The 288,358-nt window shown below is 45.5% G+C and overlaps 3 protein-coding genes across 18 annotated transcripts in view; 1 reads left to right on the top strand and 2 right to left on the bottom strand.

Annotated features, from left to right (window-relative positions):
* Positions 1 to 4,407, bottom strand: part of tex10 (testis expressed 10) — a 152,327-nt gene extending 147,920 nt beyond the window's left edge. The window contains exon 1 of one of the 4 annotated variants that reach the window (XM_038797647.1): positions 4,383 to 4,407. The gene's annotated coding sequence lies outside the window, so the exon portion shown is untranslated. Of the gene's footprint in view, positions 1 to 552; positions 713 to 3,199; positions 3,358 to 3,651; positions 3,809 to 4,382 lie in introns of those variants that run through there. The other 3 variants (XM_038797644.1, XM_038797646.1, XM_038797648.1) reach the window with 3 other exon arrangements.
* Positions 4,408 to 61,151: 56,744 nt separating this feature from the next.
* On the bottom strand, positions 61,152 to 134,368 carry LOC119966252. Of its 12 annotated transcripts, none has more exons than XM_038797614.1 (15): positions 134,160 to 134,360; positions 125,001 to 125,085; positions 118,611 to 118,679; positions 114,092 to 114,119; positions 113,451 to 113,555; positions 107,605 to 107,741; positions 99,963 to 100,085; positions 95,648 to 95,714; positions 94,839 to 94,982; positions 91,071 to 91,557; positions 82,243 to 82,270; positions 76,226 to 76,297; positions 73,902 to 74,003; positions 68,571 to 68,694; positions 61,152 to 65,125 (listed from the first exon to the last, which is right to left on the bottom strand). In XM_038797614.1, the coding sequence occupies exons 2-15, from the start codon at positions 125,073 to 125,075 to the stop codon at positions 64,917 to 64,919; spliced, it is 1,770 nt and encodes a 589-aa protein (XP_038653542.1). In that variant the 5' UTR covers positions 125,076 to 125,085; positions 134,160 to 134,360; the 3' UTR covers positions 61,152 to 64,916. The 12 variants fall into 12 exon arrangements, with proteins under 12 accessions (XP_038653542.1, XP_038653543.1, XP_038653554.1 ...); XM_038797615.1 differs by having other exon boundaries at positions 134,195 to 134,360; XM_038797626.1 differs by lacking the exon at positions 68,571 to 68,694.
* A 79-nt stretch (positions 134,369 to 134,447) lies between these two features.
* Positions 134,448 to 276,536, top strand: LOC119966251. 2 transcript variants are annotated; one of them, XM_038797613.1, is made up of 19 exons: positions 134,448 to 134,577; positions 134,915 to 135,011; positions 136,822 to 136,890; positions 146,907 to 146,928; positions 161,660 to 161,713; positions 168,770 to 168,868; positions 171,124 to 171,260; positions 190,256 to 190,378; positions 230,759 to 230,825; positions 244,563 to 244,670; positions 245,102 to 245,197; positions 245,318 to 245,428; positions 258,826 to 258,961; positions 259,636 to 259,696; positions 260,659 to 260,724; positions 264,978 to 265,085; positions 266,380 to 266,686; positions 267,309 to 267,542; positions 275,515 to 276,536. In XM_038797613.1, the coding sequence occupies exons 2-19, from the start codon at positions 134,928 to 134,930 to the stop codon at positions 275,580 to 275,582; spliced, it is 1,950 nt and encodes a 649-aa protein (XP_038653541.1). In that variant the 5' UTR covers positions 134,448 to 134,577; positions 134,915 to 134,927; the 3' UTR covers positions 275,583 to 276,536. The 2 variants fall into 2 exon arrangements, with proteins under 2 accessions (XP_038653541.1, XP_038653540.1); XM_038797612.1 differs by having other exon boundaries at positions 134,557 to 134,694.
* Positions 276,537 to 288,358: the final 11,822 nt, after the last annotated feature.

Genomic DNA, 288,358 nt, shown 5'->3' with positions numbered 1-288,358 from the left:
ATTTAATGCTAATTTCCTTCAACCCTCCTTCTCATTAGCCCCTTGAATCCTTAGCATGTCTAGAGTGTTAAATCATGTCTTCCTCTGTGGAGCCAGAACAAAAGTAGTTGTTTAATTGCCTTGTCAGTTCCTTGTTCTCTATTATAAATTCTCCTGTTTCGGACAGTAAGGGTCTTCAATTATCTTTTTATTTTTATATACTTATACAAGCTTTTATGTTACTTGCAAGTTTAATATTCAAATTTTCCCACTTATATAAATTTTTTTGTCCTCCTGTGCCGAATACTGAATTGCTCCCAATCCACAGGTTTACTACTTTTACTTGGAATTTGATATGACTCCTCTTTGGCTCTAATACTATCCTTAATTTGTTCTGCAAGCCATGGTTGGGCTGTTTTTTCTTGTAATATTTTGCACCAGAAAGGCATGTACAACTGTTGCAATGCAAACATGTATTCTTTATTAGCCATTGCCCATCCGCCGTCATGCCTTTTAATGAAGTTCCCCGATCTATCTTAGCCACTCACACCTCGTACCACTCACACCTCGTACCTTCAGTTTCCTATGTTTAGATTTAGAACCATAGTTTCAGATTGGACTCCTTCACTTTCCATCCTAATTAATGATTCTATGGTTAGCACTGCTGCATCACAGCATCGAAGACACAGGTTCGATCTTGGCCCCAGGTCACTGTCCGTGTGAGTTTGCACATTCTCCCCATGTCTATGTGGGTCTCACTCCCACAACCCAAAGACGTGCAGGGTAAGTGGATTAGCCAGGCTAAATTGACTCTTAATTGGGAAAAATCAGAATTACATTTTTTATTAAATTATAAAGTATAGATATACAAAAGGAAGGGAAGAAAGGGGAGCAAGGTGGCACAGTGGTTAGCACTGCTGCTTCACGGCACCGAGGTTCCAGATCCGATCTCGGCTCTGGGTCACTGTCCAAGTGTAGTTTGCACATTCTCGCAGTGTTTGCGTGGGTTTCGCCCCCACAACCCAAAGGTGTGCAGGATAGGTGGATTAGCCACGCTAAATTGCCCCTTAATTGGAAAAAATGAAGTGGGTACTCTAAATTAATCTTTGTTAAAGATATACAAAAGGACCTGGATGCCCTTGTTCATAAATCACTGTAAGCTAGCATGCAGATGCAGCAAGCTATGAGGAAGGTCGATGGGCAGCAGCACGGTGGCACAATGGTCAGCCTTTATCGTAAGAGCACATGACTGGCAAGGTCTTGCTTCAACTGTATAGAAGCTTAGAGCAGCACGGTGTTAGTGTGTTAGACCTGATGCCTCACGCGCCGAGGTCCCAGGTTCGATCCCGGCTCTGGGTCACTGTCCGTGTGGAGTTTGCACATTCTCCCCGTGTTTGCGTGGGTCTCGTTCCCACAACCCAAAGATGTGCAGGGTAGGTGGAATTGGTCACACTAAATTGACTCTTAATTGGAAAAAATGAATTAGGTACTCTAAATTTTTTTTTAAAGTATAGAAGCTTGGTTAGATGGCACTGTCTGCAGTTTTGGTCCCCTTATCTCAAAAGATATTATTGTCCTAGAGGGAGAGCAACAAAGGTTCACCAGACTTGTTCTGGGGTTGCCGGTGCAGTCTTCTGAAGAAAGGTTGGGCAAACCTCAGAGTTTCAAAGAATGAGAGGTGATCTCATAGAAAGGTACAAAATACCTAAAAGAATAGACAGGGTATTTGCAGCTAAGATGTATTCCTTCGGCGGAGAGTCCAAAATGGAGACGGGGGGCACAATTTCAAAAGACGAGCGATGCTACTTAGGATCGAGATGAGGAGAAATTTCTTTACACATTGGAATTCATTATCTTTGGAATTGTCTACCCGAGAAGGCTGCGGAAGTCATGGTATATGTTTAAAGCAGAGATTGAGAGATTTCTTTTTTTTTAAATTTAGAGTGCCCAATTCATTTTTTCTAATTGAGGGGACTGGCTTGGTTTATTGTCACGTGTACCGAGGTACAGTGAAAAGTATTTTTCTGCAAGCAGCTCAACAGATCATTCAGTACATGGGAAGAAAAGGGAATTAAACAAAATTCAAGAAAATACATAATAAGGCAACACAAGATATACAATTTAGCATGGCCAATCGACCTAGCCTGCACATCTTTGGGTTGTGGGGGCGAAACCCACGCAAACATGGGGAGAATGTGCAAACTCCACAAGGACAGTGACCCAGAGCCGGGATTGAACCTGGGACCTCGGCGCCCTGAGGCAGCAATGCGCCACCATGCTGCCCGAGATTGACAGATTTCTGATTAACAATAACATTGCTAAAACAGGGGCTGGTTTAGCTCACTCGGCTAAATCGCTGGCTTTTAAAGCGGACCAAGCAGGCCAGCAGCACAGTTTGATTCCCGTACCAGCCTCCCCGGAGAGGCGTCGGAATGTGGCGACTAGGGGCTTTTCACAGTAACTTCATTGAAGCCTACTCGTGACAATAAGCAATTTTCATTTCATTTCATAAAAGGATTCGGGGGGGGGGGGGGATAGTGGGTGTAAAAGGCATTTAAGTGACCAATCAACCATGTTCGTATTAAATAAGCTCAACAAGCTGAATGCCCTACTCCTGCAAAATTATATATGCAATGGAGGTTACCACCAGTTTCAGTACATAGAACATAGAACGATACAGCGCAGTACAGGCCCTTCGGCCCTCGATGTTGCACCGACATGGAAAAAAAAACTAAAGGCCATCTAACCTACACTATGCCCTTATCATCCATATGCTTATCCAACAAATTTTTAAATGCCCTCAATGTTGGCGAGTTCACTACTGTTGCAGGTAGGGCATTCCACGGCCTCACCACTCTTTGCGTAAAAAACCCACCTCTGACCTCTGTCCTATATCTATTACCCCTCAATTTAAGGCTATGTCCCCTCGTGCTAGCCACCACCATCCATCAGTAAATCAAGTAGAAATTCCAATTTATATTTTCTATCCCACACAGAGAGCATGCTAATTTTGTTCACCTGGAATTCACAATATTTACTCAAGAAGTGTATCCAGAACAAAAGAGAAGGTACAATATTTTTTAAGTACATTTAACCTCTCGAGAATGTGTGTGTATATATATATATACACACACACACACACACACACACACATGTATATATTATACATAGAGAGATATAGATAGAAAAAGAAAGAGAGCGAGCCTAATAGATCACAGACCTGGAACATCAACACACTGGCCACAATTCGGTTTAATAATTCCAGCATTTTCTGTTCTTAATGTGGCGCCAACAGGTTACTGAGAGAAAACAAACCACAAAGCCAGCAAGGGCGCAATCAGCCCCTGCGACACAACATACACGCCTGGCAGCCTCAGGAGTACCAGTGCGGGCAACGCAGGAGACCAACAGACCCTCCTCCCCCAGGAACCAACAGACCCTCCTCCCCCAGGAACCAACAGACCCTCCTCCCCCAGGAACCAACAAACCCTCCTCCCCCAGGAACCCCCATCCTCTCCCTCCACCCCAACCCTACTCCTCCCAACCCCCGAGCTACCCACCTCCAACTCGCTCCCCTCCCCAAACCTCCCGTGTTCTCCCCCAGATTCCTGTCCACCCCGGGCCCCTCTCCGGGCCCACAGTGCCTTCCCGGCCCCCTGCTTCCCCCGTTACCCGCTCTGCCGCTTTCTCGATGCTTCTTCCCACTGCCAGAGACACGCGAGGCCTTCCCGGGCTTCCCCTCTGATCAACACGCACTATAGCTGCCCGATTCGCTCCTGTTTCAGTACACTGGTGCTCGTTTTTTTTTTGAGGGGGTGGGGTAGGCGGGTATAATTAATCTCATCCCCCCTGTTCCGATGCACAATTCCGTTTACGATTTCAATAAACTATTTCTGCCGGAAGCAGCGGCAGGGTCCTTCCATTGGGGCTTCTGGGAAATGTAGTTCTTGCTCACGTTGGATAAATACAACCAGGAATAAAGGTAGAAAATGCCGGGCAAGTCGAGTTAAAGGAAAAGTTGTTGATCGATGGAGGGGAGGCTGGCGATGGTTGGACCATCAGGTGGAAAAGGGTCACCGAGGGGGATGGAGATGCCGAGAGGTTTGACAAAGAGTTATCCCGACTCATAACTTTGGCAGAATTTAACAGATAAGTTTCTAAGTGCAGTAAGTAGTGAGCAGGAACTGCCGCGAGCTTATCCGCGAGGCCGTTACTGGTATCAAATGTTAGTTGGTTCACTTAACGAGGCCCCACAGGCTTCAAACCGCAAATGAATTCCGTGGGCTGATTCACCGGGACCGCCCTCATCATCCCCCTACAAAGGGCAGCAACAAATCCCTCCGAACAAACCCCACATAGCCATGCCACCAAAGAGACCAGCTTCAAGATTTGGGGATGCTGACCTGAACCGCCTGCTGGGCGCGGTGGAGTCACAACAGGATACTCTACTCCCGAGGAGCTCAGTGGGACAGCCACAGGCCACCTGGGAGCAAGTGGTAGCGGCCGTCAGTGCAGGGAGCGTGACCCGCAGAACATGCCGCAAAGAACTAAATGATCTCCAGCAGACCGCACGGGTGAGTTGGCATCAGCCTCTGGCACCGATCCCACCTATCACCAATGATGCGATTCCGACCCCTCCGACAACCATGTGCCTGGTACTGCCTGGCCAGCACCATGCTGTGTCCCACTCTACCCATGCCCAGCAGTGGTGCTCACCTGTGCCTCCCCCACCCCATTTATGCTTCCCGCCCCCAGTGCATGATGCATGCGGCTCAGATTCCCTCTGTGTCCCCACAGGAGAAGCTGGCCCATAACAGATGGGAGAGTGCACAGACAGGCGGCAGGGTGCCAGACAATGGAGTCCTCGCCCACTACGAGGAACGGACCCAAGAGGCTGCAGGGGTGGCCGAAGACAGATCGGTCACCGACATCGAGATAGGCCTGCGCCATAGAGGTGGATAGCCACCGGCCCCACCCCAGAGGATCAGTCACATGTAAGTTGTACATGCCAGTATGGCAACATGGTGGTGCAGAGTTTCGCACTGCTGCATCACAGCACCGAGGTTCCAGGTTCGATCCTGGCTCTGGGAACTTGTCCGTGTGGAATGTGCACATTCTCCCTGTGTTTGTGTGGGTTTTTCCCCCACAACCCAAAGATGTGCAGGGTAGGTAGATAGGCCACTCTAAATTGCCCCTTAATTGGAAAAAAATGAATGAGGTACTGTAAATTCTTTTTTTTTAAGGAAAATAAAAGTTGTACATGCCAGCATATTGAACCTACCCCCCACTGACTATATGTCCATTCTCCCACAGGATCTCCATCCAATGATGTCGACCTATCTGGTTTCTCCATCCCCTCCCCCATGCCTCCCAAGAGAACACCATGGAGGAGAGCTCTGAGGATGCCACCATGATAGACATGACACAGCTATGATCCTCACCCTCCTATGCGGAGAGACACACATAGGAACATAGGAATTTGGAGCAGAAGTAGGCAATTCAGCTCTTCGAGCTTGCTCCGCCATTCAATTAGAACTTGGCTGATCTCAGAACCACCTCCTTACGTGTTCCCCATATCCCTTTAATCCGTTTTTTAAAATCAGAAATTTATCTAGCTCTCTCTTTGAACCATTTAATGATTCGGTCTCCACTCATCAATTCATCATTCTGTGCGAGAAATAGTGCCTCCTCATCTCCGTTTTCAATCTCCCGCCTCTCAACCTATATAGAACATAGAACAGTACAGCACAGAACAGGCCCTTCGGCCCTCGATGTTGTGCCGAGCAATGATCACCCTACTTAAATCCACGTATCCACCCTTTACCCGTAACCCAACAACTCCCCCCCCCCCCCTTAACCTTGCTATTAGGACACTATGGGCAATTTAGCATGGCCAATCCACCTAACCCGCACATCTTTGGACTGTGGGAGGAAACCGGAGCACCCGGAGGAAACCCACGCACACACGGGGAGGACGTGCAGACTCCACACAGACAGTGACCCAGCCGGGAATCGAACCTGGGACCCTGGAGCTGTGAAGCATTGATGCTAACCACCATGCTACCATGCTGCGACCTCTTGTTCTAGATTGTCCCACAAGGGGGAACATTTGGTCTATATTCACTTTATCAATCCCTTTTAGTGTTTTATATACCTCAATTAGATCCTCTCCCCTCTCATCCTTCTAAACTCCAGCGGGTATAAACCCAAACTGTTTAACTTTGCTCATACAGCAACCTCTTTATTCCCAGAATCAATCTGGTGAACCTCCTCTGAACTGCTTCCAATACCACCACACCCTTCCTCAAATAAGGAGACCAAAACTGGACACAATACTCCAGATGTATTTTCACTAACACCCTATGCAGTTGCAACAATATTTCTCTACCTTTCTACTCCAGTTCTTTTGCAATAAATGCTGACATTCCACTTGCCCTTCTTATTATGTTTTGTACCTGCATACAGACTTTCTGCGATTCATGGATAAGAAGAGTCTGGGCTACAGTGGAGGGACGCAAAGTCCCGCTGGAGAGGGTCAAGTTTGCCCTGAGGGGGCCGGTGCAAGGGTTCTTTCGGCGGTGGCAGCCTTTTCTTGATTTCCTGGCAGACTGTTAGAGGGTGGTCGATTGCAGCAGCAACCGGGGGGGGGGGGGGGGGGGGCTACCAGTCTGTTTAGGGGGTTTGTTTTGTAACTATGGGTTTGTTACATTTTTGTTTTTCTTTCTCTTTGTGTTGCTAATTTATTGCTTTGTATGAGGGGGAGGTGCTTTTGGTTCTGTTTTGTTTATCTTATTGTTGGGAGAAAATTTGTTGTTGGAAAATTTGAATAAAAATATTTTTTTTTTAAAAGAAGAGTCTGGGAAACATCAGAAGATCATGAGTAAAGCCCCGCAGATGCATGCGCTGGTCACCCAGCCCCAGGTTGCCCAAAAGCAATTTTATTGATCAATGTGTGTAACTGCAGCGACAATGATTGGGTCAAGTCCAGCTGTGAGGCAGGGCTGCTGATTTTTGGAAATTGTATACTTGTTGAATCTAAAGCAATGTAAGGTGGACTCAATCTGCCCCAGATTGCTCTCCCATCGTATGTTGGCAAATAAAGAATGTCTTTACCAGAGTTGCTGTCCGGTGAGTCTGTGTGTTAGCTGAGCCATAATTAAGAATGGGATCCCCCATGTGGAAGCCAGCTCAACACAGCCTCTGAAAACACTCCTACAATTGAGCTTTGTCTTTCCAAATGTTCAGTCATCTCCTCCTTAATAATTGATTCCAGCAACTTCCCTACCAGAGGTCTAGCTAACCGGTCCATAGTTTCCTACTTTTTGCCTCTCCCTTTTTGAATAGGGGAATTACATTAGCGTGTTTCCAATCTACCGGGACCTTTCCAGAATCCAGCGAATTTTGAAATATCATAACCAATGCATCCACTATCTCTGCTGCCACCTCCTTGAATACACTTGGGTGCCGGCCATCAGGTCAAGGAGACTTATCTGCCTTTAGTCCCATTAGTTTATTCAATACCTTCTCCCTAGTGATTGTTATTGCATTAAGTTCCTCTGCATTAGCTGCAGTTCTTGTAAAAAATTTTATTATCGTCACCAAAGACAGAGGCAAAATATTGGTTCAGTGCCTCTGCCATCTCTGTGTTCCCCATTATTACCTCACCAGTATCGTCCTCTAAAGGGCCAACATTTTCTTTAACTATTCTCTTCCTCTTTATATACTTGGTATCAGTGTTTATGTTTTCTGATAGTTTCCTTTCGCAGTTTATCTTAGATATTTTGATTCTATTTTAGGTAACTTTTTGCTGACCCCTAAAGTTCTCCCAATCCTCCAGCTTACCATTAGCTTTTGCTAGTATACCTAGTTTTTGCCTTTATGTCCTCCCAACCTCCAATCCCCAGCACTCACAGACACAGTGGTCCTGGATCTGTCCCACCCCCACCCAAGGCATACCAATTGCAGGTGATGGGCACAAGCATACACTTGGCAGACTAACAGGAGTCAGACTATAACATGGACCTGCTGATCATGCCGTCACAGGCCCATCACCCTGCAGTTATGTAACACAGACCTTGGGGGAGGTTGAACAAGGCGATTGGGTGGGGGTGGGAGGGGGAAGGTGAGGTGGGCCGGTTGGGGAAACGGGTGTGGTGGGACGGTGGGTGAGAAGTGGGCGAGGATGAGGGCCTCCCTGGCCCTCTGGGCATTCCGGACCCTCGCTGCCGCCTCTCCTCCAGACTTCGGCTGGTCCTGCAAGTCCTCCCCAGGCTCATCGTCCAGCTCCTCCCCGTCCAGTACCTCCTCGTTCTCCTTTGGGATGGCTGCATGTTCCTCCTCCACCTCCAGCATTTCACCCCGCTGCTGTACCAGGTTGTGGAGGGCACAGCAGACCACCACAGAGACGACAGACCACCACGATGCACCATTAGAGTGGAAGAGGTATTGGAACCCCATTTTGAGCAGCCCGATGCATCGCTCAATGTTGGCTTCATGGGCCTTGTTATATCGGGTCTCTACATCGGTCACCAGCCTCCATACTGGTGTCATTAGCCAGGTCCTAAGTGGGTACCCCTTATCCGCCAAGAGCCATCCGGTCACCCTGGGGTGTCCCTCAAACATGCCAGTGATCTCGGAGTGTCCCAGGATGTAGCGGTCGTGCGCACTCCCTTCGAAGCGTGCGCACATATGCATGATCTTATGGTGCCGCACACGTGTTGGACATTCAGGGAGTGCAACCCCTTCCTGTTGATGTAGGGCACTCCCTGACGCTCTGGTGAGCGCAGGGCGACATGCGTGCCATCTATTACCCCCTTGACCTGAGGCATCCCGGCGATGGCGGAGAATCCTGCTACCTGGGCATCGTGAGTCTTGCTCCAGATCAAAGTTTATATAGTTAGCTATCCACGCAAACTGAGCATCCGTGGCTTCATGGATGCACTTGTGGGCTGTTGGTTGGGATATGCCACACAAGTCCCTGCTCAAGCCCTGGAATGATCCTGAGACAAAAAGTTCAGAGCTGCAGTGACCCTCATGGTCACCGGGAGCGGATATCCTCCTTCACGTGATGCCAAGTCTGCGAGGATATGGCAAAGTACTGCACTGTCCCCTTGTTGAGGCAGAGCCTCCTGCAACACACGCTGTCCATTTCTGGGGCATTGGAACCTGTTCTGGGGGAGGTGGGACCAGTAAAAACTGGACGGTCTGCACCAGGGCAGGACTGGAACCGATGTCCTGGGGAGGTGTTTGCTAGTGCTGTTGGGGAGGGTTTAAACTAATGTGACAGGCGGGTGGGAACCGATGCAGGAAGTCGGAGGGAAGTAAAACGGGGCCAGAAACAAAAAGCAGTAAGGGGGAAAGTGTAAGGCAGAGAAGCCATAGTCAAAAAGGGGGCAGCACGGTGGCGCAGTGGGTTAGCCCTGCTGCCTCATGGCGCCGAGGTCCCAGGTTCGATCCCGGCTCTGGGTCCCTGTCCGTGTGGAGTTTGCACATTCTCCCCGTGTTTGCGTGGGTTTCACCCCCACAACCCAAAAATGTGCAAGCTAGGTGGATTGGCCACGCTAAATTGCCCCTTAATTGGAAAAAATGAATTGGGTACTCTAAATTTATTTTTTTTAAATCAAAAAGGGCCACAGTAGAGGGTACAGTGACTGAGGAGAGTGTGAAAAGGGAGGTGGTCAATGCAGGATTGAGGGTGTTTACCCAAATGCGTGTAGTTTGCAGAACAAGGTAAATGAGCTTGCTGCACACATTGAAATTGGCCAGTACGATCTTGTTGGCATCACAGAGACGTGGCTGCAAGGGGATCAGAGCTGGGATATAAATATCCAAGGATATATGTCCTATCGAAAGGACAGGCAGATGGGCAAAGGGGGCGGGGTTGCATTGTTAGTAAGGAATGAAGTTAAATCAAGGAGTGATATCGGATCAGAAGACATAGAATTGTTGCCAATTTAATGTAATACTATAATAATGTTGCGCTTTAGAGTCGCCAATATGATACTGAGGCTCTTTTTATGATATGATGTTATGTCCCAACAGCATCGCCAATACTGTGGGTATTTCTCTTACTGAATCACAAGGCTTTCCCGTATATAGGTCAAATGACCACACAACCAGTTAGTCAGTTCAAGTTCAAAGATGGTTTATTTACACACAAGGGTTACTTCGACATGCAAGCACAATATACTACAAGTTAAACTCCACCTATCAACGATAATAACCTATACTTAACTTCAGGCGACGGGCACTGTACAAGTGGATAAGGCCTTTATCTTGATCACGTGGCTGGTTTGAAGAAATGGCTCTGTCTCTGCTGGGCTCATCCGTCGGGTGGCGATCATTGGTCTTGAATTTGGCTGTCTGGTCGTTATGCTGCAGCTGGGCTGGCACAGGCTGGATTCAAAGGAGGCTGGCACAGGCCGAGTCCCTTTTTATTTTCTGAGTTTTGCGCTCTTTGGGGCGGTCCTGAATCTTGGACCCAATAATTCGCCAGGCTTCGATCACTGCCTTCGATTTTGGCCAATAAAGGGCCGGGTGCCTTGGTGGGTCCTTAGCGGTCATTGACCTTGGCAGTTGAGTTCTTTGAGTAAAGGGAGTGGCGCCGATCAGTCTGTGGCTGTATCGGTTTCTTGAGTGCAGTCCTATTGTTCTGGGGAAATGGGCCATTAGAATGCAAACGAGCGGGGGTTTCGATCAGGTCTAGCTATCTGGGTTGCAAATACACACAAGCTCTGTATCTGTCCGAGTCCTGGGTTGGCCATAATTCCCATAGTCCTTTGCAGGTGGCCATCTCGGACGGGTACAGAATCTCTGTGGGTAAAGTTGAGGAATCGCAAAGATAAAAAGACCCTGATGGGAGTTATGAACTGGCCCCCTCACAGTAGTCAGGATGTGGGGCAGAAAATAAATCAGGAGATAGAAAAGGCAATATTGCAATAATCATGGGGGACTTCAATATGCAGGTGGACTGGGAAAATCAGGTTGATAGTGGATCTCAAGAAAAGGAATTTGTGGAATGTCTAAGAGATGGTTTTTTGGAGCAGCTTGGGACAGAGCCTACGAGGAAATGCAATTCTGGATTTGGTGATGTGTAATGAGGTAGACTTGATTAGGGAACTTAACGTGAAGGAACCCTTAGGGAGCAGTGACCACAATATGAAATAATTTACCCTGTAGTTTGAGAGGGAGAAACTGCAATCAGATGTAACGGTATTACAATTAAATAAGGGTAACTACAATGACATGAGGGAGGAGCTGGCCAGAGTTGATTGGAGAAGGAGCCGAGCAGGGAAGACAGTGGAACAGCAATGGCAGGAGTTTTTCGTGGTTATTAGGGAGACACAACAGAAATTCATCCCAAGGAGGAAGAACCATGCTAAGGAGAGGACAAGGCATCCATGGCTGACGAGGGATGTCAAGGACAGCATTAAGGCTAAAGGAAAAGCATACAAAGTGGCAAGGATTAGTGGAAACCAGAGGATTGGGAAGCCTTTAAAAGCGAGCAGAAGACAACTAAAAAAGCAATAAGGGGGAGAAGATGAAGTATGAGTGCAAGCTAGTTAGTAATATAAAGGAAGATATTTTTTCAATATATAAAAGGTAAGAGAGAGGCAAAAATAGACATTGGACCACTGGAAAATGTGGCTGGAGAAGTAATAATAGAAAACAAAGATATGCCAGACGAACTGAATAGTTACTTTGCATCAGTCTTCACGGGGGAAGACACCAGTTGGATGCCAGAGCTCCAGGGGGCAGAGGTAAGTGCAGTGACCATTACTAAGGAGAAGATTCTGGTGAAACGGAAGGTCTGAAGGTGGATAAGTCACCTGGATCGGATGGACTACACCCCAGGGTTCTAAAAGAGATGGCTGAGGAAATTGTGTAGGCATTGGTGAAGATCTTTTAGGAATCACCGGAGGCAGGAAGGGTCTCGGAGGACTGGAAAGTGGCTAATGTAACACCACTGTTTAAGAAAGGAGAGAGGCAGAAGACGGGAAATTATAGGCCAGTTAGCCTGACTTCGGTCATTGGTAAGATTTTAGAGCCTGTTATTAAAGATGAGATCGCAAAGTACTTGAAAGTGCATGGTCAAATAGGACTGAGCCAGCATGGATTTGTCCAAGGGAGGTCGTGTCTGACAAATCTGTTAGAGTTCTTTGAGGAGGTAACAAGGAAGTTAGACAAAGGAGAACCAGTGAACGTGATTTATTTAGATTTCCAGAAGGCCTTCGACAAGATGCCGCATAGGAGACTATTGAATAAGTTAAAAGCCCATGGTGCTACGGGTAAGATCCTGGCATGGATAGAGGATTAGCTGACTGGCAGAAGGCAGAGAGTGGGGATAAAGGGGTCTTTTTCAGGATGGCAGCTGGTGACTAGTGGTGTGCCTCAGGGGTCTGTGCTGGGACCACAACTTTTCATGATATACATTAATCATCTGGAAGAAGGAACTGAAGGCACTGTTACTAAGTTTGCAGATGATACAAAGATCTGTAGAGGAACAGGTAGTATTGAGGAAGCAAAGGGGCTGCAGAAGTATTTGGACAAGCTAGGAGACTGGGCAATGAAGTGGCAAATTAAATACAATGTGGAAAAGTGTGAGGTTATGCACTTTGAAAGGAGGAATTTAGGCACAGACCATTTTCTAAATGGCGAAATGCTTAGGAAATCAGAAGCACAAAGGGACTTGGGAGTCCTTGTTCACGATTCTCTTAAGGTTAATGTGCAGGTTCAGTCGGCAGTTAAGAAGGCAAATGCAATGTTAGCATTCATGTCAAGAGGGCTCGAATACAAGACCAGGGATGTACCTCTGAGGCTGTACAAGGCTCTGGTCGGACCCCATTTGGAGTATTGTGAACAATTTGGGGCCCCGTATCTAAGGAAGGATGTGCTGGCCTTGGAAAGGAGGAGATTCACAAGAATGATCCCTGGAATGAAGAACTTGTCGTATGAGGAACTTTTGAGGACTCTGGGTCTGTACTCGTTGGAGTTTAGAAGGATGAGGGGGGATCTTATTAAAGCTTACAGGATATTGCGAGGCCTGGATAGAGTGGACGTGGAGAGGATGTTTCCATTTGTAGGAAAAACTAGAACCAGAGGACACCATGTCGGACTAAAGGGATGATCTTCTAAAGCAGAGATGAGGAGGAATTTCTTCAGCCAGAGGGTGGTGAATTTGTGGAACTCTTTACCGCAGAAGGCTGTGGAAGCTAAATCACTGACTGTCTTTAAGACTGAGATAGATAGGTTCTTAATACGGGGATCAGGGGTTATGGGGAGAAGGCAGGAGAATGGGGATGAGAAAATATCAGCCATGATTGAATGGCAGAGCAGACTCGATGGGCCAAGTGGCCTAATTCTGCTCCTATATCTTATGGTCTTATATGTTTGAACGACCAGCGACGCCTATACACCTTGGGCTGTCGCCAGCCTCCCCTTCTGGGTCCCTATCTGGCCTGATGGGCGGAAGGGTCTTCAGGGTGTGGGGAGGGCCCTGCAAGTGAGCCATAGCCTCAAGCCTCTTTTGACTCTACTGCCGCTGCCTTCTCCAGCATCTGGCTGCCTGGCCTGCCAGCAGCACCGTGAGAGATGCCTCCGTGGAGTCCGAGATATCATCCATCCCATGTAATATCTGTAAGGCATTGACAAGGGAGAGAGACAGCCAATCAGCGACGTCCTCCAGCCCGGTACCCTCTGGTTCCCCCATGGTTTCCCCTCCTCACACCCCCTGCAATCCCTCAGGATGTTGTCCAACACACCCTGCACACGCAAACCTGGCCGCAGCAGGAGCCTCCGAGCACCAGAGCCTGTACCCCAGACACTCCCTGGTAATGATACCTAGACTAGGCGCTGGTTCCTTCCCCGCTGCAGACAGCCAACTTCTGGTTGCAGGGATGTCCCCAGCGCTGAGGCCCAGCTCTTGGGTGTTTGGATGTTGTCTTCTGCCTCTGGTGTTGAAGCCTCCAGTGTTCAGGCAGAGTATCCATGTTTCACAGTTTGGTTGGGATGTGAGGCAGCAACACTAATCTGTGGCATTTCTCGTGTACCCACGGGAATCCCCTTGGGGGCTGTGAAGTGCTCACATTATTATTATTGCCAATTCCCTATTTGCAGTTCCCTTCAGCTGCGCATCACTGTCAGTGGGACAGATTGGCAGTAGCCAGAGCTGCCCCTGTTACGGATACAGATGATCCAGGAGATGGCATGGCGGACCTGCAGGCGCTGAATGGAAAGCCCAGGATGTACTCCAGTGGTTCCTCCTCTCTCCATCTGCTCGTTGGCCCCTGGGCTACTCGATGAGATGGCGGGGCAGCTGGAGTGAGCTCCTGAAGCCCCAATGTCATCTGGTACTGTGAGTTCTTGAGGCCCGCCATTATCTGCACCATGGTGTTGAACACCTCAGCCATGGTCCTCAGGGACTGAACCATGCTTCAGAGTTCTCCAGTCATGGATCTGACGTCTTGCCCCAGCTTTCTAATGTGGACACCAGCCTTGCAGTGTTGGCCTGTGTGACATGCATCACAAGCAATATTTCCTGCATAAGAAGATTCCTTCACTTAGCTTTGTGGTTGCAGGAATATCGCTGACAACCCATCCTGGTATTCGCGCTCTGCCTTTGTATCTCAAGCAGCTGAAGGCCGAACGCATCCAGAGATATGGCATCTGGCTGGGGTACAGCTAAGACCTGGTTCCAGCAGACCTCCAATTGTCCAATCTCTGAGACGTTCCTGCCTCCACCTGATGTACATCAAAAGCAGTGTGGTGCTCACCAGATAGTGATCCAGAAACCTGCCTGCTAAGTTCACCCACCAAGGTGTGTGTCTCTGCAATGGTGGATGATATGGGTGATAGCTGTGATGTTTCTCTGTGCCATTCTCTGAGATCTTCTCTGGGGTGCTGTCGAGGGTGGGCAATGGGACACTGCTGGTAGACGGCCAGGCTTTCGGATGATATTACTTTTTGAAAAATACATTTAAAAAGCCAATTTTTTTTTTTCCAAATAAGTGACAATTAGCATGGGATCTCCACCTACCTTGCACATCTTTGGGTTGTGGGGCTGAGACCCACGCAGACACGGGGAGAATGTGCAAACTCCACAGCAACAGTGACCCAGGGCCAGTATCAAACCCGGAACCTCAGCGCCATGAGGTAGCAGAGCTAACCACTGTGCCACCGTGCTGCCCTATTCAGTTGATGTTCCTGCAAGGCAAGGGACCTAGTTTTAGTGCCAAGTCTATCTTGGACAGTTTGGACTGCAATGAACTCACTTGAGACTGGCCATCCAAATGAAATTGCAGTGGCTCATCACTTTTCTCTTGCAGGCTCTCAGATAAGGCCCACTCCTGCTCCTCCCCTGTGATCTCTATGGCCTTCTCCTCATATGGTATCACAGTCCTCAGCTCGGGCATTCCAACACTCATTTTTTCGCTCTTTTGGCAGTTGTGGGCAACCTTCTCTGCGGGAACACAAATCGGGATAATGTGAGCTGGATGCCTTGCGGGCCAGAGGTCGATGACAATTGGGATGTGTGGGCACTGTACCTAAGCAGGGGAGGGGATCTGATGAGGAGTGCTGGGGTGGGTTGAGGATGCTGCTGGTGGTTGGATTCTTAGAGCGTGAGAGATATCAGCATGTGGGTTCCAGGTGACATACTTGCGGAGGGGTGGTGGGAAGATGGAGTGCCAAGGACGACCAGGAGCATTAACCCTTGCTTATCGTAGTAGATTATTAATCTCTTTCTTACATTGCAGACCCGTCCTATTGATCAGGTTGCTGACACTAACTAGTGATGCCACTGTCTCCCAGTTGGGATTCGTGACCTTGCTGGAGGACCTCCTGCCAGCCCGAGGGTATACAGTTGTCCACATCTCCCCAATTGCATCCAGCAAATGGCTGAAGGCCCCCTCCGTAAATCTAGGATCTGGTTTCCTTGCTGCCATCCTCCTGGCTCAAATTAGATAACGTGCTGTGGAGGCGTTTAAATGCAGCGCTCCCTTCATTGAAGTGCTCAGGTGACACCTGGGCGAGTGAATCAGATGCTTTGCACCTCTGGTGCAGTGATTTTCGTGTGGGGAAAAAATCTCAAAAATGCGTAAAGATTGGGAAAAATTACACTTTGTCATTTTTTAGGAAAATCTGCCTTCTGTCCCTCAAATAATTCAGTACAAGTCAAAAGTAGCTCAAATGGTTTTTATACCAGTTTAACAAATGCACATTGTAGAGCGAACTCCTCTATTGGTCGGAATTTACCAACTGTTCACACCGGCAGGATATTCCAGACCCGCCAACGGGACATGAGGGGTGCAGTCAGCGGGAGCAGAAAATCCTGCGGGCAGACCGCCTTCTCCATTGAAAAACACGCAGCAGGTTAGTCAGTAAATCCCACCCATTATCTCATTGTTGTTCTTGATCTTTTTTAATTCATGAATAGCGTGATCTGTACAAATTCTGTATTTTATTCTTTTCCTCAGGTTTTGACTTCCATTCCATAACCCCAGAAAATTACTCACAATGGAAAAATCCTATTATCTGTTTCAACTTCATCGACACTCACCAGATTTAAAACTATCTCCCATCTACAGATCATCTCATTCGTGAACACAGAACTGTCCTTATCCTACCTTACGAAATGCCATTAACTTCAACGTATTGCCATTCAAATTCATGGAATTAAAACAACAGGTTATAGATTATAGGCCAGTTAACTTACCTTCGGTAGTAGGGAAGATGCTGGAATCTATCATCAAGGAAGAAATAGCGAGGCATCTGGATGGAAATTGTCTCATTGGGCAGACGCAGCATGGGTTCATAAAGGGCAGGTCGTGCCTAACTAATTTAGTGGAATTTTTTGAGGACATTACCAGTGCGGTAGATAACGGGGAGCCAATGGATGTGTATATCTGGATTTCCAGAAAGCCTTTGACAAGGTCTGTGCTGTATTTCTCTATCTATCTATCTATCTAAGGTGCCACACAAAAGGTGGCTGCATAAGATAAAGATGCATGACATTAAGGGTAAAGTAGTAGCATGGATAGAGGATTGGTTAATTAATAGAAAGCAAAGAGTGGGGTTTAATGGGTGTTTCTTTGGTTAGCAATCAGTAGCTAGTGATGTACCTCAGGGATCAGTGTTGTGCCCACAATTGTTCACAATTTACATAGATGATTTGGAGTTGGGGACCAAAGGCAATGTGTCCAAGTTTGCAGACAACACGAAGATGAGTGGTAAAGCAAAAAGTGCAGAGGATACCGGAAGTCTGCAGAGGGATTTGGATAGTTTAAGTCAATGGGCTAGGGTCTGGCAGATGGAATACAATGTTGACAAATGTGAGGTGATCCATTTTGGTAGAAATAACACCAAAAGGGATTATTATTTAAATGATAAAATATTTAAAAATGCTGTGCAGAGAGACCAGGGTGTGCTAGTGCATGAGTTGCAAAAAGTTGGTTTACGGGTGCAAAAGGTGATTATGAAGGCAAATGAAATTTAATTCTTAATTGCTAGAGGGGTGGAGTTTAAGATTAGGGAGGTTATGCTGCAATTGTATAAGGTGTTAGTGAGGCCACACCTGGAGTATAGTATTCAGTTTTGGTCTTCTTACCTGAGAAAGGACGTACTGGTGATGGAGGGTTTGCAGAGGAGATTCACTAGGTTAATCCCAGATCTGAAGGGGTTGGATTACGAGGAGAGGTTGAGTAGACTGAGATTGTACTCGTTGGAATTTAGAACGATGAGTGGGGATCTTACAGAAGCATATAAAATTATGAAGGGAATAGATAGGATAGATGCGGGCAAGTTGTTTCCGCTGGCGGGTGAAAGCAGACTAGGGGGCATAGCCTCAAAATAAGGGGAAATAGATTTAGGATGGAGTTTAGGAGGGAACATCTTCACCCAAAGGGTTGTGAATCTATGGAATTCCTTGCCCAGTGAAGCAGTTGAGGCTCCTTCATTAAATGTTTTTAGGATAAAGATAGATAGTTTTTTGAAGAATAAAGGGATTAAGGGTTATGGTGTTCAGGCCGAAAAGTGGAGCTGAGTCCACAAAAGATCAGCCATGATCTCATTGAATAGCGGAGCAGGCTCGAGGGGCCAGATGGCCTACTCCTGCTCCTAGTTCTTATGTTCATGTATCCATCGCCTCAGGTAATATTTACTCATTATAGATAACACAAAAAAACAAATATTGCTTTTATAAAAATTCTCCCAAATTCAAATAGTGACATAAGCTAAGAATAAGTTTAATTTATCTTCCTCAAGCAACAAAAAAGTTTTACATTTTCCTTGATACTCAAAAACTCATACACACTGGGTGGGATTCTCCATTTCTAAGACTAAATGTTGACGCAAATGCAGAGTTTGTAAACATCCACAACAGCAAAACCAGTGCCGCACCTGGACCAATTCTGCTACTGTTGAGGGGCTAGCACAGGCGCCACGTGGAACACAAATCAATTCCAATGAGAAACGGTGCCGGATTCGCCGGTTTTGCGATTGACACTCAGGAGGCTGACAAGCTGCAGCCGCATATACACACTTCACTCCCCACACACACCATCCCAGCTAACAAAATGGCAGCAAGATGCGCGGCCCCACGTTTTTGCGGACGCAGAGCTTGAGACCCTCCTGGATGCCATGGAGGGGAGACGGATGACCCTGTACCCCGTGGCTCAGTCACAGCGGGCCATGGCTGGGACCATCGTCGGCAATGTCCAGGCACTGGCCAATGTGACACAGACACAGAGGGAGGTGGCCCAGTCCCAGAGGGAGATGGCGCAGTCACTGGCTGATTCGGCACAAACTCCCAGAAGATGGTGGCACAGTCAATGGGTGATGTGGTGCAGTCCCAGAACGAGGTGTCCACTCCCTGTGCTCCAAGGCTGCGAGAATGCAGACCCTGGTCGAGACCAGAGTGGGCCTCCAGGACTGGCAGCACCAGGTGACAGGGGAGCCTCGGAATAGCTCTGCTCGCACCCCCGATCCATGGAGTAGCCCAGGGGTCACCGGGCACCTCGAGGGAGGAGGAGGTGCTGGGGCCCATGCCAGTGATTCCAGCAGGGGAGGTGCCGGAACACCACAGCGCCTTGGACTCCCCCCTCATGTCCCTGGTGCGTCTGGTGGGCAGCGGGCGGAACAGGGCGGCACCATGTTCTCTGGGACACTCTAACAGCAGCCGGGCCCATCCAGGCCCAGTCACCCCTGAAGACGCCTGCCAACGGGGACCCAGGTCCGCAGGGTGTGAATCACAGAAGACCGCCAACACGCCTGCTTTTGGCTGGGGACCCACCCAGACATAGTGTGAGGGCCAGAAAGTTAGACACTAGTTAAGTTGGCACGAATGCAGGGCACAGTTTAGTTATAGGGGCTAGGGCACAAATCTCTATAAATGTTGTTACATTAAACAACTGTTACAACCTGCCTCTGTGCTCTGTCAGATGGGTGTGAGGGGTGGGCTGGTCTGGGCTGGCCAGAGAGGTGGTGTAGAAGGGGTGACCTGGGCTCCCAACCTTCGCCCCTGACCGGTCCCACCACCTTTACCCCAGGGATCCGATGGGACTGTGTGATGGAATGGCTAGCTCGCATGCAGGGATCACCCAAGGTGGATGGTGGAAAGTGTTACTGTGGACAGGAGTCAGACATTGTCATACAATGCGGAGTTCATCACAGAGTGGGTTGTCATCATTCTTCATTCTCCATCCCCTGGACCAAACCCGCTGTTACTGTCAACCCAGGGCCTATACCCCTATCGTTCGGCAGGTATGTATGACGGAGGGAATTGCAGGCGGGGGATGGCCAGCGGGGGAGGGGGGTGTGCGGGTGGGATGCGGTGTCCATGCCCCTGGCCAGTTCCCCCAGCTCCCTCCAGTTGGTGAACCTGAAGCCATTCAGAACGTCCTGTGCTCTTGGCCCTGGCGCACACATCGTGTGGCCTTCTATGCCTGCCTGGGCCCCGTCTTGCCCATCCTCCACATCCACCTCATTGGACGAGGCCTGGCATTCCTCCTCCCCCTCTAGCACGTCGCCCCTCTGCGACGCAATGTTGTGGAGGCCGCAGCAGGCCGCCGTGATGCGGGCAACCCTCTCATAGAACATAGAACAGTACAGCACAGAACAGGCCCTTCGGCCCTCGATGTTGTGCCGAGCAATGATCACCCTACTCAAATCCACGTATCCACCCTTTACCCATAACCCAACAACTCCCCCCCCCTTAACCTTGCTATTAGGATACTATGGGCAATTTAGCATGGCCAATCCACCTAACCCGCACATCTTTGGACTGTGGGAGGAAACCGGAGCACCCGGAGGAAACCCACGCACACACAGGGAGGACGTGCAGACTCCACACAGACAGTGACCCAGCCGGGAATCGAACCTGGGACTCTCAGTATCATACTGGAGGGCCCCTCCACAGCGGTCCAGGCACCTGAATTGCATCTTCAGGAGACCGATACAGGAGGGCCCCTCCACAGCGGTCCAGGCACCTGAATTGCATCTTCAGGGGACCGAAGCACCACTAGGTCATGGACCTGATCGCTACATGGGTGTTGTTGTTGTGGGTCTGTGGCATCCTGATAGGTGTCATCAGCGATGACCACAGTAGATAACCCCTGTCATCCAGGAGCCAACCCCCCTGCCGGGTGTGGGTGATCTCAAATATGTAAGGAATCTTCGAGTGTGCCAGGATGAAGGCGTTGTGAAAACTGCGCGAGTATCGGACGCAGATGTATATGATGCGCAGCTGATGGTCACATATAGGCTGCACGTTCATCGAGTGGAACCCGTTGAGTGGAACCACTCTGAATTCTCCCTCCATGTACCCGAACAGGTGCCGGAATGTGGCGACTAGGGGCTTTTAACAGTAACTTAATTGCAGTGTTAATATAAGCATACATGTGACAATAAAGATTATTATTATTAACCACTGAGCCATCGTGTCGACCCCCCCAAAAACTAGATAAAACTAAAATGAAAAGTTATTGAAAGGTTTGTAAATTTAACAATCACTCTTTCACAGCCTTTGAAGTTAAGTCTAGTGTAAAGCATCACATTTTATTGCTCAGCATCATCACTCTCCTGCCAGAACAAAGCAATTGCTTTCGCAACTTCTCAATCATTTTATCACAGTTTATCCTTCTCCTCACGGAACTTAATTCAAAATACAACTACATACACACATGCTTAAAACAACTAACAGAAACAGGCCATAGGTGAATAACTAATACAATTCAATGACACATGCTGACAGACAAGAAGAATCACTGATTGTAACACATAGACAGAAACTTACTCAAACAAAGTTTTCCTTTTCACACAGCGGTGCTATGTCTTTTCGTCCGACGTCACTTCGTCCACGTCTTTTGGTCCAACATTTTTTGTCCGCACGTCTTTTGGTCCTACGTCTTTTTGTCCGATGATTTTTTTCGTCAAAGACTTTTTGTAACTTGTTACGTCTTTTTGTCCGATGATTTTTTTTGTCAAAGACTTTTTGTAACTTGACTTTTTGTAAATAGAAATCAAGGTATAATATCTTCACTAATGCACATAGCAAGGTATAATATGTAATAAAGGATTTTTATTACCGGTCTCTCCTTTAACGAGCCTCGTTAAAGGATAGTTATTATCGTTCTCTTTCCTTTAACGAGCCTCGTTAAAGGATAGTTATTATCGTTCTCTTTTCTTTAACGAGCCTCGTTAAAGGATAGTTATTATCGTTCGCTTTCCTTTAACGAGCCTCGTTAAAGGATAGTTATTATCGTTCTCTTTCTTAATTCGCCCATCCCGAAATGGTAAAGTTCATTGTGTCGACGAAGAGCAAAAGAAAGGTAGCTGATGAAAGTAATTACATCTACGATTTTCATTCAAGCAGTACAAACCTAGGAAAAGAATACTGGAGATGTGAGAAAAGAAGGCTGTGTTCAGTGCGTATTCACACGGTAATGGAAAACAATGAGCCGAAAATTATTTATTTTTCTAATGAGCACCTTCATCCAGCTGATGTTGATGCGTTAAATGCTAGAAAAGCAGTTGCAGAAATAAAGCATGAAGCAGTGGAAAACATAGCAGCAAGTTCGCGTAGCATACTAGCGGCCAAGTTTACGCAACTATCAGAAAATACCTGTTCTCAACTTCCTAGGTTGCCCGTCGTCTCAAGGACTATTCAAAGGTGCCGACAAAAAAATTCTGGATTTCCCGCTAATCCAGCGGCTAGACACGGTTTTGAAATACCTGACGAATATTGTAAACTTGACAATGGCGAACAGTTTCTGAGATACGATTCGGGCGCCGAGGATCAACAGCGCTTACTAGTATTCGCATCAGAAAGTACTGTTCAGGATTTAGCATCATATCGTCATTGGGCATGTGATGGAACATTCAAGATTGTGCCACAACAGTGGTTTCAACTGTTCTGCATTCATGTACAAGTTAAAGGTAGCAGTTTTCCACGGGTCTTTGCATTACTGCCGAATAAAAGAAAGCAGACATACAAATTATTTTTTGACCAATTGAAAATTATGCAACCTAATGCAGATCCGATTGATATCATGGCAGATTTCGAAGTTGCAGTTCATAAGGCAATTAATTAATCATTCCTTAATTCATCTGTCGTGGCATGTTTGTTTCATTTCAGCCAATCAGTGTTTCGAAAAATTACAGATTTAGGCCTCAAAGAAAAATACAATACAGACTCTGAATTCTGTCTTAAAATTCGATGTTTTTCAGCATTAGCTTTCCTCCCCGTTGAAGATGTCGAAGAGGCTTATGAAGATTTAATAGACGATGAAGAAATACCTGCTGAATTCATCGTTTACTTCGACTTGACTTACATAGGCATTGTGAGAGGACGTGCTAGACGAAGGAGAGAACCACCTACATTCCCAACAGCTGTATGGAATGTTAATCAGTGTGTTCTACAAGATCTACCGAGAACAAATAATGCCGCTGAGGGGTATCATTCTGCGATAAAGCGTTCGGCGGGTGGAGCTCATTTGAATATTTGGAGGTTAATCAAAACTCTGAAGGAAGAGGAAGGGTTCATAATAGGCAAAAAGGCTCAAATTCTTCGGGGAGATCAGTCGAATTCATGTACGCGATATAAAAAAATAACAACGCCTCAAAAGATTGGTCACTGAATATGATTCAACAACAAAAATTGATTTTTTGAGGAATGTTGCATATAATTTGCATCAATTTTAAGTGATATCTTATCTAAGTGATGTGATATCTTTCGGGAATTTTAAGTAATTAGTAAACTTTTAGATTTTTTAACTACATTTTTCAACTGTATTGTCTAAGTGATATGATATCTTTCGGGAATTTTAAGTAATTACTAAACTTTTAGATTTACTTGCTATGATATCTTTCGGGAATTTTAAGTAATTAGTAAACTTTTAGATTTACTTGCTGTATTTTACTTGCATTTTATCAATAAAATTCTCATAATAAATTATTCGTTCTGTGAATCTATCATTGAAGATATCATACCTGGTTTTCTACTTGTAATTGGACGAAAAGACGTTGGACCAAAAGACGTGCGGACAAAAAGACGTAGGACCAAAAGACGTGGACGAAGTGTCGTTGGACGAAGTGACGTCGGACGAAAAGACGCGACACGCACACAGCATGTGATCCAACCATTCTCAATGGTGCTTATATATTTCCATCTCCTAATAAATGAACGCAGCTACAGCTGCATAAATGATCAAGTTAACACATGGTTGTTAAATCTTTTTGTTTTACTATATGCCAAACAGCTGCTTTTCCCCTTACCCAAATAACTTGACTGTTAATTGCCGAACAGAAATTCCATCTAATTATTTTAAAACCGGTTAACTGAAAAGTTCATAAACGTTAACCCATCCTATACAAACCCCAAGAAATATTGTACTATTATCGAAATCGTACACTGCCACGTTGTTGGACTCAGCCGTTGAAGACATTATGGACATAATTTTGACAAATGCTGCAAGCCTGATCATCCAATGGCAGTTCCCCATGCTTTGGCTGTTGAAAGGCTAGCTGGTGAGCCAATCAGCAGCCAATGCAGGGAGTGTAATGATGTACATAAGCACTTCTGTATGTTAATATGTTAGACCTCAAACCAGCAGGTGGCAAGAGGGGAAGATATCTGATATCTACAAGGTTATGCAGGAGGCGGAGGAGGCGTCAGTAGAGGAGCTGAAAACGAAGTGGGAGGGGGAACTGGGGGAACAGATCAAAGACGGGACATGGGCTGATGCCCTGGAGAGGGTTAATTCTTCCTCCTCGTGTGCGCGGCTTAGCCTCATCCAATTCAAGGTGCTGCACCGGGCCCACATGACTGGGACGAGGATGAGTAGGTTCTTTGGGGGTGAGGACAGGTGTGTCAGGTGCTCGGGGAGTCCAGCGAACCATGCCCATATGTTCTGGGCATGCCCGGCACTGGAGGAGTTCTGGAAGGGGGTGGCGAGGACGGTGTCGAGGGTGGTGGGATCCAGGGTCAAGCCAGGATGGGGACTCACGATTTTTGGGGTTGGGGTGGAGCCGGGAGTGCAGGAGGCGAAAGAGGCCGGTGTGCTGGCCTTTGCGTCCCTAGTAGCCCGGCGAAGGATCTTGCTACAATGGAAGGATGCGAGGCCCCCAAGCGTGGAGACCTGGATCAATGACATGGCGGGTTTCATTAAGCTAGAGAAGGTCAAATTCGCCCTGAGAGGGTCGGTACAAGGGTTCTTTAGGCGGTGGCAGCCTTTTCTCGACTTTCTGGCTCAACGATAGGGTACGGGGACAGCAGCAGCAGCAACCCGGGGAGGGAAAAGGGGGGGGGGCCGACAATGACTATGTTTGTTTATTTAATTTTAATATTTTTAAAGTTCTTTTGTTGTTCATTAGGGTTGGGGGGGTGGGGGGATGTGATACATGCGCCGATACGGTCTGGGGGTGTCACAGTTATTATGGGTTATTTTGTTGCATTTCATTGTTTGTCGTTATGTTTTATATTTTCTGTAAAAAATTCCAATAAAAATTATATAAAAAAAAAACCAGCAGGTGGCAGTAGAACTACACTGCGTGACGCTGCAACCTCGGGGAGTTTGGATGAGGAGTCGTCGTGGATAGTCGTCTTTTGTGTTAGCTCTCGTATTCCAGTTGTTAACAGTTTATAATCTGTTAGTAGTATAGAATTGTTTTCTACCCACGTTATTGTAATTTAATAAATCTTAACTCATCACAAACTAGACGTTCTTTGGTGCACTGACTCAATCATTGCAAGACACTAGAACATAACATGGTACCAGGTGTGGGGTTCTACAAAATGAAGATCTGAAGTAAAGAACTTGGGAAACGGTACTACTAAAGCAAAATCTACTAATCGACAAAGAGTATCAAAGGAACACATCTCAACACTCAACTGGTCACCGAAGAAAAAGATGGACAGCTTGAAAACACCACAAAGTCTTCATGCAACTGGTAACGTAGATGCAAATTGGTGTGCTTTTAAGCAGCAGTTTACCTTGTACATAGCAGCTCTAGGTTTACAGGCACAGCCTGATGAGTGAAGAATAGTGTTGCTGCTCATTGTAGCAGGTCCACAGGCAATCAAAACCTTTAACACATTTATATTTGAGCGAGTGTCAGATAGTGAGAACTTTGATGATGTTGTTAAAAAGTTTGATGAGCATTGTACCCCGAAGAACAAAACTTTTGAAAGATACATTTTCAGAACGTGCACGGCGAGACGTTCGGGTTTTCTCACAGACCTAAAATTAAAGGCTCAGACTTGTAATTTTGCTGCATTAAAATCATCAATGATCAGGGGTCAAATCGTATTTGGCATAAAAAACGATAAAGTGCATGAATGTCTTTTAAGGGACAATGAGCTCCAGCTCGAAGATGCAATAAAAATTTGCCATGCCAGTGAGTTAGCTGCACAGAAAATCAACACGTTAAACATGAGAAGTATAGGTGCAAAAATTGGGAATGAAGCCAACGCCATAAATGTTATGGCACACCCGAAAGTAAAACTTGGTCTCAACAGCAGCGGCCATTGCAAGCGATTGCCAGACACCACCATTTTGTGTAAGCAATGTGGAAATAGCCACTTACAGAGGCAATGTTTAATGAAGACAGGGCGAACATAGTCAAGCAAAATAAAATGTCTTTGACAAACATAAGTAGTAATAATGAAGTATGCACTGTAAATAAAGATAACTGGACTGTTTCTTTACTCATAAATCAATGTATAAATGTCAAACTCAACACAGGAGCTACATTTTCCAGGACATTTTTCTTCAATCTAGGTCTTCAGTTCAAGTTTTTTTTTCAGTTGGTCATGGTTTTCACTGTAGATTCATTCAGACCTCAAAACCTTCTCTGCAGCTTCAGACAACAGGAGATAGGCAATATTTCTTGGGAGAGAGGAGACAGACACAGCCTATTTCTCAATGTCTAGGATCCGACTGTTTCTTAATGTGTCCTCTGAAAACCATTCCACTCGGGTAGGGCCCAATCACTGCCGATCACCACAGCTGGCAATAGTTTGAGTTCTGCTGTTGAAAGGCTATATCACGAATAGCACAGTGTACTATTTTGCAACTTATAAGTTCCTCACTTACTCTTTTTGTCCTAGAACATAGAACAGTACAGCACAGAACCTACACAGATCACCCTACTCAAACCCACGTATCCACCCTATACCCATAACCCAACAACTCCCCCCCTTAACCTTACTATTAGGACACTACAGGCAATTTAGCATGGCCAATCCACCTAACCCGCACATCTTTGGACTGTGGGAGGAAACCGGAGCACCCGGAGGAAACCCACGCACACATGGGGAGGACGTGCAGACTCCACACAGACAGTGACCCAGCCGGGAATCAAACCTGGGACCCTGGAGCTGTGAAGCATTTATGCTAACCACCATGCTACCATGCTGCCCCTTTCTAAAAGTAGAAAAAATGCTTCAGTCCTTCAAAAAAAAAGTTTGTACATTCTAAACGTGTCTGCATGAGTCTCCCCCACAACCCAAAGATGCACAGGGAAGGTCGATTGGCCATGCTAAATTGCCCCTTAATTGGAAACAAAAATGGATACTCTAAATGTATGTAAATGGGGGCCTCACGGTAGCATGGTGGTTAGCATCAATGCTTCACAGCTCCAGGGTCCCAGGTTCAATTCCCGGCTGGGTCACTGTCTGTGTGGAGTCTGCACGTCCTCCCTGTGTGTGCGTGGGTTTCCTCCGGGTGCTCCGGTTTCCTCCCACAGTCCAAAGATGTGCGGGTTAGGTGGATTGGCCATGCTAAATTGCCCGTAGTGTAAGGTTAATGGGGGGATTGTTGGGTTACGGGGTTACGGGTTACGTGGGTTTAAGTAGGGTGATCATTGCTCGGCACAACATCGAGGGCCGAAGGGCCTGTTCTGTGCTGTACTGTTCTAAATTCTAAAACAGGAATGGCCCTTACACTATCAAGTGGATGTGTATTCAGGGCCGGCCCAAGGCACCGGCAACTCGGGCAGTCACCCGGGGCGCCATGTGTTCGGGGGCGCCAGAGACTCGGGTCCCGCGCATGCGCAGTTGGGCCGGTGCCAACCAGCGCATGCGCGGTGGCCGCCCTCCCCCAGGCCGACGCCCGCCCGCCCCCCCCCCCCCCTTCCGTCCGCCCTCGGGCCCGCCCCCCCCGCGCCGCTTCGGGGCCGCCCCCCCCCCGCCCCGGCCCCCCCCCCCCGCCTCGGCCCCCCCCCGCCCGCCTCGGCCCCCCCCCCCCCCCGGCCCCCGCCCCCCTCGGCCCCGCCCGCCCCCCTCGGCCCCGCCCCCGCCCCCCCCGCGAAGGGCGCCGAAGTTCAGCTTGCCCGGGGCGCCAGCAACCCTAGGGCCGGCGCTGTGTGTATTCACAGTAACACGTTTACTGCTGTCAGGTACCGAGGAACAATCATCAGTTCACCAGGCACGTTTTTTAAAATTCTTTCATGGGATGTGGGCATCACTGGTAAGGCTAGCACTGCTGCCTCATGGCGCTGAGGACCCGGGTTCAATCCCGGGTCACTGTCCATGTGGAGTTTGCACATTCTCCCCGTTTATGCGTGGGTCTCACCCCCAGAATCCAAAAAGATGAGCTGGGTAGGTGGATTGGCAACTCATTTGAGGTCAACCAGCCTAATAGAAGAAAGGAAACAAACTTGGGGACAAAGCAAAAAGGTCCTCTCCTGTTAGGAGCACTGCCCGAAAGTAACGAAGATCAACGGAAACTTAAAAACATCACATGAGTGCAATTAAAGGGGTCAATAAAGCACCCCAACCCCTACGGTGCCCACCAGGCATGGGAGGCCTCAATTGTGCCCGTGGACATCGCATGCTCCCTTTCTAGGAATACCCAGTTACGAATGTAGCCAGGGAAAAGGGTCAGAGTATCTGTTTGGATGACCCCATTGCCTGGACCTATAAATAGTGTGCTTCGCCAGGTGCAGGTTCACAAGGAGGCCTGTTGCTCTATTTACCTCGGTGAACCACAAGCCTTTCCCCTATATCGATCAATTGACCACACAACCAGTTAGTTAGTTCAAAAGATGGTTTATTTACATACACAAGAGTTATCTCAACATCCAACTCATCTACTACGAGTTAAACTACACCTATCAGCTGCAATAAACTATACTTAACTTCAGGGTAACTGGCACCGTGCAAACGGATAAGGCCTTTAGAACATAGAACAGCACAGAACAGGCCCTTCGGCCCTCGATGTTGTGCCGAGCAATGATCACCCTACTCAAACCCACGTATCCACCCTATACCCGTAACCCAACAACCCCCCCCCCCCCTTAACCTTACTTTTTAGAACACTACGGGCAATTTAGCATGGCCAATCCACCTAACCCGCACATCTTTGGACTGTGGGAGGAAACCGGAGCACCCGGAGGAAACCCACGCACACACGGGGAGGACGTGCAGACTCCGCACAGACAGTGACCCAGCCGGGAACTGAACCTGGGACCCTGGAGCTGTGAAGCATTCATGCTAACTACCGTGCTGCCCACATCTGGATTTATCTGGATTTCACTTGGCTGGTTCGAAGAAAGTGGCTCTGTCTCTGCTGGGCTCATCCGTCAGGTAGTGATCGTTGGTCTTGAACTTAGCTGGCTGTTCCTGCTGCAATTATGTTAGGCACAGGCCGGATCCAAGAGAGACAGCACACATGGCTGTGCTCTCTTTTATCCCCCTGGGATTTTGCGCTCTTTGGGGCGGTCCTTAATCTTGGACCCAATAGTTCAACAGGGCTCTAATCACTCTTCGATTTCGGCCAATAAAGGAGCGGGTCCCTTGGTAGCTGGGCGGGTCCTTAGCGGTTGTTGACCTTGGCAGTTGTGCTTTTTGAGCAAGGGGAGTGGCACCGATCAGTCTGGCTGTACCGGTTGCTTGATTGGAGTTCTATTGTCCTGGGAAAATGGGCCATTTAAATTCAAACGAGCGGGGGTTTCGGTCAGGTCTGGTTACTTGTGTTTTAGATACACATAGGCTGTGTATCTGTCTGCATCCTGGGTTGGCCATAATTCCCATGGTGCTTTGCAAGTGGCCATCTTAGATGGCTACAGGTCCTCCACCTTCTCTGCTCCTCCATACGGGTGCCTGTAGATCAGGAGTGTGGGGCTGAAGTGCAAACAAAACTTCAACAAATGATTTGTCAGAAAACTAAAAAGGGAGTGCAGCCTATAACATGTAATATAGACATGGTCTGGGGCAGCGCAGTTACTGCAGTTAGCACTGCGGCCTCACAGCGCCGAGTACCAGGTCCGTGAGGATCTGGATCCGCAACCTCATGTACGTGCCGTGGGACCCGACACGTTATAGGTCCCACAGCATGCCCTTCTCTCTGTACACCAGCCACAGGGACTGGTCCTCATCGGGCTGACTGAGACATGACACCAGGTCGAGCACCCCCTTCTCCAACTCCTCGACTCTAGATTTCTGTCTCTTTGTTGATCCCCTCGCATACTTTTGGCAGAACCCAGGTCCCACCATAGCCTCAAAGAGAGGATGCCTCCCCGCTTCCTTCTCCAGCCGGTTCAGAAGCAATGAAACAAGCCCAGGAACCGCTTGTCCTCCAGCAGCAGGTTGTTAAAGTGCCAGTACACAGACTGTGACTGATGTAAGACAGGGTGAACCCTGCTCACACCAGACAGTTGTCAGAGCACGGCACCTGCTGCACAGAGGCTGTCAGAACGTGGGGCAGGTATGCCTTGGAAATGTAGAGGCAGTCGATTCTGGAAGCTCCGACCCCAGGCCTCGAAGGTGAAAACGCTGGAGTCAGAATGGAGAGTCCGCCAGACGTCCACCAAGTCAAAGAACCCAACCAGGTTCCTTAACTTCACCACCACACTAGAACCGCTCTGGGTACCGAGGCGGTCCTTTGTACCATGGGTGCAATCAAAACCCACCCCTCCCAGAACGATGCACTCGCCCGTGGCGATGGTGCCAAGATGAGTGGGGACTTGCTGAAAGAAAATCGTCTGCTGCTGGCCAGCCTGGGGAGCATAGACATTTATAAATTAAAATACCTCGCCCCGCCTTGTGGACCGTCAGGTGCAGCAACCAGCCTATCACTTGCTCCTTGACCCCCAAAATCCCCGGCTGAAAATGTGGAGCCAATAAAATAGACACGCCATCTAAACATGAGGTCAGGTGACTCATGTAGACCACCCTCGCCACTCCAGGAGTCGTGTGGCTTTGTCTCCCGGAGCATTGTGGGTTTCTTGCAGGAAGCACAGTGCATACTTCCCTTCCTAGAAGATCGAGATGTTCTGGAACCTGTGGAACGCATCCCTGCTGCCGTTAAAGTTGAGGTTGGCTATTGCTTCTGACACCAGCCACTGGACAGATCTGGCAGTAATTCAGGGAAAAACTCCGGAATGGAGATAGAAGCACCCAGCGTCGGAGGCTGGGGCGGAGAGGGGAGGCCTCCATGCCACCACCACCCAATGACCCTGAGGCCAGGGCATGGCCGCAGCCCTCCAGTATCGTGAAAACAAATGCCTCCAGGGTGCAAAATTGCACCAGGTGGAATGAGTCCATGGGGGTCCCGCTCACACCCGGCCCTGAGGCATCCTGCTCAGGGTGGAAGGGGGCTGCGACAGTTCAGGGGTGATGTGTGTTTAACCTTTTAAGTTTTCTTGCGGGGTTAGGGTATTATGTCGAGGGGCAGGAGTCGTGGGGCCACCCACTCTGCACTAAGGGATAATGTTTTTCTCCCTCTGCAAGAAATGGCACCACTTACGGAGGGGTGGCCTGCACTGAGGAAATCTCCATCCTCGCATCACCCCTCCCTTCCCTCCACACTCTGTCCCCAGGGACTTGACTTCATTGATCTAGTCGGCAGCTCGCATTACCACCGTGTCCCTTGTTGACCCACGCTGCCGGGCCCAGTGCCTGACGTTCAGGTGTCAATGGGCCCCGGATGAGGTGGATTATCTGCGGGGCAAAGTTTGTCAGTTGCCCAGGCTGGAGTTCCGAGGCACGTGGTTCTCTAGGCTGACGGGTTGGGAGTCTCTGGGGCTGATCCCCACCCTGCCTTCTTAGAGCCCTTGCGACCTTGCAGATGCCCTCCCTCCTCTATGCCGGCAGCCGATTGGTTGGTGGGTGCCGGCGTGGTATCCCTTCATGGGGGTGGGGTCACATCAGTGGAGAGGGAGGGGGCGGCGGTGCCATTAGCGGCCACCTTGGTGTCTATGGTGGCCTTGGAGGCAGGGGAATTCTGTCGCACATGCATCACGATCTTGCAGGCATGGCACCGCATGCCATCCGCAGACCAAAATATACGGAAAGTCTCCTCTTGATGGAGACTTCCCATCTCGCCTCTGATCGCCTCCCAGGTCAGGGCAGCACGGTAGCACAAGTAGATAGCACTGTGGCTTCACAACACCTGGGTCCCAGGTTTGATTCCCCGCTGGGTCACTGTCTGTGCAGAGTCTGCATGTTCTCCCCGTGTCTGCGTGGGTTTGCTCTGGGTGCTCTGGTTTCCTCCCACAGTCCAAAGACATGCAGGTTAGGTGGATTGGCCATGATAAATTGTCCTTAGTGACCAAAAAGGTTAGGAGGGGTTATTGGGTTACGGGGATAGGGTGGAAGTGAGGGCTTAAGTGGGTCGGTGCAGACTCAATGGGACGAATAGCCTCCTTCGGCACTGTATGTTCTACGAAAACCTACCACTGGAAAGAATAGATGTGCCTGAGGGGGACATCCTTAAGGCCAAGATGGAGCGGTGCCTCCTTGGAACGTACCTCCGCCGGTAGTTGGAGGTGGGGGAGGAGGAGCTCCATAGAGAGGTAAGGCGGGACATTGGAGAGTATGACCCACTCACGGTGGCCTCCAGAGAGTCCACTGCCACATAGGACCTGCCCACCGTGAGCTCATTTTTCAAGGGTAAGGTGGACTGCCCTCTCAGCCCTCAGGAAAACACAACCTTCCCCTACATACGGAATGGCCAAGGGGCCGATGACCCCGGCCATTGTGCGAACGCACGTCTCTAAGTTGACGGTGGAGTGAGCGTAGCATTTAACCCCCAGTTTCTGGGTTAGCACCCGGAAGGGTGACGGGGCTGCGGGAGTTGTAGAGGCTGAAGAAGCCACCACCCCCGCATAGGTGACTCTGAACTGTCCCGCCACCGGCCTAGGTGGAGTGGCCATCGGGGCAAGAGGAAGCTGGGACGATAGTGACGTTTAAGGGGCATCTTAATAAATACATGAATAGGATGGGAATAGAGGGATACGGACCCCGTAAGTGTAGAAGATTTTAGTTTCGATGGGCAGCATGGTCAGCGCAGCCTTGGAGGGCCGAAGGGCCTGTTCTTGTGCTGTTCTTTTCTTTGTTCTTTGTTGCCTTCAGCCCGAGTAGAGCTCAGCAAAAACACAGTCTGTGCTTCCACCTTGGAATGACCACACCAATGAAACCTGAAGACCTCCCTGCCAATAGAAGCCGCTGGTGTACGAGGTCTTCCGCCCAGGAGGGTCTCAGCAAACTCACTGACCACTGGATCCCCTGTCCTGGAATAAGCACACCTGGTGGAAGAAGGAAAGCTTTGTCCTTGCTCAAGGCAGATGTTGATGATTGAGAGAACCGGGCAGGGCCCTCAGCTCAGGATGGGTCCAGCAAACAAGCAGTCCAAAGGGCTTTGTCCCCATCTCAGTGTTGAAGTGACTTCTTCTTGTCCTTGTCTCCTCTCTCCATCCTTCCCTCATCTCTCCTGCCTCCAGGCAGCTCAGCAACAGAGAGAGCAGGCAGCAAATTGAGCAGCAGCAGCAACAGCAACAGAGAGAGAGAAAGCAGCAGCCACTCTCCACCACAGCAACTACCTCACCACTCCAAAGCCTGCACTGGGAGTGCTTGCTTTGGCCACGCTAAATTGCCCCTTAATAGGAAAAAAATAATTGGGTAATCTAAATATTGAGCAAAAGAAAAATTGCCCTTGAAGTGAGTGTTTTGCTCAGCCATTTCAGAAGGTGATTAAGAGTCAACCGCATTGCTGTGGGTATGAAGTCATATGTAAGTCATAACAAGTAAGGATTATAGATCCTGTCAGGACATCTGTGAACAATTAATGATAGTTTCATGGTCACCATTACTGGGACAGGCTTTCAATTCCAGATTTTATTATTGAATTTAAATTCCACCAGAATTAGACTGGGATCTGGATGATTAGTCCAGTGACATGATCACTGCGCCACTGTCTGCGCCTACAAGGAGAGCAGCAGGAAATACACTTCATGAAGTTCTAAACTTTTGAGTCTAAAAGCGAGATTCTGAGTACATGAAAAAAACAATATGGTGGCAGCAGGTGGCTATGAGTAAAAACCCAATCATTTAAAACAAATATAATGCCAAATTAAATTGAAATAAAGTCAACCTGAATTAGTGCCAGGGAGAGAGGAAAATCTTGCAAAAATAAATTAGCTGTTGCCACAGCAACAAGCACAAAACTCCAGCCCATGATGATTGGGGAGGCTGATGCCGTCACAGAGGCATTTGAGAAGTTTAAACAGAAGAACAGACTGACATTCACTAGATTTCTAAAAGGCATCAGTGAAGAGGTTAAATTTATGTAACAGCTGAGAATTTAGTCAGGACTATGGTAAAAACCCAGACAATTGTTTTGGAAAAGTTCAGCACACATCTCCAGCCAAAGTTAAATCATCAGATCCCCCTACATGAATTTCAAAATGTGTGACAGGAACCAGATGAACGACTTCCGGTGGCGGCGATGACGTAGGAAGCCGCACATTTGGGAGCTCCCATTTCAAACTGACTTTTCGGCTCTTTTTTTAGAGCCCAAAACGGAATTTTTTCGACGTCTCCCGGTGGGAGAAGGTGTGCTGATCGACTTTCTCCGCATTTCATGACTCGAACTCGGAGTGGAAAGGGGGAAAAAACGGGGGAAGGAATCCAAAATGGTGGCCGGCGGAGCTCCAGAGGAGTGGAAGTGGTGGGCCCAGGAGCAACAAGCTGCTCTCCTGCGCTGTTTTGCAGATTTCAAGGCTGAGGTACTGAGCTCTCTGCAGGAAACGAACAAAAGGCTCTCGGAGATTCAGACGACCCAGGGTGCTGCCATCAAGGCGTTGCTGACGCAGGCCACTGAACGAGAGGAGGAGGCCGTGGTCCTCGTGAGTAAGGTGGAGGGGCACGAGGCACTCCACAAGAAGTGGCAGGACCGCTTCGAGGAGCTTGATCACCGCATGAGGCGGAAAAATCGGAGGATCTTGGGCCTTGCGGAGGGGCTAGAGGGGTCGGATCTGACAACCGACGTGGCTACGATGCTGAACTCGCTAGTGGGGGCCGGATCTTTCCATCTGCCCCTGGAGCTGGAGGGAGCCCACAGGGTACTGGCCAGGAGGCCTAAGGAGAATGAACCCCCGCGTGCGGTGCTGGTGAGGTTCCACCGGTTCAGTGATCGGGAGTCTGTGCTGCGCTGGGCCAAGGAGGTGAAGAGCAGCAACTGGGAGAATGGGGTAGTACGGATCTACCAGGATTGGAGTGCGGAGGTGGCTAAGCAGCGGTCCTGGTTTAATCGGACGAAAGAGGTGCTCTACAAGAAGAAGATAAAGTTCGGAATGTTGCAGCCTGCGCGCCTGTGGGTAACTTATTTGGACCGGCATTATTATTTTGATTCCCCGGAGGAGGCGTGGGCCTTCGTGCGGACGGAGAAACTGGACTCGAACTAGGGGTCGGTTGTAATACTTTATTGCTGGTTTCTGCTGTTGCTGTGTTCTCTTTTTCTGTACTTTTGTAACTTTGATATGGTTATTTATTGGGGTGTTGTTCTGTTTTTTGTTGTGGGGCATTGTTTGAGTTTTGTATCTTGCGGGGAGGGTTGGGGGGTTTGTTGTATTCTATATCGGGTTGGGAGGGTTTGTTGTATTCTATATCGGGTTGGGGGTATGGAGTGGGGCTGGTATTTGGGAGCTGCGTCAGAAGGGTGTGGTGGGGCAGTGCGAAAGCGCGGGCTTTCCTCTGGTTTCCCGCATTGCGGGGCTGGGGGGTGGAGACGATGACGGGGGGAGGCGGGGCCTTAACTAGTTCTTCCCCACGCTGGAGCGGTGCCTGGAGGAGGGGTAGGATGGGGGATGATCCCACTTTGGGAGGGGTTGGGTTTTTGGCGGGAGTTTCCGGGGTCAGCAGAAGTTAGCTGACCCACGGAAGTACAATGGAGGACGGTTCGCGGCTAGGAGGTACGAGCCTGGGTGCCTTGGCAACGGCGCCGTTACCGCTCTCGCCTAAGAGGTATACCACGAGCCCGGTGGTGGCAGCGACCCTAAGAATCTGGGGACAGTGGAGACGGCATAGGGGGGAAACAGGGGGCTTGATGGAGGCTCCATTGGGTGGAAATCATCGGTTCATCCCGGGGAACAATGTGGGGGATTTAGGGGGTGGCAAAGGGTGGGCAAAGGGTAAATTGAGGGACCTGTTTATTGGCGGGAGGTTTGCAGGCCTGGGGGAACTGGAAGATAAATTTGGGCTCCCCCAAGGGAACATGTTCAGATACTTGCAGGTAAAGGCGTTTGCTAGGCGACAGGTAGAGGAGTTCCCTTTGCTGCCCTCGCGGGGGGCGATGGACAGAGTGCTTTCGGGGTGTGGGTCGGAGAGGGGAAGGTGTCTGACATTTATAAGGCAATGCAGGAGGTGGAGGAGTCGTCAGTGGAGGAGCTGAAGGCTAAATGGGAGGGGGAACTCGGGGAGCAGATAGAGGACGGGACTTGGGCGGATGCCTTAGAGAGAGTCAACTCTTCCTCTTCATGTGCGAGGCTTAGTCTCATCCAATTTAAGGTGCTGCACCGGGCCCACATGTCCGGGACTAGGATGAGTAGGTTCTTTGGGGGTGAGGACAGGTGCACCAGGTGTTCGGGGAGTCCAGCGAATCATGCCCATATGTTCTGGGCATGCCCGGCACTGGAAGAATTCTGGAAGGGGGTGGCGGGGACGGTGTCGAGGGTGGTTGGATCCAGGGTCAAACCAGGGTGGGGACTCGCGATTTTTGGAGTTGCGGTGGAGCCGGGAGTGCAGGAGGCGAAAGGGGCCGGTGTCCTGGCCTTCGCGTCCCTAGTAGCCCGGCGGAGGATCTTGCTGCAGTGGAAGGATGAGAGGCCCTCAAGTGTGGAAACCTGGATCAATGACATGGCGGGATTTATAAAATTGGAGAGGGTCAAATTTGCCCTGAGAGGATCAATACAAGGGTTCTATAAATGGTGGCAGCCTTTTCTGGGCTTCCTGGCTCAAAGATAGGTATCTTGGTCAATAGCAGCAGCAACCGGGGGGGGGGGTAAGCGGGGGTGTTCCTTATTATAGTTTCTATTTTTTTTTCTACGGTTATGTAACTTAACATTGTGTTAATTTAAGTTGTTAATATGTTGTGTTGTTCATTGAGGAGGGGCAAATGTTTATGATTGCTATCATTATTGTTATTGTTGGTATTTTATTATGGTTCGATGTTGTTGTGGAGATTCAAAATTTTTCAAAAAAATTATTTTTTTTATAAAAAGGAACCAGATGAACCTGTTGATAATTTCTCAACAAGATTGAAAAATACAGCCAGAAACATAAATTCAAGGAAAAAGATGAAAGGTTGATAAATCAACTCTCCTGGGGTTCTGCAAGCCCTGAAGTATAAAAATATTTGACTGGAAAGAACAAGCTTACAATATCACAGGCTGTAGACACTACCAGAGCACATGAAGTCACACATAGACTGAGGGAAATGCTGACTGCCTAAACAGCTAGCCTTCAATTAAATGAAGAGAAAGGCATCAAAGTTGATCCAATGAAAGAGCAAAAAGGGAATGCACACCAAAAGGAAAGATGTGCAGAATCTGTGGATGACTATAAGTACATAGACATTTGGAAATGTCCGGCATGTGGATTAGACTTGTGGTCAGCCAAGTCAATGGGAAAAGATGTGCTGTGCCAAGAAAGATGGTGGACAGATTTCAGACACAGAAATAAGGCAAATGAAAAGGAAAATAAACTAAATCATCCATATCCTGGAAAATGGGTATGAATTTGAGAGTATGACTGCTTGAATTGGCTGAATGCTGGGTAGTCCCCAGAGAAAAGAAATTGAGACAACCATTCAGACCACAAAGAGAGTGAGGAATAAACAAGCAATAATTGAAGCAGAAGATGGATGCCAGAGTACAGAGCAATATCATTCCACTCAGGCTATATCAGATTATCTTTCCTGAAAATTTGAAAGGAAATAGTTACTCAAGGAAAATTCTCTGAAACCAAACATTGTGCTAACAGAATACTGGGGAACTGAGATTTTATAGCTGGGAATGACCTAAATTAGAGGGATATGCAAAGGAAAAGATGTTAACTATACATTCATTGTTAAATCAAATGGTCCTAGTGATCTGGGGTTGAGGAGTTACGGAGAGCCTGCAGCTTATCTCAGTAAACTGGCCTGGAGCCCAGTTATCAGTGGCGTACCGCAGGGATCAGTTCTGGGTCCTCTGCTGTTTGTGATTTTCATTAACAACTTGGATGAGGGAGTTGAAGGGTGGGTCAGTAAATTTGCAGATGATATGAAGATTGGTGGAGTTGTGGATAGTGAGGAGGGCTGTTGTCGGCTTCAAAGAGACATAGATAGAATGCAGAGCTGGGCTGAGAAGTGGCAGATGGAGTTTAACCCTGACAAGTGTGAGGTTGTCCATTTTGGAAGGACAAATATGAATGCGGAATACAGGGTTAATGGTAGGGTTCTTGGCAATGTGGAGGAGCAGAGAGATCTTGGGGTCTATGTTCATAGATCTTTGAAAGTTGCCAGTCAAGTGGATAGAGCTGTGAAAAAGGCCTATGGTGTGCGAGCGTTCATTAGCAGAGGGATTGAATTTAAGAGCCGTGAGGTGATGATACAGCTGTACAAAACCTTGGTCAGGCCACATTTGGAGTACTGTGTGCAGTTCTGGTCACCTCATTTTAGGAAGGATGTGGAAGCTTTGGAAAAGGTGCAAAGGAGATTTACCAGGATGTTGCCTGGAATAGAGAGTAGGTCATACGAGGAAAGGTTGAGGGTGCTAGGCCTTTTCTCATTAGAACGGAGAAGGATGAGGGGCGACTTGATTGAGGTTTATAAGATGATTAGGGGAATAGATAGAGTAGACAGTCAGAGACTTTTTCCCCGGGTGGAACACACCATTACAAGGGGACATAAATTTAAGATAAATGGTGGAAGATATAGAGGGGATGTCAGAGGTAAGTTCTTTACCGAGAGAGTAGTGGGGGCATGGAATGCACTGCCTGTGGAAGTAGTTGAGTCGGACAAGTTAGGGACCTTCAAGCGGCTATTGGATAGGTACATGGATTAGGGTAGAATAATGGAGTGCAGGTTAACTTCTTAAGGGCAACACGGTGGCATTGTGGATAGCACAATTGCTTCACAGCTCCAGGGTCCCAAGTTCGATTTCGACTTGGGTCGTTGTCTGTGTGGAGTCTGCACATCCTCCCCGTGACTGCGTGGGTTTCCTCCGGGTACTCCGGTTTCCTCCCACAGTCCAAAGATGTGCAGGTTGGGTGGATTGGCCATGAAAAATTGTCCAAAATTCTATGATTAACCTAGGACAAAAGTTCGGCGCAACATCGTGGGCCGAAGGGCCTGTTCTGTGCTGTATTTCTCTATCTATCTAAACCATAAGGTGAATTGAAGGGAACAGGACAGAGGGCTGAAGGTAGTACACCCTTCTGGGAGAGGTCTCTAAACCAAAGAAAGGAAGATCTAGTCCAAATGTATCCAGAGTAGTTGATAGGATGGTTAAATGCTTTGGAGATTATGGGCACAATTCTCCGGAAAAACCTCCAAGTGCTGTAGCGAGCGGGAATTGACTTTTCGTAGTGAGCCAAGGGTTGTTGGTGGGTGTGGTGGGGATGGAGTATGCAGGAATTGTGATCTCAGACCATGCGCCGCACTAGCTGGAGATCAGACTTAGTTCGAGGCAGGAGCAGAGGCCAGGGCGGAGGTTAAACTCGGGGATTTTGGTGGACAAGAGGTTCTGTGAGAAATAGCGGTCGGAGATCAGAGACCATGTGGAGTTTGAATCAGAATGGGGAGATATCGGCGGCCACATTTTGGGAGACGATGAAGGTGGTGTTTGGGGGGAGGTTGTCTCATTCAAGGCACACAAAGATAGGAGAAGGATGGAGGTGTTTGGATGGTTGCTGGACAAAATAGTCGAGTTGGACAGCAAATATTCATGTGTCCCCACCAAGGAGGGGTTGGCGGAGAGAAAGACGTTACAGGGCAGTTTGATAGATTGATGGCGGGATAGGCTGTGGGACAGCTACGGAAGGCAATACAAATTTGGAGAGAAGGCGAGCCGCGTGCTAGCCCATCAGCTACGGAGGCAGGCCGCTTCTAGCGAACTTCTGAGGGTACAGACAGGGAAGGGGGAGGTAGTGGGAAGGGGGAGGTAGTGTTGGAGGCGCAGAAAATTAACGAGGTGTTCAGGGAGTACTATGGGAAGTTATATAGGGCTGATCAGGTGGTGAGGAATGGGATATGGGGTGGATTTTGGATGAGCTGGAATTCCCAAGGCTGGATGAGGAGAGGAGGCAGGTGCTGGAGCAGCCGCCAGTGCTGAGAGAGGTGATGGATAGTAGAAAAGGGATGAAGTGAGGGAAGGCCCCAGGGCTGGACGGTTACCCGGCGGAGTTCACAACGGAGTTAGCACCACATTTATTGGGGATGGAGAAGGGGAGCTGCCGGTGACACTGATCCAGGCTAATCCTGAAGAATGGCAGCAATGTAGCACAGTGGTTAGCACAGTTGCTTCACAGCTCCAGTGTCCCAGGTTCGATTCCAGGCTTGGGTCAATGTCTGTGTTGAATCTGCACCTTCTCCCCGTCTCCGAATGGGGTTCCTCCCGGTGCTCCGGTTTCCTCCCACAGTCCAAAGATGTCCAGGTTAGGTGGATTGGCCATGATAAATTGCCCTTAGTGTCCAAAAAAAGTTGGGTGGGGTGACTGGGTTACGGGGATAGGGTGGAGGCTTGGGCTTAAGTGGGGTGCTCTTTCCAAGGGCCAGTGCAGACTCGGTGGGCCGAATGGCCTCCTTCTGCACTGTAAATTCTATGATGATTCTATGATGAAGGGGAAGACCCGTTGGAGTGTGGGCCATACAGGCCCATATCATTGTTAAACATGGATGTCAAAGTGTTGGCTAAGTTAATGGCGGGGAAGATGGATGGATGCGTTCCAGGAGTGGTCACAGAGGACCAAACGGGTTTCGTGAAGAGCAGGCAATTTTCTCGTAACATTAGGTGGTTTTTAAATGTGATCATGATCCCGTTGAAAGGGCGGGTACCGGAGGTAGTGGTCTCTATGGACGCGGAGAAGGCTTTTGACAGGGTGGAGTGGTGGTAACTGAAGTTTGCAAAAGTTTGGGTTTGGGCCGAGGTTTTCGGCATGGGCCGAAGTTTTGGGCATGGCTGTGTCTGTTGTACGTGGCCCCTGTGGCAAGTGTGCAGACAAACAAGATGAGTTCAGGGAGCTTCGGGTTGCATAGGGGAACAAGGCAGGGGTGCCTGCTGTCGCCGTTGCTGTTCGTGCTGGCAAATAGAGCCCTTGGCGATGGTCCTTAGGGGGTCAGCAGAGTGGCAGGGTATTGTGAGGGGGGAGTAGGGAACACCTGGTGTCGCTGTATGCAGACGACCTGCTGCTGTTCGTATTGGACCTACTGGAGAGTATGGAGAGAATTATGGACATACTGGAGAAGTTCGGGGCCTTCTCGGACTATAAGCTGAATGTCGGAAAGAGTGAGATGTTTCCGGTGAATGCAACAGGTCAGGGAGCCAATCTTGGGGTGTTGCCATTTAGGGTAGCCAGGGACAGATTTAGGTATTTGGGGGTTCAGGTGACAGGGAGTGGATGGTAAGTACACAAATGGAACCTAACAAAGTTGGTAGAGAAGGACTTTAGGAGTTGGGATATGTTACACTGACACTGGCGGGCAGGGTCCAGGTGGTAAAAATGAACGTTTTAGTGGACGGCACGGTGACACAGTGGTTAGCACTGCTGCCTACAACGCTGAAGACTCAGGTTCGATCCCAACTCTGGGTCACTGACTGTGTGGAATTTGCACATTCTTCCCATGTTTGCTTGGTTTTCGCCCCCACAACCCAAAGATGTGCAGGTTAGGTGAATTCGCCACGCTAAATTGCCCCTTGATTGGAAAAATTATAATTAGAACATAGAACATAGAACGATACAGCGCAGTACAGGCCCTTCGGCCCACGATGTTGCACCGACATGGGAAGTCAAAAACTAAAGGCCATCTAACCTACACTATGCCATTATCATCCATATGCTTATCCAATAAACTTTTAAATGCCCTCAATGTTGGCGAGTTCACTACTGTTGCAGGTAGGGCATTCCACGACCTCACCACTCTTTGCGTAAAAAACCTACCTCTGACCTCTGTCCTATATCTATTACCCCTCAATTTATGGCTATGTCCCCTCGTGCTAGCCACCTCCATCCGCGGGAGAAGGCTCTCACTGTCCACCCTATCTAACCCTCTGATCATTTTGTATGCCACTATTAAGTCACCTCTTAACCTTCTTCTCTCTAACGAAAACAACCTCAAGTCCATCAGCCTTTCCTCATAAGATTTTCCCTCCATACCAGGCAACATCCTGGTAAATCTCCTCTGCACCCGTTCCAAAGCTTCCACGTCCTTCCTATAATGAGGCGACCAGAACTGTACGCAATACTCCAAATGCGGCCGTACCAGAGTTTTGTACAGCTGCAACATGACCTCATGGCTCCGGAACTCAATCCCTCTACCAATAAAGGCCAACACACCATAGGCCTTCTTCACAACCCTATCAACCTGGGTGGCAACTTTCAGGGATCTATGTACATGGACACCCAGATCCCTCTGCTCATCCACACTGCCAAGAATTTTACCATTAGCCAAATATTCCGCATTCCTGTTATTCTTTCCAAAGTGAATCACCTCATACTTCTCTACATTAAACTCCATTTGCCACCTCTCAGCCCAGCTCTGCAACTTATCTATGTCCCTCTGTAACCTGCAACATCCTTCCACACTGTCTACAACTCCACCGACTTTAGTGTCGTCTGCAAATTTACTCACCCAATCTTCTGTGCCCTCCTTTAGGTCATTTATAAAAATAACAGCAACGGCCCCAGAACAGATCCTTGTGGTACACCACTCGTAACTGAACTCCATTCTGAACATTGTCCATCAACCACCACCCTCTGTCTTCTTTCAACTAGCCAATTTCTGATCCACATCTCTAAATCACCCTCAATCCCCAGCCTCCGTATTTTCTGCAATAGACGACCGTGGGGAACCTTATCAAACGCTTTACTGAAATCCATATACACCACATCAACTGCTCTACCCTCGTCTACCTGTTCAGTCACCTTCTCAAAGAACTCGATAAGGTTTGTGAGGCATGACCTACCCTTCACAAAACCATGCTGACTATCCCTAATCATATTATTCCTATCTAGATGATTATAAATCGTATCTCTTATAATCCTCTCCAAGACTTTACCCACAACAGACGTGAGGCTCACCGGCCTATAGTTACCGGGGTTATCTCTACTCCCCTTCTTGAACAAAGGGACCACATTTGCTACCCTCCAGTCCTCTGGCACTATTCCTGTAGCCAATGATGACATAAAAATCAAAGCCAAAGGCTCAGCAATCTCTCCCTGGCCTCCCAGAGAATCCTAGGATAAGTCCCATCAGGCCCCGGGGACTTATCTATTTTCACCTTGTCCAGAATTGCCAACACTTCTTCCCTACGCACCTTAATGCCATCTATTCTAATAGCCTGGGTCTCAGCATTCTCCTCCACAATATTATCTTTTTCCTGAGTGAATACTGACGAAAAGTATTCATTTAGTATCTCGCTTATCTCCTCAGCCTCCACACACAACTTCCACAACATCGAAGTCCCAGGTACCAACCCATGCTGCCAGTTCCCCTACCTTATTTCGTATACTCCTGGCATTGAAGTAGACACACTTCAAACCACCTAACTGAACACTGGCACCCTCTGTGAAGTCAAATCTGTGCTCCTGATCTCTATACTCTCAATCTCCCGTACCCCAAAACTACAATCCAGGTTCCCATGCCCCTGCTGAATTAGTTTAAACCCCCCCAAAGAGCACTAACAAATCTCTAAATTCACAAAAGAAAATAGAAATAAAAATGAACGTTTTGCCAAGGTTCCTGTTTGTCTTCCAGGCCCTCCCAACCTTCATTCCAAAGGCCTTTTTCCGGAAACAAGATTTTGCAATTTTTTTCCCATAAATTTAGAGTATCCAATTATTTTATTTTTTTCCAATTAAGGTGCAATTTAGCATGGCCAATCCATCTACCCTGCACATCTTTGGGTTGTAGGGGTGAAACCACGCAGACACGAGGAGAATGTGCAAACTCCACACAGACAGTACCCAGGACCGGGATTAGAACCCGGGTCCTCAGTGCCGTAGGCAGCAATGCTGACCACTGTGCCACCCCTGATTTCGGACTTTATATGGGCGGGGAAGGTACCTAGGGTGAAGAGAGCACTGCTACAGAGGCACAAAGTGGGGTTGGCGTTACGGAATCTGCTGTACTATTACTGGGCGGCAAATACAGAGGCGAGGCGGTGGTGGGAAGGAGAGTGGTTAGAAGGGGTAAGGCTGGAGGATGAGCCCTGTAGGGGGTCCAACCTGAGGGCCATGGTGACGACGGCGCTTCCACTGGCACCGAGGAGGTACATGGAGAGCTCAATGATATAGTACATGATTAGGATGTGGAACCAGTTGAGGAGACACTTTAGGATGGAGGAGATAGGGCAGCACGGTGGCGCACTGGGTTAGCCCTGCAGCCTCACGGCGCCGAGGTCCCAGGTTTGATCCATCTCTGGGTCACTGTCCGTGTGGAGTTTGCACATTCTCCCCGTGTTTGCGTGGGTTTCGCCCCCACAACCCAAAAATGTGCAGGCTAGGTGGATTGGCCACACTACAAATTGTCCCTTAATTGGAAATAAAATTGAATTAGGTACACTAAATTTATGGAAAAAAAAGGATGGAGGGGATGTTGTTTGGGAACCAAGGGTTTAAACCGGGGGAGATGGATGGAATGTTCAGGAAGTGGAGAGAGGTGGGGCTGGTGAGGGCAAGGGATTTATATCTGGAGGAGAGGTTTATAATTCTGAAAGAGCTGCAGTGGAAGCAAATTCAAGCACATGCAAGTGAGGGATTTTGTGCGGAAGGAATAGAGAGGGTTTCCTAAGCTGCCGGAGTCTACCTTATTGGAGTGGTTGCTGCTTCCAGATGTGGAAGGGGATGGTAAGATTTGGGATATATAGAGGTAGCTCAGGGAGCAGGGGAGGAGCAACGGTGGTGAGGATCAAGGGAAAATGGGAGGAGAACTGGGGGGGGGGGGAGATAGGATGGGGTGTGGAGTGAGGTGGTGCATAGGATGAATTTGACCTCCTTGTGTGCACGGATGAGTTTGATTCAGTTTAAGGTGGTGCATAGGGTGCATATGACTTGGGTGAGGATGAGTGGGTTCTTCCAGGGGATGGCAGATGAGTGTGAGAAGTGTGGGCATATGTTCCAGGGCTGTGAGAAGTTGGAGATACCGGGAAGGGGTGTTTCAGACATATTGAAGATAGTGGGGGTAGAGGCCTGGCGGACCCTATGGTGGTGATTTTTTAGATATCGGAAATGCCGGAGCTGATGGAGGAGAGGAAGGCCGATGTTGTGGTTTTGCCTCTCTATGTTGCCCGGCGATGCCACCGGGGGGGTGGCAGACTGGCCGAGGGACCTGCACGACTTTCTCGGGCTGGAAAAGGTTAAGTTTGAATTGAAGGGGCCAGAGGAGGGCTTTGAGACACGGTGGGGACAGTTCATGACCATGTTTGAAGAATTGTTCATTGCGCAGGGGGTGGGGAAGGGGTTGAAAAGGGGGAAAAACTTACATAAACTGTGAACTGTGAGGTGTGGAGAATGCTCTTTGATTTATTTATGTTTTTGTTCCTTTGAATATGTTTGGAAAAAAATGCATTTATAAAAATGTAAATAGTGGACTTTTCCCCGGTTGCCAGGTGGATGTTTTGGAGGAAAAGGGTGCAGAGGTGGTGGAGAAAAGTTATACTCCATTGGTGAGGTCGGTGGATGATTTGTGGACCAGAAGTGAGTTCAGAAGGAGCTGCAAGAGCAAGAAACTTTTCGTACGACACAGGGGAAGATGGCGGAGAGCAAGGGGTCGACCCTACCAGCCTAATGGTCGACGGAGCAGTTGGTGGACTCTCTGAACAAAAAGTTCAGTCAGCAGAGGAGGGAGACTCTGGGGGACCTGGCGAAGGTGGTAGACCCGCTGAAAGGGGGGATCGACCGTGTGGAGCTGAGGCTGGAGACCCAGAGCCTGGTGATCCAGAAGGTGGAGGAGGCGGTGGGGGTGCATGAGGAGCAGCTAACCTCATTGGCGGCCAAAATTGGGATGTTGAAGGAGACCCAGAAGCGGCTCAAGGAGAAGGTGGAGGATCTGGAGAACCCAGAGGCAGAATCTGAGAATAGTGGGGATGCCAGAGGGCATTGAGGGAGTGGATGCAGGCTCTTTTCTTTTTGAAAAATATTTAATTAAGGCATTTATATTAGAAATTTTAACAAAATAAGCAACCACACACCAAACAAACAACAAAATCCAGCCAACATGGCCTACATAAACGACTCCCCAATCCTAATTCCCCACCAACCTTCCCCCGGATGCAGGCTCTTACGTGTTCAAGGTGTCGGATCAGCTAATGGGGGAGGGGGCCTTCAACCGGCCCCTGGACGTCGACCGGCCACATAGGGTGCTGATGAGGAAGCCGCAGGCGAACGAGCTGCCGAGGGCGATGGTGGTGAGGCAACACTGGTTTTTGGATAAAGAGAATATCTTGTGGTGGGCCAGGCAGACAAGGAGACGTACCTGGGAGGGTAATGAGCTCCGGGTATATCAGGATCTTGGCGCGGAACTGGCAAAGAGGAGAGCTGGATTCAACAGAGTCAAGGCATTAAGAATGGGGGTGAAGATGCTGTACGGGGTTGGATACTGTACCCGCCCTGCCTTTAGGTGCCCACAACGGCCGCAAGTATTTTTTTCGAATACCGGAGGAGGCAACTGAGTTTTTGAGAGACAATGAACTGGCAGGAGAGAGCGGACACTGAACTTTGGAGGAAGTGTGATGTGGTGTTGGTTCTCCCGGACCCTCATTTTGTTGTATTGCTTTGTGTTCTTTTTTGGGTGATGGTCAGGGGCTGTTTAGCTTTTTTATGGGGTTCGTTGGTGGGAGGCTTTCAAATCTATTTTCCGGCTCGCTCCCCATAACCATTAACCCCCCGGGAGACCACGGAGGATGGTGGATGAGTGCAGCTTTTTTTCTTCTTTTAATTATTATTGTTGTTTGCATTATGGCAATGTGCGAGCAAGGGCGGGGGGGGGGGGGGGGCGGAATTAGCAGGGCAGGATGCTTGGCGCCACGGGTGGGGGCTGCCAGGTTAGCTGGACGAGCTAGTTCATGGGAGCACAGCGGGGGGGGGGGGGGGGGGGGGGGGGGAACAGGTGGTAGAGCTTTAGAGGTGGATGGGATTGGTGCTTTGTTTAGGGAAGGGGGGGAACTGCTGATGGGGGTGGGGCAGTTCATGTGCAATAAGGAGGGAGTTGGTGACGGTGGACATCCGAGGGCGGACTTGGCAGGTGGCGGGCCGGGGCCTGACCCAAGAGCGGGTACGGTTGACTGGCAGTGGGGGGGGGGGGGGGGGGGGGGGGGGGGTCCACCCCGACCAGGCTGGTCACATGGAACGTGAGATTGCCGGTCAAGCGGTCGTGCATGTTCGCGCGCCTGAGGAGTTTAAAGGCGGATGTGGCATTTCTACACGAATTGCATTTGAAGATTGGGGACCAGACTACACTGAGGAAGGGTGGGTGGGGTAGGTTTTTCACTCGGGGTTGGATATGAAGGCGCAGAGTGAGGCGGTGCTGATAAATAAGCGGGTAGTGTTTAAGGTGGAGAATATAGTAATAAATTCGGGGGGGAAGGTTTGCGATGGTGAGCGGGAATTTGGAGCGGATGGGGAACATGTTTGCACTAAATTGGGACGGTGTTGAATTAATGAGGCGGCCGTTGGGAAGATCCCAGTCTTGGACTTGCACCGGTTGATTATGGGGGGGATCAACTGGTCATCGATCGGTTATCGAGCCGAGATTGGATCAGTTGAGTCTGTGATCGGGGAGGGTGTAGGCAGTGGCGAAGGAGCTAAATGGGTTCATGGACCGCATGGGGGTAGTGGATACCTGGAGGTTTGGGAGGCCGAGGGCCAAGGAATTTTTTCATGTGCACAGGGTGTACTCGAGGATCGGTTATATTGTGATGGATAAAACTCTGTTGACGGGGGTGGTCTACTTGGGGTATTCAACGATTGTGGTCTCTAATCACGTGGCGCACAGGGTGGACTTGCAAGTGAACCGGGGGTGGGGGGGGGGGGGGGGGAAAGAGAGTCCACCGCCCGTATTGGAGCTTAGACGTGGGGTTGCTAGCAGACGAGGTGGTGTGTGAGTGGATGAGGGCTGCCATTTGAGGGTATGTGGAGCTGAATGACACGGGTGAGATTTCGGCCGTCACACTGTGGGAGGCGCTTAAGGCAGTTATCATTGCGGAGTTTATATCGATTCGGGCACATAGGGATAGGACGGAACGGACAGAGATGGCAAGGCTGGTGGAGGAGATCCTGCGGGTACATAGGAGGTACTCGGAGGCCCCGAAGGCAGGGTTTTTGAAGGAGTGGCAGAAGCTCCAGGTGAAGTTCAGGTTGGTGTCCATGGGGAAGGCGGTGGGGCAGTTATGGAGCGTCGTGGAGGCAGTTTATGAATATTGGGAGAAGGCCATTAGGATGTTGGCTTAGCAACTTAGGAAGCAGGAGGAGGTCAAGGACATCAGAAAGGTGAAGGATGGGAGGGGAAGGGCCGTCTTGGACCCGGTGACGTGAATGGGGTTTTTGAGGAATTTTATAAGAGGTTACATGAATCGGAGCCCCAGGCCGGGGAGAGGGAATGAGGCAATTTCTGGATGGGTTTGAATTCCCCAAAATGGAGGAGGATCTGGTAGAGGGCTGTGGAATACCCATTGGACTGGTGGAGGTAAAGGAGGGCATGGAGGCAATGCAGGCAGGGATGGCCCCGGGGCCAGATTGGTTCCCGGTGGAATTTTATAAAGGTTTTCGCGGGATCTTGGGCCCCTGCTGGTAAGGGCATACAATGGGGCGATAGAGAAGGGGGAGCTCCCCACTACGTTATCGCAGGCTTCGATAGACCCAAGCCGGAATCGAACCTGGGACCCTGGAGCTGTGAAGCCATTGTGCTATCCACAATGCTACCGTGCTGCCCACATTCCTCAGCTACCCTCGAGTCTCCTTCGCTCATCACACTCAACCCCATTATTTTTAATCTGCACATCTTTACGTCGCCATGGAGCCCACCCGTTACCCAACCAGCACACGCAGATCCTCCCCAAACTGGTGATCATAGATCATAGAATTCATAGAATTTACAGTGCAGAAGGAGGCCATTCAGCCCATCGAGTCTGCACCAGCTCTTGGAAAGAGCACCCTAACCAAGGTCAACACCTCCACCCTATCACCATATCCCAGTAACCCCACCCAACACCAAGGGCAATTTTGGACACTAAGGGCAATTTATCATGGCCAATCCACCTAACCTGCACATCTTTGGTCTGTGGGAGGAAACCGGAGCACCCGGAGGAAACCCACGCACACACGGGAAGGATGTGCAGACTCCGCACAGACAGTGACCCAAGCCGGAATCGAACCTGGGACCCTGGAGCTGTGAAGTGATTGTGCTATCCACAATGCTACCGTGCTGCCCGTGATCCATGACACTATTATTGTCCTCCTCAGTGATCTCCCCAATGAGAACGATACTGGCCACACCCAGAGCCTGACCCTCCCACCATACCGTACCTTCCTTCCCTCCCTCGACCCACACCCCACCTCTCGTTGTTAATACCCCTTCCTCTCCTCTGCATCCTTCATTTGCACTCCATTCTTGCCCTCTGGCCGCCACCTTTGTCTTATACCCAACACCATACAACCTCCTTGCTTCTGTGTGCACCACGCCTGTGGGAAGGTCCAGTGGTGGAACCTGTTCAGACCCCAAGTAAATGCTTTAAAATCTTTATTTGCTGGATGCATGCCACAAATGTCCATTCGAGTTACAAAACAGCGCAAGTTCTCGTTAGCAGGGTGGACAATTTAATGAGACACATCATTCTGGTCTGTTGTGCATTTAATGAGTATGCATGAAATGGAAAGTTGGTTTGCATTGAGCTTCAGTGAGAGACCCAACCTGCCATCAAGCCCCATGAATGTCGGATGGATGTAATCCTGACCGAGCACTTGTTGGAGAAAAAAAAAAGAGGCAAAGTACCCACCAGACTTGCCCTCCTGCTTTCTATGCCCACCAGATGCTGAGGCTGTTGCCATTGAACTGAATCTTTTTTATTGTTGCAGGCAGCTCCCTCAGCCTCCACACAACCCTTGGTAGCCTACAAGGTAGCACAGTGGTTAGCACTGTTACTTCACAGCACCAGGGACCCGGGCTCGATTCCTGGCTTGGGTCAGTGCCTGTGTGGGTTTCCTCCGGGTGCTCCGGTTTCCTCCCAGAAGTCCCAAAAGACATTCCGTTAGGTAATCTGGACATTCTGAAATCGCCCTCTGTGTCCCCCAAACAGGCACCGGAGTGTGGCGACTAGTGGATTTTCACAGAAAGTTCATTGCGATGTTAATGTAAGCCTACTTATGACACTAATAAAGATTATTATAGGAGCTCTCTGTACAGTTTATAAAGCCCCTGCCGAATCCCCCATTGGACCTGGCAACTGACTCATTCCCATGCCCGCCCACACAGTCAGGCTAACTGTTTCACACTAGGTAGACCTTTTTTGGCTACTCAGTGTGAAATCTCATTTACAACGCAATCTTACCCAGAAGCGGATTCTACATCTAATGCGTGGCCTGCCGGCCTCATGTACCCGTCAGGTGTGAGATTCAGCCCCTGGATTTGGTTTCAGTTTCACTTTTTTAAAGATGGAGCCAGTAAGTCGGAGGCCGTTTGCATAAATGCATTGGGAATGAGGTTTTGTCTCCTGAAGTAAAGAGTTGCATTTACCAAGGGAAGTTAAAACAAACACAAGAGGTAGGAAAAATTTCTTCTGTTCCGAAGCAGTAAGAAAGACCCACACAGAGGCAGGGAGACAAGAAAATACATTTTAGTTCCAGTTGGTATGGATATGGAAAGGTCGAAGACTCATTCCAGCTGAAAATGCCAGACTGTTGAAGAAATTAGTTTAAGAAGTGCATATGTATTGCTTTAAAGTTAAAGTAATAGTGACTTTAGACTAGAGTGAGTTTTCTGGATCTCAAAGGAGATATCAATTGTGGGAGGACTTCTAGTGACTGTTCAGAAATCTACTGGGAAAGAGATATCTTTGCAATTGAAGCAGTTGTCCCCATGGTGTTAAAATAGTGGTACCCCTTCACTGGCATGTTGAGATCTCCAAGTGTGTTGCTAGGATAGTTTGAATTATTTTTATCTTGGCGTTTACGTTGAAATCCTTATCTTGGTGTTTACGTTGAAATCCATAATATTTTTTTGTTGTCTAGTGTAATATAGTTGTTTGCTGTTTAACAAAAAGATAAAACATTTATTAAAAAGACAACAGCATTCTCGTGATTGCTTCAGGAAATGCCTCCATGGTTTTAAAAAAATTAAAACGATCTATCGAGCCAGATTCCATTCTGGGATAATTTCTTCCAGTAATTACATCAGTTGTTATCCAATAGAATCAACATGGACTTATGAAAAGGAAATTATGTTTGAGAAAACCTGTTGGGAGATTATGAGGATGTGGCTTTTAACATGGATAAAGGAAAACCAGTGGATGCAGTGTATTTAGAATTTCAGAAGGCTTTTGATAATATTCCACACAAGAGGTTAGTAAACAAGAGCACACAGGATTGGGGGTCATATGTTATGGATTTAGAATTGGTTGACTGAAAGAGTAAGAATACAGCGAGGAACTCACCTCCTAATCCCCCAAAGCCTGTCCACCATCTACAAGGCACAAGTCAGGAGTGTTATGGAATACTCTCCACTTGCCTGGATGAGTGCAGCTCCAACACTCAAGAAGCTCAACACCATCCAGGACAAAGCAGCCCGCTTGATCGCTCCTTCTTCCACAAACATTCAAACCCTCCACCACCGATGAACAGTGGCAGCTGTGTGTGCCATTTACACGATGCATTGCTGGAACTCACCAAGGTTCCTTGGGCAGCACCTTCCAAACCCATGACCACGACCACTTAGAAGGACAAGAGCAGCAAATACCTGGGAACCCCACCACTTGGACCTACCCTTCCACGTCACTCACCACCCTGACTTGGAAATATATCGCCATTCCCTCACTATCCCCGGGGCAACATCCTGGAACTCCCCAACAGCACAGTGGGTGTACCTACACCACAGGGACTACCAAGAAGGCAACTCGCCACCACCTTCTGAAGGGCAACTAGGGATTAGCAATAAATGCTGGCCTAACCAGCGACACCCACATCCCATAAATGAAGAAAATAAACGGATCATTCTCAGGATGGCAGGCTGTTACTAGTGGGGTGCTGCAAGGATCAATGCTGGGACCACAGCTTTTCACAGTCTATGTAAATTATTTGAATATGGGGCATCAAAGATGGTGGAGGAAGCGGCCATGCCTATCACCCTCGACATAATGGCAAGGGTGGTAGCCAGAGTATTTTAAAAATCTGGTGGCAAAATGGATGAATGCTTCAAGAAACGCAGCCAGGAATTGAAGACTTCAATAAAAACTATGGTGGAGGAAGCTTTGGGCCCAATCAAGGAGCAACTGACAAAACTAATGTGGTAGGCATGCAGGCGGAGAAATTGAAAAATGTCGAGGAGGCCTTATCCCAGCATGAAGACAGATATGTGTCCTTGGAGGCTGAAATGGCGATCCTCAGAGACAGGAACAAAGGGCACAAGGCAAAGCTGAATGATTTAGAAAATAGGTCCAGGTGCGTGAACAGGTGAGGCTATGGGGTCTACCCGAGGGAAATGAGGGCACAAGGCCGACCAAATACTTTGCTGCGAAGTTCTCCCAATTGATGAGTGGTGATGAGGTATTTGCTGCGCTGGAGCACGACAGGACACACAGGGCTTTGAGGCAGAAACATCGAACCGAATGAGCCACCTCAAGCAGTGATCATTTGGTTTCATAGTTTCCAGAAAAAGGAGCAGGTTCTGGAATGGGCCAAGTTCAAAAAAAAAAATTTTAGAGTACCCAATTCATTTTTTCCAATTAAGGGGCAATTTAGCGTGGCCAATTTACCTACGCTGCACAGATTTTTTGTTGTGGGGGTGAAACTCAAGCAAACACAGGGAGAATGTGCAAACTACACGGACAGTGACCCAGAGCCGGGATCAAACCTGGGACCTTGGCGCCGTGAGGAAGCTGCACTATCCACTGCGACACCATGCTGCCTTGGGCCAAGTCTTTGAGGGGAGCAAACCTAGCAGGTCTGGTATCAGCTCCACTGCTGGCGGAACCCAAGAAACACTTGTCTAACTTGGTAGTAGTAGCCGTGTTATAAAGTTTAACTGGAGGACTGCCTCTAGCTGACCGCCATTGTGAAAAATACATTTCACGCACTTCGGTACATGTGACAATAAATCAATCAATTGAATCAGTTATTCGAACCTGCTAGATCAGATGTGAAATTTAGGGAATGGAAGCGAGAAAGTGGGAGACTTATTTTCAGAAGGTTATAGTTAGCCAGCTTAGGGGACCTGAAAGAAAAATATGGGCTCACAAATGCTGATGGGTTCAGGTATCTCCAGGTGTGCAGCTGGGTCAAAAGTACTTTCCAACGAAGCAGCCTTCATTGCTCGAAAGGATCTTATCCTGCTCTGTTTGGAGGTGGCCAGCACGTCGGGTATGTATCAGCAGATAATAGGGGAGGAGATGAGCTCTGTTGAGGGTATGAAGACAAAGTGGACGGAGGAGCTGGGATCGATCTTGGAGGAGGTTTGAAGTGAGTTGTTGAGGAGGGTGAACTCAACCTCGGCTTGTGCGAGGCTTAGTCTCACCCAGCTGAAAGTGGTGTTCCAGGCACACTTTACAAAGGCTAGAATGAGTCAATTTTTTGAAGAGGTAGATAGATGCGGTCAGTGTCTGGGGGACCCGGCCTATCACGTGCACATGCTCTGGTCATGCTAAAAGCTGGCGGACTTCTGGAGGTCCTTTTCTTAGACTATATAGGCAATCCTGAACATTGGGTTGGAAGCTTGCCCATTGGGGCCGATTTCTGGGGTTTCAATTGTGTTGGAACTCCAGACAGAGGGCTGACCTCCTGGCCTTTGCCTCACTGGTGGCAAGGAGGAAGATTCTCATGGGCTGGAGGTGGACTACACCGGCAAACGATTCGGCATGGCTGGGCGACATTGGGGTTTTTCACCTCGAGAAGGTTAAGTTTACCGTGAGAGGATCAGTAAAGGGTTTTATGTTGTACTTTAAAGAGCTTGTCAGTTATCTGTTTGGGGGGGGGGGGGGGGGGGGGGGGGGGGGGGAGAAAGAGGAGGACTCTGACTGTTTAATTCTTGAGGTTTTGTATTAAAACGCTAAAAATTTTAATGAAAATCTTTCTCCCAAAAATTACCTAGTGATATGATTCCAATCTGTATAGAGCTTTCTCAGATCGCTGACTTTAATTTTACTAAGACTCCCTGGTGCCAGAAGTCAAGTGCTACCTTGATGTCAAGAGTCACTCCCACTTTGCTTTGGGAATTCTGCACTTTTGTCCATGTCCGGATCAAGATTGTAATGAAACACTGGAGCTAAATGCTGCACCAAATGCCAACCCAACAGGTTGTTGCTGGCTACTTGATAGAACTGTCGTTGATACTTTCCATCACTTTGCTGATGATCCCCAGTATCACAGAAGTCAGTCTTCAGCCAATTAACTTCACTCCATGCAATATCAAGAAACAGGTGAAGGCACTGGATACTGTGGACGCTGCATATATTGTTACAATAGTACTGAAGACTTATACTTCAGAACTTAGCCCACCCCAACCAAGCTGTTCAGTACAGCTACAACACCGGCATCTACCCGGCAACATGGAAAATTGCCCAGATAGGTACTGTATGCAAAAAAACAAGACAAATCCAACCCGGTCGATTGCCGCCCCATCAGTCTACCCTCCATCATCAATAAAGTGATGGAAGGCGTCATGAACAGTACCAAGTCGCACTTGCCCAGCAATAGCCTGTTCACTGATGCTCAATTTGGGTTCCTCCAGGGCCAACTATCTTTCTCTGCTCATATGACCATAAGGCATAGGAGCAGAATGAGGCCATTCGACCCATCACGACTGCTCCGCCATTCAATCATGGCTGATGTTTCTCATCCGCATTCTGCTGCCTCCTCCCCAGAACCCTTTATCAATTAAGAAATTACATTGATGATTTGGAGTTGGGGACCAAGGGCAATGTGTCCAAGTTTGCAGATGACACTAAGATGAGTGGTAAAGCGAAAAGTGCAGAGGATACTGGAAGTCTGCAGAGGGATTTGGATAGGTTAAGTGAATGGGCTAGGGTCTGGCAGATGGAATACAATGTTGACAAATGTGAGGTTATCCATTTTGGTAGGAATAACAACAAACAGGATTATTATTTAAACGATAAAATATTAAAGCATGCCGCTGTTCAGAGAACGGCTCCTTCTTCAGGTGAAGAAGGAGCCGTGCTCCGAAAGCTCGTGTTTGAAACAAACCTGTTGGACTTTAACCTGGTGTTGTAAGACTTCTTACTGTGCTCACCCCAGTCCAACGCCGGCATCTCCACATCATGGCTGTTCAGAGAGACTTGGGTGTGCTAGTGCATGAGTCACAGAAGGTTGGTTTACAGGTGCAACAGGTGATTAAGGCGGCAAATGGAATTTTGTCCTTCATTGCTAGAGGGATGGAGTTTAAGACTAGGGAGGTTATGTTGCAATTGTATAAGGTGTTAGTGCGGCCACACCTGGAGTATTGTGTTCAGTTTTGGTCTCCTTACTTGAGAAAGGACGTACTGGCGCTGGAGGGTGTGCAGAGGAGATTCACTAGGTTAATCCCAGAGCTGAAGGGGTTGGATTATGAGGAGAGGTTGAGTAGACTGGGACTGTACTCGTTGGAATTTAGAAGGATGAGGGGGGATCTTATAGAAACATTTAAAATTATGAAGGGAATAGATAGGATAGATGCGGGCAGGTTGTTTCCACTGGCGGGTGACAGCAGAACTAGGGGGCACAGCCTCAAAATAAGGGGAAGTAGATTTAGAACGGAGTTTAGGAGGAACTTCTTCACCCAAAGGGTTGTGAATCTATGGAATTCCTTGCCCAGTGAAGCAGTTGAGGCTCCTTCATTACATGTTTTTAAGGTAAAGATAGATAGTTTTTTGAAGAATAAAGGGATTAAGGGTTATGGTGTTCGGGCCGGAAAGTGGAGCTGAGTCCACAAAAGATCAGCCATGATCTAATTGAATGGTGGAGCAGGCTCGAGGGGCCAGATGGCCTACTCCTGCTCCTAGTTCTTAAGAACCTTGGTCTTAAACACACTCAGGTGTCTTGGTCGCCACGGCCTTCTGTAGCAATGAGTTTCACAGATTCACCATCCTCTGGCTGAAGAAATTTCTCCTCATCTTTGTTTTAAAGGATTGTCCCTTCAGTCTGAGTTTCTAGTTTCTCCTACTAGTGGAATCATTCTCTCCCACATTCACTCTATCTAGGCCTCTAAGCATTCAGTACGTTTCAATGAGATCCCCCTCATTCTTCTAAATTCCATCGGGTACAGGCCCAGAATCCTCAACCGCTCATCATTTGAAAAGCCCTTCATTGACGGAATGGCGGCGCAGTGGTTAGTACTGTTTCACGGCGTCAAGGGCCCGGGTCACAGTCCATGTGGAGTTTGCACATTCTTCCTGTGTCTCACCCCCACAACCCGAAAACACATGCAAGGTAGGTGAATTGGCCGCGCAATTGATTTTTTTATTGAGAAAAAAGGACAAGTCCTTAATTCCGGGGATCATTCTTATGAACCTCCTCTGGACACTCTGAGGGCCGCACAACCTTCCATAGATACGGGGCTGAAAACTGCTCACAATATTCCAAATGGGGTCTGACCAGAGCTGTGTACAGCCTCAGAAGTACATCCCTGCTTTTGTATTCTAGCCCTCTCAACAGGAATGTTAACATTGCATTTGCTTCCTAACTGCCAACTGAACCTGCAAGATATAGAACATAGAACAGTACAGCACAGAACAGGCCCTTCGGCCCTCAATGTTGTGCCGAGCCATGATCACCCTACTCAAACCCACGTATCCACCCTATACCCGTAACCCAACAACCCCCCCCCTTAACCTTACCTTTTTTAGGACACTACGGGCAATTTAGCATGGCCAATCCACCTAACCCGCACATCTTTGGACTGTGGGAGGAAACCGGAGCACCCGGAGGAAACCCACGCACACACGGGGAGGACGTGCAGACTCCGCAGACAGTGACCCAGCCGGGAATCGAACCTGGGACCCTGGAGCTGTGAACCATTTATGCTAACCACCATGCTACCCCTACCGTGCTGCCCCCAAACTTAAGAAAATCCTGAACGAGGACTCCCAAGTCCCTTTTGTGCTTCTGATCTCTGAAGCCTTTCCCATTAATAAAATAGCCTACGCCTCTATTCTTCTTACCAAAGTGCATAACCTCACTTTTCTACTTTTGTATTCCATCTGCCATTTCTTGGTCCACTCTCCTAGCCTGTCCAGGTCCTTCTGCAGCCTCAGCTTCCTCAACACCTGTTCCTCAACATATTTTTGTATCGCCTGCAAACTTAGCACCAATGCCCTCAGTTGGATTGGATTGGATTTGTTTATTGTCACATGTACGGAGGTATAGTGAAAAGTATTTTTCGGGAGGAGCTCAGCAGATCATAAAGTACATGAAATAAAAAGGAAATAAAAGAAAATACATAATAGGGCAACAGTAACTACACAACATTGTGTAGCATGTTGTGAAGCATATAGGGGTGTAGTGTTAATGAGGTCAGTCCATAAGAGGGTTGTTGAGTCTGGTAACAGCGGGGAAGTTGTTTTTGAATCGGTTTGTGCGTGGTCTCAGACTTCTGTATCTCCTGCCCGATGGAAGAAGTTGTAAGAGTAAGGCGGGTGGGAGGGGTCTTTGATTATGCTGCCCGCTTTCCCCAGGCAGCGGGAGATGTAGATGGAGTCAATGGATGGGAAGCAGGTTCATGTGATGGTCTGGGCTGTTGTCACGACTCTCTGAAGTTTCTTGCGGTCCTGGGCCCAGCAGTTGCCATTCTAGGCTGTGATGCAGCCAGATAGGATGCTTTCTATGGTGCATCTGTAAAAGTTCCTTCTTCCAGATCATTGATGCACATGAATAGCTGTGGTCTCCACCACTTCTGCGGAATACCACTAGTCACTGCCTAAAGGACCCCTTTATCCCCACTCTCTGCCTTCTGCCAGTCATTCAATCCTCTATCCATTCAGTATCATACACAACTTCAGATACTGATGCAGTCCATCCCCATATGCAGAGAGACCTACACAACATTCATGCTTGGGCTAAGTGGCAAGTAACATTTGTACCACTCAAGGACTATCTCCAACAAAAGAGAATCTAACCATTCCCCATATTGAACTGAGGGTTGAATGCTAGGCAATTAAGATTGAAAAAAGTTTGGTCATGAATGATTTGGCCCTGGGGAAATTTTTTTTATCCAAGGAGGAAGTATGATTATGGTTGATGACGGTTGTGAAGAAACTATGTGGCTAGGTTGAAGGGGGCAGTGTGCTCATTTGGAGGGAAAGATTTAGGAAGGGCACTGTATACCATCACCATGCAAGTAAGAAAAGCAGAGTTTATTCATTTTTTAAAAGCAGGCCAGGGATTATAATCTGGTGAATTTCTCATGCCTACTCCCAAAGAATAAACTATACTATTTAGTGTCATAAAGATGTGGGATTACAAAATGTACATTTCATGACCACAGAAGTTGATTTTCTTCGTTATTTGAAAATAGCCATATTTTTATTCCAGCTGATACTCAGCTTTCCAAACTTTTTACTGGAAACTGTGATGCTTATTCTTTCTTGACTATCAGAGAACATAAGGTTGCATTTGGCTGAAAAAAAGAGGGTAGAAAATAGATACGAAGGGAAAACTATCCACTGGTTGGGGTTCCACTTAGCACAAAGCATGATGGTTGTAGGGGTTCAGTCCAATCGCTGGATGAGTTCCTCAGTTTAGTATCCTGGGCCCAAGCATTTAATTGCTTAATCAATTACCTTCATAAAGGTCAGAAGTGGGGTGTTTGCTGATGATTGAACATGTTTCAGTACATTTATGATTCAGATACTGAAGCAGTTTTTGTCCATATGCAGAAAGACCTGGACAACATTCAGGCTTGGACTGAGAGGTGGCAGGTAGCATTCTTGCCATACAAGTGCAGGGCAGCAACTATTTTCAACAAGAGACAATTAAACCATGTCCCCATAACGTTCAGTGACATTACCATCACTGAACACCACCACTATCAACATCCTGGAGTTCAGCACCGATGAGAAACTAAATTGGACGAGCCAGATATATATCGTGCTGGGCAGAGGTTGAGAATTTGATGGAATGAGCTTCCGGTGTGGATCATGGAGTAAGTGGTTACACACAAGGCAGCTCCTGCCCAAGGTTACAGAAAATAGCTCTTTTTTAAAATCAATACGGGGTGGAGTTTTGATGAAAAGACGTAGGTGAATGTTGGAGGAGTACTTTCCCCCAGGAATGGTATGTCTCTTGGTTACCAGACCCGGCAGAAACAGTGAAAGGTTTGCCTGGAGCTGCAGTAAAGACAAAAGCCTCTTCCAGCATGCAGGTGGGGGAAGAGCGAGCTTAAAGGCTTCAAGCTGACTTGAGGACCTTTATTAAAGCTGAATTCTAGCAGCAGAGGGAACAACTGTGAAAAGATCTCGCCAAGGACATTGAAGAAACGGTGATGAGATGTCCGGTGACAGCCATGGAGGAGTAGGTCGCGCATTCGGCAGTTCCCGTCTGGAACCAACTCTCTGACCTTTTTCAGGAGTTTCCATGGACTTTTTGGGGCAGCTTGGTGAAGCGAACACTGCCAAAAGGATTCCCTCTCTGTTGTATGGATAGCTGGACCAGGAGTGGCCGGGTGAAGCGTTTCATAAGGTTTATTCCCGCATAGACTGCTTTGTCTTGTGCAGGGTGTTAATCTCAAAGGTGGCGGGGACAGAATACTCAGCAATCAAGAGTCTCGGACCATGCCCTGCATTGGGTGGACCTGCTGCTTAGTGAGGAGAGAGGGCAGCGCCCACTCTGGAGACTGGATGTGGGGCTGCTGGCGGACAAAGAGGTTTGCGGGCAGATTAGCAGGAACATCCAGGATTACCTGGAAACAAACGATACGGGTGAGGTAGCAGCGGCAACTGTCTGGGAGGCTCTGAAGGCAGATGTCAGAGGGGAACTCATCTCAATTCGATCCCATAGGGAAAAGAGAGAAAGAGCCGAGAGGGCGAGACTGATGGAAGAGATACTCCGAGTGGACAGGAGATACGCGGAGGCCTACTGAGGGAGCGGCGGAGTCTGCAGGTGGAGTTTGAACTGCTGACCACAGGGAAAGCGGTAGCACAGCTGAGGAAGACAAGGGGTGCAGTCTATGAGTACGGGGAGAAAGCGAGTAGAATGCTGGCACCAACTGCGAAAGAGGGAGGCGGCCTGGGAAATCAGGGGAGTAAAGAATAAGGAGGTTAACACGCTCTTGGATCCGGGGAGGGGGGTGAACGGAGTCTTTAAGGAATTCTATAGTAAACTATACGAGTCGGAACCCCCGACGGGAGCGGAAGGGACGAGGCAATTTTTGGACCAGTTGAGGTTTCCAAAGATGGAAGAGGATCTGGTGAGGGACTGTGGACCCCGATTGAATTGGAGGAGATTGTCAAGGGTATAGAGGGCATGCAATCGGGTAAAGCCCCAGAGCCGGACGGTTACCAGGTAGAATTCTATAAGAAACTTTCTGAAATATTGAGCCCACTCCTGATGAGGACCTTTAATGAGGCTAGAGAGAAAGGAACCCTCCCCCCAACAATGTCACAGGCTTTGATCTCACTCATTCTTAAACGAGGGAAGGATCTGGGCAATTGCAGGTCATACAGGCCGGTTTCGTTTTTAAACGTGGATGCCAAATTGCTAGCTAAGATTCTGGCCACAAGAATTGAGGATGCATCCCAGGGGAGATAGAGGAAGACCAGACTGGGTATGCCAGCATTTATTGCCCATTCCTAATTGTCCAGAGGAAGACGTGGTGGGCGGTGTTCTTCGAACCAGTACAGTTCATATCTTGTAGGAACCCCCACTGTGCTATTAGGAACCAAGAGCCTAGTTAGCGATGTGAAAGAAAACATTTTAAAACTCTCTTTTCAGCCCCCCTGAAAGATATAAAATACAAAATCTTTACTCATCTGCAGACAGAGATTGCGAAGAAGGAATTGTTCGGAACACAATGTGGAATTTTCAGTTTATTTTGGATTCTTAGAAGCAAACACCACAATTAAACAGTGATGAAACATGAATGAACTTCACAAAACGTTAGAAATAAAAGTCAGAACATAGATCACTTTTCCTGCAGCTTTAGATTTTGAGCATCACTGTTGCTTATCATCAAAGAATAGTAATGTACACTTTTCACAAAATGATATTCCTTCTTCTTCACTAAAAAGGGAACTTGACCATTTTCTTCAGCTGTGTAACCAAAACTCAAAGCAAAAATAATGTTTCAGCAAGATTTTGATCATAAATGAACCTCCATACGAGTTGAAAATAAATATTTTAGTTACATATTTTAAAACAAACCTGTTGCACTTCAGATATTTTCTGTGCAAAGGTCAAATTATTAAAAATAAAGTCAATTACTTCAGAACTGCAAAGAAATGTTCCCAATAAGAAAAGAAAATCCAACTTACTCAGGAACCAGATGTTCTTAAGATCCAATAGCCTCTAAATGAATTTTCCATGCATCAGCATTTACATCTCATGACCTTTAGGTACAGGCACATCACACAGTTGATGCTTGGCAACACAATATAATGTACATTATGTAGAATAATGCTTCACATATTGAAAAATGGCCTAGTTAGAAAACACATCCATGCAATTTTGAATCTCTAATATTAGTTCTAATATTTTGTCTATCTACCAATGTAGAATGCACCTATGAGGAAAGTAATTTTGAAGGCGCATTATTTTTTTACTATACAAGTATTGTCATTTATTAGCCATTTCAATCTGTAAGGAACTCGGGAGCTTGTACATTTCTACTGGACAAGTTTTCCTGCCCTTCCAACAGGCTACTCCATAACTCACAAAACAGCCAACCTTAATTTAGATCCCCAATATAAGCCATCAGGAGATTCCATGTTATGACCAAAGATATCTAATTTACCAATATTTTGGCTCCTCTGTGGCAAAGTATACAACCTTCATGCTGATCCTTTCTCAACTAAGCTATGCCACAAGAAGTAAATCCCCTCCAACACAGCTCAAATTTAGAGCTGTGATTAGTACTTAATAGAGATCCAATTGTCTGCATATTAAAGTTGGAAACTCTTACACTTCTCAACCGTCTGAAAAAATTCCTCCGGTCCTCTCCTTCCTATGCATGGATGCTAGTTGCCAATAAACTAGTCATTATGCATGCATGTCCCAAAGTAATCATTAGCAAATACATCAACTGCATAAAGACATTCTTGTTGAGAATAGCATTAAGCTGAGTCAATGCTGACACCCAAACACTTTAGCAAGAATCCCTGAATCGTAATAAAAAACAGAAACCCGAATCGATATTTCCCCTCTTCAACTGATGAGTGCTACAACCAATTATAGCACCCTAATTAAGACTGGGTAACTCAACACTGACTGGGAATTGAAACTGGAACTCAAAATGATGGAATAACTGATTGAGGTATCAGTGAAACAACTTACATTATCTTTAAAGTATTTTAGCAATATGTTTTGGTTGCATGTTCAAATACAAAACCAAAACTACATTTTTAATTACTCTTGGGAAGTCAAGAATGGGAAATTTTTCTAAAAATGCATGTCGTTTCAATGTTGGAAACACTGTTGAATTGTAGTTCACAAGAGAAAGATGATTATTCCTTAAGGACATAATTTGCTTTCACATGTGAATTCACACATATACAACAAATGAAAATGAAATGATTCAAGGTGAAAGTTTCACAGGTTTGAAACCACAGCTGCAAATCGGAGATTTTAACAATCTTTTGAAATATGTATTAAAATAGCCAAAATTGACAATACCTGTGAATAATCCAAATAAGGAAATTGTCTATGATCATGCATATTTCTCCAATTCTGCTTTCTAATATTAAAGATTTTCTACAAAATGAATTTGCAGATCTAATAGATGAAAAAGGTGCAATTTAAAAGCTACCAGGAAAATGCAATATTCAAACGATTAGTTAACAAACACTTGCATATAAAAATTGCTATCAGCTTCAGGACATTTCTAATGGGGTGTATAAGAACACCAAGGTTCTTGAAATTAAGAAGTGTTAATCTATAATCAAGACAACCAATGCAACACCAACAAAAACTCTCAGGCTTGCACTCTGGCTCAATGCCTAACAGAAACATCTTCAGTCGCCCAGTGTTTCTTCCATGTTATATATATTACAGCAAAAAGTTGATTAAGTCACCAAAAAGTAGCCTTTGAACATGTCTGTCATTGCTGTTATCTAAATATTGACCAAAATCATCACGCTACTTGCATTCAGATAAAGAAGCATTTACCCCACCATGTCATTCATATTGGGGGGGGGGAAAGAGAGAGAGAGAGAGAGAGAGAGAGAGAGAGAGAGAGAGAGAGAGAGAGAGAGAGAGAGAGAGAGAGAGAGAGAGTGTTCTTATAATTGTCAACTAAGGCAAAAATGTACTTGGCTACATTTTGCATTGCTTGATGTGCATTAAATTTGATGCGATGCCATAACTTCAAATTAACATTTATTATTGCATTAAACACATACCAGCCAAATCTCTTTGTGCATCAGTGGCCAGCTTTACCTCATAACTTGATAGTGTCCTTGCCAATAAACTGCTGAAGTCAACTCTGCCAGGAGAGAATTTAGAAGCTCTTCTTTAAAACCAGGTTAATAAACTGGTTTGCTCCTTTTTCGGCTTCCCACTAACACAAACTAGTCTTCAGAGAACAGAACTGGGAGACTTTTTCCAATACCAGCTCCAATGGTTGTATCATGAATGTTTGCTTCCCTCCACATGGCATTGTCAATTGGCACCTGATGCCAAAATTAATTGAAACTGCAATTGTGAGCTGAATATCCCAGTTAGAATGCCAGTATGGTAAATGCTAGTGAACAAAAAAAATAGCAGTTTCTAAAGCTGCCCCATGAAGATAATAAAAAGTTACCATTTTTATTTATGCCTAATTTTTCTAAAATGTCTTACCACTTGAACTGAATTGAAGTATGTTTGATTTCTAAATATTCACTTTAGTTGGCTTTTATATGGGTATCACAGATCAACTGTTGATTGCATTGTGTGTACAAGCTTATACAGGGCATGAAAAACAGCTCAACACAAGCCTTTGGTCTCTGCAGAATGGTTGATCCCATGTCAGACAATAGTGGCAACATAAATCAGTATCCCCAAGAAAAAAGTTGTGGGGGAGATAGTGCTGGAAGCCAGAGTTCCTGATTGCCAATGCTTCCTGCTTACAAGTACACTTGTTGATGTTGGGAGGCGACAGGGTGGGGCTTGTATTTGATGGTCACCATGGTCTGTCTGCCCATGGATAATGTGAAAGTTTGAGTAACAGTAATGGGTGCAAGTGCCTGTGGAGATAAAAATAACACTTCACAAATGAAACTAGTTCTTTAAGCACATCAGGTTGTGTACATATAGTGCTCAATGGCAGGAGAAAAAAGATAAACTAATTACAGCATTGCTTCTAGACATTACTGCTTGTTTTTCAACTGATGAAAAAAGGGTGGGAGAGAAATATACTATTTCATTGAATTTCAGTTAAATTATCAGCTTGGGTTAGAGCAGAACTTATATGGAGATGCTAGCTACTTAAGAAACAAATACAAAATAGTACACCAATAGTAAAATGGATGGTCAGAGAAGAAGTTACAGAATAAGAAATCAATTTGTGCTGTGCTGCAGTTGTGCCACATTCACAATGCACAGCTCCAACCATCCATTATTTTATGTATACACCCTTGCAATGAACTTAGCGACCAAAGTAGGCATTGCTCATGCTTTTATTCATGCCCCAGTTTACATCCGGAACACCAGATTTGTAATCTGCCGAATAGCCCCTGCCTGAAGCGGAATACAATGCAGAATCCCTGGCAGGAATTGCAGAGGATAGGTACGATGAGGAGTCAAGTGATTGTCTCAGGTTTGTTGCCATACTATCCTGTTTCCAATCATAACCACCTAAAAGAAATGGAGCAAAATAGTACATAAATAAGACTTTTTAAACAATAAAAATGGACTGTGAAGTTGGGTCTGAAAAATTATAGCAAGGCACTACCCAAATATCTCATTATACAACAAACAATGCAAGACAGCATTAGGTGCTACAAGTTGCATTTTCAAATCCTTAGGTGAAGTAGGCATTTAAATTTGACGTGGTGAAAATGCTAAACCATTTCCAAAAATTCATGGCCACAAACACCATAACGACATACTAAATCTGAAACATCTACACCAAAACAATATTTTTTCAAAACCCAATTAATAGAAACAAATTCTCAAATACTTGGTCAGAATGGTGTAATGGCTGTTCTCACCAGTTCACTGCCATGCAAAGTTTGTCAGCAACAGATGTTCAATTACTGGCAGCGTAGAAATCTAAATATCAGAATCGTGGTTCCATTTATACGGAGGTCTTGAACCTCTGTGCGGATCTTGGTTAACCAGTTTCTGAGTTATGGGTATACATTCAACCCATGGAGATCTGAGCAGTGTTCATGTACTGGCAACATTTGTGGGCACTTAACGGCACAAATACTTGGCCATTTTTAGTTAGCATTATAAAGATCTATAACTGCAGACTTAATCCCTCAGGATGCAGTGACGATCAGACCAGGGGTCCTCAAGCAATTTGTTTAATGTATCTGTTTTGTTCTCCTTTGCTTGAGGATAGGTCTGAGTCTCTGTCCTTGGAAATTACCAGCAGCAGGTACAGGAATAACACTTGTAACATTCCTGTCCTTGAAGCAGATCTTCAGTTAGGGTGAAAAAGATGTTTCTATACGTCACCCTTTGCCAACCACTGCCACACCAGAGCACAGAGGTGCAGAATGCTCACTTTATATTTGAGCAAGAAACTTAAATCTGACAAAATTGCAGGCATTTAATCACACCCCAAAAAATAATAGTGGGTCCATGCTCCCCATTAGATCTTGGAGGCACAAACCATTGCAGAAGTAGTGTCCTGGAACCAATGCCATGCATCATGTTCCATTTTTCATGATACAAATATGAGTTAATGTGAAGGTATTTAAGCCCAACCATAAAAAATGTTGGCGAATCTTTGGATTGTCTGAAGTCTTCCAGCGAATTACTTACCAAGTCTGACTCAGACATTTGATAGATTTATAGGCACAAATACAAGTGTAGGGGCAGCACAGTGGCACAGTGGTTAGCATTGCTGCCTAACGGCGCCGAGGTCCCAGGTTCGATCCCGGCTCTGTGTCACTGTCCGTGTGGAGTTTGCACATTCTCCCTGTGTTTGCATGGGTTTCGCCCCCACAACCCAAAGATGTGCAGGGTAGGTGGATTGGCCACGCTAAGTTGCCCCTTAATTGGGAAAAATGAATTGGCTACACCAAATTAAAAAACAAAACAAATGCAAGTGTAGGGAACCAGCCAAAAATGACCAACTGAAATTTCAATTTCAGTCATTGACTGTTGCCTTCAACGGCATTTTAATCAGCTTCACAAGTTCATGTAGGTGCCTGATGAACCAGAACGAACAGAATGCACATAGCATTCATTAATTTTCCAGCTGGAAGGAAGAGGTATCAGGGATTATGTTCAGCAGCTGGTGATGAAAGCTTGAAATGGAACAAATTTACTAAGATGCATCAACTGGAAGCTAAAGATATCTGGAATATTCCAGAGTTCTCTCTGCAATGTGGATTGTACCTCATACATGAGGGTGAATGCTGCTGAAAAAAACACCATTTGCACAGGCTCCCTCGAGCTATTACAGCCGACAATCAATGTCAAAACTAGAGATTGTTTGGAGGGGTTTTTGGGTTGATTTCATTCAGCATCAATAGTCAAAGCACAAAGATAAACCTGCCTCAGCAAATGGAGAAGTCACAAGCACCAGTCAATGCAAATGGTCACAGACACCATTACCTTTTGCCAACTTGAATGTTGATATGTTAAAAGGTACTTTTGTGCCTTCCTGAGGAGCTCCAAAAGGGTGCAACTCAAATGGATATGTGATCTCTCTGCATTGCTCAATCCTATTAAATTTAGGTGGTGCTAACACTTCTAAGCTGGGCCAGTACGATAAAGTCCTGTGGTTTCTGTACTTTCAGGGACAGAATTTGACTCCATGCATTTAGGAGACAAATGGAGGAGTAGGAGTGCTCATGAGACCTTCAAACATGTCAGTTTCAGATTCCATTCAGTCCTTGACATTACAGAATGCTATCAACAACTTGACTAGCACAGAACGCTGTTTACAGCACTCTTTTCATGTAAACGTGCTATTAGGTTGCAGCCATTTATTCATTAAAGACAAAGAAATTTGATATGAACAGAGTGGAGTTCAATTCAATGCTAAGAAAAAATGGTCTCCTTCCTTGATGTAGAAGAAAGCATTCTGCTAGGTTCTCTCATGAGCAGAGGTGAGGAGTTTCTTGGCTATTAATGGCGGCAGTGGTGCCTCTCCAAAAGCTGGGGCTGCCTGTAACTAAGGCTTAAATGATTTAGCCTTAAAGAACAACAAGGTTGAAATACACTCCAACCCAGTTTTGCAATGGGCAGATTTTGCAGCTGTGAATACAACTCCAAGTGCACTAACATGAACTACCCCGAGGTACAAAAATGCAGGCATGCATAAAGGTGGACCTTAAGCAGCTGGCAATATACCCAAGGTTAGTTAAGCAAATAGTGCTGTTGATAGTTTGCTTGGACGTTGGAACCAAAGTGACTGCAACTGCCCATTAACAGTGGTGATGTCACATATAACAGCTAGCATTGCTTGCAAGTAGGACTTAAATGTTTTAACCTTCAGGCTTTTGAATTTAAAAAAAAGGATTCACTCCAACCTGAGGTTGCAAAATACAATTTTGCAGTTGGAAACTCCACTCCAAATCCACTTAGGAGGAGTTATGCCCAAAGTACAATAAAGTTGGCATGGATAAATATGCATCTTGGGTAATTTATTGTGCACCCAAAGGTCAGCAAATCAACAAAAGCAACTGGCTGTTGTAGTCTATGTCAGCTGACTCTCATGCAATGTGGATCCCAGCGCTGGGTCCTTGACCTCAGAACCCAAACCAATATTGCAGAGGAATACATGTTTGGGTCCAGAATGATGCACTTCAGTCACCATTTCTGAAACTAATCCAAAGACTGGACTAGGCTGGTGTGCCAGATCAAGCCATAGCGGAATCTGAACTATTGATCCAGAATATAATTTAGGATCTTAAATGGCTTTTGATCATAGCTTCAGGTGCTGAACTACTACAAGTGCTGTCATCCCACTTACCTGAAAATCCAAGCTAAATTTCAGACAAAGTCCTCAATTGGTCAATTGAAGCCAATGCAAAGATACCAATGAGGCAAGAGGTAATTTGGTTTGCCTGATGGCACCTGAAAACAGAGATGTTGCTGATAATTTTCAAATCTGAATTACCTCTCGGGCTTTCTGAGCCTCGTACTGCTGAAGTTGTCGCATCAGGATTATATCTGGAATAGTCATCTGGTATACCGGTGGATCTTGCGGTTCTTTGATCCAATGTTGGCCTCGTGGCTGGGTCCTTTGAGGTTGGGCAAGGGAAAAAAGTTTTGAAATGGTATACAGCTAGAACTACGAAGACACTGTTTAGTTAAAAAAAAACAAAGCATACGAACATAGTGGGTTTTTTTTTCAAGGGAAGAAACCCAGTTCTAGTTTATTTACTCCAACTTAAGAAGCATTTTAGGCTGACAGTAAATAAAGTTCACTGGGATTTTCTGTCAAGTACCTTTGGTAATCAATACAAGATCAGGGTATGATACTTGAGTTCAGTGAAACAAACAAACAGATCCCAAGCAGTATTGATTTTCAAGCTGCTTTATTCAATTTAGCTGTAATTTCATGGTAATAAAGCTATTCTGAAATTAGCAGCGAAGATGGAAAATTCTAGAGTGCAAATTTCAAGATGATGTCTTTAAAAGATCCGGTTTGTGATGTGGAGACAATACATCTGTGGGAGAAGAATGAGAAAATGTATGCAAGTTTCCTATTCCATTCGAAGACCGCCTGCTGTCTGCCGAGTAGAGATCAAGGCAGCACGTAGCAGCAATTGTGCTGAAAAGTATCAACGCTAGAGTAGAAGAAGCAATCGCAATCGACTATTCCCCATCTGTACAGGTTGAATATATTCCTGAAAAATGATCTGCAAGTCCAATTTAGTTTTCCTGCGGCATGACTCAAGTCAAGTTCAGCAACAAATATAAGAACATAGAGAAGAGTGCATTAGTCTGTTCCAGGAAAATATTAGCGCTAATGCTAACTAACGTCAGCAATATTTTGTCTGGCAAACGTTTCCATGAACAAAAGTAGTCAAAATGCATGAAGTTTCAAATAGTCATATGAAACTTCTTCTTACAGATTACAGTGTTGCACGCAAGGCTTGATGGACTCTCCAACTGTCAGGAGTGAAGGCGTCACCAGAATACTGAAAGTATCTAACACTCCAAGAGCATGACAGGTATGAGACAACCATTAGGTTATAAATCAAAACTGGAGCAAAAAAACCTCACTTGCAAGCTGTGGAAAATATTTTAATTGCATTTTAAAGTTTAATTGGGGAAAAAATGAATCGAATCTGGAATACACTGAAGATCAAGATGTTACACCCCAAGTCAGTTTGAAATTAAAAGCTCTGGGTGAACCATATTAGCACACAATGGGGTGTCTGGCTGTTAAAGTAAAGATGTAACTCTTGAATGCAGGAGATCAAAGTCAGCCAGTCATTTTGATGGAAGGGAAAATATGTCAGCTGTATCTGCAGCCATACAACATATGGGAATTCTACATGGTAGTGGATAGTTTTAACAGCAGCACTGCACATCCTGAACAATGTAAAAATGTAGAAAATGTCTACAAGCATTGACAGAATTGTTGCAGTGAGCATCCTTCAGATCTGCTCATGATTTAAGTTGAATAGTTGCACTTGAAATTAGTTAAGATGATAGTTCTTGAAATCCTTATCAGTGAAGACAACCTACTTCCAGATCAAGTAAAACTCATCTGACTGTATGGAAATATATTTGTACAAGTTTATATTTCTGAGCACAGGTAACGGTGCCAATCAGCCAAAACTTGTTTTTAATGTGAAAAAAGATAACCAAAAGATACATCAGGAACAATCTGCTTGATGCATTCTGGTCGTAGTAGAAAATAAATAACTCACATTTAAAGTTAGTGAGAAATAAAGATAGTAAAGGGACTCTGCTGAAGCCCTTAGCAGTAAATATAGTCTGACAAGTGCCACCACTGGAAGTCTCTTGGTGAGCAAAATTAAGTGATTAGAGACAGAAGGAAGTTCCTTCCCCAAAGAGCAGTTAAAAAGAGTTTAGAAAAGCACTGGGTAATTTTCTAGCAGTTCCTGAACCAACTGCTGAAACTGGGTGCTAATGTCTGCTGAACCTAAAGATTCACCTCCAAACACCCATTCCAAAGCTCAGAATGATGAACTCCACTGCTCGCTGCCTTCCAGCTGCCTTCTTATTTGTGAAGTCCTTGGATTAGCACTGTTGGAAGCTGGTCGTTTCAAACTTCACTCAGAAATTGAGCACATAATCTAGGCTGGCACCCCAATGCACAAGTAGTACAGGTGCTATTTATATAAACATTAAGATCAATGTTCAAGATTACATTGCACCTTATGAAAAGCAGAGTCTGCAAAGTGTTCTGACCAATATTCTTTCAACCGACACAATTTGGCAAAATAAAGTGGACCCATCATTCATCTATTTTCCTCTTGTGAAATCTTGCTGCAAAAAAAGGCTGCCACACTTCAATTTGTAATGCCACTGCACTTCAAAATAATTACTTGATGTGAAGCATTTGCGACATTGAGTGTTGCAATATACAATATAAGCAAGCTCTCTTCCTTTACACAGGAACAGTTGTGTCTGAAAATAGGGACTAAAATAGATTATTGTATTTTCCTCATTCATAGCAAAGCTTAGCAATTACAATAAATGATGGGTCAGGTTAGCTCAGTTTGCTTGAAAGCTAGATTGTGATGCAGAGCGACACCAACAGTGCGGGTTCAATTCCCGTACCAGCTGAGGTAATTCATGAAGGCCAACCGTCTCAATCTTGCCCCTCGCCGGAAGTGTGGTGATCCTCAGGTTAAATCACCACCAGTCAGCTGTCCACCTCGAAGGAGAAAACAGCCTATTGCCATCTGGGACTATGGCGACTTTACTTACTTTAAGATGAAGACTTCGGTAACATCAACAGAAGACCCTCATTTGGAATTTATACATTTCCTGTTTGAACTTAGAGGAGAATACACAGTCATTTGTGCAATTCTGAAGAAGTCATACAGACTCTTTCACATTTAAAGTTGCTGCCAGACCTGCTGAGATTTTCCAGTATTCTGTTTTTATTTGCTCTCATTCCTGCAACTGCTGTGCTGAAAGAAAAAACACTATTGTCTACCTAGACTGGAGACGGAGAATATTCTGAACAATTGTAATATGAAACTTGAAAGTAGGCCATACCAAGCAACATTATTCTGCCCACATAGAACTGAACTAAAATCTGCTTCCTTTCCATCTCAAGTTCTCACAAATCACCGTCAGACTACCCTAGGAAAATGGCATAGCTGGAGGTGTCATAAGATAAAACAACCATGAATATTTATCTTAATGTTCCACATCTTAATAAATGTCAATGGTTAAAGGCATGCAAGTTATCTGTGCTGATGATTGTCAGTTGTAAAATAATCCAGTTGTTTGTGAAGGAAGAAGTCTGCTGCATATTAAAGAAGCATTTAACATTGCCTTGGTAAGTAATTTCACGGAGGTCAGAACGAGAAACAGAGGTCTGAGGCAGTTGGTACCAAAACCTCAGCGGAGGAGAAATAACAGCCAATCACCTCTATGTAGAACTGAAATGTAATACAAGGTCTCCATCCCAGCCGAAAATTGAAGTGTTCACAAAACCTCTTCAAATGTTAAGTCCAGTTGGTACAGAATGATTCTTTCCATATGATAGGAGACCTTAATATGGTTTTGACACTCTGGACAAGATGCACCTCAGCCCCTGTACCAAGCTGATTTATAATATCAGGAATTAAAGACAATGTTTCAGCGCTGATAGATTTTGATGAACAAACAATTTTTTGAGTTTCAAATTGTCCTGACGCGGAAAAACTGCAGAGTGAGACCTCTGTTTGATATATTGGGTGCTTGTGTAAATAGTGGTGGCACAGATTATGCTTCTTGATTCACTTCCAATGGATCAAGTTTTTGACATGGTTTTTCACCTGTCAAGAGTGCAAGAGAGTGCAAAACAAACACACAAAACAAGAAAAAACACTGGTCGTTCTGCAAGAATAAACTTTAATGAAGTATCATCTGCTCATTACATTGTATTAAGTAGCACAATCTTTTACTATGAATGACTACTTGGCAGATTTTATTCAGAAAAGCAGGAAATCAGTTGCCCTGTATGCCTGCATAAGATAAGTAATTGCGTTCACTACTTCGGAGATATGAGTTAGTCATCCTAATTATGATCCAAAGTAGTTGATGACATTGTAACTCACTCTGGAGAGGGCACTGAGGAAACCTACACCGCTCTGGACTTTCCCAGTGCCAGTCCCGCTGTTGCCTCCTTCCAGATTCCAGGTAGTGATGGTAGAAAGAGACAGGACAGGTAAAGGTGAATGGGCAAGTTAAAAAACAAACTTCCTACCTTCTGGGAGACAAAAATACCCAATTGAGATTGGAAACTGAACAATGCAAACACAGAACTATTAGTGTGCTGTCTATTACTGGCCTTCAAAATTTTACATTTTTTTTTTCAATCCAAAAGGTAAAATAAATTATTGACTAGCAGTCATTAATTATAATTCAACAGGCAGCACGGTGGCGCACAGGGTTAGCACTGTGGCCTCACGACACCGAGGTCCCAGGTTCGATCCTGGCTCTGGGTCACTGTCCGTGTGGAGTTTGCACATTCTCCCCGTGTTTGCGTGGGTTTCGCCCCCACAACCCAAAAATGTGCAAGCTAGGTGGATTGGCCGTGCTAAATTGCCCCTTAATTGGAAAAAATGAATTGGGTACTCCAATTTAAAAAAAAACTGTAATTCAATAAACTAATAATGCTGGTGGAATTCAAGACAGCACAAAACATCAAATATCTCACACATGGCCATCTACTTGCTGCTGCACCAAATTAGAAAATGACCACACAATTCCCATTAATCTGTGCAATTTAGCTTCAAATGCATTGGCTGAAAATGCTACATGGTGAAACAACCACCATTCAATCAGAAGAATTTAGATTACGGGTCTACAGCCAGAGCTATCAATTAATAAAATAGACCTTTTGAGACAAATTGCAGATATAACACTATATTTGACAGCTGCCACACATCAGTGCAGCAATGTTACCTCGAACTTCAGTTTGCTGTGGATGGCCGTCTTGATGCCACGCAGCTAAACATGTTAAAGGAAATGCTGCGTGTGCATGGCATATTCAGATTGCTGTGAGGAAACACAGCATTTTGTGTTTGGTTACTGCAGAGCAGTGAACAAAGAGATACTTGCAACAACTGTGTTGAGCAAGAAAACTGAAAACAAAAACCTGGAATGAGAAAGTCAATCCTCTTAAGCTACAAAGCAGATCATATATTATTACGAGAACCAAAAAGAGCAATTGTTATGAAAATGGAACGCTGAACCATTCGCTACATATAGACACATGGATTATCGAATGGAAGAATTTTAAAATACTCACAGTTTCTTTCTTTTGATAGTAACTGATCAATGCATCCTTGAAAGCCTTTGTGACCTTCAGAACAAAACTGGCATCGTCTTCACTTTTTATCTGAAAGCGTTGCTGTAAGTAAACACAAAGTTACATTGCCAAACCTCACTATAGAACATCAAATTATTCCAGTCAGAAACATGTCCTGCACCCAGAACTAGCCACAGTAATCTAAATGTGATGTGACCAGGTGACTTATTGCTGCTTGCATACTACAATATTTTTTCAAATATACCAATGCCATATGTCATAAATCTGCCTAGCATCAGCAGTAAAACAAATCTAACAAAACATAATAGGATGCAAGATGTCCAGCAACAGGTGGAAATCTGTTAGGGCAGCAGTAGCCAGAATTCAAAAAGCCCCAATGAGATAAGTCGCTCTCCAGCAATGAGTTTAGAAGGCAGTTTAGATAGGAATCAAATGTGATTGGCTGATGAGGAGAAACAGCTCATAGGCATTTGGGAAATTCAATGAGGTTTACGTATGTTAATGTATGTAAAAGTCTACTTGTGACAATATTCTTATCATGTTTCAGCCTTGTATTTTGCACGGATGGGCTGGGCTTTCCCCATCATTGGGGATGGGAATATTTGTGGAGCCTTCCCTCCAGTTAGTTTAATTGTCCACCAACATTCATACCTCATACGGCAGGACTTCAGAGCTTAGACATCCACATATCCACTTTATTCTTCTATTCAGACAATTGGAGGGCAATCATACCATGACAATTTACATTTGCTTTTGTCCTTATTCGACAAATGGCTACAAGAATGATAGTTTCCTGTCTTAATATTTCTTTGTTTCCAACATTTTTCTTCAGGCAATAATTTCTTGCCACCATTCTCGACCAGAAAGCCAGCTGATAAAGGATAGGACCGGAGCCAATCTACATTCATTTATATAAACATTTGTTTACATTACAAACATACGCCTCCTCACTCAACAAGAGTTTAAGTCTGTGTCTGAAGGACTACAAGCAAATTCCAGTTGATGCCTACGACTTGCATGCAATTAGACACAATATACAATTAACACACCTCTATTCACCATGATATTGACCTGCTCAAAAAGATTAAGTGGATTATTCAGACATGATTCATCACAAATCCAGGTAGACTCTTTGACTCACTCAACCAAGTGTTCAGTCGCTCTGTCTGATTCGCTGTCCGATTATAGATCCAAAAGTGTTAAATTGATATATCAGCAGTTAACTGGTCCTCCCTCTCCACTTCCTAAATAATGAAAGTGCACTTGCAGTTTTCCAATAAAAAAATCAAAACACCTGAAGCAAGGATGCTTTGGAAAATTGTGAGCAATACACTTTTCCTTCAACACTGATGCGGAAATCCTCAAGTTTGACTACCTCGAGTCCCATTATTTTCTCATTCACCATCTCCCCCATTAATATTAAATCCATTAACTTCCACGGATATCAGCATTCAAAAGTTCGGAAGGAAGATTTATGAGTAAGATATATCAATTTTCTTGTTTTATACTGTCAGAGCCAGCAGTGAAGTTGTCTTCTTTCACCAGGCTAGGCCTAATTTACTCATAGCTTCATCGTTTGAGGTAACAGACCATTATACAAGTCCTTACAAACAGAACAAGCATGAAAGCGCAAGTAAGCTAAATATTGCAATTAGTTGTTTTTATTCCATCACGGGTTGCAGGTAGAACTGGCAAGACCACAAGTAGGAACAGCTGTAGGTCATTCAGACCTTTGAGCCTGCTCCGACATTCGATAAGATCATAGCTGATCTAACACTCACTAAGTACACTTTCCTGCCTTCTCTCCGTAACCCTTAATTCCCCGACTGATAAGGTCAGCATTTGTTGCAGATCTTTAATTGCCTTTGAACCCATTGGCTTTCTTGGCCTTTTCAGGGCACATTGAGTCAACTATACTGCTGTGAGTCTGGAGTCACACGCAGGCTCGACCGAATAAGAATGGCAGATTTCCATTCCTAAAACACATTAATGAACCAGATAGATTTTTCTGACAATGGTGTCATGGTCACCCTTACGGGACAAATTTTCAATTTCAGATTTATTAACAGAATTTAAATTCTATTCGCTGCCAGAGTGGTCCTTGTTCCCAGAGCCTTAACCTGTGGCTCTGGATTACTCGGCTAGTGACATTGCTACTATCCCACCGTCGTTCCTATATGTAGTACATTGTTATGGCACTGTCTAAAAAGTTCAAATTCAGAAGTAGGCATAAACAAGTTAGCTTCAGCTCCTCATTACATTATACCTCTTAATGACAACAGGTAAAATGAAGTTAGACTCACCAAATACTCATAGAGTTTCTTTCTTTTAAGATCAATCGCATCGGGAAAGCCCTGCGGCTTGGAATACTCACTCTAAGATGGAAGGAGAAAATTCATGAAGCGGTTTTGTTCAATGCTGTAAATTTAATTTGCAGGTACCATTTAAGTTCTATCACAATTTGTAAGAACATCATATATGAAAGTAAATCTGAAAACAGAGCATGGCTAAACCACAACACGGAAAGAAAAATGGGCATCATGGTTTGTTATCCAATACCGTTGTTTGTGTGTGTGTGTGCGTGGGGGAGGGCAGTGGAGGAATTCTACCCGAGGTGGCAACCATTCATTTCCTGCTTCAAAGAGTTAATCACCATCAGCTGTTAATTGGGGGGGGGGGGGGGGGGGGGAGTCATTATTATTGGGGGTAGGTTATGCATCTTTTTTTAGGGTGGGATTTAGAAGTTCGGTTGGGTGCCTTTCCTTTTCTTTTGTACAATATTGTACTATATTCAAAGTCCCGATAGACATGCTTGTTAGGTAAATTGGACATTCTGAATTCTCCCTCAGTGTACCCAAACAGGCACCGTAGTGTGATGATGAGGGGTTTTTCACAGTAACCTCATTGCAGTGTTAATGTAAGCCTACTTGTGACACTAATAAAGATTATTATTTGATATTAGTTTGCTGGGCCGTTTGATGTTAATGCCGTGTCTGTTATAAGCGAAACATTTTCAATAAAAATATATATTTTTTAAAAAATAAATAAATAAATGCATTCCTTTCCAAAATAGCATAATCCATTTTCAGAAGTGAGCAAGCAGAACAATACATTTTCCACATTTACAACTACTAGCTTTCTCTCGATGTGACTGCTACTTTTACAATGCTGCAATAAGTCATTCTAATACAAGATTACAAATGCTTATAAATATATGTATTAGACGTGCTGTCACTCCGACAGTGAAAGGATATGAAACAAAGGCAACATTGCAATCAAAGAAGTGCCAAGTCTATCAGAATTTAATTTCTTTTTTAAAAAATAATTTTTATTGAAATTTTCACATTTTCACAAAAAAGAAAACAATAACAGAAAATTCTAATTACAAAAAAAAAACAGACCCCCCCCCCCCGTAAATACAAAGGAGAAACAATAAATTAACGCCCACCGTTGGCAAAAAACAGATATTCAACCCAAAACAAAAACAAAGAGACAACCCCCCCTCTCCGGGTTGCTGCTGCTGCTGACCTTTTGTTTTTACCGTTCTGCCAGGAGATCTAGGAATGGTGCCATCTCCTGAAAAGCCCCTGCACTGACCCCCTTAGGGCAAATTTCACCCTCTCCAATTTAATAAACACCGCTATATCGTTGACCCAGGCCTCCACGCTTGGGGGGCCTTGCATCCTTCCACCGAAGAAGAATCCTCCGCCGGGCTACTAGGGACGCAAAGGCCAGAACACCGGCCTCTTTCACCTCCTGCACTCCCGGCTCCACTGCAACCCCAAATATTGTGAGCCCCCAGCCTGGATTGCCCCTGGATCCTACCATCCTCGATACCATCCTTGCTACACCCTTCCAAAATTCCCCCAGCGCTGGGCATGCCCAGAACCAGAATTTAATTTCAACCGTGTCTGTGTGGGTCTCACCCCCCACAACCCAAAGTTGTGCGGGGTAGGTGGATTGGCCATGCTAAATTGCCCCTCAAGTGTAAAAAGAAATGCAGTTTCAAAGAAGAGAAAGTTTTGAAAAAGATTCTGACTCGAGATTTTTTTTTTTTAAATTTAGAGTTATTTTCTTTTCCAATTAAGGGCCAATTTAGCGTGGCTGATTCATTTATTTAAAGCTTGCTACCTTAAGTTTGGATACTGGTCCCTAATGTCAATTAGTACAAAAGAATAATGAAGGAAGTCCAGGGGGAGAAAGAGGCCGATGTTTTGGCCTTTGCTTCCCTGATAGCCCGGCGACGAATACTATTGGCGTGGAGGGACTCAAAGCCCCCGAAGACTGAGTGGTGGCTTGCGGACATGTCAAGTTTCCTGGGTATGGAAAAATTTAAGTTCACCTTGAGGGGATCTGTGCAGGGGTTCGCCCGGAGGTGGCAACCATTTATTGACTTCTTTGCGGGAGAGTGAGCGTCAGCAGGGGGTGGGGGGGATAGAGTAGGAGGGAAAATATGGCAGGTAGTACCGGTGGGAGAGGAGCGGGCTTGTGCAGTATGTTACGATGGAAGTATTGAAAGTACGTGGATGTTTGCACATTTTTGCCTTTTTTGCTTTCTTTCTGTTGATGTCTGTAACTGTTTATAAAGCCAAAAACTACCTCAATAAAATTGTTTATTAAAAAAAAAGAATAATCAAGGAAACTAATTCACAAGTAATCCTACACGCGTTAAGAGTATCCAATTAAGGTGCAATTTAGCATGGCCAATCCATCTACCCTGCACATCTTTGGGTTGTGGGGGTGAAACCCATGCAGACACGGGGAGAATGTGCAAACTCCACACTGACAGTGACCCAGGGCCGGGATACAAACCCGGGTCCTCAGCACCGCAGTCCCAGTGCTAACCACTGCGCCACGTGCCGCCCTCTGACCCAAGAGATCTTAATTCAGCACTAAATAATTAATGAGAAAGTGTCCCACCTCCCAACAGATAAAATAAACAATGAACAGTTACATGCAGAAATTGTATTTGATTTAGTCAGGTCCTGACTGAACACTGGCAGCAAATGGAAACAGAACAGAAGATTTTGTTTAATGTCAACATTGCTTAACAGGTCAAATCATTTTGTGAACTACCTTTGGTTGAAATCAAGATTTCTGAGATGGTAATACCGAATCATGATTAAAACAGCATGTCTCTTTGCAACATAGGCAAATAATCAGATACACCTCAGATTTAGGGCTTTCAGGGAGGCATTAAATGTATTTGGAAGGGGGAACCAGGATGAAGCAGAGAGGATAAACATGTTGCACCGATGTCAGAGAAACATAGCATTAGATCAAAGAAATAAGGAACAATTAGACAGAGACGAAATGCAAAACAGACTGAGGCAGGTCTGAACGACATGTGCACATGGCACAGTAGTTAGCACTGTTGCTTTACAGCTCCAGGGTCCGAGGTTCGATTCTCGGCTTGAGTCAGTATGTGTGGAATCTGCACGTTCTCCCCATGTCTATGTGGGTTTCCGCCAGGTGCTCCGGTTTCCTCACACAGTCCAAACATGTGCAGGTTAGTTGGATAGGCCATGCTAAATTGCCCTTATTGTGCAAATACGAAACAGATGAGGTGGGGTTCCTGGGATAGGGTGGAGGTGTGGGCTTAAAGAGTGCTCTTTCCAAGGGCTACTGCAGATTCGATGGGAAGAATGGCCTCCTTCTGCACTGTACATTCTATAAATGCACGAGTATGGCAAATCATAGAATCCCTACAGTGCAGGAGGCCATTTGGTGAGTCTGCACTGATTCTTTAAACAGCCACACTATCCAGGTCCAATCCCCCATCCTATTACTGCAGCCCCATCCTAAAGGACAATTTATCATGGCCAATCCACCAATCTGCAAATCTTTGGACTGTGGGAGGAAAACGGAGCACCTGTTGGAAACCCACGCAGACACGGGAGAACGTGCAAACTCCACACAGACAGTTACCCGAGGTCGGAATCAAACTTGGGTCCCTGGTGCTGTGAGGCAGCAGTGCTAACTACTGTGCCACCCCAATATAAATAAGACGGAAGAATTCAGACACAGTTTGCCAAATGCAATGATGCTATCATAGCGATAACAAAGAGTTCACTCAAAAGGACTTAAATCTTTGAGCTCCAATGTGTTCCAGTAGAAATAGGGGTCTCAGTGATCAATGATACTCGTATAGAATGGGATAATGCCCTCTAGGATTCAAGAATTGTTTTTATTTTGGTAAAGGAGTAAGTGAGGAAATGGGTGTACAACAGGTCAGACTTTGTTTGGGAGGCGGGGTGACAGCAAACTTCCAGCATTCGCATTATTATCTCTACGAAACTAATCTCAACTCTGGATAATCGGGCATGCGCTGATTAGCACAGAAGTCCTGAAGTTGTGGTCTGTTCCTCTGAATTTTGGCACAGGTGGTAGTGTGGTCCTTCCCAGCTCAAGCCATCAGTGAAATCAGATATTCTTCAACTTTATTCCCCTCACAAAACCATTTACAATCTCTTCAAAGGCAACACCTTGCTCAATCAAAAGTAACTATGTTTTTAACAGTTATGGAATTAATAACATCTGAATGACAACAAAAATTCCCCTAAAAAAATGTTTTTGTATCTGGAGTGCTGTTAAAATAAAATAATTAGCCAATCTACACAAGTTCTAACCTCTTTTTAAAAATGTGTTCCTTCAGACTAATTCAATGTCTTCCATCCCATGTGTATGTCACAATCTTTCAATTTACTCTATGTAACATTGATTTTTGAAGTTTTTTCATTTTAGTGCTTTTAAGATTTCTGATTCAAAGGTGGGGGTTCTGTGAAATTCCTTTAATCTCAGTGGCTGCCCAGATGGCCTGATGGCATTTCAGTGGCCAGTAAATATTGTGAATGGCCAGCAAACACAGTAATCAGTTACAGTACCACTACAAGGCACTAGAACTGGAATTCTCACCAAAGAGATCGCATGACAAGCCTTACTTCAGGGTCAGTGGCTGTGTCCTTGCTTTACCACTGACCGCAAAATCCATCCCAATATAAAATAATGGAAAGATGGTTGAATTAATCGGCAAGCAAATTTCACAAAGATGCCAAAACAACCAAGTAGTATAGTGGGGGAAAAAGTGGGGATGGAGTAAGAATGTAAAGGACAAATAAGGGGAAGAAATGAAATTTGTATGAGAACTTCTTTACCAGCATATTTTCAGCTCAACGAGAAAGGGGGAATGAAGTGAGGCAGGTGGTGCACGTTTCAGTTGTAGCACATTTGGGAATAGAGATCACAACATCATTAGGTTTAGAGTAGTTATGGAAACTGACTGTGAACTGACGTTAAGTTACTCAACTGCGAGAGGGATTAGCAGGCACAACAGTAAACAGACAAAAGGATTCAAGACGACAATTCTGGTAGATTAAACACTGTGTGAAGGGAAAAGGAAGAACATTCTTTATGGCTTTGATTCCCTACAGAGCAGGAGGCGGCTATTTGACCCATTGAGTCTGCACCAACCCTCTGAAAGGACACCCAATCTAGGGTCAGTCTCCCGCCCAATCTCTGTAACCCCACCTAACAGTTGGACACCAAGGGCTAATTAAGCATGGCCAATCCACCTAACCCGTATATCTGTGGACTGTGGGAGGAAATCAGAGCACATGGAGGAAACCCATGCAGACACAGGGAGAACATGCAAACGCCACACAGACAAGTCACCCAAGGTCAGAATGGAACCCTGGCCCCTGGCACGGTGGAGGCAGTTTCACAAATTTAAAGGCACAAAGTTTAGAAATGCATCCAAGCGAGATATATAGTAGCAGACTTCCATAAATTAAAGATACACAGGACTGAGGAGCAGGAGTCGGCCATTTTGCCCTTTGAGCCTGCTCTGCCATTCAGTAAGATCGTGGCTGATCTGGTTTTAGTGTGTGTAAAGGGCAAGCATGATGCCTGAACAGCAGAATACAGGGGTTTTAATAGTAGTATTCCGAATTAGAAGAGTTTATAAAGAATAGATAATTGGCAAAAGAACCAGAGGGAAATTTCAATGAAGTAAATGACACAGCAAGTTATGATGTCATGGAATGCACTGGCTGAAAGGCTGATGGAAGCAGATTCACTAGAAGCTTTTCACTAGAACTTCACTATATTTTTGAAATGGAAACATTTCAGGGCTATGGGGAAGTGGAGGGAGGTAGCACTAATTGGACGCCCTTTAAAAAGAACACATGCATAATGGGACGAATGGCTTCTTTCTGTGCCGTTTGATTCTATGAAGAGTACGATATTAAAAAACAACGTAAATGATTAACCAGAATTCTAAAAAAAGGTGGCAACTATTATGTCCATTTATACTGTGACTTACTTTTGGCTCCGTCCATTGATCAGGCTTCCTGCAACACAAAAATTAAAAGTTTAGCACCCTTAATATATTTGAAACATTTCATTAATTTTGGCACAAAACAAAATATAGGAAGACTATTTGTCCCAACTTTCCAGAATCTTTTACAACTGACTTCACCCCATGTTCTCCCATACTACTGAATTTCTACCTCCAGAAAGGTCAGTTTTCCATTTTTAGAATCTCGAATATTAAACACACCAGCTAATTGCAGAAAGAAATAGCAATCGTTTTAGTTGTCGTCTGAAGAATTTGTTTTGTGTGATTTTTGTTCTTATAAACATAAAACTAACCAATTATCAGCTGTCTGTAGTAATGCTCATTTTGTGTCACTAAATAGTGGAGTATTGGATTGAGGGCATTAATCAGCTAGAGGACAGGAAATGGTACATACAGTAAACACAGCAAAATAATTTGCACATCCCAATTACTCATGTGGTTTGTTGATTTGTGGTATTAGAACCAAGGTATTTAACTTTTTCCCCTATAGTTTTGAAAGTAGAAAGAGTTCATCACAATTCAAAATTTTAAAACAATGTTCACTTTTCTACTGCTTTTTGAACATTTGAACTTTTTGGAGAGCTATGACCTTCTTTAAACTTTAAGATTTTCCAATATTCTATCAGGGAACAAAATATAGAATTGAACGGTGTACAGGAGTTGACATTGCACATCTATTTTAAAATGCCCCACAGCTCTATACTGATCAGTTAATTAAAGAGGAACAGGTTCAATACAGGAGATGTTTACAACATTTTTGGTAATTAGTAAGATGGCTTCAGTTTCAAAGCATAGTCTTCATCTTCCTTACAATGCAACACAGGACCAGAAAGTTCTAAATTATTTGCCCAATTGAATCCACAAAACAGTCTGAAATTTATCTTACATTGAGAACACAAGTATCATTCTTATCAACTTCCCAAGAACAGCTACTATATTTAAGGTCCTCTGTGACACCTCCACATGGGTTACAAGAACATTTCCGCCAAGGTATAATGACAAGCACAAGACACATTCAACCACATTGGAACTAACTAACATCTTGTTACATCCTCCCATGGTTCATATAATTATACTTTTCCTCCAATAACACAATTTCCACTGTACTAATGGTATTATAAACTCAATGGAATGATAGCCAGAGTGAAACATTACAAGTGTACTAAAATGGGAATTTGGTGCAGAAGAAGCTGTTGCTTATTTCTTTAAATCGCCAATATACGTAGTAGAAGCTTGAAGTAGAAAGCATATAACATATTTCGTCTAGTGTTCAATGAAAGTTAGTATGTGGAGCTAAACTTACAAAACACTAACAAGTAGATATAAACAAGTTAGACTAAGATATGGAAGGGCAGAATTACAATATGTGGAAGTTTGAAAAAGACCGTCCTGAAACAAAGACATCTGTAGTAGACATCACTGTCTTAAATCTCTCCGACCCAGAGTCTTTAAACGAGGAACCACAGAAACTGAACCCATTCTTTTTCTTTTAAAACGTGAAGTACCCAATTAATTTTTTTTACAATTAAGGGACAATTTTATCGTGACCAGTGTAGCCACCTGGGTTGGCCACTTCCCAATTCCAAAATGGATGCCCGCTAAGAATGCAGGGAAAACTGGCCAGGCACAGGGAAACAAGCAGGTGCAAGGTTTCCTGTGTATTAAGACTTGCAAAGACCCAGACAGAACCGAAACCAGCAACCATCTGCATATTAATGAGCGATCCCCAGGAACAATTGGAAACATTAAAGCAATCGAGCCCAAACCAGACTCCCCGGTGCCAGCAGGAGCCAGGACAAAGGAAGGTCAACGGACACATAGGAACCGCCCAGCGATCAAGGAACAGCTCCAGTATTGGAGAAATCAATTAAAACGATTGGGACTTAGTCCAATCAATTGTAACGAGGTACGGGGTCCGCCCAAAAGGGCGCGAAACCCCTGGATGCTATAAAACAGAGCCCCCAAGTTCAATTCGTCCTTCTTGGCAGGGTCTCTCAGCAGCTCGAAAGAACTCTTGACTGTGACTCTCAACAAGGAGATCTGCCTAGCAGCTGCACCAACCAAGTAAGTCTCCAGTCAACGCACGCTACGAGATAGGCGCTCGTAGCTACTAGTCCATACCAGCTTGAAGCCTGCAGCCTCAGAATCGAACAAAAGGCCATCGTTCCCCTGACCTGGTGGGCCATTACCAAAGCTAAGTATAGTCCTTTTAGTGTTAGAGATAGTCGAGTAAGTAGAGTTTTATGCATGAGTAGCAATTGACTGTGTATAATAAATGTGTTTTGATTTGAAACTTACTAACTGGTGTATTGAGTTATTAATCAGCACTTGGCTTTGAACCTCGTGGTGGTATCAGAAAGGTTATTAAACAGAGCAATTAAGTAAAAGCACAATTAGCAACACCATCCACCTACACTGCACATCTTTTGGGTTGTGGGGGTGAGACCCGCGGGAAGAATGTGCAAACTCCACACGGACAGTGACCTAAGGTTGGGATCGAACCCAGGTCCTTGGCGCGATGAGGTAGCAGTGCTAACCAGTCCGCCACTGTGCCGCCCGTAACGGATCCTGTTCAACAGGCACTATGAGCTTGATACCTTGGATAGAAAATGTTGGAAGGACAGTCAGAATGCGAATACAGAACCTTGGAGCAGCAAGCTCCAAGAGAGGGTGCAAGGAGGCCTTACATGGTGGTTGTAGGATGGACAGGCAGCATCCTTTGTAAGCTGGATATGGTTTGTTGCCTATTTGGTGAGAAGATGAAGAACTTTGCGAACTCACTTTGAAGAGCAAGGATAGGTTTGAGTTGTGGTCCATGTTGAGACCAACAATATAGGGAGAAAGTCAGCAACAAATCTCGTTCTGAGAGTACCAGGAATGAAGAACTGAAGTAACAAGAGCTCAAGGCATCTAACCTCAACTATTATCAGAACCACATGCAAATTACTGAGGCTTAATCAGATTGATGATGTGAACAGCTAAAGGCATGGCGTGGGATGGATGGGCTTCATGTTTCTACTTCTATATCAATATTAGGACAAGTATGAACTGTAGCTTTAGGGTATGTTCCTTCTGACTCGTGCTGGGACTCAAAATTTACTGAAAAAATAGGACAGTGAGAACTATGGGGACGAGCACCAGTGGAAAAGATAGGATGGTTCAAAAACAAACAAAAAATAAAAATAAATTATACTTGTAGGCACTACAGCTAAAGGGCAAAGTGTTAAGTAATTAAACCAGGAGACAGAAGTGGGAAATATGTGAGGAAACATCACCGAAGTTTAGCATGTTGCTCAAATAAGCATTCTTTAGACAAAGTATAGACAAAGTATAGACAAAGTTTAGAACCAGGCAACGTGCCTCAATGACTACCGCCCGGTGGCCCTGACGTCAGTTGTAATGAAGTGCTTCGAGAGGCTGATCATGAAGCGCATCACCTCCATACTCCCGGAACGCCTTGACCCACTTCAATTCGCATACCGTCGCAACCGGTCCACATCAGACGCCATTTCCCTGGCCCTACACTCATCCCTAGAGCATCTCGAAAACAAGGACTCCTACATCAGACTCCTATTTATTGACTACAGCTCCGCCTTCAACACCATAATCCCAGCCAAGCTCATATCAAAGCTCCAAAACCTAGGACTTGGCTCTCCACTCTGCAACTGGATCCTTGACTTTCTGACCAACAGACCACAGTCAGTAAGAATGAACACCAACACCTCCTCCACAATAGTCCTCAATACCGGTGCCCCGCAAGGCTGCGTACTTAGCCCCCTACTCTACTCCCTGTATACACACGACTGCATGGCAAAACTTGGTTCCAACTCCATCTACAAGTTTGCTGACGATACGACCATAGTGGGCCGGATCTCGAATAACGACGAGTCCGAATACAGGAGGGAGATAGAGAACCTAGTGGAGTGGTGCAGCGACAACAATCTCTCCCTTAGTGCCAGCAAAACTAAAGAGCTGGTCATCGACTTCAGGAAGCAAAGTACTGTACACACCCCTGTCAGCATCAACGGAGCCGAGGTAGAGATGGTGAGCAGTTTCAAATTCCATGGGGTGCACATCACCAAAAATTTATCCTGGTCCACTCATGTCGACACTATCACCAAGAAAGCACAACAGCGCCTTTACTTCCTCAGGAAACTAAGGAAATTCGGCATGTCCACATTAACCCGTACCAACTTTTACAGATGCACTATAGAGAGCATCCTATCGGGCTGCATCACAGCCTGGTATGGCCACTGCTCGGCCCAGGACCGCAAGGAACTTCAGAGAGTCGTGAATACCGCCCAGTCCATCACACGAGCCTGTCTCCCATCCATTGATTCCATCTACACCTCTCGCTGCCGGGGAAAGCAGGCAGCATAATCAAGGATCCCTCCCACCCGGCTTACTCACTTTTCCAACTTCTTCCATCGGGCAGGAGATTCAGAAGTCTGAGAACACGGACGAACAGACTCAAAAACAGCTTCTTCCCCACTGTCACCAGACTCCTAAATGACCCTTTTATGGACTGTCCTCATTAACACTACACCCTGTCTGCTTCATCCGATGCCAATGCTTATGTAGTTACATTGTATATCTTGTGTTGCCCTATTATGTATTCTCATGTATTTTCTTGAATTCTGTTCAATTCCCTTTTCTTCCCATGTACTGAATGATCTGTTGAGCTGCTTGCAGAAAAATACTTTTCACTGTACCACGGTACACGTGACAATAAACAAATCCAATCCAAGTATAACTGAGTACAAGGATCAAACGGATTAAATTTCAGACACAAATTCAACTTGAGAGGATATGACATGGTAGCCATTATTCAGACATGCTTGCAAGATGAGAACTAAACATACTAGATAAGGTTTACAAGAAATATATCGAGAGTGGTAGGGGCAGGGATAGCTTCAAACGATTCAGGATGAAATAATTTTCATGATGAGAGGAGCTATTAAAAAGTGGACAGGGGAGATTTTGCTGCTATGAAGTGGTACCTTGTGTGCAAGCTAAGATTAGACAAGCATAAAGCAAAGGCGGTGTGGCATTTTAACTTTCATGCACACTGGGATAAATGAAGTGAATTTATGGAGTCCGGCCTTGATAGTTGCCTGCAACATTGGGCCATAACTTCCTTGGAGTAGCAATCAGCGTTGGATTGGCACTCCATACCCACTTACCTGTGTTAAATTTTTTTAACTGCCTGTCTCTCCTGACCTTCCTGACTCAGGCCTGGTGGGATAGCGCAGTGTGTCCCAGAGTCTAGAAGATGTGGAGCGAAAAATGTAGCCCCCCCCCCCCCCCCCCCAAAGGACTAGATGCTAGAAAGAAGACAAATTTAACTCCGATTGAAAATAACAGGCCAGGAAGAAGGTCAAGTGATGGGATTAGGGGTGGGGTGAGGGGAAAAGAGAGCATTGGTGAGAGTCGAGAAATCTCCCCAACGCCCAGCCTAGCGCAATTACCATGGGGAAGGTAGGACAAGGAACATATCTGAAAGCTTTCAAGGGGGATTCCACAGTGCATCTTTGGGGTACCCCACCCCAATTCAAACACTGGGGAGCCAGGAAGTTACAGGTTATTATGTCCAAGAACCAATAAGTGAGCATGCTGCATTAGATTTAGTAATGAATCAGATTTGGTAATGAACATTTATCAAACAGTCATTTTAATATGATTAGGTTCAATGCAGTGTTTGAAAGAGTGAAATGCAAAACAGCTACCAAGATTCTAGATTTTGGTATGACTATATCTAAAGATATACGACACGGTCTACAGTAAAAATGTGCAAATCTGTTAATGGACAAAACTCCTATGCGCAATGGAAAAAATGCAACAACAAAAAAAATTGCACAGATCCTGGGCAAAATAGAAGATATAAAGAACAGCAAGAGTGAGAACACCAATAGCAAATGATACAAAAATGAAACAATAAACTAATATCAGTGATGTTGTCAATGAAAATAGAGAAATGACAGACATGCTGATGTAACTATTCCATGTCAATGTTCAGGTTAGAGAAGAGGTCAACATTTCAGACATCCTAAGGAATATATTACTAAATCAAGATCAGGAACTAATCAAGATAGCAGTACTGGAGAAATTAGTGACACTGAAGAACAAAAAATCCCCAAGAATAGATATTTCCATCCCAGGTTTCCAAAAAGTAGTAGATGAGAACATAGCAAATACCCCATGATAATCTTATAAAGTTCTCTTGATTTGGGAACCATTCCTTAAGTTTGAAAAATTGCGCATGTTACTGTGGTACTTAAGAAAAGTGAGAGGGAAACAAAGGAATTATAGAGCAGTTTGCCAAACATCTGGGGCGGGATTCTCCGACCCCCCACCGGCTGGGAGAATCACCGCGGCGCCACATGAATCGTGCCACGCTGTCCCGACGCGATTCTCCCACCCCAGTGAAAACGGCCACGCACGAATGACGCTGGGCTGCACGGAGAATCGCCGCAAATGGTCGTAGCGGCAATCCTCTGGCAGCGCAGTGATTCTCCGGCCCGGATGGGCCGAGCAGCCGTCCGCAGAAAATCCGAGTCCCGCCGGCGCCGTTCTAACATGCTCTGGACCGGTGGGACCATGGGGTTGAATGGTCCGGGGGCGGCCAGTGGGGGGGGGGGGGCCTCCGTAGTGGCCTAGCCTACGATCGGAGCCCACCAATCGGCGGGCCAGCCTCTCTGGCTGCCGACCTCTTTTCTTCCGCGCTGCCTCCTAGATCTCTGCGCCATTTGGGTTGGACCCCCCACACAGGCTGGCCCCAGACCCTTCAGCCCCGAGGTCCCACCGGCCCATTTGGCGCAGGGCAGGTGCGGGGATGATAGCCAGTGCGCATGCGCTAATTGGTGCCGGCCCAACTGCACATGCACGGAACACGCACGCCGGGTCGATGCCGGGACCGGCAGCTGGAGCGGCATGGGCCGCTCCAGCGCCGCACAGGCCCACCCAGGACCCGAGAATTGGGTTTCGGAACTGGCGCCGGAGTAAAGTACTCCCGTTTTGAAGCCGGCACTGGCGCCGGACCAGAGAATCGCAGCCCTGGTGTCAGGAAATTGCCAAAGCCTTTACAGATAGTGATTGAACACTTAATAATTTACAAATGGAAGATGACCCTATAGAGCTGAAAATGTTTTATGATTGGTAAACTGAAGGGCAGCACGGTGGCCTAGTGGTTAGCACAATCGCCTCATTGCGCTGAGGTCCCAGGTTCGATCCTGGCTCTGGGTCACTGTCCGTGTGGAGTTTGCACATTCTCCCCGTGTCTGCGTGGGTTTCGCCCCCACAACCCAAAAATGTGCAGAGCAGGTGGATTGGCCATGCTAAATTGCCCCTTAATTGGAAAAAATAATTGGGTAATTAAATTTATAAAAAAAAAAAAAATGATTGATAAACTGTTGGAATATATCAAGAGAAACAACTGAAGTAGTGGCCAGAAAATGCATTTGGATGTAATTCATTAGGACTTCCAGAAGTCATTTGATAAAATCTCCCACATGAGACTGTTTGCTGAAGTTGAAGCTCTTGGAATTGAGAGCAAATTATTAGACTGATGAGGCAATTGGCTGAGTGGTAAGAGACAGAGATATTGGACAGATGCTTGAATTGACAATGTTGTGACCCTCAACAAATGATGTTGGGGGCCTCAATTATTCACAGTATAAATAATGACTTAGAAGATAGAAAGCTGACATCCAAGTTTTCGGATAACACAAAGATAGAATCATAGAACTTACAGTGCAGGAGGCCATTCGGCCCATCGAGTCTGCATCGGCCCTTGGAAAGAGCACCCTACTTAAGCCCACATCGCCACCCTATCCCTGTAACCTACCCTTTTTGGACACTAAGAGCAATTTAACATGGCCAATCCACCTAACTTGTACATCTTTGGACTGTGGGAGGAAACCGGAGCACCCGGAGGAAACTCACGCAGACACAGGGAGAACGTGCAGACTCCGCACAGTGACCCAAGCCGGGAATCGAACCTGGGACACTGGAGCTATGAAGCAACTGTGCTAAGCACTGTGTTACCGTGCTGCCCTGGAAGAGATGGCAACGTAAAGTTATTAGAGTGATGCTTGAGCTTCAAAGATTAAGCCACAAAGGGAAATTTAACCAACTAACAATGCATTATTTCAAATGTGGACAACTAAGGGTCTAATTTATCAAGTCTAAGATACCAAGAGGAATAGATAGGAAGAAACTATTTTTGCAGGTCGGGGAATCTTGAGCCTCAGGGGAATAGTCTAAAAATTAGCAGATCTCTCAGGAGCAAAATTATGAAACATCTCTTTACACAAAGTGCAACAGAAATTTGGAACTCTTTCACAAATGGCAACTGATGATAGGTTAACTGCTGATTAGTGATATATATTTTTGCGACCAAAGACATATGGAGTAACGGCGGGCATATGGATTTAAGTAGATCAGTCAAGACCTCAGTGAATGGCGGAACAGGCTCAAGGAGTTAAGCAGTCAACTTTTATTCCCATGTTTTCTCATAATAAAGAGGATATTTTGAGCGTTGCAATTTGTCAACAAGATTTGATGATGCCAATTGCCTTTGTACTTCCAAGGCAACTCAGTTAATGTTTAGGTCTTGCCAAAATTGCCTTGAACAAAAGGACACACAATACTTAGAAACACTAAGTTTGTGTTACATTGAAATCAGTTCATCTGGTCCTTTAGAAACCAACCCAATCTGCTCTTGCACTACATTCCTCTTATATATTTTTCTGTCATGCCCTTTCCAGCCTTCATCTCTATTGTCATTTACTTACTGTAGCAGATCATCTTTTCTTCTATCCGAATACCTATCTGAACTCCTGGTATCATTTTCGGGTTCCTCATGACGGACTTTTCTCCAATCAGCATATCCAGCAGAATCTTGTACACGATCTCCATACGGCCCCCCTCGTTGATCAGAGTAATGTTCATATATTACAGTGGAATCTGCAAATGGCTCTTTGTTATCTCTTTTCCAATCAGTATATCCACTTGAAACATTTTCTCTGTATTGTGTTCGGTTATCTTTCCTCGAGTCTGCAAATCTGTCTCCGGCACTCTCTTCATAAGGGTCTTTACCATCTTTTCTCCAGTCAGAATACATGTCAGTGGATCTGATATCAGCTCTATATTGTCCTTCTTCATTTCTAGGAGCCGAGTACATCATCCCACTGGTCAGAGGCTGCTCTCTTGTGTTCATTATGCCTTCCATCAAATCCTGTTCCAGTTTAGAGGAATTTCTTCCCCATTCTTGCTGCCAACCTAAGGAAAAACAAGTCGGTCAAAGCTGTGAAACATTGGCAACTCTATAAAATTATAAATACTAAAATAGGTTAAGTGCGGTAATTTGCAGTATGGCATTTAAACTATTTCTGAGATCTTTATAAATATATAGACGTGTGAAGTTCAGTACATACCCATTAAAAAAATGTTGTTCGTGGCAGAACAAAAAGGATACTCAAGAATTGGACAATCTCAAGACATTTCTGAAATAGGATATGAATTCCACAATTTAAGACTTTTTTTTTAAACTACTGATTCCGCTTTGTTTGAGACGAGTATTTCCCAGTACATCATGAATGTCCAAGAATTTGAAACACTACAGACAGACTGTCTATTAAAAAGGGCCCAACCCCAGTTAAGAAAAGAAGGGAAGGTCAGGTGGCAGCTATGAAGGACTAAGTCACACATTCGGTGGCTCCCGCTCTGGGCGACTTTTGGACCTTTCTCCCGTTTTTCTACTGGATTTGAATTGTAAAATGGATGTCGGTGGCAATTGTTTACTGAATTCCCACTTCGGTGCATGGAGTGAAGGAATAGAAGTGTTCATAAAGGCAGAAACAAAAAGATAGAGAAGGCCTGGGCTGTAGCTGCAACAGAAGACAGCATAGCGGAGGTTCGGACCTCTGGCTTGTTGACCCAGCAATCTATGGAGCAGCTGATGCAAGTCATTCAGGAAGACTTTGCTACGCAGAAACGGGACTGCTTGGACCCGACAGAAGAGTCGATTGAGCAGTTGGAGCATAGATTGGACGCTCAGGATCGGGTGATCCAGAAGGTGGAGACGGCGCTGGCTGAGCAGGAGGAACATCAGACTGCGGTGGAGCTGGAGGTGGGGATGCTGAGGGACCATAAGAACTAGGAGTAGGAGTAGGCCATCTGGCCCCTCGAGCCTGCTCCGCCATTCAATGAGATCATGGCTGATCTTTTGTGGACTCAGACCACTTTCCGGCCTGAACACCATAACCCTTAATCCCTTTATTCTTCAAAAAAACTATCTATATCTTAAAAACATTTAATGAAGGAGCCTCTACTGCTTCACTGGGCAAGGAATTCTATAGATTCACAATTCTTTGGGTGAAGAAGCTCCTCCTACACTCAGTCCTAAATCTACTTCCCCTTATTTTGAGGCTATGCCGCGTAGTTCTGCTTTCACGCGCCAGTGGAAACAACCTGCCCGCATCTATCCTATCTATTCCCATCATAATTTTATGTTTCTATAAGATCCCCCCCCTCATCCTTCTAAATTCCAACGAGTACAGTCCCAGTCTACTCAACCTCTCCTCGTAATCCAACCCCTTCAGCTCTGGGATTAACCTAGTGAATCTCCTCTGCACACCCTCCAGTGCCAGTCCTTTCTCAGGCAAGGAGACCAAAACTGAACACAATACTCCAGGTGTGGCCTCACTAACACCGTATACAATTGCAGCATAACCTCCCTAGTCCTAGCTCCATCCCTCTAACAGTGAAGGACAAAATTCCATTTGCCTTCTTAATCACCTGTAAACCAACTTTTTGCGACTCATGCACTAGCACACCCAGGTCTCTCTGCACAGCAGCATGTTTTAATATTTTATCATTTAAATAATAATCCCATTTGCTGTTATTCCTACCAAAATGGATAACCTCACGTTTGTCAACATTTCATTCCATAAACCAGCAGAAGAAGCTCCTGGAGAAGGTGGAGGACCTAGAAAATAGGTCCCTTCGGCAGAACCCAAGTATCATCGGGCTCCGAAGCAACGGACGCTGGGGCATTCTCCCAGCCCTTGGAGGTGGACAGGGCTCACAGAGCACTCGCGAGGAAGCCGCGAATGGGAGGCTCACACCACCCCCCGCAGGCAATGGTGGTGAGATTCCACAGGTTCTCGGATAAGGAGCGCATTATACAGTGGACCAAGCAGACACGGAGCTGTAAATGGGACAATATCATGCGGGTTTACCAGGACCTGACTGTCGAGGTAGCCAGGAGGTGAGCAGGCTTCAACCAGATCAGGTTGATCCTGTTTAAGAAAAAGGTGAAGTTTGGACTGTTATACCCAGCCTGTCTCTGGGTCACGCGTGAGGATCAGCACTTCTATTTTGAGTCGCCTGAGGACGCGTTGAACTTTGCGAAAAAGAAGATTAGAGTAGAGGATCAATAAGGGTGGGTCCTGTACGAGAGGTAAATGGCTTTTGCGCTATGTTTATAGTTTTATATATATTGTTTATTTTGTTGTTGTTACTAAACCAAAAATACCTCAATGAAATGCTTATTAAAAAAGAAAGAAAAGGGAAGAGAAGAATAAAAATCAAGTTGATTTCCTATTCCGGTCTGTGATGCATACATGAAAGGAGGTAAACTAGAAGACTATGGGCCACGGTGGAGTTGGGAGGAGGCCATCAACATCTACAACCAGTATGCCTGTCTAACATCCAGTTTTGGATGAGCTATAATTTCCTGAGATTAAATATTGAGAAAAATCAATGGAGTCATCTTCATCTCATCTTCCTTCCCCCTCACCCCAATTTCATCCTCTTACTTTCAATTCCATCCCCTGTCGCATTCACGGACTTGGATTGAAGTTAACTTTGCACAACCTCAGGGCAGCACGGTGGCACAGTGGTTAGCATTGCTGCCTACGGCGCGGAGGACCCGGGTTCGAACCCCGGCCCTGGGTCACTGTCCGTGTGGAGTTTGCACATTCTCCCCATGTCTGCGTGGGTTTCACCCCCACAACCCAAAGATGTGCAACTTAGGTGGATTGGTCATGCTAAATTGCCCCTTAATTGGAAAAAAATAATTGGGTACTCTAAAAAATTTTTTTAAAATTAAAAACAAAAACTTTGCACAACCTGGATGGCCTATTCAACATAAGCTAAGCTTCTGACCTCAAAGATTACAGCATCTACTTCTGTCATAATGCCTACACTTCATACCCCTGCGTCAGCACAACTAAAATGAAACCCTCGTCTAGGTGTTTGTTACTTCCAGACTCAGCAAATACAATGCTCTTCAGGCCCGCCTTCAGATCTACCTCTTAGTTAACCTCTCAATTTTTTTTTTCATTTTTGTAATAAATGCTGTCTTTTGTACCTAAAAGCCACAATTAACTTAAATTTCACAAGGGAAACCTTGCTCGATTTAGAACAGCATCAATGACTTTGAAAAAAAAATGTATCCAAATAGAGTAAGCATTCCATAAAAACTTGCAGCTTATTAAGAACTGAACTAAACAAAGTTTTCTTCCATATTTAAAATGTTGCCAGTGAATAAAATATACCTTTGGATCCATATTCTTGGTAAGAATGGCGTGCATGGCTTTGTGAATTCATTCCCTCTTGCATGCTTCCACCTGGATTCCCTCTAATATCGGAGGAGCTAAATTGTGGTAAGAGAGGCTGTGGAGCATTTGGAGTTTGCCCAGCTGAAACAAAATGTGTTAAGGTGGCTTAATATCGCTGCTATGTGTAAAACGTCAAGCGTTTTCACAAAGAAATGCAAAAAGTTATAAAATATTTACATGCTGTTAACTACATTTGCATTTGAAACCAACAATTACATTTTTAATAAATAAGAAAGTAATGCTAGAACCAAAGATGGAACTTTGTCCTCGATTTTTTAAAAACAGTACGAGGCAATTAAAGAATGGATTAAAAGCTTTAAGTGAAATATTTTTCAGTACAAAATGGCACCGATCAAAACGGAAACTGTATTTCTAATTCACAGTTCATGAAATAGATAGCTCCTCAATATGTTTTTGCTTTTATTAAAGCATCAATTTGATCGCTTCATCCCAAAGGAACAATAGAGTCTGCAGCAGGTTCCTGGAAGTAAGCACTGCTCTGTATGCATCTTACTAATGCAGGATTTTGTTCACTGTAAATTTTTTTTTTTTTTTTTTTTAAATCACAAAATATCCACAGAACTGTGCAGAATTAAATCTGAAAGCATCTGTTCAATTGCTTTGGGATATTTGAGCTTCCCAATTAATTAATCAAATTACCAGTGCAGATACACAAAATCTTTCATACCACCGGTTTGGTGTTAGATTGGGAACATAGCAGTAACAATATGGTAATGCATACGTACAGTTGTTTGGAAGTGGAACCCTTTTGACTATACCAATTGTACTGGGTGGATCCTGCCCTCTGATCACCTATAATTCATAAATAAGCATGAATATCATTGATTTACAGTAAAACAAAAGTTAACCTATTACATGTTCCCTTTCTTTTATGTATAGTTTGTACATGCTGCAAATAAGAAAACTAGATGGTGGAATTTGTTTTAACAAAGTGCTCTAAGTAAACGATTCATTCTGCAGTTGCACACCGTTAAATGCACCCATATGGTAGCAAAACTGAACTAGAAAGCAAATATTCATTTCATAACTGCTTCAGAATTATATTTATAAATTTAGAAAAGCAGTACCTGACTGATCACAGAAATCCATTTTTGCCAATTGAAATACCCCTATTGTTTTGTAAAGAATGAGCTCAAAATAATCAAAGACAATGAGGAAAAGGGTAAGGACACTTGATGCGCACAATAGATTTTCAGTCGCATATCCTCATCCACTACTGACTATTTTCTAGTATCTAGCATGTCTGTATTTCAAAAAATACAGCAAGATCACTTTTAGGACGTTAATCATGTTTAAAATGTTAATACGATAGCCAATCAATTCAGTGTGCGAGGTAATAGATTCTTGCAACATGTTGAGGCAAGTATGCTTTCCTTGTAAACAGGAATTCCCCCGAGTAGTGTAGCCACCTGGGGTGGCCACGTCCCGATTACAAAATGGACACTTTGCAAAGAATACAGGGAAAATGGACAATGCTGAGAAAGCAAGCAGGTGCAAGGTTTGTCTGTTGATTGCAGCTGTAGCTCCCAGACAAGGCCGGTACTGCAAAGCTATTACCATACTAATGAGCCATCTCCGGGGACAAAAGAGAAACATTTAGGTAAATGATACTAAAGCAGACACCCCGGTTCCAGAGGAGACTAGAACAAAGCAGGCCAACGGCCACCTAGGACCCGCCCAGCAATCAGGGCAACCACCCCTTTATTGGAGGAAATCGATACCGATAATCAGGATACGGTCCAATTAATTGGGACCAAGTTCAAGGACCGCCCAAAAGCACGTGAAGCCCCTTCGGGTATAAAGAAGCCCCCAAGAGAGAATCGCTCTTCTTGGCCTTGGCTCTCAGCGACAAGAGGCCTGCCAAGCAGCTGCACCAGAACAAGCAAGTCCAAAGTCAACACACGCTACGAGATAGATGCTCCTGGCTACTATTCCGTACCAACTCGACCCCAGCAGCCTCAGAAGCGGACAACGGCCATTGTTCCTCTGACTGAGTGGGCACCCGAAGCCAAGTATAGGTTTTAGTAGTAGTGATAGTTTAGTTGGTAGAGTTTGTGCATGAATATAATTGACTGTGTGTGTAAATAAATGAGCATTGATTTCGAACTTACTAACTGGTGTATCGAGTCTTTGATCAGTATTCGGTTTTGAACCTTGTGGCGGTATCGAAAGATACCTGGCGACACTTGAGCAAACGTAATTAGAATTAAGAAAGGCGACCATATTAACCGCCATAAACAGAGCCAATTAAAGAGAGAACACAACGAGCAACAGTAGAGAATTAAATAATTAGAAAATCTAAGTGAAGGCTGGACAAATAACACCCAAGCTTACTGAGCTCATTTTATATATCAGGCCCACAACCGCAGAAAAACAAACTGTGCACATATGATTGATCTTCAATTTTAGGCCTCTGGATAAAAATTTGCGAAATAAAAACAAAACAGGCTTTTATACTGGGCAAATCAATTTACCCAATAACGACACAAGTTGTAAAATTATTTTTTATTAACATAACAATTTTAAACTGATGTTTGAAACTTGACAGCAAATCATTTACCTCCACACAATCTCTTTAATTACTAACTCATTGGCTAGAGGGAGTAAAGAAAGACAAACGCCTCTGAACTGAAGCAAATGCAGACTGTATTATTTCAAATGTAGGGATTTGTAAGCAAAAAACGATTAGACAGAATAAGCTTCAGATTCGGTTTAGAATGAAGGCTAACTTTTGATTTTACCTGTACCAGAGAAGACCAAGATTTTGATTTGTATATGAAAGTGGAGGGCGCACATCTTAATTTAGGAAACAAATCTCTGACTAAATAGATCACGCACAAGAGGACTTTAAATAGTGGGATGAGGGATCAAGTGAGGGAAGATATGCTAAATTAAAGGCAGAGGGAAAGAGAAGACAGCAAAGTAACAATAAGGGTAAGGATAATTAGAACATAGAAAGAAAGGACAGAGCAGACAAACTAAGGAGTGCACCAGCAAATAAGGCTAGAGGTTGCAAAAATTGTAAAGTTAGAATTAAAAGTTCTCTTTCTTAATGTGCATAGTGTGAAGAAAATATTATTTTAAATGTTTTTGGGGTTTATTGTGTTATTCTATAAAGCAGATTTATGGGGTGTGCGTGAACATAATTCAATTAAGCTGGGGGTTGAGTGTTTAAAGAATTGAGGATATTGAAAGGCCTAGATGTGAAAGACATATTTACTTGAAGTAAATATGGCCAAGTTGAATCTTCTATAAGCAAAAGGGACATTGCTATAAATTTGCATGAGGAGATAGGTTTGTTGTGTTCAGTTGTTAAATTTCAACAGGAAGGAAAAGGGCTTATAACTTGTAAAATAAATAAGGCAAAGTTATTACATTTTATTTTAAAGTGGTGACAATAGGGAAAACAAAATAATTTTATATTCTAGGAATCTAGATTTTTAAGAAAGGCAGGACAATGGAATAAAGACAAAAGAAAATACAACTATTTAAGGTGAGAAATGAGAGCTGTTTGGGAGTGGCTATGTAAGACCTCCTGGAGTGTGTTCTGCGCTGGGACAGAATTGTGGGGCAGCAAACTGAGCTTCAGCCAACCCCTGAAGTGTGTTTTTTCAGAAAACAAGGTTTTGTTTTAAGATTTTCTTGAGTTTCAACATCAGAGTGGGAGAAAGAGAGAGTGAGATACTCTGACACACCTCAGCTACAGAAACAGTGGGGTTGCTTTGTGGTACTATTACTTGAATGTTTAGTGGAGAGGTGTTTATTTGTAAGTCTAACCAAGTTGGACATTATTTTGGGCGAATGTTTTGTAAAACCAATTTTAAATGTGTAAGTGTAATCTTGTGTTTAAGTTTTGTTTTATTTTGTTAATGCATGTTTTAATTTAATGATTCAAACCTCCAAAAGTGTTACTCGGATTTGTAGCTTCTGTACTCAGTACACAAATCTTCTTTTGGTAAAAATACAAAAGGAAGAGTTGTGATAGCTTGACAAGTTCCCCTTTGGGGTTTGGTTTGCATGGCACTTACCACCTGCCAGTTCATAACAATAGCGTTTGTAACAAAATGGATAAATTGTCAGCTCAAATAGAAATACATATCTATGATCTGATAGACATTACAGAGATATGGCGCAAGATGAAAGCTGGTATCTGAATATTCAAGATTACATGACAATTCAGAAAGACAGGAAACTCTGAAGATGCAGTTAATCAAGAATGACTTAGTATACCAGTGAAGGTTGGCCATAGTTCTAAACATCAAGATGTAGAGTCAGTTTAAGTAGTGATAAGAAATAGCAATGGTAAGAAGTCACTTATAGTAAAGGTTCATAGCTCCCCTAATAGTAACTACACTGTTGGATACAGAATGCAGGTACAAATAATGGGGGACTTATGAGATAGGTACGGTGATAATGATGGGTGATTTTAATCTGCATATGAATCAGATTTGCAAAGGTAGCGTGGAAGAGTGCTTTCCGCAGTTTCATAGAGCAGCATCTTTTAGAGCCAACAAAGTAGGTTATTCTACACCTTGTATAATGCACAAAATAGATTAATGCAAATAAGCGTGAAGTTATCCACTTGGTAGAAAAACAGAAATTCACAATATTTCTTAAATGGTGAGAGGTTTGAAGTGCCGATGACCAAAGGGACTTAATGTCCTTGTTAATTAGTCACAAAAAGCTGGGGTACAGGGGTAAACAGCAAAGTAGTGTTGAATCCACAATGAGAGCAGCCATGACGTTATCAAATGGTAGACAAGGTGCGCGGAACTGAATGGCCTAGTCCTGTTCCCAATTCATATTTCTATACTCATACAATGCAACCAAAAACTTTAGAAGCATTTAAGGGTGCGTAGAAAAATGTACTCAGAATTCATAGATCAACTAGAAGCCAGTTAAGTTAGTTCTGGTGTCTTTTGAGTAAACTTTACTTCATAATTAAGACAAAATAAAAGCACGGATGACATGCACTAAGCTAAACAAAAATAAAATTCAGTTAGTCTGCCTTTCCCATTGAAATGTCCTGTGGTAAATTACCTTTATGCTCTTCCTTCCTTCCAATTTCTCAATAATAGCAGCTCTTTCTTTAATAATAAGGCACAAGTCCTCTTGCTTTAGTTTATTTGCATCCCATTTCATCATCTCAGGATATTCCCTCGACTAAAAAAAAAAATGACAGTTGAAGTGATTAAAATAATACCGATCAAATTACCCTCGACATACAATTAAAATGTGGTTCAAAATACTCTGGTAACACTCAGCAATTAAGGTGCAGCAGCAGAAAAAGCAACAATGGTTCAGGTTAATGACCCTTCATTTATACATTTCTGACGAAGGGTCATTTAGCTGAAACATTAACTTTTTCTCTCTACAGGTGCTGCCTGATCTGTTGAGTATTTCTAGCATTTTTTAATTTACATGCAATTTTCAGCATTCAGAGTATACTCTGAATGCTGAAAATTGCATGTAAATTAAGAAATGCTTTTGAATTGAAATTTTTAATTAATCTGGACTGTTGATGGCAAACATCATTTTTGTGTGAAAATATTGCAGTTCAGAAACATAGCAAATTAAATATAATAGTGTATTAAGGAGAGAGCTGACTACCCATTAAGGGCAAATGATCCAATAATGCTCTTGCACCAGATCTTTCAGGAAAAGCAGTGTCAGAGTCAAGAATTGGCCGGCACTTCACAACTACTTATTTAGTTGGAAGCATTCGTTCCTCAACTATTAGAAGCATTTTCTATATATAACAGAGCTCTCTATCTCACTATTCCTATGGAGCTGTTTCATGAACTGCCTTGTCAAAGATCAGATAGTAAAATTATGCACGAACAACCATACCCAGTTCGAGATTCACACCACAAAAAAATGTTTCCACCTTCCCACACAACTTTTTTCTTTTAGTCATTTTCTTCAGCAGCCTCCAAGTAACCCAAGGAACTTCTGAACTTAAAACAACAGCATGATCATAGTAGACCCAACATTCATCTCCATGTCCAAGTACTCCAGCATGTATCACCAGACAGCAATCAGGAGTTGAGAATATGGCCCAGTGGCTAATTCCAGTATCTCCACTGTTAACTCAACCAAGCTCAATGTGCAACAGAGATCATAAAACCGTTGTTAATTGGGAGATTTGATTGAATGGCTATAGGCTTTTCCACGACTATAGGCTTTTCCACAAGGGGTCATCTGTTCTTTAGCAAGTACTTTCCAGCTTGTTTTTACTCATCATTGGCAGAAAAGCCTCAAGTGATCCCCAGCAGCAGTTGGGCCAATTGTAATGCTGCTGCTGCGAACAATCCAACAGAAATCACAAAATCAACTAGACCTGGGGAAATAGAAACGTATAAACATAAAACTCATTCACCAAGTTTGTGAAGTTCTAACAAAAAATCAGCTTCATAATGCAAAAGCAGCAAAGAAATAGCTTTTTCAGTTCCTCCTAGTGCTCCAAAGAACTTCACAACCAATACGTATGGTCACAACTGTGTAGTAACACAGAAACTAAGGTAGGCCAAATGAAGTAGAGGCAAAATAAACCATCAATCAGTTTTGTACAGAAATTAACCAGCAGACAAACCATTATTGTCCAGGTCTTGCTTTATGTGAAGAGAAACTGGTGAAGTTTGCAAGGAGTTGCAATTGGGAATGAACACAGTGCAATCACCAGTGAACATCCTCACTTCTAAGCTTATGAGGGGTTGATAAAGGAGCTCAAGATAGTGGACTTAGTACACTACCCTGAAGAGCTCCTGCTATGCTGGCCCGGGGTTTAGATCATTGACCTGCAACAAACTATTTCCTCTTGTGCTAGATTTGACTCCAACCAGATTCCAATCAACGTCAATTTTTCTGGGCCCCTTTGATGCCACACCTGGTCAAAAGAATTGTCCGTCTAAATTATGGGCTCAAACCAGGACCTGAGTCCACAACCATTTGACTTTGAAGTATCGAGTCTGCCACTGAGCCGAGCAAAGCAAATACCAGTGTTTGGATTCACACAATAGGACGTCAGGATCATGTCTGGAACTATAGCACAAAGCTTAGCCAGGGTAGGTGGATCTTGGGGATAACTAAAAGGTTACCAGCGTGTCTTTCCTCATGGTTTCAAAATTTAATGCAACATCCAATTGGCAGGACAGACATATTCTTGCATGTGCAGATTAGTCAAGATATATAAATTTGGTTCCAATTTCTAATATCTTGATTGTTAACGCACATTTAATCTGTAGATTCTAGTTTTCACCAGTCAACTCTTTACAACTGGCAAAGCATACAAGTTTACGGACAATCAATTAAATATTAGGCTGTTTAATTATCAAGGGACTTTGTTCGAAGAGAATTTAAAATATACATTGCTTAAAGCATTAAAATGTCCCTGGATAACAGGCAACAGTAAACATTTGGTCATTACTTGGTACATCTGAGCTTTTTATTCCTATGTATTTTTTTGGACTTTCAGGAAAACTTGTTTTAGCCAACACAAAGCAAACCCAATAAGTGGCAATTCTGTACATAATTTTAGGAAATAAAGCTAGTCAGATGGAAACCGTACTAGCATAAGGATATCAAACAATTTGGTGGTGGTGATGATAACTTACTTCGATTTTGCATAGTTGTGCAAAAAGATAAAGACAGACCAAGAATAAAAGTTATAAATTGGGAAAAGTTGAATTGTGATTTTGCAAAAGTGGATAGAAACAGAGGGAGACAAAAAGATGTTGAACAAAGTTAAAAGTTACTCTTTATATTTCAGATTTTCAGGATCCATAGTATTTTGCTTTTATTTTTAAAAATGTTCACCTACAATAGGTGAAATTCCCAGATCCAGGCAGCCCTCGTCCTCGGCGGTGAACCGATTATTTGAAAGTCATTTTTGGGATAGTATAAATCTAATTATGTTTTTCTGAATAACATCACATCCTGACTTAGAACTGGATTTTCAGAGTCAGTTGACACCCTATTCTGGGATTCTCGGCCTCATTTGTGAAGTCTCCATTTTTCACCAGAATGGGATAAGGATTTGCACTGGTGCAGGTAATGAGCTTTCACCCTGCACACCTGATCTGCACAGCTCCATTGCGGGAATTGGCATCTCATAGTCCCCAGCAATTTAAGTTGGGCCAGCTTTCAAGGGGTCATGGGAGTCATGAACTATAGTGTGGATGAGGGAAGATCATGGCCAAAACTATGCCCCATCACCCACCTCCATGGTCGTTCATATCCTCCATGCCAAGCTATACCCTCTCTCCATCCATCATCCACGATTTCTGGTAATCTCCATGACATCTTATAGCACATCCATGTCCATTCACCCAGAATATGCTCTGTACAACCAATCAACCCTATTATAACAAACATGATGCATTCTTGGCTGAGAGCCCAGAAATATGTTACAGTATTGAAACAGCTACATCCTTAATGAAGCAAATTCAGCGTGGGCCTGCCAGAGGCATCTCCATCAAACTGCAGGAAGAAGAGCGGGAGAGGAGGGATAACTATGTCCCAGAGGTTTCCACTCTGGATCAGGAGACGATTGAGGTGGACCCAAACACCAAGGAGATCCTGAAGCTGCTGGACTTTAGCAACTTGTCCAATCTGGGGGCTGTTTAGCACAGGGCTAAATCGCTGGCTTTGAAAGCAGACCAAGCAAGCCAGCAGCACGGTTCGATTCCCGTAACAGCCTCCCCGAATAGGCGCCGGAATGTGGTGACTAGGGGCTTTTGACAGTAACTTCATTTGAAGCCTACTCGTGACAATAAGCGATTTTCATTTCATTTTCATCTGCAGGTCACACAGCCTTCAGTAGGAATGGCCTTCAGGAGTCCAAGAGTCTAAAGTTTATTTGTACTACAATGTTCTATCATTAAAAAAAGACAAAAGTGAAAAAAAAAAAGAAACAGCTGCACCCCAGGGAAAACAACTCTATTATAATTGGTCGGTGATTGGTTCTGTCAATGGCACAATGTCGATCCACACAAGTACTTGCAGTTTCTGGTATTTAAAGAGTCTGGATGATCAACAGTTTTATGGTACAGTAGTAAGAGCAATTTTTAAGAAAATAGAAAGTTAGAATGAACAACATTTTTTAAGAAGATTTTTTGATCAGCAAAGTTCAATACAACCTGATCCAAACAGACAAAAGAGCTGAAATCCAGACGCGAGGTAAGAGTGACCACCCTTCACATCACAGCAACTTATGACTGAGTGAGGCAACAAGGAGCCCCAGCAAAACTGGAGTAATTGGAAATGAAGGGGGAAACTCTTTGCTGGTTGGACTCATACCAAGCATAAAGAAAGATGCTTGTGGCTGTTAGAGGTCACAGTCCCAGGACATTGCTGCAGGCGTTCTTCAAAGTAGTCCCTAGGCCCAACCATCTTCAGCTGCTACATCAATCACCTTCCCTCCATCACGAGGGGCATTTCACAGTAACTTCACTGAAGACTGCTTGTGACAATAAGCGATTGTTATTATTAGGTCAGAGATTGCAATGTTCAGTACCATTTATAACTCCTCAGATACTTGAAGCAGTTCAAGTCCATATGGGGCAAGACATGGACAACATTCTGACAGCAAGTGGCAAGTAACATTCACAACTCCCGAGTAGCAGGCAATGAATCCCCTCAACAAGAGAGAATCTAACCATCTCCCACTGACATTATATGGCACTTCCATTGCTGAACACCCAACTATCATCATCTCGCCGGGGGTGGGGTGCCCCTAGCTGCTCATAATCCCCAAGTGGAAAACAGCATGGAGAGTGTTGGACCCAGCAAGTTAAAACAATAAGGGACAGGAAAGCAGCTTCAGAGTGAGAAACAGCACAGAAAGAGGCGGACCCGGCGAGTGCAAAAAGCAGGGGAAGGGAGAGCAGCTTCAGAGGGAGAAACAGCGCGAAGAAAGGCAGTCTTGGCGAGTTAAAACAGTGGGGGGGGGGAGGGAGAGAGAAGAGAGCAACTTCAAAGCGGGAAACAGCGCGAGAGGTGTGTCTAACAAGTGTAACCGGCAGGGTAAGGGAGAGCAGCTTCAGAGTGAGAAACACTGCACAGAGAGGTGGATTCGGCTAGTTAAAACAATGGTGGAAGGGAGAGCAGCTTCAGAGCAAGAAACAGCATGGAGGGAGGCAAACCTGGCGAGTTACAGAAGCAGGGGAAGGGAGAGTAGCTTCAAAGTGGGAAACAGCATGGAGAGGCGGACCTGGCAAGTTACAGCAGTGGGGAAGGGACAGCAGCTTCAGAGCAAGAAACAGCATGCAGAGAGGAGACCCAGCCAGTTAAAACAGTGGGCGAAGGGAGCTGTGGGGGTGGAGCTCATGATAAACAAAGTGACAGCACAAGAAAACAGCAAGTTCATTGGCTGGTTAGCAACTATTAATTTGAATGACATACATCTAACTACCTTGAATTCTCCCAGTGATCAGGGGCAGGAGGGAGCCACTATGATGATGCAAGTAGAGGGAGCCAGGAGGTAGGGTTGCAGGAGGCAGAGCCGTTGTCCAACAGGTTTATTATCCTTGCTCCCTTCGTGCAGCAGAATGGGGGGTGGGGGAGAGAAAGAAGAGATGAGCAAACTGACCACTGTGGCCCAGGGAGCCATTCAAGTAGGGTGTGAAAGAGAAATGTATTTATAATTGGGGATAGTACAGGTAGGGGCACAAATACTGTTCTCAGTAGCCAGAATAGAGTCCTGAAGGTTGTCAGTTGGTGGCAGCGTTTGGGATATTTCATCTGGGCTACAGAGGAACTTGAGAGTGGGAGGGGAAGATCCAGTTGTCATGGTCTATGTAAGTACCAACAATATAGGCAGAACAAGGACAGCAAAAGCTTCTATTCGTATATAAAAGGGAAGAGAGTAGCTGAAGTGAATGTTGGTTCCTTGGAGGATGAGACGGGGGAGTTAATAATGGGGAACACAAATGGCAGGGACACTACATCAGTATTTTGCCTCAGTTTTTACGGTGGAGGGCACCAGTACCATCCAAAATAGTAACAGGTAATGCAGAGGTAATAGAAAGGGAGGAACTTAGAACAATCATCACCAATAAGGAAAAAGTACTAAGCAAACTATTGGGATTGCAGGCAGACAAGTCCCCAGGGCCTGATGGTCTACATTCTAGGGTCTTAAAGGAAGTGACCGTGGAGATAGTGGATCCATTGGTTATAAAATTCCAGTGGATTGGAATATTTTTTGTTAAATTAGAGTACCCAATCATTTTTTCCAATTAAGGGGCAATTTAGCATGGCCAATCCACCTAGCTTGCACATTTTTGGGTTGTGGATGGGGAAACCCACGCAAACACGGGGAGAATGTGCAAACTCCACACGGGCAGTGACCCAGAGACAGGATCGAACCTGGGACCTCGGCGCCGTGAGGCCACAGTGCTAACCCACTGTGTCACCGTGCTGCAAAAAATGCTAATATAATGCTCTTATTCAAAAAGGCAGAAAGTAGGAAATTATAGACAAGTTAGTTTAATATCTGTCTTTCAGAAATTGTTAGAATCCATTATTAAAAGAAGCAATAACAGGAAATTTGGAAATTGGTCAGTGTCAGTATGGTTTAATGAATGGTAAATTGTGTTTGACTAATTTGCTAGAGTTCTTTGAAGATGGAACAAGCAAAGTGGGTAATGGGAATTCTGTAAATGTAGTATAGCTGGTGTTCCGGAAGGCAAGATCACATGCTGTTATGACTAGCTTCCATAAAGGACTGGCTAACCGACAGAAAGCAGAGTCAGGGTAAATCGGTCCTTTTCTGGTTGGGCAAGATGCAGCTCATGGGGTGCCACAGGATTTAATTTTTGGGGCCCAACTATTTACAATCTATATTAAATGTCTTGGGTGCAATGATATAGCCAAATTTGCAGATGACACTAAAATAGGTAGCAATTTGCAAAAGAAATATGAAATTTAAAAATGGATCTGGATAAGTCAGGTGAGTGGGTCCAAATTTGGCAGATGGAGTTTAACACAGATAAGTGCGAGGTTCAGACTAGAGGAGCTGAATTGCCGACTCCTGTTCTTAGTTTTTCTGTAAGCAGTAACTCTTCCCTAGTCCTATTCGGGTCACTGATAATCCATGAGATTATAAAAACTAGATTATTCCCCTCCCACTGCAAGTTTCTCTCTAGCCCCGAGCAGATGTTCTGAACCCCGGGAGCGAGAAGGCAAAACAGCCTTTTGGACTACTGCTCTTGGCTGCACAAAACCATGTCTATCCCTGACTGTACTACCTCCCACTAACACTACATTTCAATTTACTCCCCACCACTTGAATGGCTCCCTGCATCCGGTCATGGTCAAGTTACTCATTGACCTCACAGCATTTGCTCTCGTCCATACAAGCTGTAAGTACCTCAAATTGGTTGGACAGTTGTAAAGGCAAAGGCGCCTTTAGCTTTCCAGTCTCAATCCTCATACCTGTCTCACTGACAGTGAACCCTCTTGTCCCTGTCCAGAAACCAATTCAGAAATTTATCTCCCTTTATTTTTAACCATCTTTTTACACTCTACTCCATAACTCGGTTTATTTCTAGATCACGTTTGGTCATCTTTGGTTAGATTTTCCTAAAATCCTTTTCATTTACATTTTGGCTTATATCATAGCATGTCAATAATTTCTCCATCTTCCAAGCATATATTAGTCACTTCACTTTATGCACATACTCACCATGTAATTCATTCTGTGCTTGATACCACCAAGGTGGGAAACAAATATGCGCAAGTAACCTGTGAAGTCACATAACGTGCATTCGTACATTGGGTCTCTTCCCCCATCCCGCTGGTATTCAATAACATAATTGAGTCCTGAATAGACATATCAAAAGTAACATTTTATTCGGCATTTACTGACGCAAACATCATTTCATCAAAAGAAGACATATCACCACAATACTCATGCATTGCTGTATAACTGCTAGAGAATTCACATACAGCATGATTCCAGATTTAGGGTCAAATATGATGCACTGCACTTTACAATCTAGCAATGTAGTTGACTCTGAACAGCTTTCTAAAATGGTGGGGTAAGTCACTCAGTTCAAGGGCAATTAGGGAAGGGCAACAACTGTTGACCATCCCTTGAAAGAATAAGGATAAATAGAGCTGGAGCAAGATTAGAGAATCTTCATAAAACAACCAAAGGAAAAGTTACTCAAATTCTTTCTTTGTACTCAACAATCTATCTTCTATCTGTGTGACATTCTTCTGCAAATGCCTTGAGAAGTATGAACAACCTATTTCAGCAATGTGAATGTAGAAGCGTTGTCCCCTGAAGGAGATGAACAGGGAAGAAAAAAAACCAGCATAGGTCCATGATGCACAATGCAATGCATATGTAGTATGTCACTGTGCAACAGCTGTTGCGATTGCAAATACAGCATAAAATACCTACAGTGCAGGAGGCTATTCAGCCCATCGAGTCTGCACCTACCCTCTGAAGAAGCACTCCCACTCCCCTGCCCTACCCCTTAATCCCATCAAATCTTTGGGCACGAAGGGGCAAGTTAGCATGGCCAATCCACCTAACCTGCACAATTTTTGACTGTGTGAGGAAACCAAAGCACCCGGAGGAAACCTACGCAGACATGGAGAGAAACTGAAAACTCCACACAAAGTCATCCAAGGCTGGAATTGAAACAGTGTCCCTGGCACTGTGAGGCAGCAGTGCTAACCACTGTGCCACCATACTGCCAAATATCGTGAGTTACCAGACAAAAAGGGTGTAATTAAAAACCATACACTCTAACAAAATGGATTATGGAATAGTGATATTAACAGAATCATGGCATAAAAAAGTGAGAACTATTTGCTTAATATTTATGGATGCAAAAGTGTTCAGAAAAGATCGGGAAGCAAAAACAAGGGAGGTGGGAAGGCAGTACTGAATATAAAAGACATTAGTGAAATTATAAAAGGTGATTGATGGGGGCAAAAGTAGAATCCATTTAGTTGAAGTTGAGAAGAAAAGTATGATCACACAGTTACGGGTGATCTACAGACCTCAAAGTGGGAAATAGACGAGCAAATTCACGGACATGCAACAACTATTGGGGAGTTTAACTGGGTTAATTTTGGAATAAAGCTAAAAGAGGGAGAGAAAATTCTGAAACATATTCTGTAAGATAACTTCCTTGACCAGTATTTTCTTGGTTCAACTAGGAAGGCCGCATTGCTGGGTCTGGTGCTGGTGAATGAGGTAAGCACAGTGGAACAAGTGCCCGTGGAGCGACAGTTCAGCAAGAATGATTTCTGTATCATATAGTTTAGATTGGTAACAGCAAGAGCAATCGTAGTGGTTAGCACCGCTGCCTCATGGCGCCGAGGACCCGTGTTCGATCCCGGCTCACTGCGTATGAGGAGTTTGCTCATGCTCACAGTGGCTGCGTGGGTCTCGCCCTCATAACCCAATTTTTTTATTTTTCATTTTTAAATTTAGAGTACCCAATTCATTTGTCCAATTAAGGGGCAATTTAGCATGGCCAATCCACCTACCCTGCAAATCTTTGGGCTGTGGGGGCGAAACCCACGCAACACGGGGAAAATGTGCAAACTCCACACGGACAGTCACCCAAAGCTGGGATCGAACCGGGGACCTCGGAGCCATGAGGCAGCAATGCTGACCACAGCGCCACCGTGCTGCCCCACCCACAACCCAAAATGATGTGCAGTGTAGGCGAATTGGCAACGCTAAATTGCCTCTTAACTGGAAAAAAAAAAATTGGGTACTCTAAAGCTAGAGTATTGCTAGCCATTGCACCAACGTGCCACCCTCAACCGAATCATTCAATTTCGAGATACAGGGTAGTTGCGAGAATATTGGACACTGGCAAATGTAACATCCCTATTCAAGAAAGAGTGCAAGAGCATTCCAAGTACCTAGACGTCAAAATTGCCAAAGAAAATGAACTTGGGAAGTGTGGCAAGCAGTGAAAGTGCTGCCCAAATCAATTACAAGAGGGCATTGGTGAGCAGAGTGGCAGGTGAATTTAATACAGAGAAGTGACGTGATGCATTTCGAGGGAAGCGAAAAGGAGATTAGCATATATTAGTTATGGGCCATAGCTTCCAAGCTCCCAATGTCGAATTCGATGGGTTTCCCCAAGGATGGTGTTGGGGGATATTTTCTGATACTGGACTATGAAATAAATTATCGATGTCTCGGTAACTACATTTTTGCTCCTATATTACTTTGATAGTTCTGCTGAGACAAAAGGTACTCATTGGCTTAGATGCCTGTTTAGAAGAGACAATTTGTAGAAACAGATAGTGTATACACAATGCTTATTAATATCAGAAAGGACACAAAATGGCTGTTAGCTATTATGGCAATACTAAAGACACAAAATGGCTGAGCTAGCCACATTCTTGAACAATAAGTTACAAACTGTGTAGACTACCTCATGAGAACCAGACGTGGGCATGTATAGGGAGTATTTTAACAGCCGCTGATAACAGCTTCACAGAACAAGGAATGCAATATATCCTTAATAAGCTCAAGGTCCCCAGCTGCAGACAGGACATATCCTTATGTTAGTCTTGAGTGACTTTTGCATCAAGTTAGGGGCGGGTAAAACAACACCCACTTTTTTTAAAACAAAATATTTCTTTATTCTCCTCCTTTTTCACATGTTCTCCCAAATTTACACCCACCAATAATAAACAATAGTCAGTAACAAATATGTTAATCCCCATATCAATGATCCCATCCTCCCAACAAACCCCAAACATTAGTCTGCATGGTCACAAACAAATGACACAAAGGAATCAGGAATCACCCATAGTCACCATCAACACACACTGCCCCCCTCCCCCAACCCTCCCACCCATCCCCCCCCCAAACTAATATTCGATGTTATCCAGTTCTCGAAAGTGCATGATGAATAATGCCCATGAATTATGGAACCCCTCCATCCTTCCCCTCAGTTCAAACGTAACCTTTTCAAGAGTCAAGAATTCCAACAAGTCCCCCCGCCATGCCAGGGCACAGGGTGGAGAGGCTGCCCTCCATCCCATCAGGATCCACCTTCGGGCTATCAACGAGGTGAAGGCTACAACATCTGCCTCTGCACCCGTTTCCAACCCTGGCTGGTACGACACCCCAAATATGGCATCCCGAGGGCCCGGGTCCAGTTTCATGCGCACCACTTTAGAAATTACCCTAAAAACCTCCTTTCAGTAATCCTCCAGCTTTGGACAGGACCAAAACATATGAATGTGATTAGCCCCCACCCGCAACGTTCACACTCATCTTCTACTCCTTCAAAGAATCGGTTCATCTTCACCCTAGTGAGGTGTGCTCTGTATACCACTTTCAGCTGTATCTGCCCCAACCTCATGCACGAGGTGGAGGCATTCACTCTCCGGAGCACCTCACACCAGAACCCCATCTCCATCTCCTCTCCTAACTGTTCCTCCCACTTTGCTTTGATCCCTTCCAGTGGTGCCTTCTCCTCTTCCAAAATATCTCTGTAAACTGCTGACACATCCCCCCCCTTCTCCAGTCCCCCTGTCGTCAGTACCGCCTCCAGCAATGTGGAGGCCAGCTCCTCCGGGAAGTTCTGTATATACTTTCTGGCAAAATCTCGAAACTGCATGTATCTAAACACTTCCCCCCCCCTCCCCTCCCCCCTCCCCGCCCCGCTCCAGTCCATACTTCGCTTCCAGCTCCTTCAATCCTGCAAACCGACCCCTAAGGGTCAAACAAATCTTTCAGCGTCTTAATCCCCTTCTCCTCTCATTTCCGAAACTTTCCATCCCACCTCCCTGGCTCAAATCTGTGGTTCCCCGAATCATATTAACCCAATGCGAACCTTAGATCGAGTGAGAAAGAGTATTGCGAGATTGCGTAGTTGCCAAATCTTTCTCCCATATCTGAAATAATAAACTGTTTCTTTATTTACTCAAACAGGCCTACGTGTGAATATTTTCACCTCTAACAGATGGGATGGGATACCAAGGAAGGTTGCGCTGGCCTTGGAAAGGGCCCAAACGAGGTTCACAAGAATGATTCCTGGAAAGAAGAGCTCTTCATAAGAGGGGTTGAGGACTCTGGGTCTCCACTTGTTGGGAGTTTAGAAGGATGAGGGGGAATCTTATTGAAACTGACAGAATACTGAGAGGCCTGGATAGAGTGGACGCAAAAAGGATGTTTACACTAGGAGGAAAAACAAGAACCTGAAGGCACAGCCTCAGACTGAAGGGATCATCCTTTAAACTGAGATGAGGAGTTATTTCTACAGCCAGAAGATGGTGAATCTGTGGAGCTCTTTGCCGCAGAAAGCTGTGGAGGCCAAATCACTGAGTGTCTTTAAGACAGAGATAGATAGGTTCTTGATTAATAAGGGGATATGGGGTAATGGGGGGGGGGGGGAAGGAAGGCAAGAGAATGGGGATGAGATAAATATCAGCCACGACTGAATGGCACAGCACTCGATGGGCCATATGGCCTAATTCTGTTCCCATGTCTTCTGGTCTTAATCCTTCTTGGATCTTTACAGGTAAAGGTTTGCACAGCAATTGCCATAAATTACAATTTCCTCTGGGCCACTGTGCTGGGAACCATCTGAAATTGTGATTTAAATCATTAATGTTGGAAGGTTCTGCCCAACCCCGCCCCAATGACCTCTGACCCTGTGGCCACACCCATCAGCTTTCCACCCCCCCCCCCCCCCCCGGACCATGTTCATTGGCCAAAACCCCAGCCCCCCCTCCACGCACACCCAACCACCTGCTTCGACACCTCACTGCAGATAAGCCCTTCGACCTCCGCTACATCACCCGCCAACAGTTCGATCTCCGGTTTCCCCCACCACCATCTCAAACTATCCTCTTTGGCGTCGGTACCCCATCAACCAATCCCCCTTGGCCTTCGCGCACCTCCCCCAGCTACCCTTTTCCATTTCTGCTCACCCTCCCCAGCCACCCTCTTCACCCTTGGCGCACACGCCCACCCAACCGCTTCAACGTCTGCTCATCCCCCAGCCACTCCATTTTACCTCCATGCACCCCCCAGCCACCTCCTTTGAACTCTGCGCGTGCTCTGCCATTCCCTTTGACCACCATGCACCCCCAGCCACCCCTCTTTGACCTCCACGCACTCTCCAGCCACTCCCTTTGATCTCTGTGCACCCATCTCACCGCACTATCACAGTCATGCCCACCCAACCAACTTTTTGAATTGCTTTTTGTTAAAAACAGAAGAAGAATCTGAACCAGAGTATTTGATTGAGGGAAAGCAGGATGAACTTTTTGTTTTATGCATCAATTTTCTTTTGCCATTCTTAATTGAAGGTGTTGACTACTTGATGGAAACAAAAATATTTGTATTTGCACAGCCTCTTTCCGAAATTCTGAATATCCCAAAGTGCATCACAGTCAGTGAGCTACTGTTGAAAGAAGCCACAGGGTTATGTAGGAAAACATTGTAAAGCATGTATTTAATAGTTTTTAAATTGCAATACAGTAATAACTTTTAATTACCATTTATTCCATAGCTCTTGTGGGTAAAATACATACCAATTAAGGGTTCACTGGCATTCCAAGACAAAAGGTAATCGTCAAAGGTTCTTGTATCACAACCACTATTCATTGCAGAAGCTATAGGTGTGCCCACTTTATTACCTGTCATAACAAAAGCTCATGTAAATTGTAACGGCTATTTTGCATTTTAGAAATATATCAGGAAAGTTATAACTTGCTACAAATTTACATTCATTTAAGTAGTTTATCTGCAATAAATTGTTTAGCAAAAACAAAACACTTGATTTGATGTTGTTACCAGTGGAAAGCACAACACGCTTTAAAATGCACTGTTTAATGCAGCATTCTAGGGGCTGGTTTAGCTCAATGGGCTAAATCACTGGCTTTTAAAGCAGACCAAGTAGGCCCGCAGCACGGTTCGATTCCCGTACCAGCCTCCCCAGACAGGCACTGGAATGTGGCGACTAGGGGCTTTTCACAGTAACTTCATTGAAGCCTACTCGTGACAATAAGCGATTTTCATTTCATTTCACGATGCTTGACGATACGTTTATCTTTCCTGAATCCAAGCAAGTTTAATGTGCTGAATCAGAGACAACATGCTGTTTAACTTTCTCTCATTAACAATGTGAACACACCAACTGCATCTAATGCTCCAAAAGTTGAAATATACTCACCCAATGTTTCTTTTAAGATTTGTTCAACCTGTTATGTCACATGCCAAGAATGATAAAATAATTGTAAGTTGCTTTTCTTTGCAAAGAAAGCAGAATCATTTGCATCATCATTCACTTAAATGTAGGTGGGGTAGTAAGAAGAAAGTAAGACGAGAGATAAATGCACAGTTGGCCCGTTAGAAGACCATAGGTTGTTAACCGAGACTTGGGCTGGAGAAGTTTGTAGAAGGAAGATGGTGTAAGACCAGCTCTCATATCTTTCTGATTCCTCTCCCCCCCCCGTCGCCCCCCAAAACAAACAATGCCCTTATCATATCATAGAATTTACAGTGCAAAAGGAGGCCATTCAGCCCATCGAGTCTGCACCGGCTCTTGGAAAGAGCACCCTACCCAAGGTCAACACCTCCACCCCATCTCCACAACCCAGCAACCCCACCCAACACTAAGGGAAATTTTGGACACTAAGGGCAATTTATCATGGCCATTCCACCTAACCTGCACATCTTTGGACTGTGGGAGGAAACCGGAGCACCCGGAGGAAACCCACGCACACACGGGGAGGATGTGCAGACAGTGACCCAAGCCGGAATCGAACCTGGGACCCTGGAGCTGTGAAGCAATTGTGCTATCCACAATGCTACCGTGCTGCCTTATGCTCCAAGAGAAGTTTACACACTTTCTTACTCCAAACCTTCCATCATCCTTCACCACTATATCCATCAACCTGTTTAGAAGCTCCTATGATTCCAATTTTAATGTCCTCACAAGCGAGGGCACTGTGCCACATCGCTGATTTAATCATTCATTCCATATCTACCCAGACCTTCTCATCTCACTCTTAATTTCCAAAGATGACTCTCACTGTCTTTCCCAAATCTCTTCTCCCAATCCTTCACTTATTTCCAGTATTGACTGTAAGTAGCACAGTCTCCTTAGCATTCAAAATTACTTTCCAAAAGAAACCCACTTCAACATTTGAGGGCTTTTGGAAGGTCAGAGATTGTGATATAATTAGGAAAGATGAAAACCTCAGTCACCCAACCCCACATTTATCTTCCCACCACTTTACATTTAATTTTTTTCAATTTGGTTTCACACATTCCCCAGCACAGAGTATGCTAATTAAAAGCATGGACATTGTCACACAAACAAAGGAAGGTTATTCCTACTTGTCTAGATCAAAACTGGCAACTACTCCATCTTGTTTCACTATTATTCTTGGGACAAAAGGAACAGGGCATTTAGTCCTTTGATCCTGTTCCACCACTTAATTAGATCATGGCTAATCTGTATTTCAAATTATCTACCCATTTTAATTTTGTAACCTTATCTAACAAAGTGTGTTGATATTTTCTATCGGTTTGGCCTCAGCAGCTTTTTGAGTGAATGCATTTCAGTTTTCTATTACTTTTGTGACATGCTTTTGGCATAAATCTTAAATAGTCTAGTTCTAATTTTATAGAGTTGTGCTAACTAGTTCGGGACCCTTCACCAGATGAAATAGCTTCTCGCCCAATCAACTCTATTAATCATCCTCAACCCCAATTAGATTGCCTTAATCTTTCATATTCAACAGAAACAAATTCAGAGACTGTGCCACATCAAAATGAAACCACTTTCACACCTGCATCGTTGTCATTAATGTGTGTGGCGCATCTCCCCCCTAAAGAAAAATCTACCCTTCTTGAGGTGTGGTGCTCCAGATGGGATTTGGACATTCACGAGCATTACCATCACTGAATCATCCACTAGCTACATCCTGGGGGTTACCATTCACCAGGTGGAACAGGGATGTAAATACTGTGGCTTCAACAGCAGGTCAAGAGGCAGCGAGTATCTCACTTTCTGAATTGCAGAGCCTGTCCATCATTTAAAGGAACAAGTATGATGGAATATCACTTCCCTGGATGAGTCCAGCTGCAACAACACTCAAGCAGCTCAAAACCATTCTGACAAGCAACACCTTGTACATCACTCCCTCGCTCACCAGCGCAGCAGTTTATATGATATGCACTGTAGCAACTCACCACATCAAAGGCTACTTCAATGTCAACTTTCAAACCATACCACCTAGATTAGGGATTTCTTTTTCACAGATATATGGGAACACCATCATATGTAAACTCCCCTCCCAGCCACTCACCGGCATAACACATCATTCCTTCTTGGCCTTTGGACTCCCTCCCTAACAGCATTACATCACATAGGATGCAGCAGTTCAAAAAGGTGCCTCACCACCTTCTCAAGGGCAATTCTGGCTGGGAATAAATGCTGGCCTAGCCTTTGATGGTCATATCCCAAAAAATTAATTGTTAAAAATTTCTTATAACTATCATAATTACTAACATTCAAGGGGCATCTTGACAAAACATGAACAGGATCGGAGTAGAGGGATACAGACCCAGGAAGCATACAAGATTTTAGTTTAGACGGGCAGCATGGTCGGCACGGGCTTGGGAGGGCCGAAGGGCCAGTTCCTGTGCTGCACTTTTCTTTGTTCTTTATTACCCCACCATATTCCAGTTTCCTTGAGAAAAAGGCCAATTGCTTTCTATTTTCTTTTTTTACCTCAACTAATTTCTGTACTTGGTTTCCTAAATCTGCCAGCTCATCCACAACTCCTGGCTCGTCACCATTTTAAACAACCTAGCTCTAGGTTTCTACAAATGCACACAATTTCACGACCAATATGGATTGCAAAATCACAGAGTACAGATAGATATATTTGGAGTCAAATTATTTAGCTCCCTTTCACTGGTGTGGCAACATGATGGTTAGCTTCAGTGCCAGGGGCCCAGGTTCGATTCCGACCTTGGGTGACTGTGTGAAGGTTGCACCCTCTCCCAGTGTCTGCATGGGTTTCCTCTGGGTGGTGCTCCGGTTTCTGCAGTCAGTCTAAAGGTGTGTGCATTAGGAGGATTGGCCATGCTAAATTGCCCCTTAAGTGTCCAGAGATGTGTATGTTAAAGGGGTTATTTGAATAGGGCGGGGGAGTGGGTTTGGGTGGAATGCTCTTTCAGAGGATTGGTGCAGACCCCATGGGCCGAATGGCCTCCTTCTGCACTGTAAAAATATGATGAGCATTGCAGAACTACAACATATTGAATGATGATTTATCATGTAATAATTGTGCAATATAGAGCTGTTACTGTAGGACTTTTCATAACCAACTACCGTATATACTCGTGTATCATGCGACCCCTAAATTTTCGTCCCCAAAACATGATTTTATGCTATATCTAGTGTATCATGCGAGTCACTTTTTTGGAAATTAATGCCCAAACTAAAACTTCCAAATGGTATCATTGTCTGTGGATTCTGCAGAGTGGATTCTGTTGTGAAAGCTGTTCGCGAATCGAACAGCTTTCCAGCTGGCTTTACTAGCGTCGTTCTGCCACTTGACGTTTCCATTCATAAAAACGACAAGTAAAACACCCGCGAATTCTGTGAATACTAGTCTTCAGATTTTGACCACAGCATTCTGATGGGATGATGTTCAGCCACTTGACATTTCCATTCATGTTTTTATGAATGGAAACATCAAGTGGCTGAACATCTTCCCATCAGAAAAAATGGCAAGTAAAACACCCACGAATTCTGTGAATACTACTCTTCAGATTTTGACCACAGCATTCTGATGGGATGATGTTCAGCCACTTGACATTGCCATTCATGTTTTTATGAATGGAAACGTCAAGTGGCTGAACATCTTCCCATCAGAAAAAACAGCAAGTAAAACACCCGCGAATTTTGTATCTCGCGTATCATGCGACCCCCCAAATTTAGGTTACAATTTAGGTCTTCAAAAGTCGCATGATACGCGAGTATATACGGTAAGTTGTTGTCTTAGAATACTCCATAAACCCATGTCATGTTAAAAGCCAGAGAAATTTTCACGGCCAAAATTCGTGATTAATTCCGACCCAAACATTATATTGATATGAACTTGTATTTGAAACTTTAATACCATGGCTGTAGTAACATAGAACAGTACAGCACAGAACAGGCCCTTTGGCCCTCAATGTTGTGCCGAGCCATGATCACCCTACTCAAACCCACGTATCCACCCTATACCCGTAACCCAACAACCCCCCCTTAACCTTACTTTTATTAGGACACTACGGGCAATTTAGCATGGCCAATCCACCTAACCCGCACATCTTTGGACTGTGGGAGGAAACCGGAGCACCCGGAGGAAACCCACGCACACACGGGGAGGACGTGCAGACTCCACACAGACAGTGACCCAGCCGGGAATCGAACCTGGGACCCTGGAGCTGTGAAGCATTTATGCTAACCACCATGCTACCCTGCTGCCCCTATGTGGGCATCGATCCCACTACCTCTTACAAACAAAGCAAGACAGGAATTGCAGATTGCAATTTACTGTGTGACCTCATGCACAATACAACTAACCTACTTGCTTCATTTAGCTCAATCTAGTTTAAAATTAGATTTACAATCAGTCACCATCATACTTTTTAAGCATGTAAAGTTGTATCATTGTAGCCAATCTTACTTTTCTGTGCTGATACCCCCGGATGTGTTCCTGAAGATTCAGAGCTGATACACAAGCTACTTTGCAGATCTAGACATAAATGTACAGAAGACGGTTAATGTTGACTTCTCTTTTTTTTTATTAAATAATTTTTATTGAAATTTTTGAAAAATGTATAACAGAACAAAACAATAATAATAACAATAATAAACACCCCCGGTCCCGTAACAACGTGTATAACGAACCCCCCCCCCCCCCCAATGGACAACAAAATAAATTAAAATAACATAAACAATACCCCCCCCTAAACACCCCCCCGGTTGCTGCTGACCTAGATCCCTATCGTTGCGCCAGAAAGTCGTGGAAAGGCTGCCACCGCCTAAAGAACCCTTGTACCGACCCCCTCAGGTGAATTTGACCTTCTCCAGCTTAATGAATCCCGCCATGTCATTGATCCAGGTCTCCACACTTGGGGGTCTCGCATCTTTCCATTGCAACAAGATCCCCCACTGGGCTACTAGGGGCGCAAAGGCCAAAACACCAGCCTCTTTCGCCTCCTGCACTCCCAGCTCCACCCCACCCCAAATATCGCGAGCCCCCAGCCTGGCTTGACCCTGGACCCTACCACCCTCAACACCGTCCTCGCCACCCCCTGCCAGAATTCCCCCAGTGCCGGGCATGCCCAAAACATATGGGCATGGTTTGCTGGGCTCCCCGAACACCTAATGCACCTGTCCTCACCCCCCAAAAAACCTGCTCATCCTCGTCTCTGTGCAGTACCTTGAACTGGATGAGGCTAAGCCTCGCACATGAAGAGGAGTTCACCCTCTCCAGGGCTTCTGCCCATGTCCCCTCCTCAATCTGCTCCCCCAGCTCCACTTCCCACTTAGCCTTCAGTTCCTCTACCAATGCCTCCTCCATCACCTGGTAGATGTCAGACACCTTCCCATCCCTGACCCATACCCCCGAAAGCACCCTATCCCTCACCCCCCGCAGGGGCAGCAAAGGGAACCCCTCCACCTGCCGCCCAGCAAACGCCTTGACCTGAAGGTACCTGAACATATTCCCCGTGGGGAGCTCAAACTTCTCCTCCAGCTCACCCAGGCTCGCAAACCTCCCGTCAATGAACAGGTCTCCCAACTTCCTTATGCCCGCCCTGTGCCACCCCAGGAACCCGCCATCAATGTTCCCTGGGACAAACCGGTGGTTCCCCCGCAGCGGGGCCTCCACCGAGCCCCCCCACTTCCCCCCTGTGTCGCCTCCACTGCCCCCAAATCTTGAGGGTAGCCGCCACCACCGGGCTCGTAGTGTACCTCGTTGGAGGGAGCGGCAACGGCGCTGTTACCAGTGCCTTCAGGCTCGTGCCTCCACAGGACGCCATCTCCATCAGTTTCCATGCTGCCACCTCCCCATCCATTACCCACTTGCGTACCATCGAGACATTAGCCGCCCAATAGTACCCAGAGAGGTTGGGCAGTGCCAGCCCCCCTCTATCACTGCCCCGCTCCAAAAACACCCTCGGAGTCTCATGCGCCCACACAAATCCCGTGATGCTGCTGTTCACCCTCCTAAAAAAGGCCCTCGGAATAAAAATGGGGAGGCACTGGAACAAAAACAAAAACCTCGGGAGCACCGTCATTTTAACGGACTGAACTCTACCCGCCAACGACAGCATGTCCCACCTTTTAAACTCCTCCTCCATCTGCTCCACCAACCTAGTAAAATTAATCTTATGCAAAGTCCCCCAACTCTTAGCCACCTGAACCCCCAGGTACCTAAAACTCCTCACTGCCCTTTTTAGCGGGACCCTACCAATCCCCTCCTCCTGATCTCCCGGGTGTACAACAAACAGCTCGCTCTTGCCCAGGTTCAACTTGTAGCCCGAGAAACTCCCATACTCAGCAAGAATCTCCATCGCCTCTGGCATTCCCCCCCATCGGGTCTGCTACATACAGCAACAAGTCATCTGCATAAAGTGACACTCGGTGCTCCTCCCCACCCCGCACCAGACCCCTCAACCTCCCCGACTCCCTTAGCGCCATGGCCAGAGGCTCAATTGCCAACGCAAAAAGCAAGGGGGACAGGAGGCACCCCTGCCTCGTCCCACGGTAGAGCCTGAAGTATTCGGACCTCCTCCCATTTGTCACTACACTCGCCATTGGGGCCCCGTACAGCGACTTCATTCATTTAATAAACCCTTCCCCAAACCCGAACCTCCCACAAGTACCCCCACTCAACCCTATCAAAGGCCTTCTCCGTATCCAACGCCACCACAATCTCCGCCTCTCCTTCTGCCGCCGGCATCATTATCACATTTAGCAGCCGTCGCACGTTAGTGTTCAGCTGCCTCCCCTTCACAAAACCCGTCTGATCTTCATGTATCACCCCCGGCACACAGTCCTCTAGTGGCCAAGATCTTCGCCAGCAACTTGGTGTCCACGTTCAACAGTGAAATTGGCCTAAATGATCCACACTGCAAGGAGTCCTTATCTCGCTTCAGGATCAGGGAAATCAACGCCCGTGACATCGTCAGGGGCAAAACTCCCCCCTCCCATGCCTCGTTAAAGGTCCGAACCAGCAGGGGGCCCAACAGGTCTCCCCCCCCCCCAGCTCCTGGAAAGCGGAATGGATATCCACGCCCCTTGCCTCCAGCTCCACCCCCCTCGTCCCGCAGCGCGGGAAACCAGAGGAAAGCCCGCGCTTTCACACTGCCCCACCCCACCTCCTCAACGCAGCTCCCAAATAGCAGTCCCAACCCACCCACCAACCCCGTACAAAAAAAAAAGACCCCCAACACCCCCCTTAAAACACAAAACCATAACCAACACCATCCGAAAGCAGAGAAAAAAAAACAGAATAGCCAACAGCATAAACAGTGATGCTGGTCCTTGTAGGTGACCCACAAGCGCGCAGGCGGCAGCATGCCGAATTTCACCTGCCTGCTGTAGAGCACCGCCTTCGTCCGGTTGAACCCGGCCCTCCGCTTAGCCACCTCCGCACTCCAGTCCTGGTAGATGCGCACTACCGAATTCTCCTGGTTCTCTACAGAGCAATCTAATCTGTCACTTTCCCTCGGCGAGCAATGTAGTCCTGCAAGGTTATTTCCAAGTTTTTTCACCACCTCCATTTCCACTACCGTGAGGTTATTTTGTTCAGTTGCACTGATCATTCATGTAAACTGCGTGACTTTAAGTTTAAAACATTTTTTTGTGGCATTTGTAACTGTGATGACAAATAATATTTTTTTAAATTATAGAGTAATCAATTCATTTTTTTCCAATTAAGGGGCAATTTAGTGTGGCCAATCCATCTACCATGCACATCTTTGGCTTGTGTGGGTGAGACCCACACAAACACGGGGAGAACGTGCAAACTCCACACGGACAGAGACCCAGGGCCGGGATCAAACCTGGGACCTCGGCGCCATGAGACAGCAGTTCGAACCACTCTGCCATCACGCTGCCCCTTCATGACAAATAATATACATTTTGTGATGTGCCTCTGATAATGACATTACCGTTAAAATTGTACTACTGTTATTTTATTTTCCACATTTTTGCCCAGCAACACTCACTCAACTGCTGTTATTTCTGCACACCTACTGTATATAATTTTCATCACTCAAAAATCATTTCAGTTTCAATATCATCCCATTGATTTTAGTTTCATAACTAATGCCACTAAATTCAATACCCTCCACAACTGCTCTCTCTGGCTGAACCATACCATCTGCAACTTCCAACATCTTATCTGCCCCGAAGCTCAATTTTCTACTTTCATAGTATTGTCAGCCCGAGCTCCTATTTCAGACCAACTGAAAATGAAGCTATCGCTCGTACAACTAAAATACTCGTTTGAGTCTTTTTGTTAACTCCAAACTCTATAATCCTCATTCTCCAGGCAACCCTCAATTGATTTCAGCTCATCCAAACCCTTGCTCCTCGGGAACTGCAGTCTAGAGCAAATTCACATGAGTCAAATGACTGCAAAGGACAGCATAGTGAAGTATAGAAATGTAATTGTCATAAACAGATTTGATAGTCCAAGATAGATCAGTGTTTCTGCACCTACTGATCCAAGTTTCGAAGTGCGTTGGCTACCTCGAACCATGATAGAGAACAGGAGGAAACAGATAAACAACCTCAAGGCAGAGATACTTAACTGGAAGTGGGAGAAAATGTCAATGAGTTTTTAAAAAATGTTTGACCCACAGAGTGGAAACAAAGATTGAGAGCAATGAGTATGACGTTATTTTGAGATTCCTTGAGGAAATCTCTGGGCAACAGTGACTATAACATTATATGGTTGAGATTGGCTAGCAGAATTAAGCAAACGTATTTGGTGCAGTACAGGTTAAAAGGTCTGTCTGTATGACTGCTGCAGTAGTGTTTTTAAGAATACTGATTTGAAAGGTTTTGGGTGGTGTAATTAAGGAATCATAAAAAGTACGAGCCAATAGTTTTGTTTTGTAAAGGGGGTTCCCTGTGGAGTTAATCAGATATATTGGGTAAGATTATGTAATAAAAGTGAGGAGTTAAGGTTCCAGGCATGTTGCAGAAAAACAGTTTAGTTGAGACTTAGATTGGGATGCAAGACGTTAAGCATCTACTCTCACTGCAGTTTCTTTCCAGTGGCTGAGAATTGTGGTAGAAGGTGAACTGAAACAAACTGAGGAGCAGCTTCTGAAGGAATACAGCCAGAGTTTCTGCATGGTTCTGACAAGATTCAGGGCTGTTCTTTGAAACAGTCTCAAAGAACTTCTCTGTAAAGCACGTATGCCTGCCTAGGTCTGTTATTCATATTTAAAAGTGGATTAAGATTTGAGATGGTTCTGTTGTTTGAGTTGAAGTAAACAGAGAGTTAAGGGTTATTGTGTCACTGTATCGATTAGCATTGTTTAAGGAGTAATTATGAGCTACTTTTATTGCGTGACGTTAAACATAGTTCAACACTGAGTAATAAAGTTTATTTTAAGATACTATATCCCCACTTTACATGAAATCACTCCTGGAGTGAGGTGCCCTTTTCTCAGTCTCACAAAATTAAAATATATATTAGTATCCTCGCCACTGTCAGGGTCTGGTCTGGGATTGTAATGTGGGTTAATTGACTTAACTTACTGGGTGGTGATGAGATTGATGTAGAATAGAAATAGAATATTTTTAAGAGCAAGGCAAAAACTGTGCAGACATAAGTATCCAGTCAAAAGAAGGAACTGTGGTTAGGAAAAACTAATGGAGGCTGACTGATTATTACAAAGTCAAGCACGATGCCAACAATTTCTCCAATGGTGTTGATTCCTCACCTAAATCTGAAAGAACAAAGCACAAAAATGAAGGTAGCCACTATATCTGTAAACAGGATACTGGAAAGAGGATCACAGAAAATTGTGGAAGTAATGGGAAATGTTCCTCTTTAAAGGCCATCCATTGGTCAATTATTGTTTCAGTGACTGTTTTGGAGACAGTATTAGCTCAATTTCATTTAGGCTTAATTCTTCAAAATTAGCCGACTTGAGCATCCCGATACTCAAAATCTTTTTGTTCTTTCCCTTATTTGAAACCTGATGATATTATGATCACTCTTGCCCAAATGTTCCCACTTTCAACTTGTCTCACTGACTTTCAAGTCAGATCCGAAACCTCTTAACTCACTGGTGGATTGAAAATTAGAAACAAAATTGAAGAGGGCTTTGTACAGGCTTCAAGAATTAATTCCCCCTCTTACTTTGCTAACTCAGTCTATGTATCTCGCATAGTTCTTGAATCTTGCTCCATTCACCATTCTATTATTTAGTGGCCAATTGTACAAACAAATAGCTGCACCATTGTTGCTTACTTCTGATTCAAAGATCCGTCATCGACCACCTCAACTATGTTGTCTCGTTAGTTTTACAATAGCCTGTTTGATCATTATGCTTTCGCATCCATCCTGAACACCTCGGAAACAGAATTATCAGGTTTCTAACTCCCTCCTTCATTGAGCCATGTCTATCAATTGTTACTCTATCATTGTCCCATGTGGCAAATTGCGTCTGAAGGTCATAAGGTTATTTAATACATGACATTCCCAAACCCTAAATAAACAAATCCTACCTTCCCTGTTTCCAACTCTAGCTTGTGCGCATCTTCACATCCTATTGTCTCAACAGCCATGTCTTTAGGTGCATCATCCCTACATTATGCAATTTATTTCACAATTATATGCCCTAATTACCTGACTCATATTAAACTCCAAAAACATACCATAATTTTATCTTGGTTACTCCTCCAAATATTTTCTTCTTTGGTTTAGCATTTCTATTTTGTTTGCATTTTTGTGATAAAACCTGATACTGTTTCAATGTTAAGACGTGTAACAAAATAACGACAAATTACTACTGTAAACTTAATCCATTTGAAAAACACTTACGTCACACCAGTACTTGCTACAAGGAACATTTCTTGGAACCTCTTCAAACTGGGATCTCATGCCAGCAATATTCATTTTTTCAAATCTGAAGAAACAATGAAATGTCACTTCATTATTTCATCATAAGTAGAAAAAATAGCAGCAAATAGGTTTTAGTTTTGGGGATATGAATACTTCATTTATTCTCACTAGTTCAAAGGATATTTAATCCAAACATAAGTTTGCAGCTTTGTATTGTGCTTTGTTACCTATACACTTGGCAATTCTTACACAATACTAACCAACCTACCATTTCCACCCTGTAAACTGAAATGGATTCAAAGGTCCACTGCCTGTATCCCAAATTGATCCAAGTCACATTCACCCATGTCCCCTAAGTTCACTGACCTACATGTAATTCCCGTTACGCAATTCTCTTTTCAAAACTATCAAATCTCCCAATGATCTCGCCCCCACCTCTGTCTGGAACTGTCTCCAGCCCTGAAACCAACCTCCAATCCTGGTCTGTTACGGATCTGATTTTAAATTGCAGCTATCACTTCCACTGTCGTGGCCCTAAACTCTGGAACACCTTCCTAAACCTCTCTACCCCACTTTCCTCCTTTAAGACGCTTGTTTGACCAAGCATCTGGTTGTTTTGTTCTATTTTTTCTGCATGTAGCACTTAGTAAAATGCTCCAAAATGCTTCACAAAAAGCATTATCAAACAAACTGGTACTGCAGAAATCAGTTTCGAAGCTACTGTTAATAAATGAGCACAGTAAGAAGTCTGACAACACCAGGTTAAAGTCCAACAGTCCAACGCCGGCATCTCCACATCATCGTTAATAAATGAAGGAGCAACCCCACGTAAAACATAAATGCATTGATATTTGTCCTATTTAAAAATTGTATAGTGTTGTTTATCTGGCAGTATCTAAATATTTGTCTTTTAGAGGAATAGAAATTAGGGCAGAACTTATTACTCATATTTGAATGTGTTAAAAACCATCCAACACATCAAGAACTATCAACTATACGAACACACAAATTAGAACAGTAGACCACTCGGCCCCTCCCCACAATCGAGCCTGCTCCACCATTGAATAAGATCATGGCTGATCTGACTGCAATTCTGCATTCCCACCTACCCCAAGTAATCTATCTACCTCGGCCTTTAAAATATTCAAAGACTCTGCTTCTACTGTCCTTCAAGGAAGAGAGCTTCAAATACTTTGAACCCTCAAGAAACATTCTCCTCATCTCAATCTTAAACGGCCGACCACTTATTTCTAAACTGTGATCTCTAGTTCTGATTCTCCCAGCAGAGGAAATAACCTCTCCACATTCACCGTTGTCAAGTCCCTTCAGGATCTTGGATGTTTCAAACAAGTTGATTCTTACTCTTCTGGACTAAAGGCGATACAAGCCTAATCTTCAAAACCTTTCCTGACAAGACAACCTATCCAATCCACTTATTAGTCTATTAAATCTTCTCTGAACTGCTTCCAACAGTTACATCCCTCTTCAAATAAGGACACCAATATGGTACAATGTTCCAGATGTGGTATCACCAATGCCCTGTATAATTGATCCATAACCTCTCTACTTCTGCTTTCAATTCCCCTTGCAGTAAACAACAACATTCTATTCGCTTCCCTAATGACTTGATGTACCTGCATACTAATCTAATGTGATTCATGCACTAGGTCACCTAAACCCATCTGCATCTCAGCTCTGCAATCTCTCAGCATTAAGATGAGATGCATCTTTTGTTCTTGCTGCCAAAATGGACGATTTCAGCTTTGCCGGATCTTTGCCCACTAACTTAGCTTCTTTATATCCTGTTCTCAATTACTTTCCCACCTATCTTTGTGTCGTTAGCAAATTTAGCACCCATAACTTCAGTTCCTTCATCAAAGTAATTCAAATAAATTGTCAAATGTTGAGATCCCTGCACTGATCCCTGTGACACACCACTCATGACATTTTGCCAACCAGAAATGACCCATTAATGCCTTCTCTGTTCCTGGTTAGCTATCTATACATGCCAATATGTTACCTCCATATCATGAGCTTTTATTTTACACAATAACCTTTGATGAAAATGAAAAATGAAATGAAAACTTTATGATGAGACACTTTATCAAATGTCTTCTGGAAATCTAAGTACATCCACAGCACGAGTTACTGTTTCAAAGAACTCCAATAAATTGTTTACACATTATTTATTTTTCATATAAGCATGCTGATCACGATGGATTAATTATTTCAAGTGAGGGGCAGCACGGTGGCACAGTGGTTAGCATTGCTGCCTACGGCGCTGAGGACCCGGGTTCGAATCCCGGCCCTGGGTCACTGTCTCTGTGGAGTTTGCACATTCTCCCCGTGTCTGCGTGGGTTTCGCCCCCACAACCCAAAGATGTGCAGGTTAGGTGGATTGGCCATGCTAAATTGCCCCTTAATTGGAAAAAATAATTGGGTACTCTAAATTTATAAAAAAAAAAAATTATTTCAAGTGTCTCCTCGAGTTACTCCCTGCTTCCTTCCCTCCCAAATCCTGATTTACCCCTATTTCTGGGAAGTCCCTTGTGTCCTCTTTAGTGAAGACCAAAGCAAATACCCGTTCAATTCATCTGCCATCTCCTATCTTCCAATATGAAGTCCCCACTCGCTTTCTATAGGACCAACACTCACTTTGTTAAATATTTTCTTGTTAAAATATCCATAAAAACTCTTACTGTCTTCATATATCCAGCTAACATTTGTACTGTATTCCTCTCATTAATCTTTTAGTCATTTGTTGCTGTGTTTTATATTCTGTCCAATCTACTGACCTGCCACCATCTTTGCATAATGATATACTTTTTCTTTAAGTTTGATACTATCCTTGACTGTTAGTTAAACATGGATGGTGGTGCCTCTCCTAGGAATATGACCATTATGCATATTATATATTCTTCCAAGTCTGCCACTGTATCTCCAGTGGCCTGTCCCTTGACCTAAATTTCCAATTCACTTTAGCCAACTCTATTTTTATGCCCTCATAATTGTCCTTACTCATGGCTAAATACTAGTCTTCGACACACACTTCTCTCCTTAAAATTAAATGTAACATTCAATCCTATTATGAGTACTGTCACCTCGCGGCACCGTCACCATGACGTCAGTAATTGGTTCTATCTCACTGTACAATACCAGCTCTATTATAGCCTGTTCTCTTGTTTGGCACCAGAACTTGCTGTGCTAAGAAACTATCCTGAAAATCTATGATTTCCTCATCTCGGCTATCTTTTCCCAGATTTTTCCGATCTATACGTAGATTAAAATCCCCTGATTGGGAGTTTGCCAGAAAGGTGTGGTGATGTTGTTTCTTCCTTTATGTCTTGCCCCAACCACGTGGTTAGTTAGGAGGCCCGTACACCAATCCCACAAGTGACTTCCTGACTTCTTCATTCTCTATACAAATCACTTCTACATTCTTGTTTGTTAAACTTGGGTCACCCCTCTACTGTGCTGTTACTATTAGTAATTAACAATGCTACCCTTTCCTAGCTTCCTGTCCTTTCTTATGCCACGTTCACTATTCGGTTTCAATCTATATCACCATGTCTCTGTAATGGTCATCAGATTGTCATATATTTCTATTTGCACTATTAGTTCATCTGCTTTGTTTGAATGTGACATGGATTCAAATGCAGAGCTTTGTCCTTTTTATATTTTTATAACCTCTGGCCTTATCTGATTTACTCTTAGATTTGTACCCTCTTTCCCTTCCTGCCACGGTCTGTTTTTTCCTTCCCCTTATTAATACATTTCTCTCTTGCCTGGTCTCCTCTGATTGACAAAATCTGCCAAAATTTGATTCAATACCCCCTACTTTCTTGTTTAAAACCTTCTATATCTCCCTAGTTTTGCGGCACACTAGAACACTGGTCCCAACAAAGTTCTGGTGTAGACTACGCAAAAGTACAACCCCCGCATTCGCCAGTACTAGCGCCAGTGCCCCACGAACCAGAACCCACCTCCTGAGAGGGTGGTGGAAGGGTGTTTGACTGAGGTATTCAAAAGGGAACTGGATTGCTACCATGTGCACGGTTGATGTGGGACAGAGAGTAATTTCAGGCTCAATGGGCTGAATGGCCTCCTCCTGCACTGTAAAGATTCTGTGATTCTAGCTCCTCATACTCTGTGCAGAACCTCCTAATCTTGTTTATGTTGTTGATACCTAGATGGACCTCAAACATTGGATTTCATTCCCCCCTCCATCAACTGAAGGTTCCTCTGCAGCTCTGAGCAGATATCCCAGACCCTGGCACCAGGCAGTCAACACATCAGTCCAGACTCGCCCACTCAAATGCAGGGAACAGTATCTATCCCGGAAATATGCTGCTTCCTATCCCTACATTTCTTTTTCTTCCCCCCGATTTGAATGGCATCCTTCACCATGGTCAGTCTGCTCATCCAACTTTAACAAGGATGAGAGTACTTCTCATCTACACAAGTAACAAACACCTCATATCTGATGGACAAAATCGGGGGTGAAACTCCTCCATCACAGCATGATGACTCCCCTTACCTGCCGCCTCGCAGTCACTGTCCTGTCCCTGACTGTTAACCAATTCTAAAGTTTGGCTCAACTTAAAGGGAGTGAGGGCAGCACGGTGGCCTAGTGGTTAGCACAACCGCCTCACGGCGCTGAGGTCCCAGGTTCGATCCCGGCTCTGGGTCACTGTCCGTGTGGAGTTTGCACGTTCTCCCCGTGTCTGCGTGGGTTTCGCCCCCACAACCCAAAAATGTGCAGAGTAGGTTGATTGGCCACGCTAAATTGCCCCTTAATTGGAAAAAATAATTGGCTAATCTAAATTTATTTTTAAAAAAACTTAAAGGGATTGACTGCCTCCTGGAACAAAGTATCCAGGTAACCCTTCCTCTTCCTTGATGCCTCAAAACTTAAGACTCCGAATCAGCAACTCAGAGCAAAAGTAAAGACGATTTTAAACTCAACAGAGGGAGAGAAGGGTTTAGGTGACAGAAGATTTGGAAATACAAAGATAAAAGTTTGAGGCAAGTAAATTATTCTGATGCGGCAAAGACAAGCTGAGTGGGAAATCCAAAGATCAAGTTTGAGGCAAGAAAATTATTCCAATGCGGCAAAGACAAGCTGAGTGGGAAATCCAAAGATAAAGTTTGAGGCAAGCAAATTATTCCAACGCGGCAAAGATAAGCTGAGTGGGAAATCCAAAGATAAAGTTTGAGGCAAGCAAATTATTCCAATGCGGCAAAGATAAGCTATGTAGGACAGGGAGTTTAACCGCAACAGTGCATGTGCAAGGTCCATGCAGGGAATAGTGGTCAAAAAAAATTAAGGTTGTGACATCTGAATGTGTTGAGCATCGACAATAAGTTAAATGAACGAGAGGCACGAATGGAGATAAAAAGTTGATTAAATAGCCATTGCAGAGCCATGGTTACATGATTACCAAGGTTGGAAAATTAACATTCCAAGGTACATTTTGAGAAGACAGGCAGAAGAGAAATGTAGGAAGGGTGGTCCTGAAAACAAAGAATGACCCAGACAGATTAGTAAGAAAGAATCTTGGCTCTAACAATGTAAAATCAGAATGGGAGATTAATCAAAGATCAGGAAACGGTGGTGGATACATAGTTTATAGCCACCGCCCCCAATGCCAAAGCCGTGGTTATGCGCTGGATATGGCACTGAACAATAAAAAACTCAGCGTGTAATAGAGGCGGTGTAATTCGTTTTGGAGGCTTTAATCGTCAGAGACTTGACCAAATGAATTGCAAAAGGTGGTCTGGATCTGACAGTTGGAGGTTTTCAGAGTTTTAGTTTGTGGCTGGAAGGCAAGTGGAGAGGTTTCTGAAGAAATGTAGCCAGAAATTCTGCATTACAGGGTTCAGGTCTATCTTTTCAAACAGTCTCAAAAGACATTGCTGTACAGCACGTTTCTTGAATGCTAACTGTATTTAAAAGTGGATTGATATGAGACGTTTCCGTTGTTTGAGTGGAAATAAAGATAGCAGTTAAGGATTATTGTGTCACGGTATTGATTAGCATTGTTCAAGGGGTAATTGTGAGCTATTTTCTTGTGTGATGATAAAGATATTTTAATATTATATTAGTAATAACTTTTGTTTTAATAAACCATATTCCTATTTTTCGTGAAATGACTTCAGGAGCGAGGCATTCTTTCCTCAGTTTTATAAAATTATAATAAAATATTGAAGTTTCTGTCCAGTATCTTTGCCACTGTTGGGGTCTGGTCCGGGATCGCAATACAGTAAATAAACAATGGAAAACAATTAAAGAAACAATTCAAAATGATCAACAAAAAATATATTCCACTGAAAAAAGCTCAATGAGAAAGGGCCACCTGTGGCTTATTAAGCAGGTTATGGGTAATATTAGATTTTAAAAGATTTTAATAAAGTTACAAAGAATTTAAATAACGGAGGATTTAGAGTTTTAGAAACCATCAAGGGGCAGCCAAAAAGTTCCTAAAAACAGAAAAATAAGCAGAAATTAGCATAAAGTAGCTACTTATGAAAACGGATTGTAAGTGTTTTACAAGCCTATAAAAAGCAAGAGAGTACTGAGGCAAGCACTGATCCCTCAGAAGTAGAGACAAATGAAATTAGCATAGGGAATGGGGAAACAACAGAGACATTTCACAATTATTGTGTGTCTGTCTTCATAGTAGAAGACACAAATTGCATACCAGAAATTGGAAGTAACCTTGGGGGCTAACAAGAGTAAGGATATTAAGGAAATTCACGTCCGCGGAGAAATAGTGGTACAGAAACTCAAGGGATCAAAATTAGGCAAACCCCCAGGGTCTGGTGGCATACATCTAAAAGAGATAGCTAAAATTTTCCAGTATTCCCTAGATTCTGGAATGGTCTGGAATGTAATTTTGCATATTTTACACCACTATTCAAGAAAGGGGGGGGGGGAGAAGAGAAAGCTCTAGGCCAGTTAGCCATCAAGAAAATCTTCGAATCTATTATTAACAGTCTTAATAAAGCACTTTAACAAAAAAGCATAGTATCATTAGAAGACAGCAACATGGTTTTATAAAAGGGAAACCACATTCTTTGAGGATGTAACTAGTAGGGAGGATAAAGGTGAACCAGTCATGCAGCAAGCATGGATTTCCAAAAGGCATTCATTCAATAAGGTTCCACGCAAAAGGTTAAATGCGCACGGTAACGACTTGTGAAGTTGAGGGTGATACATTAGAACAGAGAGAACTTGATTTTTTTTTATGTACTGTGTACGTTTCCTTGGCCGCAGAAAAATACTTTTCACTGTACTTCGGTACATGTTCCAAGAAATTAATCAATCAAATTATCAATGGACAGGGAATAGAAAGTAAGGATAAATGTGGCATTTTCAAATTGGCAGGCTTTGACTTGCAGAATGCTGAAAGGATCAGTACTGGAGTCATCAATTTATGTTCATTACTTAGATGAAGGGACAAAGAGTAACATATCCAAGTTCCCTGTTGATACAAACAATAAGTGGGAATGCAAGCTCTGAGGACATATGAAGACTGTAAAGTGATAGACAGATCCAGTGAGTGGATGGCGTATAAAGTGGGAAGTGCAAGATTATTCACATTGGTGGTGAAAATAGAAAAGCAAAATAAGTTTTAGAAAATGCGAAAACTGTAAATACCAATGCTTAGGAATGTACAAGGGACACAAAGAGTTAGCATGCAGGTAGAGCAAGCAATTAAGAAAACAAATGATCGTATATTCACCTTTATTTTGCTACAATTGTATGGGACTTTGTTGAGACCACACATGGAATACAATATGCAATTTTGGCCTCCATAATTAAAAGATACACTTGCATTGCAGGAATGAGAGGACTGTTCTATTATGAGAAATTGAGTAAATTGAGTCTGAAATTTACAAGAATTAGATGTGATCTCATTGAATCATTTAAGATTATGGAGGGTAGATGAGGAGACATTCGTGAGCAAGGCAGCACAGTTCCTGAATAATTTGCTCTTTATAAACCGACTGGGATGAAGAAAGATTTCTTCACACAAAGGGCTGTGAATCTTTGGAATCCTCTACCTCAAGAGTGTTGGATGCAACCTCATTGAATATATTGGAGGCTAAGAGAGCACGATTTTGGTCTTTAGAGAATCAAGAAACAGGAGGAGCAAGTAAGAAAGTAGAGTTAATGTACAATCATAAGCAACAATCTTTTTCAATAGCGCAGTAAGGTCAATGGGCCATATGATCATCTGCTCTTATTTCTTATGAGAAACTGGTACTTTTGGAAGCTCCAATATCTGTCCACAGCAAATAAAAACAAAATAATGTAGATTTAGGAGATCTGAAATAAAAACAAATGCTGGAAAAACTTACGCAGATCCAGTAGTATTTGTTGAGAAAAACAGAGTTAACATCGAGTCCGATAGGACACCTCTACAGAATGCTCTTCTCTCCTATATTTTAAAAAATCATAATACTGCAGCTCAAACATGTTTTTTCATGTTCTTTCTAAGATCCAGTGCAGTTTATATACGAACCTAATACTTCTCTGCCCTGTGTGACAATCTCACCACTTGGCCTATTACTTGAAACTCATTCCTTGTTCAATTCTCAACACGTAGAATTTCTTTCTTTCCTCATTGTTGCTTCAGGCTTTAAAAAAAAAACAAGCCTTTTAAACTGTAATTCCAAATTTGTTACATCACTGTTCGTTTCAGTGGCATCCTCAACAATGGATTTGGCACTTCAACTTTGAAATATGTAATGTTCACATCATTGCCACCCAACTGCTCCCGCATTGCACGAATGGAAATATGCTTTGCATTGTGTATAGGTCATCAGGGATATGTGGAGCTAAAATCACAATCAGATCAGCCATGTTCTTATTGAATGGTGGAGCAGGCTCGAGGGTTCAAATGCCCTACACCTGCTTATAATTCGTATTCAGCTACTAAATGATCAAATGCCAATACATAACTCTGAAGTCATATGAAAGGTTTTATTATTTTACTTAAATACTTAATTAGACCTCGTTAAGCTGGAGACAAAAATAGGGTTATAACCTCATCATGATGGTCCGGGCCTAAAGAAATACACTAAATCTCGGGGGGGGGGGGGGGGGGGGGGGGGGGAGAGAGAGAAAGTTACCTAACACACGCATTCAACCAAGATCTTTCACTGACCAGTGCAGCTCCTCCGTGCGTGTTGGAAATTATTTGTAAAACAACAGTGCGATCTTCCAAGCTCGATCTAAACGACGACTGATGACCACGACGACCAGATAATCGTTTTTCCGCGATCCGACCTTCCTCATCGACGAAAGCTTCGTTTTCGTCAAACTGTGACTTCCGGTGGGCCTTACGTCATTTCCCACAGGAACGCCAATATCCCGGATGTCTGGTAACCGCCATTTCCTTTTGTTTGTGGAGGGAAATAAACCCGATCTTACTTTATAACCGCAATTACTAATTCATGAAATGTTATTTCAGTCGGGCTGGGTTCGAGGCCAGTGTTTACTTTTCTTGACGTGAATCCACTTTTCGAAGCCAAGTTTTCGGCATGAGGGGTAGGCGCGGGATTTTTCGTTTCTAAGGAAGTGACGTAATCACGCCGGAAGGTTGTGAGGGAGTGGGTGTCCGTTGTAATCCCTCTATTTGCTCGTGAGGATTTGATTATTTTCTCGGTAATTTAACGAATTATCTCTCAATTACGGGTCCTGGGAAGTGGATATAACGATTGTTATAGATACTTGTCACCTTTCTGTCGTGATGATCCACAATGTTAAGATACCCAGGGAGATTCATTAAAGATTCACAAGGCGACCCATTATTTGTTTTATCGCGAGTTGGTCACCTTGAAATCCTGGTTCGTATTACGAATGTGTTTTCTTTAATTTGCTGCAGCAATCGTCTCGGAATGATGGACGACATTCATCGGCGACAAGATCGGGCGAACCGTGAGATGAAAAATATGATTGCGGCCAATGTTTTTTATTGTCAGGTGCGTATGAATGCGGTGAAGCGCACAGACCGTTACTGAACAAGCTGCAGCGCGAGGAGAAGTCGTCCGCCATTTTGAATCTCTTTCAGACCATGAGGGAAAATGGCGGCCACTGTGTTCCGCTGTGCACTGGTTACAATTAGGATATAATTTGGCTGAGTTTTACACCTGTCCAGTCTGAGTTTTAATTATGTTCTCCTTTTACAGTATCTGAATTTCCATTGCCACGGCCACCCGGCGTTTCAGCTCTCCTGAACCTTACTGATTCCCTCCCCCCAATCCGAATCAATTTAGGATTTTTTTGTCTCCTCCAAATCTAACTATTGTTTAATCTCAACCTCTTTGCAATCATAAACAACCTTTATTTCCTCCTGCAAATGCGTCTCTTGCTGCGGCCATTTTAGGGACGTGCCATTCCGTCATTTGCACGATATTCTGGACAAAGTGAAAACCGGGAGCTGTAACACCCACTCAATTCCAGATTTTTATTGAATTCAAATTCCACCATCTGCTGTGGTGGGATTCGAACCCAGGTCCCCAGAGAATTAATTACTCTGGGCCTCTGGATCACTATGTCACTGTCTTCCCGGAGAGACAGAGAAACAGTTCGGGTCCAATATGGCATGTTGCTGCACCTGATTTTTCCACTAGTATTTAATAAAAAAATTTAAGTACCCAATTTTTTTCACAAGGGGCAATTTAGTGTGGCCAATACACCTACCCTGCACATCTTTGTGTTGTGTGGATGAGACAGACATGGCTAGGTGGATTGGCCATGTTAAATTGCCGTTAGTGTCCAAAAAGGTTAGGAGTTATTGGGTTACGGGGATAGGATGATGGTGAGGGCTTAAGTGGGTCGGTGCAGACTCGATCGGCCAAATGGCCTCATTCACGGGAAGAATGTGTTAATTCTACAAGAACAGTGACCCGAAAGCTGGAATCAAACAGATCATCGGCGCCTTGAGGCAGCAGTGTTAGCCACTGCACCACCGTGCTGCCCTATCCATCGGTGTTTTGCTTGTGGCACAGTGGTTCGCACTGCTGCCTCACAGCACCAGCGATCCGGGTTCAGTTCCAGCTTTGGGTGACAGTTTGTGTTAAGTTTGTACTTTGAGTGTGTCTACGTTGGTTTCCTTCGAGTTCTCCTGTTTCTTTCTACAGTCAAAAAAATGTGCAGGTTAGTGTATTTGCCATAATAAAATTACCCCTTAGTATCCAGAGATGTGCAGATTCGGTGGGGATAGAGGGGGAGTGGGCCTGGGTACGGTGCTCTTTCAGAGGGTTGGTGCAGATGCGATGGACCAAATGGCCTTCTGCACTACAGGGATTCTGTCCTACCTAGTAAAATACTGCCTTAATGGCAAGAATATTCACACTCATTTCACCTCTGGTATTCAGTTTATGGTCCATGTTCGTGCCACGGCTGAAATGAGGTTTGGAGGTGTGATCTTCTGACAGATCCCAAACTGAGCATCATTGAGCTGGTTATCGATGTGTAAATGATGCGAGTTGCTCTGTCAACAATATCATCTATTACTTAGCTGATTATTTTGGAGTTGACTGATAGTGGTGTTTTGCCCGATTGTGTTTGTACTGCCTTTTGTGGGTCTGGGGATATTCAACTTTTTTTGTGTATATTGTATCAAAAATTGTTGACCCGCAAAATATTCACAGGTTACAGTTTCATGACCTACGCTGTATAACAATTGAATTTTCAATAAATCATTAAACATTTTTGGATAGAATAATTGTGCATATGTAACATTTCATACTCCATTCCAAGCGCCCTCCATTTATATTTTAATTTTAGATCTGCGATGTTCGTTGTACATCTGAGATGAATCTTAAAATGCATTTCCTTGGGTTGAAACATAAAAAGGTAAGAGCACCAAATTAAGAAACACCATTTGAATATGTGCAGATAATGCTTGTGGCGGAGTTCTATTGTATAACTAAATTGGCTGTCCACAACTTGTTGTCTTGACTCAGAAAAGTGATATGATAGAGTTTATTAATGTGGTTCTTTCCTAGTTTTGCTGGGTATCCCATTTGACTGAACGATTTTCAGAGACTTTTTCTGGGCTTTTTTGCTCCTCCCTTTATTGTACTAAAAATCTGTCTGGAATAGGAAATCAAAAATGTACCATTGTTGGCTTGAATGAATGCCTCAGCTCATGGGCAGTGCAATATTAGAATGGAACAGATGAGGGCCTTCAATTCATTGTGATGTTGTATTTTCCACACAACAGATTTCTGAATTGTGGTAAACAAGGTTCCATCAATGTTGAGATACTTGCAACATAACGTTCAGCTGGTTCTCCATACTTTCATTTGTGTACTTAAGTACAATTTTTGGTTTATTGTGGTTAGGCGCAATATTTGCTCTGCAGTATTTGGATCTTTCCGCCATCCAATTTTCCGCTCTGAACATGAACAAAACGAGCATTTGCTGTTTTAGAAAAAAATCTATCTGGGTCACCATCTGAGTTACCCAATGAGGTGAGAACCACACTACAGATTTGGCATTGATCTTCATGTGGTCGCCGGGCTCTTAAAACACACTTTCTTTTGCTCAGCTCTAATTCTTTCTACATCTGATATCAGATTGCTAGAGACTGAACAAAAATGACATGAGACTGTTAACTTCCGGCTATCTACTCTTAGCAGACTAAGAGTGACTCGACTCTTTGCTGTTGAAAGTGCACACAATTCATTGGGGCTGATAAGCTAGTGCACATGATCAAAGTTTTTGTATGTTGTATTGGTAATCATCATGCTATCTTTGAAATTGTTTCGTAAAATACATATTTCATTGTGGTAGAGTGTTATCGCAGTTTTTCAATATTCTTCAATTAATCGTTGCATAAGTATGTTGCCGTACACGAGTATCATGGCCCCTGGTAGCAAGAAACTTATTTTTTGATGGAATTATTTTTTGATGAAATTAGATTGCAATCAGTCTGTCACTGGCATCAAGATAAATGGTTCATGGGAGAAAGTAAGGTTTACAGTCTTGTTTGACAGAGCTGAAAGGAGCAAACGTAGGATGAGCTGAAGAAGCGGAGGTACAATATAAAGGTTGCAGAAGATTATTCTTCGGATCGGTTTGTCTTCCTTTTCAATGCAGCTCAACAGATGCAGGGATGTAGACCAGTTTGGCATAAATGAGATAGCTGTTTTGGGAGGAGACTAATAACATTTGTAAGCTTTTAATGCAGAAAAATGGCGAAATCAAAAATATTACAACACTGTAGCAGCAGCTCATTAATATTTTGTCAATATAAAGCAGCAAGCTTGCAAAATTCATTGTAACATACATAAAAATGGTGAATTTATTCATTATGGATGATATCTTTACACAGCAGAAGCACACCAAGTTGTATTGGAGTGGAAAACACTGTCAACGCTGGAACTGCAAAGTTCACAGAAAAGGCACTTTGCCAGGGCAGATGGCATGGGTGCCCCCACCCTAAGAACACATATTTTCAAACACTCGTTTGAAATAGGACTTGAAGTCAAAACAAGCAGTATGGGCGGCACGCGGCACAATGGTTAGCACTGCTGCCTACTCGCTGAGGACCCAGGGTTCAAATACTGGCCCTGGGTCACTGTCCATGTGGAGTTTGCACATTCTGCTTGTGTATGCGTGGGTTTCACTCCCACAACCCAAAGATGTGCAGGCTTGGCCACACTAAATTGCCCCTTAATTGGAAAAGAAAGTAATTGGGCACTCTAAATTCATGCGGATGTAGCGGTCGCGTTGACTGCTTAAGGCGTCCACCCATAAGCCATCCTCCAACTCACCCCCCATGCTCCTCCTCCCACTTACACTTCAGCTCCTCGGTCTGCGTCTCCTCTGCCCACCATAAGTTCTTTGTAGATGTCCGAGATGCCCCCCTCTCCCACCCATCCTCTAGACACTACCCTAACCTGGATCCCCCTTAATGGCAGGAGTGGGAAGGATGATAGCTGCCTGCGCAGGAAGTCCCGCACCTGTAAATATCTGAATTTGTTCCCTCTTGCCAACCTAAACTTCTCCTCCAGCGCCCTCAAGCTAGGGAAGCTCCCTTCCAGGAACGGGTGTCATCGTCTCCCTCTCTCTCTCTCCCTCTCTCTCTCTCGCCCCCCTCTCTCTCTCTCTCTCTCTCTCTCTCTCTCTCTCTCTCTCTCTCTCTCTCTTCCCCCCCCCCCCCCCCCAATCATTTCAAATCCCGCCCTTCACCATACTCAAAACCCTCCATCCAAGCTCCCTGGGGCAAACCGGTGGTTGTCACATATTGGGAGTTAGGATGCACTTCTGTATATAGCCCACAACTTGCATCATAATTGTTCTTTTCCCTCAATTGTGAAAGTTTCTCTTGCGCTCTAATTTAACTGTTTTGAGAATTGTTGGAAGTGCATATTTTGAATCCTACAAAAACAACAAACTGAATGCTGGCAATCTGAAATAAAAGCACATGGAATGGAACATATGACCAAGGAGCAGGAGTCAGCCATTGGGCCCCTCTCACCTTCTCTGCTAATTCATAAGGTCATGGCTGATCTAATAATCTCAAATCTGTGTCCTGCCCAGCCCGGAAAACCTATTGCCTCTTGCTTGCCAAGAATTTATCCACTTCAAAATATTCAAAGATTCAACCCACCTTTTCAGGAAGGAGTTCCAAAGGCTCACGAACCTCCTGAGAAAAACATTTGCGTCATCTCCGCTTTAAATGGGTGACCCCGTATTTTTAAATAGTGACCCTTAGTTCCAGATTCTCCCACAAGAGGAAACATTTGCTCTACATCCATCCTGTCAAGATCCCTCAGGATCTTGAATGTTTCAACCAAGTAACCTCTTACATGGATAGAAGGCTAGCCCGTTCAACCTTTCCTCTAATGACCTGCCCAATTGAGCTATTAGTTTAGTAAACCTCTGAACTGCTTAAATAAGGATGCCAATACTGTTAACAGTACTCCAGTTGTGGTCTCGCTAGGTCCCCCGTTACAACCAACATATAATCTCCATAGTTTTGTTTACAATTCCCCTTCCAATGATAACATTCTAACGTTAGCTTTCCTAATTACTTGCTGTATCTAAACTGTATACTAGTTTTTTGTGATTTATGCGCTTAAGACACCCAGGTCTCTTTGCATCTCAGGAACTCTAACATAGTATTTTCCAGAATTTTCAACTTTTAGACAAAATTAACTCTAGTTTGTTCCTAGAAGCAAGCTTCCCAGATCTTAATGGATTTTGGGAGATCTGTTCGTTTTCAGTTATGTGTATGATTACTGATTTCTTAATCCTTCTCCCATAATGGTTACTTGTCGAGGACCCAGTTAGATCCCGAGTCACTGTCTGTGGGGAGTTTGCACATTCTCCCCATTTGAGCATGGGTTTCACCCCCACAACCCGAAAGATGTGCAGGTTAGGTGGATAGGCCACGCTAAATTGCCTTTTAATTGGAAAAAAATAATAATTGGTTACTCTAAATTTATTATAAATAATGATTACTTGTATTGCTTATAAGTGGTTGGCTCTTGCTTGCTATAACTCCAGGATGATTTTTTAAAAACATTTGGCAAAATTGCTTGCTTGGTGCATAAAGTCCACTGTATCCCAAATTACTTCATGTCCAGTCGATGTAAAGCAGTAAATGCCTGAGTCTTTCTGCATCATTCTGTATCCCCAAATATCATATAATAGAAATAAATTCAATTCAACAGTTGACTCAAATTTGTCTCTGCCTCTAGTTTTGGGGTGGGTTCCAGGTAATTCAAAAATACAGTTTAGCAGTGGACTTTGGGTGTACCTTTTTTTAATTCTGCGATAGTAGTTAAGGTGTTTGGGGGAATAGTTTGGATGGAGTTTTTTTTGGTTCAGTCTCACCATTCTATATAGCCATCTAGGGACTTCCTTCTACCCTGATGATCTGGTTGCAGGATTTGTGCAAAATCTTTTCCTAGACATTATAGTCATAGTAAATCAAGCTAAAGCTTACTTACATTACACAGTGACCCAAGACTATTGGAAATTGTCAATGCTATGTGATGAAGAAGCTGACTAGCTTGGAAGATTATGCTTTCTCCATTGCTACATTATATGCATCGTTCATCCTTGAGCTAGGGTTTGAGAAAGAGAAATATGGCTATTTCTGTATATTCTAACACTGTGGAGCTGTATAACAATTAGATCTGTTTTATGTTGCTGATTGACATGGATTTTCAAATTATTTCAGCATTTCCATACAGGCAAGGGACAGAATTAATAAAATGGTTCAATTTGTTTCATTTATTCAATGCTTGTTGGCGCCACTGGCTAGGCCAGTGTTCATTGCTTACTCTAATTGTTCTCCAGAAGGTGGTGGTCAGTTGCCACCTTGAACTGTTGGAGTCCATGTGGTGCAGGCACATTGGGAGGGAGCTCTAGAACTTTGATCCAATGACAATGAAGGAATGGCAATATATTTCTAAAATAAATGGTGAGTGGCGTGGAGGGAACTTCCAGGTAGTGGTGTTGTCATGTCTCTGTTGCACCTGTGCTTCTAGATGGTAGAGGTCGTGGTTTGGAAGGTGCTGTCTTAGAAGCCTTGGTGAGTCCCTGTAGTGCCTTGTCGATGGTACACACTTCTGCCACTGTGCGCTAATTGTGGAGGGGGGGAGCGTTTGTGGATGGGGTTTCAAATCAAGTGGGCTTCTTTGTCCTGGATGGTGCCAAGCTTCCTGAGTATTGTTGGAGCTGCACCCATCCAGGTAAGTGGAGAGTACTACATCACACTCCTGACTTGTGCCTTGTAGGTTGTGGGCAGGCTTTATGAACCGAGAGGTGAGCTACTTGAGTCAGGATTCCTAACCCCGGACTTGCTCTTGAAACCATATTATTTATATGGCTGGACCAGTTGAGTTTGTAGTCAATGGTAGCCCCCAGGGTGTTAATAGTGAGGAATTCCGCAATGGTAATGTCATTGAATGTCCTGGGGTGATGGTTAGATCCTTTCTAGTTGGAGATGGTCTTCGCCAAGCATGAGTGGCATGCGTGTTACTTGCCACTTGTCAGCACAAGCCTGTATATTGTCCAGCTCTTGTTGCATTTGGGCACAGACTGCTTCAGTAGCTGAGGAGTCGCAAATGCTGCTTGAATATTGTGTTATCATCAACGAACATCCCCACTTCTGACCTTCTAATGGCAGGAAGGTCGTTGATGAAGCAACTGAAGATGGTTGGGCCTAGGACACTACCCTGAGGAACTACTGCAGTAATATCTTGGAGCGGAGATGACTGACCTGCAACAACCACAGACAACCATCTTTGTGCAAGTTACTGCTCTAACTAACTGAGACTTTTCCCCTCCCTGGTTCCCATTGACTACAGTTTTGCTTGGGCTCCTTGATGCCAACCTTGATCAAATGTGACCTTGATATCAAGGGAAGTCCATTCTTCTGGTCCAAGGCATCTTACTTTCTCCCACCAGCCTTGGAAGCAATTGAGATTTTGCAACATGCGCTCTTGGATTGCTCTGGGTTGAACATTCAAAGATGTTGAGACATCTGCTCCAGGGCTATTGTGGACCGATAATGTTTAGTAATAGATAAATGCTCCAAGTACCTTCTGATCAGATAGGTTTCTTCCTCCACCCTCGGTTTTGCAGGGAACAATTGATCATCACGAGACCAAGTTTCAGTCTCTGATTAAAAACAAATTCAGGACGCTCTTATAAAAAAATTGGTCTGCCTTTAAGACTACTTGCCTAACTATAATATAGTTAATCTATTAGATTTTGAGCAGCAAGTACAGGCTGCAGAGGAAACGTTTTGCATATCGATTAGTCCATGTTTTATGCTTCTTTGTGTCTATTTTGTGGCCTTATTCTATCTTTCTATGATGTACCACATTGATGAGCAACTGATCTCATGCCCATTTGATAGGAAAGGTGCTTTCGCTGTTGATGTGATTCTCTGTACAGAAATTGGGCAGAATGTTTGTGCTGAAGCACAACATTGTGGAGTATTTGTGATGCACTTTCTTACCTTATCTATGAACTATGTACCAGTGCAAATCTCTGGCTTGCTGGCAACAATGTTTACAGGTTCCTCCTTCAAGCATCTTTCATGAAATCGCAGGAGTGATTTCAGGTTGGGAGATAATACTGTTGATCTTCATGCCAAATAATGCAATGGAATTGCATATCTGGACAATGTATATGGCTCATCAGGCAGTGAAACTATTGTCGTTAACATTATGTTTTTTAATTTAGGAAAATTAAGTCTAAATAGTGAATTGGTAGTGACTCACATTAATGAGGTGGAGATGCCGGCGTTGCACTGGGGTGAGCACAGTAAGAAGTCTTACAACACCAGGTTAAAGGAGGAAGGAGCAGTGCTCTGAAAGCTAGTGTTTGAAACAAACATGTTGGACTTTAACCTGGTGTTGTAAGACTTCTTACTGCACATTAATGAGGAAGGGGGGCATAATTCTCACCATTATGTTAGAATGCAGTAGGATACAGTACAATGACTGCCAGGAATGCAGAACAAAAGGGCAATGTTAATGGACAGCATAAAATCCTCTTCCCTTATTTTTGCTCCAGGGTAAAGGCTCCAGGAGTAAGTAATCATGACAGGCAAAAAGTTTATTTCCAGAACCAATCTCTGCTGTGTGCGACACATTAAATGGTTAATTTTTCCTTCTCGCTAATTTTAATAAATTTCTATCCGAATCCATACTTGTGAAATCAATTGAACTATTGCCTTTCAAGCGTAAAGTTAAATTTCTTCATGTAAACATCTCTCAAAAATGCTTAGATAAAAGCAAAATATTGCAGATGCTGGAAAAATGAAATAAAAAGAGAAAACTGTGGAAAAACCCGGGTCTGGCAGCATCTGTAGAGAGACATACAGTTAACATTTTGAGGCTTTATGACTTCCGAGCTGAAGAGAGGGAGAAATGTGATGAATTTTATGCTGTTGAAGCGTGTGAAGCAGATGGAGCAAAACAAGGTATAGGATGGATTGGAGCTTCAGGGATTTGACAAATGTGTCATGGGCACAGACAAAGCTCGTGTCAAAGGCTAAAGAAGGTGCTGATGGTGGCATAAAAGGTAAGCTAGCAGAATGTACTGATGGTAGAATAAGGGGTCAGGAGAGGGAGGTGTTGGATTTCTTCGCCATCCATGGCCTGAAACACTCCTTTCAGATCAAGTAGTGTTACATTTGCATCTGCTTGTATTATGGTCCACTGTATCTCTGCTCCCAGTGTAATCTCCTCTACACGGGGGAGACTAGACGAAAGGCCGTTATGCTTTGCGGAACACCTTCGCTCAGCCCGCAAGCATGGCTCCAACCTTCCTGTTGCTTGACATTCCAACTCGCCACCTTGCTCTCATGCCCACATGTCTGTCCTTGGCTTGCTGCAATATTCCAGTAAAGCCCAAGACAAACTGGAGGAAGAGCACCTCATCTCACGATTCGGCATTCCACAGCCTTCAGACTACCTTTAACACTCCATTTATCTTGCGCCCATGACATCTTTCTCAAATTTCTCCTCAACGCTGCCCTTCCAATCCCTGACCGTCCATTTCACTCCAACACCGACCTTAAACAGTAGACAATTCATTACATTTCTCCCCTTCAGCTCTCATATGGACTCCTAAGTTAATTATTTCCCTCTCCACAGGTGTTGCCAGACTTCGAGTTTTTCCAGCATTTTCTGTTTTTATCTCAGTACCACTTGCAAGTCTTTGGCATCAAGTTCTTGGAACCAAACTTAGTTCCAATTATTTTCCAGTATAGAAGTGAAACAAAGATTGGAACTAAGCAAGGAGAAGATGCCAGTGCAAAGGTTGTTTAAAGGAACAAATGTCAGCTATAAAATCAAACTTCGTGTTGATCACGCTGATTCTGCCACTGCCATTTGTATTTGCATCCAGAAAGCAAAGTTTTGTCACCCTTCAAACAGAAAATTGTTTTAAAATTATCAGTGATTACTTAAGTATATTTATAGGCAGATGAGAATTGCTTTACTGCCAGTGAGTTACTGACTTTAGCATGAAGCTTTTTTTTTTGGAGGTGCACTTGTATTGGAATTGTATATACTAAGTAGCACTCTGATACAGAGGTCTTTGACGCGATGGTAGCCTCCCACCTCTGGGCCAGGAGCTCCAAGTTCAAGTCCCATACCAAGAACTGTTGGCTACAGAAGGAGCATTCATGACATGGTTCATTAGGAACGTAATGAGCCCCGGAATCCTTCCACCATCTCTCCACTTTTTCCAAAAGGGAAGAAAGTGTGTGAAGAAGAGTAATACTCTGAAGGATCTGTTCGGTTCTAATTTGGTTAATCTTAAAGGTGTGTATTTTACAGTGTCTTGAAATATTCATGGCTTAATTCCATAGTTTACTATTTTTTGGTCAGTTATTAAATCGTGGAAGTATTTTGGCAGTTGGTAGGAGGCAAGATTGCTCATCTTGGCCATGGATTTTAGGCACTTATGTTGGTTAATGAAGTAAACATGAATACAGAGACAAGTTGCTTAACATTGGCTTCAATTTATAATACTGCTGCACTTGTACTATCAGATCAACTAGGGTTGTATTGCTTGAGTACTTTTTGTGACTCTTTAAATGCTCATCTACGTTTAAAATAAAACCAAAGTCAGTTTTTTTGTTTTGAATTAATTTTGGGGAGGCTTTTTAGCTTTATGATGACTACCTGCTACTGTTGACACTTAAATGAGTACGAGTACATGAATTACTAAGAAATCCAGGATTCAGCCAAATCTGACTGATATAAATGAAGTGGCAATGGTTGGTACTGTCCTGTGAATATGTGGCCTGTCAACTTGTTCAACAGGCAAAATGAAGTTGAACAAAAGATCATCTCTCATTCTATGGTTCCTTTGAAAACTGATCTGCTCAAGAGACCTGGATATATGTAAATATTCCCTTTTAAACATTGACTCTTCGACCTTTAATTTTTCACTAAATTTGATGGGTTGCTTCAAAATTATTTTGATGCAACCTGTGCTGTTGCCCCCCAACTCTGGTTAAAATAAAAATATTATTTTACTGGCCAGAGTTGAACTGGAAGAAAGTGCATTAAACATGTACAGAGGAATTAAGCATGGGAAAATGGTGAATTCTGTTATTGCCCAGAGCTTGCAGTAACTTTTTAAAACATAAAAGTTCCAGCCTCTTGATTCCAAAGCTGCGTCCTATGAAACATTTTTCAGATGTTCATTTGGACATTTGTATGTTTATGATGTGTACAGTGTACAAACATCTTTATTTGTGCAGTTGCACAGGGAAGGACTTGACTCTGAGGACATTTGTTCATATTACTTACTACCTCAAGAAAATGCCTTGGAAAACACAGACTCTGGTGCATCAAGCAAATGAAGTTTGCAATGCATCTTTAACAAAGTGGGGCAGAAAGTAAGTTTGCCCAACAAATCTGTTTTGAATGAAGTTTCTGGTCATTAACACTAGACTGTTTTAAGCCCCAATGATGTAAGAAAGTCTTACAGTATTCAACAACCTGTTTAACAAATCTCAATTTTTTAAGTGTGTTTTAAATTTGTTTTTGAATACAGTAAAATTACTAATGAATGTAATTTTACTAAAGCATCTCTAATATGCAAAAGCTATTTCTTTGGGCACTGTTTTTGAGTTAATCTTGTGAATTTTTTTCTGCATTCGTCAGAAAAATATAAAGAGCTCAATTGAATTTTTGCAGAATATACCGAGAATGGTTCTTTTTCTTGAATATAATAAAGGAAAAGATGACCTTCCGGGGAAGAAAGTCTGCAAAATATAATTGTTAATGAAAACTTTCAGTTTTATGTCCCAACAGAAGCAACTGTGCTAACTTTTTTTCTGTTCAATTTCCTCGATGGTTCATCCGAACGTCATATGACAGAATGAGGAAACCTTTAAAAATGGTAAGTATTATAAGATTCTTTAAGGATCTTGTTATCTTTACAGACACTATAGAAAGTCTGACACTTCTAGATTTATTTGAAATGAATCGTGCACTGACTCAAACAAGTTTACTTCCAGTTGTAAACAAAGGGGTTTACCTTGTAAAATTTGTGGCCAATACTGAACATTTTATGTTTCAGTTTGCATCTAAGCCACATGGTGGGCCTTGAGCTCCATTTATTCATTGCTTCATCCCAATCTATTGCCATTGCAATGTGCATTGGTACCAACTTCAAAAATTGAAAGATTGGCGGGATGAGCAGGTCAGGACATTTTCTGGCTTTGAGTACTTTTACTCTGAATCTTTATTTGCCAATTGTTCAGGATACTTGGCATGAACTATGGAAAGTTGAATGTAAACTATAGTCGCTTTTGACAAAACCACAACTAAATAATTTACAAGTATGCTGGTTTTTGGAGAAGATACCAGAAACATTTTGTATTTTCGCCCCCTTTCGCCTTTTTCTCCAACCTTTAACAATTCAATATTTTTTGTCCATTTTGTTCTCTGTTCACTATATTGTTTTTTTAAATTTCACCAAGTAATTCAGTTTTTCCTTTGTGCATCTTTATTTTTCTTTTTGCATTTTAATTTCAGTCACTTTTGGGACTGGGAAAGAAAGATTTGGAGGCAATCTTTTTTGACTGTTGCTACCCAAGATGCTCCTGGGCCGTGTAAATTTGAAGTTGTGGTGTAAATAATACAACAAACTCTGGTTTGAAAAAACCACTGCTAACAAGTGTTGCTGTTGTATACTTGTTTTAAAATGCACCACTACTGTTCACGCTATTTGTGAACGTGAAACGAGGATTGGTGATTAATCATTCCTCTCTGGACTTGATATCTAACTTTGAGTCAACAGAACTCCATTTCAAAGCTGATGTGATTGGTACTCAGCATGTCACCAAAAGTGATGAGGAATGCTGTGACGCACTTAACCCACATTGCTTAAAATATTACATGTTGATTTAACATGGTTCAGGGCTTGAAATTAATTGCATCCCAGTAGCAAAATTAAAAATCCACTTGTCTAGGTTGACGACTACAATTTGCATTGTCTATGCCAGTACCAATTCAGCTGGTGGTGCCTTTTGTTGGGAAAATACTACAAATCCCAAGATGAGTATGGTCATTGCCCTATTCACAATATGGTGGCCCACTTACAGCATTTTGGTGTACCATGAATGGTAAAGTTTGGCAAGAACTGTCTTGCCGTCAAAATGTTGACTGAAAGTATTCGTGGTAGGCAAGTGACAAAAGTTTGCTACTGGGTATTTAAAGAAAATATTTCTTGTCCTGTCTCAACTGGTAGTAATAATGGTACTGCATCTGAAATAAAGTGAAAAGTGCCCAATTCCTTGCATTGAAAGCTCCATTGTTCTGCCAACCCTGCTTTTGAATCCATGAATGCAGTGACTTAAGCATGTTTGTTTAAACGTGACAACAGACAACAATGAAGTCCAGGGTTTCTCCCATGAAGGACTCCAGCCAATGCAAGCACTGCAGCAGAAGACATTGCATCATTTCTTGTATAATTTTGCTGATTATACTTAAATTACACTTAACACTTAAATTATTTTGGTCGTAAATATAGCATAGCAAATCAAAATTCTGAGACACCATTGCAGCAGCACAATTTTCCATGATGTATTCGGACTAGAAGCTCATGGTTGACCTGTTTAATTGCTTTCTGCTTAAACTGTACACTGTTCTGTTGGGTTGGGAATTTTGCTAGAACTTTTGGAGCTTCAGCAAAGTCATTGATCAAGGCACTATAATGGTTCAGTCAGTTTGAGTAGCTGAGCCATACAGAAGGGCAAGACCCCAAGTAGGGTACTGAGTCTCTACTGAACGAATGGACTTCAGGAAGACAGTAAAATACTGCTGTTGTACTCAGTACCCCAGGGTTAAGAGTGTAAATCAGCTAAGGTTCCTTCCCTAATGGTCATCCAGTGACCTCCCCGCTCCAACATCTTGCTAAAAATGATCAGGTAGCTGTCTGGCAAGGACGGGATTGGGTTCAACTGTGATGCTGCGGTTGAGTAACCTGCTGACACACTCGTGGATCTGCTGTGAAAGATCATTTGGATGAAGTACCAAACGATGCACGTGAATACCAGTAGGGATTCCACCATACCTTCAGAGAAGGAAGTTGAGATAAATAATAGCACTTGGGTGAGCTCATAATAGGCCACATAAGAAATAGAAGCAGTAAACCAGATGGCCTTTTGAACCTGCTTCACCATTCGAGGTGATTGCGGTTGATCTACTTCAACTCCTCTTTCCCAACCAAATCTGATGCATGTTTATGCTCAAACAGTTTGATGCTCAAACAGTTTGATGGAAATTTTATTCAAATAAATTAAACTGGTTAAATATCCTTTTTTTTAAAAAGAAAACTACAAATACCAAACAATTGCAATATCAATTTCAAAGTATTTTAATAGTTAATGGATGTAGGACTTTAATACACCAATTTGTGATATTGTGAATGAAGTTCTGTAATGGATGGCAGACTAGTTTCGATGCTTCATTCTGCATTTCAAAGTCAAAATATATCGATTTTGCTCCCTAGCCCTATCTTCCTCTTTCCTGCATTCACCAATTAATTGTCAGGTATGATTACGTGGCTGTCAGTTGTCCTCCAGTATTTTGCTGCAGTGACCAGTCATGAGCCCAAATATGGAGCATCGGTGGGCTGTTGATTGCGAGCAGCGGTGCCGCTGAAAACAGTTCGGAAGGTTCTTCAATTTTGTACAGTTCCACCAACCGAGTTACAATTATAATGAGATGTTGGGGGCATCTTAATTTCAGCCAGCATCCGGTAGATTTTGCAGCCATTTTCGCCTGTTTGGCAAAAACCCAACATAGTGAAGCTGCATACATGACTGAGAATTGCTGAAATACTTAACCCTACACTTCTCATTAGAGCATTGCTTAGAATGAGCAGTCTCTGTTCCTTGTATTCCCTAAAGAGGCCATTGGGAACATAGTCATTTTTACTGAGCAACAGCTTTACCTGTGTTGCCTTGGTGCCCGATCTTCCAGTTCCCTTCTCTTCTCTTCTCCCTTTCACTATAGTGGAAGGATTTAGTTGGTGAATGATTAATTCCTCAGTGCAAGTGCACTTAGGTTCTCAGCCCAATTGTTGCATTAAGGGGTTGAAATCTAATGAGCCTACAGTATATCTGAAGGTTACTGCTTTTGTCGATAACCCTGAAGTAGCTTTACGGCAGTTAAAGGGTAGAACCAATTCATAAGGATCCAATCCTATAACATCTAAATAATTGTTAACACTCTGGTATGTCCCAGAAGAACATAACCAGAAACAGAAGCAGCCCGTTGAACCTGCTCCGTCATTCAGTACGATTGTGGCTGGTTGGATTTTGGCATCAGCTTCATTTTCCAGTCTGTTTCTGCCATAGCCCTTGATTTTCCTATCATTCAAAAGCTTGCCGATTTCCACCTTGAACATAATCACCTTGAATATAGTCAATGACTTGACCATCACAGCTGTTTGGCATTGAGAATTCCGAAAATTGACAACCTTCCAAGAGAATAAATTCCTCTCCATCTCCATGTTAAATGGGCAACCTTTTATTCTATGCTCCTGAATTTAGCCATGATCCTATGAAGTGGTGAAGGCTCGAGGGCCAAATGGCCAACTCCAGTTCCTATTTCTTATGGACTTGTGCACAAAACATTCTCTCAGCATACACCCTGTCAAGCACCCTCAGCATTTTGCATGTTTCTATAAGATCATATCTAATTTTTCTCAACTCTAATGACAATCAGCCGAAAATACTCAACCTTTCTTCAATAGACAACCCATTTATCCCAGGGGTGAAGCAAATGAACCTCCTTTGAACTGTTCAGTATAAGTACACAGAGGGTGATAAATATATGGAACGCGCGCTGCCTCGGGAGGTGGTGGGAGCAGGTACGATAACGGCATTTACAGGGCATGTAGACAAATAGATGAATGGGGTGAAAATGGAAGGATATGGATTTCGTAAGTGCATACGGTTTAGTTTAGGCAGGTACCATGGTCGTCACAGGCTTGAAGGGCCTGTTGCTGTGCTGTATTCTTTGTTCTATATCCCCCCTGTGTGCAGTACTCTTGCAGATGTAATGTCGCCAATGTCCTCTGCAGTTGTTGCAAGATTTGCCTACTTTTGTACTCCATTCTCTTTTCAAAAAAAGCCAAGATTCCATTTGCTTTCCTAATTGCTTGCTGCAGCGGCATACAACATTTTGTGTTTCAACTAGAAGTAGACCAGATCCCTCTGTACCCCAGGATTCTGTGATCTCTCTTTGGTCTAAATAATATTTTGCTTTTCTGTCCTTCCTACCCAAATGGATAATCTCATTTTTCTACATTGTAAGACTGTCAAATTTTTGCCTACTTTGTTAACTGTGCCCCACATTATCCATTTGCATACTCTTGTGTCCTCCTCAGGACTTACTTTGCCACCACTTTTGTATTGCTAGCAAATCTGTCTACAATATACTCAATTCTTTCATCCAAGTTGTTTGCTTCTCATCTTCACAAGCACTTTGCTTCCCTTTGGGAGTAGTGAGAAAGTTGGATGATACCAGGTTGAATGTCAACCTGTTTGAACCATGTTATGACTGCTCCTTCCATGGTCAACAAGTCCTGGAGTGGGATTTGAGCCCACAGCTTCTGGGTCAGAGGCAGAGGTGTGACATACTGAGCCACAAGTCATTGATGTAGATTGTAAATAATTGAAGCCAATCCCTGTGGTATCCTGATACTTTTGGTTTGCCAACCTGAAGCTGACTCATTTATCCCACACTCTGGCTAACTAACAAAAAAAAATCCTCTGGTAATATATTGCACACAGCATAGCGGGCTCTTGTGTAGTAATTTTTTTGGAACTTATCAAATGTCTTTGGGAAATCCCAATGTGCTGTGCCACATCAATTGTTTTTCCTTTTATTCCCCCTGCTTGTTACACACTCAAAAACTTAAGTGCAGCACTGTGGTGCCGGGTCAATTTCTATGTGGAGTTTGCACATTCTTTCCGTGTCTCTTGTGGGTCTCACCCCCACAACCCAAAAAGATGTGCAAGGTAGGTGAATTGGCTACCCGAAATTGCCCCTTAATTTCGAGAAAAAAAAGAATTGGCTATTCTAAATTTAGTTTAAAAACATTTTTTAAAACTTAATAAATTTGTCAAACACTTCTTTCATAGTTGATGGTTTTCTATGTCTCTGCTACTAGCTTTATAATGAATTCCAACATAGGCGAACTAGCCTATTGATTGCTGTTTTGTCTCCCTACTTTCCTGAGTAGCCTTTTATGGTTACTTTTGCCCTCCTTGCTGCATCGTAATGGCTGAACCCCCCCCGAATTCCCATACTTGCGTTAACAGTTTGAAAAAAATAGAACATGGTATAATCATTCTGAACAGTCTCCCACTCAGGTCTCACTCAACAGTGCTCTTCTGGTCTCTTGATCTCCCCTGCCACTGTTCTTTGCATCCTCCTACCGTCTTATTAGCTCCTGCCCCTCCTGTTTCCTGCCTCCTTTGCCACTGCTTTTTATATCTTGTTCTCAGTTCACATTGAGATGCCAGACGTAGTCAAGATTTTAAAACTGGAAGACCGACACATAAGCAAGCTGCGTTCATGCATATCTGAACACAGGAACACCAGAATAGTTACATAGACAGCCAAATGTGCACAGCAAACTCTCTCAACTGGCACAAGCTTCCCATTAATCAGCTTTTTATAATGATGGCTGTTAAAGGATTAAACATGGCTATATCATGACATTTGAAGAGGTAGGTGGTGTTCGCCGACTGTTAGATTTATTATTTCCACTTGAAAAATAAAATTGAATCTGTTTAATAACCCACATAATAAAAAGATACCTTCGACAAGCTTGCACCTAAAACTAGCCCAGTCAGCTTGCTTTCATGGTTAAGATGAAACAGAAGCATTTTCTCTGTTTGCGATCCAAGGCAATGTGTTGAAATTTTGGCAAAGAGGGTAGAGGACTTTGACCGACACCCACTTGTATATTGAGTCAGCTTCGTAGGAGTGCCTCACATGGGGCCCTGAAGTGTTAGACGTCTAGATCAGTGCTTTTCAAACTTTATTTCCTGGGATCCACTTTTGCCAACTGGCTGACCTTCGCGACCCATGCCTTCCAACCTTCGTGACCCATGCCACGTTCTCTTGCCTTTCATGGAAAAGGGGAGTCTACTGGGTCCTCATGATCTCACTCCAATCAGGTTCACAGGAGGAGAGGGTAATGTGAATACCAGGTGCAGAGTTCAGCCAGTTCCTTTGTGCAGTTTTCATCTTTTTATATGAAAGGAAAATCCAATATTGCAAGTGCAGGTCGTCGTGAAGGACAATAGCAACAAAATGCTTGTTTTACTCAGCACTGGATAGGTCTGGGAGATCCTACTCCAGAATGCTGACTGCCTCATGGACTTTGGCATGTTTTAGTGTGCTGTCACAGGCCGGGTGCAGCAGCTTAGTCTTTTGTTTGGAGTCAGCTAAAAGTTAATAACTGACTCTGGGGTTTGAACCTCAGAAGGCATTTTTCACCCACCATTTCTCTTTCAAAATCTGAAACTTCTCTTGTTTGCCAATACTTATGTTTTTAATATAAATTTAAAGTACCCATTTTTTCAATTAAGGGGCAATTTAGCGTGGCCAGTCCACCTACTCTGCACATCTTTTGGCATGGGGAGGGGGGGGGGGGGGTGGTGAGACCCACGCACACATGCGGAGAATGTGCAAACTCCACACGGACAGTAACCCAGGGCCGGGATCTGACCCGGGTCCTTAGCGGCGTGAGGCAACAGTGCTAACCATGGCACCACCGTGCCGCACTTGCCAGTACTTATTAACACGCATGGGCTTTGCGCCATTATTTGCATTGGCACAATTGACAAAACCATACCTCAAGAAGTAATCTTTAAATGGCTTTGTTCCCGAGTTTTGTTTCTTTGTAGGCTGTTAACCAGAGGCCCTGGAGGTCGATAGAACTACCACGAGCACTGCTCTATCTTGCCATGGATTCCCCTGAGCAGATCTCGCCAGCAGATTTGGATGTGAGATCCTGGCCAATCAGTACACTGCCTATTTGAGTTTCTGGCCATCTCTTCCTTGTAACAAAACAATCCATCTTTTCAGTCCTCGCTAGCAGCTAGAAAATAGAAGGATCTCTCCTCTGATTTGGCGCCAAAAGTACATAGGTACAGGGCGCTTCACGTCAAGTGTACATGTCGGACACGTGACCACTGCAATTTCTTGTGTCCAGAAGACAGCCTAATTTTGTTCTCATTTCATTTAAAAACTCAAAGCAAGAGGCGGCGCACTGGTTAGCACTGCTGCCTCATGCGTCGAGGTCCCGGGTTCGATCCCGCCCTCGGGTCACTGTCCATGTGGAGTTCACTCTCCTCATGTCTGCATGAGTCTCACCCCACATCCCAAAGATGTGCAGGGTAGTGAGTTGGCAACACTAAGTTGCCCTTTAATTGGGGGGAAAAAAAGAATTGTGTACTTTTTAAAAGAAAACTTAAAAGCCAGTGGGCCACCATTCTCCATTTAAATGCCCGCAGTGGCCATTGGAATCTTCTCCCGTGATCAGGAACGCTAGGACCCTCCCGACACCTGCCTGCATGTCACGACCCACACTCTGAAAAACCCTGGTCTAAATCATTGAGATGTCTGACATCGTAAGCTGCTCTGTCACTTCAAGCAAACTCGAGTTAGAAAGATGTCATGTAACCAATGTGACACAGATCTGAGATAAACTGCGGTAACCTGGAAGCCAGACTAAATGCTCTGAAACTGGTAGAGCCATTATCCCAAGCTGTGATTCTAGGATGGTGGCAATGCACTAACATGCTTTATGCTTAGTTGTGATACTTAGTTGAAATGTAGAGTAGGTGATCACGACATATTAAAATCAATGTTAGAGGATTCAAACTGACCATTTGCTTCTTTTCACGGCCCATAAGACATAGGGGCAGAATTAGGCGATTTGACACATCAAGCCTGCTTTGCCATTCAATCATAGCTGATATGTTTCTCATCCCCATTCCCCTGCCTTCTTATGACTCCATATCCCCTTTTTGATCAAAAATCTGTCTATCTCTGTCTTAAAGATACTCAGTGACTTAGCATCCACAGCCTTCTGCGGCAATAAGTTCATAGAATTTACAGTGCAGAAATTTGGCCCATTAAGCCTGCACCAGCCCTTGAAAAGAGCACCCTACTTAAACCCATGCCTCCATCCTATCTCAGTAACCCCACCTAACCTTTTCGACACTAAGGGGCAATTTAGCATGGCCAATCCACCTAACCTAGGGCGGCATAGTGGCTCAATGGGTAGCACTGCTGCCTACATGCACTGAGGACCTGGGTTTGATCCCAGCCCTGGGTCACTGTTTGTGTGGAGTTTGCGCATTCTCCCTGTGTCTGCGTGGGTTTCATCCCCAAAACCCAAAGATGTGCAGGTTAGGTGGATTGGCCACACTAAAATTGCCCCTTAATTAGGAAAAAAAATAATTGGGTACTCTAAATTTCTTTTTCTTTAAATCCTGCACATCTTTGACTGTGGGGTGGAAACCGAAGCACCCGGAATAATCCCAAGCAGACATGGAGGAAGTGCAAATTCCAGACAAGGCAGTCACCCGAGGCCAGAATTGAACCGGGATCTCTGAAGCTGTCATCACAGTAGTGCGAACCGCCGTGCCGCCCCACAGATTCACCACCCTCTGGTTGAATAAATTCCTGCTCATCTCTGTTTTAAAGGATCATCCCTTCAGTCTGAGGCTGTGCCCTCGGGTTCTAGTTTCTCCTGCTAGTGGAAGCATCCTCTCCATGTTCACTCTATTTAGGCTTCTCTTGGTTCCTGTACGAATTGTTTTATTGTATAGTTGATCGTGGGCAGCACGGTGGCATTGTGGATAGCATAATTGCATCACAGCTCCAGGGTCACAGGTTCGATTCCGGCTTGGTCACTGTCTGTCTGTGTGGAGTCTGCACATCCTCCCCGTGTGTGCGTGGGTTTCCACCGGGTGCTCCGGTTTCCTCCCACAGTCCAAAGATGTGCAGGTTAGGTGGATTGGCCATGATAAATTGCCTTTAGTGTCCAAAATTGCCCTTCGTGTTGGGTGGGGTAATGGGGATAGGGTGGAGGTGTTGACCTTGGATAAGGTGCTCTTTCCAAGAGCCGGTGCAGACTCGATGGGCCGAATGGCCTCCTTCTGCACTGTAAATTCTATGATTGCTAGGAAGTATGTTTCCCGGGGTGTTTATTTACTGTAACCTGTTTTGATACATGTTTGTAATAAAATACTGTCAAATCTCTACTTTTAATATCTGGGTGAACCTTCTTCAGCATTTATACTTTATTCTTTTGCACCCATGCCCTCCAAAACCTATTTATTTGTAATGTATTTTGTTACAAACATGTGTCAAAACAGGTTACAGCAAATAAACACTCTGGGAAACATACTTCCCAGCAATCAACTATACAGTCTGTACATTTCCCCCCCCCCCCACGCCCCACCTCCCCTATAGCAAACCGCTCCTCAAACATGGTAACAAACACTCCCCACCTTTTCTCAAACCCCCCCTGCAGAGCCCCAAAACTCATACTTTATCTTCTCCAACCTCAGGAAGTCGTATAGGTCACCCAACCAAATCTCTGCCCCCTGTGGCGATGCCAACCGCCACTCCAGTAAACTTGCTACCGTGTAATCAGAGGTGAAGGCCACGGCATCGTCTTCCTCCTGTGGCGGTATCCATTCTATATTTAAAAACTGATCAGAACTGACTATATTAAATCATGTATTAACTCTATATTAAAAACTGATGACTGATGAAGTCATGTATCTCTTGTAAACCATTACTTATTGCAATAATGTTTTATAACAAGTACTACAGACATTATCTTTGTAAAAGCCCAGCTGCAGTGAGCTCATTAAGTCTAGTGGCCATGTCTAGAAATAAGCCTTGCCAACTAAGGGAGGCTACTGCTGTCTAGTGGCCTTGCCAACTAAGGGAGGCTACTTTTGTCTAGAAATAACTGTTGGGAGTTGATCTAGTATCTTCAGAAGCAGGTGCTCTGCTAAAACTCCTTTCGACTCCCTAAGTGAGAAAACTGTATAAATGTTTAAGCAAAGGCTGTGTAAAAAGGATTTGCCTCGAGAGCTGTTTAGGAGATTGCTGAGTGTTTACCTGACCAAGCCGCTGCTTTTATCTCAACTTGTAGAGTTCTGCTCTTGATTGAGTATTGAACTCCGAGGCTACTAGCCGTTGTAAGTATGAATTGTTTATAGCTTAAGCAATTATGTAGTTGGGGAGTTCAAAGGCTAACTCATCACATACCCTGTATTTGCCAAACTGTATCATTTATTAAAAACTTGTATTACCCTTATTCTTTAAATAAATTGGGGGGTATTTATTTTACCATACAGATCCGTGTCTATTTTCACAGATAAGTGTAACATTTAACTAAGGCTCATCATATTCTCACCTCTGAGGCTACTAGAGGATGACTGACCCATACCCAGCTCTCAGAATAAGAAAGATTTAGCTGCAGTTAAGGATAAGATAGCCCCTGAAGTGATAGTCTATCTCGTATACCAACGGTAGTGAAAGCAAGGAACATTATTGAAACTATAATTAGACATCCCAAACAGTGAGTCTTACTTCAGATATTGACAAGACCTTGTCTGGTAGCTTACAACCTCAACTAATTGGGAAGATCTTAGGTAGAATACACCTCGACTGTCGCACTCCCCTCCATGTGCTCCGGCTTCTCTGAAAGCCCAAATATCGCCACCAAAGGCTCCACCTCCACTATCCTGGCTAAGTCTCCTGCTCAGAATCTTCCCATTTTTTTCTCAACCCCAAAACGTGTGTGTGATTAGCTGGCACCCGCCCATACCTCTCACACTCATCTGCTACCCCCTGAAAGAAGCCACTCATTCTCTCCTGAGCCCTACCCCCACCCTGGCTTCTAATGATTCTCGCACAGCGGCGTTAACACCGACATCCTTTTTGTCCTAAAATGACTCCTCACCAGCTGTGGTTTAATTAGTGCCTTGTATAGTTTTAGCAGGACTTCCCTATTTTTTATAACACTTTCCCTTTGAAATAAAAGCCCATTCTGCCATCTTTCTCCATTTAAATAATATTCAGCTCCTTTATTCTTCCTACCAAAGTACATAACTTCACATATTCACACAGGGGCGGCATGGTGGTTAGCATCAATGCTTCACAGCTCCAGGGTCCCAGGTTCGATTCCCGGCTGGGGCGCTGTCTGTGCGGAGTCTGCGCGTCCTCCCCGTGTGTGCGTGGGTTTCCTCCGGGTGCTCCGGTTTCCTCCCACAGTCCAAGGATGTGCGGGTTAGGTGGATTGGCCAGGCTAAATTGCCCTTAGTGTCCTAAAAAATAATGTTAATGGGGGTTGTTGGGTTACTGGTATAGGGTGGATACGTGGGCTTGAGTAGGGTGATCATTGCTCGGCACAACATTGAGGGCCGAAGGGCCTGTTCTGTGCTGTACTGTTCTAAACTGATTCCATATCTTCACCGTGGAATGCACCACCAGGCTCCCTGAATACCCACTGATGCCTCTTCCGGTCAAAACTTCTATCTGTGTACCAGCACAAACATCTTGGCCGCTCTGTCAGCTTATCAGATACTTAAACTTTCATCTGTCACCTTGTAATGATCACTCGACTATTCCAATGCTCTCTCGGCCAGCCTCCTGTGAGCTGCTGTCCATATACTAACTTGGACAAAGCTCCATATACGTATTGCCTGTGTTCGATGAGCTGCATTGGCTCCCAGTTCACTGACATCTTGATATTTGTGTTCAAATCCCTCATTGGCTTCACTTGTTCATATCACCATTGGCAGCTGAGTTTTTAGTGGTTTAGTTACTAAGCTGTGAAACACATTGGAACTTTTCTAATGTTAAAAGTGTTACGTAAATTCTAATTTCTTTTTGACCGACCGTGAAATGATTGCAGTGAAACCCGTGAGTATGCATGGAGTTAGTTGAATTTCTCAACTGGTATTTTTTTCTACTTGATTATTTTCCATTGTCTCTGCGCTGACAAAGTATACAACCTGTTCCTAACTTTTTACCACAGTTGGAAAAATTCCTACCTGGAGATGGTCACGAGTGATGTGCTTTTTTCCTCCCCTCTTTTTTTTTGGTGATAGCTTGACCTTTTTCCCGTCCCAAGATTGAAAATCAATAAGTAGATTATGGTCAGAAGCCGCACTCTACCACTATATATGTATATATTTGGTAATCCGTTTCAGATTTACGGAATTTATTTAATGGTTGATTTTAACCTTTGATCATAATCACACCTATAAATATTTGAAACATGAAGGACAACTGCTAACCTTTCTTTTGATCCACTGAGATCTTGGGAATCACACCGAGCGCCTTTGTTAAAGTATATTTTGCCTGCGTAGCCAATTTGAACTTTTTTCTTCATTTTAGGAGAGCCGTTGCAACCTAAATAGGATTGTGTTGAATTATTGTAGCATTTTGAGATTTTCATGCATTTGAAATGGATTTTGTTTTAATTTCTATTGAGGCTGCTATGAAATTTAGTTCAAGAGGTTTAATTCCCAGATGCGCAGGTGATCAGGTGGTATTACTTAGGATCAATTGGATAGAATGTGAGATGAATTATCTATCTCTTATTATATTACTATATTGTTTTGAGACAGTGAGTCACCCCAACACACCCTAGAGCCTTTTGAACATAGAACATACAGTGCAGAAGGAGGCCATTCAGCCCATCGAGCCTGCACCGACCCACTTAACCCTCACTTCCACCCTATCCCCGTAATGCAATAACCCCAACTCACGTTTTTTTGTCACTAAAGGCAATTTATCATGGCCAATCCACCTAACCTGCACGTCTTTGGACTGTGGGAGGAAACCGGAGCACCCGGAGGAAACCCACGCAGACACTGGGAGAATGTGCAGACTCCACACAGACAGTGACCCAGCGGGGAATTGAACCTGGGATCCTGGCGCTGTGAAGCCACAATGCTATTCACTTGTGCTGCCCTGTTTATTGTTAAAATGATTTTTTTAATTCAAAAGTATCTTGATCCGTGAATAGGGTGGAGGTGTGGGCTCGAGTAGGGTGCTCTTTCCAAGGGCCGGTGCAGACCCGATGGGCTGAATGGCCTCCTGCACTGTAAATTCTATGATCTTGGTTGGCTTAATTTTCACACAGGTGCTGGAAGGAGTGAATTCTTATTCATGTTGGAAAGTGGCAGCCCACCAACATACTGACCTGTTGTTGGATCCAGTATTGGGAGCTGAAAAAGTCAGTAAACATCGAGGAATTACTTTGTATCACTGACGAAGGAAGCTATTTATTTATAAAATATATTGAATATGTATGAAAGAACAACAATTAACAACTGAGATTTATACGGCATCTTAGTGTAACAAAATGTCCCAAGGGGCTTCACAGGAGCAAAATATGACACCAAGGATTGTTAGGAAGTAATTGGTTAGATGACCAAGGCTTGGTTGAAGAGGTAAGTTTTTACAATATGTCCTGAAGGAGGAGAGGGAAGTATGGAGGTGGAGTAGTGTAAGGAGTGAATTCTGGAGCTTGGGTTGTCAACAGTTGAAAGCATGGCCACTGATTATCCACCTGAAATGCTACTGTCGTGCATGCTGTGAGACCAAAGTATTTTCAGCATTTCTGTTGTTTATTTGCACTTGGCTTCTACTCATGTTTCCATATGACTTTCACAAACTAAGATAGTGTTTCCAACCTGTCCAAGACCATGCTTTTCTGTGTGCATACACCATAAAGGGAGTTGGCACCATCCAACGGCTATAACATTATTGCTTAGCTAAATATTGGGAAGTAGGTGAACACTCAGTTCGTAGATGATGCAAAGTTTGCTTTCCGGACCAACTGGCGACATGAGAATATTGGCAGGTCTGAAATTTGTAACAACTGGTAAGGGACATTTTGATAAATCTGGTCAGTCTCCGAATTCAAGGATAGAATTTATAATTCACTAACAATGTTCCTCTGTTGATTTTTCTTGCCAATGTTTGTCCCTCTTACAAGTACTAAAATTAAATAATAGTTAATTATTTAATTTGTAACCAATTCCAAACCTCTCCGAACTGCTTTGTAAGTTAGTTAGATTCCTTCTATCGGAGCTGCAAATGGTTGTCCAGAATTTAGATTTGCTTTTTAATGGAATATTTAGGGAGAACTAACAATTTCATTTTTTTGTTGGGTGAGCTATCTGAACATACCATGTGGAGCATAAACACAAGCATGAACTGTTTGGGTCAAATGTCATGCATTCAACATAATCCTAAAAGTATGGAGCAGTATTAAAATTAGCACATGCGTTTTTGTGGAGAGGATAGCATGGGTGAGAACATAAAACATGGCAACATGGTGCACTGTACCTAATCTTGAATTGATTTCACAAGCATAATTTTCAGGATGAAAGACATTTGAAAATTAGATATGTAATATTTTCCATATATTGGATGCACATAACTCAAGCCAGAGCTGAACGTTTTTCCCAAATTTCAGGAGATACTGCGACTTAAACGCTCCTCATGGTGATGTTAAATTCAGTTGTGTATTTTTCCTAATTTTGGATTATATTTCTCAGTTCCTGGACCAACGGGACACTTCAAAAGCACAGAGGCCAAGACCTTTAACCCTGGTATGTATTTTTCTGTTCATTATTTCTTCTAAATGATGTGGTAAAAATGTTTGTTCCAAATTCATTTCATCATTGTTCCTCCAGCTTGATCAATGTTTGTCTTAACTTTGTATTCTCTCAAATATCGCCTAGCCTGTTGAACCCACATCCCATTCATTTGTTTTTTACTTTTTTGGTTTTGTGGGCATATGTATGAAAAATGTACAGATTTCTCAGATAGATGATCCTTCTGTATCACAGAAAGCATTTTTGTCTATTCATTTCTGATTAGAAGATCTTGCTTCTTGAGCAAGACATTTCCAAAGTTTGGGACACAGTACTTTTACTTCCTGATTGCAAGTCTGTTAGTATTCTGTTTTTGTTTTGTCCGAAGTTTCCCAGTACTGAAACCATCCGACACAATGGATCACATAATGAAGGAATCTGGATTTACTTTATATTTAATAAAAATCTAATTTTTATTATATTCACTAAGTTATATTCAGCTCTTAAATAATTGATACTACCACAGTATTCAGTGATTGGATGAGCATTGGAGGAATATATATTTAAAGTTAAAGAGATTCACTTGGGTGACACAGTGGCTAGCACTGATGCCTACAGCGCTGAGGACCTGTGTTCGATCCCGGCACTGGGTCACTGCCTGTGTGGAGTTTGCACATTCTTCCCGTCTGCATGGATTTCACCCCCACAACCCAAAGATGTGCAGGTTAGATGGATTGGCCACGCTAAATTTTCCCCTGAATTGGAAATGAATAATTGGATACTCTTAACGCGTGTAGGATAGCTTGTGAATTAGTTTCCTTGATTATTCTTTTGTACTAATTGACATTAGGGACCAGTATCCAAACTTAAGGTAGCAAGCTTTAAATAAATGTAAACTTCCCAGCCTTGAATAGTCTCAGGTACCAGGCTATTAAATGTCTAATACCAGTCGATGTACTATTTCCCAGCTTTGTTTTCTTGCCCTTGTCCCTAGTAAATTATCCATGGGAAAAACTTGGATTTTAGTTTTTTTTATCATATCACCACTTACTAATGCAATCCATTACAATGTTGAGAACACTTGTGTTTTTATTATGTAATGGATATATTGGATTTGCTGATGTTTGATAATATGAAACAAAAACAAAATACTGGAAACATCCTGCATGTGTGGAGAGAATATTGATCTTTTGAGTTGACCCCTTTTTTAATAAAATGGTTCAATCAAAGCCTCAATTCCTCTGTTCTCTACACAGGTACTGTTTGACTTGTTGAATGTTCCTATCATTTTCTGTTCTAATATGAAATTCACTTTTGCTCCTCTTGCATACCTTATTGGGCATCTGTCTGTGGCATTCGTGATTTTAGTTGCTTGCTTTTAGCATTTCAGATTGGGTTCCTCAATCTCCAAAATCTATAGATGTCTATACCTCTAACATCACCACTGATTGAGGGAAATGTTGCTTCAATTTGACTCGCAGCTCACTGTAGGTGAAGTGCTTTGAGATATTTCCAAAATAGGTGAACAGGAGTTAAATAATGTAAATTTATTTTCTTTTTTTGAGATGTAGAGACCAGCTTTGTCGACTAGTTCCAGGGTTTCTAATTTATGCACTTCATTCTACTACAATTCGGGAAAGAGGTAGTTTTTATGAATTGTATTACATGGCAAATAGGCGCAGGAGTAGGACATTCAGCCTTATGAGCCTGCTACACCATTCATTATGATCATGGCTAATCCTCTAGCTCAGCAGCATACCACAGTACTCTCCCCATAGCCCTTGCCACATTTTAGAGTCTCAAAATATATCTATTTCCTTTTTGCATATATTCGATGACTTGACATCCACAGCCTTCTTTGGTTGAGAATTCCACAGACTCACCACCTTGAGTAAAGAGGTTTCTCCTAATTTCAGTCCTGAACGGCCTAACCCGAATCGTGAGACTGGGACCCCTTGCTCTAGAGCCCCCAGCCAGAGGAAACCGCATCCAGCCCTATCAGAATTTTGTGTTTCAATTAGATCACTTCCCATTCTTCTAAATTCCAGAGAATTCAGGCCCAATTGACCCAATGCCTCCTCACATGACAATCCTGCCATCTCAGGAATCAGTCTGGTGAACCTTTGCTGCACTCACTATGGAAAGTATATCCTTTCTACAGTAAAGAGACCAAAACCGCACAGAATACTCCAGGTGTGGTCTCACCAAGGTCCTGTACAGCTGCAGTAAGGACATCCTTGCTTCTGTACTCCTCTTCCTTGCTGCTTCCTGTGGCTGGTGCTTGCTTTCAGTGACTGGTGTACTCGGGACACCCAGATCCCTTTGCGCGTAAACATTTCCCAATCTATCACCATTTAAATAATACTTTGTTATCCTGTTTCTCTGTCTGAAGTTCACATTTTCCACGTTATACTGCATCTTCCATGTGGTTTACCCACTCGCTCAACTTGCCTAAATCACGTTGAAGCCTCTTAACATCCTCTTCACCACTCACATTCCGACCAATATTTGTGTCACCTGCAAACTTGCAAATATTCTTTTGGTTCCTTCATCCAAATCATCTATGTATATTGTGAATAGTTGAAGCCCAAGCATTGATCTCTGCAGGACCCCACTTGTTCCTGCCTGTCACTGAGAAAAATATCCCTTTCTTCCTATTGTTTCCTGTCTGCTAACCAATTCTTAATCCGTTCTAGTATATTACCCCCAATCCCGTGTGCTTTAATTTTGCACATTAACCTCTTATGTGAGACTTTATCAAAAGCTTTCTGAAAATCCAAAAGCACCACACCCGCTGATTCACCCTTATCTATTCTACTAATTACATCTGTCAAAAATTCCAGCAGATTACTCAAATGTGATTTCCCTTCCATAAATTCATGTTGACTTTGTCTAATCCCGCTGATGTTTTCTAAGTGTCCTGGTACCCCATCCTTTACAATGGACTAGCATTTTCCCTACTATTGATGTTAGGCTAACCGTTCTGTTACTTCCTGTTTTCTCCCTTTTTTTAAATAGCGGGGTTACATTTGTCACCTCCAATTTGCCAAGACTGCTCCAGAATCTTGGAAGATACCAACCAACACATCCACTGTTTCCATGACCACATCCATTGTGGTCATTGGCTTTGAGACCCATGGGTTTCTCCAGCACTATTTTTGTCGTAAATCTGGACCACAACTTCTGGCTGTTCAACCTCTCTCAGAATGTCCTGCAGCTGTTCAGTGACATCCTTGATCAAGTGAGGTAATATACCATCTTGATGTCCGATCTACAGCCAGAAAATTATCTATCTGATCCCCTTATGATAGAATCTCCTATTACTATTGCTCCGCCCACCCAATGGCTCTTACTGCATTCCTTTGAGAAACCACCTCTCCTGAAATGTAAAACCTGTTACCTCTGAGTCTTGATCATTTTAATGATGTGCCTTTTCAATTTCTACGTTATAACCATATGTCTTCATAAATGGCTAGTTTTCATTTTCACTTCAGGTCAAAGCAAAACAGCATAATTGCATAAAGCTTTATAAATAGAGGAGCTGAAGATCTCTGGTAAAATCTTGTATATATGTGTAAAAGATACATCAATCAATGGATTAAAGCTGACGTTATAAGGCACAGCATGATAAATGTTCGCTGGTAATAATGTAAAAAATCTACCAAGCTGAAAAACTGATTGCAAAATTCAGCTCTTAAACTCACACAGAACAAAAGCGTACACACATTTAAAACATTTTGAAAGCAAGTAAATATTTATCTTTCAGACACTATAACTTTGTTCTAGCCTAGGGCCATGTGATGTATTTTTTACCTGTCAGATGGAAATACTTCTGCAGTTATGGCTCTCTATCATGTAATATTGTTCTACTTTGACCACAATTATAGACAATATGACCATGTTTACACAAGATAAAATATGATTGATATATCTTTATTGTCACAAGTAGGCTCACATTAATCCTGCAATGAAGTTACTGTGAAAAGTCCCTAGGCGCCTGTTCGGGTACACCAGGAGAATTCAGAATGTCCAAATTATCTAACAGCATGTCTTTTTGAACTTGTGGGAGGAAACCGGAGCACCCAGAGGAAACCCACACAGGAAAAATGTGCAGACTCTGTACAGGCAGTGACCCAAGCCGGAATCGAACCTGGGACCCTTGCATTGTGAAGCAACAGTGCTAACCATTGCAACCATGCTTGACTACCTAATTATTAAGTTAAACTAAAAACTTATTAAACATGATCTTCCCGTAATGACCTTACTGTTAATGAATTCTGAAGCTGGATATTTCTCTTGGTTTTATGGGCTTCCTCAAGAAACAGTAAAGTCACGTTTTTATCTGACATTGCTTACCTATCTTGCTTCTGCAGGATTTGTGCCATGTTTCTATTGATGCCAAGTATATCTCTTCAAACTTGACCAGATAACGGTTAACAGTTCTCCAACTTCTACATTGCTATTTATTCTGCATGCACAGCAGAACATGTATATTTAACAAGATTCTTACATTGATCAAATTATCCATTGCTTCTTGGCCTTTTGTGGGCATTGTTTCTTGGTCTTTCATGGATTATAAGTGAAGCAAGAAACAAAAATCACATAAAACTACATACAATTTTCTGCCATTCAAGTAGGTAGCCAAGTTTCTTCCACTATTTTTTTCAAGTGGTGCGTTCCAGGTCATAAAACTCTTCCTTTATTTAAAAACCACACCTCTGGCTCATTTACTAACAAGTCTATTGTTTAATACATTATTAAATGCTTTTTGAAAGTCTGCATAAGCACAACTGTACTACTCCCATCAATCCTCCACATTATTTAATGCCAAAGAGCTCAATCAAGGGAGTCAGATGATATCTACTTTTAACAAGTTATTTGTTGGTTGATTATCGCATTTTTTTCAAGTGCCATTTAATTATTTCCTGGATTATTGTCTCTAAATTTCCACAGGCTAACTGCACTGCAGTTATCAGTTTATCCCTCTCGCCCTTTTTTCAATGTTGGGTTGATATTTGCAACCTTCCTGTCCCCTGGCACCACTCCTAAATCTATGGAGGATTGGAAGTTTCCACCCGTATTCCCTTAACCTAGGATGTGCCCGCCATTCAGACCGGAGGACTTCTCTATTACGAGTGCTGCCAAGATTTCTCTTCTCCTCTTCATGTTTATCCTGTCCAATATTTTTGTTACCTCTACCTTTTATTGCTACATTTGCAGCATTCTCTTCACTGAAGAGTGATACAAAATAAGTACATAAGCAATACCTTCTGCCTCCACAAACGATCTCCATTTTGCTCTATAATGAACTCCATCTTTCCTTTCAGCTATTTGAGTGTTTATAAAAGATTGCCTAGCTTCACAGATTCTGGGGCAATAGTTTTGCCAGGTTTTGAGGGTTCATGTAAAATGCGGGATGAAGATGACCGAATCTGGGGCGGGATTCTCCCCTACCCGGCGGAGCAGGGGGTCCCGGTGTAGCGGAGTGGTGCCAACCACTCCGACGTCAGGCCTCCCCAAAAGTGCGGAATTCTCTGCACCTTTTGGGGGCTTGGCCCGCGCCGGAGTGGTTGGCGCCACGCCGACTGGCGGCAAAACCGGCCCCAGCGGCCTTTGACACCTGGCGTCGGGGCTGGCCGAAAGGCCTTCGCCGGTTCGCGCATGCGCCGGTGCGTCAGCTACCGCTGACGTCACCACCGGCGCATGCGCGCTGGGGGATTCTCTTCTGCCTCCGCCATGGTGGCGGCGGTGGAAGAAAAAGAGTGCCCCCACGGCACTGCCCCGCCCGCCGATCGGTGGACCCCGATCGCGGGCCTGGCCAACGTGGGGGCCCGTTCCCGCCGCCACCAGAGGTGGTTCAAACCACTGCGGCGGGAGAGGCCACTCAGCGGCGGGACTTTGGCCCATCGCGGACCGGAGAATCGCCGCAGGGGGCTCGCCGATCGGCGCGGACGGCACGCGATCGGAGGGGCGTGATTCCCGCCCTCGCCAATTCCCGGATGGCGGAGAATTCCGGCCACGGCGGGGGCGGGATTTACGCCCCAGGTATGTAATCCTCCTTTTAGACTGAGACAAATTTGTAATGGAGAACAGGGCCCAGAGCAGAGGTGGGCAGGACTGTCATTCGGTGCTGTCAGCCATTGTGCTATTTCCCCACCACAATACTGACTCCAAGCCATTATCCAAGAGACTGGGTTGGGGTTTGATACGCTGCCCACAAGCAGCAGGTGGCCAAATATCTGAAAACAATGAGTTGACAAATGGGATTTCAACCAGCATTGCAGGCACCCCACAAACCATCATGGTGGGCTCCAACCAAGAAGATGTGACTGCAATTTTTCTCACGTCCAGTAAGGGCAACACCTGTAGCTGCTGGCCATCTCTTGGAGGTGTTGACCCCTAGGGTCATGTTCAAGCAGCTAAGTATGTTGAGAAAAAGCAAAAAAACTTACTTGGTGTTCCCCCTTTTATCTCCTTTTTCAAAATAGCTTCTGCCTCAGCAGATGGAGCTGCCAAGCTAAGTACTAAAAGGCTTTCCATTTCAGAATAACACTGGTGGCCATGTCTAATAATATACTATGCATGGTTGATAGCAAGAACTAGCCCCCGTGTGGGTTTCCCAATCCGGCAATGAAAATACAGCCGAGATGTCTGCTTTAGCTCATTGCAATTCGTTAGGTAAAAATATTTTAGTTTAGCAAATGCTTGAGGAGTCCCACATCACCTTGGTGTCCGCATGTTCTTCTCTCTTTTTCCCCCCTGCCCATTGCAATTGATTGTTTGTACAATTGTTGGCATGCCTCCTAAAACTTAATTTCCAATTATTATAAATTAGAATTTATTCAACAAGATTAGGACATCATTCAAGTGTTTTCTAACTTTAGCAAGGTACCACCAGAAGTAATATTATTGATGTGTCAAGACATTGCTTTCTTTGAAAGTGAATTTGACATCTTTTTAGATCATTAAAAAAAATATATTTTAATAGTACAGTTGCATGCAAGTCACATTATGTTGTCAAGTTTTTCTTTGTAATTGTACATGTTTAATTTTGGGTTCTTCTGTTTATAGCTAAACAAAGGGTACCAACAATTGATTCACACCATAGCTATGGCTCATCCCTTTTGGAACAACACTTAAGACAGTTTGGTATACAAGATCCTTTAATTGGTATGTTTTTCCTCTCCGTTTCTAGTATGCTTATTTTATACTGTACCATGTACTATTCAATTAATTAGTCTGTTATTGCAATTTTTTCAGTTGAGTATGTAAATAGGACAACTTTTCAGGATTATAGTAATGTCACATGTGCTTAGTAACTGATCGCAAACTATCCAAGGAGTAAATGTATGATATTAATAAATTGTTTTCAATTTTTGGTACATTTTTGCCTCATGACGCCAGTACTAAACCAAACTTGGCCATTTAAAATCCAAGGGATGCGGGGGTTGCAGATATTCCTGCATCCCATGTGGATTGACACACTCATTCGCAGTCAGAAGTGATTTCATCTGGCAAGTAAGGGTGCACATAGTCCTCTTTTGGTTCTGGCTGTCCAGGGGCCTGCCATTCATTCTATGGTCAAGTTGGATACTTCTTGTGAAGACATCCTTCCATGTAATATTTTTGTTAGATAAGGATGTCAAGCACTCTCGACCTGAGGTGGGTATTGATCAGCCATTATCGAATTGAATGGTAGAATAGGCTCAAAGATGAAATGGCCAAACTTTTGTTATTGTCAGGTGAGATGGGGTAGAATAACTCCCTTATTTTCCCACTCCTTGTAACAGAATTGTATTTGTTGCACTTAATACCTGATCTAAATTAAAATAATAAAGCTCCCCAATTTTCTCCCTCATGCATTTGAGGGCGCACACACACATGTACAATTGATGACTTCATTGGTTTCGGCTGGGTAGCTCTTCTGGATTCTCTGTTAAGGCAATTTAAAGATGTTTGATGATTTATCTTTTCTTTCGGAAACCGTAGCTACTGACTTGATTCTTAAAGCACTTCTTGTGCTATTACGGTGGTCGAACAAAAGGCAGGGCTCAAACTTGTAGGATGAATGGAGGGGGAGAGTGAGAGGTCACTCGGGTGCTGCTATGTTCTGGCTGGCATGGAGAAAGGCAGTTTCTTAAAGTACAAGAGGATGAGTTGCCTCCATCACATGATCCCCAACTGACCAGTTACCTAAACTTAGTCATAGTAAGTTGGTTCCAGGACCACGATTTAGACATAATTAAATAATGGCAGAACAAATTCCTTTGTCAGCCAGGGTTTAAGTGATTTTGTCTAATGGCTTATTCTTCACTCAGTTGAATACACACAAGTAATTGTCTAAATGTTTTGTGAATGAGTTAGGAGAGGTAGTCATTCACATTCCTCTAAGCATATTGTCTTTTGTGGTTCTTCTGGACAGCTTGACTCAATTCCTTAATGACTTTGGAGTTCTGCAAATAGCAGCCATCTTGAAAAGGAGTTGAAGTACTGTAGGTCAGTGTTTAAAAACTCGACGAGTGGTTTCACCCAGTAAATAAATAGCCCTTGTTGGTTATAATCACTTAGCCTCTTTTAGACAGCTTTTGTTTTCTGCAGTGGGCTACAGTTGCATCCTTGATCAAAGTAGATTGTTTGCTATCATGTATTTCTAAGAATAGAGGTCTTGAATAAATAATCCTAACATTTTTAATTACCTGCCTTTTTAGATCTATTTTCTAATGAAATTGGAAGTTTCCTACAATATGTCCAGGGTGACTTTTTTTTTCTAGTTGTGCGATGTTGGGCTTCTGCCTGGTTTACTTTCCATGAGCCTCAACCTCACTATTGGCCAACATCATGCTACTCCATTGACGTTGTCTTGTTTTATTTTGCCAAACCTTTCCATTACTAATATGTTGGAAACCCTTATGATTCTTTTTGCAAAACAAAAACTGAAACTGAAGTTCCAATGTTCACTGATTCACAGGTATGTTGGCTTATGCCCAGCAGACAGACAAGGAATAGAAATACAAGGATTTTCAAGTGTGCAACATTAATTATTTATTTGGACAGATCTCTGTCTAAAATGTCATAAATTTTACTAATTTGGTTGAACTTATCTTATGACTAATCAATTTCCGTTCAACAGTCATCAGGGAAAGGGCTGCACGGTGGCACAGTGGTTAGCATTGCTGCCTATGGCGCTGAGGACCTGGATTCGAATCCGGGCCCTGGGTCACTGTCCGTGTGGAGTTTGCACATTCTCCCCGTGTTTGCGTGGGTTTCGCCCCCACAACCCAAAAAAGATGTGCTTGTTAGGTGGATTGGTCACGCTAAATTTCCCCTTAATTGGAAAAAAAATAATTGGGTACTCTAAATTTATTTTAAAAAGAAGTCATCAGGGAAAAAAAGATTGAATGTTTGAATATATTGTATTTCGACAGGACTGAACTATGTGATTGAATATCAGACTGAACGGTCACCAGATCCAGCATTCTTCTGTGAACTTTGCAACTGTCGAGGAGGATTTTCCTCCTTCATGTCGCATTTACTTGGCTATAAGCACAGACTGCATTATATGGTAAGTACTTCTTATGTGGTGTCAGTTGTTAAATATTAAAATTTATAATGCTTTCCCACTTACAGTTTGAAACTTGTAGCGGGGTGGCCCAGTTACGAACTGGAAAAGGACAGACACAGAATTTGCATTCAGCTTTAGGGCAAATTCAATTCAATTTGAGTAATTCCATCATGTTATGTCTTTGGACGATAGAAAGGAGAATTAATTTCCGAGAGATGCTGATGGGGGTAGGGAAGAGGATGAGAGAGATCTGGGAATGGATGGAGTCAGTGCTTGCAATGGCGAGTCTTTCGAAGCAAGAATGAAACAAAGAATGCTGAGCTATACTGCCAAATCAGAATGAAAGTCTGAGGCCATCATACTGAAGTGTGCAATGACCCAATCAAGTACATGCAGGTGACATGTGAGTTGTGTTCATTTTTGGTCACTCAAATACAAAGGAAACATCTAAACTCTCAAATGTTAAAGGGCTGATTTATAATACAAGAATCCAAGCAATAGGAGTAGAAGCAAACCATCTAGTCCTTTTACGCCTGCTCTGCCATTCAATAACCTCTGGCTGATCTTGCCCATTCCCATAACTCTTGATTCCCTGAGAGACCAAGTATCTGTCTATCCAAGCCTTAAATTTATCCAGTGGCGGAGCATTTGCAACTTTCTGGGGCAGAGAATTTCAAAGATTCAAACCCTCTGATTCATCCTCCTGAGGGATGTAATTGCCCCACGTTTCAGTCCTGAATCATCGGCCCCGAGCCCAGGACTGTGCCTCCACATTTCCTTGCAATCTCTCAGCATCTGCCGATCAAGTCCCTTCAGAATCATGTATTTTCAATGAGATTGCCTCTCATTTTGAACCTCTGAGGAAATAGACTCAATTTGCTCAGCCTCTCATCACAGGACAAATTTGGTGAATCTTATTTCTGCAGTCTCCAATGCAAGTATTTGTTTCCATGAATGTCGAGAATAGGACTGCACACAGTATTCCAGATGTGATCTCACCAAAACCCAATACAACTCGAGCAAGACTGCTTTATTCCTTTACTCCAAACCACTTGTGATAAAAGCCAACATGCCATTTGCCTTCCTAATTGTTTGCTACACCGATAAGTTGATTTTTTGCGTCCCTTGTGAAAACATGCCAACTCTTTTTGAACACTCCCACCTCAAAAGTTTCTCAGCTATTTAAAAATATTCAGCTGGTCTATTCTTTTGGCCATAGTGAACAACTTTACACTTGACCTATATTATACTCCTTCTATTAGCTTATTGCATATTCACTCAGCTGCTTGTCTCTTTGCAGCCTGTCTATCCTCCCCACAGCTTACCTTTCAACCTAGCTTAGTATCGTCGGCAAATTTTGATAAATTACTCTCTTTCTCTTTATCTAAATAAGTAATATAGATTGTAAATTGCTGAGGCCCCAGCACTGACCGTTGTGGCACTCCATCATTCACTATCTGCCTACTTGAAAAATTCTAATTTGCACCCACTCTCTGCTTCCTATCTATTAACCTATCCACAATACATATTACCTCCAACTCCATGCATACTTTGCTTGTCTATTAACCTTTTGTGTGGCACTTTTTTTGAAAGCGTTTTGGAAATCCAGGTTTACTGCATCTACTGGTTACCCTTTATCTCCCTAAACAGTTATCCTCAAAAAATTCCAATAACTTTATTAAACAGGACTTCCCTACAGTAAAACCATGTTGACTTTAATCAAACAATGCTTTTCTAATTGCATTGTTTACACTTCCTCAGTAATAGATTCCAGCATTTTACCAACAACTCGTGTTAAGTTAACTGGCCTGTCGTTTCACATTTTCTCTCTTGTTTCTTTCTTGAAAATCAGAGTAACGCTCTCCATCTTCTAATCTGATGGCACCGTTCCCGAATCCAGTGAATTTTAGAAAATCACAGCCAGCGCATACACTAACTTTTCAACATTCCAATTTTGAGCCCTGATTTATTGCATTTTAGTCCCTTGTATTTCTCCAAGACTTTTTCTTTGTTGATATTAATTTCCCAATTTCCTCAATCTTTTTAGCCCCTTTTTCCAAAAAGTAGTGTGTCTTCTACTGTGAAAACTGATGCAATATATTTGTTCAATGCTTCTGCCATTTCCTGTGAAGATTTCTCCTGTCCCTGATTCTAATGGACCAATATTAGCTGTTTCCTTTTATATACTTATAAGAGCATTTATATTAATTCATAGTTTGGGGCGGTGCAGTGCTTAGCACTGCCAGGTTCTCTCCCATCCATGGGCCACCCCGCCACATACAGCAACAGGTCGTCCGCATAAAGCGACACTCTATGCTTCTCCCCACCCCGCACCAGGCCCATCCAGTTCCCTGACTCCCTCAACGCCATGGCCAGGGGCTCAATTGCCAACGCAAAGAGCAAGGGGGACAGGGGACACCCCGTCTCGTCCCCCGGTGCAGCCGAAAGTACTCCGACCTCCTATTCGTGGCTACACTCGCCATCGGGGCCTCATAAAGCAACTTCACCCAATGGACAAACCCCTCCCCAAACCTTTCCAACACCTCCCACAGATACCCCCACTCAACCCTATAAAGGGCCTTCTCCGCATCTAATACCACCACTATCTCCGCCTCCCCTTCCACAGCCGGCATCATAATGACATTGAGGAGCCTTCGTATGTTGGTATTCAACTGCCTTCCCTTTACAAACCCCGTCTGGTCCTCGTGGATGACCCCCGGCACACAATCCTCTATTCTTGTAGCGAAGATCTTTGCCAGCAGCTTGGCGCTACATTTAGCAGCGAGATCGGCTGACCCTATATGACCCACGCTGCAGAGGGTCCTTGTCCCGCTTAAGGATCAAGGAAATCAGCGCCCGTGACATGGTCGGGGGCAAAGCCCCCCCCCCACCCCCCCATGCCTCGTTAAAGGTCCGGACCAACAGGGGGCCCAACAGGTCCGCGTACATTTTATAAAATTCAGCCGGAAACCCATCCGGCCCTGGCGCCTTCCCAGACTGCATGCTCCCTATCCTTTTATCCAGCTCAATCGGCGCCCCCAGTCCCTCCACCTGCCCCTCCTCCACCTTCGGAAATCGTAGCTTGTCCAAGAAGCCCCCCCCCCCCCCCGGGTTCAGACCGATACAGTTCCCCATAAAAGTCCCCAAAGACCCCATTAACGTCTACCCCCCCTCCGCACCACCTTCCCATCTCTATCCTTCACTCCCCCAGTCTCCCTGGCTGCGTCTCGCTTTCGGACTTGCCTTCTACCCATATTCATACACCACCCCCTGTGCTTTCCTCCACTGAGCTTCCGCCTTTCTGGTGGTGAGTAGATTGAACCTGGCCTGAAGGCTACGCCGCTCCCCCAGCAATCCCTCCTCCGGAGCCTCCGCATAACTCCGATCCACCCTCACCATCTCCCCAACCAATCTCTCCCTCTCCCTCTGCTCTCCCCTCTCCCTATAGGTTCGGATGGAAATCAATTCCCCTCTAATCACCGCCTTCAATGCCTCCCAGATCGTCCCCACTCGGACCTCCCCGTTATCGTTGGCCTCAAGGTACCTCTTGACACACCCCCGAACCCTCCCGGCCACCTCCTCGTCTGCCAGCAGCCCAACCTCCAAGCGCCAGAGCGGGCGCTGGTCCTTCTCCTCCCCCAGCTCAAGGTCCACCCAGTGCGGGGCATCATCCAAAATGACTATGGCCGAATACTCGGCGCCGCATAAACCCCGCATCGTCCCAGTTTGGGCGTAAACATTCACCAACACAACCCGCATCCCCCTGCACATACCTCCCGCCACTGTCAGCCACCACATTTAACGCCTCTTTCCCACCAGGATCGCCACCCCCCGATTCTTCTCATCCAGCCCTGAATGAAATACTTGGCCCACACACCCCTTCCTCAGTCGAACCTGGCCCGCCACCTTCAGGTGCGTCTCTTGGAGCATGGCCACATCCGCCTTCAGCCCCTTCAAGTGCGTAAACACCCGGGCCCGCTTGACTAGCCCGTTCAGCCCCCTCACATTCCAGGTTATCAGCCGGATCAGAGGGCTCCCTGCCCCCCTCCCCTGCCGACTAGCCATAACCCATTCCCTGCCCGCCACTGGCCAGCGTCCCCCTCTCGGCCTGTTCCCCACGGTGGCAACACACACACACACACACACCCCCCCCCCCCCCCCCCTTGCGTGGGAAAATAACAACCAGCCAAAGCTTGCGCTTCTCAGCCCCGACGACCCCCCCCCATCAACCAGAGAAAAGCCTGCGCTTTTGCCCTGCCCAACCCCGCCTCCTCTAGGGCAACTCCCATTGCCAGTCCCCACCACCAGCTCCCCGCACTCCCAATTTACCTCCCTGCCCGAACCCGTCCACCAGACCCATACAAAAAGACATGGCCCCACCCACCCTAAAGCCAACACACATCCTGCATTAAACAGAGACCCCCCCCCCCCCCCCCAGAGAAAAAATTAAACACAGTTGCATTCACATACAAAACCCCCATCCCTGACCCTCAGTTTGAGTCCAGTTTCTCGGCCTGCACAAAGGCCCACGCCTCCTCCGGGGACTCAAAATAATGGTGACGGTCCTTGTAGGTGACCCACAGACGCGCCGGCTGTAACATGCCAAACTTCACACTCCGTCTGCGGAGCACCACCTTCGTCCAGTTGTACCCGACCCTCCGCTTAGCCACCTCCGCACTCCAGTCCTGGATGATCCGAACCTCCGTGTTCTCCCACTTGCTGCTCCACTCCCTCTTGGCATGCACGCACTCCCGGTCAACAAACCAGTGGAACCGCACCAACACCGCCCGCGGCGGCTCATTCGGCTTGGGCCTCCTAGCCAGTATTCTGTGGGCCCCCTCCAGCTCCAGGGGCCCCTGGAAGGACCCATCTCCCATCAGCGAGTTCAGCAAAATGACCACATAGGCCGCCAGGTCCGACTCCTCCAGCCCCTCCGTGAGGCCCAGGATCCGTAAATTCGTCCGCCTCGACAGGTTGTCCAGTTCCTCGAACCGCTCCTGCCACTTTTTATGGAGCGCCTCGTGCATCTCCACCTTCCCCGCGACGGCTGCGGCCTCATCCTCCCTTTCGGAGGCCTGCTGCTGCAGCTCCCGGATTGCGGCCCCCTGGGCTGTCTGAGTCTCCAGCAGCTCCCTGGTGGTAGCCTTCAGCGACTCCAGCAACTCCACCTTCAGCTCCTGGAAGCAGCGCCGAAGGGTCTCCTGCTCCTGCGCCCACTGCCTCCACTCCTCGAGGGCTCTGCCGGCCGCCATTTTGTTTCCCTTCCCCCCGCTTTTCCAGGGGCGCTGCCGCCGCTTTTCTGCTCACCCCACTCCTGGTCCGGACCATAGAACCCTGGGGATCTACTGCAGACCCCTTCCCACGTCGGGAATCGTCGTAAAAGCTCCGTTGGGGGCCCTGAAAAGAGCCCCAAAGTCCGTTTCTAGCGGGAGCTGCCGAACGTGCGGCTTAGCTCCGCATAGCCACAACCGGAAGTCCACCAAGCCAAAAGATATTTTGCCAATCACAAGATATGGTATATGAATTTCAGTGCCAGTGTGATGCGAGGGGTTTTTGCATACGCTCAGGCCCGTGCTTACAAAACCTAAAACCGTGTTCAACATTTCATTTAAAATGGGAGGTGCTCCCCTCATTTCTGTTTTTACCTCCCTCATCAAGGTAATTAATATTAACTTAAATATTGGAGAGCCTACCCTCCCCTACCCTCCCCTACCTCGTCCTCAGACACAATCTTTTTCAAGCAGCGAACAGGGGTGGCAACCTCGCAAACGTGGCCAGCTCCATGGCAACTGAAATCTTTCCACCAACTCTGCAAATCTGTCTTCCACGAACAAATCTCTGAACATCTCTATTCCCTCCTGCTCCCATGCCCTTTGACCCCAACCTTGAACAAATCTGATTACCACAACTCGGCGCCCACAGCAACTTGCCCTCAATCTTAAATTGTTGCCTGCATGCAACCACCACCAGGCTCTTGGAGTATTTAGCCAGTGAGAAGGGAAGAGGCACCAGTACTGTCACCCTCCAGCACAAACCTGCCTCCATCTACCCCCACGCTGATCCTCCATGACCATATTCTGAACCGCATCCATGTTTGCCGTCCAGTACTAATTCAACAAATACGGCAAAGCCATCCCTCCCTTCCGCTTGTCCCTCTCCAGAAACACCTTCATCTGAGGTCCTTATCTGCCTACATAAAATCTAAAATCAACCTCTCCAACCTTCCAAAAAAATGTAGGCACAAAAATCACACGATTCTGAAAGACGTACAGGAACTTAGCACTGTCATCTTCAATGTTTGGACCCTCCCTGCCAACAAAAGCAGAAGAACATCCCTCCTCTTGAAGTCCTCCTTCACCTCCTCCACCAAATTAACCAAATTTACTTTATGTAACTGACCCAACGATGTGCCATTCTTATTCCCAGATATCAAAAACTCAACTTGACAGCTGAAATGGCAACATCTCTAAACCCCTCCCCTGTACCCGAGCATTAACCAGGAATACCTCTGTCTTTCCCACGTTAAGTTTATACCCTGAAAACAAATCAAACTCTATCAATAGCCCCATAATCATATCCATACTATCCCCCGGGTCCGTGGCATACAGCAGTAAGTCATCTGCATACAGCACCACTCGATGCTCCAACCTCCTCTGTCTTTACCTCGTCATCCCATTGAAACCCTAAGTGCCATCGCCATTGGCACAATCGCAAATGCAAAGAACAACAGGGACAGTGTGCACCCCTGCCTCAATCCCCCATACAAACAGAAACACCCCAAACTTTGTATTATTCGTATGTACACTGGCCGTGGGATCCTGCATAACATCTTAATCCAGCCCACCAAACCCGACCCAAAACCAATATGCCCAACACTTTAAACAGATATTTGCATTCATCCCAGTCAAACGCCTTCTCCATGTCCATGGATGTTATCACCTCTGTTTCCTGACCCTCAGGGTATTATCACCACATTTAATAACCTAATATTTGACTGTCATTGTCACACCTTCACAAACCTGTTTGGTCTTCATCTATCAGCCCCAGCACAGTATCCTCCATGTGCGTTGCTAACACCTTGGCCAACAACTTGGCATCTACCTTCAGAAGCGATATCGGACGATACAACCCACATGCTTCTGGATCTTTATCCTTCTTTAAAGTAAGCGAAATTGATGTATGTGCCAGCGTGGGTGGAAGCTCTCCCTCATTAACTGAATCATTAAACATTTCAACTAGGAGACCCCCTAATGCAGTTGCAAACTTTTCATTAAAATTCCGCTGGGAATCCATCTGGGACCTTCTCAGAATTCTTTGGCCCAGTACACCTCCTGCAGCCCAATTGGAGCACCCAGCCCCTGCACCTTCCTCTCCCTCCACCACTATGGAAACCAAAGCTGTCCCATGCCCAAGGCCCTCCTCCCAGGGGGTCTGACATGTACAGTCCTCGGTACAAGGCCTTGAACACTCCATTCACTATCCCTTGCTTAATGACCAACCTGCCCCCCCCCCCCCCCCCCTCCCTTACCTTCCCAGTATCCCTTGCTGCCTCCTGGCCCCCTGGTAAAACACCCCCCACCCCTCCTTTCCCCAGCGCAACTGCCCCACCACCTTCCCCATTGACATACGCTCAAACTCCATCTGGAGCTTCTTCCGCTCCTTCAACGATCCCTCCTCAATGGCCGCCGAGTACCTCCAATCCACTGCTAAAATGACCTCCGCCAACTTTTGCGTTTCCAGCTGCTCCACCTTATCTCTGTGCGCCTTAATCAAAATGAGCTTCCCCCTAATTACCGCCTTCAAAGTATCCCAGGCAGGGAGGCAGACACTTTTTTATTAAGCTGCACAAAGATGCATGTAGCCACCCCATTCTTCTCGCAAGCCCCCCATGTCTGCCAACAACCCCATCACTGCGGCCGCTGGGAACCCCCCTTTGGCAACATCCTCCTTTATGAAATCCATATCGTCCCAGTTGGGGGTGTAGACATTCACCAGCACCACGGCCGCTCCCTCTAATATCCCGCTCACCATAACTTATAGAACATAGAACATAGAACAGTACAGCACAGAACAGGCCCTTCGGCCCTCGATGTTGTGCCGAACAATGATCACCCCACTTAAACCCACGTAACCCGTATACCCGTAACCCAACAATCCCCCCATTAACCTTACACTACGGGCAATTTAGCATGGCCAATCCACCTAACCGGCCAACCAGCCATATCCAAGTTTCAATTGACTGCCCCAGGACCCTGTCCCGGGCACCACCTGGGTCCCCTCAAGATGGCCGCCGCTAACCCCCTCCAACCATCACCTCAAAAAGAAACCTTCAATGTCCGCAACTCTCCCCGCCCCCTACCCCACCCTAAACAAAGATCGCCCACCACCCCCAATACATCATCACAACCCAAGTCAAAAACAATGAAACACCCCACCAGCCCCTCACAATTCTTCCCCCCCCCCAACTCTTCGCTTCCGTCAACTAGCATGCTTGCTAGCAGGGTGTCTCCCCCCCAAAACATGAAGCAATATCTAAGTAATAAACTTTTCTCCCATGTGCGTACCACAGGTGGGTAGGGTACATCATCCCAAACTGTGCCTTGTTTCTGAATAGGGCCACTTGGCCTTATTGAACCCGGCCTTTTGCTTGGTCAGCTCTGCTCCCAAGTCCTGGAAATAAGGACCATGTGGTCTTCCCAGGATCATTTCCATGTCTTGTTTGTCCACCTCCGGACCCTTTCCATGTCCCAATGTAGCCTCATGATGAATGCCCGCTGCTGCTCCCCTCCTCTCAGCTTCCTCTTCAATGACCAGTGTACCCGGTCCACCTCTGGAGGGCAGTTGAAGACCCCCTCCTCCACAAGCTTCTCAAACATCTTGGCCACATATTCAGTGGTGCTTGTTCCCTCATACCTTCACGCAGTCCCACGATCCTCGGGTTCTGCCCCCTTGTGTGGTTCTCTCGGTCATCAATCTTCTCCCGCAGGTTTTTCTGATCATCCGGCATCATCAGCAGTTCTGCCTCTACCAAGGCAATCTGATCTTCGTGACCAGTCACTGTCTCCTCCACCTTTTGGATCGTTGCACTCTGCGCCTCCAGCCTCTGCTCCACTCTCTGCGTGGCATCCTGAATCAGCTCTGCCACCCTCGCCAGGTCCTCCAAGGCTGCCTGTTTGTTTTTAAAATTTGGCTTCAAAATATTCAACCAACTGATCCGTCGACCATTTTGCGGATAACAATGCCATAGGTCCTTCTGCCATAATTTCGCTCGCTACGCCACACGTGTCCTGGTCTGAAGTGTGCACCTAATTGACACACTCCTCGTCCAGTATCCATTTGACATTCCCCACCAAAGGAGAATACTTTACTTTAGTTGTCCCACTTTTTCCACCTGTTACTGCCCTGCGAAGCGGACAGGAAGGTTCAAAGAATCCAACTTCATGCAGTAGCCACCTCGATGACTCATTCCATGGTCGCAACTGAAAGTCCTGTTTCCAACATTAAATGTGATCTGTGATTGAACAACATTTGCTGAGAACATGTATACATATTACACCTGTTTCAGCTGAACAAATTTAAGCGATACGCATTTGCTGGTTCATTCCACAGGTCGATGCCATGACAGATCAGAGTCAAACTGTCTGGTTTAAATGTCACAATGCTTGGCAATTAACTGGCATTCACTGTTAACTAGTGTATTCTCGAGGGCAGCACGGTGGCCTAGTGGTTAGCACAGCTGCCTCACGGCGCTGAGGTCCCAGGTTCGATCCCGGCTCTGGGTCATTGTCCGTGTGGAGTTTGCACATTCTCCCAGTGTCTGCGTGGGTTTCACCCCCACAACCCAAAAATGTGCAGAGTAGGTGGATTGGCCACACTAAATTGACCCTTAACTGGAAAAAATAATTGGGTACTCTAAATTTATTTTTTTAAAACTAGTGTATTCGCCATGCTGCTAGCCAGTATTCTTTCTCAAACAATACACCGCTGTTGTTTCCCCGACATTGGTATTCTTGTGATGGTCCTGATGAATGCAAGATGAAAAGCTTTGACAAAATGTCTTTCAGCAATGCTCAAATTCTGTACTGCCAAGCAATTATTCATAACAATAGCTTAAATGAGTAGCTGAAACTGTGAAAGATGGATTTCAATGCAGGTAATTGAGGCCACGCATTTTGGATCAAAAATATGATCAATACAAGTTGTTAAATAGTGACGAACTAGGAACTGTAATGGTCCAAAGAGATTTTGGGATCTACGTCCACTGATCACTAAAATATTGTCGTCTGTTACAAGACGATCAACAAGTTTAATGGAATGTTAACCGTTATATGGGGCAGCACAGTAGCATAGTGGTTAGCACAATTGCTTCACAGCTCCAGGGTCTCTGGTTCGATTCCCGGCTGGGCACTGTGCTGAGTCTGCACGTTCACCCCGTGTGCGCGTGGGTTTCCTCTGGGTGCTCTGGTTTCCTCCCACAGTCCAAGGATGTGCAGGTTAGGTGGATTGGCCATGCTAAATTGCCCCGAGTGTCCAAAATTGCCCGGTGCAGACTCGGTGGGCCAAATGGCCTCCTTCTGCATTGTAGATTCTATAACTAAAGAGCGAGAATGTATGGGAGGGGAACAGTTTTGCTTCAGCTGTGCAAAGCTCTATTTTGACCGCATCTGGCACTGTTCAGGGTATTACACCTTCAGAGAGGATATGCATGGGAGGTGCAGTGTAGATTCACTAGAATGTTACTGATGCTCCCACGGGCTTAATTATGAGGAGCATTTATGTAAATTCAGTTTGTATTTCCTGGATTGAAAGTTAGGGTGTGATTTGATACCAGTTTTTAGTCTTTTAATTCATAGAAATTAATGAGTCAGATATGAACCATTTTAGCTGATGGGAGAATTTGGAATAAGAAGACATAACGTTGAAATCTGTGCTAAGCCATTCACGGGAAGTTAGAAAACACTTATTCATGGTCTTGCGGTGACGGCCATGGAGTGAGAGGTCACCTATTTGGTAGTTCCTGCTCATGGTGGGCATGTGGGACCTTTTCCCCGACATTTGGGGGATTTGAGTGATAAAATTGGAGGCTGGTGAAGAAGAATTCCCTACCACTTTATGGAGTCGTGGACCAGAAGTGATCTGCAAAGACGAGATTGTTCGACAAAAAGGGAGTGGAGTCAGCGGCACAGGAAAACATGGCGGAGGCTCGGGGACTGGGATTGCCGGCCCAGTGGTCACTGGAGCAGCTGGTGAACTTCCTCCAGGAGAGGGTTGCCAAGCAAAGGCAGGAGTACCTGGACTCGATTAAGATGGGGATTGACCGGGTGGAGCAAAGATTGGAAGCCCAGGGACAGGCTATTAAGAAAGGTGGAAGAGGCGTTGGCTGGGCACGGCGACCAGCTAACCGCAATGGAGGCGAAGATGGGCTGATGAGGGACCACCAGAAAAGGCTGCAAGAGAAGGTAGAGGATTTGGAGAACAGGTTGTGCAGGCAGTGCTGAGGATCGTTGGTCTCCCAGAGGGTACTGATCAGATACAGCGCATACGTGGCGCGTATGCTCGAGAAGCTGATGGGAGAAGGTGCGTTTACTCGGCCCTTGGAGGCGGACAGGGCGCATAGAGTGCTTGCGAGGAAGCCGTGGATGAATGAGCCACAGAGTGCGATGGTGGTGCGATTGCACTGGTTCCTGGACAAGGAGCAGATCTTGAGGAGGGCCAGGCAGACGAGGAGCTGCAGATGGGAAGACAACGAGCTGCGCATTTACCAGGACTTGGGTGCAGAACTGGCTAAGAGAAGAGCGAGCTTCAACAAAGGAAGGCGGTGAAGTTCAGTGTTCTGTACCCAGCTCGTTTGCGGGTCACCTATGAAGGTCACTAACTCTATATTTCGTATCGTTGGAGGAGGCGATGAACTTTGTGAAAGAAAGGGGACTGGCAGGAGATGGAGGACATTAAACTTGGGGACGGGTAAATCTGCACTTGTATTGCTAAATTACTTTTAGTTTTGGGTTTTGGATGTATTGGTTTTGTGCTAAGTTTTGGGCAGTTGCTCAATGTTGTATGTGGGTTAACTTTGTTCTAATTGGGGGATGTTGGGTGAAATTTTCTTCTTTGTGTTTGTGGATTGTAATTTGCTTATGTTTGAGCAGGGGGGGGAAGCAGTGGGGGGTAGAATGCTTGGCGGCATGGGCGGGGGCTACCCAGGCTAGCTGGGCAGGCTAGCTCACAGGAGCATGTGACTTTTGTTATGGGGCTTTGGGAGTGTTGTTTAGGGGAGGGTGTGGGAGGGGGAACTGTTCTGCTGACAGGGGAGGGATTGACATTTGGAAACGCATGGCCGGTTGATGACGGTGGGCACCCGAGAGCGGGACGCGGGCTGGAGGCTGGCGTAAGAAGGCTGATCACATGGAAAGTGAGTGGGCTGAATGGGCTGGTCAAGAGGGCTCGTGTGTTCGCGCATCTGAAGAGGCTGAACACGGGTGTGGCAATGTTACAAGAGACACACCTGAGGGTGGTGGATCAGACTAGACTGAGGAAGGGTCGGGTTGGGCAGGTATTTCATTCGGGGTTAGATTCTAAAACTAGGAGGGTTGCGATCTTGACTAATCGAGTTTCATTTGAGGTAGGGAACATAAAGACGGGAGGAACGGCAGAAGCGGAGGTGAGTGCGAGACGGCAGCGAGATCCGTCCGGGAGAAGCAAGCGACAACAACACCAAACCCATTCGAGGAGTTTATGAAGCGGGTGTTGGGCAAGATCTCGGACCTGGATTCAAATAGGTTGATCATGGAAGGGGACTTTAATACGGTTATTAAACAGAGGTTAGATCGGTCGAGTTCAAGGATAGGGAGGGTGCCAGCTGCGGCGAAGGAGCTAAAAAAGTTTATGGAACAGATTGGGGACGGGGGGGTAGATCGGTGGATGTTTGGACGGCCAAGAGCAAAGGAGTTTTCTTTTGTCTCCCAGGTTTACAAAGTGTACTCCCGGATTGATTTTTTTTTTGTTGTACAAGGCCTTGCTGGCGGGGGTGGTGGACGCTGAGTATTCGTCAATTGTTGAGTCAGACCATGCCCACATTGGGTGGACTTACGAGTGAGCAAGGAGGGGTTCAGCGCCCGCAATGGAGACTGGATGTAGGACTGTTGGCAGATGAGGGGGTGTGCGGACAGGTGGGGGAGGCCATCCAGAATTATTTGAAGATAAATGATATGGAGAAAGTTTCGGCAGCAATGGTGTGGGAAGTGCTGACGGCGGTGGTGAGGGGGAAGCTCATTTCGATACGGGTTAATAGGGAGACGGTGGAATAGGCACAGACGGATAGGTTCGTTGGGGATTTACTCCAGGTGGATGGAAGGTATTCTGAAGTCCCGGAGGCCGGGTTGTTGAAGGAGCGGCAGAAGCTCCAGATGGAGTTTGGGCTGTTATCTACAGGGAAGGCAGTGGGGCAGTTGAGGAAGGCGAGAGGGGCAATATACGAGTATGGTGAGAAGGCCAGTAGGATGCTAGCACACCAGCTAAGGAAAAGGAAGGCAGCCAGAGTGAAGGTCAGAGGACGAAACACTGTACTGGATCCAGCAGGGGTGAATGGGGTGTTCACAGAATTTTACAGTCAGTTGTATGAGTCGGAGGCCCCAACTGGAGTGGGGGGGAATGAGGCGTCTTTGGAAAGGTTGAAGTTTCCGAAGGTGGAGGAAGGGTTGGTGGAGAGGCTGGGAGCCCCGATCGAGATTGCGGAAATACTAGAGGGATTGGAGGCCATGCAGTTGGGTAAGGCCCTGGGACCAGACGGCTACCCAGTGGAATTTTACAAGACGTTCTCTGGGATGCTGGGCCCGCTGCTGGTGAGGGCACTTAATGAGGCAAGGGAGCGGGGTATTCTTCCCCCAAAAATGTCACCGGCTTCGATTTCATTGATCCTGAAGCGGGAGAAGGACCCAGAGCAATGTGGGTCATACAGACCAATCTCCCTATTAAATGTTGATGCCAAATTGTTGGCCAAAATCCTGGCTTCGAGGATAGAGGACTGTTCCGGGGGTGATAGGTGAAGACCAGACGTGATTTGTTAAGGGTAGACAGTTAATGGCGAATGTTAGAAGGCTCTTGAATGTGATCATGATGCCCTCCGAGAGGAGGGAGGCGGAGGTGGTGGTCGCTATGGACGCGGAGAAGGTCGACCAGGTGGAATGGAAATATCTGTGGGAGGTCCTGGGACGGTTTGGGTTTGGGCAGGGCTTCATTGACTGGGTTTGGTTGCTGTACCAGGCACTGGTGGCGAGGGTGCAGGCGAACCAGGTGAGCTCAGACTATATTTTAGATTGCACCGGGGGACGAGGCAAGGATGTCCCATCTTCCCACTGTTGATTGCCTTGGCTATAGAGCCATTAGCGATGGAGCTGAGAGCGTCAAAGGACTGGCAGGGTCTAGTCTGGCGGGGGGGATCGAACGCAGGGTCTCGCTATATGCAGACGACCTACTCCTATATATTTCTGACCCGTTGGGGGGAATGGGGAGATTATGTGGATTTTAGGGGAATAAGGCCAGTATTTGGGGTACAAATTGAAATATGAGTAAAAGTGAGGTTTGTGTGGTCCAAGTAATGGGGCAGGAGAGGAGACTGGAGGAATTGCCGTTCAAGGTGGTGGGAGGTAGTTTTGTTACCTGGGAATTCGAGTGACAAGGAGCTGAGAGCAGCTACACAAATTAAATCTGGGCCGATTATTGGAACAAACGAAGGAAGACTTTCGGAGGTGGGACGTGCACCCGTTGTCACTGGCGGGGAGGGGACAGACCATAAAGATGACGGTTCTCCCAAGATTTTTGTTTGTTTTTCAGTGTCTCCCTATTTTTATTCCAAAGACCTTTTTTAAATGGGTGGTGAACAGGGTGACACCTGGGTTTATGTGCGCGGGTAAAACCCCGCGAGTGAAGAAAGTGTTGCTGGAGCGGAGCCAAGTAGAGGGAGGGCTGGCACTTCCGAACTTTTGTAACTACTACTGGGCAGCAAGTATAGCCATGATTAGGAAGTGGGTAATTGGGAGGGGTTGGTGTGGGAACGGGTGGAGGTGGCATCTTGTAAGGGCACAAATTTGGGGGCATTGATAACAGCACCTCTGTCGTTCTTGCCGGCCTGGTACTCCACAAGCCCAGTGGTAGTGGCGGCCCTGAGAATCTGGGCAATGGCGGAAGCATATGGGAGCAGAGGGAGCGTCGGTGTGGGCTCCAATCTGTGGTAATCACCGGGTTGTACCGGGGAAGACGGATGGGGATTTCAGAGGTGGCAGAGAACGGATATTGAGAGGCTGGTGGATCTGTTTATTGATGAGAACTTTCCCGGTCTCGAGGATCTGGAAGTGAAGTTTGAATTGCCGTGAGGGAATGGGTTCAGATATCTCCAAGTAAGGGATTTTGTGCAAAGGCAGGTTTTTACCTTTCCGCTCTTTCAGCCACAGGGGATACAGGACAGGGTAGTTTCTAGAATGGGTGGGGGAGGGGAAGGTATCGAAAATTTACAAAGAACTTGTGGAGTAGGAGGAAACCCAGATAGGGGAGACACAAGGTAAATGGGAAGATGAGTTGGGAAAGGAGTTGGAGGCCGGTCTTTGGGAGGATGCCCTGAGCAGTGTCAATACGTCCTCATCATGTGCCAGGCTCAGCCTGATACAATTCAAGGTGGTTCACCGGGCACACATGATGGTGGCCCAGATGAGCAGGTTTTTTGGGGGTGGGGGACCGGTGTGGGCGATGTGCAGGAGGGCCCACAAGTCATGTCCACATGTTTTGGGCAGGTCCAAAGCTCGGTTGATTCTGGCAGGGATTTGCAGATGTCATGTCCAGGGTGTGAACGGTGAGGATGACACTGAGTCAAGAGGTGGCGATTTTTGGAATGTTGGAAGACCTGGGAGTCCAGGGGGCGGGAGAGGCTGATGTTTTGGCTTTTGCCTCCTTGGTAGCTCGGAGACGGATCTTACTACCGTAGAGGGACTCGAAGCCCCTGAAAACAAGGGAGTGGATTAGTGACATGGCTGGGTTTCTCAGGCTTCAGAAAATCAAGTTCGCCCTGAGAGGTTCATCATTAAGGTTTATTCGTTTATCTACTTCTTTGAAGAAAATTGAACCGTCAGCAGATTCAATTCGGGAGTTGGGGAGCAAGCGGGGGTGGGATGGGGGAGCAAGTGGGGGGAGGAGTAGTTAGACTGTCGGTGTAGCTTAGGCGAGATCTGTGGGAGATGGAGGGGGGGTTATGTGTTGAACTATTTTTATATCTGTACTTGTCTTTTGTTATTCTAAAACTGAAATGTGTTTTTTTTTAATGAAAACTTATTCATGCAAATGCGGAACGTTTGGTAGCCTATTCTACAAAATACAATAAATTACAAATAATTTTTATTCCAAGATTTGCTAGTCTAGAGTAGAAAAGGATAGGACCAAGGCAGGTGAATGGAATTCAGATGTACATTATCATGCCCTTATTCAATTACAGATTCAAAGCGCTGAATGATCTCCTTGCTCCTTTTTATTTAAAATTTGATATCATAATTTACAGTGCAGAAGGAGGCTATTTGGCCCATCGAGACAGCACTGGCTCTTGGAAAGAGCACCCTACTTAAACTCACACCTCCACCCTATCCCCAGTAATCCCATCTCACCTTTTGGACACAAAAGGGCAATTTAACATGGACAATACACTTAACCTGCACATCTTCGGACTGTGGGAGAAAACCCACGCAGACACGGGGAGAGAGTGCAAACTCCACACAGGTCACCTGAGGCCGGAATTGAATCTGGACCTGGGGCTATGAGGCAGCAGTGCTAGCCACTGTGCCACCGTGTCGCCTTTCAGAATATAGAATATGGTTTGCCTTCCTGATTTTTGTTAATACTTGTGAATTTTAAAAAGCTGTTTTCTTATGTGACATGTTATACAACGCCAACTGAGCTTGACCCAAAATGTGTGCGTTTTGCCTCAGCTTTAAACTTGCATTTTAGCCCAGTTAAACTAAACCAAAATGTTTTAATCCGAAGTAGAAGTGCTTAGGAAAGATGTACTACTGAGCTACCCCCTTTCCCGTATTAAAATTATGCTCCAGAAAATAATATTTGAGAAAATTATTCAAATGCCTAATTTATTGAGAGCCTCGAGCCTGGGTGAGCTGGAGGGGAAGTTCGGTCTCCCCCAGGGAACACCTTCAGATATGTGCAGGCAAGGGCGTTTGTTAGGCGGCAGGTGGTGGAGTTCCCACTGTTGCCGCCACGGAGGGTCCAGGACAGGGTGCTTTCGGGGATGTGGGTTGGAGAGGGGAGGATCTCTGCAATGTATCAGGTGATGGAGGAGGAGGCCTCGGTGGAGGAGCTGAAGGGTAAGCGGGAGGAGGAGTTGGGTGAGGAGATCGACGAGGGGACATTGGCAGATGCCCTGGGGAGGGCGAATTCCTCCTCCTCTTGCGCAAGGCTCAGCTTAATGAAATTCAAGGTGCTGCATAGGGTGCACATGACTGGGGCAAGGCTGAGCCGGTTCTTTGGGAGAGAGGACGGATGTGTTAGGTGCTCAGGGAGCCCAGCAAACCACACCCACATGTTCTGGGCGTGCCCAGCGCTGGAGGACTTTTGGAGGGGCGTAGCAGAGACGATGTCAAGGGTGGTTGGTTCCAGGGTTGAGCCGTGCTGGGGGCTCGCAATATTTGGGGTGGCAGAGGAGCTGAGAGTTCAGGAGGCGAAAAAGACCAGTATTCTGGCCTTTGCGTCCCTGGTAGCCCGCCGAAGGATTCTTCTTCAGTGGAGGGTGAGGGTTTTTTTTTTTTTTTTCTTGACTGGGTGTGTATATTTGCCTATATGTTGATTATTTCTGTTAATTTATTATTTGTGCATACGGGGGGGGGGGGGGGGGGGGGGGGGGTCTTGTTCTTTGTGCTTTTATTGTTGATAATTTGTGAAAACTTGAAGAAAAGTTATTTATAAATTCTGAGGGGATTGTTATAAGGACATGTGACATACCATCAACACGAGACCATTTAACACGCCTTTAAATATCTGCAAGTACGAGCCTTCCTGAAAAAACAGGTAGTGGCCTTTCCGACGCTGTCGCCACTGAGGATACAGGACGGGGTGGTCTCCGGCACCTGGGTGGGGGGAGGTGAAGGTTCGCATGTCTACCAGGAACTACAGCAGGCGGAGGAAACCCCAGTGGAGGAGCTCAAGGACAAGTGGGGGGAGGAGGAGCTAGGTGAGGAGCTGGAAGCGGGTCTGTGGGCAGAGGTCCTGGGCAGGGTTAATTCCTCCTCATCATGTGCCAGGCTCAGTCTAATTCAATTTAAGGTGGTCCACCAGGCACATATGATGGCAGCGAGAATGAGCAAGTTTTTTGGGGTAGAAGACAGTTGTATGAGGTGCAAGGGCAGCCCTGCAAACGATGTCCACGTTTTGGGCATGCCCGGAACTTCGAGAGTTCTGGCAAGGGTTCACGAGGGCAATGTCCAAGGTGCTTAACACACTGGTGGTGCCGAGTCCAAAGATAGCGATCTTTGGAGTGCCAGAAGACCTGGGAGTTCAGGGGGCAAAAGAGGCCGACGTTTTAGCCTTTGCCTCCCTCGTAGCCTGGAGACAGATTTATTAATGTGGAGGGACTCGAAGCCCCCGAGTGTAGAGACTTGGGTTAACGACATGGCTGGGTTTCAAGCCTCGAGAAAATAAAGTTTGCCTTAAGAGGGTCTACGCTAGGGTTCTCTCGGAGATGGCAGCCGTTCGTCGACTTTCTCGGGGGAAATTTAAATGTCAGCAGCAGCAGCAATCCGTGGGGGGGGGGGTGAGTGCTTCATTGGGATGGTGTGGAAAGACTGGGTCGAGTGGGGTAATGTCTATTTATTTGTTATTTTTTGCACTATGTTAATGTTCACTCTAGTTTGGTTTGTTATTATTGTTACTACTGTTTTATTATGAAAAATTCTGCAGAATCTTAATAAAAAATACTTTTTAAAAAAACATAAGACCATTTAACTTTTCAGGCAAAAGTATATCCAGATGCACTACAACTTGATGGAGCAAAACTAAAGCAGTCAGAATTGAATGCACTAGTGAAAGAAAAGGCAGAATTTATTGAAAAGATCGACGGAAGGGGGAAAGTCAAGGTAAATATGCTAATATTTTTGAAGTTTGGTTGTGTGCCTTAATCTCACTTGGCAAGGTATATATCGAACAATTTGTGAATATCATAACAACAACTATTATCAACTTGGATTGGTCATCGAGGGGTTGATGTACCGAAAATTCTGGTGGGGTATTGTTTATCAGTCCTTCACAGTAGTTATACTATTGGACAGAACATTAAAACAATAAATTATTGGAACTTGTACCAATGCAATGTAAAAATTGTGGGGAACTTTTATTCTTCATGTAGAATGGACCAATCAAATTGGCTATGGTGGTCTGGAAGGTGAGTTTGTAGAATACTTTCATGACAATTTCCTGGAATAGTTGGTTTCTGGAACCAACAAAGGGTGAAGCTATTTTAGATCTAGTATTGTGCATTGAGGCAGGATAAATTAGTATTTTCGTAGTAAAAGAATCTCTGGGATAAAATGATCATGATACAATTGAATTTGGCATTCAAGTTTAAAAGAGGCATACTGTAGTTCCAAACAAGAACCTTAAAGCCAGTTGCTTAGCTATGACAGGAGCGCTGGCTAAGGTTGCTTGGGTAAATCGACTAAAAGGTATTGCAATAAATAAATAATGGGAAACAATTGAACGTTTAGACTTTTTTTTCAAACAACAATACATTCCATTTCAAAAAACTAAAGATCATCCGAGGTTTACCAAAGAATTGTCGATAGTATCAAATTTTAAATGTTTCAAAGAATAGTAGGAAACCAGAGGGTTGAAAGTGCTTTAGAAACCAGTGAAGAATGACCAAAAAGTTAATAAAAAGGAAAAAATAGAATTCAAGACTAAATTAACCAAGAATGTAAAACCAGATTGAACAGCTTTTACAAATATATAAAAACTAGATAAATAGTGAAAGGACCAGTTGGTCGCTCAGTCCAGAGACAGGAGAAATTATCATGAGAAGTAAAGAAATGTCAGACATATCGAACAAATAATTTGCCTGCCTTCACAGCAGAAGACGCAAATTACATACCAGAAATAATAGGAGTGAGATAATTAGTACTAGCAGATTTTTTTTAAAATTAGAAACCTGATGTGATTAAAACCTGACAAATCCCCAATGGCCTACATTCTAGGGTTCTAAATAATGTAGATATTGTTGGATGCACTGGTTATGATTTGCCAAAAGTTCTGAGATTATACAGCGGATTACAAGTTTGCAAATGTAATACCGCTATTCAGGAAAGGAAGGAGGCAGATAACAGAACAACAGATCAGTTACCCTGACGGGCATTTGACTTGGTGCCACACAGGACGTTAATATGCAAGGTAAAGACTTTTGAAGTTGTGTATAATATATTGGCATGAATTGTAGATTGGTCCAAGGACATCAAGCAAAGAGCATAGATAAACATGGCGTTTTTAGCTTGGCAGACTGACTAGTGGAGTGCTACAAGGATTTGTGCTCAGTTACAGTTATATAAGAATAACATTTAATAGCGAGACAAAAAGACAGATTTTTGTATCTGGGTTTGCTGCCGACGAAACGCTCGGTGGGGGTGTAAGCTGTGAGGAGGAAACAAACAGGTTGCAAGGAGATATAGACAGGTTAAGTGTGATTTCAACAAGATGGCAGATGGAATAGAATATGGGGATCTGTGAGGATGTTCCGAAAAATTTTTAAAAGGCATGAAACTTCTCAATGTTGATGTACAAAGAGACTTTGATGTACTCATGCAAGGAACATGCAGGTACTGCGAAAAATTAGAAAAGCAAATGGGGGACTTCCGGTTGCAGCATATAAGTGGAGATCTCGTGTTTGGTGGCTCTTGCCAGAGCTGTGTTTAGCCCAGTTTTTGGTAAAGATTTGTTCTTAGGAAGGTTTGGGCCATTTATAGAATGTCAAAAACCAGAAAGCCGAATCCAGTGAAGAAGGGAGCATATAAAGTCTGCCATCGAACGTAGTGAGGGATGCAGCAGGAGGAAAGATGGAGGGTGGGGCTGCACCATCACTGAGGAGAAGATGACGGAGGTGATGGCTGGGGTGTTAGAACGGCTATTTTCAAAGCATTTGGAAAAACATCAGATGGTGATGATGGCCTCGCTTAATGTGTGGGTAGGTGAGACCCTTGCCCTGGTGAGGGAGTAGTTGCAGACAACTTCACCGGTATGGGAGCAGTGGGAGAAAATTCAAGGGTTGAAGGGGGCCTTCCAGCACAGTTACCACTTCACCTTGATGGAGGGTGGCAGAGATTAACAGAGGGCTGTGAGCTAAGATAGGAAACCTGGAAAACAGGTCTCGAAGGCATAACCTGAGGATCGTGGGTATGCCTGAGGCCGACAGAATACTTTGCCAATATGAAAGTTAAGTGGTTGGGAGGGGTGTTTGGGCCCTCCAAGTACAAGTTTGACAAGGCCACCGATCGCTCCACCCAAAGATGAATGAGCCACCGAAGGCGGTGATAGCCTGTTTCTATACTTTTCAGGTGAAGGAGAGAGTGCTGAGATGGGAGAAGCAAAGGCATGAGGTGGAGTGGGATGGCCAAGGATATACACATATACCCTTCTTGGGGTCAGTTTAAACTCCTGGCAGGGGAATGGGAACCAATGCAGGAATTCGGAGGGTAGTAAAGAGGGGACAGAAACGAAAGCTGGTAAGGAGAAAAGTGGAAGTCCGAGAAACAGATTGAACTGCCTAGTCTGGCAGAGGGATGGGAACCAGAACAGTAGGTCAGCGGGAGAAATAACTGAATTAGAGCTGCAAACTAAGAACAGTAAGATTAAGAGAAAGAGCAGGTAGGGAGCAGTTGGTTAACGCAGCGGGGGTGGCAGAAGTGCATTAGTTTCAATGCGAGGAGTATTTCAGGTTAAACAGATGAATTTAGAGCTTAGATTAGTACGTGGAATTATGATGTTGTTGCTATTACAGAAACTTGGTTGAAAGAGGGACAGGATTGGCAACTAAACATCACAGCTGTGCTGAGGGAGGACACCGTGGAGGGTTCAGGCAGCGAGGCAATATGGGTAGAGCTCTGGAATAGGAAGGGTGCTGTCACAGTATTGGGGCTTTACTACAGACTTTCTAGCAGCCAGTAGGAGATAGAACAGATATGCAGATAGATCTTGGAAAGATGCATAAACAATAGGGTTGTTGTGGTGGGTGATTTAAACTTTCCCTATATTAACTGGGACACACTTACTGCTAGAGGCATGAATGGAACAGAATTTGTAAGGAGCGTCCAGGAGGGTTAAATAGCCCAACTCAGGAAGGGGCCAAATTAGACCTGGTGCTGGGGAACAAGCCCGGTTAGGTGATCAAAGTTCCAGTAGGGGTTCATTTCAGAAACCGTGATCGTAATGCTGTACGTTTTTTAAGCTGCTTATGGAAAAGGACAAGACTGGCCCTCGGGTGAAGGTATTAGACTGGGGGAAGGCTAATTACAACAGCATTAGTCAGTATATGGAGAGTGTTGACTGGACAATGCTGTTTGAGGGAAAATCAACATCCGGCATGTAGGAGGCTTTCAAATGTCAGTTGATTAGAATACAGGACCGACATGTACCTGTGAAGATGAAAGATAAGGGTGGCAAGTATAGGGAACCCAGGATAACAAGGGATATTATGAACCTTGCCAAAAAGAAAAAGGAAGCATTCGTAAGGTCGAAAGGGCTCAGGACAGATGAAGTCCTTGAAGAATAAAAAGCAAGTCGGAACAAACTTAAAGTAGGAGTTAGGAAGGCTAAAAGGAGTCATGAAATGTTGTTGGCAAACAGGATTAAGGAAAATCCTACGGCGTTTTATGCATGTGTAAAGAGCAAGGGAGTAGCCAGAGAAAGGGTTGGTCTATTCAAGGATATTGTAGTGAATCTATGTATGGAACCAGAGGAAATGGGAGAGATATTAAATGAATACTTTGCCTCAGTATTCACCAAAGAGGACTTGGTGGATGAGGAGTATAGGGTAGAGTGTGTAGCTGTTCTTGAGTCATGTTGATATTAATAAAGAGGAGATGTTGGGCATCTTAAAAAGCATTAAAGAAGATAAGTCCCCAGCGTCTGATGGGATCTCCCCCAAAATACTGAAGGAGGCAAGAGAGGAAATTGCTGGGGCCTTGTTTAAATTCTTATTGGCTATAGGTAAAGTTCCAGAGGACTGGAGAGTAGCCAATGTTGTGCCATTGTTTAAGAAGGGCAGCAGGGATGATCCAGGAAATTATAGGCCGGTGAGCCTTATGTCAATGGTAGGGAAATTATTGGAAATTATTCTTAGAGATGGGATTTACTCACATTTGTGAAGGGGAGATCGTGCCTCACTAATTTGATTGAGTTTTTCGAGGAAGTGACAAAGATGATAGATGAGGGAAAGTCAGTAGATGTTGTATACATGGACTTCAGTAAAGTCTTTGACAAGGTACCTCATGGTAGACTGGTACAAAAGGTGAAGTCACATGGGATCAGAGCAGAACTGGCAAATTGGATATAGAACTGGATTGGGCACAGAAGACAGGTTAGAAGTAGACGGGTGCTTTTCTGAATGGAAGGCTGTGACTCATGGCATTCCACAAGGATCAGTTCTGGGGCCTTTGTTGTTTTTGGTGCACAAATGATTTGGAAAGAACTGTAGCGGGTCTGATAGCAAGTTCGCAGATGGCACAAAAATTGTTGGAGTTGCAGATGGTGAAGAGGATTGTCAGAGGATGCAGCTGGATATAAACTGGTTGGAGTCTTGGGAGGAGAAATGGCAGATGGAGTTTAATCCAGACAAGTGTGAGGAAATGCACTTTGGATTTAATTTGATTTGATTTATTATTGTCACATGTATTCGTATACAGTGAAAAGTATTATTTCTTGCATGCTGTACAGATAATGCATACTGTACATGGGGAAGGAAGGAGAGACTGCAGAATGTAATGTGATAATCATAGCTCGGGTGTAGCGAAAAGATCAACTTAATACGAGGTAGGTCCATTCAAAAGTCTGATGGCAGCAGGGAAGAAGCTGTTCTTGAGTCGGTTGGTACGTGACCTCAAATTTTTGTCTTTTTCCTGACAGAAGAAGGTGGAAGAGAGTATGTCTGGAATGCATGGCGTCCTTAATTATGCTGGCTGCCTTTCCGTGGCAGTGGGAATTGTAGAGAGTCAATAGATGGGAGGCTAGTTTGCTTGATGGATTGGGCTGCATTCACAACTTTTTGTAGTTTCCCGCGGTCTTGGGCAGAGCAGGCTCCATGCCAAGCTGTGATACAACCAGAAAGAATGCTTTCTATGGTGCATCTGTAAAAGTTGGTGACAGTCAAAATTCCTTGGTCTTCTGAGAAAGTGGAGTCGTTGGTGGCCTTTTTTAACTATAGTGTTGGCACGGGGGGGGACCAGGACAGGTTGTTGGTGATCTGGACACCTAAAAACCTGAAACTCTCGACCCTTTCTACTTCGTTCTTATTGATGTAGACAGGGGTATGTTCTCCACCATGCTTCCTGAACTCGATGACAATCTCCTTTGTTTTGTTGACATTGAGGGAGAGATTATTGTCGTCGCACCAGTTCACCAGATTCTCTATCTCATTCCTGTACTCTGTCTCGTCATTGTTTGAAATCTGACCCACTACTGTGGTGTCATCAGCAAATTTGAAAATAGAGGTTGATGGGGAATTTGGCCACACAGTCACAGGTGTATAGGAGGGGGAATTTGGCCATACAGTCATAGGTGTATAAGGAGTATAGGAGGGGGCTGAGGACACAGCCTTGTGGGGCTCCGGTGTTGAGGATGATCGTGGAGGAGGTGTTGTTGCCTGTCCTTAGTGATTGTGCCTGTGTGAGCCAGTTGCAGAGGGAGGATCCGAGGCCCAGGCCACTGAATATGAAGATGAGTTTCGTAGGAATAATAGTGTTGAAGGCTGAACTGTAGTCAATAAATAGGAATCTGGCCTAGGTCATGCATAGGAAGGTCCAATGCATGTAGGAATTACACAATAAGTAATAGAATTCTTGCGAGTACTGACATGCAGAGAGATCTGGGTGTGCATATCCACCGATCACTGAAAGTGACCGCATGTGGATAAGGTGGTCAAGAAGGCATACAGAATGCAGGCCTTCATCGGTCGGGGCATTGAATATAAAAATTGGCAAGTCATGGTGCAGGTGTAGAGGACTTTAGTTTGGCCTCATTTGGAATCTTGTGTACAGTTCTGGTCGCCACACTCCCAGAAGGATGCGGGTGCTTTGGAGAGTGTGCAGAAGTGGTTTACTAGGACCTGGTATGGAAGGCATTCGCTATGAGGAGAGGTTAAATAAACTCTCTGTTCTCACTGGAACAATGGAGGTTGAGAGGCAACCTGATGGAGGTCTACAAGAGTGGCATGGGCAGAGTGGATAGTCAGATGCTCTTTCCTAGGGTAGGAAGTCCAGTACTAGAAGACAAAGTTTTTAAAGTGCGCAGGAAAAGAGATTTGCGAGGCAAGTTTTTTTTACAGAGGGTGGTAAATATATGGGAGGTGGTGGGAGCAGGTACGATAGTGGCATCTAGACAAATATATGAATAGGGTCGGAATGGAAGGATACAGACTCCGTAAGTGCATACGGTTTTAGTTCAGGCAAGTACCATGGTTGGCGCAGACTTGGAGGGCCGAAACGGCTGTTCCTGTGCTGTATTCTTTGTTCTACGAAAATTTAATGACGAAGCTGGCAAGGAGGCGGGTAGCCTTCCGATCGACCGAGGCCTATAAGCGCAATGTGTGGATGGATGTTGTCTACCTAGCGAAGCTGAGGGTCACGCACAATGAGATTTATTGCTTTGAGGTGGAAGCGTTTGTGAAGGCCGAAGGCCTGGGAGTGGGCTGAATTTGGACAGTTGACAATTTTTGACTGTGTTTTTCTTTGTTTCTCTTTTGTTATGAATAACTGTTTTTGTGTTTTACTGTATATGGGAGGTTTGAGTCTGGGTGGTCTGTGATTCAGAGTTCTTGGGGGTGGTGTTTTTTTTCGTCAGGATGTAGGGTACGGGGCGTTTGGGGGGGTGAGGAGGATGTTGAGGGTGGTGTTTTTGATGTGGAGGAGGTGTCTCCGGCAGGGGCAGCTGCACTAGCAAACGTAACGTTGGCTAGTGACCAGGAGTGTGGTTGGGGGAGGTGCCGTGGCTGTTCGAACCTGTATGGGCAGGTTTCGATGGGCCTGGGAGCTGACTGGTGGGGGTGATACTGGGTATGTTTTTTTTTTAGAGGAAGTAGAGGGGTTGCTAGGAGGGGCGTGGATGACGACAGTGACTAGGGCTGGGTCCTGCCTGCGAGCTAGGGCCTGGAAGGATGGTCATGGTGTGGTGAGAGACCCATAGTCAGAGTGGGGACATGGAATGTATGAGGCCTCGGGGGACCGGTGAAGAGAGGGTTGGTTTTCTTGCATCTTTAAGGTCTAAAAGCGGATGTGGTGCTTTTACAGAAAACCCATTTGAGGGTAAAGGACCAGATGAGGTTGAGGAAGGGCTGGGTGGGCCAGGTGTTCTGTTCTGGCTTTGTTAGTACGGCGCAGAGGTTGACGATGCTGGTGGGTAAACGGGTGAGGTTCCAGGTGGAGACGGTGGTGGCGAACCCGGAGGGACATGTACGTGATAGTGACAGATGCATTGGAGGGGAGATTAGCGGGCTTTCTCTGCGTGTCTCCCCTGAACTGGGATGACGCTGGGTTTGTGAGGCGATGGGAGGGACAGATCCGCAGTAGGGAGTAATCGTTCGTCTCTCTGGTACACAAGGATCTAGGATCATGGTGGGAAGGCGTTGCTGACTGCGGTAAAGACTGGGCACTCAGCGATTGTGATATCATATCATACTCCACACTTGGTGGGTGTGGTCTTGGAGAAGGGTCTAGAGTCCAGCATGGAGGCTAGATGTGGGCTTGTTGGCGGACCTGTATTTTTGTATTAAGATGGGGATGGTGATTGAGGAGTATGGGGAGGTCTCGTCGTTAGTGGTTTGGGAGGCATTGAAGATGATAGTGAGGGGGGAGGTCATCACATTTTAGGCAAAGGTACATAGAGGAGTGGCAGTGATTGCTAGAGGAGAATTTGGAGGTGGATGGAAGATACACTGAGGACCTGGGGCTGTTAGTGAGGAGGAAGGAATTGCAGGCAAGGTTTGACCTTCTATCTAAGAGTAGGGTGGTCGGCAGTTGAGGCAAGCATGGGGAGGTTGTATGAATATGGTGAGCAGGCCAGTCGATTGCTGGTGCGCCAGCTCTGTTGGTAGGCAGCGGCGAGGGAGATTGTACAGAGTTTGTGGCTTGGGTAAAATTGGCATACAGGGATCTGACAGCTTGTGCGCGGACGAATGAGGCGGATTCAGAATACTTCAAACTATTCCGGGGGACGAGGCAGATTGAACCCTTGCTGATTGTGCTGAGGTGTTCGGGCTTATGGAGGGGATAGTGAGGGAGGTGGGTGCAGCATAGAATGTCTCTGTACACAGTTGACGTACTGCTGTACATTTCGGTCCTGAGCTCACGGTGAGGGACGTAATGGGTTTGCTAGGGAAATTTGGGGCGTTTTCGAACTATAAATTGAATTTGAGGAAGAGTGAGTGTTTTGTTGTGTTCAGGTATATGGGGGGGGGGGGGGGCTAAATTTCCCAAAGGTGGACAGGGAGCTGGTAGAGGAGCTGGGTGCCCCGATCGGGTTGGAAAAGATAGTGGAGGGTCTGAAGGCCATGCAGGCGGGTAAAGCCCCTGGGTCGGACGGGTACCCAGTGGAGTTTTATAAAACATTCTCTGGGATATTGGGGCCGGTGTTGATGAGTATGTACAATGAGGCAAGGGAAAGAGGGGTGCTGGCCCCGATGATGTCTCAGGCCGCAATTTTGCTGATTCTGACGCGGGACAAGAGCCCGGAGCACTGTGTGGGTCCTACAGGCCGCTATCCCTGTTGAATGTGGACGCCAAACTGCTGACCCAAATTCTCTCCTCCAGGATTGAGCGTGTGGGGGGGTGGGGTTGAGCACAGAGTCTCACTCTATGCAGATTGGGGGAGCTGCCGTTTAGATTAGTAGAGGGAAGCTTTAGGTACCTAGGCGTTCAAGTGGCGCGGGAATGGGACCGGCTGCATTAATTAAATCTGGCCCAGCTAGTAGACCAAATGAAGGGCTATTTTCGGAGATGGGACGCGCTCCCGTTGTCATTAGCTGGGAGGTTGCAGTCGGTGAAGGTGACTGCCCCCCCCCCCCCCCCCCCGAGATTCCTGTTCGTGTTTCAATGTCTCCCCATCTTTATTCCACGGTCCTTTTTTAAATGGGTCAACAAAGTGATCTCGGGCTTTGTTTAGGCGGGCAAGACCCCCACGGGTAAGGAAGGTAATGCTTGAGCAGAGTCGGGGAGAGGGCGGGCTGGCGCTGTCAACTTTTAGTAACTATTACTGGGCGGCGAATATAGCCATGATCAGGAAGTGGGTGGTGGGGATGGGTCGGCATAGAACATAGAATAGTACAGCACAGAATAGGCCCTCCGGCCCTCGATGTTGTGCCGAACTTTGTCCGAAACCAAGATCAAGCTATCGCACTCTCTGTAATTCTGGTGTGCTACATGTGCCTATCCAGTAACCGCTTCAAAGTTCCTAAAGTGTCCGACTCTACTATCACAGCAGGCAGTCCATTCCATACCCTAACCACTCTCCGAGTAAAGAACCTACCTCGGACATGCCTCCCATATCTTCACCCCAAACCTTATAGTTATGCCCCCTTGTAACAGCTACATCCACCTGAGGAAATAGTCCCTGAACGTCCACTCTATCTATCCCCTCATCATCTTAAATACCTCTATTAAGTATGGGAGCGTATGGAGGCGGCTTCATGCAAGGGCACCAGTTAGGGGGCATTGGTAACTGCGCCTCTACCGTTCCCCCCGGCCCGATACTCCACCAGCCCCGTGGTGGTGGCGGCTCTGAGAGTCTGGGGGCAATGGAGGAGACATGTGGGAGCAGAGGGAACATCGGTCTGGTCCCCAGTCTGTAATAATCACTGGTTTGCCCCGGGAAGTATGGATGGGGGCTTCCGGTTATGGCGGAGAGCAGGGATTGAGAGGCTGGGGGATATGTTTATAGAGGGGAGCTTTCCGAGTATGAGGGCGCTGGAGGAAAAGTTTGGCGATGGTAAACTAATTCAGATTCTGCAGGTGCGGGACTTCCTACGTGTGCAGGTGTCAACCTTCCTGCTCCTGAATTGGATTGGATTGGATTTGTTTATTGTCACGTGTACCGAGGTACAGTGAAAAGTATTTTTCTGCAAGCAGCTCAACAGATCATTAAGTATATGGGAAGAAAAGAAAATACATAATAGGGCAACACAAGATATACAATGTAACTACATAAGCACTGGCATCGGATGAAGCATACAGGGTGTAGTGTTAATGAGGTCAGTCAATAAGAGGGTCAGCCTGGGGCTGGTTTAGCTCACTCTGGGGCTGGTTTAGCTCACTGAGCTAAATCGCTGGCTTTTAAAGCAGGCCAGCAGCACGGTCCGGTTCCCGTACCAGCCTCCCCGGACAGGCGCCGGAATGTGGCGACTAGGGGCTTTTCACAGTAACTTCATTGAAGCCTCCTTGTGACAATAAGTGATTTTGATTTTCATTTCATTTCATTTTATTTAGGAGTCTGGTGACAGTGGGGTAGAAGCTGTTTTTAAGTCTGTTCGTGCGTGTTCTCAGACTCCTACCACTAAGGGCGAATTTAGGACAGGGTATTTTCCAGAGGATGGGTAGGAGAAGGGAACGTCTCGGACATTTACAAGGAACTTAGTGTGCAAAATATGTGAGAGGAACACCGAACCATGTCCATATGTTCTGGGCATGTCCGGAGCCTGGGGGATTTTGGCAGGGGTTTGCAGATGTCATGTCCACGGTGTTAAAAACAAGGGTGGCGCTGAGTTCAGAGGTGGCGATTTTCGGGGTGTCGGAAGACCCAGGAATCCAGGAGGAGAAGGAGGCAGACGTTCTGGCCTTTGCTTCCCTGGTAGCCCGGAGATGGAACCTATTAGCATGGAGGGACTCAAAACCCCCGAAGCCGGAGACGGAAACTATTAGCATGGAGGGATTCGAAGCCCCCGAAGTCAGAGACCTGGCTATCAGACATGGCTAGCTTTCTCTGTTTGGAGAAAATCAAATTTGCCTTGAGAGGGTCACTGTTAGGGTTTGCCTGGAGGTGGCAACCAATCACCAACTTCTTTGCGGAAAATTAGTCGTCAGCAGAAGTGTTGGGGGGGGGGGGGGGGGGTTAGTTTAGCCTAGAGTAGGAGGTTAATAACGGTGGGACCTGTAAGGGAGGGAGACAGCTTTTGCACTATGTTTATAGTTTCATGTACATTTGTTGTGTTGCTAAAATACCTCAATAAAATGTTTATTTTTTTTTTAAAGGTGGATAGGGAGCAGCTGTTTGCCTTAGTTGAAGGGCTCGTTACAAGGGGACACAAGTTCAAAGTGAGGGGTAGGAGGTTTCTGGGGATTTGAGGAAAAGCTTTTTTACCCAGAGAGTGGTGACGTTCTGGAATTCACTGATTGGGAGGGTGGTAGACACAGGATGGCTCACATCCTTTTAAAGTACCTGGATGCGTACTTGGCACGCCATAACATTCAAGGCTATGGGCAAAGTGCTGGCAAGTGGGATTAGGTGGGCAGGTCGGGGCCTTTCATGCGTCAGTGCAAACTCGATGGGCTGAAGGGCTACGTCTGCACTGTAGTGTTCTGTGATTCTGTGAATATATTGTGAACCTTGGAATTCTCTAGCTCCAGAGGCCTGTGTGCTCCCTAATAAGGCTGAAGGAAATTGAAGGCTACAAAGTGTGTAGGAAAGTGGAGTTGAGGCTGAGAATAGGCCTTGATTGTGTTGAATATTAGAGCACACTCTATGGCCCATACGGTCTACTCCTGTCTCATGTTTAGGTTTCCCTGATGTCAACCAAATTAGCTGCTAGTGGTTAAACATGTGTGTTAAAACTATTCCTTTAATTTCAGTAATGGTGTTCTTGTTTATTGTTCGGGAAAATGTGTTGTCTGTTCTATGAAATTATACACAGCATAATTTGTTGGTTGATAACAACTGTGCTACAGTCCTTGAACAGTGGTTGAAGCCTTGAACAAAATTCCCATTTTTATACTGCAAACGATTTTGGACATCTTCAAAGGTATTTGGTATTCTACCTCGGTCCTGCTGCACTTCCAAAGCTGGAATGTGTGAAACCCTGTGTTAAGTAGCTTGTACGCTCATCTTGACTTTGTTCAACAATGATATGGAGATGCCGGCATTGGACTGAGGTGAGCACAGGAAGAAGTCTTACAACACCAGGTTAAAGTCCAACAGGTTTGTTTTGAATCACTAGCTTTTGGAGCACTGCTCCTTCCTCAGGTGAATGAAAAGATGGGTTCCAGAAACCTACATATAGACAAAGTCAAAAATGCAAGATGATACTTTGAATGCGAATCTTTGCAGATAATTAAGTCTACAGGTCCAGACGGAGCAACTGGAGAGAGAAATAATCACAGGTGAAAGAGGTGTGAATTGCCTCAAGCCAGGACAGTTGGTAGGATTTCACAAGTCCAGGCCAGATGGTGGGGGGTGAATGTAATGCAACATGATTCCAAGGCCCCGGTTGAGGACGTACTCATGTGTGCCGAACTTGGCTATAAGTTTCTGCTCGGCAATTCTGTGTTGTCGCACGTCCTGAAGGCCGCCTTGGAGAACACTTAGCCAAAGATCAGAGTTTGAATGCCCTTGACATGCTGAAATGTTCCCCAACTGGACAAGCCTGGCGCTTGTCGCATGATGTCCGTTCATCCGTTGTCAATTTGTGTGGGGAATACATCATTCCAGCACAGTGCTCTGGTGTCTCTAAACCTATCTTGTAGTTAAAATTGTAGGTTAAATGTATGCATTAAATATTGCATAGCGTTACAATGTACAGCACCTTGGTGATCCATCCTTTCAACAAAAGCTGTAAACATTGCAACACATTTTAACGATCTGTTCTCTCTTTGCTAATCTGATTTTTTGAGCGATTACTTGGGTTACTTTAGCCTGTATTGAACATGAATTCCCGTAAGATGCTGCTTCGTAGCAGTTGATTCCAGGCTGCATTTCCTTTGACATGTGTATAATAAGACTGGCAAATTGTTAGTGATTCTTGAAATGGAGCGCCTGCTCAGCATTCCCCCCCCAACCTTTTACTGTTTTAAGATTAATGAACCCATTCCTTCTTTTTTTTTATATAAATTTAGATTACCCAATTATTTTTTCCAATTAAGGGGCAATTTAGCGTGGCCAATTCACCTAACCTGCACATCTTTGGGTTGTGGGGGCGAAACCCACGCAGACACGGGGAGAATGTGCAAACTCCACACGGACAGTGACCCAGGGCCGGGATTCGAACCCGGGTCCTCAGCGCCGTAGGCAGCAATGCTAACCACTGTGCCACCGTGCTGCCCTTAATGAACCCATTCCTGATGAAGTCCATAACCCTCTACTGACCTGCTATACTTTGTGGCTGTTCTTCTCCCTTTGATTTCATTATTGTAAACCAGAAGGTTAATCCGAGTCCACTTAATGGGTGTTTCAGTTATACTTGTGTATTAGTGCCTTTCAAGCAGGAATCAGCAAAAAAACTCTTCACAGTAGATCAACCAAAGTAGACCTTTTTTTTGCCTCCAGACACCCAGGCTTTAGACTGCTTCAAGCATCTCTCCAGAACAATTGTTTCTACTAAATTGAGAGACTCACTAGGTGTAGTCCACAACTGTTGGAGTATGTATAATCCTAAACCAGTGGAGCTTCTTGCACTATTGCTTTTAATAAGGGTTACTGTAGAATGATAGCAGTTTTTCTAATACCTTAAAGTAGAACGGCTTTGGAAGTAAAAGTGAAGGTACTGTTGGAATACTAAATGTTAGAAGAATCTTTGAATATATAAATTCAGAATAACCAATCATGTTTCAGTCTGACATTGTAGAATTTCAACCAGAAAGAACAGTATCTGTGCTCCTTTTGTGCCGTGGACCAGAGTTTTGCATCAGTACGCTGCTTCAGACCAGAGTTCAAAATCCATAGGGGAAGTGGATGAATTTGCCCTCCCATCTTCTTAAGTAGGGACTTGCAGTGGTGGCTATGAGGTGAGTGGCTGCACACAACATGGCTCCCGCATCGAGACTTGTTTTTTGGCCCTTGCCTGATGAATGGCGCAGTTTTGGGAGGGAAGTTGGAGTCACTGAAGTTCAATGGTTTCCCCTCCAGTATGGGATGTCTACAGGATATACTACACTGTACAGAAGTAGAATAAAGGCCCCTCATCAGACAACGAAGATCCTTGTGCCGCGTTGAAGAGAAAATGGCTAAGCCCTCTGTGTCATCGGTGCCCTCCCAATGGACAACGGAGAGGTTGGTGGAATTCCTTGCGGGTGGGAATTCCAGCAGCTGGAAAATCTGGCGATGTTGGAGTACATGTCCAAGGCAATTGAGGTGGCAGTGGCACCCATCCCCGTGACTTTGGATAGGGGTGGAGCAACGGTTCGAATCGCAGGCATGACGGTTCGGAAGATGGAGGAGGCGGGCACAGACCACTGACCAGATGGCCTCTAAAATGGGCGACGGCCACGCGAGAGAGTAAATGGGAGGGCCATCCCATTGAATTTATCAAGACCTCAGGGCAGAACTAGTAAAACGACGATCTGGTTTCAACAAAGCCAAGGTGGCACTCTACATGAGCACGGTGTGATTCGGAGTGGTGTATCCGGTTTGGTTGTGGGTCACGTTCAAGGACAAGGGACCATTATTTTAATACGCCGGAGAAGGCGCATTGCATTGGGAGGGAAAAATGCACTGGGAGAGAACTGATTGTGGTTGTTGAATGTTAGAGTTTTGAATTTTACAGATTCACGTTCCTGTTTCTTGCCTTTTCTGTTTTTTTGCTCTTTTTTATTTTTAGTTCTGTTCCTCCCATGGTAGTATGGGGGTGCTTGGGGTAGCTTGTTTAATTGAAGGGTAGTGTGGGTTCATTCTTCCCAGTATGTACGATACTTGATGGGGGATTGGTCTTTGTTTTTTCTTGTTCCAAAAAGGGGGGGGGTGTCAATGGTTAATGGGAGCGAAGTGGGGGGGAGAGCTATGGCTGGTTATCTGGCACGGTGGGGGTTGTTTGAGGGGTGCGATAGCGAGCCTAGGTTGGCTGAGTTTTCTTTATTTGGGGAGGGGGAGGCGTTTTTAGAGCTGGTTATTTGAAGTTCGAGGGGGGGTGGGAGGGATGGGGATTGGTGAGGCTGTTGGGTAGGTGGTCGGGATGGGCGCATGTGGCAGGGGGAAGAGGGTAGAGGGCTGACAATGAAAGTCTATTTGTTTATGGGTTTGTGTGAGGATGGTGACGGTGGCAATTTTGGGTGGGCCTGGAACCAGAGCAGATTTGAGCCCTGTTGGATCTCCTCACAAGTGAGGTATGGCTGGTTCTCGTAGGGGGGTGCCCAGAGACCCCCAGTTAGGATGGTTACATGGAACGTGAGGGGGTTAAGTGTCCGGTTAAAAGGTCATCAGTGCTTTGCCAGTTTGAAGGCGAGTGTCGTCTTTTTTGGAGGAAATGGATTTGAGGTTCGGGATCAGAAGAGGCTAAGGAAGGGATGAGTGGGGAGGTGTTCCACTCTAATTTTGACGTGAGGTGGAGCAGTGTAGATTAACAGGAGAATGGCATTTAGTAGCCAGTATTTTGGCAGACCTTATGGGGATGATACGTGACGATGAGTGCGGTATTGGCGGGCATTCCGGTGCTTTTAGTGAACGTATGGCACCAAATTGGTACGACGCAGGCTTTCAACGTTTTTTAAAAAATATTTTTATTCTCCTTTTTCACATTTTCTCCCAATTTTATAAACAATAATCAGTACAAAATGCAATGTCAATCTCCCCCCCCCCCCCCCCCCCCCTCCCCCAATGTTTGATGTAATCCAATTCTCGAAAGTGCATAATGAATAACGGCCTTGAATTGTGGAACCCATCCATCTTTCCCCTTGGTTCTAATTTGACCTTTTCAAGAGTCAAGAATTCCAGCAGGTCCCCCACCACGCCAGGGTGAAGAGGTTGATCTCCACCCTAACAGGATCCGCCTTTGGGCGATCGACGAGGCGAAGGCTACAACATCTGCCTCTGTACTCGTTTCCAACCCCGGCTGGTCTGACACCCCGAACATGGCCTCCCGAGAGCCGGGTCATCCTTGTCCTTGTATGGTGTGCTCTACATACCACCTTCAGCTGTATCAGACTCACCTCTTACACGAGGTGGAGGCGCTCACCCTCCAGAGCACCTCACACCAGAACCCTTCCATACCCTCTCCCAACTCTTCCTCCCACTTTGCCTGGATCCCTTCCAGCGATAAACCGGCAATGCTACCCCCCCTTCTCCAGTCCCCCTGTCGTCAGCACCTCCTCCCGCAATGTGGAAGCCGGCTCTACTGGGAAGCTCTGTATCTCCTTTCTGGCAAAGTCTCGAACCTGCATGTATCTAAATATTTCCCCCTGCTTCAGCGCATACTTCGCTCCCAGCTCCTTCAATCCTGCAAACCAACCCCCAAGAAACAAATCTTTTAGTGTCCTAATTCCTTTCTCCCTGGCTCTCCAAAAATTTCCATCCCACTTCCCTGGCTCAAATCTGTGGTTCCCCCAAATCGACATTTCCCTTGAACCTGCCCCAACCCAAAGTGCTGGCGAAACTGCCTTGAAATTCTCAACAAAGCTATTACTACCGGACTTCCTGAGTATCTCTCTGGGGCCGTCGGGAGCAGCACTGTTGCTAGCGCCTTCAATCCTGACCCCCTGCACAATCCTCCATTCTGACCCATCGGGAGTCAACCCCTCTGACCCAGCTCCGTATCTTCTCCACATTCGCTGCCCAGTAATACACATCAGGTTCGGAAGACCCAACCCCCCTGCCTGCTTTCCTCTCTTTAGTAGCACCTTTCTAGTTCTGGCCACCTTACCTCTCCATATGAACGAGGTAATGAAGTGCTTCGAGAGGTTGGTCATGAACAGCATCACCTCCATACTTGATCCATGACATTCGCATACCGCCGCAACTGGTCCACAGCAGACGCCATCTCCCTGACCCTACCCTCATCCCTAGAGCATCTCGACAACAAGGATTCCTACATCAGACTCCTATTTATTGACTACAGTGCCGCCTTCAGCTCCATAATCCCAGCCACGCTCCTATCAAAGCTCCAAAACGTACGACTTGGGCTCCTTACTCTGCAACTGGATCCTCGAATTTCTAACCCACAGACTACAATCAGTAAGAAGAAACAACTAGGGGGTCAAGAGGTTCAGAGATTTGTTTGTGGAGGGTAGGTTTGTGGGACTGGAGGAGATGATGAAGAAATTCCAACTCCCGAGGGGGAGTTTGTTTAGTTATATGCAGGTGTGAAACTTTGTAAGGAGCTGTCTTTGTTCCCTCATCTACCAGGATCTACACTATTGGACAGGGTGCTATCTTGAGGTGAGATAGAGGAAGGAAAGATATCTAATATATATGGGGTGGTTGTCGGAGATGGGGAAAGCATTGTTAAAGGATGGAAGTGGGTGGATGAACTGGGCCTGGGGCTGGAGGGAGAGGTGGGGAGTAAGATTTTGCACACATTTATTGAAGAGTTTCATTTGTAACAAACAAATAATATATATAATCAAAATACACAACAGTAACATGAAAATCCTTTTATTTACAAAGTACAGCAGTAGAGATAGAAAAAAAGGATGGATAATTCATCCATTCGCAGGGCAAATTTACAGTAATACTGCTTGTTATCTCCAGCCAGTCTGAAGACTTGGGTGGTGCTGCCGATCTCAATCCGAGCAGGACTCGTCGTCGGGTATTAGGGATGTGAAGGTCAGGGCGCTGGTCCCCTCTTTGAACAGCTCTGGCTGCTCTGATACCCGAAGACCGTCACTAATGGGCATGGCTCTACCCTAACCCCCACTACCTCGGGCATGGGCTCCACCTTCCTCCCTCCCCCTCCACGTGTGACCATAATCTCGTCTCTTCCCCCCCCCCCACTTACATGCTCCCCACTTACCTCCCTCATTTACATGCCCCCCCCCCCCCCCCCGAGTCCACAGTGACTGTATCTGTGGTGTTTACCCCCTCCACCATTGCGAAGCATGGCCGCGAAACCCATCCACTGGGGGGCATAGGGTTACCGGGATGGAAATGTCCCAGCTGCTGCACGGGGGCACAGCGCCAGAGACCCGAGTTCAAATCCGAAGTCTGTACGTTCTCCTTGTCAGCGTGCGTTTCCTCCAGATACTCTGGTTTCCTCCCGCGGTTCAAGATAATTTTATTATCGCAAGTAGGCTTACATTAACACTGCAATGAAGTTACTGTGAAAAGCCTCAAGCCCCTAGTCGGCACAGTCCGGTGCATGTTCGGGTGCACAGGTTAGATTGGCCATGCAAAGTTGCTCTTCATTGTTAGGTGTGGTTAAGGGCATTGGGCCGGAGAATGGGCCTGGTGGGGTGTTCTTTTAGAGGGTCAGTGCAGACTCCTGCACCGTCAAAATTCTAGGACAACATACAGCTCCTTAAGCCCCCCACCATTTATAGAAGTCAATAGTTTTGTGTGTTCCCAATTATTTCTTCCCACGTCCATTCTTCTGCACAAAAGCATCTGTTTCTTCTGACGTATTAAAGACGTGGTCCCTGTCTTTTAGTGACCCAAAATTGTTTCTAAAGAGTGCAGCTTTGGCCACATTGAACTCTGCCCGCGATTGGCACGTCAGCTCCAATGTCCTGATAAATCCGAATAGTGTATCATAGAATCATAGAATTTACAGTGCAGAAGGAGGCCATTCGGCCCATCGAGTCTGCACCAGCCCTTGAAAGGAGCACTCCACATAAGCCCAGCAACCCCTTTGAACACTAAGGGCAATTTAGCATGGCCAATCCACCTAATTTGCACATTTTTGCACTGTGGGAGGAAACCAGAGCACCCGAAGGAAACCCACACTGACATTTGCGACTCTGCTGGGTCCACCATGTTCAAGTTAGCCTCACAATACAGGTCTCTCAGCTCTGAGGTTGGGGTTTTTCTTTCTCTGCTGTTAATCGCCTTGAGGGTTTCTTGACGGTTTGCTGGCATTCAAAATCTGGTGGGTTGTTGATGTGGGCAAGGGGTCAATTGGCTTGCTGCTAATTTGGTGCCTGTTCTTCTGGTCAGAAAGATCCAACACGTTTTCATGTGAGAGCCACCTTTCATGCAACCACTCCGCTCACGGCCACGATTGGAAGCGGTTAAATTTCCCCCTTTGCACCAGGCTGAGCCTGTTAACAGTGTAAAGTAGTTCATAGGTTGCACTTGACTAGAGTGTTCAAGAGTGGGTCCTTCCCCGGAGTAGAAGACAGATGTGAGTTTTTAACAAAATATATTTTCATTGGCATTTTGTACTTATTATCGAAACACTGCAGAACAATACAGAAACAAACGTAGTAACAATATCAGCAGCACAGGCTGCCCCCACATCCATGACGGCCCCCGTTCTAGCATTTCCATACTTTATTTACCAAGGTATGAGTGTCATAGTTTTTTTAAGAAGTATTTTAATTGAGACTCTTGACATTTAGTGATACGTGCTACGCCTATATATTTATAACTTTTGCCAGGACTCTTTACATCGTTCATAATTTATAAATACCCTTTCATTAGTTTTGTTGGGGAGTGAGATCCTGTTTCGTCCCTCGAGTTCTTCCGGGGGGTGGTTGGTTGGACAGATCTGCTCTCGCTGTTTAGACTGTGTAGGAGAGATCCATGTCCCCTCCTGCGAACGGCCTTCCTCTCCGCTCCTTCTCTACCTGCAGGCTTATCACCCAGTTGGTTGCTGGTTGCAAACAGATTTGTAAAGAGGTTTGCGAACTATTTCCATGTGTCATGGAATCTCTGCTCTGACCCCCTTATTGAGAAATCCACTTCTCGAGATTTTTATTTTCTTGCCGCAGGAATTCGGCCAGGTCTGTGAGCCGAGGCCTTGGGTGGCGCTGTTGATTTCCATCCTAGCAGAAGTCTCCGCCTGACGATCAGTGAGACGGAGGCCAGTGCGCCCGGCCCCTTCCCTGTCAAGTTCTGGATGCTGTGACACCCCGAAGACCACCACAGATGGGCATGGCTCCATCTCGATTCCAAGCACCCTGGACATGGCCTCAAAAAAGGTCGTCCAGAACTCCGAGTCTGGGAGAGGACCTGAATATGTGGGTGTGGTTGGCCGTGCCCTCCAGACACCTCCGGGAAGAATCCACTCGTGTGTCTTGGCTGGGTGCGCTCTGTACGCCACCTTGACCTGCATCAGGCTTAGCCCGGCACAAGAGTTAGAGTTGATCCTGTGCAGCGCCTTGATCCAGAGTATTACCCCTATCTCCATGCTCAGCTCCTCCCATTTCCGTCTGGCCTCGTTTAGTAGGACCCTAACCTTTTCCATGAGTCGTCCATAGATGTCGCCACATTTGACATCGCCGAACCAGTCCAGCCCTACCATTGTGCCCAGAAATGTATGTCCGGGGGAATGTTTTTGTTGCATTGAAGTCGCGCAGTTGCTCATTTCCTTTTGGGAGTTGGAATCTCTCTGAGAGTTCCCCAGGGTCCCCAGTCTATCATCTGCGTACATCTTTGTCACTCTGTGTCCCTCTGTCACGTCCCAAATGTAGCATCTATTCTTGCTGGTGTGAACCTATAGTTGTTGCAGATGGGGGCCTCTATGACTATATCGCCAAGATTAAAATGGCATCTAAACTGGTTCCATGTCCATAGTATGTCCACTACCACCACTGGCGCCTGAAGTGAGCTTGTGGGGGCTCGGGAGTGGTGCGGTGGCCAGCACTCGGGGAGACATTCCCCGTGTGGGAGGCCTCCTCCATCTGGACCCAGTCCGTCTCTGGTTCCCTTAGTCACCCCCTCACCCTCTATGCGTGTCACCCACTTGTCGATCCTGGTGAAGAAGGATTTGGGGATGAAGATCGGGAGGGACCTGAATACGGAGGAACCTAGGCAGCAAGTTCATTTTGACCTTCTGTACCATTCCCCAGGAACCTGAAGTTGTTGACTACCTCCCGCAAGTGCGTGGCCAGTGCTGCTGAAATGTTTTGTAAAAGCCTACTGGGAACCCGTCTGGTTTTTCCCTGGCTGCGTGGAATTAATGCATTCCACAATTTCGCCCAGCTCCAGGGGTGCTTCCAGCCTCTGTTTCCTGTCCTCTCCCACCACCGATATGTCCAGTCCATCAAGGAACTGTTCCATCCCTGAGCGCGTGCGTGCCCCCCCCCCCCCAATGGAGTCGATCAACTGCTGCTTGGCTTGTCGGCCCGATTACACTATGATTTTGCCCCTAATCACTGCTATCAGTGCCTCCCAGAACGTCGAGGGTGAGACCGCCCCGTTCTGGTTGCAGGTTACATAACTGTCGATAGCTTGGGCTATCTTTGTGCAGAATTCCTTATTGGCAAGGAGAGCTGGGGCGTTGGGTCCGGCTCCCTCCAACCTCTCGTCCATGTAGTATGGTACGTGGTCGGAGATTGCAGTTGCTGGTATTCTGCCTTTGTTACCCCTGGAAGCACCATCTTCCCTAAAACAAAGATGTTTATGCGCACGAGGCCTTGTGCATGTGGGAGACAAAGGAGAATTCTTTCTCTGGTTGGTAAACCTCCAAGTGTCCACCAAACACCCCCGGCCAATCTGGTCCATAAAGGTGTATAATTCTCATGCCATACCTGACATGTTTCCCTCCTGGGGTTTGATCTGTCCATTGGCGAGTCCCATAAACAGTTAAAGTCGTCATGATAAGTCAGTGGTGTCTAGCTCCGGGGCACCCCCACCCCGGGTCAGTTACTGTGCTCGTCACCATGAATGAAACCGTCCTGTTGATTAATGTTATCACCACCCCTCGCCCTGGTGTTGAAACATGAATGATGTTTGTCCACCCAGCCTTTCCTTTTCACAGTCAGTCCCTCTCTCTGGGTTTCTTGTAGGAAGGCTATGTCCACCATCAGAATCTTTTAGATGGCCGAGGACAAATCTGGATCTCTTCACCGATCCGTTGAGGCCCCTCGTGTCCCAATCAGGATGGTGAGGTGTTGTCTTCTCTCTCCTCCCCCCCCTCCCCCCCCCCCCCCCCCCTTTTTTCTCTCTTCTTCTCCTCTCCTCCTCCTCTCTCTCTCTCTCTCTCTCTCTCTCTCTCTCTCTCTCTCTCTCTCTCTCTCTCTCTCTCTCTCTCTCTCTCTCTCTCTCTCTCTCTCTCTCTCTCTCTCTCTCCCCACCACCACACACACACACCCTGTTTGGCCAGGCCTGCCCTGGCTCACAGGGCACTCAAGATGTTCACCGACTACCTCGTTATTTTCATTGTCACCACGTGCGACCTGTTGCAACAGCGCTCTGCACCCCGCCGCCCCCCACCTTCGCCTGCTAGTTTCCCCGAAGGTCTGTTTTTCCCTTCCCCCTCGGCCAGGTGCTCCCTCCCTCCCTACCTGAAGGCGTACCGCAGGCTCCTCCCCTATACTCCCTTACACCAGCCTGTTGGCTAGTGTAGCAGCTCCCCGTGTAGTTGGTTCCTTGTTTAACACACAGCCCCTTGTTTGAGGGGGCTGTTGAACGATTCACAGGGTCTACTCTGGGTCTCCTTTTTTTGAGACTATGTCAGAAATTGTGGGGGTCAGGCAGGAGCCACATTCATTGTTGCAACCTTTGAGATGTCGGACTCGCTGGTACTCCTAGGGGGCGGGGGGGGGAGGCTGATGTCCTAGCCTTCACCACTGTAGCTGCCCCGAGACAAGTCGTGCTAGCTTAGAGGTTGTTGGCGCCATCTAAGACCTGGATGTGGTTGGAGGACCCGGCAGAGTTTCTGAGATTAGAAGAGATTAAACATGTCTTTAGAATGTCAGAAGAACACTGTTCCTCGCGGTGCCGAGGACCCGGGTTCCATCCGGGTCACTGTCCGCATGGAGTTTGCACATTCTTACTGTCAGAATCACAGAATACTACAGTGCAGAAGAAGTCCTTTGGCCTATCGAGACAGCACCAATGCATGAAAGGTCCTGACCTGTCCACCTAATCCCGCTTACCAGCACTTGGCCCATAGCCTTGAATGTTATGGCATACCTTTCCCTTAAGACGGTGGTGGTGAGTTGCCTTCTTGAACCGCTGCAGTCCATGTGGTGTAGATAACACCCACTGTGCTATTCGGGAGGGAGTTCCAACAATGAAGTTATGGCAAAATATTTCCAAGTCAGAGTGGTGAGCAATTTGGAGGGGAACTTCCAGGTGGTGATGTTCCCATGTATCGGCTGCCCTTGCCCTTCTAGATTTGTGTTTGGAAGGTGCTGCCTAAGGAGCCGTGGTGAGTTCCTGCAGTGCAAATTGTGCAATACCATCTACAAGGATGTTTGTGAAGCAAATTACATTACAAATCATGATACATCCAATATCATCACGGTAGCACAGTGGTTAGCACAGTTGCTTCACATATCCAGGGTCCCACATTCGATTCCCGGCTTGGCCCACTGTCTGTGCGGAGTTTGCACGTTCTAGCCGTGTCTGTGTGGGTTTCGTTCACAGTCGAAAGATTTGCATGTTAGGTGGATTGGCCATGCTAAATTTCCCTTCGTGTCCAAAAAGGTTACTGGGGCAGCACGTTTGCACGTCCTCCCCCTGTGTGTGGGTTTCCCCCGGGTGCTCCGGTTTCCTCCCACAGTCCAAAGATGTGCGGGTTAGGTGGATTGGCCATGCTAAATTGCCCGTAGTGTCCTAATAAAAGTAAGGTTAAGGGGGGGGTTGTTGGGTTACGGGTATAGGGTGGATACGTGGGTTTGAGTAGGGTGATCATGGCTCGGCACAACATTGAAGGCCAAAGGGCCTGTTCTGTGCTGTACTGTTCTATCTATGTTAGGTGGGGTTATGGGAATAGGGTGGAGGTGTGGTCTTAAGTGGGGTGCTCCTTCCAAAGGCAGGTGCAGATCCAATGGGCCGAATGGCCTCCTGCACTGTAAATTCTATGATATGCACGTAATTGTATTTTCTTTTCCACGGGCGTGCCGCTGGTTGGGAACCACAGCCTTAAATGATTTTGCACAAACTGTACAAAATGCGTTTTTGATGTGTCAAAGAAATGCAGAGGTAATTAAAAGCTAAGTCTTAAGCACCTCTTTCTGCAATGCCTACTGCATCATAACCTCTTTTGAAACACTGCTATATTCCATTGAATTCCTACCATGCAGAAGGAGACCATTTGGCCCCTGGAATCTACACTGACCCTCCAAAAGAGCACTCTACTAGGCCCACTCCCCTGCCCTATCTATGTAACTCTGTGTCTTTATCACGACCAATCAATTTAACCTGTACATTTTTGGATTGTGGGAGGAAACCAGAGCCCCCGGATGAAATCACAGACACTGGGAGAATGTGCAAATTCCACGCAGACAGTAATCCAAGGCCGGATATGAACCCGGGTCCCTGGTGCTGTGAGGCAGCAGTGCTTAACCACTGTGGCACCATGACACATTTCATGTTCACCTTGCAGCAATTTGAGTCTTCAGTGATGCCAAGCAACGTTCATAAAGGTTATCTGGAAGTGAATAAAAATGAACCATGATTGCTGCTATATTAGGAAGTTGGGCAAAGGTTTTTTCATTGTTGCTGGGACAAGATCTTGCAATTAAAATGTTCCTTTTAAGAGTACTTTGCTGGGCAGCACGGTGGCCTAGTGGTTAGCACAACCGCCTCACGGCGCTGAGGTCCCAGGTTCAATCCCGGCTCTGGGTCACTGTCCGTGTGGAGTTTGCACATTCTCCCCGTGTCTGCGTGGGTTTCGCCCCCACAACCCAAAAATGTGCAGAGTAGGTGGATTAGCCACGCTAAATTGCCCCTTAATAGAAAAAATAATTGGGTAATCTAAATTTATTTAAAAAAAGAGTACTTTGCTTATTCTGGCTACAGTGATTCGAAAACGATATTGTACCGTTGGCTTCTTCAGAGCAATCGGAGATAGACCAGCAAGTTCATATTTCCAGGTTTTTATTTTAAATTGAGTATGTTTGTATATATCCGTCTCCGGGCTACCAGGAAGGCAAAGGCAAAACATCGGCCTCACTGGACTCCCAGGTCTTCTGACACTTCAAAGATCGCCACTTCTGGACTCAGGACCACTTTCACCTTCAGAATCTCCAACATAATGTCGGCAAACACTTGCACAACACCCACACACACCTATCTTCCACCCCTTCAAAAAACTTCCTCATCCTGGCCATCGTCATGTGCACCCAGTGGACCACCTTAAACTAAATTAAGGCTAACCCAAGCGCACGAAGAGGATGCATTCACTCTCCTCAGAGCCACCTCCCATAGCCCAGCCTCCAATTCCCTATCCAACTCCTCCTCCCACTTGTGCTTCACTGCCCCTATTGGGGCTCCCTCCCAATCCATCAACTCCTTGTAAATGTCTGACACTTGCCCTCTCCTACCCCTGTTCTTGACACCATCTTGTCCTATAGCCCCTGGGGCAGCAGGTGAGGAAAGGACGGTACCTGCTTCCGGACAAAATACCTCACCTACAAATACCGGTAAACCATTCTGACAGGCAGCTCAAATTCCTCCACCAACCCCTCCAGCTCGAGAATCTGCCCCCAACAAATAGATCCTCAAACCGCTAATCCCCGCCCTTTGCTACCCCCGAAACCTCCTGGAACAAACTGGCAATTCCCAGAGATCTGGGCCCAAATTTTTACAATTCTTTCTGAACTGGCTTTTTAATCCCAGTTGTATTTAAGTATTGTACATTGCAATGGTTCAGACATGACCAACACCATCTATGGCTATGTCCTGGCCCACCAAGCACAGAGCTGGCGGCAGTGGTATACAGTCAGGAGTTGTCTTGAAGTATTAACATTGACTCTGGATCCCATGAAGCCTCCTGGCATCAGGATAAACATGGGCAAGGAAATGTCCTACTGCCCCACCCCTTCAGCTGATGAATCAGTACTTCTCCATGTTGAACAGCACGTGGGAGAAGCCCAGAGAGTGACGAGGGTGAAAATGTTTACTAGGTGGGGGACTTCAATATCCATCACCAAACGTGGCACTACGACTGACCGAACTGGCCAAGTTATAAAGGACACAGCTCCCAACCTGGATCTGTGGCAGATGAAGAGGGGAAAACCCTACCTGACCTCATGCATACCAATCTATCTGTCCCAGTACTGGTAGAGGTGACCACTCACGGTTCTTATGGAGACAAAATCCCACCTTCACATTCGAGGTACCCTCACAACTAGGCATCCATGAGACACCTAACGTCGGTCGTGGGGGAAATGCTTGAATCCATTATCAAGGACTTTATAGCAGAACATTTAGAAAGCAGTGGCAGGATCAGTCAGAGTCAGCATGGATTTATGATGGGAAAACCATGCTTGACAAATCTGTTGGAATTCTTTGAAGTGGTAACCAGTACAGTTGACAAGGGGGAGTCAGTCGATGTGGTGTATTTGGACTTTCAGAAGGCGTTTGACAAAGTCCTGCATAAGAGATTAGTGTGCAAAATTGAAGCGCTTGGGATTGGGGGAACGGTATTGAGGTGGATAGAAAACTGGTTGGCCGAGAGGAAACGAAGAGTAGGGATTAATGGGTCCTTTTCATATTGGCAGGCAGTAACTAGTGGGGTACCACAGGGATAGGTGCTGGGACCCCAGCTATTTACAATATATATTAATGATTTGGGTGAGGGAACAAAATGTAACATCTCAAAGTTTGCAAATGATACCAAATTAGGTGGGAGAGTGAATTGTGACGAGGATGCAGAGATCCTAAAGCAAGATCTGGACAGGTTGGACGAGTGGGCAAACCAATGCCAGATGCCGTATAATTTGGATAAGTGTGCGGTTATGCATTTTGGAAGCAAAAACAGGAAGGTAGATTACTACCTGAATGGTTGTAAATTGGGAGAGGGGAGTGTGCAGCTGGACTTGGGTGTCTTCGTGCACCAGTCGCTGAAGGTAAGCCTGCAGGTGCAGCAGGCGGTAAAGAAGGCTAATGGTATGTTGGCCTTCATTGCGAGAGGTTTCGAGTGTGGAAGCAGGGATGTGTTGCTGCAATTGTACAGGGCCTTGGTGAGGCCAGACTTGGAGTATTGTGTGCAGTTTTGGTCTCCTTCTCTGAGGAAGGATGTTCTTGCTCTTGAGGGAATACAGCGAAGGTTTACCAGACTGATTGCAGGGATGGCGGGACTGTCATATGAGGAGAGATTGACTAGGTTAGGATTGTTCTCGCTTGGGTTCAGAAGAATGAGAGGAGATCTCATAGACTCTTAAAATTCTAACAGGACTAGACCGGGTAGATGCAGGGAAGATGTTATCAATGATGGGTGTGTCCATAACATGGGGTCACAGCCTGAGGATTCAGGGTAAACTATTTTGGACTGAGATAAGGAGACATTTCTTCACACAAAAGAGTGGTGAGCCTGTGGAATTCATTACCACAGGAAGTAAGTTGATGCTAAAACTTTGAATGTATTCAAGAGGCGGCTAGATATAGCACTTGGGGAGAATGGGATCAACGGTTATGGGGAGAAAGCAGGATTAGGCTATTGAGTTGGATGATTAGCCATGATCGTGATTAATGGCCACCTCCTGTCTTCTATGTATCTATGTCTATGTATCAGCAGACCTGTATCAACCACAATCTGTAAACTCATGGCCCAGCATATTGCCATCAAACAGGGGATCATCCCTGGTTTAACAAACATGGTCGGAGGGCATGCAGGAGCAACACCAGGCATAACTAAGAATAAGATATCAATCTCCCAGTACAGGACTACTTGCATGCCAAACACCATAAGTAGCACACAACATAGTCAAGATTTTTTTTTTTAATTACCTTTTCTGAGTTACAAAGCCAGGGCTCAGAGTGTGGGTCAGGGGTGAACCCCTAATCCAGCTCCTTGCCTGCTCCAAAAACCAATTCAAATTGAATCCAATTCATGATCCGCACAAGAGAGACATACCAGATCTGAGCCAAAAGGCTACTACAGTTTATCTTAGCGAAGCAGATAAAATCCAAGCTCTGCAGTCCTGCCACATCCAATATGAATGGTGGTGAGCAATTAAACAACAAACTGGAAAAGGAGACTGCACGTGTATCCTCATCCTCAATTGTGGGGAAACCCAACACATCAGTACAAAAGATCTGACTGAAGCTTTTCTGACCATCTTTAACAAGAAGTGCCAATTGGATAACTAATCTCTACGTCCCCAGCATCACAGATGCCAGTTTTCACTTAATTTGATTCACTCCATGTGATATCAAGAAACAGTTGAATAGACTGCTTTCTCCTTTTGACTGATAGTCGTTTAACCTGAGGATCACCACAACGTAGGCGAGGGGCAAGGTTGAGAAGGTGGGCCTTCATCGATAACCTTAGCCAGTACAGAAATTGAACCTGCGCTGTTGGCCTTGCTCTGCATCACAAACCAGCTGTCTAGCCAAGTGAGCTAAACTGGCCCCCAATCTCGATTACTAGCAAAATCATAGAAGATTAGACTTCAGGTGACTTCATGTAGGAGCAAGGCGCACAAAAAGTGGCTCCTGGTTGAGTCTTTGTTTTGATCCCTTTCACCTGACTTTTAGGGAGTTTGATGACCAAAATACCCTTTGTGGGTTTAGGAACTGTTCCTCGAAGAAGTCATGTCAAAATCATCAACAACGAAGTTCGCCTAGAAGAAAGCACAGGAGGATAGCCCATCGAAGGAAGGTGAAGGAGAGAAGATGGCCACCACACCCATTACTTTGGACGCTTTGGTGATGGTGCAGGAGCTGGAGAAGTTTGGCAGTTCGAGCGGCTTGACCAGGAGATAAAATAATCCTTTAAACCCACTGTCGAGGAAGCTTTGGGCCCGATTCGAGAGCAGTTGATGACCTCGAACGTGATTAGAGCACAGGATCAGGCATTGAAAGGGGTGGAAGGGGCCCCGCCGCAACACAAGTATCGGCTTGCCTTGTTGGAGGCTGAGTTGTTGATGGTGGTGGATAATAACAAAGGCCTGAGGCTGAAGGTGGACAATCTGGAGGCGAGGTCAAGACGGTTATTCCTCGGGTTGGTGGGGCTGATAGAGGGTTTGGAGGGTTCAAGCCAACACAGTACTTTTCTGAGATGTTTTCTCTGTTCGTGGGAGAGGGTGGTGTTCTCTCCTACAAAATTGGACAGAGCTCACCTGGTGATCAGGCAAAAGTAAAGGCCGAATGAGCCACTGCGGGCGGTGATTGTCCGCTTTCAGAATTCCAACTGAAGGAGAGGGTCTAGGAGTGTGAAAAGACAATTCGGAATATGGGATGGGCACATGGTGCGGATATATTAAGACATTAGGACTGAGCTGACAAAGAGTGTGTGACCTTCAACAGGGTTAAGGCTGTATTCTACAGCAAGGACATGCGATTTGTGGTGGTGTACCCGGTGAGGTTGCAGGTGACCATGGACTCGAAAATCAGATTTCCGATATGCCGAGCAGAGACCTTCATCAGAGAGAAATTGGGGCTGCTGTGAGGAGTACTGTTTGGGACTCTGTGTATGAAGGGGGAATGTTTATGTACTTTGAAGGGGGGGGGGGGGGGGGGGTACCTGTCCTAAAAAACTTCAAAGGGGTGGTTTCGGTCCTTCTATGAGGGCCGTTATAAGTTGGAGGATGAGCAGGGGATGCAAAGAGTTTTTAGAGCTTCCCATGGTAGAGGAGGAGGTGCGGGAGGATTTTGAGGCACCATCATTGGGGTTGGAGGAGGTGTAAATGGCTTTGAAGATGATACTGGCTGGGAAGGCACCGGGGCTAGATGAGCTCCCAATAGAATTCTTTAAGAAGTTTGTGGATCAATTAGCCCTATTGGTGTTGGGGGTGTTAAATGACTCATTGACATGGAGTTCTCTTCTGGAGTTGTTGGGGCAGGCTTCCATTTCTCTCCTTCCAAAGCTGGACAAAGACCCCACAGACCATGGGTCATACCAGCCGGTCTCCTTGCTTAATGTAGATGCATAACTTTTAGCCAAGGTGGTAGCGTTAAGTTTGGAACCGTGCCTCCTGGAGGGAGTGCGGGAGGATCAGACGGACTTTGTGAAGGGTGGGAAGTTGTTGTCTAATGTGAGACGGTTACTCAATTTGGTTCTTGCACTGGCGGTGGGACCAGAGCCGGAGATAATTGTATCTTTGCACACAGAAACGGCCTTCAACAGGGTTGAGTGACGATACTTGTTCACAGTTCTGCAGAAGTTTGTGTTTGGTCCTCGGCTTGTGTCGTGGGTGTGGCTGTTGTATGAGGCATCGTCGGCTAGTGTGTGAACTAACCATGAGTTTGGGGTCCTTCAAATTGTATTGGGAACGAAGACGGGTTGCCCGATGTCTCCGTTCTTCGCATTGATGATTTAGCCATTGGCAATTGCCTTGAGGGCCTCTGACAGGTGGAGAGGAATGGTTGGGGGAGGGGGATAGAGCACAGGGTGTCGTTGTACACTGCCGATCTTCTGTTGTTTGTCAGGGACTCGGGGACAGTGGGTGATATTGTGGGAATATTGTAGAGATTTGGCTCTCTTCTTGGGCTATAAGTTGAATGTTGGGTAAAGTGAGTATTTTGTGGTTGGGCCCTTGGGGGCTGCCTTTTCGTTGTGCTGGGACTGTGTTCCACTATCTGGGGGTCCAAATGGTGCGGGATTGGGCTCGGCTTTGCAAGCTGAACTTTACTAGTTTGGCGAGTAGGGTGAGGGTTGTTTTGCAGAGATGGGACAGCCGTCGATTGTCTCTGGTGTGCCGGGTGCATACGATTAAGGTGACTATGTTGCAAAGAGGATGACTATGTTGCCAAGACGAGTGTTTTTGTTTCAGTGTCTTCCAGTTTTCCTACCTAAAGTTTTTTTTTCGGGATCTGGAGCGGCGTATAACAGGGTTTTTATGGGCGGAGTGAATTCTTCTGATTTGGAGGGGGGTCTTACCGAGGAACAGGCAGACAGGGAGGTTGAAGCTGCCGAATCTGTGGTTTTACTTTTGGGCAGCCAATGCGGAGAAGATGTCGGGTTGTTTCGGGGACCAGAAAGTTGCCTGGGTATGGATATGGTCATGGTCATGTAAGGGGTTGTGCCTGCAGGCTTTAGCGACGGCCTCTCTGCTGTTTGCTGCAGTGAAGCATTCGTCGGATCCAGTGGTTATCTCTGTTAAAGATATGGCAGTAGTTTCCGCCAGCATTTTTTAAGTGTACGGTGAGTATGTGTAGGTACTTTCAGGTCTGTGACTGGGCTTTTTCAACATGCCCAGGAGTCCCGCTATCCACCTGTGCAGATTGGAGGCAGGCAGAATGTCCGCTTTGTATGCTCGGATCATGGGGGAAGAGCAGGTTTCGGTGGAGGAGGTGTAGACTAGATGGGAGGGGGAGCTGGGTGAAGTGAGTCTCTCCACAGGTTGAATGCTACGTCATTCTGCACGAGGCTAAGTTTGATATAGCTCAAGGCGGCGTTCAGGACTTTTCACCAAGGCCAGATTAAGTCAGTTTTTTTGAACGGGTTAAGGATAGATATGAATGGTGCTCAAGAGAGCCTGCAAAACGTGCGCACATGTTCTGGTCCTGCTCCAAATTGGTGGCTTTTTTAGGGATCTTTTATCAACACCATATTGGCAATTTTAAATGTGGATTTGGAGACCTGCCCATTAGTAGTGATATTTGTGGTGTCGGCCCAACCGGAATTGAGGACTGGGGTGATGGCGAATGCTCTGGCGTTTGCCTCATTGGTTCGGTGGCGGATTCTGTTCAGTTGGAGGTGCGCGACACCTGATGGAGTTCTTGTACCATAAGTGATCAAGTTCATGGTTATATTGTAGATGGCAATCGTTTATGTTGCATTTCAAGGATTTAGCTACTGTTAGCCATGGGTTGGGGAGGCGGGGGGGGGGGGGGGGGGTGATAATAATTGTTGGTACGGTTTTTGTTTTCATATGTTTGTTGTGGTTGTTGATACATGTGTTATTGTTTATGTATAAAATGTTACAAATGTAATAAATAATTTCCCCCAAAAAATGATTGAAGATGTCGTCAATAGTGCTATTAAGTGAAACCTACTCTGCAATAACCGGCCCACTGACACTGGGTTCTACCAGGGTCACTCAGTGCCTCATGTTATTACAGCCCTGATCCAAAGAGTTTCCTGGGCTGAAGAATCTTAGTTATGAAGAGAGATTGCATAGACTAGAGTTGGTTTCCTTGGAACAGAGGAGACTGATGGGGAACATGATTAAGATGTATAAAATGGAGGGGCATAGATAGATTTGACAGGAAGAAACTTTTCCCTTTGGGAGAGGGAGCAGTGACGAGGAGGCATAGATTTAAGATGAGGTTTAGAGGGGATTTGAGGAATAGATTTTTCACCCAGATCTTGGTGAGAGTCTGGAACTCACTGTCTGAAAGGTGGTGGAGGCAGTGACCCTTAACATTGAAGTATTTAGATGTGCACTTGATGTGCAGCAGGTGTATGGGAACACCACTACCTGCAAGTTTCCCTCCAAGCCACACACCATCCTGACTTGGGGCTACGTTGCCGCTCTTCATTGTCGCTGGGTCAAGATCCTGAAACTCCCTTCCTAACAGCACTGCGAATATGCCTGCACCACATGGACTGCAGTGGGTCAAGTAGGTTGCTCAAAACTACTTCCTCTAGGACAGTTAGCGTTGGGCAATAAATGCTGACCTGGTCATCGATGCCTATATCTCACCAACAAATAAATAAGAAGGATACTTGGGACTTTTGCAAAATGGGATTTTGTAAACCATATGTGACCGGACCATTTAATGTTAGATTGGTGTGATTTTCACCATTTATTTCAGCAACATATTTTCTGAAGTACATTCAATCAAAAAATGAATGCTGAGCTAAAGATGTTAGGCAGGGTGATTTGAAGCTTGATCAGGGAGGTGAATTTTAAAACAAAGTATGGACATGAATATTGTCATGGGAGTGTCCCTTTAAGAAAGGTTTTTATCTTTCATGGCTTCAGTGATGTCATTGTGTGGGTGGGGCTGTGCTGTCTTTTGGTTTTGCTTTAAGATTTGACTGTTGTGGACTCAGAGAAAGAACTATTTTGTTCCTGTCTTTCTATTTTCATTTTAAATATCTGTTCCAATAAAAAAAATACATTGATTATAGCTACCTGCTGTTTTGGTAATTTAAAATATATAGTTTGCTTTCCGGAAGGGTTTAAGCCTGCTAGTGAGACAGGGTCAGAATCTCAGGAAAAGCCAGTCTTATTCAACTGAGAATGCAGAGTGCTGACTTCCGGTGGCGGCGATGTCCGAGTGAGCCGCACATTCGGTGGGCTCTCACTCCGGCCGGCTGGAACAGCTGTTTCCCCGCGATAGCGGGACTACGGAGGCGGCAGAAAGGCTGCCTGGAACAGAGGAGGAGAGCGGGCTGCAGAGGATGTAAGGGTGGAGGCCAGCAGGTGAGGAAGAAGGAGAGAGAGAGAGAAGGAGGAAGCTGACCTGCAGGTTAAGATGGCGGACCCACGGACCTTCCTTCCTCCAGGACAAAGGGAAAAAGAAAAAGTTTGGAGTTGCTGAGGAGGGACAGCTTGGACCCACTTCAGATGCCCAAGAGGTAAAATTGAAGGAGCTGGGCGAAGGAAAGCGGCAGCGGAGGCGCTGAGGAGCGGGCTGCGGCATATGGAACAGCGGGATTCCAGAAAGCAGAAGAAGAAGGAGAAAAAGGGACAGAGACAAGGACCGGAAGAAAATTACCTGGGACCTAAGATGGCGGACACACGGAACCCGGACTCAGCAATCCAGCTGGCGCTGGATAACATGCTCCAGGTAATGAAGTCCAGTTTTGAAGCGCTGAAGCGGGACAGCTTGGACCCAATCCAGAAAGCGGTGGATCAGCTGAACCAGAGGCTGGACGCCCAGGATGTTAAAGTTAAGGAGCTGGGAGAAGCGGTGGAGGAGCAGGCGGATGCGCAAACGGTTGCAGCGCTAGAAGTGGACGGCCTGAAAGAGCGGCAGAGAAGACTGCTGGACAGAGTAGAGGAGCTGGAGCATAGAGTCCGCAGGAACAATCTGAGGATGGTCGGCCTCCCGGAGGGGGCGGAGGGAGCTGATGCTGCAGCGTTTGTAGCAGACCTGCTGAAGCAGCTGATGGGGGCCGAAGCCTTTCCGCGACCGCTGGAGCTGGAGGGGGCACACAGGGTGCAGGCAAGGCAGGGGCGGCTGGGCGGACCCCCCCGCCCGATGGTGATTAGGTTCCACAGGTTCGTGGACAAGGAGCGGGTGCTGCAGTGGGCAAAGAGCGCCAGGAGCAGCACGTGGAATAACAGTGTGCTCCGCATCTATCAGGACCTAAGCCAGGAGGTGGCTCGGCGGCGAGCAGCCTTTAAGAATGTCAAGGAGGTGCTGTTCAAGAAGCACGTGAAGTTTGGTCTGCTGTTCCCAGCTCGGCTATGGGTCACGCACCAGGGTCAACACCACTACTTTTCCGAGCCCGAAGAAGCGATGGATTTTGTGAGGGACCTGGGGATGGCCCCGAAAGGAGGCCCTAAGGACACGAGTTAGGGCCCGAGGATTTCTGTGGGGAGGAACGCCGAATGTGCCTGGACTGCTGCTCAACGGTTTGCTGGGCCAATGGGGCCAAACGGAACATTTGAGACTCTTTCCTTTGTTCATGGACATTTATGTGCTTTTTCTCTTTTTTCTATGTTTTTTCCCTTTTTTTTTTCCTGTTTGGGCTTTTTGTGCAGCTCGCGGAAGACACTGGAGCCGGCTTGCCCCAGTGGGTGGGGAGGAGGGCGGGGAAACAAGGGGAATGGGACAGGAAGGCGCCGGAGTGTTGAGTCACCGGGCTAGCAGATTGGCTAGTCAAGGAAGTCAGATGGGGGGGAAAGCTATAGCCAGTAGATGGCAGGGGTGGGGGTATCGGGGGATGGGGTTAGGGGAGGGGGGGGTTGTTCTGCTGACGGGAGAGGGACTTGAAATAGGCACTGGAAAGGAGGTCGAGGGTGGAGGCAGCTATAGGGCGGGCCAGGAAGGGCGCGACGCACGGGTCAGGGGCCGGCCCGAGAAAGGCTATGGCTGACCGGCGGGGTGGGGGGGGTGGGATGTGCCCCCCGACCAGGCTGATCACCTGGAACGTCAAGGGACTGAATGGGCCGGTTAAGAGGGCGCGGGTGTTCGCGCACTTGCGGGCCCTGAGGGCGGACGTAATTATGTTGCAGGAGACACATCTGAAAGTGTCAGACCAGACCAGGCTAAGGAAGGGCTGGATTAGCCAGGTCTTCCACTCGGACTTGGACTCGAAGTCCAGAGGGGTGGCAATCATGATCAACAAGCGTGTGCAATTTGAGGCAGAGGGCATATCCGCAGACAGGGGGGGGCAGATACCTGATGGTACGGGGCAGGCTGGAGGGGAGAAGAGTGGTGCTGGTGAATATATATGCCCCGAACTGGGATGACGTGGACTTCATTAAAAGAGTGCTGGGGAAGATCCCGGACTTGGATTCTCGCAGGCTAATAATGGGAGGGGACTTTAACATGGTCCTTGACCCGACTTTGGATCGGTCGTGTCCCAGAACGGGTAGGCTCTCAGCAATGGCAAGGGAGCTGAAAGGGTTTATGGAGCAAATGGGGGCAGTGGACCCCTGGAGGGAGGGACAGCCAACAGGAAGGGGCTACTCGTTCTACTCGCACGTCCACAAAGTATATTCCAGGATAGATTTCTTTGTGTTAAGCAGGGACTGTAGGGGGGAGGTAAAGAACACGGAATACTCAGCAATTACCATTTCAGACCATGCCCCGCATTGGGTGGACCTGCAGTTCGGGGGAGCGAGCTATCAACGCCCGCAATGGAGGCTAGATGTGGGACTGCTGTCGGAGGAGGGGATCTGCGAGAGGCTTCGGAAATGTATAAAAAATTACCTGCAGGTGAATGACACTGGGGAGGTCTCAGCGGCGACCGTGTGGGAGGCGCTAAAGGCAGTAGTGCGGGGGGAGCTGATTTCAATTGGGGCCCATAGAGCCAAGGCAGACCGGGCAGAGATGGATAGATTGGTCAGGGAAATGGGCCGGATAGATGAAGAGCACGCGGAGTCCCCGGGGGAGGTTTTACTCAGGGAAAGGCAGAGGCTACAGGCGGAACTGGGGGCACTATCCACGAGCAGGCCCGTGGAACAGCTTAGGAAGGCGAGGGGAGTGGTGTACGAGTATGGGGAAAAGGCTAGCAGACTGTTAGCGCAGCAACTTAGGAGGAGGGAGGCGGCCAGGGAAATAGGTAGAGTGAGGGACGAGGGGGGGCACAAAGTGGAGGATCCGGCAGAATTGAATAGGGTATTCCGGGACTTCTATCGTAAGCTGTATACTTCGGAGCCGCCAAAAGAACCGGAGGGGATGAAAAGGTTTCTGGATGGGTTAACATTCCCAACAGTTGGGGGGGGGCGAGTGGAAGAGCTGGGGGCCCCGATTAGAGTAGAGGAGGTATTGGGGGGCCTAAAGGCCATGCAGTCGGGGAAGTCCCCGGGGCCGGATGGATACCCAGTAGAGTTTTATAGGAAGTTCTCTGAGCTGGTGGGCCCGGTCTTGGCGAGGGTTTTCAATGAGGCAAGGGACAGAGGGACCCTGCCGCCGACGATGTCACAAGCCACCATATCTCTGATATTAAAGCGGGGTAAAGACCCGGAGGTGTGCGGGTCCTACAGGCCAATCTCCCTGATTAATGTAGATGCCAAGCTCCTGGCAAAGGTACTGGCGGGTAGAATGGAGGACTGTGTACCGGAGGTGATTGGGGAGGATCAAACGGGGTTCGTGAAAGGTAGGCAGCTGGCGGCCAATCTGAGGAGATTGCTCAATGTGATAATGATGCCCCCGGCGGGTAGAGAGGTGGAGGTAGTGGTGGCTATGGACGCCGAGAAGGCCTTTGACCTGGTGGAGTGGGAATATCTATGGGAGGTGCTCGGACGGTTTGGGTTCGGGGAGGGATTGGTGGATTGGATCAAATGATTACATCAGGCCCCGAGGGCCAGCGTCAGGACCAACAGAGAAGTGTCGGAGTACTTTAGGTTGTACCGAGGGACCAGGCAGGGCTGCCTGCTCTCCCCGCTGCTGTTTGCGCTGGCCATAGAGCCGCTGGCGATTGCGCTGAGAGCCGCAGAGGGTTGGAAGGGGATGGTGAGGGGCGGGGTTGAACACAGGGTTTCTCTTTATGCAGACGACCTGCTCCTGTACGTGTCGGACCCAGTGGCCGGGATGGGAACTATACTGGGAATGCTGAGGGAGTTCGGCCAGTTCTCAGGGTACAAATTAAATACGGTCAAGAGTGAAATGTTTGTGGTACAGGCAAGGGGCCAGGAGAACAGATTGAGGGGGCTACCGTTTAGGTTAGTTGAGGAAAATTTCCGGTATTTGGGAATCCAGGTGGCACAAGACTGGGGAAGGCTGCACAAGTTAAATTTGGCCAGGGTGGTGGAGCAAATGAAGGGAGAGTTTCGGAGATGGGATGCACTCCCGCTATCGCTGGCAGGGAGGGTGCAGACTGTAAAGATGACAATCCTCCCTCGATTTTTGTTTATTTTTCAGTGCCTCACGATCTTTATCCCACAGTCCTTCTTCAAAAGAGTTAACGGGCTGATCATGAGCTTTGTCTGGGCGGGAAAGTCTCCGCGGGTGAAGAAGGCGATGTTGGAGAGGAACCGCAGCGAGGGAGGGCTGGCGTTGCCGAGTCTGGTCAATTATTACTGGGCGGCCAACATCGCTATGATAAGGAAGTGGATGGTGGGTACGGGGTCTATTTGGGAGCGAGTGGAGGCGGCTTCGTGCAGGGGCTCCAGTTTGGAAGCCCTGGTCACGGCTCCTCTACCGCTGCCGCCGGCCAAGTACACCACCAGCCCGGTAGTGGTGGCGACCCTGCGGATATGGGGCCAGTGGAGGAGGCATGTGGGGGAGATGGGGGCGTCTGTCTGGGCGCCAATCTGCGACAACCATCGGTTTGCCCCCGGCAGTATGGATGGGGGGTTCCGAGTATGGCGGCGAGCAGGGGCGGGAAGGGTGGGTGATATGTTCCTGGAAGGGAGCTTCGCGAGTTTGAGGAGCTTGGAGGAGAAATTTGGGTTGGTAGGGGGAAATGATTTTAGATACCTACAGCTGCGGGACTTTGTTCGTAGACAGGTCCCATCTTTCCCGCGCCTCCCGCCAATGGGGATCCTAGACAGAATAGTCTCTGGGAGGGACGAAGGGGAGGGTAGAGTCTCAGGTATTTATAAGGTGCTCATGAGGGAGGAAGGGTCCCAGACAGAGGAACTGAAACTTAAATGGGAGGAGGAGCTAGGCGGGGAAATGGAGGATGGGCTGTGGGCAGAGGCCCTGAGTAGGGTAAACTCGACCGCGACATGTGCAAGGCTCGGGCTGATCCAATTTAAGGTCGTTCACCGGGCCCATATGACGGTGGCTCGGATGAGCAAATTTTTCGGGATAGAGGACAAATGCGCTAGGTGCGCGGGAGGACCAGCGAACCATGTGCACATGTTTTGGGCATGCCCTGAGCTGAGGGGGTACTGGGAGGGATTTGCGGGGGTCATGTCCCAGGTGCTAAAAACAAGGGTGGTGATGAGTCCAGGGGTGGCAATTTTTGGGGTTTCGGAAGACCCGGGCGTCCAGGGGGAGAAAGCGGCCGATGTGCTGGCCTTTGCTTCCCTGATAGCCCGGCGACGAATATTATTGGCGTGGAGGGACTCAAAGCCCCCGAAGACTGAGTGGTGGCTTGCGGACATGTCAAGTTTCCTGGGGATGGAAAAAATTAAGTTCGCCTTGAGGGGATCTGTGCAGGGGTTCACCCGGAGGTGGCAACCATTTATTGACTTCTTTGCGGGAGAGTGAGCGTCAGCAGGGGGGTGGGGGGAGGGGGGGGGGGGGTAGAGTAGAGTAGGAGGGAAAATATGGCGGGTAGTACGGGTGGGAGGGGAGCGGGCTTGTGCAATACGGTATGATGGAAGTATTGAAAGTACGTGGATGCTTGCACATTTTTGCCTTTTTTGCTTCCTTTCTGATGATGTCTGTAACTGTTTATAAAGCCAAAAACTACCTCAATAAAATTGTTTATTAAAAAAAAAGAGAATGCAGAGTGCTGGGCAATGCCCTAAAAAAGGGGGGTTCTGTTTATGGGATTTTGTTTTTGAGTTGGAACAGTTATGGGGGGAGTTCATTATGTGTTATACATAGATTATTGTAGCTGTGGGGTGTCTTTATGTTTGTAATTGATGAAAATTCTTGCTGTTTGTTCATATACAAATGTTAACTCAGTTCTTGGAATAAAGCTTATTTTGATTAAAGTGTCTGGGAAGACTGTTGAATAACACCTGAAGTGTCGGCTCTTATGCTCATCCAAGCCAAATGCAAAAAAAAAGCTCAGGTGAACTCCACAATACACTTTGGAGATTTTTAAACCCTGGCCCAGAGAAATTTAAGGTTGGAATTCCAACAAATAGGGCGTGGACAGCTGAAGGCAGCATAGTTGCCATTGGTGGGATGAAAGAAATGGGATCGCAGTATCACATTAGCAACAGGGATATGGCACGAGGTAGTGCTGAGGGTTTTAGCTAAGGGTGGTATGGCGGTACAGGCTTGGAGGGCTGAAGGGTCTGTTCCTGTGCTGCATTGTTCTTTGTTCTCTTTTTAGGTCTTTAGGCAGGGAGTGGTGAGTAGAAGGAGAAAACTGAAAGCAGAAGGATGTTACAGGAATGGGGAGGGTGTGACGAGCAGAATTTTAGAAAGAAAAGGAGGAGTAGAAGCTTGAGGACAGGAAACTATTTTAAATGCCAGCGTGCGTGCATCATAATGGAAGTTGAGTGGTCAACAGTTCTATTGAAATTGGATGAAGGGAACTTGAGTTGGGCCACATGGACAAGATGAGCTCAGAGAGCGCATATGGGGTGATTGAAGAACAATTAGGCAAATGCATGTGTTTCAGGCTAGGACATGGAGGAACCTTTCCCTTGGTGGACAAAGGGAAGCAAGAGAGCAACTCGGTGACCAAAAAGCATGTGAACCTCTCTTACTTGATTGAAAGAACGGGAATGGTAGGTTTGAGGAGACAGTCGGTTGTGCAGAAAATAAACCATTATTGGTTTATTATTATTGGCCTCCAGATAGTTGGTGAGCAACTTTGGTAGAGGAGAGTAAGATCTGCATGTGTTTGTTGTTAGCCAGATCAGATGGTGGATGGCTAATCCATTTGAGTGCCATTAAGATCTGCGCTTCTGGGATTTGTAGGAGTTCTGACAGTCCTTGCCTGACACAGCTCCAGTGGTGTGTAAATGCTTTAATGTTTGACCTGCAGATTTTTTAAATTATAAGCTGCTTCTTAACTTTTTTTTTAAAAATAATGTGATTTTCAGGTTATCCTGGATGATGCCCGCATTGACCTTCCTGGAGGGAGCATTGGAAAAAGAGCTACAGATAACTGTAAGTTTCCTGTACTCTGCTTAACTAACTGGAGAGATTCCGGATTTCATCCAGTGCCACCACCACCTCCATTTCCTTACCCTCTGCCGGAGACAAGGGGTGGGATTCTCCCCTACCTGGCGGTGTGGGGGGTCCCGGCGTAGCTGAGTGGCGCCAACCACTCCGGCGTTGGGCCTCCCCAAAGGTGCGGAATTCTCCGCACCTTTAGGGGCCAAGCCCTCATATTGAGGGGTTAGGCCCGCACCGGAGTGGTTGGCGCGGCGCCAAAACCGGCGCCAACAGCCTTTGACGCCTGGCGTCGGGGCTGGCCAAAAGACCTTCGCTGGTTCGCGCATGCACCTGTGCGTCAGCTGCCGCTGACGTCACCACCGGCGCATGCATGGTAGGGGGGTTCTCTTCCGCCTCCGCCATGGTGGAGGCTGTGGCGGCGGCGGAAGAAAAAGAGTGCCCCCACGGCACTGGCCCGCCCCCGATTGGTGGGCCCCAATCGCGGGCCAAGCCACCGTGGAGGCACCCCCCGGGGTCCGATCGGGGGTGGGATTTTCGCCGGTCCCGGGCGATTCCCTGACCCTGCGGGGGGTCGGAGAATTTCGCCCAAGGTCACATTTAACAACCTCCTCACATTCAAAAACAGCTGCCTTCCCTCGGGAACCGCATCACCTTCGGGAGACACCCTTCCAACATTGCTGCCAAAGCCTTTGCCAATATCTTGGCATCTACATTTAATAGGGATATTGGCCTATATGACCCTTCACTCCACCGGGTCCTTATCCTTGTTTAACTGCCGGGAAATCAAAGCCTGTCCCAACATCTGTGGCAAGACCCCCCCGAACCATCGCATCCTCAAACACTCCCACCATCAGCGGAGCCAGCTTATCATTAAATTTATTATATCCACTGGGAACCCGTTGGGTCCCGCTGTCTTCCCTGGCTGCATGCTCTCAATTGTCTCCTTCACCTCCTCCCCCACAGGCCCCTCCAACCCTGCCCTATCCTCATCACCCAACCTCAGGTACTCCACCCGTCCAGGAACTCCCTCCTCTCTCCTCTCCCGGTGGCCCCGACCTATGTAACTTCTTATAGAATTCTTCAAATACTTTGTTAAATGAGTCTTTTTATTGTAACGGAAAGTAACTAGCAGAAAATGGTTTTGATCCATCGACCTCTGAGTTATGGGCCCAGCACGCTTCCGCTGCGCCACTCTGTTCCTGGGTTTCAAATACTTTGTTGATCTGCTCCGGGGCCCCCACCAGCTTTCTCATCTTATTCCACATCTGAAGTATCCCTCTCGCCGCCGCCTCCCTCCTGAACTGGCCGGCCAAGACAAAAAAAACCCCCCCCCCCCCCCCCCCCCCCCCCCCCCCCCCCCCCCCCACCTTCTCAACTGGCGCATCGCATCCCTGTGGACAACTGGTGGAACTTCATCTTAAGCTCCTTCTTCCTTACCAAGAGGTCCGGATCCCCTGCGTACCTCCTATCCATCTCCAGCGTCTCTTCTATCAATTGTTGCCGCTCCCCTCTCTCTTCCTTGTCCACCTTAGCCTTAAACAAAATCACCCTGCTCCCCCCCACCCCTCTTTACTACTGCCGTCAGAGCCTCCCAAAGCACTGACTGCAAAACTTCCCCCGTGCAATTAAACCCTACATATCCCTCGATCACCATCCCAATCGTTATAGCAAAAACTCTGTTCCCCTAACAGCCCTACATCCATTCTCCGCCTCGGCCTATGTGCCATCCCCTTCTCCAGAACCACATCCACCCAATGTGGCGCATGGTCCGAAATCAATATTGCTGAATACCCCTATCCTTTGACCTCTGCCAATAACACCTTCCCCACCATGGAAAAGTCAATTCTCGAGTACACTGTGGGGCAACAGTTGGGGCCATATACGCTTGCCAGCACCACCAACCCAACGTACCCATATCTGGCCCCCTTGACCGTCACCACCTTCCCCATTTGAAACCTCACCCTCTTACCCACCAATACAGCAAATCCCGAGCCCTGTTATTGAACCACCAAATGGAAAACCTGACTCGCCCAACCCTTCCTAAGCCTTACCTGATCTTTTATCCTCAGATGAGTCTCCTGCAGCGTCACCATGTCGGCCTTTAGGCTCTTTAAATATGTAAAGATCCTCATCCTCTTCACCGGTCCCCAAATCTCCCTCATGGTACTATTATGACCGGGGGTCTGTCGCCACACACAGACGCCCCATCCCTTTATTGCCATCAACCCCTCCCCCTCTTGGAATCCCCACTCCACTTGCTCTTGAAAACATCTCTCCCATTATCGAGCCCGTGCCTGCACCTTTCACACCTCCCAGGCCCATCGAAACCCGTTCAACCAGGTTCCAATGACCATGGCCCCTCCCCCCACTACACTCCCATTCATTAGCCGATCTTTGCTTGCTAGTGTTGAGGCCCCTGCCCTAAAATTCAGTCCCTGAAAACAGGACACTCGAACATAAGCAGTGCGCAAAGACTGCGCCCCAGAAAGCTACCATAACCCCCAAAGCCCAATATGCTTGTACTCACTGGAGCCCACAGCAGAGGGTACACTACCCTGCCCCATCAACCAACCCAAAAACCAAACCCCCAACTGTTCTCTCTCTCCCCCCCCCCCCCCCCCCCCCCCCCACAAATGCAAAACAAATACACATCCTGAAACAAGAGATAAGGCTGTACACAGCATTTCACCCCTCCCTTCAGTTTGAAGCCAAACTCCAGTTCCAACTCTCATTTCAACCCCAATCCTTCGGCTTTCACAAACACCTCTGTGTTGACATGGAATTTGTGGAAACAAATTATTACCACCCTTGGCGGCTCATTTGCCTTCGGCTTGGGCCTGTGTGACCAATGAGCTCTGTCCCTCCCCACATCTTCACAAAGTATTCGGTCAGCCTCGGACCCTCCACCCCTCAGGCAATCTCACATTTCTCAAATTCAACTGCCTCTACCTATTCTCCAGGTCCTCCAACTTGGCTCTAAGTCCTTTGTTGGCCTCCGCAGTTCCTCATCCATCGAGGTGAACTGGTCACTATGTTGCACAGAGCTTCCTTCAACTTCTCTCCTTGCTCCTGTACTTCAGCCGATGTCTTCAACACCCTGCCTTCACCGGGGCCATCGCCTCCTCCACCAGCTCCTTCATCGCAGCCATGTGTTTGGCGAACTGCCTCTCAAACTCTCCAGCCATCACCTCGGTCAAAGTCTCTACTATGAAGGGCGTGATCCTAGCAACCCAACCTCCGCCATCTTGCCTGCTGCCGGGCTGACCTGTTCTCTCGACAGCATACTTTCGCTCGTCCCCTTCTTCCCAGTGCTTTTTTTTTCTGGGTCTTTGACAGTATCCACCTTCCTTCTGTCTTATTGCACCAGCTCATTCAAAAACTGCCCCTGGAACCGGGCATTAAACTCCAAAAACGAAAACCTTGAGCAGGAGCCACCCAACGTGTGACTTCCACATGCGTGCCGCGCTGGAAGTCCAACTATGTGGAGCTTAATAGGATGGCTGAGATTTATGCCTGCTTATTGTGGGAAACGTTGAAGGCGGTGATCAGAGGGGAGTCACGATCTCGGCGCATGGGGTGAAAGGGATCGGCTAGAAAGGTAAAGATAAGGATAGAGGGGGATATAAAAGGTGTGGCGGAATTGCGCTATTGTAAGGGAGAATATCACAGCTGTACTATGAGAGGACACCTCAGAGGGCAGTGAGGCTATATGGGTAGAGATCAGGAATACGAAGGGTGCAGTCACAATGTTGGGGGTTTACTACAGGCCTCCCAACAGCCAGCGGGAGATAGAGGAGCAGATAGGTAGACAGATTTTGGAAAAGAGTGAAAACAACAGGGTTGTTGTGATGGGAGACTTCAACTTCCCCAATATTGACCGGGACTCACTTAGTGCTAGGGGCTTAGACGGGACAGAGTTTGTAAGGAGCATCCAGGAGGGCTTCTTAAAACAATATGTAGACAGTCCAACTAGGGAAGGGGCTGTACTGGACCTGGTATTGGGAAATGAGCCCGGCCAGGTGGTAGAAGTTTCAGTAGGGGAGCATTTCGGGAACAATGACCACAATTCAGTAAGTTTTAAAGTGCTGGTGGACAAGGATAAGAGTGGTCCGAGGGTGAATGTGCTAAATTGGGGGACGGCTAATTATAACAATATTAGGCGGGAACTGAAGAACCTAGATTGGGGGCGGATGTTTGGGGGTAAATCAACATCTGACGTGGGAGGCTTTCAAGTGTCAGTTGAAAGGAATTCAGGACCGGCATGTTCCTGTGAGGAAGAAGGATAACTACGGCAAATTTCGGGAACCTTGGATAACGAGAGATATTGTAGGCCTCGTCAAAAAGAAAAAGGAGGCATTTGTCAGGACTAGAAGGCTGGGAACAGACGAAGCCTGTGTGGAATATAAGGAAAGTAGGAAGGAACTTAAGCAAGGTGTCAGGAGTGCTAGAAGGGTCACGGAAAGTCATTGGCAAATAGGGTTAAGGAAAATCCCAAAGCTTTTTACACGTACATAAAAAGCAAGATGGTAGCCAGGGAAAGGGTTGGCCGACTGAAGGATAGGCAAGGGAATCTATGTATGGAGCCAGAGGAAATGGGTGAGGTACTAAATGAATACTTTGCATCAGTATTCACCAAAGAGAAGAAATTGGTGAATGTTGAGTCTGGAGAAGGGTGTGTAGATAGCCTGGGTCACATTGAGATCCAAAAAGGCAAGGTGTTGGGCGTCTTGAAAAATATTACGGTAGATAAGTCCCCAGGGCCTGATGGGATCTACCCCAGAATACTGAAGGAGGCTAGAGAGGAAATTGCTGAGGCCTTGACAAAAATCTTTAGATCCTCACTGTCTTCAGGTGATGTCCCGGAGGACTGGAGAATAGCCAATGTTGTTCCTACGTTTAAGAAGGGTAGCAAGGATAATCCAGGGAACTTCAGGCCGGTGAGCCTTACGTCAGTGGTAGGGAAATTACTGGAGAATTCTTCGAGACAGGATCTACTCCCATTTGGAAGCAAACGGACATATTAGTGAGAGGCAGCACGGTTTTGTGACTGGGAGGTTGTGTCTCTCTAACTTGATAGAGTTTTTTGAAGAGGTCACAAAGATGATTGATGCAGGTAGGGCAGTGGATGTTGTCTATATGGACTTCAGTAAGGCCTTTGACAAGGTCCCTCATGGTAGACTGGTACAAAAGGTGAAGTCACACGGGATCAGGGGTGAGCTGGCACGGTGTATACAGAACTGGCTAGGTCAAAGAAGACAGAGAGTTGCAATGGAAGGGTGCTTTTCTAATTGGAGGGCTGTGACTAGTGGTGTTTCGCAGGGATCAGTGCTGGGACCTTTGCTGTTTGTAGTATATATAAATGATTTGGAGGAAAATGTAACTGGTCTGATTAGTAAGTTTGCAGACGACAAGGTTGGTGGAATTGCGAATAGCGATGAGGACTGTCAGAGGATACAGCAGGATTTAGATCGTTTGGAGACGTGGGCGGAGAGATGGCAGATGGAGTTTAATCAGGGCAAATGTGAGGTAATGCATTTTTGAAGGTCTATTGAAGGTAGGGAATATACAGTGAATGGTAGAACCCTAAAGAGTATTGAAAGTCAGAGAAATCTAGGTGTACAGGTCCACAGGTCACTGAAAGGGGCAATACAGGTGGAGAATGTAGTCAAGAAGGCATACGGCATGCTTGCCTTCATTGACCGGGGCAGTGAGTGTGAGAATTGGCAAGTCATGTTGCAGCTGTATAGAACCTTAGTTAGGCCACACTTGGAGTATAGTGTTCAATTCTGGCCGTCACATTACCAGAAGGATGTGGAGGCTTTAGAGAGGGTGCAGAAGAGATTTACCAGGATGTTGCCTGGTATGGAGGGCATTAGCTATGAGGAGCAGTTGAATAAACTCTGTTTGTTCTCACTGGAACAATGGAGGTTGAGGGGCGACAAAATTATGAGGGGCATAAAGTGGATCGTCAGAGGCTTTTCCCCAGGGTAGAGGGGTCAATTACTAGTGGGCATAGGTTTAAGGTGCGAGGGGCAAGGTCTAGAGTAGATGTACGAGGCACGTTTTTTTTACACCGAGGGTAGTGGGTGCCTGGAACTCGCTGCCGGAGGAGGTGGTGGAAACAGGGACGACAGTGACATTTAAGAGGCATCTTGACAAATACATGAATGGGATGGGAATAGAGGGATACGGACCGAGAAAGTGTAGAAGATTGTAGTTTAGTCGGGCCGCATGGTATGCACGGGCTTGGAGGGCCAAAGGGCCTGTTCCTGTGCTGTACTTTTCTTTGTTCTTATAAGTGGAGGCCATTCTGGAGATGGATCGGAACTTGTCGGCGATTCCTGAGGAGACGCTGTTGAAGAAAGGGAAAAGATCCAGGTGGCATTTGAGCTTGTGTCTGTGGGGAAGGCGGTAGGGCAGCTGCATCGGGTCCGGGGGGGGGGATATATATGAACGTGGGGGGGAAATGCCAGCAAGATACGAGCGCATCGGTTAAGGCGACAGGTGGCGAGGAAGATTGATCGGATGAAAGATTTGGGGAATGAGTGTGGCGGTATCCACTCTATATTATAGAGCTGGTTTAGCTCACTCGGCTAAATCGCTGGCTTTTAAAGCAGGCCAGCAGCACGGTTCGATTCCCGTACCAGCCTCCCTGGACAGGCGCCGGAATGTGCCGACTAGGTGCTTTTCACAGTAACTTCATTGAAGCCTACTCGTGACGATAAGCGATTTTCATTTCATTAAAAACTGATCAGAACTGACTTTATATTAAATCATGATTTAACTCTATATTTAAAAACTGATGACTGGTGAAGTCATATATCTATTGTAAACCATTACTTATCGCAATAATGTTTTTTAACTATTACTACAAACATTATCTTTGTAAAACCCAGCTGCAAGTGAGCTCATTAAGTCTAGTGGTCTTGTCGAGAAATAAGCCTTGCCAACTAAGGGAGGCTACTGCTTGTCTAGTGGCCTTGCCAACTAAGGGAGGCTACTGTTTGTCTAGAAATAACTGTTGGGAGTTGATCTAGTATCTTCAGAAGCAGGTGCTCTGCTATAACTCCCTTCGACTCCCTAAGTAAAAAAACCTTATAAATGTTTAAGCAAAGGCTGTGAAAAGTTTTTTCGCTTCGAGAGCTGTTTAGGAGATTGCTGAGTGTTTACCTGACCAAGCCGCTGCCTTTATCTCGACTCGTAGAGTTCTGCTCTTGATTGAGTATTGAACTTAGCCATTGTAAGTATGAATTGTTTTTTAAAAAATATTTTTATTCTCCTTTACCCCCACCAACAACAAACAATAATCAACAACAAATATATCAAACCCCATAACAATAACAACGATCCCATCCTCCCACCAACCCCCAAACATCAGCCCGCATGTTAACATAAACAAATGACAAAAAAGGAATCCGGGATTACCCATAGCCATCTTTAACATACATAGCCCCCCAACCCACCCACCCATCCCCCCCCCCAACTAATGTTCAATGTTATCCAGTTCTTGAAAGTGCATAATAAATAGTGCCCATGACTTGTAGAGCCCCTCCGAGCTTCCCCTCAGTTTGAACTTAACCTTCTCAAGGGTCAAGTATTCCAACAGGTCCCCCCCGCCATGCCAGGGCACAGGGTGGAGAGGTCGCTCTCCATCCCAGCAGGATCTGCCTTCGGGCGATCAACGAGGCGAAGGCTATAATATCTGTCTCCGCACCCATTTCCAACCTTGGCTGGTCCGACACCCCAAATATGGCCTCCCAGGGACCCGGGTCTAATTTCACACGCACCACCTTGGAAATTACCCTAAACACCAAGTATGAATTGTTTATAGCTTAAGCAATTATGTAGTTGGGGAGTTCAAAGGCTAGCTCATCACATATCCTGTATTTGCCAAACTGTACCATTGATTAAAAACTTGTATTAGCCTTATTCTTTAAATAAATTGGGTATTTATTTTACCATACAGATCCGTGCCTATTTTTGCAAATAAGTGTGACATTTAACTAAGGCTCATCATATTCTCACCTCTGCGACTACTGGAGGATGAATTACCCATACCCAGCTCTCTGAATAAGAAAGATTTAGCTGCAGTTAAGGATAAGATAGCCCCCGAAGTGATAGTCTATCTCGTATACCAAAGGTAGTGAAAGCAAGGAACATTGTTGATACTATAATTAGACATCCAAGACAGCGAGTCTTTCTTTAGATATTGACAAGGCATTGTCTGGTAGCTTACAACCTCAACTAATCGGGAAGATCTTGGGTAGAATACACCTCGACTGTCACATGAGGTGGTTACCGAGTCAGGGGAGGCAAATGCGGGTATTTGAGTCCTTTTTACCACCGGCTGTACAGCTAGAGCCTCCGGTGGGGGATGAAGGCATGAGGCGGTTTTTGGATGGACTAGATTTCCCAGTGGTCGAGTAGAGGTTTGGCGCCCAGATCGGGCTGGTGGAAGAAATGGGGTGCGTGGGTTCAATGCATTCCGGGAATGCCCCAGGTCTGGGCGGGTTTCAGCAGAGTTTTTGAAAATGTTTGGCGTGAAATTGGGACCCCTTCTAGTGGAGATGTAAGTGAAGTTGTCAGTAAGGGGGACCTCCCACCCACACTGTTTGAGGTTTCAATTTTGAACAAGGATAAGGATCCACAGAATGTGGATTGTACCGTCTATATCGCTGCTAAATGTGGATGCGAAACTGTTGCCGAAGGTGCTGGCAACCTGTCTAGAGGACTGTGTTCCGAGGGTGATAGATGAGGACCAAACTAGGTTCGTGAAGGGACGGCAGCTGTCAGCGAATATTAGAAAGCTGTTGAATGTGGTCATGATGTCCCCGGGGTTCTCGGAAATGATTTCACCTGTAGGAAGTGCGCCCATCTCTAGCTCCTCAGAAACCGCGTTAGGGAACTGGAGCTGGATGAACTTCGGATCATTCGGGAAGCAGAGGTCATAGATAGTAGCTTCAGGGATGTAGTTACTCCGAAGAATCATGATAGATAGTTGACAGTGAGAGGGGCTGGTAGGAAGCAGTCAGTGCAGGGATCCTCTGTGGTCGTTCCCCTCAGTAACAAGTATGCCGTTTTGGATACTGTTGAGGGGGACAACCTACCAGGTTAAGCCACGGTGAACGGATCTCCAGCACTGAGTCCGTCCCTGTGGCTCAGAAGGGAAGGAGGGAGAGCAATAGTTATTGGGGACTCGACAGTTAGAGGGACAGATAGACGGTTCTGTGGCAGCGAAAGAGACTCACGGATGGTATGTTGCCTCCCTGGTGCCAGGGTCCGTGACGTTTCGGACCGTGTTTTCAATCGTTAAGGGGAGGGGGAACAGTCAAGTCGTGGTACACATCGATACCAACAACATAGGTAAGAGAAGGAACGGGGATTTAAAACAGGAATTTAGGGAGCTAGGGTGGAAGCTGAGAGCCAGGACAAACCATGTTGTCATCTCTGATTTGTTGCCGGTGCCACATGTTAGTGAGGTAAGGAACGGGGAGAGTGTGCAGATAAACACGTGGCTGTAGGGATGGTAAAGGAGGGAGGGTTTCAGGTACGTGGATAATTGGAGCACATTCTGGGGAAGGTGGGACCTGTACAGACAGGACAGTTTACACCTGAACCAGAGGGGCACCAATATCCTGGGAGGGAAATTTGTTGCGGCTCTTTGGGGGGGGTTTAAATTAATTTGTCAGGGGGCTGGAAAAACAAGCTGTAGTCCAGAAGCCAGTGTTGAGAGTAGTGAGGCACTGAGGAGGGTATCAAGGTCGCAGGAGTGTACCGACAGGCAGGAAAGTGGGTTGAAGTGTGTCTACTTCAATGCAAGGAGCATCCGGAATAATGTAGGTGAACTTGGAGCGTGGATTGGTACTTGGGACTCGATGTTGTGGCCATTACGGAGACATGGTTAGAACAGGGACAGGAATGGCTGTTGGAAGTTCCGGGGTATAGATGTTTCAGTAAGAGTAGGGAAGGTGGTAAAAGAGGTGGGGGAGTAGCATTGTTAATAAAGGATATTTGAACAGCAGCAGAAAGGCAGTTCGAAGGGGATCTGCCTACTGAGGTAATATGGGCTGAAGTTAGAAATAGGAAAGGAGCGGTCACATTGTTAGGAGTTTTCTAGAGGCCCCCAAATAGTAATAGAGATGTGAAGGAAGAAATTGCAAAACAGGTTATGGATAGGTGTGGAGGTCTCAGGGTAGTTGTCATGGTTGACTTTAACTTTCCAAATATTGATTGGAACCTCTATACGTCGAACAGTTCGGATGGGGCAGTTTTTGTACAGTGTGCACAGGAGGGTTTCCTGACACAATATGTGGACAGGCCGACAAGAGGGGGGGCCACATTGGATTTGGTACTGGGTAATGAACCGGGCCAAGTGTTAGATTTGTTTGTGGGAGAGCACTTTGGAGATGGTGACCGCAGTTCGGTGTCTTTCACTATTGCAATGGAGAGGGATAGGTCCATACGGCAGGACAAGGTTTGTAATTGGGGGAGGGGTAATTCTGATACGATTAGGCAAGAATTAGGGAGCATAAGATGGGAACAGAAACTGTCAGGGAAAGGCACAAATGAAAAGTGGAGCTTGTTCAAGGAACAAATACTGGGTGTCCTTGATAGGTATGTACCTGTCAGGCAGGGAGGAAATGGTCATGTGAGGGAACCATAGTTCACAAAAGAGGTTGAATGTCTTGTCAAGACGAAAAGGAAGCGTTATGTCAGGATGAGAAAACGAGGTGCAGTTGTGTCGCTTGAGGATTACAAAGTAGCAAGAAATTAGCTTTAAAAAAAGGGTTTAGGATTGCTAGGAGGGGGCATGAGAAGTCCTTGGCGGGTCGGATCAAGGAAAGCCCCAAGGCTTTTTACTCTTATGTGAGAAATAAAAGAATGACCACGGTGAGGGTAGAGCCGGTCAAGGACAATAGTGGGAACTTGTGCATGGAGTCAGAAGAAATAGGAGAGGCGTTGAATGAATACTTTTCTTCAGTGTTCACCAAGGAGAGGGGCCAGGTTTTTAAGGATGAGAGTGTGATACAGGCGGGTAGGCTGAAGGAGGTAGATGTTCCGAGGAAGGATGTATTAGCAATTTTGAAAAACTTGAGGGTCGACAAGTCCCCTGGGCTGGATGGGATATATCCAAGGATTCTTTGGGAGGCAGGGGATGAGATTGCAGAGCCTTTGGCTTTGATCTTTGGGTCCTCACTGTCCACTGGGATAGTGCCAGAGGACTGGAGAGTGGTGAAAGTTGTTCCTCTGTTCAAGAAAGGGAATAGGAATGACCCTGGTAATTATAAGCCAGTTAGTCTTACTTCGGTGGTCGGTAAGTTAATGGAAAAGGTCCTGAAGGATAGGATTTATGACCATTTGGAAAGATGCAGCTTAATCCGAGATAGTCAACACTGATTTGTGAAGGGTAAGTTTTGTCTCACAAATTTGATTGAATTCTTTGAGGAGGTAACTAAGTGTGTAGATGAAGGTGGAGCAATTGATGTCGTATACATGGATTTTAGTAAGGCGTTTGATAAGGTTCCCCATGGCCAGCTCATGAAGAAAGTAAGGAGGGGGCTGAAGGGTGGGTCCGTACATTTGCTGATGACACCAAGATTGGTGGAGTAGTGGATGAGGTGGAGGGCTGTTGTGGGCTGCAAAGAGACATTGATAAGATGCAGAGCTGGGCCGAAAAATGGCAGATGGAGTTTAACCCTGATAAGTGCGAGGTGATTCATTTTGGTAGAAAACATTTGAATGCAGATTACAGGGTCAACGGCAGGGTTCTGAGGAATGTGGAGGAACAGAGAGATCTTGGGGTTCATGTCCACAGATCTCTGAAGGTTGCCAAAGTGGATAGAGCCGTGAAGAAGGCGTGTGTTGGCGTTTATTAACAGGAGGCTTGAGTTTAAGAGCTGTGGGGTTATGCTGCAACTATATATGACCCTGGTGAGACCACATTTGGAGTATTGTGTGCAGTTCTGGTCACCTCATTATAGGAAGGATGTGGAAGCATTGGAAAGGGTGCAAAGGAGATTTACCAGGATGCTGCCTGGTTTGCAGGATAGGTCTTATGAGGAAAGGTTGAGGGAGCCAGGGCTTTTCTCTTTGGAGCTGAGGAGGATGAGAGGCGACTTAATAGAGGTTTATGAGATGATCAGGGGGATAGATAGAGTGGACGTTCAGAGACTATTTCCTAGGGTGGATGTAGCTGTTACAAGGGGGGTATAACTATACGGTTCAGGTTGGGAGACATAGGAGGGATGTCCGAGGTAGGTTCTTTACTCGGAGAGTGGTTAGGGTATGGAATGGACTGCCTGCTGTGATAGTGGAGTCGGACACTTTAGGAACTTTCAATAGGTTATTGGATAGGCACATGGAGCACACCAGAATGACAGGGAGTGGGATAGCTCAAATCTGGTGGAGGGGATGGAAGAGGGGGAGCGAGAATGTTTTTTGGGGGGGGGTGGTTTCTTTGTTTCTTATAGTTGGAAAACGGCAGAGGAAGTGGGTTGGGATGGAGGGGTTTGGGTATCTGGAGTGTGGTTTCTGAGCAATGTTTATTCTTAAGACCATAAAACAGGAGCAGAATTTTGGGCAGCACGGTAGCATTTTGATTAGCATAGTTGCTTCACAGCTCCAGGGTCCCAGGTTTGATTCCCGGCTTGCGTCACTGTGCAGAGTCTGCACGTTCTCCCGTGCCTGCGTGGGTTTCCTCCAGGTGCTCTGGTTTCCTTCCACAGTCCAAAGATGTGCAGGTTAGGCGAATTGGCCATGACAAATTGCCCTTGCGTTCAAAAAGGTTAGGTTGGATTACTGGGTTACGGAGAAAGGGTGGAGGCGTGGGGGGGGTGCTCTTTCCAAGGGCCGGTGCAGACCTGATGGGCCGAGTGGCATCCTTCTGCACTGTGGATTCTAATTAGGCCACTCGGCCCATCGAGTCTGCTCCGCCATTCAATCATGGCTGATATTTTTCTCATCCCCATTCTCTTACCTTCTCCCCATAACCCTGATCCCCTTATTAATCAAGAACCTATCTACCTCTGTCTTGAAGACATTCCGTGATTTGGCCTCCACAGCCTTGTACGGCAAAGAGTTGCACAGATTCACAACCCTCTGGCTGAAGAAATTCCTCGTCATCGCTGTTTTAATGCATTGTCCATTTAGTCTGAGATTGTGTCCTGTGGTTCTAGTTTTTCCTGCAAGTGGAAACATCCTCTCCACATCCACTCTATCCAGGCTTCAAAGTATCCTGTACATTTCAATAAGATCGCCCCATATCCTTCTAAACTCCCAACGAGTAGAGACCCAGATCCCTCAACCGTTCCTCACATGACAAGCTCTTCATTCCAGGGATCATTCTTGTGAACCACCTCTGGACCCTTTCCAAGGCCAGCACATCCTTCCTTAGATACGGGGCCAAAAACTGCTCACAGTACTCCAAATGGCCAGAGCCTTATACAGCCTCAGAAGTACATCCCTGGTCATGTATTCCAGCACTCTCGACATGAATGCTAACATGGCATTTGTCTTCCTAACTGCCGACTGATCTTGCACGTTAACCTTTACTGGTGCTGTTTGTCTCTTTTTCTTGAAATAATTACAATTGCCTGAATAAAAATATTTTTTAAAGAGTATATCCTTAAATCTTCACAACCTGTAACTACAGTAAAAGGAAATTAGATGTGAAAAATGTATTTGCAATGTATCTGCCTATTGAGAACTACTTTGCTTTGGATATTTCAGATGGTCAGTTAGATTCCAGATCTTCACGCCGTGAAAACTTGAGTTTTGGTCAGAATATGAATGCTGCAAGCTCCATTTCGCACGAACCAAGAATGGCACGATCACAAGGTAGGGTGAGCCTAAGAACATAAGAAACAGGAGGAGTAGACCACATGACCCATCAAGCCGACTCCATCCTTCAATATGACCATGGCTCATCTTGTTTACAACTCTTCTGCCCCCAGAATTCTTCATTCTTTGAGAAACCAGAAATCTGTTATCACAGCCTTGCATGTATTAAGCAATGGAGAGCCCAGAGCCCTCGGTTGAGAATACCTATGATTTTTAAATTCCACGAGCTGCATGGCCAGATTTGTACCCCTGTCCCAGGGACATTTGTGCCCAGGGAATTGACTAAACCATCATTTTCCCTGGAAGTTGTAGTGAATTAATTTTCATCATATAAATGTGCAGAAAACCTCCCTTATTGCATCTAATTAATACAATTAGCTGAGTGAAGTATGTCATCCTTTCACAGTTCAATTTTTTTGATGTTTTAGATAGTCAGTCACGACGAGAGAACTTTGGAAGCAGTTTTGATCGTGTTAATATGGAAAGTTCCAGTGCCTATGATCCAAGAAGGCTACGGTCACAAGGTAAGTTACTTAATTAGGTTTGAACACCAATTTGGCCAAAAAAAACCTGATGACATTTGGTTGGTACAAGAAATTGAAATATATTTGTTTGCCATAACTTTTATGCTTTTGGTATTTCAGATGGACAGTCAGGCAACTTTTCAAGATATGAGAACTTTGGGAGTAGTTTTGGTCAGCATGGTAACATGGGAAATTCCAGTTCATATGAATCAAGAATGCCACACTCTCAAGGTAGAGTATTTTATGCAGAAATACTTCCTAAACTTGTACTGCCTTTCAATTCAACTTCCCTCGTGACATCCCCAGTCCTAATTCTGAACCTGCATCTGTCTGTAGTTTCTCTTTTATTTCCCCTAATGCCAGTTTGGAGGTCATCTTATCCATGCAACCAGCTGCCCACTCCCTTGATCCATTCGCATTAACCTGTTTGGCACCTAACATTTTTCCCGGCTTCCATGCTAGCTGACATTACAAATTATTCCTTCTCCTTGGGACTAATATCCTTGTGTTTCTTTAAAATTGTCTTCATCAACCCATTCTGGAATAAAACCAACTTCAACCTAATAAAATTCAACTTTGTGACCTTGCTTATACTTATAATCTTGTCTGTCTTTGTCTTTTCCATCTGCACTTCTGTTTAAGCATCTTTTTGAAAAAACCTCCTCTTCAAAGTGTTCTTCATTTCCCTGCTTTTGCTTAAACATACTTCCCATTTCTCTGAATTGAAATGTTTCTACCAACTACACCAGCCTGTCACTTTTGCATTTTCATTCACAGATTTCCATCCTGCTCATTTGCCACAATTAATAAATTATGACCTATTTCCTTTCTAGCTTGTGTACATATAACTTAAACAAATGGATGGGAAGTGATCCTACCATAGATTGTTGAGGCACACACCCATAGCCAGAGCCTGCTATTACAAAAGCCTCCATATTCTCTGCCACCTCTTTATTATTGTTGCATTTCATTTCATATAATGTGTTGTCGTTTTAGTTCCAAGACTTGTCTGGCATCCTATGAAACACCTTCTAAAAACATATATACATGTAATATCCGCCACATTTCTTTATACACTCTTGTGATTTCCCTGAAAAATGTAAATTAATTAATGAAACGTGAAAGCATAGCTTAACTGGAAGTGGCTGAAGTAATGTGCAGCAGGAGTATTGTCCCTTTCTTAAGGATATAGTGCTGTAACTGGTTCAATGGCAGGAAGCACTTGCATTATTCATGCACAGCTTCCACTAGCTCAGATACACACAGCTTGGTTGGGCCTCCAAGGCTGATAGATTGGTTGTCACTTGGTGTGCCATACACTCGCAAATAAGCAGATACTGGAGACAAGACAACAGTGGAGCATCCCCATTGGAAGCCAAAAGACCCCAGCTCTGTCCAACTAAACTCAGACACTGAACCTTCGGGTGGGAGTGCTACAATATCTTAGGCCTTTGTGCTATTGCTCACCTCTGCGGAAGGAGTGACCACCTAGATGGAGATTTCTATGCCGCAGCAGCCAAGTGCATGTTGTTCATCATGGGCAGCCCGCACACTCCATTCTGCCAGTTGAAGTAAGGTGAAAATCGGAAAAAACCTGACTTTGGCTGTCCAGTTTCACTGAAGTACAACAAATTGCTCTTCAGCTTGTGGCTAGCAATGAATTGCAGGTGGTCCTTGAGAAGGATAATGGAGAAAAGATGCATGGAAGTGGATGCGGATTGGGGCTCTCGCGTTCCCCCCGTTTTCTCCCAAAGCCGCCACACACACATACCACGCTAGTCAGAGGCCATAGGCTATCTGAGGCAATCTTTGTTTGGACACCTGTAGGCTCCTAAGCCCTTAGAATGTTGGTCACAAGCACCTCAGCAGTTAGAGCAGGAAAGCAAAACGGGGGCAGCACGGTGGCCTAGTGGTTAGCACAGCTGCCTCACAGCGCTGAGGTCCCAGGTTCGATCCCGGCTCTGGGTCACTGTCCGTGTGGAGTTTGCACATTCTCCCCGTGTCTGCGTGGGTTTCGCCCCCACAACCCAAAAATGTGCAGAGTAGGTGGATTGGCCACACTAAATTGCCCCTTAATTGGAAAAAATAATTGGGTAATTAAATTTATTTTTAAAAAAAGGAAAGCAAACCGTGTTTCTCTATCTGCTGAAACCACCAGGGTAATACCATGTCGTAAGAGGAAAGGAGAAAGAAAAATTTTATAACTTCATGGTCAGTAGCCAGTTATTTTTTTTCAGTTAAGGGGCAATTTATCATGGCCAATCTACCTAACCTGCACATCTTTGGGTCATGGGTGTGAAACCCACGCAGACATGGGGAGAATGTGCAAACTCCACACGGACAGTGACCCAGGGCCGGGATTCGAACCCGGGTCCTCAGTGCCACAGTCCCAGTGCTAACCATTGTGCCACCCTCCACCCCATCCCAAATGTGACATGAGCAGAAGACAGTTAATGGGTGTTAGTGAAATTTTTTTTTTTTGATTTTACAATACAATTTTATAATACAAAAAAACCCTCTCCTCCCAACAAACAATGGTAACCAACTCCTGAAAGTGCATGATAAACAAACTCCAACAATTGTAGAACCCCTCATTTGCCCCCCCCCCCCTCAGTGCAAACTTCACCTTTTCTAGGGTCAAAAACTCCAGGTCCCCCTGCCACGCCGAGGCACAAGGTGGAGAAGCTGACCTCCACTCAACAGGATCCTGTGAGCAATTAGCGAGGCAAAGGCCAAAACATCTGCCTCTGCACCCACCCGCAGGTCTTCCAGGGGACTGGGCTCCACATCTGCATGCAAGACCCTAGAGACTGTACTGAATGCCGTCCTCCAAATTCTTTCCAGCTTCGGGCAGGACCAAAACATATAAGTATGATTCACAGGGCCCCTCCCCCATCACTCACAGACATCCTCCACTCCCTTGAACTCGAGCTGGCTCACACTTGACTTTGTTAAGGTGTGTGCCCTGTACAATAGTCAGCTGTATCAGCCCCAACCTCACATACGAAGTCGAAGCATTAACCCTCCACAGCATCTCACATCACAATCCTTCCAGCACCGCTCCCAGCCCTCCCTCCCACTTTGTCTTATTCCCCTCCATAGACACCCTAACTTCCTCCAGAATCCTCCCATAAATCACCGAGACGACCCCCGACTCACTGACAGCATCGCTTCCAACAACGAGGAGGCAGGCATTATCGGGAGGGTTGGGAAAACATTCCTCGCAAAGTCCGCATCTGCACATACTTAAACATTGCCCCCCCCCCCCCCCTCCCCCCCAAAACCGGTACCACAAGCGCATACTTCTCATCCAACTCCTCCAAGTTTGCAAATTGCACCCCCATGAACAAATCCTTAATTTCCTTAATCCCCCTCTCGTTCCATCCCGGAAACCTCGCATCCATTTTCCCCGGCTTGAACCCATGATTCCCCCTAATCAGCATCCCACCTGACTTGGCCCCCAGCTTAAAGTGCTGTCTAAACTGTCTCTAAATCTTCTACGTGGCCACCACCACTGGACTCGCCAAAGACTTCCCTAGGGCCATCAGGAGCGGCGCCAGCACTCACGACAACACCAAGAGCCCACCTCTGACTTTACTTACAGATCCCCCTCCTGTCCTTGGTCCAGCCCCGCACCTTCTCGTACACCAGCATCTTCCCATGTCACCTCTTGTCTCTGCTTCGCCCAACTCGAGACGTTCTCCTTCATGTGAAACTCATGAAAGCAGAGAATGAAAACCCTTGGTGGCTCATTTGCTTTTGGCTTCAGCTTGAGCAACCAATGTGCCCTGTCCAACTCCGCCAGATCTTCGCAAAGCATCGGTCAACCTCAGGCCCTCCACTGCCTGAGGCAGGCTCATGGCCAGCACAATTTTGCCTCCTTGACCTGTTCTCCAGGTCCTCCACCTCAGCTCTGAACTCTTTATTGGCCTCCACTACCTCCGCAGCTCCTCGCCAATCGAGATGAACTGGTTGCTGTGTTGAGACAATGCCTCCTCCACCCCCTTCAACTTCTCTCCTTGCTCCCACATCTCGACCGCCATTTTCATCACTGCCGCCTTTACCGGGGCAATTGCCTCCTCCACCCATTCTTTCATCGCACCCATCATCTCTTTCCGCAGCATCTCCATATGCTTGGCAAACTGCCTCTCAAATTCCCTGGCCAAAGGGGCAGCAGTGGTTAGCATTGCTGCCTCACGGCGCCGAGGTCCCAGGTTCGATCCCAGCTCTGGATCACTGTCCATGTGTAGTTTGCACATTCTCACCGTATTTGCCTGGGTTCCCCACAACCCAAAGATGTGCAGGGTAGGTGGATTGACCACGCTAAATTGCCCTTAACTGGAAAAACTGAATTGGGTCCTCTAAATTTATTTTTTTTAAATTCCCTGGCCATCACTCGGTCAGATTTTCCATTGTGAGGGGACCGGCCCCACTCAGTGACCCAGCCTCAGCCATCTTTTTTCCTGCCAGACTCACCAACTCTGTTAATGGCAGACCTTCTTTCGGCCATTCTTTCCAGTGTCCTTCTTCTGGGTCTTCCACATCTCACACCTTCCTTCTAACTTCCCACACCAACTCATCCAGCAGAGGGCAGCAGAGCAGAGCTACTGATCAGCTGTTCTGGGGAAATTTGCATACGTGCAGTGCGGTCAGCCTAAGTTGAAGGTGAACTGGCGAAGGAGACCCAAGGAGTTTGAGTGAAGACAAGCATCCAGCAGAGCAGAGCTACTGATCAGCTGTTCTGGGGAAATTTGCATACGTGCAGTGCGGTCAGCCTAAGTTGAAGGTGAACTGGCGAAGGAGACCCAAGGAGTTTGAGTGAAGACAAGCATCCAGCAGAGGGCAGCAGAGCTACTGATCAGCTGTTCTGGGGAAATTTGCATACGTGCAGTGCGGTCAGCCTAAGTTGAAGGTGGTTTGTGGAAGGGCTGTTGGCAACTGACAGTTAAACCCGAAACACTTCGTGAGTGTTTCCCACCCTAGCTCCTCCTCTAACCAACCCCCCCACCCCACGGTGGTTGGGAAGCGGGAGCAGGGGCCTGTCGTGAAGGTGAGTGAGTGCCTTTAAATTTGCTTAACTTTCAGCGGGAGCAGGGTTTGAGGTAATATCCTTTCTTTCTTCCTTTCTTTTTCTTTTTCTTGTTTTTTTTTTAAAATCTAGAGGTGATGTCAGGGAAGGCAGTACAATGCTCCTCCTGCAGAATGTTTGAGGTGAGGGACGCCGTCAGTGTCCCTGCTGATTTCATCTGTGGGAAGTGCACCCAACTCCAGCTCCTCAAAAACCGTGTTAGGGACCTGGAGCTTGAGCTGGATGAACTTCGGATCATTCGGGAGGCAGAGGGGGTCATAGATAGGAGCTTCAGGGAAGTAGTTATACCAAAGACTGGAGATAGATGGGTAACTGTAAGAGGGACTGGGAAGAAGCAGTCAGTGCAGGGACCCCCTGCGGTCGTTCCCCTGAGTAACAAGTATACCGTTTTGGATACTTGTGGGGGGGGGGGACTTACCAGGGGTAAGCCATGGGGTACGGGCCTCTGGCACGGAGTCTGTCCCTGTTGCTCAGAAGGGAAGGGGGGAAAGGAGTAGAACACTAGTAATTGGGGACTCAATAGTCAGGGGCACAGATAGGAGATTTTGTGGGAGCGAGAGAGACTCACGTTTGGTATGTTGCCTCCCAGGTGCAAGGGTAAGTGATGTCTCGGATCGTGTTTTCCGGGTCCTTAAGGGGGAGGGGGAGCAGCCCCAAGTCGTAGTCCACATTGGCACTAACGACATAGGTAGGAAAGGGGACAAGGATGTCAGGCAGGCCTTTAGGGAGCTAGGATGGAAGCTCAGAGCGAGAACAAACAGAGTTGTTATCTCTGGGTTGTTGCCCGTGCCACGTGATAGTGAGATGAGGAATAGGGAGAGAGAGCAATTAAACACGTGGCTACAGGGATGGTGCAGGCGGGAGGGATTCAGATTTCTGGATAACTGGGGCTCTTTCTGGGGAAGGTGGGACCTCTATAGACAGGATGGTCTACATCTGAACCTGAGGGGCACCAATATCCTGGGGGGGAGATTTGTTAGTGCTCTTTGGGGGTGTTTAAACTAATTCAGCAGGGGCAGTGTGTCTACTTCAATGCCAGGAGTATACGAAATAAGGTAGGGGAACTGGCAGCATGGGTTGGTACCTGGGACTTCGATGTTGTGGCCATTTCAGAGACATGGATAGAGCAGGGACAGGAATGGTTGTTGCAGGTTCCGGGGTTTAGGTGTTTTAGTAAGCTCAGAGAAGGGGGCAAAAGAGGGGGAGGTGTGGCGCTGCTAGTCAAGGACAGTATTACGGTGGCGGAAAGGATGCTAGATGGGGACTCTTCTTCTGAGGTAGTATGGGCTGAGGTTAGAAACAGGAAAGGAGAGGTCACCCTGTTGGGAGTTTTCTATAGGCCACCTAATAGTTCTAGGGATGTAGAGGAAAGGATGGCGAAGATGATTCTGGAAAAGAGCGAAAGTAACAGGGTAGTTGTTATGGAGACTTTAACTTTCCAAATATTGACTGGAAAAGATATAGTTCGAGTACATTAGATGGGTCATTCTTTGTACAATGTGTGCAGGAGGGTTTCCTGACACAATATGTTGACAGGCCAACAAGAGGCGAGGCCACATTGGATTTGGTTTTGGGTAATGAACCAGGCCAGGTGTTAGATCTGGAGGTAGGTGAGCACTTTGGAAACAGTGACCACAATTCGGTGACCTTTACGTTAGTGATGGAAAGGGATAAGTATACCCCGCAGGGCAAGAGTTATAGCTGGGGGAAGGGCAATTATGATGCCATTAGACATGACTTAGGATGTGTTGGTTGGAGAAGTAGGCTGCAAGGGTTGGGCACACTGGATATGTGGAGCTTGTTCAAGGAACAGCTATTGCATGTTCTTGATAAGTACGTACCAGTCAGGCAGGGAGGAAGGGGCCGAGCGAGGGAACCATGGTTTACCAAAGAAGTGGAATCTCTTGTTAAGAGGAAGAAGGAGGCCTATGTGAAGATGAGGCGTGAAGTTTCAGTTGGGGCGCTTGATAGTTACAAGGAAGCGAGGAAGGATCTAAAGAGAGAGCTGAGACGAGCAAGGAGGGGACATGAGAAGTCTTTGGCAGGTAGGATCAAGGAAAACCCAAAAGCTTTCTATAGGTATGTCAGGAATAAAAGAATGACTAGGGTAAGAGTAGGGCCAGTCAAGGACAGTGGTGGGAAGTTGTGTGTGGAGGCTGAGGAGATAAGCGAGATACTAAATGAATACTTTTCGTCAGTATTCACTCAAGAAAAAGATAATATTGTGGAGGAGAATGCTGAGACCCAGGCTATTAGAATAGATGGCATTGAGGTGCGTAGGGAAGAAGTGTTGGCAATTCTGGACAAGGTGAAAATAGATAAGTCCCCGGGGCCGGATGGGATTTATCCTAGGATTCTCTGGGAAGCCAGGGAAGAGATTGCTGAGCCTTTGGCTTTGATTTTTAGGTCATCATTGGCTACAGGAATAGTGCCAGAGGACTGGAGGATAGCAAATGTGGTCCCTTTGTTCAAGAAGGGGAGTAGAGATAACCCCGGTAACTATAGGCCGGTGAGCCTAACGTCTGTGGTGGGTAAGGTCTTGGAGAGGATTATAAAAGATACGATTTATAATCATCTAGATAGGAATAATATGATTAGGGATAGTCAGCATGGTTTTGTGAAGGGTAGGTCATGCCTCACAAACCTTATCGAGTTCTTTGAGAAGGTGACTGAACAGGTAGACGAGGGTAGAGCAGTTGATGTGGTGAATATGGATTTCAGTAAAGCATTTGATAAGGTTCCCCACGGTCGGCTATTGCAGAAAATACGGAGGCTGGGGATTGAGGGTGATTTAGAGATGTGGATCAGAAATTGGCTAGTTGAAAGAAGACAGAGAGTGGTAGTTGATGGGAAATGTTCAGAATGGAGTTCAGTTACGAGTGGCGTACCACAAGGATCTGTTCTGGGGCCGTTGCTGTTTGTCATTTTTATAAATGACCTAGAGGAGGGCGCAGAAGGATGGGTGAGTAAATTTGCAGACGACACTAAAGTCGGTGGAGTTGTAGACAGTGCGGAAGGATGTTGCAGGTTACAGAGTGACATAGATAAGCTGCAGAGCTGGGCTGAGAGGTGGCAAATGGAGTTTAATGTGGAGAAGTGTGAGGTGATTCACTTTGGAAAGAATAACAGGAATGCGGAATATTTGGCTAATGGTAAAATTCTTGGTAGTGTGGATGAGCAGAGGGATCTCGGTGTCCATGTACATAGATCCCTGAAAGTTGCCACCCAGGTTGATAGGGTTGTGAAGAAGGCCTATGGTGTGTTGGCCTTTATTGGTAGAGGGATTGAGTTCCGGAGCCATGAGGTCATGTTGCAGTTGTACAAAACTCTAGTACGGCCGCATTTGGAGTATTGCGTACAGTTCTGGTCGCCTCATTATAGGAAGGACGTGGAAGCTTTGGAACGGGTGCAGAGGAGATTTACCAGGATGTTGCCTGGTATGGAGGGAAAATCTTATGAGGAAAGGCTGATGGACTTGAGGTTGTTTTCGTTAGAGAGAAGAAGGTTAAGAGGTGACTTAATAGAGGCATACAAAATGATAAGAGGGTTAGATAGGGTGGACAGCGAGAGCCTTCTCCCGCGGATGGAGGTGGCTAGCACGAGGGGACATAGCCTTAAATTGAGGGGTAATAGATATAGGACAGAGGTCAGAGGTGGGTTTTTTACGCAAAGAGTGGTGAGGCCGTGGAATGCCCTACCTGCAACAGTAGTGAACTCGCCAACATTGAGGGCATTTAAAAGTTTATTGGATAAGCATATGGATGATAAGGGCATAGTGTAGGTTAGATGGCCTTTAGTTTTTTTCCATGTCGGTGCAACATCGAGGGCCGAAGGGCCTGTACTGCGCTGTATCGTTCTATGTTCTATGTTCTATTCAGAAACTACCCCAGAAACTGGGCATATAAGTCCAAAAGCCAGAGACTCTAGCAGGCGCTACCTAATCTACGACCTCCACTGCCAGAAGTCTGGGTGTTAGTGAAATTAAAGAATTGTTGACTGAGAATGCTTTTTGTTGGCAGTTGGGGTGGCAGTGGGTTCAGCATTCATGAGTCACATGGCTGCAAAACCTTGTTAATTGAACTGTGCATCTAAGAGGCTGTCCTGAGCATCTCTCCTACTGATGGCTGCAAATGCCAGGAGGCTGCTTTCGCTATTTCCTTCCTTTTTTCTGTAGCTGGAAAGAAGGACAATTTTTTTTAAGATACCTGGAACACCAGGCTTAGGGGGATGTATGAGTCCAGAAGGAAATCCAATTTGAAGCAGGAATACGCTGCAGGGCCTGGTGTGCGACATTGATCCAAATGGGCCACCTGATGACATCGCTGAAGAAATATTTTTGCAGATTGCTGATGTTTTTGTGGCTGGAATGGTGAGTGCAGCATGTAACTAGCACATCATGTGGGTTAAACACACTGAAAGTCCAGGATGATCAATTGTACCTTGAGCGACAGTGGAATAATGTGGAAGTCAAGATTTGGTTCCGGTGAGATTGGGCCATGTCAGAGCTGCGGCTTGATGCTCTGTTTCGGTCCCAACAGCGTCGCCAATACTGTGGGTGTTTCTATTTATCTTGGTGAACCACAAGCCTTCCCTTTATATTGATCAAATGACCACACAAGCAGTTAGTTCGTTCAAAAGATGGTTTATTTACATACACAAGAGTTATCTCAATGCAAACACAATATCTACGACGAGTTAAACTACACCCATCAGTTACAATAACCTATACTTAACTGTGCAAATGGGTAAGACCTTCATCTGGATTTTACTTGGCTGGTTCGAAGAAAGTGGCTATGTCTGTGCTGGGCTTGTGCGTCAGGTAGCGATCGTTGGTCTTGAACTTAGCTGGCTGTTCCTGCTGCAATTGGGCTGGCACAGGCCGGATCCAAAAGAGACAGCACACATGGCTGTGCTCTCTTTTTATCCCTCTGGGATTTTGCGCTCTCTGGGGCGGTCCTTAACCTTGGACCCAATAGTTCGACAGGGGTCTTTTCACTCTCTTCAATTTCGGCCAATAAAGGGGCGGGTGCCTTAGTAGCTGGGCGGGTCCTTCGCGGTCATTGACCTTGGCAGGTGTGTTTTCTGAGTAAGGAGAGTGGCGCCGATCAGTCTGTGGCTGTACCGGTTGCTTGATTGGAGTTCTATTGTCCTGGGAAAATGGGCCATTAAAATGCACACGAGCGGGGGTTTCGATCAGGTCTGGTTACCTGTGTTTTAAATACACATAGGCTGTGTATCTGTCTGAGTCCTCGGTTGGCCATAATTCCCATGGTCCTTTGCAGGTGGCCATCTTAGATGGCTACAGGCTCATGGACAGAGAATGGCACTGATACGTGGAACAAGTCACACATTGATGGGCAGATCATTTCTATGACAAAATTCTAGACATGATAACACATTCTCAGGCTTGTCCTCCATTTCTGTTGACGAACCTGCGAGAGGTAATACCGCATGTTTGTTTTTTGTGTGAAAATTAGCTGATACAGCTTTTTATTGGTACCAATATGGAACGGTGACGTTTCCTTGTTGTTTAATGGTTATTGTGATATGTTGAATGTTATGTAGTTGATTTTCAAATCTTTGTTACTGTTGACTGTTTAATAAACAAAATATTCTCTGGCAGCTAGTTATCCATAAGGATACTGGTTAAATTAGTCTGTTCCTGCACCCTTTCAAACACTGCATCGAATTTGATCATTGTGATTGCTATTAGATTATTTTCAACAGTGTTCAGCTGTTAATCAATCTGGCTCATTACTAAACCTTTTTAGTTGTATGTTTATCTTTTTCAACACACTAACTTGCACATAACACTGAACAAGTGTTACTTGCATCAAGCCACTAAGCCACATCTCCTCCCTGCTTCCCAACTTTTGCACTCTACTTATACTCCATTTATGGTTTCTCTTTGCAACTACTCGCATTGACCAAAATGAAATGATTTGATATGGTACTTGTGGAGAAGATGTTTATGTTTTTTGCAGAGACCAAAATGGAGTATCTTAAATATAGTGAATCATTAATAAATCCAATAGGGAATTTGGGAGCAAGTTCTTGCCCCAATAAGTGACAAAATGTCCATGTTTTAAACTTACTACTAACAGCGCAGATGCATTAAAGGGGAAGCTTGGTAAGCCTATGACAGGGGAAGAAATTGGAAGGATATGCTTACAGGGTTAGATGAAAGGGAATGTAGAGTATGAACATCACCCTGAATTCATTTGGGGTGAATGGCCTGTTTGTGCAGTTGACCTAATGTAACTCGAGTACACCATTTCATCCTCATTTGTAGTCATATCTATCTTTGACTATCCTTCAAAAAAACCTTACTTTATCCCTTTAATGTTGACTGAAAATTCAGAAAATGTTGGATTGGATTGGATTTGTTTATTGTCACGTGTACCGAGGTACAGTGAAAAGTATTTTTCTGCAAGCAGCTCAACAGACCATTCAGTACATGGGAAGAAAGGGGAATTAAACAGAATTCAAGAAAATACATGAGGATACATATAGGGCAACACAATATATACAATGTACTACATAAGCATTGGCATCGGATGAAGCAGACATGGGTGTAGTGTTAATGAGGTCAGTCCATAAGAGGGTCATTTAGGAGTCTGGTGACAGTGGGGAAGAAGCTGTTTTTGAGTCTGTTCGTCCGTGTTCTCAGACTTCTGAATCTCCTGCCCGATGGAAGAAGTTGGAAAAGTGAGTAAGCCGGGTGGGAGGGATCCTTGATTATGCTGCCTGCTTTCCCCGGCAGCGAGAGGTGTAGATGGAATCAACGGATGGGAGGCAGGCTCGTGTGATGGACTGGGCGGTATTCACGACTCTCTGAAGTTCCTTGCGGTCCTGGGCCGAGCAGTTGCCATACCAGGCTGTGATGCAGCCCGATAGGATGCTCTCTATAGTGCATCTGTAAAAGTTGGTACGGGTTAATGTGGACATGCCGAATTTCCTTAGTTTCCTGAGGAAGTAAAGGCGCTGTTGTGCTTTCTTGGTGATAGCGTCGACATGAGTGGACCAGGATAGATTTTTGGTGATGTGCACCCCATGGAATTTGAAACTGCTCACCATCTCTACCTCGGCTCCGTTGATGCTGACAGGGGTGTGTACAGTACTTTGCTTCCTGAAGTCGATGACCAGCTCTTTAGTTTTGCTGGCACTAAGGGAGAGATTGTTGTCGCTGCACCACTCCACTAGGTTCTCTATCTCCCTCCTGTATTCGGACTCGTCGTTATTCGAGATCCGGCCCACTATGGTCGTATCGTCAGCAAACTTGTAGATGGAGTTGGAACCAAGTTTTGCCATGCAGTCGTGTGTATACAGGGAGTAGAGTAGGGGGCTAAGTACGCAGCCTTGCGGGGCACCGGTATTGAGGACTATTGTGGAGGAGGTGTTGGTGTTCATTCTTACTGACTGGGGTCTGTTGGTCAGAAAGTCAAGGATCCAGTTGCAGAGTGGAGAGCCAAGTCCTAGGTTTTGGAGCTTTGATATGAGCTTGGCTGGGATTATGGTGTTGAAGGCGGAGCTGTAGTCAATAAATAGGAGTCTGATGTAGGAGTCCTTGTTTTCGAGATGCTCTAGGGATGAGTGTAGGGCCAGGGAAATGGCGTCTGATGTGGACCGGTTGCGACGGTATGCGAATTGAAGTGGGTCAAGGCGTTCCGGGAGTATGGAGGTGATGCGCTTCATGATCAGCCTCTCGAAGCACTTCATTACAACTGACGTCAGGGCCACCGGGCGGTAGTCATTGAGGCACGTTGCCTGGTTCTTCTTTGGTACCGGTATGATGGTGGTCTTCTTGAAGCAGGTGGGGACCTCGGAGTGGAGTAGGGATAGGTTAAAGATGTCTGTGAAAACCTCTGCCAGCTGGTCCGCGCAGCCTCTGAGTGCACGACCAGGGATCCCGTCCGGGCCCATCGCCTTCTGTGGGTTCACTTTCAGGAAGGCCGATCTGACTTCGGAAACTGTGATGGTGGGTATGGGTGAATTATGGGTTGCTGGGGCACTCGATAGCGGATTGTTGGTTACCTGCTCAAACCGAGCATAGAATGCATTAAGTTCATCGGGGAGGGGTGCACTGCTGCCAGAGATACTGCTCGGTTTCGCTTTGTAGCCCGTTATGTTGCTTAGTCCTTGCCACAACCGCCGAGAGTCTGTCTGTGACTCTAGCTTAGTTTGATATTCTCTCTTGGCATCTCGGATGGCTTTGCGGAGGTCGTACCTGGATTTCTTGTATAGGACAGGGTCGTCTGCCTTGGACGCCTCAGATCTGTCCTTCAGTAGGGAGTCAATCTCGCGGTTGAGCCATGGTTTCCGGTTGGGGAACGTACGTACTGCTTTCTTTGGCACGCAGTCCTACCTTACCCACTACTTCATCTCTGTGCAAAAAGCATTTCAAAAGTTTGTGTGGAATGATAAAACCCCTCCATTTTCTCTTGTTTTGCTGCCCTATTCTCATTTTTCCATGTACAGAAACTCTTTATTTTCCACGCTATCTCTAAATAATGTTAATGACGTATATTGCTTTCTGAAGATTACAGATCATCTGGAGAGGTTATGCACGATGACTGGAGAAAAAAAATAAAATCTGAAGAAACCTTTAATATGGGTTGGAGTGGAGACAACATACGAGACACTGGGGATGATTACAGGAGAGGAGAACCAATGAGGTGATCAAAATTTGAGGATTATAAGTATTTCAATTGAAGGAAAATTAAAATCGAACACTGCAGCCTTTATTTGGGTTCTGAGTGCTGCCCTGGAATTCTCTCCCAAACCCCTCTGTTTTGCCACTTTTTCATTTGGAAGTATCCTTTAAAACCCCCATCTCTTGGGTCATCCTCTTAATCTCTTCCTCCCTGGTTGGACACAAGTGGTCTGTACACTGTTCAGTGAAATATTTTGAGGTATTTTTCGTATCAATATTTTTTTCTCTTTTTTAAATTTAGTGTACCCAATTCATTTTTTCCAATCAAGGGGCAATTTAGCATGGCCAATTCACCTACCCTGCACATCTTTGGGTTGTGGGGGCGAAACCCACGGGGAGAATGTGCAAACTCCACAAGGACAGTGACCCAGAGCCGAGATCGAACCTGGGACCTCGGCGCTGAGGCTGCAGGGCTAACCCACTGCGCCACCATACTGCCCTCTTTTTTTGTATCAGTGTTGCTTTATAAATACAAGTTAAATTTCAATTTTTATTTCCATTGGCTTCTATGTAGAAATTATGTGCTATGGCAGGAAGTTATTTATTAATTGGTTCAAATTGAGAGCAGAAAATATTTTTCAACAGTTTTTCTTTTAACTTGGGTTCTGATAAATTAAAGATTTTTCTCTTACTTAGGAGCAATCGTAATGATTACACCAAAGGAACAGATGTTGATGATCGTTGGATGCAAAATGAGGTAAGTTGCGGAATGGTGTGGTTTCCTGAGTATGGCTTATTTTAGTGTATGTAACGAGCAATTAATCATTACATCAAGTGAAAACCTTTCAGCTACAAATAGTTTTCCAAAGCCTGCCCCCTCCCCAAACTCCTGGAGGCGGTGAATTATGCTGGATGTGGATCTGTAGTTAGTGATAACACTTCAGTGTTGAATGAAATATCTAACCTTTGTACTCCCCGGAGTCCAGACACTATTTTCACATGACCACTCTTGTATCTTGGTGTGCCATGAACATGAGATTTGTTCCTGAATTAACAAAGTATAATTTTAAATGTGCCATCCACTGAGTTTGGACACATTGGTGGTAGGCCTGCTAAATGACCAGGCAAAGTTGGGGGCCCGCTCCTTTGCTAACAATATAAAAAACAAATGGGCCAAATGAAAAAGATCAGCTGATCTATCAATCAAATAAATTTGGCTTGCCAGTGTTTCTTCTCACTCGCAACCTTGTAATCTTGGGGATGGACAGACTTAAAAGAAAAATCCTCAATCATCTGGGAAATCCTTCATCGCAATCAAAACAATTTCAGGAAATGGGTAGTCACGACCAGACATGCCAACATCCCACCTACCTTTTGTAGGGAGTCAGATTAACCACAACAAAAGATTTGCCAATTCCTTTCAGAACTGCTGTAGCAAATGCGCACTTGCTACGAACTGTTAATTTATTTCAAGTACCGATAACACTCCGATATCCACCCCAATTCAATGGTTGCGTAGTTTACTGAATAACTCCTTGTTTTCTCTAGCCTACCGATTCTAATAATCTGCCCACATGGACACCATCCAGTAGCAATTAATAAATGAACATATTCTATTTTAAAATAAAATTATTTTACATCATTTGATATTTGTGTCAGTCATCTTGGCATCCAGTTTGTTTCAAGTGCATTACATCAGCCTTTTTCATTTGTTTTTAGTTGGAACCACACAGATCAGGTGATTCCAAAACAGCCTACACAAACGAAGAGCTTTTTGAATATTTGGTGAGTATGAAATTATAACGGTACTAAATTTATGACAAAACTATGTAAAATGGAAAAAAATCAAAACTCCAAAATATTTATGAAAGAGAGCATAGCTGGCTTTTACATTTGGTTCTGCCAAATAATAAATACTTATTTTGGAAATGAATGAGGAAGTTGCATTGAAAACTGTCATATTCATACTGAAACGTGGATGCAAGCTATTGGGAATCAGTGAGATTGAATTGTGCATGTGCCATATATGTATCTACGGAATTATGTTTGATCGATAGATCCTATTTGAATTTTTGACTAGAGGCAAAGTATAAATGGGAGAGGAAGTTTGAAGATGTGATCAATGTAACTTGTATGGACTTCCAAATGCTTGGAGTGCTTCAATTGTTGCATTACAAAATCTGAGAAAACTTTGGTCTATAGCTTAAAAGGAAAAATGATCACATGGTGAAGAGGAAGGTTAAAGGGCACACACTGGTATTGAAGTAAATGGCTGTTAGACTGGCAATGGGTGACTCAGGTTCAATGTTGAGAAAATATGCGTGTATATATGATGTGTATATGTATACTAATAATTTTCCTGAGGCCTGGGTGATACCCGTCTGTCAACTTTATGTTCACTTTGTCTTTCTCTTCAGTGGTCCTTTTTTTCTTTCTTGCCTACCTGTTCATCCTCGCTGAAGCGGTATTAGTAAGTTTGACGAGGCAGTGGAAAGACTTGGATTAAATCTGAAATGGTTTTTCCAAACACCCAAAATGCTGAAATAATTGAAACATTTTCTCTCACTTCCCCCCCCTCGCTCTCACTGCCCCCCCTCACTCTCACTGCCCCCCTCACTCTCACTGCTCACTCTCACTGCCCCCTCTCACTCTCACTGCCCCCTCTCACTCTCACTGCCCCTCTCACTCTCACTGCCCCCCTCACTCTCACTGCCCCCCTCTCTCTCACTGCCCCCCTCTCTCTCACTGCCCCCTCTCTCTCTCACTGCCCCCTCTCTCTCTCACTGCCCCCTCCTCTCTCACTGCCCCCTCTCTCACTGCCCCCCTCTCACTCTCACTGTCCCCCTCTCACTCTCACTGCCCCCTTTCACTGCCCTCTCTCTCTCACTGCCCCCTCTCACTGCCCCCTATCTCTCACTGCCCCCTCTCTCTCACTGCCCCCTCTCTCTCACTGCCCCCTCTCTCTCACTGCCCCCTCTCTCTCACTGCCCCCCTCTCTCTCACTGCCCCCCACTCACTCACTGCCCCCCACTCACTCACTGCCCCCCACTCACTCACTGCCCCCCCTCTCTCTCACTGTCCCCTCTCTCTCACTGCCCCCTCTCTCTCTCACTGCCCCCCCTCTCTTTCACTGCCCCCTCTCTCTCACTGTCCCCCTCTCTCTCACTGTCCCCCTCTCTCTCACTGTCCCCCTCTCTCTCACTGTCCCCCTCTCTCTCACTGCCCCCCTCTCTCTCACTGCCCCCCTCTCTCTCACTGTCCCCCTCTCTCTCACTGTCCCCCTCTCTCTCACTGCCCCCCTCTCTCTCACTGCCCCCCTCTCTCTCACTGCCCCCCTCTCTCTCACTGCCCCCTCTCTCACTGTCCCCTCTCTCTCACTGTCCCCTCTCTCTCACTGCCCCCTCTCTCTCTCACTGCCCCCTCTCTCTCTCACTGCCCCCTCTCTCTCTCACTGCCCCCTCTCTCTCTCACTGCCCCCTCTCTCTCTCACTGCCCCTCTCTCTCTCACTGCCCCCCCTCTCTCTCACTGCCCCCCCCTCTCTCTCACTGCCCCCCCTCTCTCTCACTGCCCCCCCTCTCTCTCACTGCCCCCCCTCTCTCTCACTGCCCCCCCATCTCTCTCACTGCCCCCCCTCTCACTCTTGCTGCCCTCACTCTCGCTGCCCCCTCTCTCTCACTGCCCCCCTCTCTCTCCGTCCCCCCCCCCCCTCTCTAGCCTCTCCCTCGTGCTCTTGCTCCCTCCTGCCCCTCCCTCGCGCTCCCTCCTGCCCCTCCCTCCATAATTCAACATTTATTTAAAATCTAAAACAAAAATCTAGCTTGAAAAATGGGGGTGATTAAATTAATTTTCATTTCAGTATATAACTAAGAAAAGGAAGGAGGTTTTAAGGAGTCGGAAAGGGAAGAGTTAACCAATATTGGTTGAAAATCAGTGCAGGAGGTAGAGCAAATGCAAAAAATTAGGTTATTTTTATAAGCTTGATCAGTAGACAAAGGAAAGGTAGATGCAGTTTAATATAGGATCTTGCAAGATTATGAGATTTGGTGGAGAGATGTTTGTGGATAATGTTGTAAATTGGAATGCACTTCGGATATCTGAGCGTGTACAAGATCTTAGGGGTTTTCATGCAGAGGTCACCATTAACATGGCTCCTGGTTGTATTTAATCGAGCAAAAAGAATGTTGTGTTGCATTAGAACTGCTATAACATAATTCCAGAGATCTTAAAATTGTTTTTCATTTCGAGAGCATTACATGTAGTTTTGATTCCCCTTATTGAAAAGAAGGGCATTCAGTTACAGAAAAAGATGGTTGTTTCCACAATTTAAGGGAATGCGGTACGAGAAAAAATTGACTGTTTTTGGCCTTAGTGGTGACGCACAGTAAAAGTGCTTAAAATAGCAAGATTTGGACACGTTGGATCCAAGTAATCTTTGCTGCCATATAACCAAGTTAAACATGTGGGGCCATACTTACAAATTGTGGATCGAGGGAAAATAAACAAAAAATGCATATACATCTTTTACTAGAAGGGAGGTAAGAATGCAGAATAAATTATTGGCACAGATGGTGGAATATAAAACTTTCATGGGTTTCAACAAGGAGAGCACCCAGGTTCTTGTTTAGCCCAGCTACGAGGCGGCACAGTGGTTTCCACTGCTGCCTATGACGCTGAGGACCCGCGTTTGATCCCGGCTCCGGGTCACTGTCGGTGTGGAGTTTGAACGTTCTCCCCGTGTCTGCGTGGGTTTCACCCCCACAACCCCAAAGATCTGCAGGTTATGTAGATTGGCCATGCTAAATTGCCCCTTAATTGGAAAAAGAATAATTGGGTGCTCTAAATTTTTTTTTTAAGTTTAGCCCCGCTATCTGCAGTTATTCCCTTGGTTCCTTTCTAATCACACTGAATTCCATTTGTGTTTTTTTTTAAAGCACCCCATTTACCTAATTCAAATAACCAGTGAGTTCATGAGGCGAGATTACTTTCACCGTGAGCAAATGTTTTAAGTTTATAGTATTCAGTATATTGTGATGCACTTTCTTTTGAGCACCAAGTCATTCAGATGCAGTAAAAATTGCTGCATTGGATAATTGTAATTTTTAGGCTGAAGTTGACTATTCATGAGTGAGTCCATAGAAGAACTGAAGATACAGTAACATTTTGAATCATTTGCAGCACAGCGTAGTTGAGATTTTCCAGAGAAGGAAAACTCAAAGGGTGAATCAACAAGCTTGCAATTATTTAGGCATGTTTCTCCCTATATATCCAACATTGCCTGTTCTCCCAGTAATATAACTTGACTTTGTCCAACATTTTAAAAATGTTACTCTGATGAGTATTTTGTAAACTTTCATTTGTGGAGGAGTATTGCACAGACCAGTGCTGACTGATTTAATATTGCTATATGAAAATGAAATGAAATGAAAATTGCTTATTGTCACAAATAGGCTTCAAATGAAGTTACTGTGAAAAGCCCCTAGTCGCAACATTCCAGCACCTGTTCGGGGAGGCCGGTACGGGAATTGAACCGTGCTGCTGGCCTGCCTTGGTCTGCTTTAAAACCCAGCTATTTAGTCCAGTGTGCTAAACCTATTTATGTTATACTAAATAAAATTGTTTTGTTTTGTTATATTCCTAGGTTTTGAATGGTCTACATTTTCAGAAAACATATTTAATAATAATGATCTTTATTGTCACAAGTAGGCTTAATTTAACTTAATTGAAGTTACTGTGAAAAGCCCCTAGTTGCCACATTCCGGTGCATGTTCGGGTACACAGAGGGAGAATTCAGAATGTCCAAATTACCTAACAGCACGTTTTTGGGACTTGTGGGAGGAAACCGGAGCACCTGGATGAAACCCATGCAGACACGGGGAGAACGTGCAGACTCTGCACAGACAGTAACCCAAGCCGGGAATCAAACCTGGGATCCTGCCGCTGTGAAGCCGTAGTGATAACCACTTTGCTACCATGCTGCCCTATTGGTAATTAATATATAAGAAAACAAATATAAGTTAATTATTGCATTGTCTTACAGCAACACTTTCAAATCACTAGCGATAGTGATGCAAGCTTTGCTCTGAAGGTTACACAAAGTCTCACAGATGGACTGATGGAATATCGCCTCAAGACAATGACTGGATTAGTAAGTATTTGAAATGATTTTATTTGGGCTTTTTTTCCATCCTGAAAGGGGTATTTGTGTCAGTTTGGTCTGAGTGTATGAATGCTTCAGCACTCATTTTGAGCAAAAAGGACACCCAGGTCCTCTAATTTGAATGGCTCACATTTCAAAAACTGGTTCTCAAGCTGGGGAAAGGAGAGGCCAGTGAGATGCAGCTCTTAAAGATTTGAGATTTGCCATTGAAGAAAACTGGACTATTTCTTAGAATCATAGAATCACTACAGTGCAGAAGGAGACCATTTGGCCCATTGAGTCTGCACTGCCCCTCTGAAAGAGCACCCTATCTAGGCCTCCTCCCCCGCCCTATCCCTGTAACCCCACCTAACCTACGTGTCAATTTTTGTAATCGCCAATCCACCTAACCTGCACAACTTTGGACTGTGGAAGGAAACCAGAACCCATGCAGACACGGGAGGGAAAGTGCAAACTTCACACTGACAGTTACCCAAGACCGGAATTGAACCCGGGTCCCTGGTGCTGTGAGGCAACAGTGCTAACCTACGTGCCGCCCTGATACATTCTTCCCAATGATAGAATAGAGACATGGGTATACCTGCAAATTCTTAGTGCAATTTCTGCTGCAGGGACTTCAGCTCCAAAGGAAGGTTTTTGAGCCTCTTGCCCCCCCCCCCCCCCCCCCCCCCCCCTTCAGTAAAAGTCCAGTTGCAGACTGCATAGAGGGAAGTCAGCAACTTAAATTAATCTATTCATCGGGGGGCCTCAAACCTCTGTCCAAATTCAGAAAAAGATAACCAGGTGAATGTAACTGCTCAAATTTATATTTATCTCTGGTGAGAATTTATGCGTTGCTACTGTGATGCTTAATTAGTTGACGGTAGTCTGAACCCAAAATCAGTTGACATATGACGAGAGGGATGTATTTTACTCGTGATACAGCGAATAGTAATCTGTTTTTATTTTACCTGAGACATTGTGTTATATTGTTTCATGGAATTATATTTTTAAGATATGATGGTGAAAGTTTGGAGATTGGCAGATGTCTGTAAATTTCAGGCTCCCAACATGAATTTTTAGAATGACTGTCTCTTTATGTTGTAAAGATAAGGTTTGAAAAAAAAACCATGTTCAAGTTTTGGATTTTTGGTGGAAAGGTATTAAAACAGTTGTGGTGATTCTGCTCAAATAGCTAATTTTCTAAATCAACAGTGTGAAATATTTACACTGTTGATTATTTTTAATCATCGTCTTTGATGCACCCAGGAGATATTTATAACTCATGCTTTCCTTTTACCAGAACCATGATAAAAGGCCTCAATTGGATGAGGAATTGAGACAGCCCCCTGGCATGCCAGATGAACGTTCGAGATATGAATCTCACATGCCGCGACCAGGTATGCAACGTCCAGGTATGCAACGTCCAGGTATGCAACGTCCAGGTATGCAACGTCCAGGTTTGCAACGTCCAGGTTTGCAACGTCCAGGTTTGCAACGTCCAGATTTGCAACGTCCAGGCTTGCCTCGTCCAGATTTGCATCGTCCAGGACCAGGAAACTCTCCGAGATACACCGGTGGTCCAGCTGATTTCAGACCTAAATATAAAGGTAAATTTGAGTAACCTTGTATCAAACCTCACAAGATGTAGACTGAAACATTTGGAGAGTTAAATCAGCCATGTAACTGGAAAAACAAATGGAAAGTGAAATTGACCACTGATTCATGTGAAGTTTTACCTTTTTTGGTCAGAAATGTATAGAATTAATTAAGCCCAAGGTGGAAAAGGAACTAATAATGAACATGCTACTTAAGTCGAGGCATTTTAGCAATAACTTTAAAGCCGATCACACTACTTACTATGCTAATTTTCAGTCACCAGACTATAAAAAATTAGCACATTCTTTAGAATGATCCCAAGTATAAATTGATGAACTATAACAAAATATTAGAGAATTTCAGGCTTGTATAGATTTAAGAGAACGTTAAGGACAAACCACTGAAGTAAAATTCTTGGCTTACCATTTGTCTTTTTATTGGTATGTAGACCTGAACTTGAGCAGGTTAAATTAAAGTAAAACTTTATTTAAATCTTGACACTTGGGGATTGTATAAAACTTGAAACCATAAAACAGTACACATTGAAATGTTTTTTTAATATCTTTGAGATTTTCTCAAGTTGTACAGTAAGAGCAATATTAATGTGTTTGGGTACCATGTTGTGTTTTGCAGTTGGTGGTGGCTGGAAGAAAGCAGTTACATTGCAGTCTAAAGCAAGTAACAAAAAACCAGGTTTTCAATCAAATCGAAGACCGCTTAAACCTGGAACTCTTAACCCTGCTCTGTCAAAATCAAAACGTAGTGGTATTTTGACCCCACACCTGCTCAAGGCTGTCCGTGGAATGGATATTAGCAGAGCCACCAAAACTCTGGCTAAACTGTCAAAAACCAATCCAGCATTGAAAGGTGAGAATTGACTGTCCTCGTAATTTGTCAATTTACATTAATTGAATAAAGTTCAGTTGAGTATTTCAAGCCCAATACAGAAGTATACTAAGTTACATCCATATATAAATTTTTTAAAAATAATTTAGAGTACCCAATTATTTTTTTTCCAATTAAGGGGCAATTTAGTGTGGCCAGTCCCCCCAACCTGCACATCTTTGGTTTTCAGGGGCGAAACCCACGCAGACGCGGGGAGAATGTGCAATCTCCACACGGACAGTGATCCGCGGCTGGGACTGTACTAAGGTCCTCCGTGCTGTATTCAGCAGTGCTAACCACTGTGCCACCGTGCCGTCCATATATAAATATTATTGTTATAATAATCAAATCCACCACTTCACACTTTTGATTTTGTTAAAATATTTGATCTTCAGTGCTTGTATTTTTAGATGTCATCCTACTGGGAGCTTAGCATACTGTTGTCCAATACATTACATTAACCACTCGATACATGCCGCACATCCACTGTTAATTGATCTGTAGTGCTCCAACTCTATTCTCATCTCCATTGTCTTTTACCCTGTTCGGTTTATTAATCTGTTCTGTGACAATCGTTGCTAATGATCACAGGCTACTTTACAAGAATGAACAGAACTCTAATACCTCTGTGGGCATGCTATCCTGAAAACCCAATTTCTTCTTCCCTAAACAAATGCATATCAGTTGAATCCACGGACCAACGTCAAAACAGGAGGTGCACTAGTATGGTTGGGGAGGATTTAAATGAAATGAGCTGGGGAATTAGAAGCAGAATATAGAAGTGGAGAAGAAATATAAGATGCATTGTGTGTGTGTTCGATGGTACAAGAGAAGAAATAGTGACATTTGAGATGGCAGCAGAGGACAGGAGAAATATGAAGACCATTTCAAATGCAAGTATGTAAACAAACAAAAGGGGATGAATAAGCTTGGTGAGCTGCAAGTATAAATAGCTGTGTGGGAATGTTATGTAGCAGCAATAATGGAAACATCATTTAAAATGGTGAGACCAAGTGCTCAATACTCAAGGATACAAAGTGTTCAGAAAAGGCATGGAAGGGAAAAAAAGGTGGCATGGCAGTCCTGATTGTGGATACCATTATTGTGTTGGAAAGGTGGGGGGGGTGAGGATAGAATCCGTTTGATTGAAGTTGAAAAGGAAAAATTGCATAACCAGGTTACTTGGGTATTCTATTGGCCTCCAGATAGTGAAAGAGGAGGAGCAAATCTGTAGCAAAATCTCAGATATGCAAAAACTATAGTGGTGATATGGGAGGGACTGACCCAAATATCGATTGGGATAATGTTGAGAGTAAAGAGAAGCCACGTGGAGTTTCTGAGATATGTTCAGGAGAATTTCCTTGACCAGATTCTTCTTGGTCCAAATAGGAAGGAGGCATTGCTGGATCTGCGGCTGGGGAATATGATATGCCAAGTGGACAGACTGTCTGTGCGGAGACACTTGGGTAAACCTGACCATAAGACTATATGATAAAGAAGCAGTGTTAGGCTATTTGGCCCATCAGGTCTGCTGTGTCATTCGAGTATGGCTGCTATGTTTCTCCCATTTTCCTGCCTTCTCCCCGTTAGGAGGGGTTATGGGGATAGGGTGGAAGTGAGGGCTTAAGTGGGTCGGTGCAGACTCGATGGGCCGAATGGCCTCCTGCACTATATGTTCTATGTAACCCCTGATCCTCTTATTAATCAAGTACTTGTCTGTCTCTGCCTTAAAGACAGTCTGTGACTTGGCCTCCACAACCTGTGTCAGTGTACTGTAAGGATTTGTAATGGAGAAGGGAACAATCTAAATGGAACTTCTAAATTAAGAAGGGGGCTCATTGCAATGGAATGAGAGGGATCTACCCAGGGTAAAATGGAACTCTTTAAGGAGGGGATACTTCAGATACAGCTTTAGATACAGTTCAAGGGTGAAAGGTAGGGAATGCAAAGCCAGGGTCTCCCAGGCATTGGCGTCTTGTGTTGCATTTCTTCAGGTACGCCTTCAGGGTGTCTGAAGCGCTTCCTTTATTCTCCTCTTGTTCGGGATCCATTCTTGAATTGGGCAAAGAAGTTCCTTTCTTGAGTTGGGCAAAGAAGATTTACTTTAGCAGTCAGGACTCCTAACATCCTAAGCTCTTGGCCATCCCAGCGGAATTGGTTACAGATAATCATGGCCTCGATGCTGGCGTATGTTCATTCAAGGATACCAGTGTTAATACGCCTGTCCTTCCAGTTTATGTGGAGAATCTGCCTCCGCCAGTATTGATGGAACCTCTCCGGGGCCTTGAGTGGCCAACTGTACATAGTCCAAATTTGTGAGGCTTCCAGAAGAGTTGAAAGGATGTACCTTGTACATGAGGACCTTGGTGTCAGCACGGATGTTGCAGTTGTCAAAGACTATCGTCCTAAGGCGACAAATTGGATACGATGTTGGATCTCTGCATAAACTGTCAGACTTAGATGAGAAGTGGCTCCCAAGCAGGGGAAATGTTCATGTTTGGCAGGATTTCTCAGTTGTATCTTGATGGCGGGAGAGCCCGGATCTTGCCCTGGGATGGGTTGGTGAAGGACTCTTTTTAAAAAAAAATTTAAAGTACCCAATTCTTTTTCTTCTAATTAAGGGGCAATTTTAGCATGGCCAATCCACCTGCCCGGCACATCTTCGGGTTGTAGTGGTGAGACCCACGCAGACACATGGCGAATGTACAAACTCCACACAGATAGTGACCTCGGGCCAGGAACGAATCTGGTCCATGGTGCCGTGAGGCAGCAGTGCTAACCACTGCACCACTGTGCCGCCTGGGTTGGTAAAGGACTTTAATCTCCTTGAGGTTGAGGCTAAGACCTGATTCTTTAGTATGCTTCTACGAAGGTGTCAAGCATGACTTGGAGATCCTCTTCTGAAAGTGGATATGGCGATGTCATCCAAATACAATAAGTTGAAAGGGCAAGTGAAGAGGAATATCAGATTGTCAAAGAGAGCACAAAAGAAAGAGTGGCAGTTGGCATGAAAGGGAACCCAAAGAATATTCTACCCGCAAACAAAATATATATGAGTAGTAAAAGATGAGGTTGGTCCTATTTGTGAGGACAAGGCTAGAATACTCCATGGGTACTTTACATCGCTCTTTACTAAGAAACAGCATTTTGATAAGATATAGAAGATGCTAGAGGTAAAGATGGGGTGAAAAATTGATGGCCAGGATATACTGGAAAGGATTCTTAGAGTGGGATAAGTTGCCTGGTCTGAATGACTTGCATTCTAAGTTTTTGAAGGAAGTGTATGGAGGATGGGCTTATCCAAATTTTCTAACCTTCCCTATAATGTGAAGTTATTCATGTTAAGATTGCTCTTGCCTGGATGATCCTTTTGAGGTCGTTAATTCATCCTGCCTAATGAGGTCTAAAACAGTCTTGTTGGTTCCAGAACAAATTGTCCTAAGCGACTGTCCCAAATAAATAAATGTTTTCAACTCTCCCTTCAGGCTTCCTTTGCCAATTTAAATGAAGATTAAAGTTGTCCGCAATTATTGCAGTGTCTTCCTCACACGTCCTATTATTTCTTGATTTATACTGCCCTGCAGCTTAGCTACTATTAGGGGCCTATAAACTATTTCCACCAGTGACTTCTTTCCTTTGCTATTTCTAATCTCCACCCAAACTTATTCTATGTTTTGCTCTTCTGAGCCTGTACTCTCATCCTTTATTACCAGCACCTCACTTTTCTTCTGAAATGTCAAATACTCTTGAATATGGGAATAGGGAATTTTCACAGTAACTCATTGCAGTGTTAATAATGTAAGTCTACTTGTGACACTAATAAAGATTATATGCAATTCCCAGCCCTGGTCACTTTCAACCATGTCTCTGTAATGGCTATCATATCATATACTCATTTATTTAAATTTGTGTTATTAATTCAGCCATCTTGTTACAAATTCTGTGTGCATTCAAATGAAGAGCCTTTAATTCTGGATGTTTGCCGATCATTGCATGTTGTTCAGTGTCATGCACACCTCAGATACTGAGGCAGTCCATGGTCACATGCAGCAAGACTTGGTCGACATTCAGGCTTGGGCTGAAAAACAGCAAGTAACAGTGGCAGGAAATAAGTTACATGGAAATGACAGTCTCTAGCGAGGAAGAACATAACCATCTTCTCTTGACTTTAAGTGATGTTCGCAACATTGAATCTCCCACTATCAGCATCTTGGGGATTAACATTGACCAGAAACTGAACTGGACCAACCATATAAATACTGTGGCTACAAGAGCCTGCCAGAAGTTAGGAATTCTGTGGCAAGTAACTCTCCTCCTGACAGCAGTGTCTATATCTACAGTGACTACAGCGTTTGAAGCTGGTGACTTGCCATCACCACCTTGAGGGCAATTAGGGATGATTGATTTATCCTGGCCTTGCCAGTGGTGTTGACTTTCTGCAAATTATTGGAAAAAGAACTAGCAGAGTGACACTGGATCAGTGATGGAGTCAAAACTATTTATAATCTATATTAATGATTGGGATGAAGAAGCCAGGTATATAGTAGCTACATTTGTTGGCAGTAGAAAGGTAAGTGGGGAAGCAGGTTGTGAGCAGAATACAAAGAGTCTGAAATGGGACATTGAAAGGTTGAGAGTGGACAAAAGATGGAATATCATGTTGTCAATTGCAAGGTTATCCGAAATAGAAAGACACAGTATTGTCTAAGTGCAGAGAGACTTCAAAATACTGATATACAGAGGTGTCCTCCTACATGAGCCTCAAAAAGTTAGCATGCAGGTACAGCATGTGTTTAGGAAATGGGGTGAAGCGTAAAAGCTGAGGAACGCTTGCTACAACAGCATTGGGCTATGGCGAGACCACACGTTGGGCTTGATACAACGCTGCCCCGCTAGTTAGTTTGCAGGTGGGAGGGTAGCATTTGAAACCTTCAAGTGGGTTTAATTCCTGCAGCCACCAGAATTTAACCAATGTCAGAAGTGGCCCATGCCAAGTGCCCAGCCTGGTAGGTTTCCCTCAGCAGACTCTTCCCCGCCCCCTTGAATTGGAGGTCATTCAGAGAAGGTTCACTCGTCTTATTTTTGGGATTATTTTATGAAAAAAGGTGAATAGTTTAGATAAAAGCAAATTACTGCGGATGCTGGAAACTGAAACAAAAACAGAAAATACTGGACAGTCTCAGGTCTGACAGCATTTGTGGAGAGAAAAGGAAGCTAATGTCTCAAGTCTGCATGACTCTGTCAAAGGTGCTGTCAGACCTGCTGAGGTTGTCCAGTTTGAACAGTTTAGGCCTCTACTCATTGGAGTTTAAAAGAATGAGGTATGACCTTATTAAAACATATCAAATTCTGAGGTGGCTTGACAGGTAGATTCTGAGAGACTGTTTCTTCCATTAATTATACACTCCCGCTATTAAATCATTTTGCACCTCCATTTCAGTCAGTGTATTCCAACTTATAACTTGTTGCATCAAAAGAAAAATCACAGGGCAGCACGGGGGCGCAGTGGGTTAGCACTGTGGCCTCACGGCGCCGAGGTCCCAGATTCAATCCCGCTCTGGGTCACTGTCCTTGTGGAGTTTGCACATTCTTTCCCCGTGTTTGCGTGGGTTTCACCCCCACAACCCAGAAATATGCAAGTTAGGTGGATTGGTCACGCTAAATTGCCCCTTGGAAAAAAAAATGAATTGGGTACTCTAAATGTATTTATTTTTTAAAAAGAAAAATCACAATGTTGCCTCTGATTCTTTACCTTACAGCTGTGTCCTCTAATCACCAACTGTCTTATCACTGGAAACAGCGTCTCTCTATTTATTATATCAAAACCCATGACAGTCCAATCTCCCTTTAACATTCTTTTCACTAAAAAGAACTTGGCTTCTCTAACCTCGCCACATAACTGGTAGCCCTCAGCTCTGGTCTCATTGCATTCTCTAAAAATGTTTGACTTCATCCTTGCTTCTTATTCTATGGGCCAGATCATCATCTAGGAAGCCCTGTCCTTGCAACCGGGAATTCCTGTCCCTGCCACAACAGCAATTCCTCAGTTCAGCCAATCACAGAGAGAACTGAGGAAGAGGGGCAACAGAGAACCCACACTCCTTTATTACACCATCAGCTGCTGTATTCCAGAAAGTGTGAAGGGGTTAGTGGGGTGAGGGGGAGTGATTTGGGATGGAGGCTAGTCAGGTTAGGGAGTGGTGGGGGGTAGGGTGGGGTGGGCTTTATTTATTTATTTTTTAAAAAATTTAGATTACCCAATTATTTTTTCCAATTAAGTGGCAATTTAGCGTGGCCAGTCCACCTACTCTCCACATTTTTGGGTTGTGGGGGCGAAACCCACGCAGACACGGGGAGAATGTGCAAACTCCACACGGACAGTGACCCAGAGCCGGGATCGAACCTGGGACCTCAGTGCCGTGAAGCGGTTGTGCTAACCACTATGCCACCGTGCTGCCCTGGCTTTATTGTTAATCACTGACCTATACCAAAATTAACAGTGGAACAATACTAGGGCAAGTATCTGGGTAAACATTGCACAACAAGCCCAGATCTCCAAATCTGTGGTCAGTATTGAAGGCATTTTTGAAGGGCTTAGGTGGTGCAGATCTGCCCATTGGAAGTTTAAACTTCCTGGGCAATTAACACCCATATCCACAGAGCAGGACTAATGAAGTATCCCAATGCACAACACCGGTGAAGGTCCCTCACATCGAAAGATCTGATCTTTCACCTCCATTGTAAAACGAAGGGTCCCATATGCTTTTTTAAATTTAGCCTCTCCTACCGTCTTCAAAGATTTGTGTATGTAAAGTCAAAGGTCCCTCCATTCTGCACCCCATTTAAGACTGCATTATTTAGTTCATATTGTCCCTCATTCTTTCTTCCAAATATTACTTCACAATTCCCTGGATTGAATTTCATCTGCATTTGGCTGCCCATTTCATCAGCCTGTTCATATCCTCCTGAAGTTTTCTGCTAACCTCTTAACTTTATATTATTTTGGAGTTTTAGGTCATCTGCAAATTTTGAAACTTTTCTCTATGTACCCATTTCCAAGTTATTAATATATGTGAAAGTCTTTGGTCTGAAAATAGCTGTTTACCACTGGTTTCTGCTTTGAATACTTTAGTCAGTTTTAAATCCACAGTACCACTGCTCTTCAATCCATGGGCTTCAATTTTTCTAACCAGTCTATTGGGTGCTTCTTTATGAAATGCCTTTTGAAAGTCCATCATTATTTCATCAAAGAACTTGGAAAAACATGGGAACAAACATGGACAATGCTGAGACAGCTAATTCTGTCCTGCATTATAGTCTCTTGAACATCTGCTACCATCAGTGTTAAACTGACTGGGTCATAGTTTGGCCCCTGAATGAAAAGGATTGTCCTTCGATGAAAGGATGAGTACATTGAAAAGATATTCTCGAGTTAAGAATGAGAGATGATCCCATTGAAATATTCAAGATTATGAAGGGGCTTGACAAGGTGGATACTGAGATGTTGTTTTCCTCGGCTGGGAAACCTACAAGGGGGCAGTCATTTCGGACTGAGATGATAAGTTTCCTTACTTATTAAAGGGTTATGAGTCTTTTTGAACTGTTAACCCCAGAGGGTTATAGATGCTCTGTTATTAAATATATTTTAAGGCCGAGGTAGGCAGATTTGTGATGTCTCTGAATCGAAGGTTTAACCATGAAAAGAAGCCCAAGATTAGCCATGATCATTTGAAAGGTGGAGCAGGCGTAATGGGCTGTATGGTTTATTTCTGCTCTCATTTCCTGTTCTTGTATATCATGCTTATCACTCCTTTTTTGAACAGGGATATAAAATTACAATGCTTCAATCTTGTGCAATTTAATTGGCTCATTCTAATGTAAGGGCTTTATCTTGGTTCTCATACTTAGTAAATCTCTCTTAAATTGCTCTGTGCTTCATGTGGTTTTTTTTCAGGTGTAAAGGTGTCTGTCTTGGTTAATGTGCTGGTAGAGGCTGGTGTGTTGAAGAATGTTCATACTTAAGGTCAGCACCAGTTGAATAAATGGAGTTGGAGTTCATAGAAGAACACAGGCACTGTAAAGATCTGATTGTGACCTTTTGAGCTTTATTCATACTGCAGTCCACTGGTGAAATTTCAAAATTTACTACAAACCTAGACGAGCTTATAAGAAATAAATGTTTTTTTCATTTTTGGGTAGGGGTGGTAAAACATGGTCAATGTCAGTTGGTCTATTGTTCTTTTTCTTAATGTTGAGATGTTTGCTAATAATGCTTTGTTTGACTTGTTCTACATGTGGGGTACGCACTGTACAATGGAACTTCAAAACTTTAGTACATTTGTAACCTAATACCGTTGTATTTTGTGAAGTATAGTGACATCTGTTTGAGTAGCCTGTGTTGACAGTCACATTATTCTAGGTATATAATTTTTTTTTAATTCCATTGTCTTTCTATAATCTCATAAAAATTTTAAATTCAAAGTTAAAGAAATGTCAAGAGCAGTGTATTATTGTGTTCTAGGACATAAATGATTATTTGAAATTTAGTGTTTTAATTTGTTCGGAAGAGTTAATTAAATGTGTGTAGAGTTTCAACATCCTTGTAAGTCTGCAGTTTACTTTTTCATTCATTTTACTGGCATAAGATGGCTAATGTAGATAGATCTGAAATTTACAAGTCATTTATTTGTAAGCGATTTCATAGGTTACCAGAATACTGGGATTGAAGAATTTATGTGATGTAGCTTCATTAAACTTGGCAACGTACAATGTAAAATGTATTTTAAAGTTGCTTTGCTTGTTTAGCTTTTAAATAGTCTTGCCTCAATTGAGGTTAGATTTTTTCCTGTTATGTAACTTCGTAAAGCAACTGTTTTTGTCATATTCTTTTTGTGATTGCATGACATGGCCAGGTGTCAATGTTCTTAACCACCACCCCTGCATTGAACCAAAAATAAAGATTTATTCAACCCCCTATGCGAATTTTAGCTTGTATTGCCAATTACAGAATGTGACAAAATACTAATGAATCTTTGTATGCAAGTATTCTTGTTTGTATACACAATGATGATAAAGAGACTGCACCCTGCACCGTTCAGCAATTCTTCCCTCCTCCAAACTTCCTAAGTTCCAATCTCTTTAATGCCCCATTCATCACAATACCTCTTGCCCTGAATCTGCTTCATCACCCCATCCCACTTTTGTTTCCTGTAAATCTGTCACTAACTCTCACCCCTGACACACGCAAGCTATGTCAGGGGACTTGAGGAAACTTGGCACACAATTGAAATTGTTGCTATTTGCTAGGTCACATTGAGCAACAATCACAAAAAATGCTTTACCGTCTGCTCCCAGTCAAAACCACATATTGCTCCTGGATCATCCTGGAGAACAAGTACAACTTTTCTTCTACAGACAACTTTCGTCAAGTCACTCGTCCCTCGCCCCTACTATTTTCCAGATTGAAGGATGCCATGGTTGCCAGTGCTCCCAAGGCTTGTCCAGCATGTCGTCTCGATTTTGTCCAAGTCTTTTTTCCCCCCATAAGATTTATATCGTGCTCTCTGTAGCCACCTGGGGTGGCCACATCCTGATTACAAAATGGACACTTGCAGAGAATGAAGGGAAAAATGGACAATGCTGAGAAAGTAAGCAGGTGCAAGGTTTGTCTGTTGATTGGAGTTTGCAGCTCCCAGACCAGACCGATACTGCAAAACCATTAGCATACTAATGAGCCATCTCCGGGGACAAAAGAGAAACATTTAAGCAAACTATACTAAAGCAGACGCCCCGGCGCCAGAGGAGACTAGAACAAAGCAGGCCAATGGCCACCTAGGGCCCTCCCAGCAATCGGGGCAACCACTCCTTTATTGGAGGAAATCGATACCAATCATCAGGATACTGTCCAATTAATTGGGACCAAGTTCAAGGACCGCCCAAAAGCGCGCAAAGCCCCTTTGGGTATAAGAAGAAGCCCCCAAGAGAGAATTGTTCTTCTTGGCCTTGGCTCTCAGCGCCGAGAGGCCTGCTTAGCAGCTGCACCAGAACAAGCAAGTCCAAAGTCAACGCACGCTGCGAGATAGACGCTCCTGGCTACTATTCCGTACCAGTTCGACCCCAGCAGCCTCAGAACCGGACAACGGCCATTGTTCTTCTGACTGAGTGGGCGCCCAAAGCTAAGTATAGGCTTTTAGTAGTAGTGATAGTTTAGTCAGTAGAGTTTGTGCACGAGTATAATTGACTGTGTGTGTAAATAAATGAGCATTGATTTCGAACTTACTAACTGGTGTATCGAGTCTTTGATCAGTATTTGGTTTTGAACCTTGTGGCGGTATCGAAAGATACCTGATGACTCTTGAGCAAATGTAATTAGAATTAAGGAAGGCAACCATATTAACTGCCATAGACAGAGCCAATTAGAGAAAGAGCACAACAAGCAATATTTACTGGCGACTCCTGATGGGACTCGATTTAGAAGTGGCCCCACCCTCCGAGAGAACCTAAACTTTGATTTAGATATCCAATTAGAAACAGAAAAACCACAAGCGTTTGAACAATACTGATCAAGCCTCTGAGATTCGGAAGTGTGTTAATGCATGCATACTAACAGGGATATAAGGTAAACCTGAGAGATTTTGTTGCGTAAAACTGTCAGGAGTTTTGTAGGCCAGAAAATAGCGTAAGTCGTACCCGTGTTTACATCACCACTGTTCCAAATTCAGTAGAGAACCCAGAGATAGAGAAAAATGGCAATGGAACGCCTTATGAACCCCCAGGAATTTGAGGTCGCAGCGACCAGTAGAGTAGAACAGTGTCCCGTTTGGGAAGACGAGATCAGAAAGCACCTCAAAGGGAAAGGATGGCCCCTTTGGAGCGAATTCTGCGCCAATGACGAAGCAGGTCCCGGGAGTATAGGACATACTTGGTGGGAGAAGCTGTCAGAGATACACAAGAAGAGCTTGGGAAAAGCAAGCCAATAGCAATCGTGTCCTGTCTGGCACAATTGCGAGGCACAGAGGAGGTTGTTAGGACGCTCCATAGAGAGATAGAGGAGAGAGATAGAACCAGTGAGGTAGAGAAGGAGAATAAAGAGAGAAATTAGCAGCAAAGGACAGAGGTGGATGATGCCAAGAGGGCACACCAGTCTTGTCTCGCGCACTTAAGTAGCTTCCAGACGCAGTATGATAAGGCCTACCAGGACACACAATGTGCAGTCTTGGTAAGACAAGAAACCAAGCAACAGGTAGAGAAATTACAGACACAGTGCAATGATTTGAAAGCAGCCCTAAGAGCACTCCATACTTCCACAACGGAACAAAGGCAGGGCTCCGTTGACCGCGCAAAGTGCCGGAAGCAAATTGCAGAATTGCAATCCCTGCTTTCAGTTAAAAATGGATTTCAGAGTACATTCAGGAATTAGATCAGGAAAACGGCCCCGATTGGCAGGAATTGAATGAAACGGCCCATAGATACGTACATGGATCATGTACGCAGGAAAAACCCCAGAAAAGGACAGCACCCCAACTCCCCCCTCCCACTGAACAGGCAGAACATACCCCCGTGAACCCTGTAACCACACACCGCAGGGCCGCAGCAGAAGGAGAGGCAGATTTCCTTTTCACAACCCCGTTAACCGTGACCCAATTATGAGACGCGTGTGGAAAAATTACACCGTTTCTCCCCACATCAGACTCCCACCAGTTTTTCGCGAAAGTTAAACAGCAGACCACCATGTACGGCCTGGACGAGAGAGAGCAGGTAAAGCTCACAGTTTTAAGCCTCGACCCTTCAGTCGTGGCAGCCCTTCCCGACCCAAAGAATGTAGGAGGAGGCACCCACAAAGAAATGCACACAGCGATCCTTGATGTGATCGGCTACATAGAGGGGACCCGGTAGAAGGTATAAACAAATGTCGGCAAAAGAAAACAGAGCACCCCACAGTGTTTGCTGGATGCTTGTGGATTCACTTTACTGCAGTTTTTGGAGAATTAGACCGCGCCCATTTGTCTGCAGATAATATGGCTAAATGGACTCGAATCCTGGTCTCTCGTGCAACAGGGAGCTTGAGCAAATTATGACCCCTCAGACGAGGCCCACAATGAAAAATGGGTTTTGGAAAGGTTGTCCCGCGCTTGGGAGCAATCAGTCCATGGCAAAACCGCATTTATCAAACCCGAGGAAGAACAGGCAGATGCAGACATGAATCCAGTTAAAGCGCACCAGAACCCCTCATGGGTAAATGAGGAACAGACCACCCAGCCCAAATCACAAGAGTGTTACAACTGTGGACAGTTAGGACACTTTGCACGAGAGTGAAACGCGCCACAAAAGCAGCAGACAGGCACCCTAAATAGGAATAGATAAAAGCCGATTCATAGCGTTAGCACCCGTTCAGACAATGGAGACATGAACGGCACCGACTAACGGTGTTCGGGCTCCCCAACTTGGGTCTGCGACACCCTTTGGGACAAGTCTGGTCGACCGGTCGTAGCAGGCAAAGTCCGGGGACAGCCCGTAGAATTTCTTTGGGACACAGGAGGGTCCCGCACCGCACTCAATTACTCCACGATGTTTCAGAGAGACACGTGGCCCACAACAGGCAACATCACACTCAGCGGCTTTACAGGTCATTTACAACAGGGACCCATCACAGCTCCTGTAGCGATACAGATAGGCAACATTACAACCAAGCACCCGATAGTTTTAGTTGATCTGCCCCGCACAGCAGAACACATCCTAGGGATTGATTTTGAGCTCCCACAACCTTTCCTTTGATCCATTTAACAAGTGTGTTTGGAAAATGGCAAAGGCATCACAAGCTCCCGCCACGCTCACAGTTGGAGAGTACGAGGACAGAATAAGCTCAGTAGGAGACTTCTGGTTCGACCCTCGAACCATTAGTTCAGACAGACAGGTTAGGGCAGTCCTGCAGGAACACAAAGCAGCATTTGCACAGCACAAGCACGACTGTGGCAAACTGGCTGGCTCTGTGCATATCACAGGTCCTGACCCCAGACCCCAGAAGCCGTACGGATTTCCCCAGGAAGCAGAGGGAGAAATCTCGAAAGTAATAGATAGTTTACTAGACCAAGGCATAGCCTCCACACACAATACCCCAATTTGGCCCGTCAGGAAACCAGATGGATCATGGCGACTGACCATTGATTACCAGGAACTGAACAAAGTAACCCCAGCAGCAGCCCCACCGTAGCCACGAGTCCCGAGACCATGCTCAAACAGGGACTCCAGTCAAAATAAATTTTGGTTTTGGACATTAGTAAAGGCTTTTGGTCCATTCCATTGGATAAAGCATGCCAATACAAATTCGCCTTCACATTCAAAGGACAGCAATATACGTAGATGTGCCTTCCACAAGGCTTCCACAACTCCCCCTCCATTTTCCACCGACAGCTGGCAAATGGATTAGCCAAATTTTCCCACCCCGATTGTCTGGTCCAGTATGTAGACGACTTGCTACTACAGACAGACACAAAGGCAGAGCACATTTCGCTTCTCGCCGAACTCCTAGGACTCCTGAAAGAGATTGGTTGTTAAATTAATCCCAAAAAGGCCCAGGTTTTGAAAGAGAAAGTGATTTACTTAGGTACAGTAATCACTCATGGTAAACGCACGATCGAGCAAAAGAGAATTGACTCGATCGTCAGATTGCCCCTCCCCAAAATGTCTCAGCCCTCCGGTCATTTTTAGGGCTGGTTGGCTACTGTCGAAACCATATCGACGGTTTTGCCACAAAAGCAGCGCCCCTATCTGAACTTCTCAAGAAGCAGGCACCTTAAGAATGGCTTCCACAGCATACGGATGCCGTGGATGCTTTAAAAAGAGCACTCAGCACAGCCCCCGCACTACAGGTCCCAGACCCCCTATCCCCGTTCGCCATCGAAGTAGCGAGCACCGACCGAGCCCTTTCGGCCGTGCTCCTCCAGGAACGCCATGACCAATTACTACCCGTTGCATACGCCTCACGAGTTTTAGATCCTGTCCAGCAAGGATTTTCTGCCTGTGAAAGGCACCTGCGCGCAGTTTTTTTGGGCAGTACAATACTTTGCATACATAACAGGACTCGACCCCATCACCAGCCTCACTGAACACACCCCATCACAGCTATTGTTAGATGGCCGACTTAAAGATGTCACAGTCAGCCAAATCTGCGCAGCCCGTTGGACCCTTCTTTTACAGGAACAGGACATTACAGTTAAACGAACCAAGACCCACACTTTCCTTGCCGATAATTTGCAGTACCCAGGCTCCCCTCCTGAGTGTGAGATCATCTACACACAACACAACACGGGCCCATTTATACCGAAAACACCTCCCAGGAAAATAGGTAGTACACCCCAGGGACCCCAGCCCACAGACACGTACGCACTCCGGAAAATGTATGTAGATGGCTCCTCCACAGTCTTAATTGGAAAAAGAATCACCGGTTGCGGAATTTATGTAGAGGACGGCAGGGACGCGCCCTAGAAGAGATTGCCCTAAAGTTGCCAGGACACTTAGGCTCGCAGGCAGTAGAACTGGCAGCGATCGCATATATTGTAGACCACCCCGACTCGTTCCCGACCCCAGCAGACATCTATTCGGACAGCTTGTATGTCTGTAATAGTCTAACGGAATTCCTACCCCTGTGGGAAACAAGAGGATTCGCAGACAGAAAACCCCTACCCTCAGCCCCATTACTCCGACATATTTTAGAGAAGGCAAAAGACAGGAAATACGGAATTATTAAGGTTCGCAATCATCACCGTTCTCTCCCCCCCCCCCCCCCCCCCCCCCCCCCGGTAACGTTAATGCAGACGCCATAGCGAAGGCAGGTTCCAGGCATGGTTATTTTTGGAACCCCCCGAAAGCAACCCAGTACACGCAGTTCAGGTCTCATAGACCAACATACAGGATTTAGCACAGGCCCAAAAGGAAGATGAGAAACTCAGGGAAGTTTTAAAGGGAACCTTCCCAGCCCGTATGATAAGTTTAAAACGCAATAGCCACACATGACGATGTGATTTTGAAAGACGGCATTAATGTAGTTCCTAGGCAGGACAGGAACCAGATCATTTGTCAGTTCCATGACAATCAAGGTATTGAACCCAATTTAGCCCACCTAAGACCGCTCTGCTGGTGGTCTAATTTAAAAGCCGATGTCACCCACTATATTGAAAATTGCTTGATCTGTGCACAGAACAATCCGGACAGATATGCAAAAAAGGCTCAACTTAGTCATACCTGCCCTGTTAATGCCCCTGGGCTAATCTCCAGATTGATTACATAGGACCCCTACCCCCTTGCAGAAATGGATATAAGTATGTGTTGGTGGTCATCGACACCTTCACAAAATGGGTGGAAGCTTTTCCATCACGAACGAATACAGCGAAAACTACGGCAAAAATCCTAACCCACCACATCTTCACAAGATGGGGACTACCCCGCAGCATAGTGTCGATCAAGGCTCCCATTTCACAGGACGTGTAATAAAAAACGTCCTCACAATTTTCGGGATAAAACAAAAGTTTCATATAGCATACCACCCCCAGTCAAGTGGTATTGTAGAGAGAATGAACAGAACATTGAAGGCTACCCTCAGGAAAATGTTCCAGCAGAATAACAGCACCTGGGATTCGGTTCTCCCATTTGCGTTAATGTTTTTATGGAACACGGTATCCACGTCCACCAGGATACAACCCCCACACCCTCATGACCGGACACCCCATGAAAGGGACAGAGTATTTATTAGGACTGGATTTGGCCAGCCCCGCAGTGACAGCCCTCACACATGAAAACGCTGTACAGCAGCTGATTCAGAACATTAAGGCAGCCCAACTCGTAGCAGCTGTGAGACTTGGGACACGGAGGAAACAGAGCAAGGCCTGTTTCAACAAGACAGTACATGCCACTGAGTTTGCAGTAGGGCAGCAAGTGATGCTTTCCCTACACAACCCAAATACATTCCTTTTCCCAAAATTCTCAGGACCGTACTCCATTTCGGACAAAGTCAGCCCCACGGTATACAAGATTACATATCCCAATGGAAAGTCTGCGTGGTTTCACATAAACCAGCTCAAGGCTTATGGCTCGCAGAATAACCACACACACAACATCCTGCTCGCAGCAGCAGACGAGCATGCCCCGCCCACAGATGAGGCATTCCTACCCTCCCCCAGCCAGTCCAACCCATCCTCAGACACAACTTCAACTCCGCCCCCAGAGGCACGACTCCGCCTCACCCCGCCCCCAACCAGCAGCGACAGTGATAGCGACAGCACTGATGACAGGCACAGCACACCACGTTACGACTATCCCGCTGTACCAGGTCCCACTCCCGGCGATTACGCGCACGATTCCAGTGACCCCTTTGAGATCACATACATAAAAGCCCCTGACCCAGACCCACCGCCTGGCGATTACGGATTGAACCCCAATAGCTCCAACCTTGACACACGATTCTTGCACCGAGACAATTCGTTCAGGCTCATACGGAACAATGAGATGGACCCCAATTCGCACCATGCAGCTTTGGCAAAGTTACTCCAGTCGAGAGTATGGCAGCCGGGAGAAGATGATGACATAGAGTCTGACTCCCACCAAACGAATCCCTTTGCGACTCTGTTCGTTATGAGGCGCTGTGTGCCATCAGAAGCAGCAGAAATGAAATTAAATTAAAAATGAGGAATTGTACTCAACCACAATCTCTCATGGCCCGGCATATCCCCCACTCTACCATTACCACCAAGCCAGAGAATCAACCCTGGTTCAATGAAGAGTGCAGGAGAGCATGCCAGGAACGACACCAGGCATACCGAAAAATTAGGTGTTAAATTTTTGCGACACCTCTGTTACGCCTTGACCACCTTGGCCCACTACAGGGTTCGTCATGTGAGGGCCACGCTTAAGCTTGCTTGAACTGGGCAGCACGATAGCACAGTGGGTTAGCCCTGATGCCTTACGGCACCGAGGTCCCAGGTTCGATCCCGGATCTGGGTCACTGGACGTGTGGAGTTTGCATATTCTCCCCGTTTGCGTGGGTTTCGCTCCACAACCCAGGGTAGGTGGATTTGCCACGCTAAATTGCCCCTTAATTGGAAAAAATGAATTGCGTACTCTAAACCGTGCGTACCGTGGGGCCTCACGGTAGCATGGTGGTTAGCATCAATGCTTCACAGCTCCAGGGTCCCAGGTTCGATTCCCGGCTGGGTCACTGTCTGTGTGGAGTCTGCACGTCCTCCCCGTGTGTGCATGGGTTTCCTCCGGGTGCTCCGGTTTCCTCCCACAGTCCAAAGATGTGCGGGTTAGGTGGATTGGCCATGCTAAATTGCACGTAGTGTAAGGTTAATGGGGGGATTGTTGGGTTACGGGTTACGTGGGTTTGAGTGGGGTGATCATTGCTCGGCACAACATCGAGGGCCGAAGGGCCTGTTCTGTGCTGTACTGTTCTATAAGTTCTATTCTATAAATTTTGAAAAAGGAAGAAAAAAAACATGCTTGAGCCAATTCACGCCCACGTGAATCTTGGCTAGGAAGTCCAGGGCATTGGACTTCAGCCTGTTAATCAGATGCAAATGATCCATTTGCACGGTGCCACTGCCGTGGAGCATGTAATGGACGGCAATCCCATTTTTCAGACAATGCTCCATTCTCCACTGGATTGGGAAACCTGAAACTGGCACCCTTGATCTCACCAATGCCCTGTGCACCTACAACAAAACTTCCCTATTTTTATGCTTGATTCCCTTTGCAGTGGATGCCAATATTCCATTTGCCCTCCTTGTCACTTTCTGTACCTGCATGCCATTGTCACAAGTAGGCTTACATTAACACTGCAATGAAGTTACTGTGAAAAGCCCCTAGTCACCACACTCCAGCGCCTGTTCCGGTACACAGAGGGAGAATTCAAAATGTCCAAATTACCTAACAACACGTCTCTCGGGACTTATGGGAGGAAATCGGAGCACCTGGAGGGAACCCACGCAGACACGAGGAGAACGGGGAGACTCCTCACAGACACTGACCCAAGCGGGAATCGAACCTGGGGCCCTGGCACTGTGAAGCTACCATGCTGCCCAAAACTCAAGGACACCAAGAATCTCTGAACCACAAATGTTTGCAATCTCCAGTTTAATAATATATTGAGCAGTGGAGGCAGTGTCGTTGGATATTTTAATGGTCTATTTTCTTGATTCACAAGGAAGTCGAGCATTACATGAGGTAATAGGACAGTAGAGATGAGGAGATCACAATCAAATTAGCCATAATCTCATCAAATACCTCAATTTGCCAAATGACCTACACATGCTAATTTGTATGTATTCCTATATATAGCCAAATGCTTGCTTCTTGCAGATCTATAGATCCAGTGTATTGCCTTATTCCAGGTGTTTCCAAGCTGGGATCTGCATAAGGGTGGGGGGGGGGGGGTGTCTTCAGGTGCCTTCCAGGGTCTGCAGCGGGGCTGGCACATTTGAAAAGATTATTGAACCAATCAGAGGCTGATCTCTGGAGAAATCTAATTTCTAACTGGAGAGTCTAATTGGATGTGCATGCACAACAGAGTGATGGGAAGTGTAGACCTTGGATCAGACCCTGGAGCGGATTGGGGGGGGGGGGGGGGGGGGGGGGGGGTGCAGGGCAGTAGCCGGCGTGTGCCTCAGGAGGAAGGCCTTGGAACGGGTGCCAGAGCGAGCCGGAAAGGGCACCAGAGAATGGGATTGAGCGGGGACTGGAGCAGGCTTTGGAGAATAAGAATGAGGTGTCACAGGGCAGCACAGTGGCGCTGTGGGTTAGGCCTGCAGCCCTACGGCACCATGGTCCCAGGTTCGATCCCAGCTCTGGGTCACTGTCCGTGTGGAGTTTGCACATTCTCCCCGTGTTTGCATGGGTTTCACCCCACGACTCAAAGATGTGCAGGGTAGGTGGATTGGCCACAATAAATTGCCCCTTAATTGGAAATAATGAATTGGGTACTCTAAATTTATTTTTAAAAATAATGAGGGGTCAGTGTGTATGAGAGAGAGGGTTAAGTGTGTGTGTGAGGGGTATGCGCATGTGTATGAGAGAGATGAGCATGTGCAAAAGAGGGGAGTAAGTGTGTGGGGGTCTAGGTGTGTAACAAGGTGTGAGTGTGTGAGAGGAGGGTAAGTGTGGGAGAGATGGGTGTGAGGGGTGTGCATGTGAGAGAGGGGTATGAGTGTGAGAGAGAGGGCTGTGAGGAGGTGAGTGTGTGTTGTGATTCTCAGAGAATTGAACTCACAGATTGAGTTCATGGGTAAGGGTAGTATTGAGAATATTGGGACCTTTCAGTAATATTTTGGGATCATTTTAGAATAACTGATATTTACCGTTTGTTTAATAAAGTTATTTGATTTATACACTTGTGCTGTCCTTTGTTTGTCTCGGCAATAAAGACATCTGGATAAACTTTTGATCAATACACTAGTCGAAATTGTTTGAGATTTTCCAGGTACAACAAGGGTCATTCTGCCACTGTATTCATTAGCATTGTTTTGGGGTAATTGTAAGCTGTTTTCTTGTGTGATGTTAAAGATATTTTAATAATGTGTTAGTAATAAAGTTTGTTTTAATATACATGATCCCTATTTTGTGTGAAATAACTCCTGGAGCGAGGTATCTTTTTCTCACAGTCTAACAAAATGAAATACAACATTGGGGTTTGTTTCTAGTATCCTAGCCACTGTTGGGGTCTGGTCTGGGATCTTAATAGTGAGAGATCTTTGGGGATGTTTGTATGTGCGTGAGAGGGAGGGAGTTGGCACTATGAGGGACAAAGAGAGACATATGTGAGTGTGTGAGAGAGAGGTTTGTGTGTGAGAGAGATGCTTGTGTGTGTGAGATGTGTCAGAGAGAGGCGACGTGTGTGAAAGAGGGAGGGAGATGTGTGTGTGCGATAAAGAGAGGGAGCCGTAGGGCAGCACGGTGGCCTAGTGGTTAGCACAACCGCCTCACAGCGCTGAGGTCCCAGGTTCGATCCCGACTCTGGGTCACTGTCCGTGTGGAGTTTGTACATTCTCCCCGTGTCTGCGTGGGTTTCGCCCCGACAACCCAAAAATGTGCAGAGTAGGTGGATTGGCCACGCTAAACTGCCCCTTAATTAGAAAAAATGATTGGGTAATCTAAATTTTTTTAAAAAAGAGAGGGAGTCGTGTGTGCAAGTGAGATGAAAATGTGTGTGAGAGAGGGAGGCGTATGTGTGTGTATGAGAGAGGGAGATGTGTGTGTCGGAAACGTCTGAAGATCTGGTATTGGCTATTGATCCTATTAAGGCGGCAGTGGAGAGAGTGGTTTAGAGGCTCAAGGTGCGTCGCCCAGAAAATGGAGTAGTCCGTTGCCGACAATGAGGACCGGCTGGCCTCGGTGGAAACAGAGCTTTCCTTGATGGCTGACAGGTTGGAGGGTTTGCAATCCTCCGAGTATGTCACACAGATGCTGCAGAAGCTGATAGGTGAGAAAGCTTTCTGCCACTCGTCCTCCCCCCCCCCCCCCCCCCCCCCCCCCCCCCCCCCCCCACCACCACAACCCCACCGAGATCGCGCACATTGACCACTAAGGAGAAAGCCAAGGGTGGGTGAGCAACCATGGGTGCTGGTGGTGCGTCTGCACCGTTTCCTAGACAAGGAAAAAATTCTGAGATGAGCCAGGCAGGAGAAGAAGAGCGCATGGAAGGGAAGAGTAATCAGAATACACCCCGATTGGGTTACGGAACTGGCTAAACGCCAAATTCTACTAAGTAAAAGCGGTCCTGCATAAGGAAGGTGTGAGATTTGGAATGTTGC

Source organism: Scyliorhinus canicula, chromosome 5 (genome assembly GCF_902713615.1).
Source record: "Scyliorhinus canicula chromosome 5, sScyCan1.1, whole genome shotgun sequence".
NCBI lineage: Eukaryota > Metazoa > Chordata > Chondrichthyes > Carcharhiniformes > Scyliorhinidae > Scyliorhinus > Scyliorhinus canicula.
The sequence above is the reverse complement of the archived record's forward strand: the minus strand, read 5'-3'. Positions and strand labels throughout refer to the sequence as shown.

Coding starts and splice junctions, on each gene's coding strand:
- LOC119966252 (XM_038797614.1), bottom strand. CDS start 125,075: ATGAATATTGCTGGCATGAGATCCCAGTTTGAAGAGGTTCCAAGAAAT. Junction 94,983..95,647: donor GGTTCCACTTCCAAACAACT/GTACGTATGCAT, acceptor ATTTTGTTTCAG/CTGGGCAAACTCCAAATGCT. Junction 82,271..91,070: donor AGAAAAGATGATCTGCTACA/GTAAGTAAATGA, acceptor TTTGTGTTGCAG/GAAGCCTGATCAATGGACGG.
- LOC119966251 (XM_038797613.1), top strand. CDS start 134,928: ATGATGGACGACATTCATCGGCGACAAGATCGGGCGAACCGTGAGATG. Junction 136,891..146,906: donor TTGGGTTGAAACATAAAAAG/GTAAGAGCACCA, acceptor GTCATATGACAG/AATGAGGAAACCTTTAAAAA. Junction 230,826..244,562: donor AAAAAGAGCTACAGATAACT/GTAAGTTTCCTG, acceptor TGGATATTTCAG/ATGGTCAGTTAGATTCCAGA.